Source organism: Halichoerus grypus, chromosome 11 (genome assembly GCF_964656455.1).
Source record: "Halichoerus grypus chromosome 11, mHalGry1.hap1.1, whole genome shotgun sequence".
NCBI classification, from domain to species: Eukaryota; Metazoa; Chordata; class Mammalia; order Carnivora; family Phocidae; genus Halichoerus; species Halichoerus grypus.
This window is the reverse complement of record NC_135722.1, coordinates 103,183,112-103,471,469: the sequence shown is the minus strand read 5'-3', so window position 1 is coordinate 103,471,469 and position 288,358 is coordinate 103,183,112. Positions and strand designations below refer to the sequence as shown.

At 41.0% G+C, this 288,358-nt stretch overlaps 6 protein-coding genes, 2 long non-coding RNA genes and 1 other non-coding gene across 19 annotated transcripts in view; 5 read left to right on the top strand and 4 right to left on the bottom strand.

Moving 5' to 3' along the window:
- The window catches only part of LOC118544906 (uncharacterized), a 36,555-nt gene extending 6,216 nt beyond the window's left edge, over window positions 1–30,339 (top strand). Inside the window, exons 8-20 of one of the 2 annotated variants that reach the window (XM_078059011.1) lie at window positions 1–11; window positions 315–432; window positions 683–867; window positions 1,060–1,185; window positions 1,310–1,502; window positions 2,221–2,343; window positions 4,329–4,480; window positions 10,514–10,549; window positions 13,606–13,692; window positions 15,281–15,427; window positions 15,849–16,046; window positions 18,865–18,987; window positions 29,812–30,339. The exon at window positions 1–11 is cut by the window's left edge and continues 130 nt beyond it. In XM_078059011.1, coding sequence (XP_077915137.1) covers window positions 1–11; window positions 315–432; window positions 683–867; window positions 1,060–1,185; window positions 1,310–1,502; window positions 2,221–2,343; window positions 4,329–4,480; window positions 10,514–10,549; window positions 13,606–13,692; window positions 15,281–15,427; window positions 15,849–16,046; window positions 18,865–18,987; window positions 29,812–29,823 — 1,511 coding nt within the window. In that variant the 3' untranslated portion in view covers window positions 29,824–30,339. Of the gene's footprint in view, window positions 12–314; window positions 433–682; window positions 868–1,059; window positions 1,186–1,309; window positions 1,503–2,220; window positions 2,344–4,328; window positions 4,481–10,513; window positions 10,550–10,710; window positions 10,946–13,605; window positions 13,693–15,280; window positions 15,428–15,848; window positions 16,047–18,864; window positions 18,988–29,811 lie in introns of those variants that run through there. The other variant, XM_078059012.1, reaches the window with a different exon arrangement.
- On the bottom strand, window positions 26,892–32,555 carry BTG4 (BTG anti-proliferation factor 4). Its single transcript, XM_036106864.2, has 4 exons — window positions 30,899–32,555; window positions 30,319–30,456; window positions 29,533–29,731; window positions 26,892–27,781 (listed from the first exon to the last, which is right to left on the bottom strand). The coding sequence occupies exons 1-4, from the start codon at window positions 31,069–31,071 to the stop codon at window positions 27,599–27,601; spliced, it is 693 nt and encodes a 230-aa protein (XP_035962757.1). The 5' UTR covers window positions 31,072–32,555; the 3' UTR covers window positions 26,892–27,598.
- A 15,925-nt stretch (window positions 32,556–48,480) lies between these two features.
- On the top strand, window positions 48,481–69,933 carry HOATZ (HOATZ cilia and flagella associated protein). Its single transcript, XM_078057517.1, has 6 exons — window positions 48,481–48,706; window positions 49,269–49,307; window positions 49,788–49,858; window positions 66,611–66,670; window positions 67,300–67,352; window positions 69,876–69,933. Exons 1-6 carry the CDS (start codon window positions 48,481–48,483, stop codon window positions 69,931–69,933), a joined length of 507 nt encoding a protein of 168 aa, XP_077913643.1.
- Window positions 69,934–71,482: 1,549 nt separating this feature from the next.
- LOC118544905 (uncharacterized) lies at window positions 71,483–73,482 on the bottom strand. The gene is made up of 2 exons (XR_013442615.1): window positions 72,374–73,482; window positions 71,483–72,283 (listed from the first exon to the last, which is right to left on the bottom strand). It is a non-coding gene; the product is annotated as an uncharacterized LOC118544905 (long non-coding RNA).
- A 7-nt stretch (window positions 73,483–73,489) lies between these two features.
- LAYN (layilin) lies at window positions 73,490–96,081 on the top strand. Of its 2 annotated transcripts, XM_036106858.2 has the most exons (8): window positions 73,490–73,715; window positions 74,357–74,380; window positions 76,746–77,043; window positions 82,864–83,021; window positions 86,530–86,562; window positions 87,183–87,266; window positions 89,396–89,492; window positions 91,774–96,081. In XM_036106858.2, exons 1-8 carry the CDS (start codon window positions 73,631–73,633, stop codon window positions 92,135–92,137), a joined length of 1,143 nt encoding a protein of 380 aa, XP_035962751.2. In that variant the 5' UTR covers window positions 73,490–73,630; the 3' UTR covers window positions 92,138–96,081. The 2 variants fall into 2 exon arrangements, with proteins under 2 accessions (XP_035962751.2, XP_035962752.2); XM_036106859.2 differs by lacking the exon at window positions 74,357–74,380 and having other exon boundaries at window positions 73,492–73,715.
- A 27,415-nt stretch (window positions 96,082–123,496) lies between these two features.
- On the top strand, window positions 123,497–256,665 carry SIK2 (salt inducible kinase 2). Of its 7 annotated transcripts, none has more exons than XR_013442614.1 (16): window positions 123,497–123,782; window positions 142,845–142,961; window positions 145,862–145,925; window positions 206,124–206,285; window positions 219,744–219,868; window positions 220,320–220,443; window positions 221,795–222,015; window positions 223,443–223,595; window positions 230,202–230,366; window positions 238,536–238,764; window positions 239,246–239,530; window positions 239,676–239,839; window positions 240,550–240,660; window positions 241,351–241,442; window positions 242,148–244,317; window positions 256,223–256,665. XR_013442614.1 is itself a non-coding variant. In XM_078059004.1 (15 exons), exons 1-15 carry the CDS (start codon window positions 123,648–123,650, stop codon window positions 242,743–242,745), a joined length of 2,745 nt encoding a protein of 914 aa, XP_077915130.1. In that variant the 5' UTR covers window positions 123,497–123,647; the 3' UTR covers window positions 242,746–245,357. The 7 variants fall into 7 exon arrangements, 5 of the variants coding, with proteins under 5 accessions (XP_077915130.1, XP_077915134.1, XP_077915133.1 ...); XR_013442613.1 differs by lacking the exon at window positions 256,223–256,665 and adding an exon at window positions 244,704–245,357; XM_078059004.1 differs by lacking the exon at window positions 256,223–256,665 and having other exon boundaries at window positions 242,148–245,357.
- Window positions 222,115–222,992, bottom strand: LOC118524985 (uncharacterized). Its single transcript, XR_004911917.1, has 2 exons — window positions 222,616–222,992; window positions 222,115–222,509 (listed from the first exon to the last, which is right to left on the bottom strand). It is a non-coding gene; the product is annotated as an uncharacterized LOC118524985 (long non-coding RNA).
- On the bottom strand, window positions 245,353–277,205 carry PPP2R1B (protein phosphatase 2 scaffold subunit Abeta). 3 transcript variants are annotated; one of them, XM_036075428.2, is made up of 17 exons: window positions 277,046–277,205; window positions 276,139–276,229; window positions 275,656–275,756; window positions 272,157–272,389; window positions 271,701–271,848; window positions 267,515–267,670; window positions 267,192–267,306; window positions 266,726–266,796; window positions 266,237–266,371; window positions 265,348–265,521; window positions 262,821–262,881; window positions 258,877–259,031; window positions 258,141–258,283; window positions 257,673–257,764; window positions 253,274–253,395; window positions 246,183–246,263; window positions 245,353–245,497 (listed from the first exon to the last, which is right to left on the bottom strand). In XM_036075428.2, exons 1-17 carry the CDS (start codon window positions 277,157–277,159, stop codon window positions 245,405–245,407), a joined length of 2,085 nt encoding a protein of 694 aa, XP_035931321.1. In that variant the 5' UTR covers window positions 277,160–277,205; the 3' UTR covers window positions 245,353–245,404. The 3 variants fall into 3 exon arrangements, with proteins under 3 accessions (XP_035931321.1, XP_035931319.1, XP_077915135.1); XM_036075426.2 differs by lacking the exons at window positions 245,353–245,497; window positions 246,183–246,263; window positions 253,274–253,395 and adding an exon at window positions 254,917–257,276; XM_078059009.1 differs by lacking the exons at window positions 245,353–245,497; window positions 246,183–246,263; window positions 253,274–253,395 and having other exon boundaries at window positions 257,693–257,833.
- Window positions 277,206–284,341: 7,136 nt separating this feature from the next.
- Window positions 284,342–284,447, top strand: LOC118524987 (U6 spliceosomal RNA). The gene has a single exon (XR_004911919.1). It is a non-coding gene; the product is annotated as a U6 spliceosomal RNA (small nuclear RNA).
- Window positions 284,448–288,358: the final 3,911 nt, after the last annotated feature.

The following is a 288,358-nucleotide window of genomic DNA, read 5'->3' as shown; positions in this document are numbered from 1 at the left end:
CTCGGCAGCGGGTGAGGCCCAGAGGCGCCACCTCACCGTCCCCACCCTTTACCCAGACTACACAGGTTTCTCTTGTAAGTGTGGAGCCTTTGTCCCCCCCCACTGACCGCAAAAATGGAACCCATCTCAAGGCAGACCAAATCCCAGGATTCCCTGGCTCCAGGCCCTAGACTCTGGTCACCCCCTAAGTGTCTCAGGGTGGAGGAGGAGGGGGAGGAGGGGGGAAGGAGGAAGGACCACCATGAGGCGGCCCAGCCCAGAGCTCCCGCCTTCCTCCCTGAGGCCCCTTCCTTTGTGCTTCCTGCCCCGTGCAGCTGAGGGCTGCTGAGGAGGCCCGGGCAGCGCTGGAGTCCTGCTGCCTGCAGGAGACCGAGAGGAGAGCCAGAGCCCTGAGCACACAGAGCAGCCCAGAGCGGGGCCTGCTCTCCCAAGGTGGGACGGCATCCCCTGAGCCCAGATGCCCAGAGCAGAAATCTCCTGGGAGTGGGGACACCTCCCGCAGCTGCCTGGTGGGGAGTCCCTCTTGCTCTCTGAATGTGCTCACCAGCCAGGCTCCCCCCGCCAGGCCCTGGCTCTGATCTGGCAGGTTCCCCTGGCCCCAATAAACCACTGTGCCTTTTCTTCTTCTCCCTCTCGCCAGGGGCGGCGGCTCTCACATGGCTCTTTTCTCTGCCCCCTGCAGCAGACAGAGAGGAGCGGGAGCAGGAGGTGCAGGTGACGCTAGGCATGCAGGAAGTCCTGCAGAGTTTAGGACAGACAGCAGAAAAGCTCAGGCAGGCAGTGGGCCGGCTGCGGGGCCAGGAGCAGGAGATGTGGCTGCAGCAGCCTAGGAGTCCGAAGCCCCAGATCTGGAACCGTCGCAGGAAGGTGAGGCTCGGAGGCTCATAGGAGGACCCATGCGGGATGAGCACATCCTCCTGTGTCGTCAGATGTGGTTCTTCAGGGCAGCATGATACTCAGGAACAGGTGGCCCAAGGAGCAGCGGATGGGCTGGGAGGGGAATAGGAGGAGAGAAAGAAGCTCCATTTTCATTTGGGCGTTTCACTTCCTGTGCTCTAGGTGGTTGAGCATCTCTCTGATGAGTTTCAGGAGGTGGTAAGGGAGAGACAGAACTTTCTGGATAGGGCCCTCGGTCACCTGCAGTTCCAGCGGGAGCTGAGCCGCCTCCACCTCTTGCACACCCAGGTACTGCCTTGGACCAGGCCACGGAGATCGGCAGGTCCAATTTAGTAGGGGCTTTGGACAGAAGCTCCCAAAGCAGCCATGTGGGAGCCACGCATGGAACCAAGTTCTGACTCTTTTGTCCTAGATCGTTGCCTCAGGCTCCCCTGCATGTTTGGAGAATTACCCTGGAGACAGATTCTATGGAATGATCCCCACTTCTCTCAGGGCCCGGGCTGCTGCCTGCCCGCTCTTGATCCCCTTCCTGAAGAGCCTCACTGCAGCGCTAGTGGGAGCTCAAGGCCACGGCCCAGGCCAGGAGGACCAGGGGCCTGGAACAGGTAAGGCTGGTCACTGGCCCAACGTTCCCTTCTGTTGTCAATGCTGATCACGATTGATGAGTTCTAATGCTACAGTCAGGGCTCCTGGCACTGTAAGAGTGTGGCCATGGTAGCTTCTTCAGGAAGAGCATAGAGCAACCCAGTGTATTCGTTCTCTATTGCTCTGTAACAAACTACCGGAAAGTTCTGTGGCTCAACACAACAAATGTTGATTATTTCACAGTTTCTGCGGGTCAGGTTTCTGGGTGCAGCTTAGCGGGGGGCCTGTGGCTCAGGGTCTCCTACAGGCTGCACCAAGGTGTTGGGCTAGGGCTGCAGTCACCTCAAGGTTTGCCTGGGGAATCGAAGTTCTGTCCCGTGGTTGTTGGCCAGAGACATCAGTTCCTTGCCACGTGGACTTCATGGGACAGCTTGCAACATGGCAGCCAGCTTCCTTCAGAGCAAGCAAGTGAGAAGGGGCCAAGAAAAATGGAAGCCACAGTCTTGTTGTATCCTGATCTCATTACTTGTGCCATATGCTATTCATTAGAAATGAATTACTAGATCCAAGCCACACTGAAGGGGAGGGGATAACACAAGGGCATAGATACACATCGGAGGATCCTGGGGGCCATCTTACGGGCCACCTGTCACATTTGACCCTACACCTGGCTCTCTCTGACTTTAGCCACAGTCCTGGGCCCTTACTCCAACAACTCTCTTCCTCCCCTCTGTTCAGATGCAGATAAAGCTGATATCATGTGGACCTCACCACTCTTTTCTGCCCTAAAGAAAGTAGACATCTGGTCCCAAGCCCCCAGGGAAGAAGCTGAACTACAAGGACGGGTGCATCACCCGCTAGGTAACCTCCTTTCCCTGGAGCCCCTGTTTGGAACTATCATGGCCCACTGAAGGTATTTGATGATGTGATCCCCAGGGACTAGGAATATCAGAATCCTGACCTGCCAATCAGCTCTTCCTTCCCACCCCCAACCTAAGATTCCCAAGGGCCTTTTCCATGTAAGGGATAAAAAATAGGAATCAATGTCTTACTGTAATAACTTGACCAATTTCAAAGGGGAAATCCTAAAGACCCTGTGCCTTCCCACTGAACACTGAATCTAAATCTTGGGATTTTACCCCATACTGGCCGGCCACATGTTACAAGGGGTTAATGGGAGAGGGTGAGACACAAGGAAATAGGCAGAGTAGACAAAGAATAGGAAGACCTTGCCCCAAAAACTAAGAAGAGTTTTACATTTGTAAATGATTTGGGGGGAAAAGTGAAAAGAAGACTAACGTTCTTGTGGAGTGCTTTGTAATATGTCATGTGATATTCTCAGTCTTTGGATACATTAGCTCATTTAATCTTTACAACAACCCAGCAAAGTAGGTACTTTTACTCATTTTATAGGTAGGGAAACTGAAGCATCTGAATAGGTCAAGTTAGTAGTCAAAAATCATGTTGCTAACAAGGAGTTCAGCTGGAATTCAGTCCCACAGCCTGTGCTCTTAACCTGCTTACCCATGTGAAAAAAGATCCAACACCATAAAGGCAGTGCCTAAAGGGAGATGCAGGTTGTTGTGGTGGTGAGTTCCCAGGAGGACAAATCACTGTGTTTCAGAGAGAAGCAAGGGAAGGCATTGCGGGAGAGTGAGACCATGCTTCTACCATGAAGGTGGGAACACTGAATTTGAACCCCAGTTTTTCCTCTCAGCTGGCAAAACCTAAAATATTTACTTTCTGACCCTTTACCGAAAAAGTTTTGTTGACCCCAGAACGTAACCAATCTTAGTATTAATTGGGCCTCCCTTTGGGGGAAACTAAGAAGAGTGTAGGCAGAAAGGTGGGTTCTCACCACCACTTCAACCTCCATTGTCTTACAATGATATTGGCTTTATAATATTGAAAGCAATTTTGGGATGTCTGGGTTGGGATGTCTGGGTGGTTCAGTGGGTTAAGCGTCTGCCTTCGGCTCAGGTCATGATCCCAGGGTCCTGGGATGGAGCCCCGCATCGGGCTCCCTGCTCAGCGGGGAGTCTGCTTCTCCCTCCCTCGGTCCCTCCCCCCTGCTTGTGTGCGCTCTCTCTCTCTCTCAAATAAATAAAAATCTTTAAAAAAAAAAAAAAAAGAAAGAAAGCAATTTTATATGCATTGCCTTGTTTACGCCTGGTCACCCAACTCTTAATTCTGTAAGATAACAAAAGATTATTAACCTACTTTTTTTATAGATGAGAGAGTTGATGCTCAAAGAAGTTTAGTGTCTTTCCCCGGGTCTCCCAGGACCTGGACCAGAACCCAGGTCTTCTGGCGGCTAGTTCAGCATTGTTTCCCACACCATGCTACCCAAGCTTCTTTTCATTGTCTTCTCAAGAATAAAAAGACAATACAATATGTTTCAAGACCTAAGGTCCATTAGAGACAATTCTATGAGGAAGTAAGATTATGATGTTAATCTAGCTAACATTTACTGAGTGCTTACTGCGTGCTAGACACAGTTCTGACTATATTACATTTAGTGCTCCAAACAACCCTATGAAATAGTAGAAGAAAATTGGTTACCATCTTTTCCAGATCCTTGTTTTTTTGTTTTGTTTTGTTTTGTTTTTGTTTTTTGGTTCTGGCACCTCTGTTCCTATTGACTGAGGCTCAATTGCTTTTCCATGAAAATGGGTGGGAGGATCTGAGGCAGAGTGCATATAGATATCATGGATGGTTGGATGGGTCAAAGCAAATACAGCTTTTTCTAAGTTGGATTGTGTTGTTGTTCTTGTTGCTTTTATTAAAAATCATTACTGGACAGAAAAGTCAGTGAAATCGTTGCTGTTTTCTCTTGATCTCTATAGCCCCCAAAAGCTCTTTGCAGGATGTCCCAAAACCTCAGTTAATGCAGAAGGAAGAGCTTATCACTGTGCAACCCACAGACCTTTCTGCCAGGGAGTTTGTGGTTTACCAGTATGGCCTCTCCGTCCTGAACCTCCTCATCCCCGAGCTGCATGTAAGTCTGGGTTCTGGCCTCTCTGTGGAGCAGTATTCTTGCAGCCAAGAAGGTCAAAGTGACCAGGAAGGAGGCTTTCGGGTGGTGGATATATGTTAGGATTAAGCAGCTGGAATACGGAATTTGCTAGTCTCTCCTATAAAGGGACTGATAGAAGTCATTTTACCAATCTACAGTCTAATCTCTCAAATGATAGTAAGTAGAATCAGTGAAGTACTTTGTACATGCCAGGAAATGTTCTAATAACTTGCATGAATTAATTCATTTAATCTTCACAAAAACCCTATGACATAGATACTATTATTTTTTTCAAGTATAATTAACACAGTGTGATATTAGTTTCAGGTGTACAACATGATTCAACAAGTCTGTACATTACTCAGTGCTCATCATGATAAGTGTACTGTCAATCCCCTTCGCCTGTTTCCCGCTCTCCCCTCCCCTCTGACAACCGTGAGTTTGTTCTTCGGGTTTTTTTTTTGTTTGTCTCTTCTTTTCTTTGTTCATTTGTTTTGTTTCTTAAATTCCACATATGAGTGAAATCATGGTATTTGTCTTTCTTTGACTGACGTATTTCACTTAGCATAACGCCCTCTAGGTCCTTCAATGTTGTCACAGATGGAAAGATTTCATTCTTTTTTTATGACTGATTAATATTCCATTTATATCTATATATATATATATATATATGTATAGCATGTCTCTTTTATCCAGTCATCTATTGATGGACACTTGGGTTGCTTCAATATCTTGGCTATTATAAATAATGCTGCAATAAACATAGGAGTGCATATATCTTCTCAAATTAGTGTTTTCATTTTCTTTGAGTAAATATCCAGTAGTGGAATTACTGGATATTATGGTAATTCTATTTTTAATTTTTTGAGGAGCTTCCATACTGTTTTCCATAATGACTCACCTGTTTGCATTCCCATCAATGGTGCACGAGGGTTCTTTTTTCTCCACATCCTTGTCAACACTTGTTATTTCTTATGTTTTTTATTTTAGCCATTCTGACAGGTGTGAAGTGGTATCTCATTGTGGCTTTGATTTGCATTTCCTTGATGATGAGTGATTTTGAGCACTTTTCATGTGTCTGTTGGCCATCTGGATGTCTTCTTTGGAGAAATGTCTATTCATGTCCCCTGCCCATTTTCAATCAGATTATTTGGTTTTCTGGTGTTGAGTTGTAATGAGTTCTTTATATATTTTGGATATTAACCCCTTATCAGATATATCATTTGCAAATATCTTCTCCCATTCAGTAGGTTGCTTTTTTGTTTTGTTGATGAATTCCTTCACTGTGCAAAAGCTTTTTACTTTTGTGTAGTCCCAATAGTTTAATTTTACTTTTGTTTCTCTTGCCCTAGGAGACATATCTAGAAAAGTGTTCCTATGGCCAGCATCAAAGAAATTACTGCCTATGTTTTCTTCTAGGAATTTTATGGTTTCAGGTTTCACATTTAGATCTTTAGTGCATTTTGAGTTTATTTAAGTGTATGGTGTAAGAAAGTGGTCCAGTTTCATTCTTATACTTGTAGTTGTTCAGTTTTCCCAACACCATTTGTGGAAGAGACCATTTTTGTCCCATTGTATATTCTTATCTCCTTTGTCATAGATTAATTGACCGTAAAAGCATGGGTTATTTCTGGACTCTCTATTCCGTTCCATTGATCTATGGGTCTCTTTTTGTGCCAAGACCATACTGTTTTGATTACTATAGCTTGTAGTATATCTTGAAATCTGGAATTGTGATAATTCCAGCTTTGTTTTTCTTTCTCAAGATTGCTTGGCTATTTGAAGTTTCTTGTGGTCCCATAGACATTTTAGGATTATTTGTGGTAGCTCTGTGAAAAATACTATTGGTATTTTGACCAAGATTGCATTAAATCTGTAGATTGCTTTGGATAGTATGGATACTTTAACAATATTTGTTCTTCCAATCCATGAGCATGGAATATCTTTCCATTTGTTTGTGTCATCTTCAATTTTCTTCATCAGTGTTTTAAAGATTTTATTTATTTATTTGTCAGAGAGAGAGACAGAGAGAGAACACAAGCAAGGGTAGTGGCAGGCAGAGGGAAAAGCTGGCTCCTCGATGAGCAAGGAGCCCGATGCAGGACTTGATCCTAGGACCCTGGGATCATGACCTGAGCCAAAGGCAGACACTTAACGACTGAGCCACCCAGGCTTCCCTTCCTTCATCAGAGTTTTATAGTTTTCAGAGTACAGGTCTTTCACCTCCTTGGTTAAGTCTATTCCTAGGTATTTTACTATTTTTGGTGCAATTGTAAGGACTGTTTTCTTAATTTCTCTTTCTGCTACTTCATTATTAGTTATAGAAATGCAACACTAAATATTAACTTTGTATCCTGTGACTTTACTGAATTCGTATATCAGTTCTAGTAGTTTCTTGGTGGAGTCTTTAGGGTTTTCCATATATAGTATCATGTCACCTACAAATAGTGAAAGTTTTACTTCTTCCTTACCAATTGGGATGCCTTTTACTTCTCTTTCTTGTCTGACTGCTGTGGCTAGGATTTCCAGTGCTATGTTTAATAAAAGTGGTGAGAGTGGACATCCTTGTCTAATTCCTGATCTTACAGGAAAAGCTCGCAGTTTTAACACCATATGATGATGTTAGCTGTGGGTTTTTCACATATGGCCTTTATTATATTTCCTCTTACCTACTTTGTTGAGGATTTTTATCATGAATGAATGTTGTATTTTGCCAAATGCTTTTTCTGCATCTATTGAGATGATCATATGGTTTTTATCCTTTCTCTTGTTAATGTGATGTATCCTGTTGATTGATTTGTGAATATTGAATCACACTTGCACCCCTGGAATAAATCCCACTTGATCGTGGTGAGTGATTTTTTTAATGTATTGTTGGATTCGGTTTGCTAATATTTTGTTGGGGATTTTTGCATCTATGTTCATCAGAGATATTGGCATATAGTTTTGGGGGGCTTGTAGTGTCTTTATCTGGTATAGGTATCAGGATAATGCTGGCCTCATAGAATGAGTTTGGAAGCTTTCCTTCCTCTTTTGTCTTTTGGAATAGCTTGAGAATAGATATTAACTCTTCTTTAAATGTTCAGTAGAATTCACCTGGGAAGCCATCTGGTCCTGGGCTTTTGTTTGTTGGGAGATTTTGTTTTTGTTTTTGTTTTTGTTTTTTTTAATTACTGATTCAATCTTATTGCTAGTAATTAGTCTGTCAAAATTTTCTATTTCTTCCTGCTGCAGTTTTGGAAGGTCATGTGTTATTAGGAATTTATCCATTTCTTCTAGGTTGTCCAATTTGTGGGCATATAATTTTTCATAATATTTTCTTATAATCCTTTGTATTTCTGTGGTGTTGGTTGTTATTTCTCCAGGATCATTCATTTCTGATTTTATTTATTTGAGTCCTCTCCCTCTCTCTGTCTTTATGAATCTGGCTAAAGGTTTATCAATTTTGAATTTTGTTAATCTTTTCAAAGAACCAGCTCCCAGTTTCATTGATCTGTTCTAATTGTTTTTTTAGTCCCTATTTTATTTACTTCTACTCTAATATTTATTATTTCCTTACTTCTACTGGCTTTTGGGCTTTGTTTGTTTTTCTTTTTCAAGCTCCTTTTGTTGTAAGGTTAGGTTGTTTATTTGAGATTCTTCTTGCTTCCTGAGTTAGGCCTATATTGCTATGATCCTCCGTCTTACAACAGCTATTGCTGCGTCCCAAAGATTTGGGACCATTGTGTTTTCATTTTCATTTGTCTCCATATATTTTTTTATTTCATCTTTGATGTGTTGGTTGACCCATTTATTGTTTAGCAGCATGTTATTTAACCTCCATGTATTTGTGTTCTTTCTGGATTTTTTCTTGTGATTGATTTCTAGTTTCATTCCATTGTGGTTAGAAAATATTCATGATATGATTTCAGTCTTCTTTAATTTGTTGAGACTTGTTTTGTGTCCTAACATGTGATCTATTCTGAAGAATGTTCCATTTGCTCTTGAAAAGAATATGTATTCTGTTTTTGGATGAAATGTTCTGAATGTATCTGTTTGATCTATCTGGTCCAATGTGTCATTCAAAGCCACTGTTTCCTTGTTGATTTTCTGTCTAGATGATCTACCCATTGATGTAAGGGGGGTGGTAAAGTCCCTACTATTATTGTATTACTATTGATTTCTTCCTTTATGTCTCTTAATAGTTGCTTTATATATTTGGGTGCTCCCATGTTGAGTGCATAAATATTTACAATTTATTACAATCAGCTGTTATTTCTTATATCTCCTTGTTGAATTGTTCCCTTTATCATTAGGTAGTATTCTTTTTTGTCTCTTGTTACAGTTTTTGTCTTAAAGTCTGTTTTGTCCATTATTGATACTGCAGCTTTCTTTTAACTTCCATTTGCGTGATAAATGTTTAACCATACCTTCACTTTCAATCTGTGTCTTTAGGTTAAAATGAGTCTCTCGTAGGCAGCGTATAGATGGGTCTTGCTTTTTTATCCATTCAGTCACCCCACGTCTTGATTGGTGTAGTTAGTCCATTTACATTCAAAGTAATTATTGAGGGTATACGAGTAGCTGCATTCCCCTGCCAGAACCTCCAAATGAAGAAATTATTGATAAGTATGTACTTTTGCCATTTGGTTATGTGTTTTTACGATTGTTTTGTAGTCCTCCATTCCTTTCTTCATTTACTCTCTTTCCTTAGTGATATGCTTGGATTCCTTTTCTCTTCATTTTTTGCCTATTACAGGTTTTTGATTTGTGGTTACCATTAGGTTGATAGATAACATCCTACGTATATAGCAGTCTATATTAAGTTGATGTTCGCTTAAGTTTGAACCCATTCTAAAAGCACTAAAATTTGGGCACCTGGGTTGCTCAGTCAGTTAAGCATCTGCCTTCAGCTCAGGTCATGATCCCAGCGTCCTGGGATCCAGCTGCATTGGGCTCACTGCTCACTGGGGAGCCTGCTTCTCCCCCCTCCCTCTGCCTGCTGCTCTGCTTACTTGTGCTCTTTCTCTCTCTGTCAAATAAATAAATAAAATCCTTAAAAAAATAAAAATAAAAGCACTAAAATTTTAATCCCCTCCCCAACATTTTATTTATATGATGCCATACTTTACATCCTTTTATTTGGGGAATTCCTTGACTGGTTTTTATAGATATAATTGATTTTACTGCTTTTGTGATTTAAATTCTGTACCTGTTTTATAAATGATTAATCTACTTTTATTATGTTTCTATTTACTTATGAATTTTTTTTCCTTTCCTAATTTTATTACACCTGATTACAGCCTTTTCTTTCCACTTAAAGAATTACCTTTAATGTTTCCCTAAGGCTGGTTTAGTGGTGATGAACTCCTTTTACTTTTATTTTTCTGGGAAACTCTTTATCTCTCCTTCTAATCTGAATTATAGCCTTGCTGGATAGAGTATTCTTGGTTGCAGTTTTTTTTTCCCTTTCAGCATTTTGAATACATCATGCCACTGTCTTCTGGCCTGCAAAGTTCTGCTGAAAAATCAGCTGATAGCCTTATGAGGTTTCCCTTGTATGTAACTATTTTCTTTTCTCTTGATGCTTTTAAAATTCTCTTTATCACTACTTCCTACTACTTTAATTATTATATGTCTTGGTGTGGACCTCCTTGGATTGATTTTGGTGGGTGCTCTCTGTGCCTCCTGGATCTGGATGTCTGTTTCCTTCCCCAGATTGGGGAAGTTATTTCTTCTAATAAGTTTTCTGCCCCCTGATCTCTCTTTTCCTTCTGGGATCTGTGTAATGGGAATGTTATTACACTTGATAGTGTTGCTGAGTTCCTTTAACCTACTCTCATTTATTATTATTATTATTCTTTTTTGTCCTGTTCAGCTTGGTTGCTTTCCATTACTGTCCTCCAACTCATTTATCTGTTCTTCTGTATCCTTTAATCTGCTGTTAATTCCCTCCAGTGTATTTTTAATTTCAGCTATTGAGCTCTTCATCTCTGATTAGTTCTTTTTTTTATATTTTCTATCTCTTTGTTGAAGATCTCCCTGAGATCCTGCCCTCCTTTCTCAAGACCAGTAAGTATCTTTATGACCATTACTTTGAATTCTCTATCAGACATATTGCTTACCTTCATTTCATTGAGCTCTTTGCTATGATTTTGTCCTGTTCTTTCATTTGGGACATATTCCTTTGTCTCCTCATTTTGTCTAACTCTGTGTTTGTTTCTATGTACTAGGAAAGTCAGCTAAGTCTCCTGCTCTTGAAAGTAGTGGCCACCAATTAATGCAATTCCTATCAAAATACCACCAGCATTTTTCACAGAGCTAGAACAAGCAATCCTAAAATTTGTATGGGACCACAAAAGACCCCAAATAGCCAAAGAAATCTTGAAAAAGAAAAGCAAAGCTGGAGACATCACAACTCCAGACTTCAAGTTATATTTCAAAGCTGTAGTGATCAAGACAGGATGGTACTGGCACAAAAACAGATGCATAAATCAATGGAACAGAAGAGAAAACCAAGAAATTAATCCACAACTATATGGTCAACTAACCTTTGACAAAGCAGGAGAGAGTATCCAGTGGAAAAAGGACAGTCTCTTCAACAAATGGTTTTGGGAAAACTGGACAACAACATGCAAAAGAATAAAATTGGACCACTTTCTTATGCCATTCACAAATATAAATTCAAAACAGATGAAAGACCTAAATGTGAGGCAGGAAAACATCAAAACCTGAGAGGAAAACACAAATAGTAACCTCCCTGACATCAGCCATAGCAACTTCTTACTAGATATGTCTCCTGAGGCAAGGAAAACAAAAGCAAAAATAAACTACTGGGACTTCATCAAAATAAAAAGCTTCTGCACAGTGAAGGAAACAATCAACAAAACTAAAAGGCAACCTATGGAATGGGAGAAGATATTTGCAAATGACGTATCTGATAAAGGGTTAGTATCTAAAATACACAAAGAACTTATAAAACTCAATCCCCAAAAAACAAATAATGCAGTTAAAAGTCAGCAGAAGACATGAATAGTCATTTCTCCAAAGATGAAATCCAGATGGCCAACAGACATGAAAAGATGTTCAACATTGCTCATCATCATGGAAATGCAAATCAAAACCACAATGAGATATCATCTCACACCTGACAGAATGGCTAAAATTAACACAGGAAACAACAGGTGTTGGTGAGGATGTGGAGAAAGGGGAACCCTGGTGCATGTTGGTGGGAATGCAAACTGGTGCAGCCACTTGAGAAAACAGTATGGAGGTTCCTCAAAAGTTAAAAATAGAACTACCCTAGGATCCAGCATTTGCACTACTAGGTATTTACCCAAAGGATACAAAAATACTAATTTGAAGAGATACATGTACACCAATGTTTATAGCAGCACTATCAACAATAGCCAAATTATATAAAGAGCCCAAATGTCCATCAACTGATGAATCAATAAAGAAGATGTGTGTGTGTGTGTGTGTGTGTGTGTGTGTGGTGTATACACCACACATACACACACACACACACACACACACACACACACACACGATGGAATATTACTCAGCCATAAAAAAGAATGAGATCTTGCCATTTACAATGACATGGATGGAGCTAAAGAGTATTATGCTAAGCAAAATAAGTCAGAGAAAGACAAACACTGTATGATTTCACTCACATGTGGAATTTAAGAAACAAAACAAATGAACACGGGGGGGAGAAAGAGGCAAACCAAGAAACAGAGTCTTAAATATGGGGAACAAACTGATGGTTACTGGAGGGGAGGTGAGTGGGGGGATGGGTGAAATAGGTGATGGGCACTGAGGAGGGCACTTGTGATGAGCACCGGGTGTTGTATGTAAATGATGAATCACTAAATTCTACACCTGAAACTAATATTACACTGTACATTAACTAACTGGAATTTAAATAAACACTTGGGGGAAAAAAGAAAAAAAGAAATTATATCTTAAGAAGATATTACTGGAAAAAAAGAAAAAGAAAGTAGCAGCCATATGAAGAAGAGGCCCAGTAGTGCCCTACGGTACAGTGTCCCCTGTTCACCAGACCAGATGTGCCAGGGGTGTGTCCTATGTATGTTGTGTGTACCCTACTGTTGTCCTGAGACACACCGACTTCAGTCCAGTCAGCTGTAATGGCCCACATTGCCTGTTGTGGGCAGGGTTTGGTCCCTATGTTGTTAAGGGGCCTGTCTGGGGCTACCCTGGGCTTGTGGTTGCGTCAGACCAGATGCGTGCCCTCAGCTCATTCACTAGCACTGCAGTCACATTGAACTACAGGTTGCTTTCCCTGTGTTGTCCCCTGAGAGGCTTTCGTTTGTTGGTGGGGCCTATAGTCAGACAAGATGTCTGCCCCCAGTCCTTCTGTTGGGGTTGCAGTGACCCTGAACTACAAGACTCTCTCCTTATACTGCCCCTTATGAGGTTTTTGTTGGTAGGCGGGATCAGCAGTCAGACCAGATGTCTGCTCCCCGCCCATTGCTGTGGCTGCAGTCAAACTGATACGTGTGGTTATCTCCTCCTCTTGCTGGGGGGTTTGGTTCCCAACCACGTCTCCAGCTCTCCTACCCTTTTCAATGTGGTCTCCTCTCTGTGATTAACTGTGAAGACTCTGTTCTACCAGTCTTCGGGTCATTTTCTGGATTAGTTACACTGATGTGGCTTTGATCTAAGTGTATCAATGGGATGAAATGAGCTTAGGATCCTCCTCCTCTGCCATCTTCCCAGGCTCCTATACCTATTTTTTTTTTTTTTCTCATTTTAAAAGTGAGGTGGGAAAATACAAAGTGATTGAATTAACTTACCCAAGATTCCACAACTGAAAGGGTAGAGTGGGGTGAGGACCCAGCCATCATGCTCGAGAGCCCCCATGCCTGACTGCCACACTCTATTTAAAAAAAGTAATAAATTAATTCTTGTAATTAGCATAAATATTAAACACATAAATACTCTTTGCACTTTCCTGTAGTGTATGCTGAATCTTCTTATCCTGTTCCAATGCATTTACTTCCCATTAATTTGGTTGGTGCTGTGTAGCTGAGCCACATGAGAATTGTTTAGCAAGAAGATGGGTCTTGGTTTGGGTTTTATTTGTTTCTTATTCTTTTCAGGCTCCTGAAATCACCCTGCAGATTGCTTCTCGTCTTCCTGCGATGGATGCCTCAGACAATGCCTTCCAAGGCTCCTTCTTCTATCAGGTGCTACAAATTCAGTTCCAGATGAGGGTTTGTAAAATTCTAGGGTCTAAAAAGGAGCAAAAAGACCAAATGTTATAAAACATTTCTCTCTAAGTCCTGACATTCTTTATCCCCCTTGGTAATAAGTCATTTAGTAAGGCATAATAAATGTCACCATGTAAAAGCTTTCTCCAATTAGTGAAATGAATATGTCCCGGCCCAGAGAATCATAATGGCTTTGTGCCCCTTACTGAATCTCTGTCATCAAAGTCGATGGTTCCAGACTGGTGTTTCCCATAAGAGTCATGGTTCCAGCTTCAGCAGATCCTGCACAATCAGCATCTTTCTGCAGAAAGGGATTGAAATGGTTCCTGTCCTTGCAGTTCCTCAAATATGTAGGATTGGCAGGATTGGTGACAGCCCAAAGCCGTGTACACAGACCTTAAACACTGAGAACAGTTCATTGGTAAACAGTGATTTGAGAGGGGCACTGCTAACCAATGCTAGAGGACTAGGAAGCCGTTCACACTTGACTAGTTGGTTTTTAGGGGATGTCATAAGACCAAAAATTACTCTTTCGTTGCACCCTCCAAGCATCCTTTCACTTGATCCTCAAAGAAATCTATGAAGTAGGCAAGAATTTAATCCCATTTTACTGACAGGGAAGCCAACTCAGGATTCATTGAGTACTGTGTGTCAGGCACTTGGCCATGCACCTTACAGGCGCTATATCGTTTACAGTCTACAACAACCCAACCCTAGGGGGTGGGTGCTCTTGCTGTCTCCATTTTATGAAGTAGGAGATTGAGGCCCATTGAGGCCAAGTGACTTTCCTAAGATCACAGTGTTAGCAAGAGTTTAAACTCAAGTTCTAAATTCAACCTCCTTTTTAACCACTGTTCTGTGTCGCTACCCAGAGCTCATTCCACGGACAGATCTCAGACTATCTGGCTCGAAATTACCTAATGCTTTTCCATGCCAACCTATTGCCTGAACAAGAGAGTTATTTCAAATCAATTAGACAAGACAGAATATTTAAGAACCTGATTACAATAAAGATATGAAAGACAAAGTCAGAGAGCCCTAGAAGGCACCGATTCTCAGACTGTGGTCCTTGGACCTCATGGGTCAACCACCGGGGAAGCTTGGTAAACATGGAAATGCCAAGGACTCCCCTAAAGCAGCCCACAGAACCAGACGTTCTGGAATGGGCCCCAAGAATAGAATCACTCCCTTGTGATGTTTATCCGCAGATCCAGTTTGAGAACCACTGCTCAAGGAAACGGTGATTGGAGGACATCAACAAAAAGACAGAGATGCATGAGTAACTTCGCTCTGAATTTCTAGTAGTTTATTTTCTGTACCACGGGGGTAGCAAAAACTGGAGGAACAGTGGGGAACATGATTTATTCAGGGAGTTGAACTAAAGCAATACTTTTTCCCTCTACATCTGAATCTTTCCTTCAGTAAATTTCCATTAACCCCAGAGAGTCTCTGACTTTATGATTCCAAGAGTTATTTTAAACCACACAAAACTAGGAAGAGAAGAAGGTAGTGGAAACATTCCCTGAGGTTGACATCTCTGTGTTTGGGTATCTCCTCTACTCAGAGCGCTGAAAACACACTGTTTATTGGGAGAGAGTCTTTGGCGTCTGCGGGGAGTTTCATTCTGCTGCTGATCCACTGCCTGGCCCACATCGCCACCGAGGACTTCTGCCAGGATGCAAACCCTGCCTTTCTGAGGTCATTTTACAAGGTATTTATAAAATGCACGGGGCGCTTAGCTTCGCTCCCAGAATAACAAATTCTTTAAGCTGTGCAATATTTCAAAGCTACTTAGGTCCCATTGTTGGCCTCTGGTTCCTACTGCCTGGCCAGGGAGAAGGTTTTCCTGATCAAATTTCCTGTGGCAGGATATAACAAAATGCATGCACCCCTCTGTAGGAATCAGAGAGAAGTGGTCTTCCTATAAGAAAGGCATCCCAGCTTTCTGGGCTTACTCCCTTGTCGATACATAAGCCTCACCAGAATTGGAAATGACAGTCATAACCCGTGGTAAGGGCAAGTAAAGATGATCCATACCAAGCCCCATTTTTCTTTCAACTATAATTTTGAAGCTTTAATAGCAGTTACCTAGAATGGAACTGATCTGGCCCCCACGCCGTTTCCTTGACCAGGGCCTTCGGGCTTATTTCGGGGAAGCATTCTCAACCACACTGCGGGTGTCTGCGATCTCCTGGGACAGTAAGCTTGACCAGAGCATAAGCGCTGCTCTGCGGGACGAGCAGCCCATCTCTGAAAGAGGAAGAGATCTTCTCTCTTTACTCCTTGAAAGGAAGTGTGAGTCTTGCTTGGAGCCCGAGTCATCGGAAGAGGTAACCAATTTTAACTGGTGTAGCATATGTCCGTTAAAAGTTGACTTCTTCACAGAGTCAATGCCTCAGTGTCTGACCTGTTCAGATATTTCTGGCTTCCCCAGGTGGCACACTGCCTTGACACTCAGCCTGCTTCTCAAACCACATATGACAATATATTTTTTAATCCTGTATTCTACAAGGCAGACAGTGGGTACCCGGCTCTTTGATTGCAAATGGGGCTCCGTAGTTACTTAACTCATGTCTCACTAACATATCAATTTGCAGAATTCCATCTATAAAACTCACTGTGACTCAGTAATTAAATTTAGATGCCCCGGTGGTAGCCTATTTACCGAACTGCAGTGTGTTGTTTTCTGTGCAAGCCTGACAAGGATATTCTTAATATTGTGTTATTTAAAGTGCCTTTATGAGAATACTATCATCCAGCTTTTTAACTATTAAAAACATGTGTGATCTTAAAATTGTCATCCTCCATTAAAGATCAATTCATTCTTGAGTTACAAACAAGAGCACCTTCTCTCTCATTAGTTATATAAAACTTTATACCTTTCAAAGCAGTTTTACGTACATATTGTCTCATTTGATCCTACCAGCAATCCTGTAGAATAGGTAAGCATGCATATTGTTTTTGGTAGCATACATATTTTTAGTTACATTTTGTATTTAAGGAGAGAATAAACTATTTGCCCCAAGTCATGAAGCTATTTGTAGTGGCAGATCTGGGATCAGATTCTAGATCTCCTAAGTAAATTTCCATAAACACCTCTCTATGATCAGATCCCCATTAGTTACCAAGTCAGAGATTTATTTTGTGATCGTTGATGGTCATAGTGATGGTGACGGTGATGGTGATGGTGACCATCCAGACCCCAGAATCAGTCACACCCCAGCTCCCACAGACCCCAGGGAATGCTCAGTTCTCTCTCCTCCTCTGACAGCAGCATTGGACACATCCGCTCACTTCCTCCTCCTCAGTACAGTCTTTACTTGGCTCCCAGGACACCAGCATCCTCTGGTTTTCTCCTACCTGTTTGGCTGTTCCTTCACAGTCTCCTTTGCTGATCCCACCTCTTCTCCCTGGCCTCTTCGTGTAGGAGGGCCAGCGTTCAGTCTTGTCCTCTTCTTTTCTCTGGCTATATTCGCTCCCCTTGGGGATCTCATCCCATCTACTAGTTTAAACCCTATCCGTATGTCAAGGACCCTCAAATTTTTATCTCCAGCCCCACCCAACTCTCTAACTGAACCCATCCATGTCCTCAACCGCTTATAGCCACCTCCATTTGTAGGTCTAAGAAGCATCTCAAACTCAACATGCCCCAACCATCTTCTGTCCAAACCTCCTCTACTCAAAACCTTCCCCATCTCAGTTGATGGCAACTGTTTCTTCTGGTTTTTCAAGCCAAAATCTTCCTGGAAACCTCTCTGTTGCAAACACCCCATAACCAATCCATCAGGAAATCCTATTGCTCTATTTTCAGAATAGATCCATAATATGACCACGTCTCATTGCCTACAGTGCTCAAAGCCTGGTGTGAGTGCGCATCATCCCACCTGGATTCCTGTAATACTTACTAACTGGTCCCCAATTCCAACCTTGCCTCTCCTCAGTCTGTTCTCAGCACAATGGTCACAGTGATCCTTGTCAAATGAAAATGGATCAGTTCAGACTCCTGCTGTGGCTCCTCATCTCACTTAGAGTCAAAGCCAAGGAAGCCAAGTCCCCTTGTCTCCCACCCCCTCACCTGCCACTCTTCCCCTTGGTCACTCATCTCCAACCATGCTTTCCTCCTTGCTGGTCTTCAGACACACCCGCTGCACTCCCCTCTGCCTGCAACAGCAATGGTTCTCAACCAGGAGCAATTTTATCTCCCACGGGACATGTGGCAATATCTGCAGACATTTTTGATTATCCTACGCCTTGGAGAGGGCTGCTACTGTTAACTAATGGCTAGAAGCCAGGGATGCCACTAAACAGCCCACAGTGTGTAGGACAGCCCCCACAACAAAATACTATCCACCCCAGAATGTCAGTGGTGCTGAGATTGAGAAACCCCGGGCTAAGGAGTTAGAGCATGCACAACTCCCTTACCTCCTCCATGTCTTTGTTGAAATGTCACCTCCTCCCTGAGGCCTGCTCTGACTCGCCCATCTCATTCGCAACCCTCTTTTCTCCTGTTCCTCAGCTTTTCCTTACTCTGCTCTACTTTTCTTTCTCCTGTATGACTTCCTAATATACTACATAATTTACTCACTTAGGCTTGTTTATTACTTTTCCTGCCTGATAGAACATCAGCTCCGTGAGGTCAGAGATGTTTGTCTGCTTTGTTTCCTGAGGTAACCCCCATGCCAGGCTCGTAAGGAGGCTTTCAGTATATTTACCATATTAATGAACAGGTTTGTAAGGATGCTGATGCTCTTATATACTGAAATATTCTAGTCTACCAGAGGTAACTACAAGGCAGGTCAGAGGAAACATTTATTACTTACTTGCCATGTGCCAGGTCTTCTGCTGGGAGTTCTACATGCATCATCTCATTTAATCTGCCCTATGCCCTTATAAGCTAGATGCTACTTTTATTCCTAACTTACAGATGAAAAAACTGACACTTAGAAGTGTTAAAAACTTGCCCAAGACAGAGGTTGCTGTGGAGCTGGAACGCTAGTCCTCTGTCAACCACCATCTATGGAGAGGTCTTGCTTTTATATTAAAGACAGAATTGTATGTACTCTGCTCAGGTCCAGTCTAAGAAGATCCAGGAGTACTTAAGAGAAATGGGAGCAAAGGTATTAACTCTGTCCTCCACACTCTCCACAGTATATAAAGAGAAACATGGATCTTCTCCTCTTCACCAATATGGAACATTTTCTAAAATCCCTCCTCATGGCAGAACAACAGATCCCAAGAAAAGCAAGAGATCAGCATGGGGACGAAGAGAAGGTGAGATGCCCTTATGATCTACGGCATTAAGACTGTCCTTTGCTATACACCTTGAAACATTTTATCATGTGTTTGGAGCCACCTTTGTAATGGAACATGTCAGCAGAACAAAGGATTGGAAATCAATGGTGGTAAGAAAAGCTACATCATCTGTCACTTAATGTAAGAGTTTTCCCAGTACGGGAGATGGTAGATCTTAGATCTCAGAGTTAGAAAGGAAGAGATCACAGTTTATCTCTCTGCCTTCAGGCAGGCAAAGCATTAATTAATCCCAGAGAGTGGGAACTGAGACTCAGACTAGCCCCCATCCACCCAGCTGGAAGAGGGCAAGAAGTAACTAGAACTGGGTCCCTTGCCTTCTCATTCAGGGTTTCTTTCATTATGATACCTGCTGCTGTTGTATAAAAGGTTGTTTGTTTTTTATCATAAGCATTAAAATGTTATATCTTTAGGGGCACCTGGCTGGCTTAGTCAGTAGAGCATGTAATTCTTGATCTCAGGGTCGGGAGTTCAAGCCCCATGTTGGCCATGTAGCCTACTTTAAAAAAAAAAAAAGTTATATTTTTAAAAACCAACAAATATTTTGGTTCCAAATGACCAACACTAATATTTTGTAAGGTATATGTATAATTAGCAAAGAGAAAAACCCCAAAAACCTTCATTTTTCTCATGCAGAGATGTGACCTTGCATGTCAAGGTCAAGATCAGCAGCTAGCACCCCGGAGAAATAACTGAACACTAACTTCGGCCCTGGGCCCCAGTCCACTTTATGAAAAGTTATCACCCATGTCTGGGGTGAAAACTACCTTTAAAACTTTATTAAAATGTAACACAGCTTTTAAAAGTGCACGTATCATAAATGCACTCCTCACAAATCGTCCAAAGTGAACATTTCCGTGTAACCAACATCAAGAAAGACAACATCACCAGTCTCCCAGAAGTCCCCCATGTCCCCTCCATCCGGTCATTGGCCCCCCGAGAATAACCACTATCCTGACTTCAGACATCATCAACTGTTTTTGTTTATTCATGAACTTCACATAAACAGAATGATAAATTATGAATTACTTTATCATTCCTTTTGTTCAGCATCATGTTTGTAAGGTCTATACATATTGTTGCATGTAGTTGTAGTTTGCTGATTGTCTTTGCTATAAAACATTCCATTGTGTGGATATATCAACATTTATTCTTTCCACTACTAATATTAGTGCCTGTGGGTATTTTCCAGTTTGGGGTTATTATAAATAGTCTTGTGCACCTTTTAGTGACTATATGTGGCTGTACCAAATAGATATTACTTAGAACTGGAAATTCTGGGTCTTAAGGGGTGGATGGTTCTCTCCTTAGCAGATACTATCAACGGGACTTCCAAAGTGATTGTATGAATATAGACTGCCACCAGAAGGGAGTAAGGGTTCTGGTCACTCTCCATTTTTATCAACACTTAGAATGTTCCATCTTTTTTATTTTATGCATTCTTCTGGGTACGTGGTTTTAACTTGCACTTTCCTGATGGCCTCTGAAACTGGGCACCGTCCATGTGTTTATACACCATTTGAGTGTCTTCTCTTGAGAAGTGCCAGTCAAGTATTTGCCGATTTTTCATTGGATTCCCAATTTAATTGATTTGTAGGAATTCTTTATTCTGCAACTATTTTTCCTCATTCTGTAGATTGTCTTTTTATGAAAATAACTACATATAATATTTCTTTTTCTGCTTCATTTTTTGATCTAGAAAGAAAATGGTGATCTCATTTCAGTCTGCAGTTTAAAAGATGTTAAATATGGAAATATGATATCTAATAAGGTTAATAAGAGAATTTTTTAAATACCTGTAACATTGATGTGTCAATCACATAAATGTATACCTTAACCTTGGGTGGATATATAACAGAGGTTAATATTTGGCACAGAGGATAACATGCATACAATGGGACTAAGAAATCATTAGATCACATATTTTATTAAAATATTCATTATTTAGAGATACTGACTGAACCTCTTTCTAGAAATGTAAATTTGCATATATTGTCATTTATCAGGCTGATTAACTTATCTGAAATTGTCTGCTACTGAATCACACAAAGTAGTTAGATATATTTGCACAATATTTGGTGATCTGGAATGAGAATTTAGAGATCTGGCAATAAGATTCAGGCCATGTGGCCTGCACAGAATTCCCTGTGGAAGCTCCGGTTGGAACACTTCAGAGAAATAAACAGTCATCTGAAACAAGTTTGAGTGCTGCTCAGGAGAGACACAACCATCTCATGAATTCAATGGAAGCCAAAACATTTTTCTTCAAATACAAACTTCAAATCAAAAGCCAGCTCAAATGACAAACCCAATGCCAGCAATTCAAGCTGCTTCTCACATGGATAATTCTCTGTATTATACTCCAAGATGAGTAGCAGAAGGGATTTTTGTTTTTTACATAACAATTGTTATTGAGTCTTTCAAGCAAAGCAACAAAGAAAGACTAGTCAAGAAAACTTGACAAACATTATGTGTGTGGATGATGAATGGTAACTAGCGAATTCAGTATCCACATCATATTCAAAAGCTTTAGCACTATGCATCTTTTGTCATAATGATGAGATGTCCATACTCAACTGAGGATTTCACTCTAAATCCAACCAAAATACTAATGCTCAATTACTTTAGGGAAAATAAATTATAACTAAAAACACTGGACGACTGTGAAGACAAAAAGATTTACAATTCAGGTTTAACAAAGAGTTTTAAATCCAGCCATGAGGAGATCTCAGATTCAATTCACTACACTGCCATCTTACGCAGATGCTGAGTCCTCATTTCTTTGCTGCTAGAGGTTGACCACTTCATCATCTTAAATAATCACTCAGTTTAAAACACTAGCCAACAGCTAAAGTAAGTACCAAATTTGTCAGCCTTAAAACTGTTTCATTAGTTACTGGCTCAATTAAAACTCCCTGCTCCCTTCCTAGCACAGATACCAATAAAATGTAGTTGCCCTGAGAATGGACTATGAGATACCCATTCTCCTGTCTCTTCCATGAACTGGGAATTCATAAACAAAGAACAACCCCCAAATCAAAGCAGAGTAACTTCATAAGATTAAAGATGTCTCCAGTACTTTTAGAAGAAGGTAAATCTTAGTTAGATATGATAAATACTGAGTGTGTATCCTCAAGAACTTTAGCTATTCACATAAATTATGAGATGCATTTCCCAAAAAGCAGAGTGAAATTAATTAAGCCAGACACACAAGACTATTTAGAGTCATTAGGCCAAGAGGTGGCAAAGAAAAAGTCATGCAGAAATTAAAGATCTTTCTTCTGTATCCCTCATTCTCGGCTGAGTGAGGCACCTGCCAAAACATGATCCCATTAGCTTCCTGGCTAACTTCTTGAGCCTTCCATCTGATCCCATTATTAATATACTAACAGCTGCAGGCTTTTGGTAAGCACATGCTCTTTAATGGAAATGCCACAGATTACAAGGCAGAGATCATGATCTCTTTTCTGCTGCATTTTGTGCTGTTATTGCTGTTTCTGTTTAAAATTGTTTTTAAAATTATTCTTTTATTTCAAAAGTGGTACACAGACTTCTGCTTCCAGGAAATGGAGTAGGCATACCTTTCCCTACTCCTTCCACCAAGTAGAACTAAAATTCTTGGACATTATGTGTTAAAACAAGAAGATTCTGAAAGTAGAGAAGAGAATAGACAAGCCAAGGACCTCAAAACCCAAGGCAGGAAGTGGTGGTAATTCCAGATATTCTCTTATTCCCTCATGTATTCTAGACTTGGAAATGAAAAAACCAGCAATCCATAAACACCAATGGGCACAGAACCAAAAAGCTCCCCTAAAGCATGCTCTCTAGCAAAAGGACTGAGAAAAGGGCAGCTTAGGGGCGCCTGGGTGGCTCAGTCAGTTAAGCAACCAGCTCTTGATTTCAGCTCAGGTCATGATCACAGGGTCGTTGAGATTGAGCCCTGCATAGGGCTCTGCACTCAGCGGGGCATCTGCTTGAGATTCTCTCCCTCTGCCCCTCCCCCCCCCACTCTCTCTCTCAAATAAATAAATCTTAAAAAGTGGGGTGGGACAGCATAGCAAGACAGAAAACCTTTAAACAGCAACTGCTTTACTCCAGCCAAGCAACACAGGAAGAAAAACAACAACAACCCTGACTCCACCCACATCAGCAAAAGTTGAGTGAGAAGTCTAAACTTCCACCTTGCCAGGCTATATAATTAGGCATCCCAACCTCGTCCTGGGATGTTGTCAGAGAAGACCATGCAGAGAGCTAGGAATCTTCATCTTTTCATCCCTGCAAGGCAGTTACAAATCCCCCTTCTCTTCAGTGTCAGGGCAGACCACATGGGGAATCCGGACATCTACCAACATATGGTAGTAGAGTCCCCTCCCTCCCACCTCCCCGCTCGAGTGGTATCAGCAAAGGCCACGTGGAGAGTCAGGACTTCTCCCACTGCCCGTCGGTAATGAGGCCACCCTCAGCAAAGTGTTCCTGCAAGCCACGTGAGGAGCTTGAACTCTCATACCTGTCCAGCAGGTACGAGCAACCCCTTCCTTAGGTAGCAGTGGAGAGCAAGTGGGGAACCTGGACTTTTAGCTACCACCAGGCAGAAACAAGGCAGCACCACCACCCCCCACTCCCCTCTCCCACCACCAGTGGAATGGTGTCAAAGGAAATCAGCTAAAACAAAGTTTAAATAGGATCCCAAGTCTTACGATGTCACAAAATGTACAGGTTTCAGGCAAAAATCATTTATCATAGTAAGAACCAGAAAGATTTTAAAAAACTGCGTGAAAAAAGGCAATAAACAGGTGCCAACACCGAGATGACAAAGATATTAGAGTTATAGGAAAAAATTTAAAGAAGCCATCACAAAAATGCTTCAACAAACAATTATGGACATGCTTGAGATAAATGAAAAAATGGAAAATCTCAAGAAAAAAAAAACCCATAAAGTCACAGAAGAAGAAAGAGAAGACAAAGAAATCCAATGAACATTTTAGAACTGAAAAATATAAAAGCCAAAATAAAAAGTTCACTCAATGGGCTCAACAGTAAAATAGAAGGGACAGAGATGGGGAAAGTCAGTGGATTTTTAGACAGAATGATAGAAATTACCAAATCTGAACAGCAGAGTGGGGAAAAGACAGAAGAAATGAATGTGTAGAGCCGCAGGGACCTGTGACACTATAACAAATGACCTAGCATTCGAGTCATCAGACTCTCAGGAGGAGAAGACAAAGAGGGCAGACTATACAAGTAGTCAAAGAAAGAATGGCTGAAAACTCTCCAAATTTGGAAAGAAGCAAATCTACAGATTCAAGGAGCTGAATGAATCCCAAGCACGATAAATAAATTAAAAAAAAAAAAATCCACACCAAGACACATCATAATTAAACTTCCAAAAACTAAAAGCAAAGAAAAAAATCTTGAAAGCAGCCAGGAAAAAAAAAAAAAAAAGACAGCTATAGAGTTAAAAATGTGAATCACAGCAGATTTCTCATTAGAAGCCATAGAAACTAGAAGAGGCACTACGTTTTTCTAGTCCTGAAAGAAAAAAAGGATAAATCCAGAACCCCAAAGTCTGGCACAAACATGGGGAAAGGAGATCACTCATGCATTGCTTGTGGCAATATGAAATGGTACAGCCACTCTGTAAGACAGTTTGGCAGTTTCTTAAAAAAACTAAACACGCAACTACCATATGACCCAGCAATTACTCTCTCAGGCATTTATCCCAGAGAAATAAAAATTTATGCTCACACATTGTGTATATATGAATGTTTATAGCAGTTTTATTCATCATCCCTCAAACTAGAAACAACCCAGTTGTCATTCTTCAACATATAAATGGTTAAACAAATTGTGGTATATCTGTTCCATGGAAGACTACTCAGCCATATAAGGAACAAAATACAGCTTCGTGCAACAATCTGGATGAATCTCTGGAGAACTAGGCTTTAGTGAAAAAAAAAAGCCAATCCCAAAAGGTAGCCTATAGTAGGATTCCATTTATAACATTCTGGAGACGGCAAAATTACAGAAATGGGGGATAAGAGTTTAGTGGGTGTCAGGGGGTTGAGGAAGGGCTGGGAGTGGGAGGAAGTGGGTGTGGCCATAAAAGGGGACGATGGAAATGTTCTGTATCCCAACCGCATCGTGTCAATATCTCTTTGTAATATTATAGTATCGTTTTGCAAAATGTTACCATTGGTGAAAACTAGGTAAAGAGTACACAGGGTCTCTCTACCTTTTAAAAGCATGTGAATCAATAGCTCTCTCAAAAAGTTTTATTTTTTAAAGAAGAAAAAAAGTGGTACATACTCATAGAAAATTTCAAAATCCAGATTAGGAAGATCTAATTTGGTTATTATACTTATATTCTAATAGACACAGTATTCTTTTATTTGGGGGTTTTTCAACTGTATTGATCACTTTTAATCAAAGCAAGAAATATATAGTTCATTAAATTTTCCCCTATACCCTTGTCTCAGGGCCACATGGGAAGCTTTAAAAAATTACACAGGGCTCTAAAGCTCATGGATGGCTCCCTCTGGGCCAGTCGTCAATCGTGGTGGAATTGATTTCTTTTTGAGTCCCCACTTGGAACAATTTGTTTTAATGGTTATGTCTGGTACTGTGTGCACAGAATTTTGATGTCATCCGTGCATCCAAATAAGAATATGGTGACTCATTAGCGAGGTCCATCATGGCATGGATCACAGAAGTGGTAATATACATGCCACAGATTTATCCTCTCTGTTGGCTGGAAGTAGTTTTGTTTTTTGGTTTTTAAAAAAAAAAACCTCACACACTTCAAGAGACAATTGTTCATAAAATCCTCTGTGCAAAGGTTCTTAGAAACCCATTCTTCTATGACATCTAAGTATTATGTTGTTTTTACATATAGTAACTATTTTATACAGTTTTCACTTTCTAGTCACACTATACATGGGAATAACTCCTACAGAGAGTTGCTCATTGAAATCCAAAATATCATTATGGCACTAAGAAACAGGTAAGAAACGAAGACTAAACAGGACTGAGAATAAAACTGGCAGAAGGAAGACAAGATAATCATGGTTTAAAAAAAATGAAAGATACTAAAGCAATCAGATAAATAGTTATGACAGAAACAAAGAAATGATCCAGCATCTGGAGAGTTGGTATCCCTAAAATGGATGGACAGATGAAGTATTAAAATATTGTAGATTGCTCTAGAAAAATAAAATCTGCAGATCAGAAAGGAACACAATATTTTGGAAGAAACTGGTAGAATGACTGACACATGGACAAAGACTTCCAGTATAAAGAAAAGGTTTTCAGACTGGCAGGCAAAGGAAGTCACCTAAGAAAGTAAAACTCATGTTGGTGTGAGTGGCGGGGATTTGGGGAAATCAAACTGGTCTCCAATTTCTCCACAGTATCGTCCCAAAAACAGTTTCATGTGAGGTCTATGAAATTGTAAGAGGAAGAAAGCATGACCTAAGATTTTAATACTCACTTAACTGGTCCTTGGGGGAAAAAATTAAGAATGCTTATTTCTGCAGCTTGCATAGCGACAAATACTACCGTATAAAATTGAAAAACAAAGTTTTAAAGATAAGTTTCCAGCTTCCTAGTGTTTAACTCCAGGGAAATCTTTCAGGGAATAAAATACTTTGTGGTAGAAAAATTTATGAATATTTCACCTTAGGTATCTTTGTTTTGCTAAGATACTTGAATTTAATTTTTAATTTTAGTTACTTGTTTAGCTCCTATCATATGGTTTTTCTTATTAAATTGTGTATCAGTTCTTACATCTGTATACATATATAGCATGACTGTAAAAATGGTCACCATTTAATGTTAATAATGATAGTTTCTGGATGGATGGTAGGGATTTTTTTTCTTGGTGGTACATTTTTTTGCTTAGCTTAATTTTTTTTTAAGTTTTTAATTTTAATTCCATTAGCCTGAATCCTTATAATGGACAGGTGTCACTGTTATAAAATAAGTCATAATTAAGTCTATTAAGAGGTTTAGAAATAGATCAAAATTTTAAAAAGACACACAAACAAGGGAATTTTGTATCTTAAAGAGTAATTTTAAAACAAACTCCTAGTGGCCTTGTGAAATAGAGCAGCAATGATGGGTAAGAGAGTGCGGCCAGGAGACCGTATCATGGGGATCACACTTCCCCAGGTGAAGGTCTACCTGCCTTAATGGCTAATGAAGAAACACAAACTTTCAAAGCTTTCTTGCAAAACACCGAACAAGAAAAGGTATTAAAAACATAGTACGTTTATTTAAACTGTTACTTTTCATAATTCATTGAATCTTATCACAGGTCAATATCTTCATTCTATTACCTTACTGAATACATTCATTAGTGTTACATAAAACTTCACATAAAATTAAGGAAGAGTTAAAAGTACAGCTAAGAACATAGTCATGATCTGTGTGAGAGGATTCACCATTATGCCACCCTAGTCCCTGATGGGATTACTTTTTCTGTTTCATGGGCCTCTCAACCTTAAACTCCCTTTTGTTTTAAAGAAAATGAAGCAGCTCCTCTGAGCTCTATCCCACCGAGTGCCCAGCCACTGCATTATCGGTTCATGTTGACCCAGTGGTACCTGTCCACCCGGGGGATAGCAGCAGGCCTCGGACCCTTGGGATTTTTATGCAATGCATGATAAGTGTTCCCTAGGAGGCCCACACGGCCATCTGCCATATTCTTTTTGCGGGAGACATGGAACCAAGATTGAAAGGGCTGTTTCAAGTTTTCAACCTGGAAAAAAAAATAAATAAAAAAGAAGGTATGAAGATCATCTCTAAAGTAAGAAGCTAGACCGAAATACTAAACACAAACCCATAACTTAGAAGCTAAGCCTTTAAAAAGCATAGAGAGTACAAATGAATAGAAATCAAAGCAGATGATGATCCTTGGAAAATTGTCTAGCATGGGGGGAGGGGTGGTAATAAAGTCATGTCATACCTTTTAACAAAATTAAATCTTTAATCCAACTAAAATACTTAAAAACACATCTTCAAATTTGTGTATATTCTTGGGTTCTCTTCTACCCCACCCCTCCCCTCACTGGCTTAACCCAAAACTGTCTAATCATAACCTCTAGGGCTGAGGTCTAGAAATATCCATTTTCAACATCCCAAATGACCAATACAGATGTTTTGCAGACCACACTCTGAAAAGATATTGTTCTACAAGTGTATGGCTGACTGTAGATCTGATCCCTAGATGGAAGAAAATCTTTCTAAGCCTAAGAATAGAATTAAAGGTATATATGTCATTACATGGTTTTAAACTTTTATACATGGAGAACTATATAATAAACTGTCGAGTTTAGTTTCCAAACTACCAGAATAAATATTTGCCAGTAATATAAAAAGGGGTTAAAATATTTCTAACCTTTGAAGAGCCTGTACTAATAATATATTAAGACCTCAAATGGTAAATGGGTAAAGAAAAAATTCATAAGACAGTAAGTACCCAAAACATTTGGGCACGTGGAGAGTTGGGTTTCTTTAATGCTTAAATTAATAGTCTATAACAGCGTCTTTAGCAAATTATGTATTTTTAAATGAGAATAACCAATTTTAGGAAAAATGATAAAACAGACACTTTCACATGGAGCTGGTTAGAGTACAAATAAATAAAACCTCCCTAGATGGTACTTTGGCCATATCCTATCACCCAGTAATTCCAAGTCTGAGGATCAAGTCTCCAGAAATAACTTAAAATTCAGTCATCTCTACAAGTTATCAGCTTTTTTTATATCACAACAATGTGAAAATCTAGATGATCGCCAGTAATAGATTAAATACATTACAAGGGAAAAAGTAAGTATTAAAATGTTAAGTATTTAAATTGTCTTAACATGCATAAAGGATTAATTTCAAAAAACATAGAAACAAGTATATACATAACAGTATCAATAGAGAGTCTGTCTAGATCAGTGTTTTTCACATTGAGGGTTGCCACTATTTCTGGGTCATGAAATCCATTTAGGTGGTTGAAATCAATTTAATTTAATAGAAAATATGGAGGGCATTATGCCAAGTAAGGATGAGTATTGTTTCATGAAACTTATTTCTGACATATAAATATACATATCTTTCTAGGAGTTGTGGCTAAAATATATTTTATTATTTTTAGAAAAACTGTTCTTGTGGTGGGATTACAGACCTTTGATCATTTCTTAATATTCCAGATTTTCTACAAATGGTATGTTATTTTCTGCTGGCAAGAAAGCCCACTAATTTTAATATTTAATCAGGAAGGAATTTGGATGAAAGGAAACTTGTGTTCAAATACTACACAGAAAAACAGTCTTACAGAAGACTCTAGCTCCTGAGCACTCAGCCAAGTAGAGAAACTACATATAGAAGAAAAAACTTTTCCAAAATGTTATTGTGATTTTAATCTTTACAGTTTTTTCTGTTTTCCACTTTTACAGTGAATAAATTCTTTTTAGAATTAGAATGGGGGGAAGCGTAGAGAAGAACTGGAACACACTTCACCTGGTAAATACTCTTTGGATTGCTCACTTTAGGAATGATCTGAGGTTCTTTGTTACAACTTTCTTCATCAGAGGAAATGCCAGAGGAGTGGTCTAAAGTGGCTCTATTAACAGCACAGCTGATCCGTTGGGAAAGCTCCCATTCCTCCCACCTGCCTTTAAAAGAAGCAATTGTAAATGGGTGATTTTTCTCACCATACCTAAGTGGGAAAAGAAAATAAAGTATTCATTAGGGATTCAAAATTTCACAAGTTGTTTTTATCTCTACTCTTTTCTACAGACCACTCACTAATCTGCAAAAAGTTATTTTAAACAACAAATGGAAATGGTTTGACGGCAAAGCAAGTTAAGAGACATTGTGACCTTCAGCTACCACAGGGTGGTAATTAATGGGGGTTATTCTGTAAGCGCTCTCGGTGAATTTTTCAGAAAAAGACAAGAACTAGTTTCTTTCAGTTCAGCTAAAGGACTGCATTGCAACTTCTCTGCCCTTTGATACTGCCTATAATCCTTAGACGTTATTATCTACGGTTGGCAATGAAGTGCAGGGATTAAAGTCAGATTTCAAATACTATGTAAAGTCTTTGTGCTTCCAGGCCATCCGCTCCTAATGGAAGTTTGTGCGAATCAAGTTTGCATCCGAAACCTTAACCGGCCAGGGCCCTCGGCCTGCTAACCACTAACGCAGGGCTGTGGCGCATCATCTCTCACAAAGGTGTACAGAACTGACTATGTAACCAAGGTTCCCGGGGGTCACAGGCACACCCCCTCCCGTGAGATTACTCACCTACAGCACACTTCAAAGGGATCTACCCATAGGGTCATCTCCTTTGGAAGTCCCAGGTGAGAAAAATCCACTTTACTTTCAGCACAAGCCCTTTCTAGAATGGGATCTTTATTCTGAATATTATTTATCCTGATACACCTTTAAAAAGCAAGGAAAGGGAAACAAAGATGGGGTGACAGGCGCCTTAGTAGAAGAATCATGTGATGGGCAAACGGCTCACCCGCGACCCCTGCCCCGTCCCCGCCCTCCACGGCTCTATGGGTAGAACCATCGACTTTTTACACAGCTACTCAGAATGTGAGTTGCACCACTAAGCCCCACAATTAGTGTGACGAATGTTCTCTGCTTAATCCACCTCACATAAGGGGGTTTGCCCTGTAAGTCTTCAACTATAATTGAAGCTACATAGTTTTCAACTACGCACTGCCAACTGCTGAATCTCTTTCTTTCAAGCCCACGTTCAAATCCATTTGAGCCCATAAAACTTATGTTACTCAGACTCTGCCGACAGAATCCCTGCCAACGGCGATCACTCGCTGGTGACTTCCTTCCCTTTGCCATCCTACACGCCGGCTCTCACCTGAAGGCTTGCCCTTTGGAAGGGAAGTCCGAGTGCCAGTGACTTCGGTAGGTTTCAAACAAGATCGTCATCAGCTTTTCTGCGAAGTCTTTTACTTGCTGTTTACTCAATTTGTCATGTTTTTTCACCAGTCTTGTGACAAAGAAAACTGCTGTTGCAATTTCATCCCTCATGATTCAAGAGAAAGGAGGAAGTCTGCAACCATTAAAAGGAAGCAAGAATAAATTAAATAGAAACAGGGTCACACTGGTTATCAACATGTAATTGCCATTGGGAAGTTTTATAGACCTTACGTTTAAAATAGAAATCGTTTGCTAGTCCTTCATGAACGAAATAAGCGCATCGATACTATCAATTAACAAAACAGCCAGGAGCACCAATTCCTCAACTAGTCAGTTTTTAATATTTTCAAAGAAAAAAAGACCCGCTTTTCAAAACTTTAGTACACTTAAGCAACAAATGAAACACCACTATGCAACTTAAGTCAAAAAAGGGGAGGGGGGCCTGGGTGGCTCAGTCTGTTAAGCGTCTGCCTTGGGTTCAGATCATGATCCCGGGGTCCTGGGATCGAGCCTCGCATCGGGCTCCCCGCTCAGCGGGGGGCCTGCTTCTCCCTCTCCCTCTGTCTGTTGCTCCGCCTACTTGTGCTCTCTCTCTCTCTGTTAAATAAACAAAATCTTTTAATAAAAAAAAAAGCCCTGATACAAGACAGTAAATTATACCCAAGCAATGCTTTTTAAAAACATGTTTACAGAGAGCAAAACATTTCAGGATATAGTAGTTCTAAAATGTGGCTCTCAGGTCACATGCTTTAAGTAAAAGTTAAAGTTAATCAAATATACATGATACTTGCCAGAAAAAGTGCTTTAGCCCAACAAAAAGTGGGCCAGCGTTAGAAGACACTCTCCCCTACACCTGTTCTGTTAGTTTTAGGCTGAAGTTTATATAAACCTGGGTCCCAGAGCCTGACAGGTGTTTAACCTTACACAGGGGCAGTCCGTTAGGGTAATTAAATAGCTTCTTCCAGGTCCCCATCAGATTGCTCCCTGGTATACGCAGAGTGAGTTCTTTAAAATCTGAACATCTGAAAAAAGATTTTCCACCTGGATTTGTCTCTTCTATTTTGCTATTAAAGTCTTATCTCTTATGACATAGATTGAGAATCAAGCCTTCTCCTTCCATATCCTAATATCCTACATTCCAGTAATTTTGTCTCTAATTGTAACTGTCAACATATTAAAGAATTTTGTCTTGGGTCGTGTATAAAACTTAAGACAACTTTCTTTGAACAATCGTTATGTTGACAACACACATTTTTTGCTAGAATATTTATTTGCAAAATAAGTGGAAAAGATCTTGGAGTTTATCTAATCTCATTGGTTCTCAAAGTGTGGGTCACTGACCACCTCGTTCGGCCCCACTGCGCTGCTTGTTAAAAGTGCAGATGCTTCTAAAGGTGAAGCCTGAGAATCAGTAGATCACAAGTACTTCCAGGTGATTCTTATACCCACTAAAATTTAAGAACCACGGCACCTGACATATAAGTCTTTAAACCCACAGTAAGGGTTCATTCAAGTTCTTCATCAGTGAAAAAGAATTCGTTCTCTTAAAAGGAAGCCCATTTCATTTCTAAAAGGCTCCAAATACCAAGCGGTGCTTCCTCCCTTGGAGGTGCCAATTCCCCCTGATGGAAGCCTTACTTCTCTGGAACTATAGGCTGTAGCTGACGCTCGACCGCATGAAGACACTTCAAATGCCAGTTCTTCAGCCTCTCCTGAGCCTTCTCTTTTGGAGCACTAACCTCAACTTTTAACAGTCCTTCCTATAGACACCTTACTCCAGACGCTTCACCATGCTCGGCGCTCACCTGTGGAGGAGTTCCAGGTATGTCAGTAATGCTCGTTTAAAGTGCGGAGCCCAGGACACACGGTGCCCCGGGTCTGCTCTGCCATTGCAGATGAGAGTGGGACTGTCCCCGCCCTTGCTGCAGATACCGTATTTCTAGAACGCAGCCTCGGGTGGCATTCACCTTGTTGGCATGGCATCCCACCACCGCCTCGCGTTGAACTTGCAAGGAGTCTTTTTCGCTAATGCTATTGGTTTTTTACACCTTTCCCTTCCTGGACAGCTTAAGGTTTAAGAATATGGGCTTCGGAGTTAGACCTGGGTGTGAATTGCAACTTTACGATGCACTGTCTGTGTAGCTTGGAGCAACCTGCTTACCTCCGGAACTTTCCGTTTCTGACCTGTGAAATGGGAGGGACAAGAGTGACCCCCCGGGGTTGTTAACAAGATTACAATCAATAATGCACAAACGCACCTTGTCCAGAGCCTGTCTAGCTGTTGTGACAGGAAGCTGATTAAGAAATCAGCTTAAAATCAAGTGTCATGGGATTGAGTCCCAGTCCTTCATTTACCAGACATTTAGGGAAGTTTCTCAAAATCTCATCTGTAAAAAAGGGGGTAAAACGTGTGCCTATAGCCTTGGAATCAGACTTCCAGAACTGGAACGCTTTGTAGGGTTATGAGAATTAAGTATAAAATGCCTAGAACAGCACCAAATACTCCGTAAATGCTCTGTAAATGATAGATCTTACTACTACTACTATTGTCTTATGAGGTTCTTGTCCAGATTAAATTATAAAATTAGGGTGCCTGCGTGGCTCAGTCATTAAGCATCTGCCTTCGGCTCAGGTCATGATTCCAGGGTCCTGGGATCCAGCCCCGTGTCAGGCTCCCCGCTCAGCAGAGAGTCTGCTTCTCCCTCTCCCACTCCCCCTGCTTGTGTTCCTGCTCTCACTATCTCTCTCTGTCAAATAAATAAATAAAATCTTTTTTAAAAATTATAAAATTATATGAAGTATTTAGCAAAGTGCCCGGCATAAAGTAAGTCCTCAAAAAGTGGTAGCCTTTCTTATTAATAAATAATAAGTTTATATTTATCATTTTATTGTCTTTTCTAATGCTTTGTGGATTAAATGGGGTATAAAACAACTGCATATTATAGTTATACCTGTCATATTTCATTGTGTTAAATTTAGACCATCACTATAAGGAATCAGGATTATGTGTGACCCAATTCTGTCATTCAATAAATTCTCTTATCGTTCTGACTGTTATCTGTAAATTTGGCAAGAATATATCCTGCTACAAGTAATAAACAAGTTGAATAGAACAAAGATCAAGCAGGAGCACCTGGGTAGCTCAGTTGGTTAAGTGTCTGCTTTTGACCCAGGTCATGATCCCAGGGTCCTGGGATCGAGCTCCACATCGGGCTCCTGCTCAGTAAGGAGTCTGCTACTCCCTCATCCTCTACCCCTCTCCCCACTTGTGCCCTCTCTTGCCTTCTCACTCTCTCTCTCTGAAATAAAATCTTTTTTTAAAAAAAGAATAAAGATCAAGCAAACTGCTTTGACAAAATCCAAGTGACTCTAGAATACATTGGAATCTATTCTAGAGAGACTATGTTAGTATTACCATTTTGAAATTTTATATATAGAGAGAGAATAGACTAGGATAGAGAAATACAAATATTTAATGTTGTTATGAACTAAGATTTTCAATATAAGGAAAAAGGGATAAAAGTGTAAAATCAAGGAAATTAAAAATCCTATAATGTTAAATTTGAAATGGTAGTATTAATATGAACTTGAGTTTTTTTTCTAAAAATTTGTGTTTTAGTTCTGTTCACTGAAAGGTCTAGAATTAGTAAGCAATCCTGACATTCATTTTGTGGTCTCTAAATACCACTTCTCACTTAAAAAAAATCCTTGGAGAAATGGTTCATTCCAGTTGTAGTTCAGGTAATATATTAGATGAGCCTGGAATGTATTTTACCAGAAAGCAAAGTTATGCAAAACCAGTGGGTCATGTCAAAAGACATGAGCCTACATGAAGAGCTCCCATTGGCCAAAGATAAGTTATTTTGAACAGTATAATAGATACTGAGGTCCTTCAACCAGTTCCCCTCTTTAGGGTCAATGCAATCATCCCCCAACTGCTGGAACCATCCACAGCTAATGGCTCAAAGCTGCATTTCTCACTGGGACTTACTCTCAGAAACTATCTCACAGTAAAGATATCCTCCCAGGGGTGGCCTGCAGTGCAGCCTTTGGCTAATGTGGGGATACAAAAACCTGGCCCCCTTATAATTCTGAAGAGCCACCCCATCTCCGGAGTTCCCTATAAAATAGACAGAGTCCTCAATTGCAACTGCATCATTGGTCCACCTGTCCCCCTGGCCGGTCCTATCTTTCTCACTCCCTCATGGGTATATCCTCAAGAGGATTCCCTAATAAACCTTCTACATGCAGTTCTCTATCTCACAGTCCGTTTCTAAGGAACCCAGTCTGAGACCGTTTTAAGGAAACAGACTCTAAAATGGAATTTTGGAAATGGATTACTTACCTGCTGGCTGGAGTAAAAACTTCATTGCTAGTGGTAGTAGAATCTGGATATGGATGGCTCCTGGAATGCTGGACCGCTAGAACTTAAAACTTTCACCAGTGCTGAACTGAGATGCAAGATAGATATTATTATTGGAAATACAGCTAGGGTTGCACTGGCTACTGTAATATCTTTGATGCTTAGGAGGTATGAGAAATGATTATCTAAGGACTATGGAAATGGTGGTTGAGCACCTGGATATCAAGTAATGACATAAGTTAATAAGTCTAGCTCAATTCAATATATTAAGTATTTCAGTATCTACTATATGCCCAAAACATATAAAAATAAAATTAGGTTGTGACTAGGACCTTAATGACCTTCTACTTTCACAGTATCTTATTGATTTCAGCTTTCCATGATATATTTCTTATTCCCCTTACTCAATTACAGGGGTTTCCAAACTGCTGTACTTTGGAATCACCTGAATATCTTTTTAAAATACTGATGCCTGAAAAGAGTCTATGCCCAGACATTGTGCTTGAAGGGGGATGGAGTGCAACCAGGGCATCAGGACTTTTAAAAGCTTCCCCAAGTAATTCTAATGGGCAGCGAAGATGGAAGAGCATTAAGAGACATAACTCCTAGCCATTAAGGAGATTTCACATTTATTTTACACCCTTGATTGCTTTGTAATGCCTTGAGCTTAACAAAGATCATTATCACAAATTTGCATCATTTATCTTCATCTTTTCTAGCCTTTGCTGGGGCAACTTTTGCAAAGTTTTTTTTTTTAATTTCTGTTAGAAGTAAAAAAATTGGAAATCAGGACAACTACTCATATATTGCTGAAATAAAATTTATTTTGGAACTAAAGGCAACATGCATTAGCATATCCTCAATCTTTTCCTTTTCAAATGGTTAGTGTTTGCATTTATAATACTAAAGTGGTGCCAGGTGCTTAATAATTCTTTCACTAGTTCACCTTCCCAGATGACATATTGTTACCGTGCATTTTGAGTTGGTGCAACACGTTAGCTGATGAGGCTTTGAACCTCCCTAGTGATATTTTCTGCAACAGGCCCAGGCAGGCCTTGGATGTTATGAATAGAACAGTGGAATAACAATGTACCTAGAGTTCAGGAAAGAATAAATAGAAACTAAACATCATGCAAGACTTCCTTCAGTTACTTGTTTATGATGATTTTAAACACCTTACTTAAATCACCTCCTACACATAATGACAACTAGAGCTTCTGTTACAATTGACATTCACTCCATGACTATTTACTGACCATCTAACTGCATATGAGATGCTGCTAAGTGCCATGGGGTTAAAAATTTTGTTTCAACTTTCAAGAGGCTTATAATCTAGAGAAGGAAATCAGTTATGTACACAAATAACTATTTGGATGCCGAGTTTGGAGATATGAGATACTCAAAAATCACTCCAAGTTTCCAGCCTTAGTTACCAAGACGATAATGTTTCATTGAAATAACTGAGTTCAGCAGAAGAGTTGGTAGGAAAAGAACAGTGGCTGGTTCAGGTTGAAATATACTGAGTTTTTGATGGTAATTAAACACCCAGGTAGTAATGCTCATTGACAGGATATTAGAATTTAGCAAAAGGTCTAGCCTGGGCCAGCCTAAACCAACCTCAGGTGTAAGTAGAATAGAAAATGGATGCTGAAATTTGAAGACAAACTGCCTTCAGCTCAGGTCATGATCCTGGAGTCCAGGGATGGAGCCCCATGTCTGGCTCCCTGCTCAGCCAGGAGCCTGTTTCTCCCTCCCCCTTTCCCTGTTCCTTCTCTCTCTTGCTCACTCTCTCTCTCTCTCTCAAAGAAATTTGAAGACAAAAAAAAAAAAAAAACAACCCCAAATCCAGTTCTTCCACCATTTCTATGTAATGTCTAAAATTCCCATTATAAAGCATTTAGTCCCCTGATTAGATGTTGTCTTTTCAGGATTTCCTTCTGAAAATGTCAAATGAGTTATCCTTAATAGAACAAGAGAATCATGTTCTATCTGGAGATGTTTGAAAAAGGGGAAGAAGCCTGGGGAAGCACCACAGAAACGGGTGGAAACATGAGGTTTCTGGCCATTCAGAATGAGGATGAAAAACAGAATGAAGAGGAAGCCTTTTGAGGGAGGCAAACCATAAGAGACTTTTTTTTCTAATTTATTTATTTGAGAGAGAGAGAGCATGAGCAGAGGGGAGGGGCAGAGGGAGAGGGAGAAGTAGACTCCCCATTGAGCAGGGAGCCTGACTCAGAACTCAATCCCAGGATCCCAGGACCGTGACCCTAGCTGAAGGCAGACGCCCAACTGACTGAGCCACCCAGGTGCCCCAAACCATAGGAGACTCTTAACTCTAGGAAACAAACTGAGAGTTCCTGGTGGGGAGGTGGGTGGGGGCTTGGGTAACTGGGGGATGGGCATTAAGGAGGGCACGTGATGGAATGAGCACTGGGTGTTGTATGCAACTGATGAATCACTGAACTCTACCTCTGAAACTAGTAATACACTATATGTTAACTAAATTGAATTTAAATAAAAAATGTAAAAACATAAATAAATAAAATCTAATAAAAAGACAAATTTTACCTTCTTATCTGTAACAGAGAATCAAATGGTAGAAAACACGAAAATGACTGAAATGACCTTGCACAAGTTAACAGTTTCCCGAATTGCATTTCTTCCTTTTAGCATGAGGGACTTCAACTCTTATCACTAAGGCACCTTCAAGCCCCAAGTCTCATCAATAATGGTAAACCTTGAAAATCTGCTTTTACGTTTGTCTTCTTGATCTTAGCTAAACTTCAGTATAAAATTGAAAATATTTATGCATTTAATAATTTAAAAATAGGCTAAATAATTTTAAAATATCATTTACATTGAACATTACATTCACTAGATTTTCTTACATATATTAAAGATTATTATTTTATTTTTTAAAAGATGATCCTCTCAAGCAGGATCCAACATATGTAGTGTGTCTTGGGGTAATGTATTTCATAAAGCTCCCAGAGTTAAACTTCACAGGGCAGCTTTTTGCTCAATTGTCTTTTTTTTTTTTTTTTTTTTAATAAGTCTTCCCACTATAACATCTGATGCTCAGTAAATATTTATTGAATCACTAAATTCAGTGATGAGTACTATTTCTTTTGTTTCTCCATTTTTTCCCTTTAGTTTCAGAGGTAGAATTCAGGGATTCATCAGTGGCATATAACACCCAGTGCTCGTTACACCATGTGCCCTCCTTAACACCCTTCACGGAGTTACCCCATCCCCCCACCCACTTCCCCTCCTGCAATTCTCAGTTTGTTTCCTATGATTAAGACTCTTTTATGATTTGTCTCCCTCTCTGATTTTGTACCATTTTATTTTTCCCTCCCTTCCCCTATGTTCACCTGTTTTGTTTCTTAAATTCCACATATGAGTGAGATCATATGATATTTGTCTTTCTCTGACTGACTTATTTCACTTAACAGAATAGCCTCTAGTTCCCTCCACATCGTGGCAAATGGTAAGATTTCATTTTTGATGGCTGAGTAATATTCCATTGTATACATATATATATATACCATATTTTCTTTATCCATTCATCTGCTGATGGACATCTGGGCTGTTTCCATATTTTGGCTCTCATGGACATTACTGCTATAAACATTGGGGTGTAGGTGCCCCTTTGAATCACTATGTTTGTATCCTATGGATAAATACCTAGTAGTGCAATTGCTGGATCATAGGGTAGCTCTATTTTTAACTTCTTGAGGAGCCTCCATACTGTTTTCCAGAGTGGCTGCACTAGCTTGCATTCCCACCAGCAGTGCAAGAGGGCTCCCCTCTTATACATTCACTGGGTTTTTGATGTGATAGCCAATCTTATCAGAACTATTTGATTTCCTTAGCATCCCTTCCTTAAGTTGCAAATTATATCCATTTGCAAATGCACATCATTGCTAATGAGGAAAAAAATACAGATGTTTTAGCAAAAATCCCACTTCTGACAGAAAGTATATATTTTTTTAATAACTGCAAGTAAGCACCGTTTTATAAAGTGATGAACTATTCTACAATGAACTCTTCAGTCCCATTATGTTCAAACCACATATTAAGGAAGTTACATTAATGTTGAAACAAAATTGCATATACTAAAATGTTACCTGATAAAATTCTACAGTTATGCTATGTTTATTTGAACCCAAGAGAAATTAAGTTTAGAGCTGCCTAATCTATTAAGTGAAACACTTACTGATAAACTAAATGAATCAAACTATTATGATGCTTCTTTTTCATAAAGTGACCATGCAAGTGTATTTATCACAAGCCTTTTTCCTATGTGCATTTCCTATTTGTATTTCCTATGTGCGTTATTGAGCAATCATAATGTAAGTGGTGTGCCAGGAGGACCAGATATAGATATAGATATGTCAGTGAAGTCATATATATATATATGAAATGCATCAAGTTGGAAACCAAGATAGCCCACTGCAAACAATTCAGGATATAAGACAATGTATATACAGTGCTCTGTACTAATATATGTATGTTATATACACCAGCACTCTCTACTATTACAAAATGCTGATTTCAAAAATGCAATTAGAACACTGGAGAATAACATTCTCTTAGTAATGGGAGATACTAGTTACATAGTGAATATATTAAGTGCAGAAGGAGTTGGAGAAGAAAAAGATCAAGATGAGTCTCCAGGCTCCAAGGAAGATTTTACCCTGGAAGTAGGAATGGAGTTTGAGATTTAAACAAGCTACAGATGAGCTAAGAGGGGAAAGACAATATGAACTTGACAAAATGTTTGAACTTGATGAAATCCTTGAGATATGCTCTATGGATATAGAGGAAATAAAGATAACAAATCAGAATTATGTGATTCTTTTCAGAGTTACATAATTTTTTTAAAATTAAAGAATATAAACCGCACCTAGAAAAAAGACTTAAGTGCCAAATGGGGAGAATAGAAATAGAAACAAGAATAGGTAGACCTCCTCCGGTGGTGCTTAAAAGAATGGCATAAAGTATTTTCATGCTTATGAATGTATTAACAAGATAATCAGTCAATTTCCTGCTTGTAGCTTCATAAAGTTACAGAACACATTCTAGAGCTCTTAAGAACAGACTTTCTTCAACTGTGTACTCGGACCACCTGAAATTACCTCTAAAAACCTGAAAAATCTACATGAGGCTTTTTGGAGAGGGGACAGGGGCTAACCAGTGGTGGGAAGCAGCCAGGAAAGTTGATCTGTTTCCTAACAGTCTAGGGAAGTTTGTGGACTCTTAACTGACTCAATGAATAAAGCCCTGAGACAAACATTCTGGAAGAGCCAGTGTAGTCATCTGCTGCCCACTGACCAAACCTTATGATGTGGTGGTGCCCAGACAGCTGTTTCCCTTGAATTCACATGTGTATACAACCCTGTTTACAACAGCTTGGCTTCTGTGGGAGTCCTCTCTTCTACTTCTTGTGAGCTCAAGACCTACTTCTTCCTGCCAACCCTTAGAGAGGACACGGATACACTCAAAGCTGGTCCCAAGGCTTCTGCTTTCCTCACTCTGTTTTCTATTCAGGAAAAAACCCCTGCTGCTAGTTCCCTGCTCTGTCCCAGGTGGACCGCAGCAGATGTTGGATGTTCATTCAGAGGAGACTTCAACTGTTGCCGCTTTAGGAAATGACTAAATCTCTCCTTTCAATAGTCGCAGCCCCCAATATCCAACTCTACCAATGTCCTTTCATCGCCTAAATTAAGCAAGCCTGAACACAAATGAATTGTAATTAGCCTCTGACTAGATTTGCCTCCCAGCATTTCGGTTTGTCATTGGAACATGGAGGTTCATCTTGTTCTCTCTCTTGGCTTCAACCAGTCACCAGGTCCTATGCCATTTCCTTCCCAAAGTCTCTCCTTTTCATACCATATTTTCTACATCACTTTATACCTAGGTCATTAAAATAATTGCCTAAATGGATACTGAGTCTCCCCAGTCTCTCCCTCTTCTAATCCATGCCACTTTATTAATCTCCACAGAACAACATATCGTATAAGTCATGGGCCCCCAAATTCAGGTGAATGAGATTAAAACCCCGTGGCCTGACATCTATGGTCCTCCATGATCTATTTCCTACGTATCTACCTCTCTAATCTTATTTCCTCAAGCGGGGACACACTGATTGCTCTCCCAACTGACCATGTATGTTATGGTCTCCATGAACTGGCTTGTATTTTTCCTTCACAAGTTGCTCCTTCTACCAAGAACATCCACCTCTGTCTTCTCCCTTAATCTATGTCCTACTTTTCCTTCTAGACCCAGCTTGACCTCACATTTTCCATATAGCCTTCTCTGGGTCCCCCACCTTCGGTGATTTGCCTTTTCTTTTTTCCTAAGTACTGGCAATAATGAAGCTTACATAAATTGTGCAGCCACTATAAAAAACAGTATGAAGATTCCTCCAAAACATAAAAATAAAAATACCATATGATCCAATAATTCCAATTCTGGGTATTTATCCAAAGAAAACAAAAATACTAATTTGAAGAGATAGCTGTACCCCTATAGTTACTGCAGCCTTATTTATAATAGCTAAGATATGGAAATAACCCATGTGTTCATCAATAGATGACTAATTAAAAAAAGATGTGGTGTATATATAGATATATAATGGAATATTACTCAACCATAAAAAAGAAGGAAATCTTGCCATTTGTGACAATATGCATGGACCTAGAGGCTATTATGCTAAGTGAATTAAGTCTGACACAGAAAGACAAATACCATATGATTTCAGTTACATATGGAATCTAAAAAGTGAAACAAAAAAACAGAAAGAGATTCATAAATACAGAGAACAAACTGGTGGTTGCCAGAGGGCAGAGGGGTGGGGAAATAGGCAAAATAGGTAAAGGGGATTAAGAGGTACAAACTTCCAGTTATAAAATAAGTCACAGGGATGAAAAATACAACATAGGGAATATAGTCAATAATATTGTAATAACTTTGTATGGTGATACATGGTAGCTACACTTACAGTATTTCATAATGTATATAATTGTCGAATCACTATGTTGTATACCTGAAACTAATATTATATGTCAACTATCTTTTTTTAAAGATTTTATTTATTTATTTATTTATTTATTTATTTATTTATTTGAGAGAGCTAGAGAGCTTGAGCAGGGGGGAGGAGCAGATTCCCTGCTGAGTAGGGAAACACATGGGGCTCAATCCCAGGACACTGAGATCATGACCTGAGCCAAAGGCAGACGCTTAGCTGACTGAGCCACCCAGGCGCCCTGTATAGGTCAACCGTCTTTAATTAAAAATTTAAAAAGTAAAAATTAAAAACTAATTTTAAAATAATAATGAAGCTTACATTAGTACTCAGAAGTCTTGAAGTATCTATTAATCTAACAATCTTGGTATTTAATATAATTATATATAATATAAATGTATAAATAATATATATTCTATATTAATATTGATACAATTACTAAACTATAAATATCTTAATTATCTGTGTACACAAATTGTCTCCCTCTCCAACTAGACCATAAATCCCTAGACTGTGTTCTCTCAAGATGGTAAATACGTAACATGTTTGCTCCTACTGCTGAAGCCTTAAGAACTCAAGCAACTTTAGTTATAAAGCCTATTTTTTAGATTGTTTCTGATTTACTGAAAGATAATTTAACATTTTTACTTTGAAAGCAACAGTATCGATTAATCAATAAATATAAGAAGCTAATGAAGAATCTGGTACACTCTTATTAATGAGAGCACAATGAAATGGAATCAGAAGAATGAAATTATAAAAACTCCTGGCAGTGCATTTTAGCTAGAAAGAAAATCTTCTCTCATAATTGAACAGATTAATTGATTTTTAGCTCTTAAAAAGGCATTAAGTTTACTTCAATCTAGTCTTGCATCAGCATATAAACTAGTTCCTAAATCTAGTATCATGAACATTAATAAGGTAGTCTGACATTTATTGATCTATATAAAAATTAAAATATGGTTTTCTATTTCCTAAGAGAAAATATGTATGTAGAAAATAGGTTTAAAAAGAAGCTGCTAAACTCCAATAATTTCTAATCAGTCTGATTCTTCCCTTCTTCCTCTCGAACAACATCCTCCAAAAGCTATGGAAGATAGAAAATGTTCAGATGGTATGTCTGTGTGTGTTAAAAGAAGAGAGTAAGTTTGTCTCTTTTGTAATTCCCAATCCCCATCACTCTAGTCTTTTATCGAGGAGTGGTAAATTTAACTAATACAAATTCTCCAAAGCTAAAGCAGAAGATATGTGTTCTGTACTCTTCTGGGTTTGTTCCTAATCACCAACCTCATCTTCTCTCCTTAGCACTCCTTCCCCATCACCCGAATCACCAAAAGCCCAGAAATTCAATAAAACAGTAAACAATCTCTCTGAAAGGTACCTTCCTGGTTTTGTCTAAAACAAATGCAATCTTCTGTTTGGTCGTTTAAAACACCACAAGCATTCTTACTTAGATTAAATCATGGGTCTCCCTGGTCTCCAGGCATGCCTAGACATGAACCATAAAGGGAATGAGTTCCTTGGAGTTTCTCTAGTAACTACAGGCCAAATCAACAGCAACCCTAAGAACAAGCATTCTTTAAAAAAAAAAAAAAAAAAAACACACACACACACACATACACACACACACACATACACAATCACACACACACAGGACAAGGCCACACAAATTTTTTTTCTCGTTATTTTACTTTTTTTAGTTGCACTACCCGCAAAATAGACTGTATTTTAAAAACTCGATTTCTGGAGGCAATGCATCTTGATGGCTCTTACATATGTTTTCTTTATTTTTTAAATTACCTTTGAAGAAAAGCTCTAAAAATATAAAATTCAAGGCATCTACTGCAACCACTACCTTGGAGGGCAGCGATCCAGCTCGGGTAAGAAATGTAAAATGCAACTAATAATCATAAAATGTCAATCAGGAAGAGGTATTTAATATTGTATTGGGTAAAGTGACTAACAATGTGAAAAAAACAGAATTGTTTTTATAATTATGTCCTAACCAAAACTTGTAAGTCTGCACATTGCTAATGGAATGGAAGCTATTTCACTCCTGCATTTATGTATGTATGTCTATTTAGCTATAAAATACAAATTTGGTTCTGCAGTTACCTCTAGAGAACTCGCAGCTCACCTAGCTCTGATTCCGGCATATTGACTGCTACTGCTTGGGCTACTGTACGTGTTAAAGAAGTGTGAGGTGTTCTACAACACTGTGCTTCTCCCAAAGATAAGATGAATACAAAAAAATAGTTATAAATGACACATCTTTTGCAATTTGACTTTACAAGTTAATCTTGAGAATTAATGTTTTCTGTACTGTACATTTTATACTTTGATTTCTTACTCTTCACTTTGGTGTTCTCAGGACACATGATGCATGTGGCAAAAGAATGTGCTGTCTTTCATAGTGAAAGACAATGCTGTAACTCAAACTCATCCTTGGGAAGTTCTTCTGGTGGTTTAATAGTGTGAGCTTGGAATTTGTTTTGAATGATCTAGATGACTGGCCCCTAATTCACGCTACTAGTGGCACATAGGAAACCATTTCCTGCGTTTAGGGAATCAATCTCTAGCTGGGAAGTTTTCTTCTGGGGAAAATAATCTAGAACTAAGCTTTTGGGGTCAACAATGAGTGCTCTATACTGGATGCATGAAGACCATACTGAAGGGCTACTTCCAACTGAGTTCCACAAAGTGTAGAATTAGAATATTCTTTATCCTTTCCTGATGCATTCATTGAAGGAAAAGAGGGGAAAGAGTAACTCAAGGAAAGAAGTATTAGTAGAGGTCTCCCAGAAATTCTCTAACTGTCCTCTTTTGTTCAATCTAGTCCGAATACACACATAAATACATCTACATCATCAGATGTGGAATTGTGAGAGGAAAATGTAACTGGTCACAAGACATTGTTTCTGTGGCCTCCCCACCCCTCACCCTGAATATCCCAATTTAGTCTTGCTTGGAGGACCAATTGGAACCTGGCTCTTCCCTGCGCCTTCCCTGACAATTACAGTCCTCATTGATGCCCCACCCCACCCTCTTATATATCTCCCCAGTTTAACAATTTATTATATACTGTCTTGAGTGGTAGATAATGTGAGTTCACATTGTGTTACCACCTAGATTATACATATGGAGGGTACAATGAATGACCTTAGGTGCTGAACATATAGCAGGTATTTAAGTATGTGAGGACCAAGCTTTGATCTAACTCTTGAGCCCACTCACTATTTGATGAAAAGAGCCAACCTTCCACCTCGTTGCATGGCCCTCCAAGAGTGTAAGAGAAACCCAAGGGGAAGGCAAGAGTACAGATGGGACTCTCCAAGGCAGTTGTCCCACATGCCAGAGGCCACCGAGGCCTATCTCTCTTTGGAAAATTAGAGCCTACAATTTGGTACCAGGCCAGGCTGTTTTCCCTGACAAAGATGGTAATGAAAACTGGGTGGGCGTGTGGGGCTTCTTGGGGAGGGGGAGGGGAGAAGGAGCTCTTTGTCCCTCCTGCCCTATCAGGAAGAGAAACTTCTCAGGAATCTGTGCCTCAGTCCCCAGGGCCTCTTCCCTGCAGGGACCCGCCTTCGGCCCCAGCTCGCGGCTTCCTCCCCTCCCCCACCCCGCCCCACCCCACCCCACCTCGCGCGTGCCCCGCCCCCTCCACCACCGGGTTCCAAGGGCGGTTGGTCAGCCACGGCCACGGTCACTCGGGCACTCGGAGCTGCGGGGCGCACGGGGTTGAGAGAGCCGGCTCTAGGGTTTGGGCTGGGGACTGAAGAGAAGTTTTCTGGGGCGGAGCGGACGGGGGAGTGAAGGTGGGAGCAGGACCCGAGGAAGCGTAGAGGGGAGGACCCGGGAAGGGAACCTGCGGGGGAGGGCCCTGGGAGGCACCGAGACGGGCGCGGGGACGGCGGCGGCTGGGATGAACCCGGGAACACCGGGAGTTGGGGGGTGGGGGTGCGGCCCGAGGGGTGCAGGTCCCCTCCGAGCGCTGCCCGCTGGCCCTGCCACGCCAGGTGTGCGCGGGGGTCCGGCAGGGGCCAGCGCAGCCCGCGGGCCGGGCCAGGGTGCCGGCTGGCTCCGGGGTGTCGTCCGGGGCCCCGCGCCCAGGTCCTCGTGCCCAGGCACCGTCGGGCACAGCCCGGGGGGAGACGTGGCCCGGACCCCGAGGCCCGCCGGCTCGGGGCCACGGCGTTGGCGCCGCCGACCGTCCGGGAGCTGCAGCCCGCGGGCGCCCGGTGCTCGGTTTGTAGGCAGTGTAATTAGCTGATTGTACTCTGGTGCTTACAATCACTAACTCCACTGCCATCAAAACAAGGCACAGCATCACCCGCCGCCCCGCGGGCAGGAGGACGCCACCCTCGGCGGCGAACGGCCAACCGCGAGCGTTGGGAGAAAGCTGCGCCTCGAGATTTGATGCGTCAGCATTTGCTGGGCACAGCGCTGGCCGCCCAGCACGCTGTCCACCTGCGAGGACACTCCAGCGAACTAGCCGCACGGCTGCGGCCAGACGCAGTTAAACTGTTAGCTACCCCGAGGAGTAAAGGCGAGATTGGGCAAGCCGCCTGCAAGGAGAGCCTGCAAGGAGAGCGACGTGTGCAAAGTTTAATGGCTTTAATTGTGAGCTGTAATGACATTTAGACTTCGGGGAGGAGCCCCCCCCCCCCATGTAACGTTTAATTCTGTATACTGTGATTCATTCTGCCTCTCTTTCATTATTTAGTAAGGTATTCACCAACCCACCAACTAAAGTGAGCTACAATTGAACCGATGAACCAATATGATTTGTCTATCACAACTTGGGACTGCAGTGCATGATGGAAGTAAACCTTTTTTTCCTGTGAGTCTAGTTACTAGGCAGTGTAGTTAGCTGATTGCTAATAGTACCAATCACTAACCACACGGCCAGGTAAAAAGATTTGGGAATCATCCAAATGAGCTCTGTGCACATTGGTGTGTTTGGGGGAAGGTGGGGTTTGGAAATGCTCCAGTATTACCCATTGCTTATTAATAGCTTATCCAAGAGAAAAATCAGTATTTTAGCAGCTAAATATACAATGTAAAATTCATATGTCTTTATAATTTTATCAATTTCCTTCAGGCTCTTAACCAAAAAAATTTTAGATATATAATAGGATTTTTTCCTTCACTGATCTATGTCATTGTATAGAGTTGTGATTATCAACTTTTGAACTGTCTGTGAGACTGTATTAGTATTTTGAAAGAATAAAGTGCCATAAGGTCATAAGTTGTGGTTATTATCTTTCCTAAGTTGGCTTTATGATGTCCATCTTAATTCCTGCCACACTAATTACAACTTTGCTATGGCTGAAATGGTTAGATTGTTCCTAGATTAATGAAATCTCCCAGGAAAGTTATTTATTCACACTTATTAATATTTTTGTAAAAATACATTAACATTTTTCATAATTTATTTTTCAGGAAGGGACTGAGTCCACACATCAGATATAGTCCTTCTTTTAAGTGATCATTTAGGACTGTTGCAGTGCAGGCAGCTTTTAGTGGGACTGATTTGTAAAGGCACAATCTAAATCCAGTTTCTTCCATGAGATTTCCCTTAAAGGATGAGGCAGAGGGGAATATACAACAAGAACTTTATACACAGGTACTTCTCAGCCCAGTTCAGCACTCTGGCTCCCATGGGCTAGGATGTTAGCTGCCCTATTGAATTCTCCAACCACTATCCACATAAGGGGGCAATCTGGTGTGGAAGGAGAGGTGGGTTGAGGTGGTAGGGCTAAGAGTTGAAAAGCTTTATTTAGATCTATAGGTATATTTGGGGGGAAGGAAACTGGGGGGAGGGGGGTTTGAAGGCTGACTGAGGTGGTGAGAGAACTCAAGTGCTGCCCTACTGACTCCCAACAGGACAAGAACCCCCCCAAACCTGATGTTTTTGACTCCTCCTATCCGGTCGCCAAGGCTTGGACTGGTCCTGAAGCCTGTGACACCGCAGAAGTGGGCTTCAGGTCGTCCACAGGCACGCGCTGGGCCCCAGCATCTATTGAGGAATCAAAGCGCTTCTGGCGGCGGTTGCCAGCTTGACGGTTCTCCGCAGGGCGGGGCTGGGAGAAGAGCGAGGGAACTCAGAGGAGCGTCCTGAGTTGCCATGGAAACGAGGGCCGGCGGAAGGCTTCCCAGCCACAAGGAGTCCGTTGAAATTTGCCCCCAGGGATTACTGGTGTTCACCGGCACTTCGGAACAGGACTCGAACTTGGCCAAGCAGTTCTGGATCGCGGCGTCCATGTACCCTACTAACGAATCTCAGTTGGTGCTGTCCCGAGGTAGCAGTCAGCGCCTGCCGGTGGCCCGGCCCTCGAGGCGCAGCCCGCCTGGTGAGTAGCCGCCGTGGGCCGCTGGTTTCTGCCTCCATCCTCAGTAACCAACCTGGAAGATACCGGGGCCACTGTCACAAGGAACCGCCGAACCTGTTTCTAAAATAAGATTCTTTCATTTCAAATGTCTGAAAACCCTATACAGTTTTTTTTTTTTAGAACTTCTCAGCAGTCCTTCCACCCGGAAAGCATCAGTGCTATATTTGTTACATCTAAAACCACATCTGAAAGTATCCCTTAGGTTATGGCATCTGTTTGGCTAAACAGTATAGAATAATCTGGGGGAAATATTATATGTTGACTGAAAGGATGTTAAGGGTGGTTGTTTACATAATCAAGTTCAAACATGAAAGCCTCAGAGAAAGTTGAAAGCAGAATCAATATTAGGAACCAAGTCCCCAGACCTGTAAAACCTTAGTAAGCCAAAGAGACGGAAACTGTTATTACGCAATTTTTATAGGTATAGAAAGCTTAAATACCCCACCTTTTTAAAGAAAGCTTAAATATCTTTAATGCTATGGTCTTTCCAATAATTTCTTCACTTCCCTTTTGTATTTTTTAGAGAAAATTTACTTCCAACCTTTTAGCCTTGAGAAAAACAGTAAGTACCAAGTCTTAGGCATTTCAACATCCTGATTCCTAGATCCTTCAGAAAATAGGTAATAAGTGTAAGGAGACATCTTTACACTTTGGCATAACTTTCTGAATTGCATATCAAAACCCTGTCTCAGAGACCATCCTACTTATCCAGAGGAGAATGTCTAAATTCCCCTAACACGTTGAATAGAAATGCAAAAATTGGAAACTCTTTTACTGCAAAGATGTTCTCTTCAGAGACCTTTTCTTGTCACTGGACTCAGGCTTACTCCTCTTCTAAAGAGATTAGAGGCTCCCTTCGGCCATAGCTAATTAATTCAGTCTCCAATTATTTATGAATCGGTTTGTAAAGTTTCAGGACAGTACATATTTGTGTTTACCTTCCTATTCTGTTACTTTTTAACATTTATCCAAGTTTATATCAACATTATTATAAAATCATGATAAAATTATTTCAGATTGAATTTGACTTTATTTCCTTTAGAGACTACTGGTATCACTGCTGAAACCATAAAGATTCAGGAATCTGAGGAGAAAAAAAAGTATCTCCAAAAGGTAGGCCAATATTTCAGAAGGTCATCTGATTTTCATTAGAAATTCATTATTATTTTCTAAATAATCCCAGTTATCCTTTTTAAACACATATATGTAAAATTTTTCCGCTTCTGGTACATCAGCTTGAGCAATTAGAGAACCTTTACTGGAATTTTTTTTTAAGATTTTATTTATTTATTTGACAGAGAGAGACACAGCGAGAGAGGGAACACAAGCAGGGGGAGTGGGAGAGGGAGAAGCAGGCTTCCCGCGGAGCAGGGAGCCCGACGCGGGGCTTGATCCCAGGACCCTGGGATCATGACCTGAGCCGAAAGCAGACGCCCAACGACTGAGCCACCCAGGCGTCCCCCTTTATTGGAATTTTAACTGAAGATTAAATAATTATATAGATTATTATATATATAATAGATTTAAAAATTCTATTAAATTTTGGCTATTCTCAGTCCCTGCAAAAGCCCAAGGATATATAGGAACAAGAGAATCAGAGGGAAATGGGGGAAGATGGATTCACACACCTTCCATCCAATAAAGCCCTAAACCATATACAATGTTCTAAGAATGTTGTAATAACTGGAAAAAATCAAATAGAATTGACCATCTTAATAGGTCAAACTCAAATGATCCGATGAATGGGTCTGTCATCTAGAACCCTTTTGACTAAAGACTGAAATTGAACAAATTAGCATAGTCAAATCAACTGAACACATCTCTTTTTGGCAACGTCTCTTGTTTGCTTTTCATGATGCAGGCACAGACTTTAACTCCACAATTAATACAGTGATTTATAGGAACATTTTGTTTGGTTAATGGGTAAGTTCCATTCCTGTAACTGTTCGTGTACTATAAAAGTAAAGATAGAAGATTCACTTGGACCTAATATCTTTAATCATTGGATATACTGGCAAACTCTGAAAGACTTATCGGGAATTCTACATAGATTATAGAATAATGCATTTGTGTTTGCCAATCACATTAATTCACTTTATAGACTATTGGTGATTCCTCCAAACAAATGAGGTGATTATAAATAGTCAGCATTTTCTTCATTCTTGAGGATATTGGGCACTATGTGTTTGTACCAGGACTTAATGGGTGGATGGAGCCTAATTTTTAATGAGGTAAAAATCATTAAATTCAACTTCCTCAGCACTTTTTAATTTTGTTTTTGGAAGACATTAGAAATAAAGACTAAAGACAAACTATTGTCAATTCTTATCATGTTTTGTCAAACAATTAAGATGATGTGAGTTACAAGTGGATGTTCTGCTAATGGGCTATTATATCAGTAGTCTTAGAACTGGCTTCCTTGCCTCGGGTTCTTCTATATTAATTACTTAATTCTATAGATATTGATTGAGAAGTACCAAGTGCTAAGTACCATACTAGATGCTGGGAATACAAAGGTAACATGTGGTCCTTGATTTCAAGGAGTTTATAGTCTGGTGGGAGAGACAGCCAATTAAAGTCAAGAATTATGATACATTATTACGGTAGATGTATATGCACATAATACTATGGGAACACACTGAAGAACATCAAAATGAAACTTAAGGAATCAAGACATCTTCCCAAAGGAGCTGAGTTTCAAAGAATATATAGAGTTGACCAGACAAAGACTATGCAAAGCAGTCCTTCACAGTGTACTAGTTAGCTTCTTAAAACCCAAGTCCAATTATGCTTCTCTCCTTCTGTATTAGGCTGCTAGGGCTGCAGTTACAAAATATCACAGCCTGGGTGGCATAAACAACAGAATTTTATCTTCTCCCAGTTCTGAAGGCTGAGAGTATGAGATCAAGATGCCATGATAGTTGGTTTCTGATGAAACCTCTCTTCCTGGCCTGTGGATGGCCAACTCCTCACTGGGTCCTCACATGGCACAGGGAAAGAACTCTGGTGTCTCTTCCTCTTCTTATAAGGACACAAGTCCTATCTTGAGAGCCCCATTTATGACCTCATTTATGACCTCATTCAACCCTAATTACCCCCCCTTAAGGCCCTACCTCAGAATACAGTTACACATGGAGTTAGGGCTTCAACATAGGAATGGCGGGGGGCACAATTCAGTCTATCCACCTACTTTCATTTCTTCCTTGGCTCTCCATTTCTACAGGATCAAGACCAAATCCTTCAGCATGGTATTTAAGTTCCTTTCCAATCTGACCATAACCTGACTGAAATCTCCTGCCACCCTTCTCCTGCCCCTGTACCCTTCCCCCATTGTAGCCCACTCTGTACTATTGGTTCTCCACCACTAGGCCAGGGTACACTCTGGATCCTCCCCATATGTGCTATCAAAGTGGTGAGTGGGTAAAATAGTTTTTGCTGAACCTCAATATGCACATTATTCTGTAATATCTGCCAAATTATACATTAAGTCAAGTGGGTCCTGCAATGCAGTAAAGAAGAAGATTCTGTTTGTCAAGAGTAGAAGAAGCCCAAAAAAACAGCAAGCCAGCAGGAAAGAAATAGAATGTCACCGAAGGTATGCCTTGTGAGTACATAGGAGGGCTTAGTCAGTACTGCGTAGTAGAGTGCTGTTCAGACAAGCCGTGGTACAAAAGGCAAGAGAATCCTGCAATAACTGAGTGCTGTTACTAGATATCCTCAGATATTATTGTGATGTGGTATTCATAACAGCCAATTTAGTGAATGTATACCATGTGCTATAAACTTACATATATCACCTCATATTCTCCTTAAAATCGCCTCCTGATGATTCTCCCCATTTAATCAAACCAGGCTTAAATGATTTTCCAGTTCCCACAAGTGACAAGTGGCAGAGCTGAGATTCAAAGCCTCTAGTCTAACTTCAAAGCCCATGAGACTCATTGTATTGTAATGTTTGCTGGCCATGGCACTGTTCAGGTCTGTTGCCAAATAACCTAAAATTCAAAACTGTAGTATAAATAAGACAAATATGAGAAACACTATTTCCAGCCCTGTGAGATGATAAGCTGTTTCTTCAACCTGCATTGCACTTTCGTGTCTGTACCTAAAATGCTCTTCCCCATTTGCCTTCAAGTCCCAGCTCAAATGCCAGTGTCTCTGGGCCAGGCAGGCGACCTAGAGACTAGCAGAATGAACAGCTGCCTGCTGCGTGCCCCTCCAGCAAGTCACCTCCATCTTTCTCGTAGGATTCATCCCAGTCTCTGGCCTGTGTTAGGGGCCAGTGTGCATCTTTCTGCCTTTCCTGCCAGATTACAGGCACCATGTGTAGTGGGCTCCAGAGACAGAGCGAGTCTGGAAGTCTAACTCTGCCGCTTACTATTTGCCTGACCTTGAACAACCTCTTTAACTCTGAGGCTCAGCTTCCTCAGATGTAAAAGGAGGAATGTAAAAAAAAACTTGACAAAGTTGATGTAAGTTACGTGCAGTCCCTGGCCACAGTTTGCCTTCAACAAACGTAAATTCTCTTCTGCTCTATGAGGAGGGAGATCATTTCTTATTGCTTAAGCCCAGTGCCTTTCTGGTTATTGGAACTCAATACGTATTTGTGGATTGAATAAATAAATGCATAATTGAATGAATTAATGAGAGAACATATGCTCTATACAATGATATTTCCATTTTGTTTTGCCTTTCCCACATGTAACCATCTGGCAAATTTTTCTAGGCTGATAATTTTTGCAAGAATACTCCCCAAAGCTAATCTGTTTGCAAGTCTGCTTGAGGAGCATGTCAGCACATCACTTCTCTTCTCAGTTTTGCTTTTATCTCTTTCGTCTCTATGTGGTGAGAGGAACTGTGACTCCCTGTAATTATGAAAATGTAGATCAATTTTTGGACACTACTGTTTTTCTAGGTCTGTAGCACTCTACCTGCCCTGCTGCCCTCACCATTCTATAATTTTTAGCTTGATGGCAGAAAATAAGTGGCAGTGGGAGGTTCTTTTTAGCTAATAAAAAATTTACAATGCTCTATTCAATTTCAGAGAATCTTCTACATATTTTGAGCACAGACATTGATAAGTAAATATCTAGTATGATTTTCATCTTAAAATGGGAAAAAGTATTTCCCATCAATTCTCCTAAAGGTTTTTCTTCTACTTTTTCTTAAAACTAATGAAAAATCTAAAAATTTCTTTTCAATGTGTCTTAAAAGTACCTTCATAAAAGCTTTTTCTCCCAATTGATACTGATTTTTTTGGTTGTTGAACTTTTTTTTAAACTGTAATGTTATCCTCCATTTTGGAATATATTCCAGGTATACATTATAAATGCTTTTGGTTAGTGGACAAAATGCTATTAATCACAACTACTATTTGTTTGATGGATATCCATGGCAGAAAATCAAAAACAGTTGAGTCTGTCAAGATTAAATGGCTTATTCTGTCTATAAAGGAAACCTTTTAGCACTGTACTAGACTATTATCCTTCCTTTGAGAGTTCTAAAGTAGTCTGAAAACATTATAATAAATGAGTAGTCAGCTAATTTTTTGAAATCATAAAACTAATTTGCTTTTTAGTTTTGCCACCTTTAAGAAAGCTCTTTAGCTGATTATCTCTTTATGAAAAGAATTATAAATAATTCATTTGCTGGGAGAAGGAAGAAGAGATCCGAGCAGTATTTTAAGGCATATATATAGATGGCATATTGGAAATATTCATCTGGAATCAAAGTTCTGACATGAGTGCATACAGACTAAAGATTTTTACAAGAAATTATGCAATCTACAGAATAACATGCCTGATATACTCTTTATTGGGAATGGGATTTTAATCCATCCTATCACACAGCCTGGGCAACCAAGATTGACCATAGTGTAAGTCTTCCTCAAAAGTGAGCTTGCTATATGGCTCTTCCATGAACCAGAAGCAAGTCATGCTATGGGAAGATGCTTGAAGGAGACTCTAAGAAGCTTCACAAACTTTTAGTTACTGAATTGTGAAACAAAATGAAAGCAGAAAACTTTAATGTTATCCTCCATTATCCTACACTTCCAAAGTAGTAAGAGGGATACTTAGACTCATTATAAGTCAGTTTCATAGAGCCAAACCAAAGATGTAGGAAATTTCCTCAGTGTCATTGCCAGGACGCTCAGATAAAAGAAAATCCTCTTCGGTGTCAAATTGATCAGAATTGGCTTCCCAGACAAACCTAGATTTTCTCAGTAACAGTGTTATCTAGCATTTTTTTAAGTTTTGCTATGCTCTAATGCAGTATTAACAAAGTTCCTTTTCCTCCATAAAGTAAATACCATCAGGAAATGGTAGGTTTCTCCTTCACCAACAAAAGCTAGTCATTTAAATTCCTGTTGTTCCTAATCTGTCAAAGAATTCAAGTGGAAGAATCATAAAAATAGTGTGTGCATTCACAGTAACAAGCAAATATTTTGGTGGCAAATGATAATTAGATTACATAAATATGAATTATTCTTTTATGTTATCTATAGTACACTTTGTTTTCAAACATTATTCAAACTCAGGAAACATTTTCAGTTGACAGATGAGGTTCTCCTCTTAATCTTCTTTGTAACTTCTACAGTCCATGAAAATGTACTTGGGGAAAGGGATCAAACAGATGAGATTTGGGATCATGTAGGTGAATTCATTGCCCAAGACAGACCCAGCCCCAGAGCTGGACAGGACCATGTCCCCACAGCATCTTTTCCTCTTTTTTTCCAGAGATCTATGTACTTTATCTTCTATATACATTCACCTTAAGAACAGAATAAAAACATTTTAAATCCTAAGATACAACTGGTCAAGAACCCATTCTAATGATCTCCTTGTAAAACATGATTAAATGAAACCATTGAATGCAGAATGAAGCCCAAAAGGATTATGTACGTTTTAAAATAAATGACAAGACAATGGTGGAAATATGGTCTACAGGTCACAGAACAGAGTCATAGTCAGTGAGCATTGTATGTTCTCTGAAGGAATTGATACCAGGAAAGACCAGAGAGAGAAATGTAAGGTCATGGTTCTAGTATATGTTATACAATGTTTGTCCAAAGCAGCTGAAAACTTTGCAGCCTTAAAAAGAGATGCAAGCAAGTTGAGGATCAAAGCTGAAGAGGCAATGCTAAGCTCAGGCAAGAAGGGCCAAGCAAAGCCATATAGTAAAATAAATCATGAGGCAAAAGTTAGAGAGTCTGATTTGGAAGAATTGGGCAAGATTTATTCAACAAATATTTATTGAGTACCTCTACATACCTGGCCCTGTGCTGGCACTAGAGTCCAATGGTGGAGTCCAACATGGTTTAAAGATGTGAACTCCATCCTTATTTGAAACTTGCTGTCTAATCAGGGAGAGAGATATTTGTGAAAGAATTATATGTGATATTAGGACAACATTTAATAGGGCAGTATTAATCCAGTCAAGGGAACAGGAAGGATTTCTGCAAAGACAAGCTGAGATTTAAGGAGGAGTGGGCACTAATGAGGCCAGAAGAAGGGGTGGAGGGAGGAGTGGGAGAGCATTCCAGACAGCAGAGGCAGCTTTGCAAAGGTCCTATGCTTCAAAAGCCGTAGGGCATTTCAGAAGCTGAATGGCCAGCAAGGTAATGCAAAGGTTCACATCAGATTTATTTGGAAAGGTCAGGAGACTATAATAATATGGAGAACGGTTTCCATTAAAATATGTATGATGGAGCCAAGAATGGATTGCAAGGGGCCAGAGCAGAAGGGGGCAAGCCTGATTGGAGGCCGTTGCAATCTTCCAGCTGGGAGGTGATGGTAAGCTTGGATTAGGAAAAAGTGGATTAGAGAGAGAATTAGGAAGTCAAATAACTAAGGCTTAAACTATATATTGGATACGAAAGGTGAGGCCGAGCAAGCTATCAAAGATACCTCCTAGTGCTCTGGACTGCAAACGCATGCCATCATCTGACACAAGGGACACTGGAGAGATAAAGGCCGGATGTCGCACTGGTGTTTTGTTTTGTTTTGTTGGAGAGCAGAGGGTTAAAAACTGAGCTGAGACTTAACAAGCTTGAGGTGCCTGGGAGATAAGCAGGAGGAACTGTCCGATTGGCCTGAAACTCAGGGAAGTAGGGCCTGGGATGAGATTGGGAGTGATCTGATGGGGAGTCCCCCACCCCCTCCTTCTTACAGCCTAATGGGCAGGACAGGAAAACACGCACCTGAAAAGAGCACGTCGTCAGTGCCATTAACCCATTCATCTTATCTATGTGCATCAATATGATGAAAACCCTAAGACTCAGTAGATATCTGTTTGTGGAGGACAAGCCTTGGTAATTAGACTGAATCATCAATAATATATCATTCAATCATATATATTCGGTTGAATTGTGAAATGAAATATTCATTTTATGCTCCTATTTTCCTCATTAAAATTCAAAACTCACTTATTGCTTTTTAAAAAATAAGTGCCTTTTAAAGCAACATTAATCTGCTTAGAAATCACTTTTACTTTCACGCATTTATTTTGTGCGAATGTTTTAAAACAAGCTACACTCTTCAGGTAATTATTATTGGTTTCCATTAAAAGATGTGTACAGAACTAAGAAAAAATATGTAGCAGAACCAAGAAAAAATATATTTTTTATTCTTCACAATGGATAAGCTAATATTTTATTGAAACCTACGTTTAAAAAAAATTGAGTTGATTCCCTCTTATGTAATGACTGATATGTTTTCCTCATTTTAGTAAGCTGTCATTTTTAAATGAAAATTATATATGTCAGAGCTGGGACTTGAGCCAGGATCAAGCAATTTCCAGGAGGTATGGAAAGGTGCTTAGATGCGCATCTTTTTCCCGCCAGTCAGCATTCTTTCTCCAGTCAATAATTCTTTGACATCCTCCATCCACTCTTATAGATTGCTGCTGTTAGGTTTACCTCCTAAAACTCATGCTGGGGAAAGCCTTTTCACTGATTATTCAGGCTGTCTTTTAAGGTATACAGTAGATCATTCGAGATCCAACAGTTCTGTATCTTACCATATAGTAGGTATAAATTTACTATATGGAAATTGTAGCATCTACATAGCAGATTTCAGTTAATAGGCACAGGGAATGGTAGTAAAGTTATAGAGGAAATTCATCGTTGAAGCATTATCAAAATCAGCAAGCTGGCAGGTACATACTGCCTTTTGGAATCAAGCCCAGATGTGAGACTTTATATTGATGATACATAGTTTTACCTAAAGCCAATGATCATTCTCACCTTCCTCAAGATGGCACTTGTAACGTGGAAGAATGCAGCCTGCTGAGGACGACATCTGTAGACTAAGAACTGAAATTCCCTAGTGCTCCTCTTGGACTCCCAACCATAGGCAGAGAATTAAAAAATTAAATTTAGGAGCCTCAAGAAAAAAAATCAAATAATGTTCCTAACCTCTGTTAAACCATGGAGCCTTGGCTCTGCCTAGATGATATTACAAATTTGGAACGTAATTCCCATTTAATAGTCAACTTTTAATCAAAAATCCTATCATAAATATTTACTTTATATTAAATAAGATCTTAGAAAGCTCAAAAGTACTACTATTGGGGTGCCTGGGTGGCTCAGTTGGTTAAGCATCCAACTCTTGGTCTCAGTTCAGGTCTTGATCTCAGGGTTGTGAGTTTAAGCCCCACATTGGGCTCCATGCTGGCATAGAGCCTACTTAAAAAAAAATACTACTATAATTCAACTCTTCTTTATCCTTTAACACACTTTTTGCAAAGTGCTACATGATATCATAAAATAAACTTTGATGAAAGCTGACCTCAATCTCCCTACTCTCTATTCCCATAGCACTAATTTTCTGCTAGAATATAAATTTCTCTGAGAGTAGACTATACTTGTCTTATTCACCATGGTTAACCCTAATCATTAATTCTTCATTTTCAAAAGAAAGATTGAATGAAGAAACCAAAAAAAAAAAAGAGGAAAAAGAGAAAGAAACCATCTGTTACTGGGTGTGTGGTGTGTGCGTGTAAGTGTTCCAAAATCTCTAGGATGTGTTTGAAGGGGTCTAGCAAAAGAAGCATAAGATACGGAGTCAAACAAACAGCACTAGGAATGAGTCTGAATCCTTGGTCCTTCCAGTTACTAGTTAAGTGACCCTGAGAAGAGTGGTTAATTTTTATGTGGTTGAGCTCTTTCTATCTGTAAAGCAGTGATAATAATAATAATACCCACTTCGCTGTGTCATGAGGATTGAGTAATCCCTCTCACAAGGCTTGTCACCCAGCAGTTACTCGATGAAAGTTTTATCTTCTCTGTTCCCTTTCTGTTTTCCTTTAACTCATAATTGAAAGATAAAATTGTAGTGGGTATAAAATAAGCTGTAGTATTAAATGAAATGCTTTGATAAAGGGATAAAAGGATGATGATATAGATTATGAAATGTTGTAGACTCTCATTAAAAGATGATGAGTAGATCACAAAACCACATCCTGATTGAAAGACACAGACTTTCATAATATTTCCCCATAATCCTATCTTTATTTATCACCTGCAAAAATAAAAAATTAAAATTAAAATATATATATATATATATATCACTGAAAATATATTTTGAAATTTCAACTATGGAGCAAAAATGTGTGGGCAGAGTTAGTTAACCCTTGCAGGTAAATAAAAGGTACTTAAATTTATCATAATGCCTCTCTCTCTGCAAGTCATGATGAAGTTCTGGATCAGTGGTTCCCAACCAGAACCCTATCAGAAATCAACTGGGAAAGGACTATTTTTCAACTCTACAGACTCTTTGCAACAGTTCCTAGAAACCTAGAAAAAGACTAGTATAGAAGCCAAGGCACTATTAGAGGTGGTGAATAACAACAGCAATTTGACCCAATTCAGTCCAAGGTAAAGCCAATTGATGAGCTAAATGGTGGTTAAAATTATAGTCACCTTTAAAATTAAAATAATGAATATGACCCTAAACTGAATAAGCAACATAGGTTTGATTTGCTGGTTTATTTTGTTTTTGCGTTTTAGATGGATAAGCCTGTGTGTTATTTATTGAATCAGTTTGCTAAGTTTTTTCTCCCTAGAAAATTGTCCATCTCATCTATATTTCTAAACGTATTGGCATAAAGAATTCCGTGTTTTTTAATCATCTTTTTAATCTCTGTCATAGCTCTAGTTATTACTCCTTTTCATTTCTAATCATTTGTATTTTTTCTTAATAATTATGCCAAAGGATTATCTATTTTAATAGTCTTCAAAAAACCAACACTCAGCTTTATTATTCTCCATCATATTTTTGGCTTCTATGGTACTAGTTATTGATTTTTATTACTTTTTCCTTCAATATTGGATTTGTTCTTATTTTCCTTCTACCTTCCTTCTTTTTTCAGTTTGTTCCTTAATTTTCCATTTTATCTCTAATGTAAGTATTCACAACTATAAATATCCCTCAAAATACTATTTTAGCTGCATCTCACAAGCCATATAGTATTTTCATTATTATTCCATTTTTAAGTATTTGTAAATTTTCTACTTTGATTTCTCATTTGTCCCAAGAATTATTCAGAAGTATGCCTTTTAATTTCCAAGTGTATCAAGTCTTCTTAAGACATCTGGGTTTTTTTATTTCTAAATTATACTGCGGTCAGAAACATAGTCTCTGTTTTCTACTAAACCAAGTTTAAACAGAGTCATCTTTATGTCAAGGTTCTCAGATATGATGCCATCCAACTATCCTACCCTTTATACTCCTGTTCCCCAAAACACATATCTTGTCCCAGGCAAGCCAGGCTTATCATCATCTTTAAGCCTCTTTCAGCTCATTCCTATTTCCGTGTCTCCATTTATTTTTAACTGGACTGTTACCTTCTTTCTGTCACTGTGCACACTCTTTGTGTATTTTGGAGCTCCTTTAATGTTCTTCTGAACTTTCTACAGGTTTTAAAATTATAAACTTATATTAAGATTTACATCAGCAGTGAATGTGTTTAAATATTATTTTATATGCTTTTTTTCATTTTCTGATGTTTGTGCCATGACTGTGCATTGCATTTATATTCAATGGAAAGAATAAAGAATTTTTTTCAATTTCCACGTGAATTAATATATTTCCTCCAGTATTTTTTGGTCTGTTTTCTTCATGGTTTTTTCCTTTTAGACCATCTGCTCCTCTCATTGTATAATAATAATATTTTGAGAACTAATTACATAGCACATATACTATAAGTCCTTTACTCCCATTCTTATTTAATCCTCAGAACAACTCTGAGAAGTACCGTAATTACCCTTGTTTAATACCTGAGGAAGTTGAGGTTGAAACATGTAAGTGAATTTTTCAAAGTCACATAGCTAAACTATAGTAAAGACAGTTTGAATCTGGGTCTCTCTGACAATGAACCAAGGTGATTAACTACTATACTATACTAGTTCCAAGAATTTCTAGATTATCTGAGTATTGGGATGGTTGCTAGGTGACTAGGCAAAGACTTCGTTTTGAAATCACTCCAATACTCTTCTAAGATAGTCTTAGGATTAAATTCAGTAGTTCAGCTTATACTGTGGTATTCAAGAGAAAATTTCTTTTGGTAACGTAGATAAGTAATCAGAGGAATAGACACATATACTACTTCTGATTAATGTTTCACTCAAAAAATTTCAGTCATAAGCCAAAGAAGAAATGGATTTTTCATATGAGAACCAGGTCCTGTGAAGAAAGGGCCTTTCTTTTAAAGTCTGGTGTTTATTAAGAGTTTCTTTAATAACTGAAAATTACCTAGGGAGAACATTTCTAATACACTGGGGAATTTGTGGACAGAGGAATTTGCACTGCGTTATCAAGGGCAAATAATCTCTTGGGCATCCCTCTTGTCCCCCCTTTCCCCCACCCCACTCCATCCATCAGCTCACCTGCAGGCCAGGGGTGGAGTCAGCAGTATCCTCCACGACTGTCCACAGGGGGTGACCAACCTATCCTCCTCCTCTTTTTCTCACTCTTCCACATTTTGAAAGCATTGGAAGAAAAATTTTCTCTGATAATAATAATACCTACCATTTATTAAATATTTACCATACACCATGCACTGTGTTAAGCGGTGTTTGCATGATCTCCAGTTTTCACAACAACCTTCCTTAGAAATGAGAAATCCAAATCTCAGAAAGTGGCTCTTTGATTTACTCTGAATCATAAACCTCTAACCTGTGGGTTAGAGATTACAGTTGGAGGGAGGGAAGAAAGGAGGAACCAGGAGGGATAGTGAAGGTATTACTTGCCATTAATCATACAGCAGAATTGAGATTCAACACAGATCTGTACCTCTGAAGCAAATAATACATTATATGTTAAAAAAAAAAAAAAAGAAGAAGAAGAAGAAAAAGATAGCAGGAGGGGAAGAATGAAAGGGGGTGAAATCAGAGGGGGAGATGAACCATGAGAGACTATGGACTCTGAAAAACAAACCGAGGGTTCTAGAGGGGAGGGGGGTGGGAGGATGGGTTAGCCTGGTGATGGGTATTAAAGAGGGCACGTTCTGCATGGAGCACTGGGTGTTATACGCAAACAGTGAATCATGGAACACTACATCAAAAACTAATGATGTAATGTATAGTGATTAACATAGCATAATAAAAAAATAAAATAAAAAAATTTAAAAAAAAGAATTGAGATTCAAACTCAAATGTTTGGCTCCATAATCTATGTTGCCACCCAAGTCGTTTGACTCTGAAAAGCCAAAAAGAGAGAACTAAGAAATTCAATTCTTGATGTGACATTAAAATTCATTAACCATCTATGAGATATTAAATTTATATATTATCATATTCTAATTTCCTGGAATCAATTTTATACCATAATTTATTTTTTCAAGAATAGTATATAAACAATATATAAATAATATATATTTCTTAAAAATATTTAAGAAAATATGTTAAAATATTATAAATCCTGATCTCTCTATATTATTAAGAATAAATTTTATGACTAAAATGCCTTATAAATATAATATTCCATTAATGAACATGACAAAACACTGTGATTAGAAATGATTATTCTTTTGTTGTTATAAAATTAACAAGTAAATTATCCCTACTAATTAGGTAAATTATAAGGATTTTCTCTTACCACTGAATTTAGTTATGAAGGCAGAGATTTATTAGAATAGTTGGCAGTGTTTTTGTTCTGATGACATTGTTGCCTATAGTAGTTTTCTTATTCATTCCCAGGAAACATGTCCAGGAAGCAGAAATCAAATCATATTTGAAAGCTTTGTTTCTGGTGCATTATATTATAAATCTGATTTGGTACTAAAATCCATTATAATAAAAAAAGATCTGAAATCAAAAGAAAAAAATGCATTTGTTTTTTAACATAAAATCTGTTGGAGTTATTTTTCACCAAGAAAGGAAGGGCTAGGGGTGAGCAGGAGCTTGGGGGTGGTACTGGGAGCCGCAGACCGAGGTAGAGGCTCACCAGCCAGCTGCTCCTTCCCCCACTTAAAAAAAAAAATTCCATAATTGGAGCCTTTGGTCAGGTTCCACATGCCATGAGAACTCACTCTACACCATGATGCTGGTGCCTCGGTGCTGGCCAAACTCCGGAGTCAGTGACTGGTGTGACTCTCCTACCGGGAATATGCATTTGGTCTGGACCAATCATAGAATAAACACATCTCTCTTTTTAAGACAAATGAATTTTTAATTTTGCTATTATTTTAGATCTCATAACTAAATACATAATCTATTTGTATATGAGAAGCGTTATGACAGTCTAACTTGCCCATGGCTACCCAGTAGTTACATACAAAATAATCATGAGTTTTGTTCATAAGGGATTTTTAAGAACTATCCATTGTTTAATTTCACTTTCTAAAATGTTTTTCTTCTTCTTCTTCTTCTTTTTTTTTTTTTTTTTGCTTAGGCTAATAATTGTGTATTAGTGCAATGATTTCATTTAGACATTATGACTTGATCAATTCAGTTCAATAAAAATTCATTGAATATCATCTGCAAGGCACTGCTTAGCTCTAAAGGATAAAAAGACGAATAGACTCTGAAAGAGTCATGGTAGCAACTATGATATAGAACAAGGAAAGTAAGATCACTGCCTTCATAAAGGTATAAAGCACTGCATAACCACAGTACGGAGCAGTTAATTCCAACTGAGTAAGCGTATAATGGAAAAGCTGGAAAAGAAACCAACCTTGATATATATATACAATGGAATATTATGCAGCCATCAAAAGGAATGAGATCTTGCCATTTGCAACAACGTGGATGGAACCGGAGGGTGTTATGCTGAGCGAAATAAGTCAATCAGAGAAAGACATGTATCATATGACCTCACTGATATGAGGAATTCCTAATCTCAGGAAACAAACTGAGGGTTGCTGGAGTGGGGGGGGTGGGAGGGATGGGGTGGCTGGGTGATAGACATTGGGGAGGGTATGTGCTATGGTGAGCGCTGTGAATTGTGCAAGACTGTTGAATCACAGATCTGTACCTCTGAAACAGATAATGCAATATATGTTAAGGAAAAAAAAAAAAGAAGATAGCAGGAGGGAAAGAATGAAGGGGGAGAAATCGGAGGGGGAGCGAACCATGAGAGACTATGGACTCTGAAAAACAAACTGAGGGTTCTAGAGGGGAGGGAGGTGGGAGGATGGGTTAGCCTGGTGATGGGTATTAAAGAGGGCACGTTCTGCATGGAGCACTGGGTGTTATGCACAAACAATGAATCATGGAACACTACATCTAAAAGTAATGATGTATGGTGATTAACATAAACAATAAAAAATTAAAAAAAAAAAAAGAAACCAACCTTGAATACCTACATTGAAAACATCCCAGGTCCTTATCTACAGACATTATTTTAGTCAGTTCCTAGCAAGTAGACAGGTATTATGAAACTTAGCTTAGTATTTGCAAGTACCCTAAATTCTTTTTCTTTCAATAATTGTGGTATATGAGGCTCAAAATTCAAGTCAAAAGTAGAAATCCTGTCCCAAAATAAAAATATCATAGGCTTATAAAAGGCAAGATTCATATGACATGAACAAAGGAGGCAAACCAAGGTACAGGTGTACCTGCGCCAGCGGCTGATTCCTCCTGCCCTGCACGGGCTCCTCCTCCCAGGTGTCTCTGTGGAGCACACCCGAGGTTGGTAGCTTCTCCTGCGGGCGCCTGGGCTGAGGACTCCTTCTGAGGAACTACTCAGCCATGCAGCTGCCTCCCCGGCTTTGTACACCCTGTTTCCGCTGCCTCAAAAGCTTTTATCCCCATCCTTTCTCTATTGCAATCTGGTGACTACCACTTGCAGGAACAAGGTTGTCACCTCTGGGACGTCTTTGAGTCTCCCCGTAGATCCATACCCACCCTAGTCTGAATTCAGGGTCTCTTTTCAGGTCTCTGATCGCACCCTATACTCCCCGCATCGTAGCACTCTTGAAAGTACTCTCTGCAATGACCTTGTAGGCAGGAACTGCGTCGTTCAGCCCCTAGCACGGCCCTAGCACGGTAATGTTACATCATAGGTGCTCTTTATGGATTGAAATGTGTCTCCCCTTAAAAAGGATACGTTGAAGTCCCAATCCCCAATACCTCAGGATGTGACCTTATTTGGAAACTGAGTCACTGTAGATGGAATTAGCTAAGGTAATTATTAATGGAGTAGAGTGGGGTGTCCTTATTAGACAGCCACGAGAAGACAGAGATGCACAGAGAAAGCAACGTGCCTAAGCAGGCAGAGTTTGGAGTTACACAGTTGCAACAGGGAGCGACAGATTGCCAGCAATCACCAGAGGCCAGGCGGAGGCAAGGGAGGATTCCCCTACACGTCTCAGGGGGAGCATGGCCCAGCCTACACCTTGATCTTAGACTTCTAGCATCCAGAATTGTGAGACAATAAATATCCATTGTTTTAAACCGGCCAATTTATGATTGCCCTAGGAAAACAGTGCAGTGCTCAATAAATTTGAATGGATGGATGACTTTGAATTTTTACCTATGACAGATCTATGTCTCTTCTGTTATTTCTTGTTTCTAGCCTTGATCTAACAGAGCTTCTTTCATTTTATTTGGCCACTTGAAGGTACAAATTTTATTTGTCTGATTCTCAGGTTTTTCTTTTGTTCTCAAATGTTGTAGATGCAATTTTCTGCCTGGATGTCTCCAAAACTGAACATAACTGGATTTTATGAAAGAATTTTTGTACCTATATTTGCCTCTTTTTCATAGTCTATATCTTGATAAATCTTCATGCCTACACTAAATTAGTTTTTTACACTTAGGAAAGCAGAGGAGAGACGAGAGAATGAGATTCCATATGTGAGCTCCTAAGAGCCATCTTGTCGTGGACTTAGGCTGTGGCGTGCTGTTTGAGTTTGCTGATCTTACTATTTAATGGCAATTTAGTGGGGTGGACAGTAGCTGCGGCTTTGTTGTCCAACAGAGCTGGGATCAACCACAGTTCTGCCACTTCCTGGCTTGGGTACGTTTTTTTAACCTTAGTTTCCTCCTTTGTAAAATGGGGTAATACTAGTGTCAAACTTCTGAGTTATTACAAGAAAATAATGGCATAATGTACATAAAGTTCTTAGCATAGTTCATGTAGTAAAGTCTTAATAAAAGTTATTATTAGATTATTAGATGGGCACCAAAAACACCCTCCCACTGAGTATCAAAATCACATTTTGTAAAGCAGTGTCCTTTGGAATCAACTGTGTTACAAATGGAAAGTATAAATCTATCATAGAAAACACATATTTTAAAATTCTACCAAAGAATACCAGAAGGGAAATGCAAAAAAAAAAAAAAAAAAAATCTACCCTTTACAGGCAAAAGCTTGATTATTGAGTCAAAAAACTCACCCACTTTTATTTTTTCCCTTTAAACAGGCCAAAAGGAGAGATGAGATTCTCCAACTCTTAAGAAAACAAAGAGAAGAGAGGATCTCGGTGAGACTGAGAGGCATTCAAATCAATCTAACCGGTGGCGGGGGCGGGGGAAGAGACTATGGCAAATTCTCAGAGGTTTTATGGATTGTCCCCATAAACCTAAACACTCATAGTCCAGAGCCTTCTATCTACTTGTGTAGGGGCAGGGTACAGACATCAGGCAGTTTGGTCACCCTTGAGAAATCAAAAAATTCTCCAGAGTGTGCTGCTCTATTAGGATAGAAATGAGGTGGTGGTGTCAGCAGGTTTGTCCCCGTATGATAAAGCTCTGGGATAGTCACACGGTTGAGCTACCACAGTGCTCATCCTTGTTTGACAATGATTGATCTTGCTGAGATCATACAAAAACAAATGCTAAATGAAGAGAAACGTAACAAAAATAGTAAAACAAATAATAGCACCCTATAAACTTTCAGATGTACAAACAGCTGCTCTCTTGAATGAACCCCAAATATGCTTCATCTGGAACATTTCTAATCCCAGTGTCTCCAGACTGAAGAAGCTAGTCTGTATGAACTCTGTGATAATTTGACCCTAGGTGTTCTGTTTTTTTTTTCAAGTAAGGAAATGTCAGTCAGTGCAAGAAGTAAAAATTGTGCTTTTTGAGTTCTGTTTTGTTTTGTTTTTAGAAAGAAGTGGTTTCCCTTCCTTATAAGCCAAAGGCCAAAGTACACAAAGCAAAGTAAGTTTACTTCTGTCAAACATGTTCTTACCTCTCTAGTTCCCCCCACAGAGAAGCACTGTTTCTGGTACTTCCTTTGCCCCCTACCCTCAAATGTTCTAAAAACCCACCCACTGTAGTCACAGATTTCTTGCCTTGAATAAACCTTCTCCTCAGCCACATTAAAGCCTGTGTGCCCACTTGCATCTCTGTGCAGCAGGCCAGCGTAAAATGGTCAAACAGGACAGCAGATCAAGCCTGAATCTTTGCACATATTCCCTTCCCCCACTCTCCTGTTCTTGGCATATTCACCTGCCCACTTGGCCTCTCAACTCCGCCCGCCCTCCCCCTCCTCCCTACACCTAGCTCCCTCATCTGTAGTTAACTCAGCAGGTCTTTAGGTTACCAGCTCCGATACCACCAAAGGCAGCCCTAAGGTTGCTAAATCTAGGTTCACGTAGCAAGGGCGGTAGCCTCACAGCAAGGGGTTAATAGCCTTATCCCTGGAAAAATGTTAGAGCAGGAGAAGGCATCGGTCCGAAGAGTTTAAAGGAACAACCTAACACCAGTTAATCATTAAAGAAGCCCTAACCAAAAAAAAAAAAAAAACAAAAACAAAAAAACCTCTCCATTTCCTATATTATGACTGAAAACCAATGTGGTTAACTCAACATTAGTTTGACAAATATATATTTGCATGCTGTATTCAGGGAAGAACAGTTAGCAAGAGAATTTAGATTCTGCTCTCACTGGTATTGAGGTTGACTCCCTTTAATGTTATCGAAGTAATATTCTTAAAAAATATGTCCACAGTAATTTTAAAAAGCTTTGAAAGAAATGAAAAGATCATCTAATCACCTGGCTGTGTTGTCTATATAATACTCGGCAGTTTAATTTCTTGCTTTTTAGTCAGATGATTTGAATCAGATTCTAACGGTAGATCAAAACTAGTCAATGGAAAGATACATTTATCTGATTCAAATAATGGGTGAAGACTGGTAAGCCTGGGTGCTTTAGGTTTCTGGGCATATTTTTATAGGAATGCTCAGAACATTCCTGGTACCACCCTTGTTGATTCACCTAAGAGTAAAACATTATTTCACAGCTTGAATGGATAATTCTTTAGGTGCTTGCCTAATTCCTTTTGTATTCAACTTGCTCATTTTCCCTCCTCTGCCCTGAAGCCTTAGATTTCATTCCATTTCACTGGGACATCTTCCTTCTCTGAGCTTCTTACAAAGTTACCATCTGTACCATTCTTTCGGCAAATATCCGTATGCTACTCTGCAGCCATATTTTATAATTACTCAACTCATTAACTCTTACATTATTTAACTCTTCATGTATTTTTTTTTTTTTTTGAGAGAGAGAGAGAGCTCACGAGTGGGGGGCGGTGTGGGGGATGGCAGAGAGGGAGAGAGAGAGTCTTAAGCAGGCTCCATGTTCAGCACATAGCCCAACACAGGGCTCAGTCTCACCACCCCGAGATCATGACCTGAGCCAAAATCAAGAGTCAGACACTTAACCAACTGAGCCACCCAGGTGGCCCTCATGTATTTTTGACCTATCAACTATATTGCAAGCTCAGTGAGAAATTGAGTCACCCAAAGTGCCTAGCACACTGACTACATGTAGGAATTCAGAAAATATTGGTAACAAAATATTTTAGTTCAAAAAGATCATGTAGGGGCGCGTGGGTGGCTCAGTTGGTTAAGCGACTGCCTTCGGCTCAGGTCATGATCCTGGAGTCCCTGGATCGAGTCCCGCATCCGGCTCCCTGCTCTGCAGGGAGTCTGCTTCTCCCTCTGACCCTCCCCCCTCTCATGTGCTCTCTCTCATTCTCTCTCTCTCAAATAAATAAATAAAATCTTAAAAAAAAAAAAAGATCATGTAGTTCAGTATTAGCTAATTTAGGTGATGCTTTTATACTATACATGATAAACATTTTTAAATTTTTGAAATATTTTATACAGAATTGTAAAAGACTCAACTTTTGCCCTCTTTTTCCTCCCTCCATACTTCCTTGTTTGCCCAACACCCCCTGCACACAGAGATACATGCCTTTACCATCCTCTTCCAACAGATCTTCTTAGGATAATCCAAGTCCACTTTTGTCAGAAAGAACTAGAAATAGAAAGTGTGTTCATAGTAAGGTTTTAGTATCAATATATTTATAGATTCATTATTCCTGTCCACCACAGGAATACTTGCATTTTAAAAGAGGTCTGACTAGAAGGAAAGAAGGACCAATAGCTATTCCAAAGAAATCAATTATCAGTGATAATCACAAGTGTGACTCTCTGGTGAGCAAAATATATGTAGGGTAGGCAGTCTTCTCCCAAACCCTTTACATCACACTTCACAGCAAAATAACCATTCCTCTCACTTGTAAGTTTATACTTGGCTCCAAAATCCTCATGCGTAGTCAGAATCCAAGACAGTCAGTCTTTACTGGGGAAATTTTCAGAAGTTGTTTCCGTGCTACCTGGTGTTCACAGCTACGGAGCTCTGTGTCTTAAAACTGATTCATGTTATTGCCAACAGGAAAGTGACATCAGAGTCAGATAAGGAAGACCAAGAGGAGGTCAAAGCCTTGGACTAACGTGATGGACACATGGGAAAGGATGGCTCACTTAGATCTTGACTTTTGAAACACCCTCCTCTATGTCAGGATCATCGGGATCACTTTGTTAAAATAGACAAAGAAATAAAAGTTAAATATGCAGACTTCTAGGAATTTTACCAGTTATCGAATACTTGTGTCTACTTTACTTGATGGATACTACTGTATTTGACACCACACAATCGTCTCTCTCATCTTACACCTCTGAAACTCCTATCTTGTTTTCATCGGAAGTGTATGTCCAGAACTGCTATATTTGATCTATATTATGAATATCAGATAAACAAGAAACAGGGGTTTCATATGCCCCAACTTGAGACCACTACTAAAAAATCCTGAAAAAGTTAAAGTCTTGCTGTAAAAAAAAAAAAAAGTCTAAAATCCATTTTCCAGAATTTGGTTTATTCAGTTTCTGGAACATGTCTGAAGTCAGAAATTACTTCTAGTTCTGTAAATAGCTGGCTTAACATTTCTGTATCTTAGACACATGTGCATGATCGTATTGCCAGCCTCCCTCATTTTCAAAGGTCATTCCCTTTGGTATGTATTTTATATACTGGAAAAGAGAAGGTTAAGTATCTATCTCTTCTGTGCTGTTTAACTGCAGCATTACCCAGGGTTGCATGCTTTGCTCCAGAGCTCTATTGAACCTCCCAGCTCCGTTGAGGACCACCGCTCACTTCACCCTTGGCCCCCACCTGCCACTCCTGGACATAACCCCCATTGGATGCAGCTCCTACCCACAGCATCCACAGAGAAGTGGGTGACCCACTGGTCAGAACTTCATCACAGGGACAAACCAAATTGCAAGGGAGGCTGGGAAATAGTCTTTAAATGGAAGATCGTCTGCCTAGTTAACGTCAGGACTCTCACTGAAAGAAGTGGACAGTGGATATCAGTGGACGACTAGTAGTTTCGGCCACACACTATTTGGAGAAAAATGTTTTCAAATGAACAGAAGAAGGTAGTCAGGCCTAGAAAAGGGAAATTTACAAAATTATAAATTGGCAATCTCATGTTAGCACTATGAATTCTTTATTCACAGTTTGAATAAATGAATTTATTCTTTATTATTCTATGAGTCTCTGATTATTCATATAATTATTCTATGAATTTATTCTTTATAAAGAATAAAAGGCACCCTATCAGGGTGATATATTTGTCTGCCAGACATATATATCTCTATTGTAAAGATGGATAGAGCAGGTTATCAAAGCCTAAACTTTCAAATCATATAACTAACTCCCTTTGTTCTGATTCCATGCTCACTTGGAAATCTCTTGCCCAGAGGTAGAGAATGTGCTCAACAGACTAATGCAAACATCGCTTTGCTTGACAATAATATTTCTCAATGTATAAATATATTAGTCTCTTAGATTGGGTTTGGGCTTGTCAAACTAAGGATGGGACCCTAGACCAACATAATTTTACCAAGAAAAATTCGACTGTGTAAGCCACCCAACCTTCCCCAGTGGACACCTCTCTGCATTACCATATATAATGGTTGGTGTCGCTGCAACAATCGAACAAAGTGATCTAAAACATTTATTATTGCTCACACATCTGAAGGTCAGCTGGGGGGTTGGGTTGGCTGATCTAGGCCTGGCCAGACAGCTCTGCTTCAAGTGACAGCACCCAGGGCAAGTCTGCTTCTCACTATATGTCTGTTGGTTGACTGAGGCCACTCTGCTCCGTGTGTCAGCTTCTTTGGGATGTACACGGTCCAGTGGGGTAGCTGAGCTATGTTCCTCTCAGACAGCAGCCGAGAAGCAAAAGAACAAACAAGGACAAGCGAGGCCTTTTCCAGTGTAGGCTCAGAAGCCTCTGACTCACTCCGTTGGCTAAACAAGTCACATAGTCAAATACAGAGACAAGGGGTGGGAGATATACTTAGTCCTTTTAGCAAGAAGAATTGCAGAGTCACACGGTAAAGGGTGTGCATACAGGACCTGTGCAGGCCTGGAGTTGCAGCTGTAATCTAGTACATGAGGTTGACCACATACCTTAACAAAGGCAATGTGGACCAAGGGCCAGAGCATCAAAGGGAGAACTCAGGGCACAATTTAATTATTTGGGCCGAAGTAACAGCTTCCCTAAGTTGAAATAGGTGTTGTAATATTGGAAATACATCCTTTTCAATTGACATTAAGTAACCAGCCATCTGCACCCTCGCATCAAACCTTCACAAAACTCTTAGGGTAACACCAAGAGTTAACTGAAACTTAGACGAAGGAATTGCCGAAGTTCCACCTAGACTTTGAGTGAAGAAAAGCTGAACATCAGATGCCAACTCAGGCGCTTCCCTCTTTGTCTTGAGAACCAGGAGTTTCTAGAAAGAATGCATGTTGGATATGAGATATTCTAATTTGAGACATAAAGATGGGTTGTAAATTAGCGTGACATAAAGGTCAGTCCTCACCCCGCTGATGCTTTTTTCTTCGGTAGCAGTTCTTCCCTACAGCATCAGCTGATACTGAAATAGATTCCCCTGCCTGGGGCTATATTCACTCACTCCTCTTCCTCTAGAATTGCAGTGGCTCCCGCTGAGACCAAAACCCAGGAAGTCAGTGGTCCAGACGGGGCTTCTGCAGCCATTCACAGCAGCCTGGTATGGGGGAAAAGGCAGGGAAATCAGACCCACCTTCTGCCACTCAGTACTTCAGTTTTGGGACAGAAGGCTCACTTTATTACTTGAGCATCTTTGAAAACGTGGTGTTTACCACAAGAAGCTGATGGAAACAGGAGTATTGTGGCAGTTTCGAAGAGGGAGCCCACACTGAGGGCTGAGCTGGTGAGGAAGGCTTTTCCACAGAGAGGGACCATTCTTTCCTAGGGAGGTTCCTCTCCCTTCTACCACCAGCCCAGGGCTGAACAATCACCCCCACCTCCCAACAGGTGCCCCGCAAACGGCACGGATTATCTCCTTGCTGAGTTCAGAGACACCCTTTGGCTTCGGGTGGAGCTGCTCTCTCCTCAGCCAGAACTCCAACTCGGCCACCTCCTCTGGACACTATCCACGCTGCCCCCTAACTTGCCGGCCAGGGGCACACTGCCCACGTGAGCATCTCTTCTCTGTATCCGCATTCCTTGCTCACGGGTGGCGCTGAGCGCCCGGACTGCTGCCCCCCGAGCCCCAGGGAGGTCTCAGCGCCTCGCCTCTCCCACTGGCCCACACTGCACAGCCCAGGGCTCTGGGTGAATTTGGCCATGGCTGCGAGGAGTGGGGTGGAGATGTGGCCCTGTTCTGAGCCACAGTGCTCTCTTCATCAGATTTCAGAGAAGCCGACTGGGACATTACTGGGCCCCGCGCCCTGGGCACACGCAGGATCTCCGCGGGAGGCTCGGAGGAGGCGGGGACGGGAGGGGGGCGGGCAGGGAGCTGGCGCCCCTCCTCCGCTCGCTCCCCTCGGGCGGGCCAGGTCTGTGGCGCCGAGGCCGCCGGAGGAGGCCATCGGGGGCGGGCCGGCGGCGGGGCTGCCCTCCCCTCCGTGACGTCCCAGGGGGGCGGAGGACGGCGCGCTGGCTCCGCGCCCTCCCCGCCTCCACCGGGTGCCCCGTCCGTTGGTCCTCGGGAGATGCTGCTGCCGCCTTTGCATTTGCTGCGCACGCCGCTACGGGTCCGGCCGCTCCAGCGCCGCGGCGCCGCGGTGTCCGAGGGCGCGCCCGAGCCGGGGCCATGCAGCCGGGACTCGCGCTGCAGGCCATGCTGTTGGCCGCGCTGCTGGCGGGGCCCCGGGGTGCCGCCGGTCGCCTGCTAAGCGGTGAGTGAGCGCGCTGGGGCGGGGGCCGGTTCCCGGTCGGGCTCCGCAGATGCACCCACCGCACCCCAGCTGCTGCGGGCCGTCGTCCAGGCCGCCGCACCTCTTCTCTGGCCCCCTGCGGAGGCGAGAGGCGTCCTCGTGTCCGCTAGCGGACCCAGCCCTCCTGCGCCCCCTGCTTGTAGGGGTCCGTCGCCCCGCGGCTAACGGCAGCGCGGGTCGCTGCCTATCCTGGCACACTCAAAGTCTGTTCCCTCTCCAGAGTTCTGGGCGTTGGGGGGCGTAGGCTAGGTGAGGCAGTGGGCAAATCCGCCCCGGGAGGCGCCCACCTCGGCCCGCCCCACTGAGTGCGGCGCAACAGTTGCCTGGACCCCGGCGCAGGGGCGGGCTCGCCAAGTCTCCTCCAGCCCACGGGGGAGGTCTCCTGTGCCCGGAGACCGCGGGTACGGCGGGGGTTCTGGATCGGCTGTGCGGTGGGAACGCAGCCTGTTACTCCCGGGCTCTTCTGGGGGGAGGATGGCGGGATCCAGCTCTGGAACCAGAGCGCTTAGAGATCGAGAAAGAAGCCTAGTTAGCTCGGGACAAGCCCCGCCTGACTCAGGGGAATGACTCTCCGCTTCCTTCCTCCTGTCGTGTCACTGCAGCCTCGGACTTGGACCTCAGAGGAGGTACAGTGCTCTGGCTTCTTGCCTCTTCTATTTGTTCTGCATGTCGGGGAAAGGATGTCCGTGCCTCTTTCTCAGGTCTTCGGGGCGCAGACAGATTGGCCAAGGGGGTAGCGGAGAATGACAACATCCACTCCGTTATCCCGGCTTTCAGAGCTGATGGAAAGGATCTAAAGTGTGTTTTGGGATGGGGGTGGGCTGCGAGGCGGCAGAAGGAGGGGTGCACCTGAATTAAGCTGCCCGGATTAGGGCTGCATGGGCTTTGTCCTAGGTCGTGGGGAACAGAAGCCCCCGCCCTTCCCCTTCCTGCAAATAAGAAGAGAAAGACACTTCCTGAAGGCAGGGGAACCAGATGCGCCTCAGGCATCCTTCCAGCTCTGGCGCTCTCTGGCACTCACCCGCTGACTTGCCATGTGTGGCCAGGCTGGACCATACAGGAAACCCGTTTAAGGTGTCATGTTTTCCCTTGATAAACCAACAGTAGAAAAAAGGGGACTGCCAGTAAATTCAGCTCCACCTTATGTTATGCCCATGGCCAGACTGAAGGTACCTGGAGCTCACTTTCCTTCTGCTGCCTCATTTGGATCCCCCTTGAAGGAATCACAATAGCAGGGCTGGCCCAGGCTTCTCCCCAGGCAGCATGCCAGCGACAGCCTCCCTGGCCAGCGCCCCTCTTTCTCTCTGGAACAACGCTGTAGTGAAAATGTCTTGCGTTTTGAGGCCTCCTAATTTGCTGATGGGCCAGTCCTGTTAGAGTTCTAGCAATAGCAGAAGAATAGCAGAGAAAGGGAGAAGACACAAAACTCTTCTAACTTGTTGCTTATCGAGAATTTCCTTACAAAAGTGATAAAGGGAGCAGTAGAAACAAGACTTCACAGGAATCTCCTGGATTGTCTGCATGCGCTCTGTTCCCATTTAGCACTGAAAATGCAGTTAACTGTGTGTAGCCTTTGCCCCGGATTCTGGTCAGTGTTGGGAATGATGAATGCTCTCTGGGTCCCTGCAAGGCTGCAAAACAAGTCAGCGCTGCAGGCCATGGAAAACGGGAAAACGAGAACATTCCTTGAGGGCTGGGAAGAGGTTCCCAAACCAAAATCCTTCATCCCTTTCTCTGCGGCAGCAGTTCACACCCACAGCCCACAATCTGGCTCTTGCCTTGCAGGGGACTTCCGTTGTTGAAATTTGGTTTTCACTTGTACATTTGGGTCCAGAAGTATATGCTCTGTGCTTCTGCAGGCTAGGAACTGGCGTTGTGGTTTCTGTATTCCCAGCTCCTAGCACAGTGCCGGGCACAGAGTGTATACGCAATACATGTTGATGGAACGGAGTTTGCACGCAGCGAGGTTTCACCCAGATGCCAGCTGGGGGGGGAGGGGTATGTACCAGTGAACAATTTGTCCCTCCTCAATAGAATCCCATCCATTTGACTGAGATGGTATTCAGCCCTTCCAGTGCTAGTCCGATAAGACACGTTACGTAAGCTCCCAAAGCAGCCCAAAACTGAGGCGGAGTGGGAACTGGGCAGCGTAGTTCAACGGTTAGGGGCTTGACTCTGTAATCAGAACCACGTGCCGGGGAGGGACACAGAGGCCTTGTTATAAAGTAGCACTGATAGCTGTGTGACCTTAGCCAAGTTACTTAATTTCTCTGAGCCTCAGTTTTCTCCTCTGTAAAATGGGGCATAAGCAAGAGCTACATCAGGGAATTACTATGAGAGTTCAAGGAGAGAACATATAGATATAAATGTAGAAGCCCTTAGCATAGTTCATGCCCCATGGTGAGAGTTCAGTAAACCTTATCTGTGTCTTTAGGCAAGATCGATAATAGCAGAAGACCCCATAGACCTGATGCTCTTAGCTTCTGCTTACACCACAGCCTGGGCAAAATCTCAGTCCTACTATCCAGGCAGAGGGTTCCAGGATGGAGGAGCCCACCCCCAACTTCAGAACATGTCTCTTACCTGAAGGAAGCACCAAACAAAGAAAGCTGCCTATAAACCACACTGTCCCCTGAGACTTGCTGATGAGGTGGAAGTGTTCTATGTGTGTGGCTTTAAGCAGAACCATAAATCTTCAGCTACCTCTCTTTTAAAGGATAGTCAAAAATGTCTGCTTTTCAAGACCTGTAATGGAACCCAAACAAAATACGGAGTCCCTACACAATACACGCATCAGTTTAAATCACTGCATCTCCAGTGCCGGAAGGGGTATTCACATGCTCTGAGAAGCTAAATGACATCATACAGTCCACGGATGAGTAATCAGGATTCCTGCCTGGGGGGAGCTTCATGGCCATGCCGCCGAGCATCCCTGCCCTGGGATACTTTGGGGAGTACTGAAATAGTTTGGCTTTTTTTTTTTTCCTCCAGGGCAGCCAGTCTGCCGGGGCGGGACACAGAGGCCTTGTTATAAAGTCATTTACTTCCACGATGCTTCTCGAAGACTGAACTTTGAGGAAGCCAACACAGCCTGCAGGAGGGATGGGGGCCAGCTAGTCAGCATTGAGTCTGAGGATGAACAGAGACTGATAGAAAAGTTCATTGAAAACCTCTTGGCGTCTGATGGTGATTTCTGGATTGGGCTCAGGAGGCGTGAGGAGAAGCAAAGCAATAGCACAGCCTGCCGGGACCTTTATGCGTGGACGGATGGCAGCACCGCAACATTCAGGTAAGTGTGGAGAACCCGCAGCAGCTCACTCACTTGACGTGACTCAAAAAGGAGGGAGGCTGAATCCACAGTACCCGGTCAGGAGGTAAGAGGAGAAGGCCCAGCCAGGCAGAGCCCAGAGAGGATAGCACTGGCCAAAGCAGGGAGGTGAAGGTGGTCAGTCAGCCTGGATCCGTGCCCACCTCATGTCCCAAGAGCTCTGTCCAGGTAGATGTGGCCCAGAAGCATTGTTTTAGCAGCACGTGATGTTTGAAGTCAGGGGTTCTGGCTATCCAACCTTTTGGATTAGAACCCCAATGAGAGATTGAAGGTCTGTGGAGCTAAGACTCAGACAGGGAGTGGGCCTGGATGGGCCAAAGGGGGACTTAAGGAAGCCTACATTTTGGAGGACCCTCCTAAACCCACAGCATCAGGACTCACTCATTTCACACCCCACCCTGGCACCATGGCATTGCCATTGTCCCTCCCTAAGAAATGCAGTGACATGGACAAATATCAAAAGATATCAAAGTTAAAAGGCAGACATAAGACTGGGAAAATGTAACAAATTACGGAGAAATTATCTTTTTACGATAAAGAGTTTGAGTCATTAAGACACTAAAAGCTTATGTAAGTCAATAAACTTAGAAAGATAAAGAGGCAAAAGACCTGAGCAGCTGAAAAATGGAAAATCTAACTGGTAAATGCTCACATAAAAAAAAAAAAGAGTTTAAACTCATTATCAATCAGAAGAATGCAGATTAAAATATATGTTTTTTACCCATTACCTTGAAGACAGCAGATCAGCATCTGTCAGAGTCTACCCATTATGCTAATCAGATCCACATCTTCCATCTACGTGCCAGGGGTGGCCCCTCCAGGGTTCTCATGGGCTTCTCTTCCTGGAAGAAACTTTAAAAAGGAAAGTTAGTGGGGCGCCCTAGTGGCTCAGTCAGTTAAGCATCCCACTCTTAATTTCAGCTCAGGTCTTGATCTCAGAATTCTGAGATCAAGCCCTGTGTGAGGCTTTATCTGGGCATGGAGCCTGCTTAGGATTCTCTCTCTCCCCCTCCCTCTGTGCCCCCATCTCTAGTTTTAAAAAAAAAAAAGGAAAGTTAGTAGGATGAACTTCACTCCTCACCACTCTAGCTTGTCCCAGGGCCCCAGCTGATACTCACTGACCTCCCTCCTCTACTATTCAGTCTAGAGTCCCCTCACTGTCTGCTCAGGGAGCCTCAGTGGCTGACCTTGTGGCAGCACCCAGACCTCAGCCCTGAGGAATGTGAGGCCCCAGTCAGTTTGCACTTCTCAGGCTGGAGTGATTGCACTTTTCCATATACCATCGAAATGGGGTATGTGAGGACCCACAGGAACCCAAGTAGATAACCTGGAGGCCAAACATATTTCTTCCTACCCCAAATGGGTGACAGCATAGTTCCCTCCTCCTGTGATTAGGGCCAGTTACCTCCTACAAAGATAATCACTGCTCTTCTTGCCTGTTGGTCTCTGGACACAAGGATCCCAGAGTGCCCAAGTGGCAACCATCACTCAAGAGTTTAATAAGACTTTTCCTATATCTTCTGGTGCAAGTATTTTGCCTTTGGGTAATGGGACATCTAAAACTTACAGAGCCCAGCATTGCAGAGACAAGAAGCACAAATTCCCCAAGTGGGTCACTACTATTGATGGTAAGCCAGGCTACCCCTGTTTCCACACAGTGGCTCCCAGACCCCTGTATTCTTACTCTTGGGGACACGGGATGATACAAAGGTCATTGATTCAAAGCGTGCACTGAGTCTTGGAGGATAATGCTGCCTCCTTGCAAAGTATTCCCTCTAAGCTAGTTCTTCGGCTATGTTGTCAACAAATTTTTCCATCATTCTGTCAGACTAGCAACTTCCAGATGGTGCAACATGTGACATGACTAGTAAACCCCTGGCGACCAGCCTACTCCACACCTCCTCTGCTATAAAGTAGGTCCCTTGGACTGATGAGGTGTTGTTTGGGGTTCTGTGCCAGTAGATCCAATAATGGATAGTGGTGCTGACTGAGGCCCTGAGAGGGGAAAGGCAAATCCATACCCAGACTCTATGTCTATTCCTGTCAAGGTGAACCGTTGCCCCTTGCAGAATGGAAGGAGTCCAATGTAGTCAACTTGCTACCAAATGCCAGGTTGGTGTCCTAAGGTCGGTGTTCCTTCAGGGATTTAGCTTTGTTCTCTGTTGCTGGCAGGTTAGATGTTTGGCCGGAGCTAGATCAGCCTCGGTGAGTGGAAATGGATACTGTTGAGCCCATGCATGGGCTCCCTCCCTGCCACCACAGTACCCTAGTACGTATCTGTTGTGCGAGCACTGGGCGACTGACCACAGGCTGGCTGCCATCCACTGGCTGAGTCGTTTTGTCTCCCTGGCCCTTCAGTGCCTCTTCTAGGCTAGATGCCTTCTGGTGGGTTTAACATGTGATAGATCCTCATACTTTCTGCCTGTTCCCATACGTCTATTCACATCACATCACTCTATCCAAGAGTTCCCCATCCCCAATCTTCTTCTCTTTCTCCTTTTAGACTCCTGATCAGCTGGCCAAGCTCTTGCTTTACCCCTGAGTCCTTATGTATTCTAACCTCCGGGAACTTCTCGTTCCATGCGAGGCAGTTAACTAGGCATACCATCTAAGCTGCAGCCATGGGGAAGATGTCCTCTTACCCCTTGATCTTTCAAGGCCAACTCTGAGTGCAGTCAGAGTGCAGTTGCTGTCCAGTGGAGCTGTACTCCCATCCTTGGCTGACCTGTCCATGAACCGAACTCGGGCAGCCTCTGTCAGCCAGTCATAAGGGATTGATTCCCTTATGCAGGGATAGGTGTAAACTGAGGGAGAGGCCTTGGAATGACAGTGGGAGATGCCATGGCGGTTTGCTCTGTCTGCTCATCCAGTGCTCTTTGGTCCTGGATCTACCTCTTCCATCTTAGAATGGATCGCTTCTGGGCCTGCCCAGCCGGGGACCGGGTGGGTCTGACAGTACCGCACTCACGATGGGCAAGCTGGATCGCACAGTCTCTTGGTGCTTCTTGCCTAGTGGCAAGCCAGGAGTTGTTCTGCAAAAGGTGATTATTTCTCAGCTACAGATGACATGACCTTGCTGTAGAATCCTAGGGGTCTACATTGCGATTCCATCATTGGGGCTTGCCACAAATTCTCTATGGCATTATTTTTCCCATCACTGATACCTCTACTAATAGGATCTCCTAGATCATACGGCCCAACTGGCAGATCTGCTTATACCACAGCCTAGAACCTGCTTCAGGGTCCTTTTCAGCTCTGGACCTCACTCAAAGCTGGCTGTCCTTCATGTCAACTGCTATATGGGCCAGAGCAGTATCCCCAAGTGTGAAATAGGTTGCCTCTAGAACCCAGACAGGCCTACTAGGTGCTATGCATCCTTCTTCACATTACTGTAAGATGCTTCAAGATGCAATATTTGTCCTTTAATATGAAAGGGATGTTCTGGCATTCCCTAGATCACTAGAAACCGACATCTCTAACCCCTGGACGCATGAGTGTCTTACTTAGCTTACCTGGTTCAATAGCATGTCAGAAATATAGCAGACCAGTGTGATTTTCTGCAAGATGTCTAGGTAGTCCAGGTCTCCTCATACCACATTATGACAGAGAGTTTGAAAATTAGTATAGGCCTGAGGCAAGACCATAAATGTATACTGTTGTCCATTCCAAATGAATGCAAACTGTTTCTGATTCTCATTCTGTTGGAAAATACTGTGTTCGCCGGATCTGCACATTAAGTAGCCAGGGGCCTGTTAACCTGCTCTAGCAAAGATACCGCACATGGCACAGCGGCTGTAACGTCTACTTAGCTGTGTTTATGCTACTCTAGTATCATCCTTCACGATCTGCCCGGTTTTTGCAGGAGCCAGACCAGTGAACTAACTAGAGACATGATGGAGACTACCCCGCCCCCGGCATTCTCTAGCTCTTCAAGGGTGGTAGTATTTTCTGTCATCTTCCCCTGGATAAGATATTGGTTTTTTATTTATTACTTTGGAGAGGGTGGGGAAGAGTGCAGCTTCAGAAACTTGCACTTGACCTAGTCCACTATTGTAGCTCTTATCTCATAGGCTAAAGAACTAATGTGGGACTATACCAACTACCAGATATGGCTGTTCAAGCCATGTGTCTGGGGACTGGGGAAATGACCACTGGATGGGTCCCACCATGAGATGGTCCTGGGGCAGAACTCCCATTTACTACCTGGCCTCAATATGCCCCTACTCTAATGGGTAGCCTTGATGACATTTCAAGTCTTCGAATATCAATGTCACCTTGCATCCTGTGCCCAACAGTTCTTATTATATTTGGATATTCCCCTTCCCCCAGTGCATGGATACTCTACTAAGTGGCCATAGGTCCCTTTGGGAGAAGAGGAAAAATTATTACCATGTGCACAACTGTGGTGTTGCAGGGTCCTTCCTCCTGAGAACCTGGCCTCCTCTTCTATCAGTGAGTTCCAAGCCTGAGAGCTGGCTTGAGTCCACGAACTAGGTGCCAGGCATAAGATTCCATCCATTCTATCATCTGTGAAATGAAATAACATAAAGCCATAAGGTCATTGGGGAAGAGATCAAGGCAAGTCAAGGTAGGAGGTCCACCACCTGGGTTGGAAAATGGGCTGGAGGTAAATAATGGGTCAGAGCCCAGCCTAAGTCAGGGCCCCCAGCTGTCCAGGCACAGCATCCAAGCAGTGTTGCAAGTTCAGTTATTGTCCAGGCAAGTTCAACCCAGCGGGTGCAGCAAAGGATCTTCTCTTTGGTGGATGGTCACACAGCACCCAAGCAGAGCCATACTGAGGTGCTACAAGGGGACCTGTCTCTCAGCTGCCTCCTAAGAAGGGGCTCTGACAAGATCTAGGCAGAGCAGCAGGACCCAGCTAAATAATCTGAGCATCAGGGCAAGATCTGGGTCTCAGAAGGAAGCAACTAAGGTGGGTAACCGTAACCACGCAGACTATGAAGCCCAGCCTCGAGTCAATGTGTGCAGTGAGTGCTCACAGCATTTAGACCCTCTATGGACTCCAAGGCCTTACCCTGGCATCATTATATCCAACTGGGTGGTACCACCATTTAATTCCAAGTATCACTGGATAGTGGAGCTCAGGCTACTAATGCACCCCATCCAGGGCAAGGAAGACAAAGACAAGAAGTCTGGCCACAGAGGCAGAAGGAGGGGCTCATCTGCCTGACGAAGTGGAAACAACTTAAGAACTGAAAAAGACTATGTGGGCCTTCTGCTCTTGTCCCCACCCCCTCACCTGCTTTGACAGCTTCTACATTCTGGAAAGTCTTGCTCAGATGCTTGCATTTTCCATTTACTTCCCGGGGCTAGAAAGGCAGTTGTGACGGTTGAAAAGCACAGAGAGATTTGAGCAGGGCAAGCTCTGGCTGAGATAAGCCATGCCTCTTCTCAGTGCATCTGATTTCTAAAACAAAGAGAAACAGAAGCCAGTTAGCAAAAAGCAAGGAAGAAATAAGATCATCCGGACTGGCCCTGCTAGCTGCTTTTTCTCATAATTACTTTGCAGATATCATATGGTAATATATTCCTCCCTACAAAGAGGTTGTGGTAAATGTCAGATGATTGATCTCGATGTCCACATGAGAAAGCACATGGTTCCACTTATTGGCAGGACTCCAATTCCTGCCTCTCTCTGTATTGTCTTCCGAAGCAGAATCCTAAGTTCGTGGCTCAACGGAACTTGATGGGCAAACAAAGGTTTTGAAGTCTTGGGGTTTCCTCCTCCAGTGGTCTCCATTGTTGACCCCTTCCCTACAGGAACTGGTATGTGGATGAGCCTTCGTGTGGCAGCGAGGTCTGCGTGGTCATGTACCATCAGCCGTCCGCACCTGCTGGCATCGGGGGCCCCTACACGTTCCAGTGGAATGATGACCGATGCAACATGAAGAACAATTTCGTTTGCAAATATTCCGATGGTAATGAATCCCTTCCCAAGTTACATGGCTGAATTCTCAACTTCCTCTCCTACTTCATAAGCAGCTGCTAGTTCCCAGAATTTGTTACATGGTCTCTGGGAAAGCTTGTTGCAAATGCTAGCCATGTTAAACACTGGCGAATGCAGTGACAGTTCCTCACTGAGGAGTACTCCTAGCCAGGGAGGGGAGTGTCTGATGCCAAGAGAAGGGATGAAGACAAGAAAGGGTCTAATTTATGTATGACAAAGCGAGAATTATGAGAAGCATGAGGAACAAAAATCCCTCTAAGTGGACAATCACAAGTTCTTATTCTTTCCACATGTGAGGTTGACTGTAGGAACTTGGAAAAAAGAAGAAATTTGAAAGGGAGCTGGCCATTGTTCCTGGGTCTTCTAACAGCCACATGACATGATCTTCCGGGGCTTTAAGGAGATAGCATAACGACCAGTGGAGGTAGATGATGGAGTACCCTGATTTCACTGGCATCACCTTGAGGAGCAGGCTTAAACCACCCTCTAGCTATGCCTTGTAAATTCAACTGGCATTTGCTTCTAGATCTGTTAAGTGTTTTGAATTGGCTACAAGCCTGCAGTCTCACTCTGCTGGGGGTTCCCAAACTCCTCCCTCCTAACTGACTTAGATCTAAACTTGAAGTGAATTGAATTTTGATCTGTCCCTGAAGTTTCTCAGATCCCCGAAGCCATCTGATAGGTCCAAGTCCTGCACCGTTTCCTGGCGAGAATAGAATGACTTGGTAGTTATATCTAGTTAAAGACTAAGTAGTCCTAAAATTGTTTGAATTTAACTATGTTTTTGCTGTGATTTTTGCTGCTACAAGGTGTTTTCCCCACCCCCTCCTTCATCCTTACCCTGTGTGCTCTGTGAAGTTGCCCAAGAGCTCTTAACTGCTGTTCCCTGTGCTTGGAACATTCCTACCCTTTCTCAGACAACTCATTCTCACCTTTGGGGTTTACGCTGAACATCATCTTTTCTCATAACACAGCTAAGTGCAACAGGTGATTGTGGATTTGAACCTGGACAATGATGATGGTTTTCTATAAAGGGCAGTATTAGGACGATTGGCAGAATTTGAATAAGGTCTGTAGATTAGGTAATAGACTATCAATGTTGATTTCTTGGTTCTGATCACTCTACTGTGGTTACATAAGAGGCTGCCCCCCCCCAACTTTTTAAAAACATACTGAAGTGATTAGAAGTAAAGAGTAACCATGTCTGCAACTTATTCTCAGAAAAAAAGTTACACATGTGTCTGTATGTGTTTTTCGTACGTATGTGGGTATATACATAGATATAATTAAAAATATAGATCCATAGACATAAATATAGAGAGATAGAGAGAGACAGAATAAATAAATGAAATCTGATAAAATCGTGACATTTGGGTGAGGATATATGGGCACTCTTCGTACTCTTTTAGCAAATTTTCATAAATCTGGAATTTTTCAAAATAAGAAGTTAAAAAAATTTCTTTTGGGAAACCTTCCAGGGGCCCCTCAAAAGCAAGTTAGGTTTTCCTCCTAGGAGGATTTTAGCACCTCACACACACAGTACTTTAACTGCCTGTTTATAAGTTTGTCCCTTTCACTACATGGCTGGTGTAAGGTCTAAAGACATACATGTTTGACCAGTTAATCCCTGCACTTGATGGGTGAGGGGGAGGGTCATCCAGTGCAGTTCCAACAGGATGGCCCACCATCTATTATGCCAGATAATAGCATATATAACGTCTAAAACTGGACTTGACAACATGACCACGTAGAGTAGGTGCATGCTAGCCAGACCTGAACCCTTGCTTACTTCTAGGGTCTGCTAAAGGCGTAGATGTCTTCAGTGAAAATCAAAGACAAATCAGCTGAGGCAACGTATCACAGATGCTTTGCAGGGACTGATGGAAATGCTGCATTAATGTGCCGTGTTTAATGCACTTCTGCACAGTGGATTGAACCATGGAGGGACAAGAAAATGAATAGGTCATGTCATGTTATTGAATATACTACGTATTATAATGTAATACCGCAAAATTACTATTTGTTAATATTATCCTGTATTTCCATATGTTATGGCCATCTGTAGAGTCTAAGAGCCAGAGAGAGCTGGAACTGTTCTCATTTGCTATTGTATCACCACTACCTAGCACAGTTTTTGTCTCCTCGCAATTTTAATTTTCACTTGAATTTATTTGGTGCAAATTCCAGCTCAGCTACTCACTAGCTGTGAGATTTAGACAAGTTATTTAATCTCCCGGTACCTCGGATACATGGCGTACAAAATGACCAGAATAATAGCAACTACCTCATAAGGCTGTTAGCAGGGTAAATCGTGTTTGTTTTTATAAAACACTTAGAACATGATGATGTTTCTATCATATAGAAGGCACTCTATAGGTGGGGCTTTTAAAAATAAATAAATAGATTTGCATCACTTTTGTGTACTTGCGTTCACATGCACACACACACTCTCTCTCTCTCTCTCTCTCTCTCTCTCATGGGAAGAGGATTAAAAGTTTCCTTCAGAAGCTTCAGAATAGCCTTGGCATCCTGGCCTTAGGACTGTGAATTCCAAAGTCATGCCCTTTAAGGACCCCATCCCTATGAATCCCAGAGCACCTGATGAGCATGAGAGATTTACTACCAGACCTTAGGGGGACACACTCCCAGCCTAAGGTAAAAACATTCAATGTAGATTATTTGTGCAGCCTGATTTTCCTGAGGCTCTTTGAGATATTTAAAAGGACTTGGGTTCTAGATCACCAGTGTCTGCCTTGGGGCTAGCGGCGGTCTGCTTCCCTGCCCCCAACCACAATCACGTCCACTCCTGGGAGATCAGTGTTTGTTACTCTCTAAAACATCCCCAGCGGGAATTGTTAAAATGTCTTTGATTGCTTTAAAATAATCCAGGCCTGAGTGTAGCTGGGAAGGGGTAGGGATTACTTTTGAAACTAGATTAGCCATATGTTGATAAGGGTTGAAGCTGAGTGATGGTACATGGGGGTTCATTCTACCACTCCTTCTGTTTTTGTGTATATTTGGAAATTCCCGCATTTAAAATTTTAAAATACTTTTTTTTAAAGATTTTATTTATTTCTTTGACAGAGAGAGACAGAGAGCACAAATAGGCAGAGCAGCAGGCAGAGAGAGAGGGAGAAGCAGAATCCCCACCGAGCAGGGACCCCGACGTGGGGCTCAATCCCAGGACTCCGGGATCATGACCTGAGCTGAAGGCAGCCGATCAACCAATTGAGCCACTCAGGCGCCCCTAAAATCTTAAAATACTTTTTAAAAAAATACCCAGGTAAAGCTGGGGGAAGGCTAGTCTTGCTGCAAAATTTCTTTGACTTACTAACCCAGATCTTGGCATCTAGTAACACTAAATAAAGTTTATCAGATGACTGAATGAGTAAATAAGTGGATGCCATGATCTGGCCAATTTCATCCAGATGGCATGGAAATTTAGTTACTATTTTCATATTTGTTTCTTTCTGCCACAGAGAAACCAACAGCTCCTTCTACAAAGCCTGGAGGTAAGCCTATCTTTTGAGATTTGGGTTAATTTGGGCTGTTTCCCAGGCCCCTTTTATGGGTTTAGAACCATGTGTTCTTTAGACCAGATTTTCCCACAGGAAGAGGGCTGGTGTGAAGTCAGACTATTTAGAGAGGTGTATGCCACACCCAGCCCTGTCAAGTAGTTCATTAATCTCTCTCTCTGGTATTGCCCATTTCTCCCAAAGCTGAAAAGCAACAACCACAAATTCAGTTTGGGAAATGACTTGTCATTATTGACAGTATGAAGGGAATAATTCAATCTAATGAGACAAGAAGTGAGCCACGCGGCTCATTTATGGTCCTAGAAGTGAGTCATCGGCCCTGCCCTTTGGCACCTCTGCAATTCTGTATGCCTTGACACCAGCCACCTGCTGTCTGTTTCAGTACAGGATTCTTGGCAGCAAAACTCTCATCAGGAAGATGAAGACAATTAAACCTGTAGGCCAGCAAATTCAACCCTTTACTTTTCTATGTTTATAAATGGCCTCAGTCAAATTGCTACTGCTTTTTGGCATCCCCCCTACAACCTGGTGGGACCTCAGAGACTATGGATTGTGAGGCCTTCCCCCGGTTCTCAACTCCATGTGTCTGTTTCCAGATGAAGGAACAGGGCCAGCAACACCCATGCTTCCGGAAGACACGGGGAAAGAAGATGCCAGAGAGACATTTAAAGGAAATGACGGTATGGACAGAACTCTCCTGGGGAAAATAGATGATGGGACTCTCTTGATCACAAATTACCCAAGGTTATATTTTCTACTTTGTTCTTTTCTCAGCTACTTAAAAAACAAACTAGACAGGGCATCTGAGACTTTGCAGAAAGCGCCTACGGTGCTGGGGTTGGTCAGGGAAGCGCCTGGGGAGAGTAGACTGGCCAGGAGGTGAAATGCCTGCATGAGGATGTGGGGGGGGGACAATACCCAGCAGTCGTGGGGTGGGAGTGGGGTCCTGCAGGAGCAGAAGGCAGGATGTGGAATGCATGATGTCCGTGCTTGATATTCACTTGTGGAAAAAAATAAAGGAGATGGGCAAAAACATTTTACAGTTCAAATCATAAAGGATCAAAGAAAATGGGGTGATAAATTGGAGTGCTAATGGAATTTCAACCTCGAGCCTCTCACCTTGAATGTTAAGAGGGAGATCTGGGTTTGTGTCACTGGCCATTAAAAAAGCACACCATTTCTCTGTGCTGTAGTGTCCTCTTTTGCATCACGGAAGTAATGCTGCATTTCTCATCTGTCTGAGAGCATCACCGTGCCCCTGAAATGAAATAGGATATTGTAATACTGCATTTCAGTTCTGACACCAGCCACCCCAACTTAGGGCAGATCCCACAGGTGAAGGGCTCCGTCCCCCACAAGTCTGCCCTCCCTGCAGACATCAATCACAAGTTCAGGGGTCCCCAGGCCACTCCCACTTCTGATAAACTGGCTACAAATCCAGAGGATGCCCACGACCCTCTCAGTTTTGATAACTCACAAAATGGCTCACAGAATTCAGGAAAACACTATACTTAGGACTGCATTTTATTGTAAAGGATCCAAATCAGGAGCAGCCAGCTGAGGAAATAGACTGGGTAAGGTCCAGGAAGGTCCCATATCAGGATGCATAATCACCCTCCTGGCACATCTGGTTTACCAACCAGAAAGCTCCATTGAACTTTGGTGCGCAGAGACTTTATTGAGGTGTTATTACATAGGCATGATTGATTTGGTCATTGGCCATATAATTGAACTCAATCTCTAGGGCCCCCCTCAACCATCCTGAGACCCCACCCATCCCCCTCCTGTGACATCTCATCTGCATAAACTCTGACGTGGTCTGAGGGACTCATGAATAACAGAGTTACTCCTATTACCCGAGAAATTCCAAAGATTTAGAGTCTCTCTTCCAGGAACCGAGGACAAAAGCCAGTCAAATTTTTTTTATTATACAACAGATAAAACGTGTTGAAAATGCTTTGAAAAAAGTACAAAGTGCTGTGTAGAGATGGGTGGCGTTTTCATTGCTCATTGTTATCGTGGTGGCATTTAAAGTGGGTTTTGTTTTGGACCCTTTTTGTGTGTGTGTGTGGTTGTCAGGTTTGCAGTCTCACAGGAAAACAAAGCAACAGCTTCTAGAAGGTTGGGAACTTTGGACCAGTGGGAGTAAGACAGGGGTCAGTTGCCAGTCCTTGATTCTTCCTAAAGGCCCATGACAGAAAATTCTTTGGTTCTCAGTCTTAATGGACAGGAAAGGTCAGGATAGCAGGCCTCTGAATGCCCTCCACAGTCACTGCTCTTGGCCCCAACTGGATCCAATTAGTTTTAGTCAGAATTGTTGGGAAGGTTACAATCTGATTCATGTGCTTCATGTGACCTTCTCTTTCCTAATAATAGCACTGAGACTTGCTTCCCTCTCCCTCCCTCTCTCTTCCCGACCCCACCTTGGGAACTACCATTTCTGTCCGTAGAGCCGAAGATACCAACACTGCCCAAGCAGCTGCTTTGTTAAGGGAGAGCAAGGCAAGAAAAGAGAATCTCTTTCCTCTGGAGAAAAAAAATGTGATTAAAACAGTGCCCTTCTGATATTTTGTAAGAAACTCCAACATGTAAACTTCTTTCCTCTATTACTTAGGGACATAGGACAGGTAGAAAATGCTCACTCACTGAAACTAGAAGGCTTTGCTAACCAGCTAACTATACATATCTCCTTCCGGGAAGACGCTCTTTGCAATGCTCTGTGTTGATTATGCCTTTTGAAGCCTGTTCTGAAGTTCATAAAAACATCATTAATGCTGATAATAATACGTTTTGCTTTGTTTTTTTCCAGAAGCTGCCTTGAATCTTGCTTACATTCTGATCCCCAGCACCGTCCTTCTCCTTGTGGTCATCACGGTAGTGTTTTGGGTTTGCATCTATAGAAGGAGGCAAGTAAAACCTTCATTTTGTAAACCTGTGTATCTTCTGGACTCTTGGAGACTCGGACATTGCGCTGTTTGCTTCCTGAAAAGCCACAGTGCTCCAAGAGAATTACCATTGCAGATTTGAGAGTAAATTCTCTGATGGCCTCTGGACATTCAGAAGTACTAAGCATTTGTGCTTAGTTGTGATTAAGAAAGTGATCTTATAGTCTTTGATTTTTGTGTGTGAAAGATTTCGAATGACTTGAGGGGTGAAACGGGTATTCACCTCCTTGGTAGCCACACATCGCTCAGCAAAGTGCCTTCGTGAATGTATGCTCTCTCTCCAAAAATGTTTGTTAGTGGGGTGAAGGAGTAAATAGTGAGCCATTGAAAAATGACTGTCCCAAAGCCTTCTGGCAAACATCTGAAACAGAATCCCTTTATTCAAAATGAAATAGCTAAAGCCTTTTAGTTGACTTTGCTTTTAATTGAATATACAATTATAGATTGCTACAAAATAGCTACACGAAGTGGCCTACAGCATCTCTATTTATGAATCGTGTGCCACCATTTTTGAGGTTCCCGTAGCTCTTCTCAGTTGCCTTTTTATTCCCCAGCATCATGCCATACATAGAAGAAGGCTGGTCTGCCCATTTTACAACAGGAAAACTGAGTTTCAGTTTAAGATTCGACTCCCTTTGGTGACCATTTTATGGTGAATTAGTAAGATTTCAATGCACAGTTGACCCTGGAACAACATGGGTTTGAACTGTGTGGGTCCACTTATACATGTTTTGGGTATTTTTCAATAAATACAGTACAGGACTGTAAATGTCTTTGCTCTTCTTTATGACTTTCTTAATAACATTTTCTTTTCTCTCACTTACTTTATTGTGAGGATACATACAGCATATAATACGTATAACATGCAAAATATGTGTTAGCCTTCCAGTCAGCAGCAGGCCATGAGTGCTTCAGTTTGGGGTCAAAGTTACATGCAGATTTTCAACTGCACGGGGGCTTGGTACCTGTAATCCCCTCATTGTTCAAGGGTCAACAGTAGAACCTGCTTCATTTAATAATATCTTCCTTATAGGATTACTAGAAGAATTAAAACAGTTAATTCATGCAGAATGGGCATATAGTAAGCACTCAAAAATGTTAGCTCTTACTATGATCCTTTTTATTAGTTAATTAATTTTGATCTAAAAATAGAATTCAATTTAAAAATTAGTAATATAGGGGCGCCTGGGTGGCTCAGTTGGTTAAGCGACTGCCTTCGGCTCAGGTCATGATCCTGGAGTCCCTGGATCGAGTCCCGCATCGGGCTCCCTGCTCGGCAGGGAATCTGCTTCTCCCTCTGACCCTCCTCCCTCTCATGCTCTCTGTCTCTCATTCTCTCTCTCACAAATAAATAAAATCTTAAAAAAAAATAAAATAAAATAAATAAAAAATAAAAATTAGTAATATATTTCCCAACTACTTACTCTGCCGTTTTTTTTGTTTTTGTTTGTTTGTTTGTTTCCATTTTGTAGTCTATTTAGCACCTCACCAGGATTTGTGAACTGTGACTCTGAAGCTGGAGTCTATCTCAAGGGTTTTTAACCTTTTTGTGCCACAGACCTCTATAGCAGCTGGGTAAAGCCTATGGATCCCTTCTCAGAACAATATCTCTAAATATATAAAATAAAATATATTGGATTGCAAGGGAAGCAATTGTACTGATATAACCATTTAGCAAAATATTTCCAGAACATGAATGTGATTCGGTAATACACGTGTTTCTTTATTAATGCTTCTTTATTTAGTGGTAGGTATAATTAGCATAATTTTGAAGTAGAGATGAGTGTAGAATATTTTAAGGCATCTATGATAACTGTGATGTGATATGAAAATATCCGTGATTCTGTTGGTGATCAAGTCAAAGATATTACTAATTCTACTCTGATTTATTGCCTACGTTTAGAACGGAAGGACAGGCTAACTTTCCCTTGGAGATGAGTTTTTTTAAAATGTGATATTTTTTCCCCATCCAATTCTATCCATGGATGCTCTGGGAGCTCTGGGGATCCCAGGACAACCACCTCTGTTCTATGCTGGGGCAGCAGTGAATGGTAGATAGGCAATCACTTTCCTGTTTTGGTACCCTACCTCACCCCGGAGCCCTGACCCGGATGTTTCCACAGGTGAGAAGTGCAGTGTAGTGATTGCCCAGGATGACTTCCTCCTGCCCGAGTGGGAGACACGGGGATATTCTCAATCCCCCCCATCTAAAATACTCAGCCCCAGTTTTCTTTCCTCCTAGGAAACGGGAGCAGCCAGACCCCAGCACAAAGGAGCAGCACACCCTCTGGCCCTCTCCTCACCACGGGGACAGCCCAGACCTAGAGGTTTACAACATCATCCGAAAACAAAGTGAAGCCGATTTAGCTGAGACCCGGCCAGACCTGAAGAACATTTCATTCCGAGTGTGTTCGGGCGAAGTCGCTCCCGATGACATGTCTTGTGACTATGACAATATAGCTGTGAACCCCTCCGAAAGTGGATTCGTGACTCTGGCGAGCATGGAGAGTGGCTTTGTGACCAATGACATTTATGAGTTCTCCCCGGACCGAACTGGGAGGAGCAAGGAGTGTGGGTGGGTGGAAAATGAAATCTATGGTTATTAGGACACATGAGAAACGCTTGAACAAACGGGAACAGGGAAGAAAAGAGGAGGCAGCTTCTTCTGTTTTCTATGAGGAAAAGACTCAGAATGTCTATGAAAATGCTCAGATCAGGTCGTGGGGTGAGCATGTGATCTCCATTAGCCCCTGTTGGATCCCTAAGTTTGGCCATATCCCTTATCCCAGCTTCTCACCCAGGTCAAGCTTATGAGAAAGCACCTTGCCCGCGGTCAGGCATGTAGTAGAAAATAAATATCAATTGATGGGTTATTTCTGACTTTCAAGGGACCGTGCTTTCCTTGGCAGGGATAAGGTTGTGGCTGTGGGACTCAGGAAACCCACCTCTAGGTTCTGTTTTTCTTACTCTGTACAACAGCACGTATAATTACAAAGAGACAGAAATTACAGAATCTTTGCAAAGCCCACGTCCTCTGGCATCGGGCGGGCCCGTGCATCAGCAATTCTGAGATCTGTTTTTTTCAAAGAATCAAATCAAATCAAAAGCAGGAAGCAGAATGTTAGTCTGTCTGTGTCTACAGCCCTTCCTCTGCATGTGGCCTCAGGGGACCTCTTTTTCTTTCTCCTCACATCCAAACTTGGAAATATCCAACTTGGAAATACTTTACGAACTGGAACTGAAATCCGAGTCTCGGCCTCCAGGCGTATTTGTGTGCCCAGCCCTGACAGTGCTCTTTATTCTGCTTGTGTGTTCGTTCTACTGAAGCATCAACACAATATTGCTGATAATGGTAATGATTCTTCCTTTTTGTTGTAGGGAACTATTTCAAATACTTTTGGACTCGCATCCACAGAAAAGCTTCTTGGCCTAACACCTGTTGTTTACACGTTGAAGGTCTGAGGGCTCTTATTTAATAACACCAGCAAAGCCCTTCTGTCTTGTTATTTTAAGCTTTCCTCATATATCTTATTTCTTCATAGTTTGTCATTTTGCCTCCCGTGTGGAGCCCCGAACTAGACAGCGTTAACTGGTCTGGGTCAGAGCAGTACCACGTGCAGTGGATTGTAATCACCGCCCAATTACCCGCCCCACTGGGGCAGAGAACAGGGTGGATGACAAACTCGTCACTTACGCCTGCTTCCAGGAAGTGTATTTTGTGGGCTTACAACATTTTTTTTTTAAAGATTTTATTTATTTATTTGACAGAGACAGAGAGTACAAGCAGGGGGAGCAGCAGAGGGAGAGGGAGAAGCAGGCTCCCCGCTGAGTGGGGCTGGATCCCAGAACCCTGAGATCATGACCTGAGCTGAAGGCTGACGCTCAACCAACTGAGCCACCCAGGTGCCCCGACTTACAACACTTAAAGCAAAAAGAGTGACCCCATGGTCTGAAGGATTGGGTCGTTGCTCCAAAACATCGAACTTCCCATTTTGCCTCAGATGTCCTGGCTCTATCATCTCTAATCCCCCTGTGCCGCCCTCCTTGGGCCTATGAGGCTGCACCTCCAACAGGGTGGGGATCCTATGTGCCCTGTCAGCATCGGACCTCCTACACCCAAGACCACACCTGGCACAGACCAGACAATATTTGTTGAATGCATGAACAATTCATTCTTCAGATGGATGTAGAGTAGTATATATATACATATATATATATATATATATCAGCCTAAAAGTTTGTAGCACCCGTCATTCACACCCTGCCTGAGTCGGGGAGGTCAGTGGGTTATTTTAGTTTAAAAGGCATTCCTTTGGCCTAGGAAGAAGGAAGCTTGTAACAAACAGAAGCTGATGAATTGCGTCAACAACTTACTTTATGTTGCTGAAGGTGGTAACCAAAGGGTTAATGGGACTAATAAGCACAGCTGCAACTTTTTACCCAGGCCCCTTTTATTTGCTTTTAATTTTTCCCTGACTCTGACTCTCCTCTGGGGGGAGGTAGAGTTGAGGCTTGTCCGTTGGCCTCCTCATCTGGTCGCCTCTCAGATAAGCCCTTTCCTCACCGCTTACTCGATGTCTCAGTGATTATCTTAGCTGTGCATCAGACACACAAACTTGGGTTTGGGTACAAAGTTGGTGAACCAGCTAGGAGCTCCTTGCTCATGGTTCATTCAGGCCCCAGCCAGTAAGGGAAGTCTGGTGATCGTCCAAGCGGCTGCCTAGGCTCTTGGTCCCAGGGACGATCACAGGGGCCCCACCCCACCTGGGTACCACCAACCTTCGGCACCAAATATAACTCCTGCGGCAAAGAACTAGTTTGGGGGCTTGGTTTGGATGGACGTCTCTTGGTGAGTCCTTCATGTGCAATGGCACTTGACCTTATTTCTTCTGTTTGGTTCATTCGGTGAAGCTCTGGCTTTTGGGAAGGAACCGATGCTCACAGAGATACCCAGGACTTCATTTGGTTTGTTTGTTGTTGCAACTTTTGGTATCTTTGAACAAAACTAGCCGTGTTCTAATTGGGATATGGGAAATGACCATTTGATCCCCATATGCAGCCCTTTGGGTTGTATTCTCTAAAATTGGGTAATTTTTTTTTTTTTTTTTGCAACACGGCTTGGCCACAATATTTGTTAGACACCTAAGAAAAATGACCAATTAATGGATCTATAAATTATAATCTCATCTTGCAATGGATTTGTTTTGTAAAAAGATGATATTTGGAAATTGGGCCTTTAAGATTTTGTTTGCATCTTGTTTGTGTATTTGTATGTGCGTCCATGTATGTTGTAAATGTGAGCTGTTTTCTCTATCTCTGGATGGTATTGCTAAATTTCATTTAGTTGGCTTAAAGGCGAACACTTGTAATAATTGGGCATTCTAAAACTCAGAAAAATGGTAACTAACCCAAACATTTTTCAAGTTTATGTGATCTGGGAAAATGTTTGGTATTAAAGCTAATTTCAGGTTGTTGGTTTTATTAAAATGGACCTGTCTTTAGAGTTGTCAGCATTAGATGTAGAGTTTCTTTTCTACCTGTGTTTACTGGAAGTCAGGCAGGTTCATGTTCTCTCTATTACAAAATTTGTCCGAAAAGAAAAAGCATATGGTATTTTCCAGTTCTTTGTATTTGAGTTTGTTTCTAATTTGTTTGTCCATTTGTTTTTGTTTCAGAGAAAACCCTTAGTACTTTGCCTAATGAAGATTTATGGGTAATCTAAGAACAAATAAATGTAAATAATGTTAATAAATGTAATTAAGACTATTGGAAATAATAGGGAAACAACACTTTGCAAGGAAAGGAAAAATGGTTGTTCAAAGAGGGAACACTTAGGACAAACTCGGATGTAAAGAGGAAAGTTGTAGAAGGCTGTAAAAGGGAATCTTTGGAAAGGAATTTTGTGCATGGTCAGGACTGATGAAGATTACAGAGACTAGTATGTACTTAAAAAAAAAAAGTTTATTTGGGAGTGATCAACGCTTGGGGAAGAGAAGGGTAAATAAGAGAGCAGATCAGGCAGATGTTCGGGCAGTGATAAAATATCAACAGAAGCCTTAAGTGATTCTCTGAGGAGTTCCAGAGTAGGATTACCCTTCAGAACCATCCCAAATGAGGGCAAGAGGCCCGGGACTTTTATAACAGTCATTGGATGTTACCAGCTGGGAAGAAAGCATGACCTTGGCAAGGCAGCTGTCTTCAGTCAAGGCAATTCCTGATGGCCTCTGAGAGTTGAGGACTGTTGGCAGCATTCCTACAGCTGAGAGCCCTTCATTCCTGATGGAGATTCTGATCAGAACATCATATATCAACATGGGAGATGACAGGAAGGGAAAGAGAGACTGCATAAGCTTTTTTTAATTCATCTTGTTGGAATGCATGAGTTTTAATATCAGAAGTACACGGATATAAGACTGGAGTTTGGTTTTTCTCCCTGTTGAAATGAGTTTTCTTAGATCATTGGTCTAAGTTGTAAACAAAGGTTTTTCTTTATCTTTCATCTGCCTAGAAAAACTGTTTCTATTAAAGTTGAATCTTCTCAATATTAAAAGAGCTAAGTCTTGTTAACTATATAACCCTCTGCCTTTGCCTTTAGAATCTTATTGCCACCTTGGCTAAAAACATAACTAGGTCTTGCAACGATCTATAATCTTATTTAGGCCTGTGCTTTAAAACCTTCTGACATTTTAGAAATGCTTCCCCAAATTCAGCTTCATAACTGCTCTAGTTACTTCCCAGTGAAGATCAGGGTTGGAGGAATGGAACATTTCTGCACCCGTTCAGAAATATTCCTTAGTTCCAGGTTGAAACCCAACATTCTACAGTATCGCGATTTGTGAGTTCTTGTGTTGTATTTTATCTAGGGCCTTTAGGGGAGGTTGGTTGTAACCAAGTAGCTTGTTGTACTTACCAATTTCATCAGACAACCTCTCCCCTAAGTAGTAGTTTCAGGTCCATCAGAAGCTTGTGGTCCAAGCAGTGTTCTTTTCAACGTTTTCCTTGCTAACAGAGTGTAGGGAACCTGTGGATTCTTGTGGGACCACCAAACAGCAGCGTCTCACCTGTAATGGGTGCATTGATGAACACGGGAATCATTTCTTCCATAAATTATTCTGGGATAAAGATTCATTATATTTCCAGTTGGCTTTAGGGGCAGCACAGTGTTTAAATCCCCATTCCTTAGCTCTTCTGAGGTCCTCCCATCCTTCCAGGAATATTGGGGTTGATATTTAGTTAGCGGGTTTTGGAGTCTTTGTATGGGCTGCGAACATGGTGGCTTGATCGGCCCAGCTGTTCTCTTGGGCAATCAACCAGCAGCAGCTAATAGCTGAGGGGTCACCACTGCATCTAGCTCTTCCTTGTCCTTGATCCATAAAACTCCCATCTGTGAACATCTCAAGGTTGAATTCATTTATTTTTTTTTTTTTAAAGATTTTATTTATTTATTTGAGAGAGAGAGAACGAGAGACAGCATGAGAGGGAGGAGGGTCAGAGGGAGAAGCAGACTCCCCGCCGAGCAGGGAGCCCAATGTGGGACCCGATCCCGGGACTCCAGGACCATGACCTGAGCCGAAGGCAGTCGCTCAACCAACTGAGCCACCCAGGCGCCCCGGTTGAATTCATTTATTATTTTTAGTGGTTGTTACTTCCCTTTCATTTTACATTTTATTTGGGTCCTTTCTCTTTTTTTTCTTGAGTCTGGATAAGGGTGTCAATTTTGTCTTTTCAAAGAACCAGCTCTTGGTTTCGTTGATTTCCCCCCCCATTACTTTTTTCATCTTTATTTCACTTATTTCTGCTCTGATTTTTATTTCCTTTCCTCTACTCACCTTGGGCTTTGTTTGTTCTTCTTTTTCGAGTTCCTTTAGGTATAAGATTAGATTTTTTTTTTTTCTTGTTTCTTGAGGTAGGCCTGATTGCTATATACTTCACTCTTAGAACTGCTTTCTCTGTGTCCCAGAGATTGTGGACCATTGTGTTTTCATCGTCATCTGTCCCCATATATTTTTTTATTACTTCATTGACACATTGGTTGGTTGTTTAGTCTCCACATGTTTGTGTTTTTTCCAGTTTTTTTTTTTCCTGTGATTGATTTCTAGTTTCATACTCTTGTGGTTGGAAAAGATGTATGGTATGATTTCAATCTTAAATTTATTGAGGCTTGTTTTATGGTCTAATATGTGATCTATTCTGGAGAATGTTCCATTTGCACTCACAAAGAATATGTATTCTGTTGTTTTTGGATGGAATGTTCTATATATATGTTAAGTCCATTTGGTCCAATGTGTCATTCAAAGGCATTGTTTCGTTATTGATTGTCTGTCTGGATGATCTATCCATTGATGTAAGTGGAGTGTGAAAGGCCCCTGCTATTATTGTATTACCATCAATTTCTCCTTTTATGTCTGTTTCTGTTTGCTTTATGTGTTTAGGTGCTCTAGTGTTAGCTGTGTAGATATTTGTAATTGTTATATCCTGTTGTTGGATTTATCCCTTTATCATCATGTAATGTCCTTCTATGTTTCCTGTTAGTTTTTGTTTTAAAGTCTAATTTGTCTGGTAAAAGTATTGCTACATCAGCTCTTTTTGTTGTTGTTGTTTGCTTCCATCTGTGTGGTGAATGTTTTTCCATCCCATCACTGTCAGTCTGTATGCTCTTAGGTCTGAGGTGAGTCTTGGGTAGGGGCATATAGATGGGTCTGGCTTTTTTTTAAATCCATTCTGCCACTCCGTCTTTTGATTGGAGCATTTAGGCCATTTACATTTAAAGTAATTATTGATAATTAGGTACTTATTGCCATTTTAAAAATTTGTTTTCTGGTTGTTTTTGTAGTTCTTCCTTTCTTGTTCTCTTTCTGTTTGATGAGTATAGTGTTTATTTGACTTTCTTTCTCTTTATTTTTTGTGTATCATAAGGTTTGGGTTTGTGGTTACCATGAGGTTCATATAGAACATCCTAAGTAAATAGCAGTCCATATTAATTTGGTCATTTAAGTTAAAGCACAACCTAAATAAATAGAAAAAAATCCTTTCTTTTTTCCCTTTTCTTCCCTTTTTATTCCCTTCTCTACATTTTATGTGTATGATGTCATATTTTATATCCTTTTAGTCATAGTTTTCTTATATCTAATGATGACCTTTTCTTTTCCACTTGAAGTCCCTTTAAAATTTCTTATACAACTGGTTTAGTGGTGATAAACTCCTTTATCATTTTGTGTGTCTGGGAAACTCATCTCTCAAATCTCAATGATAGGGATGCCTTGGTGGCTCAGTCAGTTAAGTGTTGACTCTTGATTTTGGCTCAGGTCATGATCTTAGGGTTGTGAGATCGAACCCCGTATCAGGCTCCATGCCAGGTGTGTAGCCTGCTTGAGATTCTCCCCCCCCCCCCGCTCTTCCTTTCTCTCTCTTTCTCTCTCAGAAAAAATAAATAGGGGCACCTGGATGGCTCAGTCAGTTAAGTGTCCGACTCTTGGTTTCAGCTTAGGTCATGATCTCAGGATCATGAGGTTGAGCCCCATTGAGCACAGAGCCTGCTTGAAACTCTCTCTCCCTCTCCCCCTTCCCCTGTTTGCTCTCCTCAAATAAATCTTCAAAAATAAATAAATTAAATTAAATATTTTATTAAAAAAAAAAATCTGATAACCTTACCAAGTATAGTGTTCTTGGTTGTAGGTTTTTTCCTTTCAGCATTTTGACTATATCATGCCTCTCCCGCCCCCCCCCCCCACCAAAAGTCAGCTGATAGCCTTATAGGTTTTCCCTTGTAGGTAACTTTTCGTTTCTCTCTTGCTGCTTTTAAGACTCTCTTTATCTTTAATCTTTGACATTTTTATTCTATGCCATGGGTGTGGACCTCCTTGGGCTTATCTTGTTGGGAACTCTCTGTGCTTTTGGACTTGGATGTCTATTTCCCTCCCTAGGTTAGGGAAGTTTTCAGTTACTTATTTCTTCAAATGAGTTTCTACACCTTTCTTCTTCTCAGACCCCTATGATGCAAATGTTTGCTTGCTTTTGTCCAAGAGATCTCTTAATCTCTCCTCATTTTTAAAAACCTCTTCTTGCTGTTCAGCCATGTGCTTTCCATTACCATTACCCTCTTTTCCAGATCACTGATACATTCTTCTGCATCTGTTAGTCTAGTGTTGATTCCCTCTGCTAGTTTTTAGTTCAGTTACTGTATTCTTCAACTCTGATTCTTTTTAATATTTTCTATTTCTTTATTGAAGCTTTCATTGGGTTCTCCTCTCTTTTCTCCAGCCCAGTGAATCTCTTTAGGATCATTACTTGAAATTTTTTATCAGGTATATTACTTATCTCTGTTTCACTTCTTTCTCTGACATTTTTCTTGTTCTTTCTTCTGGAGCATATTCCTCTGTCTCCCCATCTTGCTTGACTTTGTTTGTTTCTATGGATTAGGCAAACTGGTTACTTCTTCAAAACTTGAAGGAGTGGTCTTGTGTATTATGTCCCCTATGCACACTGTTTGTGCTTGGTAGCCCAGTACACTTTTCATCTAATTGTACTGGGGCAACAAGATTGTTTCTACTGTAAATTAAAGTGCATTTTCCAGCTATCATAGATTTATATCTCCCATCCCCCAAATTGTGATATACTGTAGAGTACCAGAGTACACCTCCCAACAGAGGAAGAGGGATTTCACTGAGACACAGGAGGACACCTGCTGACCATGAGAATTATAAGGTCTTCATTCCCTCAAGAGGCTCACACAGAGGCCACATGACCCCCTAGAGGGGGCAGGATTGCGAGGCCCCAGATGTGGTTTTGAGTCACTTGATCACTTGCTTGTAAAGGTGTTAGTTCTTATTATCAGAGGCAGCCTCTGGCTGGTTGGAAGGTTGGATTTAATAACGTGTACCTTCCTTCTTCATCTCAGTTCATGAATTTCAGCCATTTCCCTTTGACCCTAAAGAAGCCACAAAAGAAAAGGGGCCAAAGAAGCTTGGTGGTAATTTGTCTTTTTCTTCTACAAGCTCTAAAAGCTGGTTTTATGAGACTGAGATCAGTAGGTAGGATGAAGGCTGAGGAACTTCACCTAAACCTATGCCACAGCATCCTCACCATTTCACCCCCGGCCCTACCAACAAGACAAGGAACAAGAGTCTTAAATAAACAGTTGGAATAGGCAGCACTGCACATTATCCTATTGGGCAGATAACTCCCCTCAAATCCCCTCTTCCCTAGACTCAAAAGACTCCACCACATTGGGTAGGCTGGAAAGCTACCAGCAGTTTGGGGGATCTGGAGCTGCCTTTTTCATGTGGATGATAAAGAGAACATAGGAGGGACTATTACCTGCAAGAGTGGTCCCAAAATGCCCTATAGCCAGGTCCTTGCCACAGCTTGCCTCCAGGGCAGACCCCACTCTCAGGTTGGATTAGAATTTAAAAGAAATTACAGATGTGGGGACCTTGTTCCATTGCTGATATGAACAAAACAACCAGAAAAGACACCTTGAGACAATTGGAAAAATTTTAACATGGATTAGACATTAGATAAAATTAAAGATTTACTTTTGTTTTATTAGAAGTGAAAATGGCCAGTGTGTAACATCTAGCACTACTTAAGGAGATAGGGCCCTCAAATTTCATCAGTCTAGGGGTGCCTGGGTAGCTCAGTTGGTTAAACGTCTGACTCTTGATTTTGGCTGAGGTCATGATCTCAGGGTTGTGAGATCAAGCCCTGCATCAGGCTCCATGCTAGGCATGGATCCTGCTTAAGATTCTCTCTCTCCCTCTCCCCTTCTCCCCCTACCAACTCCCAACATACACTCAAGCTCTCTCTCAAAAAAAAAAAAATTGTCAATCTATTCCTAATGGTAGTTCCATCCATTCTGCAGAGATGCATGCATCCGCAATCATAGACTAGAACCACAGAATCATGTAACATAACCTCCAATTCTGATGCCAGGATTACAAAGCAATCTTAATAAGCATAAATAAGCTTCTCACACAGATCTGTTGATGGGAAGAGAAATATTTAGGTCATGGGCATTCTGGTCTGCATGATATTTATTTCCTTAAGATTATCAAGATACTAGTCTGGTTTATGTGTAAGACCACCATGATTTGATTCCTGTGGCTCTATCTCCAGACTGATTCCAGTCCACTCTGACACCTGAAGGATCAGGTTTCTAGATCTGCAAATAAACGACACCAGTTTTTTTCCATCTCAACACTTTTCTTTTTATTAGTTTAAGGGTAGAATTTACTGATTCATCAGTTGCATATAACACCCAGTGCTTATTACATCAAGTCATCCCAACACTTCTTCGTGTATTCATTGTTCCACACCTTCTATCCCACTCTACTTTTTCTGGCTAGCTCAAATTTGTCCTTTATAACTACAGTTTGCAGATTATTTTCTCCACAAAGCCTTCTCTAACCTCTGTATTTATCAGCACCTAGTTCAATGCCTGGCCCATCATTTGTCTTCATTATTGGGCTGAAAGTACCTTGAGATCACAATATTTATCAGAATCATTTTTACATCTTTCCAAAGTGCCAAGAACAACGACTTGGACACAGATCAATAAATACTCGTGTAATACATTAATGACAAAATGTAGCAAGTGTATTCTTTCTTTCGTATTTCAAGGGAAAATATAATAAATAATCATGATACCAAAGCCAAACAAATCCAAAGGAACCTCCAGGAAACTAAAACGTGCTAATGTGCCAAGAGGTTTTACAAAGTAAGTCCATATGGGATTTTTAAAAACAACACAAGTGTTGTAGGACTTTATTGTGAATTGGATCTGCCAATATCAGTGTTGAAGAAGCCAATCCTGAAGCCAAATACCAGCTTTTGTTTCCCAAACACTGATTAAAACAAATAGTTTTCAGTTGCCATAGCTTTTGGATCAACAGATCTTCCTTGACTTACGATGGGATTACATCCCGATAAGTTTATCATAAATGGAAAATATTGTGAGTGGAAAATGCATTTAATACACCTAATCTACTGAACGTCCTAGCTTAGCCTAGCCTACCTTAGATGTGCTCAGAACATATACATCCGCCTACAGTTGAGCAGAATCATCTAACACAAAGCCAGTTTTATAATAAAATGTTGACTGTCTCATGTAATTGAATACCGAAACTGACAAAGAGAATGGTTGTATGGATGCAGAGTGGTTGTCAGTATATCGATTATTTACCCTCATGATTGTGTGGCTGACTGGGAGCTACACAGCAGCATGAAAGACGATTGTACAACATAGGGGGCCTGGGAAAAGATCACAAATTCAAAATTGAAAGTACACCTCACTTTTGCATCATTGTAAAGTGAAAAAATTACAAGTTGAGCCATCATAAGTCAAAGACCATATATATTTTTTACATGCACACTGAATATAGCAAGTAATATGGAAATTCTGGCTTCCTTCATTATCTGAAATTAAGGAACCTAACATCACTAGTGAGGCCAGAAAACCCACAGCTTCACAACCGCAGAAGATCACTTTTCCTTGGTTCTATGTAGCCAACTCCAGCACCATCCTTGTGGTGGTTTATCATCTCCAGTAGCCTATGCTTTAAAACTGAACACAGCCTCAAAGTAGCCTTCAAGTACGGACACTAGTTAAAACAAGATTAAACCCTGTATTGTTACATGAAAGCACCAATAGTATTTTTGACACTGCGTGTAGCCCCGATATAACCTAATTTTTTCTTACGGAAATTTAAGAGTATGTACAAAATTAGACGAGTGAAAAAAGGACCTGAAGTACCTTTCACCCAGCTTCAACAGTGACCAGTTGTGAAAGGAGAACTCAGACACAAAACCATTAAGAATGTTTAACTATTTTGCAAGGGAGATCCTACTTCAGAACAATTGAGTTCTCCAAAGAACACAGCAAGAAGCCTTTAGAAAAAAAGTGAGAACCTGCCAAGATTACAGTTTGCTCCTCAAATGATTATCCTATTGCAGAGGTTGTTATTTACAACAAATAATTATCCAGTCCAAAATATCAGTAGGACTGAGATTGAGAAATTGTGTTTTAGGGCAATGCCCAGATAATGACTCAGCTGAGAGCCAACAGCTGCTGGTGTCCCTCAGCATGGGGGGGTGGAATGAGGACATTCTCCTGAAAGGAGGATCTGGGTGGCGTGCACAGTATCCACTCTGTGCCTTGATTACTTTTAAAGAAAACTACTACTTAGAGACCTTAGTCTGGGTGTTAGGAGTGCTCACTGCTCCTCGTTTGGTCTCTTTTCTAGGCCTTTTCAGGGGACAGAGCTAGGAAATACTTTTTAAATCTACATTTATATGATACTTCCAATTCAAAATCCAAAACTATGGTATAACCCTTACATTTTGAGAAGCTTGGAAACCCATTGATCCTAACAGAGTTCGTGAAAGCTATCTGATTAGGCCTTTTTTGAATCTCATTAAGTTTACACTTTGGGTGGGGGGGTTACAAAAATGAAGGAGAACTTTGCATGTAGGTGTTCAAAAATAATCCAGAACATTAGAATTAGAAGGAACTTTAGAGATTATCTGGTGACCAAAACACTCATTTGCAAATGAACAAGGGGCCTAGCAAAGTTGATTGAACTTGATCCAAATTTCATAACTACTCAGTGCCCTAGGCAGAACGAGGACCAAGCCGCCTATCCCCTAACATTGTTTGTTTTCTGACCCTCCTCCCTACTATCACCACTCTCATGTTGCCAAACTGAGAAAATAGAGCAGGGGGGAACAGAAAGAAGGATGGCACTCACTTGGGATTTCGCAGTGCCTCAGTGGAACTGCGAACTCGGAGTGCAGATCTGCCTGAGGAAAGCACTGCTTACCCTCCTAAAACATTTGTTTCATTGTTTTTCCAAAGCACAATGTGCTGTGCCTTCCATGTTCTCTCCTTCACTTTGGCCAATGGCCAAGCAGTGACACACTAGGTTGGCCAAGGTTGGGCCACCTCAGCAAAACTAAAGAGTTCAATTAGCCAACCTGCTCAGGAAGAGAATTAATGATTGAGTCTCATTAGTACCACATACAAAAATAACCAAGCTGGCTACACTGGATAATGCTTCACTCCTCTTCAAATGAAGGATTTTTAAAGGGTTCTATCAATCCCTCCCTACACCTACTAAGCCTGTCCAAGTCAGATGTTTATTATTTCTCTTGGTGGTTCTTAAACTTTTCCAGTGAAGTCCTGGGAGAGAAGAGTTCCAGCTATATACACACACACACAGAGGCACTCGTGTGTAAATGCACAGCCCTGGGAAAGTGACCCAACACACTCTTTAGGAAATAAACACTTCTCTAAAGTCTTGTTTATCTTAAATATTTGTTTAAATCTCATACCTACTCTGTTTTTCATATATAAATAAAAGCTTAAAAGAGAAAACTTGTATTCCAGAAGATACAGTGTGTTTAACAAAGACTTTGAGAAGTCTACCTCCCCCACCCCCACCTTCCCCTCCCCCCACCCCAATCATGGCACATCTTCTATCCCCGTTTAAGAAGCTCTAGTTGAGAAACTGCTTATACAATAGATTTTTCTGCTCTGGAGTAGAATTCCTACTTTTAAAGGTAGTTTAATATTTTTTAAATTTGCATTTTATCTACTCAACCAATATTTATAGACTACTGTATTTGCTTTTATTTTAACAAAATCATGAAGCTGTGATAATGAAGATATTCATATACTTTTTATTTTATCAACAATAAAGACCTAAGTGTATTCAAACTGTATAAAATGTTACTATATTTTCATCAAAAATGCAAACTAAAGTAAATGTAAAACTTAAAAATGTAGTTTTTTCATATATTGTCAGACAACTTATGTCTCTTCTAAAATGTTCACAAAGCATCTATTGAAATTAAAAGGGAAGCTAATATAGATAGCAGATAATATAATGTCAACACTTTAAACTTTTTCAATTTAATTTTTGAAAAGTTAATGTTGTTAAATGGCTCATAAAAATAAGACAATTCCTCATTCAAAGTGTATTGTCCTTGTAGTTGCCAATGCAAAGAATTAGTGAATTGGTATCGTGTTTCATAAATGTCATAGTTAGACCTTCATACACACAATTTAAGAGGGATATGAATTATTTAACATTGCAAAACATTGCTCAGCCCCCAAGTGCAACAGTTGTGAAACCACCCTAAATTTGTGAGCACGAAAGAAGTAAAACTACGCTCAGCACTCTCGGAGAACAATAATTGGATGTGGAAAAGTCTCTTCATTCTTGTTCAAGGAGAAGATTTAAAGACTTGATTAACTTGCCTTTCCTCTTAACTAAGCACTTCCATCATGCAAATGTCTGCCTAAACAGTAGTTAGCCAAGTGGATATGTAGGCTTCTGGCCACGCTATGTCAATGCAGAATGCTCCTTCGTAGCTTGTGAATGTGCGGTCAGTCAGAAATGCCCAGTGTATGGATGCATCATGGAGTAGAAAGAGTGCATGGACATGTCCCCCTCTACTCCGCTCCGGAGAGAACGCATAGTGAGAAGAGGACCTACACACAAAAAATTTACAAAGTGCTTTCCCATACGTTACCTACCTATTCAGTGAAGTTAGCATGTAGAACAGTTAGGATTATTACTACTTTACAAATGAGGAAACTGAGGCACAAACTACATTGAAGTAACTCTCCAATGATTACCTAGCTACAGTTTGGTGGGGCGATACCAGAACCCAGGACTCCTGGCTCCCTACCCACAGAACCTTGCTGCCTCATGACCAGCTTCTTGACTCTCAGAGTCGCTTCTATATTTATGGCAGGATTTTGTGATAAAATACTACGTGAGTTGAAAAGAATAAAAGAACCATATGTTTTGCCCTCTTAAGTGTCTAAGGATTTGGAGGTTCAGGGGTGGAGAGAAAGGAAGTCTTTTTAATAGATGTTTTCTGAACTTGACTGCTGAACTTCAGCATCTTGGAAACAACATACCTAAAATGTTTCTGATCAAACAGAGATTATGGGCACAACAGTAAAATCACTGTATTTAGTCTCCTGGGGTGTAGGCAGCCTCTTCTTTCATCCTTTTGATTTGGATTTCCTTGGGCTACTGGATGGGATATTGTCTGTTGTTACGTGGCAATTTAAGACGGGTAGCTAAGTAGCATAATTGTTATTTACCGCGTGGTATGCACTATTTGGGAGTTGGAGGCTGAGCCTGACAGAAAATTAAATGTGATTTCTGCCCTCAGAGGTCTTCATTTTACTCTGACGAATAGATTTGCCATGTAAACACAGGAAAGAGGGGAGAACACCAACTTCGGGGGGAAATGGGGTAGAGATACACCCAACAAGACAGACCACTAAGAGAGGAACTAATAAATTTGATGATGAGTTGAAGAAAGCTAATAGATTCTTTTAGCCATAAAGCAAAGGCCGCAGAGGCTGCCTCTCAAGCTGACCCCCACACCTCTGATATTCTTCCCCCAAAGTATCTGTACAGGTTACGTGACATCTGCTCACAAAGAGGTTTTTGGTGACATTCTGTCTCCTTCACACACACACACACACACACACACAATGTACTCTCTCTTTCTCGCTGTCAACTCTGCCCTCAAAAGCAAAAAAAAAAAAAAAAAAAATCCCAGGGCACTAGAAAAATTATCAAATCTTTTGATAACTATCAAATTTAGTCTTGGATGGATGTCTACTTAGGAAGGTATTTACAACAAAATATGACTGACCAGTAGAGGGGGCATGAGCTTCACATTTGGTGTTCCTTAAAGAAATAAGAAACCAGAAAGAAGAATGAGGTCACAAAGAAGAGTAAATTAGGCATAGAGCAAATTCACAGCCACCAAAAACGTTTTGTGAACATTCCTTATCTTTGCGTTCTTGCGTGGGCATATGACAATGTGCATACCAGAGGAATGAACCCAACAGTGCATGACCTTTCTTACTTGAGCTCTTCTGCATTCAAATTCGTATTACTCGATGATATGATAGGTGACTTCATTTTAACACAGTTTTTCCATTATGACACAGATGCGCACATTCCTCAGCTTGCCGTGGCACCCTTGGTGTGGCAAAATACTTCAGAGTTAGGTGACTTTTTACCCTCACATGTCTAGAGATTGTTATCCTCAGCAGAACAACTGCTCTTGGTTGATTCCGTAGTGAGTAAACCGGTTTCAGTGACAGGGAGCCTTATCCCGTCAGTGACTCAGGTAGGCACGGGAGTCACAGAGAGGAGTCTTCAAAATCTGGATTCCACCCTGTGCTCACCTGGTGGCCTGGAGCAAATGATGTTAACTCGCTAAGATTTGGTTCATTTGTAAAAAGATTATAATAGAAATCAAAACTAGGTTTGTTGTGGGATTAATTATAACATAATAAACCAAAACATGGGGGTGGAGGAGTTGGTATTATCCTTGCCTTTCCACTCAACTGCATGGATTTGGATTATCTTTGATTCATGACACACTGATTATTGGCCTAAGCATGGCCCTCTTTTGTTTATATGTGCTATGTACTTATTTGTGTGTTTATTATTAATATAAGTACTTGTGAACCAGCCACCCAATATAAGAATTAGAACATTAACAATCCTTCACACCCACCTCTGGGCTTCTCCGCAATCTATTCTTCTACTGCCCCTTGAATCTTGCAATTATTATTATAACTTACTTTTGAAATTACAGCTCTATCACACATTTGTATTTCTAAAGATTTTTCCATTTTCTTTTGTTTTTTAACATGATTAAAAGGGTGTTAAATTCTATAAAATCTTTGGGAACTTCCTTTTTTTAAAAAAATTGTATTGCTCAGATTATTCGTATTTTTGTTTATAGCAATTTATTTGGATATATAATATGCCATTTATCCATTTCCTATTAATAAATATTTGGGTTGTTTCAAGTATCTGTCTTACTAAATGTTGCCAGTGCTGCTGGGGATGTTTTTAACGTCGCTTATGATACATAGAGTTTTTCTTGGGTGTATACTTAGAAGTAGAATTGCTAAGTTACAGCATATGGAAATGTTCAATGTTTAGATAATGACAAACTTCCCAAAGTGGTCATAGCCATTTACACTCTTGTGAGTTTATATAAGACACCCTGTCAGTTCACATTTGCTGTAATAATTGGCATTGTCATACTCCCTAATTTGCCTCGTACTGAATGAGTCTAAATTGGTATCTCATTGTGGTTTTAATTTGCCTTCCCCAATCAATAAAGTTGACCATCTCATAATGATTTTATTGACCATATGTGTTGTCGCCTCTGAAATTCCTGTTTATATTTCTTGCCCACTTTCTGTTGGCTTGTCATTTCCTTATTGAAGAAACCTTTAAAAATTCTTCCTATTGATCTTTTGTTGGCCAATTAGGTTGCAAAAAGTTTCTTCCAATTGGTACCTTCTCTTTTTGTAAGAGTCTTTTGATGTTCAGATCTTAATTTTAATATAGTCAGATTTATTGATCTTCTACAGTTAAAGGCTTTTTTCTTTTTTTAAATTTAAAGTCAATTAACCTATAATATATTATTGGTTTCTGAGGTAGAGGTCAGTGATTCATCAGTCTTAAATAATACCCAGGGCTCATTACATCATGTGCAGTTAAAGGCTTTTTTGCGTGTCTTTAATAAATGCTTCTCTACTCCAAAGCTAAGAAGATATTTACCTGTATTTTCTAATAAATTTGTAAAATTTTACTTTTAATATTCAAGTCCTTAATTTATCTGGACTTCATTTTTCACATATGATATGAGGTAGGGATCAATATCCGTTTTATATAGATGATCATTTTTATACAAATCCATTTATTGGGTAGTCCCTCTATTCCCTATTGATTTGCATGCTACATCTATCATATAATAAAGTTCCATAAATGTATGGCTCTGTTTCTGAGCTTTTCATTTGCCCAAAGGTTTATTTTTCTACTTTTGAACAAATACCATACTATGTTTATACTGTAGCTTCAAATTAAATCCTGTTATCTAGTAAAGCAAACCTTTCCTCCCTACTCTTGTTCTTTAGAAATGTCTGGACTTCTTGGCCCTTGACTCTTCCACATAAATTTTAGAATAAGCAACCAAGTTCCATTAAAATCCTATTGAAATTTTTGTTGGGATTATAGTAAGCCTATAAACCAATATGAGAATTGAAATATTTACAATCTTAAAAGTTTTTTCCATTAACGAAATAAGAAATATCCTAGGATTTCGCTTCATTTATTTAGAACTTCTTTCTTTAGGGAATCTCAATAGTTTTACATTTTCTTCATGGAAGTCCTACACATGTTTTTAAAAATTTTTATCTGACCTTTTAAAATATGTCATAAATGGTGTCTTTTGTTACATTTTATGGTTATTTTGGCATACAGGAATTAACTGACTGCTAAATTCTCCTTATTTCTACTTGCCCCAGGAGTCCTTGATTTTCTCTGAAGCAATCATGCCATCAGCAAATAATGACTGTTCTATTTCCTCCTTTCCAATTCTTATGCCTCTACCTTCTTTTTCTTGCCTTACTACACCAGCTAAAACTGTTGATACGGGGTCAAACAGAAGTGATGATACAGGGCACCCTTGTCTCATTCCTGATTTTAAATTGAATGCTGCTATTGTTCACCATTAAGTATAATGTTTGCCATAATGTAATTATCTTTCATCAGGTTAAGCAAATTCTTGACTTGCTAAGAATTTTTATCATGAATTTATACTCAATTTCTATGAAATATTTCTCCATATCTTTTATTTTTTTTAAAGATTTTATTTATTCATTTGAGAGAAAGAGAAAGATCATGAGCAGGGCGAGGGGCAGAGAGAGAGGGAGAAGCAGACTCCCCACTGAGCAGGGAGCCCGATGCAGGACTTGATCCCAGGACCCTGGAATCATGACCTGAGCCAAAGGCAGATGCTTAACTGACTGAGCCACTCAGGTGCCCCTCTCTGTATCTTTTAAAATGATTGTGTTATTTTTGTCCTTGAAGCTCTTAATGTTATGAATTACATGTACATATACTCATCTATTTGCATACTTCAGAAAACTGTACATGACATATCTTACTTTGTATACTCTGTTGGGACTTAGTTTGCAAATATTTATTTAGGATTTCTACATTGAGGTCCCAAGCAAATAATCTGTAATTTTCCTTTCTTATACTCTCCTTGTCTTGTTTGGGGATCAAGATTACATGGTCATGTGATGTAATGAGTACTGGGTGTTACACGCAACTGATGAATTACTGAACTCTATATCTGAAACTAATGATGTACTATATGTTGGCTAATAGAATTTAAAAAAAAAGATTACACAGCCTCATAAATGAGTCAGGGAATATCCCTCTTTTTCTATTCTCTGTTACACTTTGTAATAATTTTTAGTATGTTTTGTGAAAGTTTAGTAGAATTTGCCTACAAAACCAATGGTCTTGGGAGTCCGGGTGGCTCAGTCGGATAAGCAGCTGCCTTTGGCTCAGGTCATGATCTCAGGGTCCTGGGATCAAGTCCCACTTTGGGAGCCTGCTTCTCTCTCTGCCTGCTGCTCCCCCTGCTTGTGAGCTCTCTCTCTCTCTCTCCCTCTCTCTCTCTGTCAAATAAATAAATAAAATCTTATCAAAAAACCCACTGGTCTCAATGTTTTATTTGTGAGATGATTTTTAAATTGCCTTAATGTCTTTAATAGTTGTAGCACTCTTAAGGACTTCTATTTCTTCTTAATTCAATTGGTAAATTACAGTTTTCTAGAAATCTGTCCATCTATTTCATATGTGTTTATGTAGTGTGGAGATATTATGAACAACAAAATGGACAACTTTGCCCTCAATTTCATTTATGTTTCAGACTCTTAAAGTTTTAAAGTTGTGATTAAAAGATGGCAAAGGAATACTAGTTTTTGAATTACTTTTTTTCTTTGATCACTCTTGCCACAGGCTTGTCTTATTTTACTAGTTTTTTCAAAAAACCAACTTTTGGTTCTGTTGATCTTCTGTATTATATTTTTGTTTTCTATTTCATTAATTCTGGCTATTTTTCTCTCATCTCCTTTCTACTTCCTTTAAATTTATTGTTTTACTTATTTTATCTTTAAAGTGTTTAACTTAAAGACACCACCTCTTGATATTGTGTAGAATTTAAGTCTAGGTTATTATAAACAAACTTTCTTGTTCTCTTTTCTCAGTCTTTGCTAATTTTTGAAAGACAGCACCAAATTATATTCAGGTATTTGATTATCTTCATACACCTCTAGCTGCATCTCTTAAATTTGCTTTCTTACTTGAGCCCTTTTACCCATAATGTTTTCAATACGGGTCTTTGTGTAACAAAACTTTTGCGGCTTTATATGCCTGAAAATATTTTTATTATGCCAAAACATTTAAATGACAATTTGACTGGATATAAATTTAGGCTCAAAGCTCTTTTATTTTTTTTCAGTACTTAAAAAATATTGCCATTGTTGGGGCACCTGGGTGGCTCAGTCAATCATGGGGTCCTGGGATCAAGCCCCATGTCAGGCTTTTTTCCCCCATCATTTCCTAGTTTCATAATTTTCCTCTACAGTTCCTCCAACATTGATCTTGGGGTCAGCATCCATCCCATAGTAATTTCTGTCTTGGCTATCAGGCTGCCTGCTCAGCAGGGAGTCTGCTTCTCCCTCTGCCCTCCCCCACCCCAAATAAATAAAATCTTTAAAAAAAATAAAAAATAAAAATATTACCATTGTCTTCTTGTCGCTCTTGTAAAGTCTGAGATCCTGATGATTCTTAGTCCTTTATACTTGATCTGCTCTCTCTCTCTCTCTCTCTCTAGAAACTTTTAGAATTTTATCTTTGCCTGTAAAAACTTTTATTTTATTATAATATTCCTAAGGTTAGTTTCTCCTTATCACTCTTGTTTGGTACTGCGTAAATATGAGGTCCTACAACTTTAATTCTGGGAAATTTGTTTTCATTTCTTCAAATATTTCTTCTCCACTTTTATTTTTCTCTCCTTGAAAGAGGACTTCAGCTACCTCCATTTTGACCTCAAACTTTCTAATTCAGTAAGTTCTTCTTTCCAGCTTATCTCTTGACTTAGGCAAAAGACCCTGCAGGCAGAGCACCCGCTGATGGAAACTGGAACTGCTCCCTCGAGCAACAAGGACTGCCCCGAGCCAGCAGGACCCTGCCCATGGCTGACCCCAAGACAATGATCCACTTGACTTTTACTGCCCACCTGTATACACCCACCAACTTTTGTCCCACATTTTCCTTAGGTAAACCTAGAAGTATTTTCAGCACTTCAGAAACCGTCTTTGAGACGTCAGTCCGCTGTCTTCCTGGTGTTGGCCTCACTGAAATAAATTCCTTTCTTATTTCACCACCTTTGGATTTTTGTCAGTGGAGAATGACCAAACCTGGTCTGTTTGGGACCCCCAGAGCCGGGTACTCTTGTACCCCTGCATCCTACAACACTCCTCTTATCTGTAAGTTGAAGTTTGCATTGCAATTCAGTCTTCTTTATCTCTTGACTTTTGTTTTATATATTCTTTTTCTTCTTCCCTGCTTCCTCCTAGAAGAGCTCCTTAATCTGATCTTCCAGCTCACGAATTTGTTTTTCAGCCATGTCTATTCTATCTCAACTGTAATTTCTGCTATTACATATTTTTCATGCCTGGTATTTCCTCTTGACTTCAATGATTTTCTTACCAATTATTTATTATGTTTATTTTATATTTGTTAAACATTGGATTTGATGTATTTGCTTCTAGTGGCATCTTTAATGCAGGCTGTTGTTTTCTTTTGAAGTTGTGCTCCTAATGTGTCATTACTTTGGCCTGTGAGCATATATTTCTCTGATGGTATCAGCTATTCTGCCTGAGCATTTGGTGTGGGAAAAGACCAAAGGGCAAATCCCAGTCTGTGTCAACATCCAGTGAGATTAAGGAGGGGAGAAGAGATGGCCCTAAGGTGGAGAGCTCCAAACACCAGAGTACCATAATTAATTGCTCTGACTGGCCATCAGGCAACTCTTGAGGTCAGGGTCCTACCTTCAGGCCCACTCCACCCTCACCCCTCAAGGAGAAGCAGTCTTAAGAGGAGGTACTCTTAGATTATAAATCACCAGCCCTAGGGGCTAGAGGGAGTTGTGGTAGATTGTTCAGTAAATGCTCAAGGACAGTCAACCCCCACCACTTTTCCACACTCTGGCTTCTGGTTCCGAGGCCACTTATACCAGCAGTCTGAGCCTCTGTTGCTAATTCCACAGAAGTGTTTCAGGATTTCTTTTCCTTTAGTGCCCGAGGTTCTTGGTCATGCTGCTTCCAAGAATGAAGAGGTAGACCAGGCAAAGTTTATTGGGCAGCAATAGCAAAGTTTACTGGGCAATAGTACAAAGCACCCAAAGAGGGAGGGGACCCAAGGGTTACCATTGGAGTTTCTAAGTCTAGGGCATTTTATGAGATTGTTGGAGGGCTATTTTAATTTGATTATCCCTCCATGCACCTGTCACCCAATCAGGTTTTTGTCCACACACTAATCTTACCTATCAGGTAGTTGTTCATGTGGGAAAGGGTGGAGGGCTCCTTTCAGGATGGATTTAGAATAACAGGCTGGAGTCTTTTTCCTTTTAAGGGTAGTTTCCTCTTAGGACAGAGACCCCTTGCCCCTACCTGCCTTTCTTCAGACTATCCTCCGTTAGAAGGGTCCTGCCCCAGGCTTCAGTTGTACATACAGATACACACATACTAGTGCACACACATGCAAGTGCATACACACACACACACACACACCCACACACACACACCATGCTTCCCTGTGCCTGGGGACTTTTTCTGTTTTTTTTCCCCCCATCATTTCCTAGTTTCATGATGATTTTCCTCTACAGTTCCTCCAAGATTGATCTTGGGGTCAGCATCCATCCCACAGTAATTTCTATCTTGGCTAATTTGGAGCTTTACATAGGTTTGTACTAGACAAATTATGAAACAAGTATCCTTTGGGACGTTAGCTGCACTAGGACCGCCCAAGATTCAAAATCCCTGTTACAATGCTTACTTACCTGAACCTCTCATCCCCATCATCAGACAAAGGTCTCTGTGCTATTCCTTGCCTTCGTCACATTCCATTAATTGTTGCTTATCTTTTCCCTATGCAAATACCTAATTAACCCAATCATGAAGTTAATGGAAAAAATTTCAAATAGCAGAGAGGAAGGCCTAGAGACTTTCTCTTCAGGTGAGCAAAGTGCATTTTAATAGTGGTTTTCAGAATGCTTTTGCATTTGCTTTGTTTAATCCAAAGGAATAAGGCTTTATAGAAGGGAAGTAGCAGGCTGCTGGAGGAGACATTATAGGCAAATGTGGTTTTTTTTTTTTTTTAGCTTTCAAATTTCACTGTGTAGAATCACACAGCCATATAATAATTCCGATTAATGCTTATAAGCTAACAATTGTTGTAAGTCCATTTGTATCATTTCAAGTCTAATGGGTCAAAATCTACTTCATGATTTAGGATACATAGGATTTCATGTAATACGGTCCTAACATACACAGTCAGCCTATCTCTCTAATTTCCTTTGTAACTCTTCAGTTGTGACACTTTCAGCTTCTTCCCACCTCAAGATACAAATCTTTTCACTTTCATTGGTAAAGCTCTCCCTACATCTCATCCCCTGGCTAACTCCTACTGATTTTTCAGATCTTACCTTAAATGCCACTTCCTTAGGGAAACTTCTTGACCCCTACACTCCCAGACTAGACCAGGACCTCATGGTATGCAATCCCATAGCAGGCAGTACTTTTCTTTTGGAGCATTTACTGTAATTGCAATTAACCAGTGAGATCGGTGGGGAAGAGGGAAATTGGTATAACATACTGGGAAGCAGGAAAGAAAGCATTTGTGTTCATTTTTTTTTGAGCAAATAAATATCAGAGGCTTATTATGTTCCAGGTATTGTGGTAAATAACTGGGAATACAGTGGGGAAAGAGACCATATTCCTCTTCGCTTTAATCTCTCATTCTTGAGGATCTTCCCTGGATCTTATCATCACCTAAAATAATATCTAACTCAAATATACTAGCAGAGACATGACTCCTTCTCAAGATCTTTCATGCCTTCATTCTCATTTATGCTCCACAAACTCTTGAGCCCTCCAGGGACACCTGGGTGACTCAATTGGTTAAGTGTCTGCCTTCAGCTCAGGTCATGATCCCAGGGTCCTGGGATTGAGTCCTACATTGGGCTACTTGGGCTACTTGCTCAGCAGGGAGCCTGCTTCTCCCTCTGCCTGCAGCTCCCCCTGCTTGTGCGCTCGCTGGCTCTCTCTCTCTCTCTCTCTGGCAAATAAATTTTAAAAAATCTTTAAAATACAAGCAAACAAACAAACAAACTCTTGAGCCCTTCACTTTCCCATCAGTCTCCCCACCCCTTCTTATCCTCCTGTATTCTCTCCAGACTGCATGGTACTTGTTATCAGTAATTTTCTTGCCTAATCCTCAACTCCCTTGCCCCTTCGACATCCAGCAATCTCCAGCCCTGTATCAATCTGACATCCAGGCTACCAAACATTGTTGGAAAAGTCCCATAACCATGAGGATTGGTATTCCTACCAATTCATGGTTTTCCCACCTCACTTTGGACCTTCTTGGAGTTTCCTATTGTCCAGCAAGTTTGCTATGTGTCCTAACCAACTTCCTCCCTCATTCTTAGCAGGTTTTTCACACCTCCACAACTCATCTCAAGCTTTCATTCCTCTACTCTCACACTCTGTGGATGATCTGCTTCCTACTTCACAGAGGAAACAGATGCCAAGGGCAAAGTTCCTGCACTGCAAACTACCCACTTACCTGCAGACAAAGGGCCCTTGCTTCCTTCCCCACCCACACCTGAGTAAAAGAAGCCTCCTACCTCCTCACTGAAGAGTCCCTTGTGTTCTGGATTTCTTTGCCCTTTATTGATGATCTCTCATCACCTTTACTTCAATCTCTCTCTCTTCTGACTCTTTCCAAAAATTCTCAAGTCTCTACCAATTAAAAAACAAAAACAAAAAGCAACTTCTCTTGATTTTATGTCCTCATCTACTTTCATTCCTTCACATACAAGTTTTTTGAAAAGAAATGGTCTATTCACTTTTCTTCACCACTTCCCACTCAAGCTTGGCTTCTGCCCTCAGTACTGAAATCCTGTGCAAAAATCATCAGTTATTTCTTCATGACTCAATTTGATTAATTCTTTCCATCTTTATCTTGCTTGACATCTTTTTAGTGATTGAAAGTATCACCTCAGGACGCCTGGGTGGCTCAGTCGGTTAAGCGGCTGCCTTCGGCCCAGGTCATGATCCCAGGGTCCTGGGATCGAGTCCCACATCGGGCTCCTTGCTCAGCAGGGAGTCTGCTTCTCCCTCTCTCTCCCTCGCTTGTGCTCTCTCTGTCAAATAAATAAAATCTTAAAAAAAAAAGTATCACCTCCTTTTTGAAATTCTTCTCCTTTAAGCTCTTTTTTCTCTAGATTCTAAAGGTATTTTTCCACTTTCTATCCATTCTCATTTTATTTCTCTGGCCTCTCCTTGTCAGGGAGGGGATGCTTCTCTTTTTTTTCCCCCTCCTGTGAGTGCTGAACAAATAAGATTCTGTCTTTTCCTTCATTCTTTTATTTGGAAGGCATGGGCTTGGGGGAAGGGATAGATTTTTTTTTTTTTTGGCTTGTTTTTGCATTTCATCTTTAGACTAGTGATCTAAGCAAATAAATTTATTCCTCAGTCTTGGAAACTTAAAATATATGCAAATTTAAAAATTTTTGTGGTTAACATAAGAAACATAAGAAACTTAAGTTCAACAAACACTTAAACAATCCAAAGAGATCTGATAAAACTAGGTCATTAACGTGGAAGAAGAAGAGAGAGCCCTTCATGACCTGGTCTCCTGTCTTTCCATTTTGTCCGTGGACACTCTCATCACTAAGGCTCAAAGTTCACAATTGATGGCAGTTATCTGAGCACATCATGCCTCTTCATACCTTCAGGACCATTGCTCATGATATTTCTTCTTCAGATGCTCATCTAAACTCTTCCCACCTGGCCAAGGCTTACTAACCTTTACAACTCTGCTCAAGTTTCATCTCTTACAAGCCTTTCCAGCAAAACTGAAACTGAGCTAAACGCCTCTCCTTTGAGCTCTCCGTGCAAACCTCTTCTCTTGGTTTTCACCATGTTAATGGTGTTTATGGGTCTACTCTCCTCACAATAATCTTCTGAAGTAGCCCTGCTTTTAGCACTATTTAACAGATGACACACTGAGGCAGAGAAAGGTTAAGCAACTTTCCCAAGGTCAACGGCTAGTAAGTAGTAGAGCCACAATTCACACTCAAGCACTCAGATTTTAGAGCTCCCACTCTAAAGCATAAAATTCCCAAGGGCAGGGACTGTGCCTCATTCATGTTTGCATCCCCAGTGTCTACTATGGTGCCTAGCACATGAATGCAATAAATGTCAAGGTAAACTGCATTTGTGGAATTCCTTACCTTCAAAGAAGTTCACACCCTAGTGGGGTTAGAGAAGAATAGTAAAATACTCCAATAATAGAAAATAATGAAATAAATGGAAAGTAACTGAGAATCGAGTAGCTTATACTTTGAAACATTGGTATTAGAATGTTGAGGACCCTCTTTAGAATCTTATCCCAGCAGCACAGACATAGAATTTTCCTGGGGGCATCTGGGTGGCTCAGGCAGTTGAGTGTCCGACTATTGATTTGGGCTCAGGTCATGATCTCAGGGTCGTGGGACCCAGCCTCGCATCAGGTTCCGCACTCAGCGGGCAGTCTGCTTGAGATTCTCTCCCCCCTCCCTGCCCCAACCCTGCTCGCGCTCTCTCTTTCTTTCGGTCTCTAAAATAAATATAAATCTTAAAAAAAAAAGAAAAGAATCTTCCTGGAATTCATGGTTGTATGAAAAACCAAATCCAATGGATGTTGACCAATAAATTGTTGGAAGTCAAACTGGAAGATGTCAAGTGACAAGCCCTAAAACTCTGGCCCAGGTTTTGCCCTGTTTACCAGTTTACCATACCAGTCATGAACCTACTGTGATCCACACATTTGTACTAGGAATGGTGATACAAAGACTAATTACCACAATAAAGATATAAAAGGCATGCTGGTAGAACTGGCCAATGGCTCCTCGAACAAAGATTAGGTAATATGATAGATGGCAGAGTGAAGCATCAAAATGATTCTATTATCTGAAACAATGGGCAAAATCAATAAGATGACATTTTAACTATCAGAATTTCCATTTATATTTTTAAAAAACCAATAGCCCAGGAAAATGTTAAGAATAATTGTTATTTTAAAAGACCCCGAGGTTTTAGTTGGCCTTAATCTTAACTCTGGGCTGTAGCTTCTAAAAAGAAAACTAGCACAATCTTTGGCTGAATTAGTATGAGTAGAGTGTCTGGATCAAAGGAGAGATGGGCCAGTATTCCACACTGCTTAGACTACGCCTGGGCTACTGTGGTTCAGTTTGGGGAAAAATATTTGAAGAGATATTGACAAGCCAGAGTCCAGAGAGGCACAAGAAGAAAAGGTAGAGAGCTAGAAACATAATTACCTAGATAGTGAATTTGGGAATGTTTTGCCTGGACAATAGAAGAAAAACATGATAATAGGTGTGTGTCTGTAATGTCTTACAGCAGAGAAAAGAACTAAAACGGGACAGAAGTCAGAAAGAAGCAGCTTTGAAGCCAATATGGGGTGTATTTTCTACTGAAATGAACTGTTTCACATAGATTACATGTGAGACGTGTAATGAAGCATGAAGCATGAAGCAGGAAACCACGGCTTGATGCCATCTGTCAAGTGTCTAGAGATTTCTGTATCAGATGGGAAGATGGACTCCTATGATACTCTCTGAGATCCCTTTCAAATCAGGATCCTAAGCAAATCTGTCATCTGGGAGGAGATACAAAAATCTTTGAAATTAATTTCAAAGTTTAGAGAGAATCACATGTTCTTCACATAGAGGAGATCCATTGTAGCTAAAACTGAACTTGAAAAATTGAAACCTAAGGCCTGGCTACACAGCCTTTAAAAGAGCCAAAGAAAGTTTTGCTTAAATAATCAATCCTCTAGTTTTATTTCCATAGTAGTTTCTTAAACATAGTGGTACCCACGTGTTCATTAACCTGACAGATTGATGCATATTTCAGGAATACCTGTGTTTTATACCCATGAGAAGCTCTTGTAATTGGCATAGGTCAGTGATTTGGATTTTCTCATGTACTTTCTGTCTTGTGTAATATAAAAAGCAAAGTTTTCATTGTAGCTTTGTAACCTCTTTTTTCTAAGCAAAGTCATCCAATAAAGATTCCACCAGTTTTCAGTTTTGAACTAAATCTAAATTCAGTCCTGAGCCTACTGGTATGTTGACTTTTATTCAGTCCTAAAAGGATAAAACAGTAAAAATGCAGATGTTGTTCACGGTCAAGGAAACATGGTACATATCTTGTTTTTCAGGTTCATGGGCTATCAGCTTCAGTAAAATATGTATAGCACTGTGATCCATGAAGGTTTTCTCCCTTCTCATTTCAAATCACTCTTTAATTAACTCTTTGCTAACTCCTCTCCTCATTCCACATTTTTATTCTAAGTTCAGTATGTCATAGAATTAATTCTTATCTCAGCTTCTCACCATCTCTTTTAATTCTTTATATACATACACGCTTTTGCCTTTTGACATGTTATCTTAACACTTTTTAATCACCTCAATGGCAAATACAGTGGACTCACAGCATTAGCTGGGCATATTGCGTTTTAAAGGTCAAGCAAATAGGAAATCTGGTATCCAGAGTACTCGACCTCATTCATACTAAAACTAGAGATGAAGAAGATGAGAATTGTATGAAGCTTCTCTGATCTTCTCTTTCTCCCTTTTATTTTTCCTGATGTGTGGTGGTGGTGATGGTATGTGTGTTTATGTGTCTAGGGAAAAAAAAGAGGAAAGAAGAGGGGAAAGTGGGAGAGAGAAGGAGGAGAGGAAAATGAGAGTTGGATAATAATAATTCCTATAATGTATATGGTTATCATTTAATTGGAACAAAAGCACATAAGAGACACACACGGTTAAAATTGCAGAGGGAAAAGTTGATCTCTTGGACTGAGGGAATCGAGCTGCATCAGAGCGTCCAAGCTTGCAATATTTAGTCCACATACATTTCTCCAGCTTCTATTTACAGCTCCTGGTAATTTTCAGTGGTGCACCTGCTGCATTTCCAAGGGGGCAAGATTTGTTTTTGGCACAACTCCTCCTACTTCTCCCCTATCTCGCCTTCTCTTTCTCTGACCTCCAGACACTCAGCATCCTCACACTGATCTCTGGTTTACCAAAAACCTGTTGGTACTCCCTGCCATCTCTTTCTCCTCTTTCCAGCCCCAGATGAAGTCTTAATCCCAGACTGTGCAAGGAGGTAGTTGGCCTGGTTATCTGATTAAAAAATCAGATAGAAAAGAGTCTTAATTTCTGTTCAAAAGGTGTACTCTAAAGAGGAGTTGTTGGCTTTAGTTGGGTCTCTATTTGCATTTTCTGGTTCTTGAGTAAGCAGCTTTTCATCAAATTCCCAAATTTCCACCCCCAGAGCACTTAAAACACATTAACCTAACTGGCAAAATGTATATGGGAACTCTTTTTGAGTTAGGGTATATATGTGGGCTTCTGGCTAGTTAAGACAAACCCTCATACTACTCTCATCAATCCAGAAATCTCACTGGTCTCACCCTCCTCACTTTTGCAAACAACATAATTCACAGTAGAATAAGGTATTGCTTGGGGAAAGTGCAGGACAGAAGCACAGTGAGCAGGTGGAGGGCCCAAGAACAAGCTGATCTTACACAAAAAGTATTAAATTAATAAAATGTATACATATACACATTAATTTTCATTTAAAAAAATTAAAACAGGTTGCAAGAACGATGCAATATCTACCATATACCCTTTATCTAGTTTTATCAGTTAAACATTTTGCCACATTATCTATCTTTTCTAAGCCATTTGAGAGTAAATTACATATATCAAAAACTTTCATCCTTAAATACTTCAGTGTGTATCTCTTAATACGGCTGTGCTTTTTCATAACCACAATTATGAAATTCAAGAGGCTTAACATGTAAATAAAAATAAAATATTCATCTAATATACAATCCATATTCAAATTTCAACAATTGTCCTGAAAACATTCCTTTATAGCACTTTTCTCCCAATCCAGGATTACCTGTTGCATTTAGTGACATGTCTCTTTAATTCCTTAAATCCACAACAGGTTTCAGCCCTTTCTTTATCATTCATGACACTGACCTTTTTTTAAAAGAGTATGGGCTGGTGGATGAGTAGGATATTTCTCAGTTTGCATTTTTCTGATTGTTTCTTTGTGATTAGATTTGGAATACGGATTTTTTGACTGGGATACTATGTAAGAGATACCGTATCCTTCTCAGTATCTCACGTCAGAAGATACATCATATCATTTTATCCCATAACTGGTGACATTAACTTTGATCATTTGATTAGGGTGGTGTCTGTCAGATTTCTCCACTGTAAAGGGGCCATTTTTACCACTCTGTAATGAATAAGAAATCTGAGGATACTGTGAGAGTATGTAAACATCCTGTCTCAGTGATTTTAACATGTATTTTGATTTTAAGATCTATTGATAGATAATTCCCTAGCTAAATCAATTATTACCATAATGGTTGCAAAATGGTGATTTCTTAATTTCGCCATTTCCTCCAGTGTCTTAGTTGTCAAGAAGAGTTATTTCTCCTCTCCGGCCTTTGTATTTATTTATTTAATATTTTAAGAATAAATATGCACTTGCGTATTCTTTTTTGAAATTCACTGTGTTATAATCCATCTTAGTCATTATTCACTGGTGATGCTCAGTGTCCCAGTTTTGGTAAACGGAGGTAGCTTCAAGCTGGTTCCCGTTTCCTGTGGACTTGTTCTCCATCACTCTGAAAATCTTGCTTTCTGGCACAAGATCTTCATGGGCATTTTATACTTTCCCTCTTTCTGCCTTTGAATCATCCATTTCTCCAGAGTCTGGTTCCTTTCAGTAGAGATTGGCATTTAGAAAGCAAGACGTGGAGGCATGTAATATATTTCAAAATATAAAAATAACGCTGTTCCTGTTTCCTTGGGCCACTACATGGAAGACCGGTGTGTGGTGATTTGCAATCCTAACTCTACCCTCACCTGCATGACCCTGGCAATTCCCTTCATTCCTTGGGGTTTGATTCATCATCTGAAAAGAAATTAGATAAGGTAAGTATTTCTTAACCTCTTTCAGGGTCACCAACACGTTTGCGAATCTGATAAAAGCTACAGTCCCATCTCTCCAGAGACAATCTCAAAGAAGGAAAAATTCGCATACATTTTAGGGGGGTTGAGGCTTTGAAGCCCATGTGGGGCTCCAAATCCCTGGATTAAGTGATCTCTAGTGTCTCTTCAAGCGCTGACATTCTGTGAGTCTGCAAGCGACCGTGCTACTGTCAGAATGATTCCTCAGAGACATCAAAATGCGGAGGGATTTATATAGAAACAGATGAGAAAGGGATGCGAAGAAAGGAGCCTGCGAGCAATACGTTGCTCAGCCACAGCTCTTTGCAGGTGCCAAATTTGCCGGCGCACTGCAGTCTCAGGTGAGAGGTTTTGGCGGGAAGGCCCCTAGGTAGGCGGAGAACGCTGTTGCGGGGCGAGGGGACTGCAGAGCCGGTCCAGGTCGCTGCACCCCTCCGTTCCGCCCACCAGGGCTCGCTCTTGCCCTTCGGCTGGGTGGCCGAGGCACTGGGCGGGCCAGGAGGTGACCCCGCCCCTATCAGCCGCCAGGCGGCGGAGAACCAGGGGCGCCTGAGTCCGGAAAGAACGCGCCGTCCAGGCCCCGCCCGTCTTCCCTCGCTCCCTCCCTCCCTCCCTGCCGCCGACGTCGGCGGTGCTCCGGTCGCCATGGTGACCAATCGAGGCCCGGTCCCGCCCCCGCCTCCCTGCCCCGGCCCCCTGACGTCGGCGCACGTCAGCGGCGGCGCGCGCCTGGCTGGGCCCAGCCGAGCGGGAGGGACCGAGCGAGGGAGCGAGCGGAGCGGCGTCGCCGGAGCCAAGCCGCGCCGCCGGCCCGCCAGCCCGCGCTCCAGTCCGCCGTGTCTAGCAGCGGGGCCCAGCATGGTCATGGCGGATGGCCCGAAGCACTTGCAGCGCGGGCCGGTCCGGGTGGGGTTCTACGACATCGAGGGCACGCTGGGCAAGGGTAACTTCGCTGTGGTGAAGCTGGGGCGGCACCGGATCACCAAGACGGAGGTGCGGCCCGGGGCTCGGCGGGAGCGTCCGAGGCGAGGGTCCGGGAGAGAGGAGCTGTTGGCCGGGAGGGGCGGCTGCGACCGGGTTGGGGGGGTTGCTGGGTCTGGCGGAGAGGCTGGGTCTCTGGCTGAGGCGAGGGGCCTGGGACTGTGAGGACCCGGGAGGTGCAGGGGGGTCGGTGAGCGCCGAAGGGCTCGGGGCCCGGTCACCTCGACCCGAGTGTCGTCCAGCTGGAAACCCGACCGGCCCGAGCTTTGCCTTCTCTACGCCCCCGCCGGTGGCCGCACGGAATTTCTCCCGGAGCCTCCCACCCGGGCCGTGACCTGATCTGTGGCCTCCGCTCCAGAGCCCAAGTTCCGCGTCTTCCCTGCTCTGAGCTGGGGGTGGGGTGGGAGGGGAAGTCTGGGTGCTCCCGGGCTGCGCGAGGAGGGACGTCGCCAGCCCCGGGGAAGGGGCCGCCTGCGCTCGGACTCCCGGGACAGGGCATCGCGCGGCCCCCGGGACCGCGGCGCCCCTCCCTGGCTCCGCGGGGAAGGGGCCCCGGTGGCCGGGAATGCCCGGACGACCATTGTCCATCTTCTCTCCCTCCTTTTGCCAGACGGCGTCTCTGATTTGGTGTCAGGCTAGCTTGATCTCGTGCCTGAGGCATTTCCATCTAATACTCCAGACAATAGAACTGGTGAAAATGGTCCTCTCTGCGCTTGCACAGTCGGGGGCTCGGTCTCGCTTCGCCCAGGTTGTCCCTTGACCAGGTGTGCGTTCTGGTGGCGAGTGCGCGTTCCTTAAGCCACCGCTCATTCTGCCTCTACTCCGAGAGCCCTCGACTGCTTCCTGGCCGTGAATCCAGCCAGCATCCCCCACTCCACTGCACATTCTGATGCACCGTACATATTTTCTCCCAAGTCTCTCTTCTTACCTAACCCGCCCCCCTTCCTTCCACTGCCTCAAGCTGCTCTCCTCAGGGTCTCTATTTTAAGACGTGCAAATTAAATACTTCAGAAAAACAGTAGAAACAAAACCATTCTTTAGAATAAACCCTTGTGTTTTTGACGTACTCTACCCTGCCTTATTGTAGTTGTTCTGGAGTTTCGTCCTTTTTCAGGTTTTTCTTTCCCTCAGTTTTCATCCTACTCAGTCGATTTCCCCCTTATTAGTGCGAATGTGCTAGAGTTTGAATATGCAGTAACGTAGGAATGGATTTTCAGAATGGCTGTGTGAGGTGAAGGGCGTTTGGAAACTGGAGTGATTTTTGTTGCTGCTGTTCTTGGAAGTTTTGCTTAATGTGAAGGAATCCATTTCCACAAAGTAGGGGCATGTGTCATTGTGTCGTCTTTACTTTTTGTCCTCCCCTACTAAAGGTGAGGCATTCCAAATCTGACTTATTTTATAGCATCAGGACCAAGGTCACAAATTTTCTCTCACAAATTTACCATTGTTAGCAATTATACTAAGTTTGTAATGATAAATAATGTGACTATAGTGAGATTACTTAATCTTGATCCCAGCGTTTCTAAAAATGAAGAAATTGATTCCATTCCTCTAAAGAACCATGGCCTGATCCCATGCTATTTCCCCATAAACTACATAAAAGAAGGCATTTTTAATGTGTATTTTTATATGAGTCCTTGCTTAATGACTGTAAAAATCAAACAGATTATGCATTAAAGAAAGCTTCTTGCAGAACTTCTGAACGTTTTTACGTGGTTGAATTTCAAACCCATTAGTTCATAATTTTTTTTCTCATCAGCTTTTATCATTATTGGCCATAAGATTTAATTAATTCAGCTGTTACTTATTAGGCCAAATTTAGATACTAGGGTATCTATTTAAGAACTGTTTAGGTGAGCTGGTAATGAGTGACACTTTCTCTTGAAGTTGACAGTTCAAACCGTGTCCCTTTTAAACTGATATATCTGGTAGAGCTAGGGGGCACTGTGGAGTAGTACCGTGGTTTAGCCATCAGATACTGAGATCAATGCATTTGTAATTGAAGACACAGGTCGGATCATGAAATACCACTCAGATCCTAGTATACATGTGTAAAATGATTTAATTGAAAAGCTAAATTTCTAGTCCGTAGAACCCATCTCCCTTTGCCTTTCCAAAGAAGGTGTCTTTAACATATAAAAAGAAATAATGTGAATTTAAGATGGGTGAGTATCCCTGGTAATTTGGTGTGAGTGGAAATTTTAAAGTTGAGAGGAACGAGGGAAATAGCAGGGTAATTAATGAAGAGAAAAGTTCTTGTAGATCTGAAGTTTTGCAAAGTTGCTCTGTGAATTTTTGTGGTAATTTGCATTAAGAATTGTTTAGCAACAGCACCTATAAAATTTTCTTAAAGTATACTATTAATAAGGATTTTTAAAGCAGTGTTTATTATCTTCATTCATTGGATAAATATTTCTGTCTTCAATAAATACAACTATCTCAAATACTGTAAATAAGATGGCTGGTGGAAACCTTAAAGTTTTATTTAACATTATTTTAGGTTCTCATTGCTGAACATACTACAGTATTACAGTGAGAACAATTAAAGTGGTATAAAGAGCAATATCAGCTAAATATCATGATTATACGTCTTAGAGAAATTTCTTCAGTATGGTTTAACGTCAATGTAAGTTTGTGTTTTAAAACTTAGAGGTCTTTTTTCCCAAGTTTGAACCCAAGGTAAATTTTAGGGCTTAGTTGAAACATCTCTGTGGTAAACAATTGGACCCTGTTATTTTTACTTGGCTCTTCTCTTTCCCTTGTTCTGAATCACTGAAGAATGATGTATTTTCTACAGAGATGGGAGATCCAAGACTGTTTGCCTTTTAGGAAAAGAAAAATCAGTACACACAAAGAGATCTTCATTTTGGTCTAATCTATCAAATAGCTTAACATTGTTTAAGAAGTATAATTACATCATCATCTGAAGCTGTATTCTCATGCTAGATCTCTATGTAAATTTTGCACACAAAAGGGAAGGCAGGTGGTGATAGAATCCAGCTTCCTAATATAATACTTCAGAAAAGCTTTGTAGTGTTGGTTTGTGGTTTATGAATTAGGGTAGCTAATTTTATAAAATTAGCATAATGGGAAAAGAATAATAGCATTTAGACTGTTAAACTATTTTAGGCAATAGTGGTTGCTAGTTTGCTATGCTCTGAGTGTCCTTGAGTAGTGTTTTATTTTATCAAATCTGTGCTAGCAAAGAATTTTTCTTTCTAATTGTATGGCTAATTTTTTTGTTGGTTTTTGTCTGTTGAATAAAATTCCAAAGAAGTCATTTGTACCCTTAAATTGTTTTTGTTTTCTATTAAAGAGTCTTACTATAGAAAATATAAAGAAGAATATAGTGCACAAAAAGTACATGTGCTATTCCTCCACCAATGGGAGTAAATCATTCTCATGGCATATTTCCCTCTAGTCTTTTTTTATTATTATTTATTTTCCATAGATGAGATCACATGCTGTATAGACTTACATAAATTACATCCTCTTTTCCACTTATTGTATAGCATATTTTGCTTATTATATATAACTTTATAAAACGTTTTTAATAGCTGCATAGTGTTCTACCTTGTAGACGAATTCTATCTTACTGAACAGTTTTCTTATTATTGAACATTTCCAGTTTTCACTTATAGTAATTAATTTGCAGTGAATAATATTTGTCTATGTAACTCTTTGCGTTTTTTTCCAGGGGAGGGGCAGGAAGAGGGAGTGGGCTTTGGAGGTAAATTCCTAGAAAGGAAATTATTAAGTGAGAAGATACTATTGTCACATTAAGGAATAATATATATTATCAAATTGATCATGTTTATATTGAAAAATTTTAAAGTATAGATAAATGAAAAAAATTACCCATAATATCACCACCCCAGGATAACCATTAGTTATTTTCAGATCTTTTCTGTGACAGATAATTGTATTTTCCTCAATACCATACCTCATATAGTGCTTAAAGAGCATATAAATGTGTGGTCCATAGAATCTTAAAGCTGTTTCACAGAGGTTCTGAAAATTACTTTATTAAAAGGGCATGTTGGTGTTGGGCTACTTCGTTATCCTTAAGAGAACCCGGAATGCAAAATAGATAGCAAGGACATTCTGAAGACTGCTTTTGTTCACTGAAAAGCTTTCTGTGTGCATTTTGGGGTTTTTAGGTTTAGGCATAATTCTTTACTACCTTAATGTAGGTATTTTTTAAAGCTTTCCAAATAGTTAAAGTATCAAAATTGCATTTTTAGAGCGAGGATACAAACAAAAAGAATATTATATTCTGATTAGTGTTTCTTGAAGAGAACTTATTTCTTTAATACATTTGAATTTTATATTTTGCTTTCAAGTTTTAGGACTCCTCTCAGTAGTCTTGGTATTCATCTTGTGCTCTGCAATAGTCCATATTTCAAGAAGCAGCTATGCTATGTACAACAGAAGGACTGGTTATCAGATAACTTAATCACTATTATTTGTATCTGGGCCTATGTATGGTCTTTATAGTGTGTTGAAATGAAAACTATATTTGTCATGGAATATATGTGCTATATTAGAAACTGTTCTCTGGTTTCTTGGCACCCCAGACAAATAATATTTGACAAATTATTCTGCTAAATATTGCTCAAAGTGATCTGTTCTTTTTGGGGAGTGGTTGGGGACAAACATCCAAAATAAAAGTTGTGTAAATTTTTATATTCTGTAGAAACTTTTAACTTTAACAGAGTTTAATGCGTTCTGATTTTGATTCCACTGGGAAATTCTCTCTCAGTATCTGGCAATTAAGAAAACATTTATTTGGAAATAACTGAAACTGGCCTCCATTCCTGGATTCATATGATGACATTTGACTTATGGGCCACTGCTGATGGTAGAGTCAGTTTCCTTGGAGCCAAATGGATTCCAGAAATTCACTAAGATACCATTTTTTCCTATTTAGTGTACCTAGCACCTCTTCTGTCTTCTACCTCCATATTTTTTGAAAAAAGTTTTTAATGTATTTATATGCCTTTATTCAGAACATTTATGGAGATTGCTTTCCCACCCTTCAAGGAAAAATAGTGAGAAATCCCTATATCCAGTTTGAGATTATTGGAAGAATGAAAGACAGTTACATTTGGGGATTTCATCAGAAGCTCCTCATTTAGAAAACATTTTTAAAATACTTTAAATAGTTAAAGTGATAAATCTTGGATGAATTAGACTGAAAAATGCTAAAATTTGTTTTAAGTTTTTCTCTAAGATAAACATAGTATTTGTTTTTTTCCCCATTACAAAAGTATGCATGTTCATTGTAGATATTGTTGAAAAAGTCAAGAAAATAAACGTTCTTAATGCCACCATTCAGACCAAGAGATCACCACTATTAATATTTGATTCATATCCTCTTCATTATTCACATATATTTTATATGTTAGTAATGAAAATTGATGTCATCTATATGTTTTTTTATTTAATGTGTTAACATTTCCCCAAGTTAAAGTCTAAAGCATCATTAAATAGCGTTCTTACATATGATTGTATTTTATTTCATCAATTTCCTATTACTGAACATTTAGACTGTTTCTCTCTTTTGCTGTTTCTCTAAGGTAATGTTTCAGAGGGCATTCCTATATATATATATATATGTATATATATCTTTATGTGCTTAACTGATTATTCCCTCAGGGTAATCCCATGGCAGTGAAATTCTTGGGTCAAGGAGTATGTCCTTACATCTACATCTTATGGCATGAGATGCCAAATTATCCTCTAGAAAAGTCACACCTGTTAATTTTCACCAGGAAGAAAGCATTTGCCAGGACTATTATTTTTTAAATCTTTCCCAGTTGATAGAGAATAATATTTTTTTATTTTAATTAACATTTCTGATTTAACATTTTTCCTTTGAGTGCCTGGTTTTATAAGATGACTATTTGTTATTTCTTTTGTGAATTGTTTTTTGTCCTTTGGACCATTTTTTGTTTTTGGGGGGGTTTTTTGTTTGTTTGTTTTAAGATTTTATTTATTTGAGAGAGAGGGAGCACGATCCAGGGGAGGGGCAGAGAAGCAGACTCCCCACCGAGCAGGGAGCCTAATGCAGGGCTCGATCCCAGGACTCTGGGATCATGACCTGAGCCGAAAGCAACCACTTAACAGACTGAGCCACCCAGGCACCCTTGGCCCATTTTTAAAATTGAGTTGTCATTTTTGATGATTTGTTTAAATAATTTTTAAGATAGAATATTTTTTAATCATTTCTTTTATAGTCTTAATCCTCGGTTCAATTTCTATGGATCTAAAAATGTAATGACATTTACCTTTTCTCCAGTCTGTTTTCCTTATTCACCATTGGAAAAGAGAAATTAAATCTTCATGAGGGTTTATTGCATTATATAAATTCCTACCTTTTTAAAAGTCAGTTTTAGGGTGCCTGGGTGGCTCAGTCAATTAAGTGTCCACCTCTTGACTTTAGCTCAGGTCATGATCTCAGGGTCCTGAGTTCCATCTTGAGTTGGTCTCTATGCTCAGCAGGGAGTGGGCTGAAGATTCTCTTTCCCTCCCCCTCTGCCTCTCCTCTCCCTCGCTTGTGCTCTCTTTGTCTCTCTCTCTCACTCAGGTAAATAAATAAAATCTTTTTAAAAAATAAAAAATAAAAGTCAATTTTAATCTGGAAAAAAATTGTAGTTTATTTATACTTAAAAGATAACTAGAGAACTCCATGTTTTACTTTTGACTTTTACTGCTTTCAGAAACCCTTTCTTTGTAGGACCACTCAGTCACACTGACTTGTTGGTCAAATGTTCTGATTCCACCCATGATTTGATGTATGAGCTTGTAAAGTACATTTAATGTTTAATTTTGAAGATCTAATTGTATGGTAAGAATAATGCTCTCTGGTACTTCAGAGTGGTAAATAGCGCTGAAGCAAATATTACCTGAGACAGCAAGCATATGTTAATCCCTTCTGATTTGTTACTAGAAGTACTGCTCTTGTTGTGTAACTTCCTTATAAAGTCCCCCAAGCTACTTTTATAGTGTGGTTTCTTTAAGTGCATGAGATGAATATTTCTTTAATGAGAAGTGAAAAGCAATTTTTGTTAAAGACAGGATAACATTACCATTAAATTGCATTTTGAAAAGTGAAAAAAAAATCTTTCATCCATCAGCTTAACACTATTTCATTTCTGCTCATACATTTAATCCCTTGTCTTCTGTACAGATTTGTATTTTATATGTTCTTTTGTATGTATTATTTTTTACTTTGTTGGAAACATTTCTCTGTATGTAGTCTTCATTAATATTTACATTTTAGCAAATAATATAGCCATTTTATAGAGAATTTAGAAAATAAAATGAAAATGACTAAAATTTCACAGATGGAAAAGTTAGCATATTTGATAAATATAATAACTTCATTTCATTTTTTGTTTTTCCTGTTAGAAAAGTAATCCATGTTTACTGAAGAAAAATTGCACAGAAAAGTATAAAGCAGAAAAATAGTCCACAATTTTTTTCACCCACTGATAACATTTTTGTCATAGTTATATCTAGTTTTTCCTGGTCTTTTTCTATACATATCTTGTGTTGAGACTGTGCTCAAATACTGATTTTTTAATTTAATATTATAGTCTACGCAATCCTTTATATTAAGAAAAACTATTTAATAGCTGTATAACCATAACATAAGCTTACTGTAATTCACATAATTATTTCCCACTTACTGTTTCTATTTTTATATTACAAATAATATTCACTGAATATATTTACAAGTAAGTCTTTACCATCGTTTCAGGTTATTTCCTTCAAATAATTTCTCAGAAGTGGAATCCTTAGGCTAAATGGGATGGGTGATTTTTTTCTTTATTGAAATATAATTAACATACAGTGTTCTATTACTTTAAGGTGTACGACATATTATTCAACAATTCTATACATTACTCAGTGCTCATCACAATAAGTGTACTCTATTTAATTTTTTTGAGTATAGTTGATACACAATTCTACATTATTTTCAAGTGTACAACTTAGTGAATTGGCAAGTTTATACATTATGCTACATTTACCACAAGTATAGCCATCATCTGCCTGTTATATTGTCCCATTATGTTGCTATTACTGTATCATTGACTGTATTTGTTATACTGTGCCTTTTATTCCTGTGACTTATTCCATAGCTGGAAGCCTGTATCTCCCTCTCCCTTCACCCATTTTGCCCAATGTCCCACCTTCTTCTCCTCTGGCAACCATCACTTTGTTCTCTGTATTTACAGGTCTGATTCTGCTTTTTGTTGTGTATTCATTTGTTTTTGTGTATTTTTTTCAGATTCCACTTATGAATGGAGTCATATGATATTTGTCTTTCTCAGTTTGACTTATTTCCCTTAGCATAGTATCATCCTCTAGGTCCAACCAAGTCCGAAATGGCATGATCTCATCCTTTTTTATGGCTGCATAATATTCCAGCATGTGTGTGTGTGTGTGTGTGTGTGTGTGTGTGTGTGTGTGTGTCTGTGTGTGTGTCTGTGTGTCTGTGTGTGTCTGTGTACTGATGGACACTTAGGTTGCTTCCATATTTTGGCTATTGTAAATAATGCTGTAATAAACATATGGCTGCATATATGTTTTTTTCAAATTAGTGTTTTTGTTTTCTTTGGGTAAATACTCATTAGTGAAATTAATGGATCATATAGTATTTCTATTTTTTTTTTTTTTTTAAAGATTTTATTTATTTGACAGAGAGAAAGACAGCCAGAGAGGGAACACAAGCAGGGGGAGTGGGAGAGGGAGAAGCAGGCTTCCCGCCGAGCAGGGAGCCCGATGCGGGGCTCGATCCCAGGACCCTGGGATCATGACCTGAGTCGAAGGCAGACGCTTAACGACTGAGCCACCCAGGCGCCCCTAGTATTTCTATTTTTAATTTTTGAGGAACCTCTATACTGTTTTCCACAGTGGCCTTGCCAATTTATATTCCCACCAACAGTGCATGAAGGTCTCTTTCTCTCCAGATCCTCACCAACACTTGTTATTTGTCTTTTTGATTTTACCTCTTCCAACTAGTGTAAGGTGATAACTCATTGTGATTTTAATTTGCGTTTCCCTGATGTTAAGTGATGTTGAGCATCTTTTCATGTGTCTGTTGGCCATCTGGATGTCATCTTTGGACGAATGTCTATTCAAGTCCTCTGCCCATTTTTTAATTGTTTTTTTTGTTGTTGAGTTGTATGAGTTTTTTAAATATATTTTGGATCTTACCCCCTTAACAGATACATCATGTGCAAATATCTTCTCCCATTCAGTAGGTTGCCTATTTGGTTTTACTGTTGGTTTCCTTTGCTGTGCAAAAGTTTTTATTTGGTTTAGTACTAATAGTTTATTTTTGCTTTTGTTTCCCTTGCCAAAGGAGAACTATGTAGAAAAATGTTGCTATGGCCAGTTTCAGAGAAATTACTGCCTGTGCTCTCTTCTGGTTTTTTATGGTTTCAGGTCTCACATTTAGGTCTTTCATCCATTTTGAGGGGTTTTTTGGGGGGTGTGTATGGTGTTAGAAAGTGATCCAGTTTCAGTCTTTTGCACGTAGCTGTCCAGTTTTCCCAGCATTTGTTGAAAAGACTGTCTTTTCACCATTGTATATTCTTGCCTCCTTTGTTGTAGAGTAGTTGACCATATAAGCATGGGTTTATTTCTAGGCTCTCTGTTAAGTTCTGTTGATCTGTGTGTCCGCTTTTGTGCCAGTACCATACTGTTTTGATTACTACAGCTTTTGTAGTATATCTTGAAATTGGGATTGTGATACCTCCAGCTTTGTTTTTCTTTTTCAAGATTGCTTTGACTATTGTGTAAGATTGATGAATCACTGACCTGTACCCCTGAAACAAATAATACATTATATGTTAATAAAAATTGAAAAAAAAAAGATTGCTTTGACTTTTTGGGGTCTTATATGGTTCTATACAAATTATAGTCTTTTTTGTTCTAGTTCTGTGAAAAATATTACTGGTATTTTGATAGGGATAGCATTAAATCTGTAGATTGCTTTGGGTAGTGTAGTGTAGACATTTTAACAACATTGATTCTTCAATCTATGAGCATGGATATCTTTCCATTTGTTTATATTGTCTTCAGTTTTTCATGGGTGTTTTATAGTTTTGGGAGTACAGGTCTTTCACTTCCATGGTTAAGTTTATTCCTAGGTAGCTTATTCTTTTTGATACAGTTGTAAGTGGGATTGTTTTCCTAATTTCTGCTTCGATTTCATTATTAGTGTATAGAAATGCACTAGATTTCTGCATATTAATTTCATATCCTATGACTTTACTGAACTTTACTGAATTTTTTTAGTGAAGTCTTTAGAGTTTTCTGTATAATGTATGTCACGTACAAATAGTAAAGTTTTACTTCTTACCAATTTGGATGCCTTTTATTTTGTGTCTGATTGCTGTGGCTAGGACTTCCAGTACTGTGTTGAATAAAAGTGGTGAGAGTGGACATGCTTGTCCTGTTCCTGATCTTAGAAGAAGAGCTCCTGGTTTTTCATCATTGGGTATGATGTTAGCTGTGGGTTTGTCATATATGGCCTTTAATGTGTTGAAGTAGTTCCCTCTAAACCTGTTTTGTTGCGAGTTTTTATCATGAGTGGATGTTATACTTTGCCAGATGCTTTTTCTGCATCTATTGAGATGATGATATGGTTTTTATCCATTCTCTTGTTAATGTAATGTATCATGTTGGTTGATGAATATTGAACCACCTTTGCATCCCTAGAATAAATCCCAGTTAATTATGGTGAATAATTTTTTAATGTATTGTTTAATTTGATTTGCTCATATTTCATTGAATATTTTTACATCTGTGTTCAGCAGAGATATTGGCCTGTAGTTTTTGTAGGCTGTTTTTTCGTTTGTTTTGTTTTGTTTTGTTTTGTAGTGTCTTTATCTGGTATTGGTATCAGGGTAATGCTGCCTCTTAGAATGAATTTGGAAGTTTTCTTTCCTATTCTATTTTTTTGGAATAGTTTGAGAAATAATAGGTATTAACTCTTTACATGTTTGGTAGAATTTACCTGTGAAGCCATCTGATCCTGGACTTTTGTTTGTTGGGAGTCTTGTTTTTTGTTTTTTGTTTTTTTTACTGATTGAATTTCATTGCTAGTAATCAGTCTATTAAACATTCTCTTTCTTCTTGATTCAGTTTTGGAAGGTTATATGTTTCTAGGAATTTATCCATTTCTTCTAGATTATCTAATTTGTTGGCATAAAACTTTTTATAATAATCTCTTATAATTCTTTGTATTTCTCTGGTGATGGTTGTTATTTCTCCTCCTTCAATTCTGATTTTATTTATTTGAGTTGTCTCTCTCACCTTTTTTTTTCTTAAGTCTGGCTAAGGGTTTATCAGTTTTGTTGATCTTTTCAAAGAACCAGCTCCTGGTTTCATTTATCCTTTCTATTGTTTTTATAGTCTTTATTTCATTTATTTATGCTCTAATCTTTATTATTATTATTATTATTATTATTATTATTATTATTATTATTACTTTGGCTTTGGGCTTTGTGCCTTTTCTAGCTCCTTTAGGTATAAGGTTAGGTTGTTTGAGATTTTTCTTGCCTCTTGAGGTAGGCCTGTATTGCTATAATCTTCCCTCTTAGGACAGCTTTTCCTGCATCTGAAAGATTTCAGACTATTGTGTTTTCATTTTCATTTGTCTCCATGTATTTTTTGATTTCCTCTTTGATGTGTTGTTGGACCCATTTATTGTTATCAGTAGCAATTTATTTAGCCTCCATGTATTTGTGTTCTTTCCAGATTTTTTCTTGTGTGTGATTTCTAGTTTCATACTGATGTGGTTGGAAAAGATGCATGATATGATTTCAGTCTTTTTTAATTTGTTGAGACTTATTTTGTGGCTCAACATGTGATCTCTTCTGGAGAATGTTCCATGTGAAATTGAAAAAAATGTGTATTCCACTGTTTTTAGATGAAATGTTCTGAATGTATCTGTTAGATCCATCTGGTCCAATGTGTCATTTAAAGCCGCTGTTTCCTTGTTGAATTTCTGTTTGGATAATCTATCCATTGATGTGTGTCTTAAAGTCTCTTACTATTATTGTATTACTATTGATTTCTTTATGTCTGTTAATAGTTGCTTTATGTATTTGGCTGCTGCCATATTTGATGCATAAATATTTACTATTGTATCTTATTGTTGGATTGTTCCCTTTATGATTATGTAGTGTCCTTCTTTGTCTCTTGTTAATCTGTATTGTAAAGTCTGTTTTGTCCAATGTAAGTATTGCTACCCCAGCTTTCTTTTTGCTTCTCTTTGCATGTTAAATGTTTTTTCCATCCCTTCACTTTCAATCTGAATGTGTTTTTAGGTCTGAAGGGAGTCTCTGGTAAGCGGCATATAGATGGGTCTTGCTTTTTTATCCTTTCAGTCACCCTGTGCCTTTTGATTGGGGTAATAGTCTGTTTACATTTAAAGTAATTATCAATAGGTACTTTGTTACTTGTTTTACAGTTGTTTTTCTTAGTTCTCTGTTCCTTTCTTTTTGTCTTGCTTTCTTCCCTGTGGTTTCTTTAGTATTATGCTTGGATTCCTTTCTCATTATATTTTATGTATCCGTTATAGGTTTTTGATTTATGGTTACCATTAGATTCATATATAACATCTTATGCATATAGCAGTCTATATTAAGTTGATGGTTGCTTAACTTTGAACCCATTCTAAAAGCACTAAATTTTTACTCTCTACTCACCCCACACACATTTTATGTATATGATGGCCTACTTTACATCCTTCTATTTTGTGAATCCCTTGACTGATTTTTCTGCCAGTCTTTGGGTTGTTTTCAGTTAGTTGCACTGATGTGGCTGTTATCTTGGTGTATACATGGGACAAGGTAAGCTCAGGATACTTCTACTCTACCATCTTCCCAGAACTCCCTCAGGATGGATGACTATTTTTTAGCCTAATTTTTTTTTTGAAATTTTTATTTTTAAATAATTTCTACACCCAATGTGGGGCGCAGACTCACAATCCCGAGATCAGGAGTCACATGCTTTACCGACTGAGTCAGCCGGGGACCCCGGGATGGATGATTTTTAAGGTTCTTGATAAAAATTGTCAAAATACCTTTCAGAAAAATTATAACCTATTTTATTTATTTATTTATTTTAAAGATTTTATTTATTTATTTGACAGAGAGAGAAACATAGCGAGAGAGGGAACACAAGCAGGGGCAGAGGGAGAGGGAGAAGCAGGCTCCCCGCTGAGCAGGGAGCCCAATGCGGGGCTCGATCCCAGGACCCTGGGATCATGACCTGAGCCGAAGGCAGACGCCTAACGACTGAGCCACCCAGGCGCCCCTAACCTATTTTATAGTCATACCAGCAATATATAAAAGTGGCCATCTTGTTGAACCTTAGCCCACAAGGGTGTTTATCTTTTACTCTTTGTAAATATAAGAGGAAAGGGTATTTCTTGATAAATCTACATAATATTGTATTAGATATTTTATTATTTTTAATTCACTTTTTCCTATTTCTGAGGTTGAATATTCACTGTTGCTACTTTTACATGAGATTTAGTTTGGTAGCAGTCATTCTAGTTTATGTATGGCCTCCAAAGTTGTATAGGAAACCTTCCTTTTATCCCCTAGCCAGAGGAATATAAATTTTTCTGTCTCTACATAAACTAACTAAAGGTTTTGTTTTTTTTTTAAAGATACTGCATGCATATGTAGGAATTGGAGAGTTGAATAATTCAGATGAATAACAGAAAGGAATCCTTCAATTTTCAGAGTCCCTTGCTTGACTTTGTTGTGACCATGCAGATCTTGTCCTTAGTACTGTGTTCATAACTAAGTAGAAAAGGGATGCAGAGAGTAAACTCCCAGAAATCTAAGTTCATAGTTACCTTTAAAATGTTGGAACTTTCATACACATCAGGAAAATCCCCCAGTGCAGATTTTTCTCGCTGATAAAATTTGTTTTCCAAAATGTGTTCTCTTTGTTCTCACAGATCTATTAACTTCCTTGAAGGTAGGAATCAGATCTTGTTCATTTTTGTATCCTGAGCATAATTCCGGGCACACAACAGGTGCTCAACAAGGCTCTTTGAAAAAGTAGGAAGATTGAACTTGGAGTTTGAAGGCCTGCGGTTTTTCCCATTAATTCACTTGAGCTGTAGGACCTTTTGTAGATTATGTAACATCTTTGGAACCTCAGTTTCATCAACTCATGGATGCTCTGCTTGTTCCATTTACTTCACAAAGTTGAGAAATAAATGAGATAAAATATGTTAAAGTATCTTGGGAAATTAAAAAGTACCGTGCAGTTGTGAAAGTCATCATCATCATTATATTTCTGGGAAGTACTTGGTAATGAGTCCCATTGTTAAGAAATTACCTGGAAGAATATGCCAGAGACTGCTAGCTGAACACCAAAAATCCATTGTTTCCTCTTCTTCCTGGACCTATCACTGGACTGTCTCTGGGCTTCTCTTGCATTTAGATATGGTTATGTGACTGAGTTCTAACTAATGGAGTGAACAGAAATAATATGTGTCACCTCAGGGCTAGTCTGTAAAAACCTCTTGTGAGGGCTCCTCCAAGTTTCCTTCTCCTGTCAGGCTGGAAAAGTAGTAAAACATCCTTAAACCTCATATGCCTGCGTGGAGGCATCTTCACCCATCCCATTCTGCTACATGAGCAAAAAATAAACTTCTGTTCTATTTGAATCACTATACATTTTGTGGTCTACTTGTTCATAGCAGTTAGACAAGCCCTATTTTTTTTCAAGCTTTAACAATTTATTTTTTATTCTTTTTTTATTATTTTCAGAAGTAGAATTTAGTGATTCATTAGTTGCATAGAACACCCAGTGCTCCTTACATCAAGAGCCCTCCCTCCTTAATGCCCATCACCACTTATCCCTTCCCCCCACCCATCTCCCCTCCAGCAACCCTGTTTCCTAGAGTTCAGTGTCTCTTACAGTTTGCCTCTCTCAGTTTTCATCTTATTTTATTTTTCCTTCCCTTCCCCTATGCTTATCTGTTTTATTTCTTAAATTCCACATATCAGTGAAATCATATGGTATTTGTCTTTCTCTGACTTATTTCACTTAACCTAATAATACCTTCTAGTTCTATCCATATTGTTGCAAATGGCGACATTTCATTCTTATTGACGGCTGAGTAATATTCCTGTGTGTGTGTGTGTGTGTGTGTGTGTGTGTGTGTGTGTAAACACACACCACATCTTTAGCCATTCATCTGATGGACATCTGGGCTCTTTTCATAGTTTGTCTATTGTGGACATTGCTGCTATAAACATTGGGGTATAGCTGCCCCTTCAAATCACTATGTTTGTATCCTTTGGATAAATACCTAGTAGTGCAAATGCTGGGTCATAAGGTAGCTCTATTTGTAACTTTTTGAGGAACCTCCGTACTGTTTTCCAGAGTGGCTGCACCAGTGTAAGAGGGTTCCCCTTTCTCTACATCCTTGCCAACAACATCTGTTGTTTCCTGAGTTGTTAATTTTAGCCATTTTGACAGTTGTGAGGTGGTATCTCATTGTGGTTTTGATTTGTATTTCCCTGATGCCAAGTGATGTTGAGCATTTTTTCATGTGTCTCTTGGCCTATTTATATGTCTTTGGAGAAATGGCTGTTCGTGTCTTCTGCCCATTTCTTGCCTGGGTTTTTTGTTCTTTAGGTGTTGAGTTTGATAGATTACAGATTTTGGACTAACCCTTTATCTGATAAGACATTTGCAAATATCTTCTCCCATTCCGTAGGTTGCCTGTTAGTTTTGTTGATGGTTTCCTTGCTGTGCAGAAGCTTTTTATCTTGATGAAGTCCCAATAGTTCATTTTTTGCTTTTGTTTCCCTTGCCTTTGGAGACATGTCTAGCAAGAAATTCCTGCGGTCGAGGTCAAAAAGGTTGCTGCCTGTGTTCTTCTCTAGGATTTCATGGATTCCTGTCTCACATTTAGGTCTTTCATCCATTTTGAATTTATTTTTGTGTGTGGTGTAAGAAAGTGGTCCAGTTTCATTCTCCTGCATGTACTGTCCAGTTTTCCCAGCACCATTTCTTGAAAAGACTGTTTTTTCCATTGGATATTCTTTCCTGCTTTGTCGAAGATTAGTTGATCAGAGAATTGAGGGTCCAGTTCTGGGTTCTCTATTCTGTTCCATTGATCTGTGTGTCTGTTTTTGTGCCAGTACCATACTGTCTTGATGATGACAGCTTTGTAATAGAGCTTGAAGTCCGAAATTGTGATGCTTCTAGCTTTGGTTTTCTTTTTCAACGTTACTTTGGCCATTCGGGGTCTTTTCTCATTCCATACAAATTTTAGGATTGTTTGCTCCAGCTCTGCGAAAAATGTTAATGGTATTTTGATGAACATGGATGCAAAAATTCTCACCAAGATACTAGCTAATAGGATCCAACAGTACACTAAAAGGATTATTCACCACGACCAAGTGGGATTTATTCCTGGGCTGCAAGGGTGGTTCCACATCTGCAAATCAGGCAATGTGATACATCCACATTAATAAAAGCCCTAACTATTAAAAGGAGCATGCTAACACATGCTCTGCTTTTTATTTAGTGCTTTACTTTTTCATAATCCTTACAAGCCTTACAAGCAAGGGATAACAGGGTAAAGATATAAGTAGGTACACGTGTGGTTCATATATTTATAAGATAAAACTAAAGAGAATTTGATTTTGTCATTTGAGAATTTTTTGGTTGAGAAAAGTTGAATAATGAGATTTATGACTTACTAAGGTTTATTTAGATAATTTATGTATTTTTCAGTTTTTCATTGTTTGAGGCCAGGGTTTTAAAAAAGAGTATGAGGTATCTCTTGGTAATACCTTGCTTTAATTGGAATTTAGTGTCTAAAGTTTTTCTTTAACATTATAGTGTTAAAGATATGATAATCAAGATATTCTTTTTATTAACAGGTTCTGACCCATTTCATTATAAAAGTTTTTTTTTGGTGAGGGGGATATCTAGACATGCTCCAGCAATTGGAGGGCAAGACATTTTCTTCAAAATAAGCATGTCTGTGAAACTCCATATTACCTTCCTAAGGAATATTGGGGAAATTAAAGTATACACTTATCCTTTTATCTGGCAGCTTTTACCTAAAGTAACTAATAATACTATATCATAAAATTGAGGAGGAGGGGGTTGCTTTAAATCTGTTTAAATTTAGGGATGCCTGGGTGGCTCAGTTGGTTAAGCAGCTGCCTTTGGCTCAGGTCATGATCCCAGGATCCTGGGTTTGAGTCCCACATTGGGCTCCCTGCTTAGCAGGGAGCCTGCTTCTCCCTCTGCCTGCCACTCCTCCTGCTTGTGCTCTCTCTCTCTCTCTCTCTGACAAATAAATAAAATCTTTTTTAAAAATCTATTTAAATTTAAATAAATATTGGGGTGGTCCAATAATGTCCTTAATATCAAGTATAATATTGATTAGTGTCCTTATCTAGCAAAGTTTAGCACCCTTTACTTTCTAGGATATTTTGATTATGGAAATAATACACCACCAAACATAATGAAAATATCACAAAACCTATGCACTTCACTGTCTAGAGAAGGAACTACCCCCCTTTCTTCTTAGGTAGTAAATTTAATTTTATGCATTATATTTAGTAATCTGATTTCCCCTGGGAAGCTTGAGTTCTTCTCTGGGTTACAATTAATTCAAATCAGGAAATAAGCTGTGGATAGCAAATTAGAAATAGATATTGGTAAGAAATAAACCTTATAGTAGAGCTTTAAGAGGTAACAGCAAAGGACAAAGCAGCCATAGGAAAGAAGAAAAAACTATATAAACAGGAGCCTGAAGAAATTAAGTGAATTGACAAGCTGAGTCCTATATCCTTGGATACCTTTTAGAAGTATGAACTATTATATATAGCACATACAATAATTGATAATAATTATCTTGAAACAACATAAAACTGAGTTATGTTCAGAATACTTTTTGGTAGACTGTGAAGTACATTTTAGAGTTTCTTCAGAACTTGTTATAATCAAGTTTGAGTGGTTCCCAGTGATCTGAAAATTTTAGTTAAATCAGAAAGGCTTATTTCCTAACCAAATAGCTACAGTTTCTAAAAAAAATAAGTTCTTTTTTGATTGCATAGAAAAAGGTACATGATTCGTGATTTTTAACTACCTAGTTATTCACCTTCAAATGCAGTTCCTTCAAATTGTTAACCTTGGAGTGGTTTGGGTTCCTATCTAGTTATGATAGGAAGAGGCCACATTCTTAAAAATCAGATTCTTTTAAGGAGGTCAAAAGCTAGTGTAATTACTAACAGATGAGTTTTTGCACTTTGATTTTTAAAATAAAATTTAGGGGCACCTGGGTGACTCAGTCGGTTAAGCATCTCCCTTTGGCTCAGGTCATGATCCCAGGGTTCTGGGATTGAGCCCCACATTGGGCTCCCTGCTCAGCGGGGATCATGCTTCTCCCTCTCCCTTTGCCCCTCCTCCCATTTGTGTGTGCATGCTCTCTCTCAATAAATAAGTAAATTAAAACTTTTAAAAAATAAAGTTTAATCCAGTTGGTATCTTTCATATAAATAGATTTTAACACTTTATATTTAGCCTTCCTACCTCCCCCAGAAAGCTATATCTATATTCTTTGGAATCTATCACTTGCTTTTCTAGAAAAGCTGTATTTCAGTACAGCAGAACCTGCCTTCTACTTGGCTGATCATTTATTTACAGGTACTTTGCAACAGGCTGATAACTGGTTGAAGCTGATGAGCTTTTATTTCTTCAGTTTATAAGTAGAGTAAAACATTACAGTTATATTAAAAGAGAAACAATGTTTTATTAAAGTAACTCTGCAGGGTTCTTCTTAGCACACTGAAGGTAACTCCTAAACAAAATCGCCACAGTGCGTCACGTGGTAGATGTTTAAGAAGTAACTTGTTGAATGAATGAGCATTGAATTTCAAGTATTTTTGTTGTCCTAGGAACTTACAGGCAAAGTATCAGGTGCCCTATATTCAAAAGATTCTTAACTGGAAAATGTTAACCATCACATACTAATTGTATTTATTTGTGTCCGGGACACAGGTGGCGATAAAAATAATAGATAAATCTCAGCTGGATGCAGTGAACCTTGAGAAAATCTACCGAGAAGTACAAATAATGAAAATGTTAGACCACCCTCACATCATCAAACTTTATCAGGTAGGATGTAACCTTATTCCTCTCCATGCTTCTCACATCCTGTTTTCTCTTTTGTATCATCTTTCTCTTTTATGTTAGTTTTTTTAGTCCATAAAAAAAGGAATAATTATATGGGTTTTATTAAACTGAGTACCCATTTTCTATATTTAAGTAAAAATTAGGAAATAAAAAACTAGTAGCTTAATTTTAAGTTATCTCTCACACTGTAAGTTATTTAATTAAAAAGTTTGTAGTTGTGTATTTATGATACTCAAGCCTGTTGACTTTCAGTGGTGGTACCATAAATGAGGATATGGCAGTTTTGCTTAATAAAAAAAATACACTGTTAATGTTTTATGAAATACAAAGGTTAAAATAGTATATTACTTAGTGGCATACTTGGTAATACTTAGAGCCAAACCTTATATTTTGTTTGGGTTATTTTGTCAGATAAAGTAAAGGAGTCATTTTTTAAAAAATTAACTTTATTGAGATATAATTTTTATAAAATAAATTGTACCCATTTCAAGTGTAAACTATATTTTTTAAAAGGAAGATATTCTCCGGGGCGCCTGGGTAGCTCAGTCGGTTAAGTGTCTGACTCTTGGTTTCAGCTCAGGTCTTGATCTTGGGGGTTGTGGGATCCAGCTCCGTGGCCAACTCAGTGCAGAGTCTGCTTGGGATTCTCTCTCCCTCTTCCTTTACCCCTCCCCCCACCCACACATGCTCTCTCTCTTTCTCTACAATAAATAAATAAACCTTAAAAAAAAAGATCTCTCATCTTAAGGAGTGAGATGGTCTTATTCTGTGGGTCTCTAAGATATGTGCTACATTTAAATGTGTTTAAAATAACTATCAGTTATTTTAACAGTTCCAAAGGATAGCAATTGCTGTCCTTTGGCATACACTTCTGTATTTTTTGTATAGTTTTTTTTTGTATAGTTCAAAAAAAAAAGATCTCTGATTTTTAAAGAGTAATTCATATTGAGGGATGATAATGTAATATGAAACTTTTTTTTAACACTTCTATTCATTAATATGTAGAATTTTTATATTAGAAAACTATTTTTTTAGAGGGGAGGAGGGTGAGAGAGAGAGAGAAGGCGGGGAGAGGGAGAGAGAGAATCTTAAGCAGGCTCCATGCCCAGCACCAATCATGACCTGAGCCAAAATCAAGAGTCCAGCACTGAGCCACCCAAGCACCCCTATTGGAAAACTATTTTTAAACTAAAATGTTACAGTATGCTGGCCTATGACTTTAATCTCCATAGTGTGATGCGTACACCCAGTGGTATGCTGGACTCAGCCTGTACTGGCTTGTAAGAACTGATTGTTAAATTTTCAGATGTTTTGCAAACCAACTAATAACATGTTAGTAGCTCAAAATCAGCTATGGTGGGAGTATTTACACCATAGAAAGCTGTTTACAAGTTAGGGCCTTTTTTTTTTTCCACAGAGAGCTATTACTAATGCACACTACTATGTGCACTCACATGGGTTAGCACAAGTGTCTCTTGGGCATAATAAGAAAATATTAGAACTTCTATGCTTATTTTTTATATCTACTTGTGTGCATTCTATAATGTATATAATGTGTTTGTATAGTGCCACAAGTATGTAATTTGTGCTGCTTATATTCATATAAGCATACGCATATGTTTGTGTATATATACATGTACATGAATGTGTAATACACATTTGGCTAAACAACTTGTTACTGATAGAGATTTGCAATTAAAAAGGTGTGGAGACCATTGGAGACCATTAGTATTACCATTAGAATGAGAGACCATGGTGTGCCACTCAAAACAGTTCTAAAACTGCAGAAGGCTTCTTTGGTGATATTTATATCAGAGTATTTCTCCTTTTAAGCTTTTTTTTCTTTTCCCTAAAGAGGATACTTATAAGAAACTATCCACATCCTTAGAAGTCTGATGAACCATAAGCCAAACTAAGATTAAAACTACCATGATTCACAGAATTCCATCTTTATTTGAGCTAAATAAGCAGTTAAATTGACTTACTATTTATCTTATTTAGACTCCAGTTGTACGTAGTTCTTAGTTTTCTGGCCTGATTGGGAATAGTCCTAAGCTGACACGTTAGGGCAAAATCAATTTCCAGCCTTTTAGTAGATAACGGTTAAATTTTCATTGTTATCATGTGCCAGTACATAAAAGGATGGTGTTACAGAGAATCTAAAATTCACTCATTTTGTACTTATAAATTCATTTTCTTTTGGTTCAGTATAGGTTGAAATATCCCATTTGTGACACTGACGTGCTTCCTTTCCGAACCTAGAAAAATGAATAAAAATGTATACCAGTGGAGTTATGAAGAAGCTTTTGAATAGTGATTTCAAAATAACAGTAGTTTGTAACAATATCACAGTACAGTAGGAGGAATATCCTATTGTGCCAGATGATCCAGGCTACAGGCCTGATAAACCGAGCTTTATTTTATTTATCTCTATTATTCTTAATCAAAGTCTACCTATAGCACAGGGCTAGAAAAGTCCGTGAGAAGGTGGTAAAAAGTTGATCTTCAAAATTCCTGTTACTTGTATTCGTATTTTTTTAACTTGAATGTACATAACAATCACATTTTTGTTAAAATAGAAATTCTATGTCAGTAGGTCCGGGGTGGGGCCTGAGATTCTGCATTTCTAACATTTGCCCGCGCAGTGCTGCCGCTGCTGCCGGTCCATGGACCACACTTGGAAAAGTGAGCATCTAGATTCCTCACAAATCATTAGCAGAAGGATATTGTCATTCTTGTAAACTTAGCCACCTTCTGAATTATTCATAAATTTGATACTTCTATTAGTAGTTTTATTTAGTAACTCCATAGAATGTTGAGTTTCAGTAGAATAGAATTGCAATCCTTTCCTGTCAGACTAATATGGAATTTTTTATCAATAGGTAATGGAGACCAAAAATATGTTATACCTTGTGACAGAATATGCCAAAAATGGAGAAATTTTTGGTAAGTATTTCACTATTCTTTAAATTTGTTTTTAATTTGAAAATGTCACTAATCTTCACGAATGGAGTATTTCCTATTGACTTTCCTGCTTGTTTAAGAGTTGACAACTTGAACTAGAACTTTTTAAGCATGAGAATATAATAAAATATTCAGTGAAACAAAGATAAGGAATATAATTTATTCTCTTGTATTCATGATGTTTATGTATTAAAGCTATTGCTTAATTCCCTCATCTGTGTGAGAGAGATGGGAGAATTACAGACAGGAAAAAACTTGCAGTCATATTGCAAGGGGGATTTTCTTTCCTTTTATCTTCATTTTTTACCTTTCCTTCCAGGGGAAACATCAGTCGACAAATACTTACTGAGTTCCCAGGCATTGCTGTAGGTTTAGAGGATGTAATGATGACCTGAATAACCTGTTCTCTGCTGCCATTGTGGCTCATACAGTTTAGTAAGCTACTGACCATAGCTGTGCAACCCCGGGCAAGTCCCTGCAGCCCTCTGGGACCTAGTTCCTTTATCTCTAGTAAGGAAAGATTTTGATTAATTGGTTTCTGTGATCCATTCTAACCCTTAAAAATATTACAAATATTTTGTTCTAGTTTTCATCTCTTTTATTTTTATTCTTGTAGAGCCAGAACACTAGGTAGTCTAACACTTTTGGTTTTTAACCTGCACATTTAAATCCCGAATGGTTTTAAAACAGCCTTAGTGAGGAATTATCCATATACAGTAAAGTGCACATATTTAATGTGTACAACATAATACATTTTCACACACACACACACACACACACACACACACACGCAGACACACATGAAACCATTACCACAGTCAAGATATCCATAATTTCCAGAAGTTCCTTTGTGCCCCTTTTTATCTCTCTTGCCCCACCTCAGGACCAAGCAACTACTGATCTGTTTTCTGTCACTGTAGATGAGTTTGTCTTGTGGAGTTTTATATAAATATGGTCATACAGTATATAATTATTTTATGATTTATCCATTTTGTTGTATCAACATACCATCTTTTTTCACTAAGTAGTTTTATTGTAAATAGCTTTCTATTATATGAATATACCCCAGTTTATCCATTCATGTGTTAATAGATAATTGGGATGGTTTCGGTTTTTGGCTGTTACACATGAATTGCTCTGAACACTCACGTACAGGTCTTTAACTTACAGTCTACCTTCAAGTAATTGTTCACCACTTCACATATAGCATGAGTCTTAAAATAATATACCATTATTTTGCCCCTCCTGGCCTTTATGTTCTTGTCATACATTTTACTTATGCCTATTTAATAAAATACAAAATACAGTGTTGTTACTTTTGTTTAAAAAGTCAAAGAGAGTTCGATATTTTTTAAAATCTTACATATTTATTAGTGGAATATCATTGCCACATCCCTGTATGTAGATGCACATTGGATTTTCTTTGGCATTTCTTGTAAATCAGGTCTGTTGGTGATGAAATCTTTCAGCTTTTGTGTGTCTCAAATCTTTGTTTTTGAGAGATACTTGTACTGGGTATATAATTCTAATGTGGGTTTTTTTCTTTCAGTACTTTAAAGATGTTGCTCCACTGTATTCCCATTTGCATTATTTCTGACAAGAAACCTGCTGTCATCTTTTTCTTTATTCCTCTGTATGTAATTTGGCTCAATTCTGTGGCTGATTTTATAGTTTTCTGTTTATTACTGGTTTCAACAACTTGGTTATGATATGCCTTCCTGTGGTTTTCTTCATGATTTTGTTCTTACTGGATCTGTGAATGTACAGCTTCCATCAAATCCAGAAAATTCTCAGCCATTATTTTCTTGACCAATTTTTCTGGCCCACCCCTCCCTCCTCTTCTTTAGAGACTCCAATTACACATATATTAGGCTGTTTGAAATTGTTCTACAGCTCACTGTTGTTTTTTTCCATTTTAAAAAATTCCTTTGTCTCCCTGTATTTCATTTTGGAGAGTTGCTATTTGTAGGTCTTCAAGTCCTAGCATCTTCTGCAATGTCCAGTTTGCCATTAATCTCATCCAGTGTACTTCTCAGTCTCAGACATTGCAGATTTCTGCTCTGTAAACTTGATTAAGGCTTTTTTTTTTCTTTTCTATATCTACTATGTCTTTAGTTAGGTTTTTATTTTTTTATTTTTTTTTTTTTTTAAAGATTTTATTTATTTTATTTGACAGAGAGAGACACAGTGAGAGAGGGAACACAAGCAGGGGGAGTGGGAGAGGGAGAAGCAGACTCCCCGCCTGGCAGGGAGCCCGATGTGGGGCTCGATCCCAGGACCCTGGGATCATGACCTGAGCTGAAGGCAGACGCTTAACGACTGAGCCACCCAGGCGCCCTTTTAGTTAGGTTTTTAAACATCTGGAATACAGTTTTAATAACTTGTAATGTCCACATGTCCTAATACTGGTAGCACTGTCAGTGCTGAATCAGTTTTGAACTGTTCATGTTTCTACCCAGTTTTGGTCAGATTTTCCTGCTTCTTTATATGCCTGCTAATCTTTGAGTGGATGTCAGACATTGTTAGTTTTACCTTAGTGGTTGCCACATATTTTTGTATTCCTGTACCTCCTCTTGAGCTTTGATCTGGGACACAGTTAAGTTACTTGGAAACAGTTTATATCATTTAAGTCTTCTTTTTATGATTGGAGCAGTGCTCAGTCTAGGTATCATTATTTCCCACTTTGGAGTACTCTACCCAATGCCCCCATGAAATTGGGGCTTTTTTAGCCTGGTCAGTAGGAACAGGCAGTGATCCTGGTACCAGGCACTGTTTATTCTAATCCTCGTAGATGGTTCTTTTTCTGGCCTCGGATAATTTTCTCACATACACGTGCCAGTCAGTACTCCCCTGGATGCTCAAGGGGGACCTTCACAGATCAAAGCTTTGCACTGTGTGTACCTCTCTCTTCTTTGCTTGTTCTCCCTAGACTCTCAGCTCTGATTCCTCAACTCAGGGACTCTGCTGGGCTCTGCCTGTGTCTCCCTTCCCTATCCTGTGGCCTACACCCTTCTCTCAAGGTATTAGTTGAGGGTATTCATGGGTCTCACCTCATTTATTTCCTGCCTCTCAGGGATCACTCTTCTTTTTTGCCTGATGTTCAGTGTGTTATAAACCAATGTCTCATATATTTTTGTCTTTTATTTATTGTGGGGATGGTTTTGGGAGGGTAAACCCAGTCCCTGTTACTCTATCTTGGTTGCAAGCAGAAGTCTCCAATCCTATCAAAATTATCTTTAATTTTGGGGTGCCTGGTGGCTTAGTCGGTTGGGCATCTGCCTTCGGCTCAGGTCATGGTCCCAGGGTCCTGGGATCGAGCTCCACATCAGGCTCTGCATGGCGGGGAGCCTGCTTCTCCCTCTCCCTCTGCCTGCCACTCTGCCTACTTGTGCTCTCTCTCTGTGTCAAATAAATAAATAAAATATTTTTTTAAAATTATCTTTAATTTTAGCTGTTTTAAAAGAAAGATTTGGGGATGTCTGGGTGGCTTAGTTGGTTAAGCATCTGCCTTCAGCTCAGGTCATGATTCCAGGGTTCTGGGATCAAGTTCCACATCAGGCTCCTTGCTCAGTGCGGAACCTGCTTCTCCCTCTGCCTGTCCCTCCCCCTGCTTGTGTGTGCGCGCTCGCTCTCTCTCTCTCTCTCTCTGACAAATAAATAAACAAAAATCTTTTTAAAATTAAAAAAAAATATGTATACTTCTGTAGTTTGGAGAAATGTATTATTTAAAGTTGAATTCTAAATAAATAGTTCTGATTTAATCATTTTCTAATTGTATCTCTGGAAAGATACCTTGCCTTTTTTTACCTTTTTTTTCTTCTTTATGCCACTGCTTATTGAGCTTATTTCAATTCTTAAGATACTTGTTTAGAAGCTTCTTAACTGATGCTGCAATGGAATAGTATGGGCTGAAGCCAAGCGAATCTGGCTTACCATGCTGGCTGTACCATATTACTTGTTGCATTGCTTGGGGCAAGTTTCTTCCTTTCCTTTTCTTCTCTTTCTTTTCCTTTCTCCTTTTTTCTGTCTTCTGTTCTTTTCCTTTTTCTCTCTTTCCTGTTCTTTCTTACATTTGCTTGTTCATTCAATTTAGTCAGGTTTTCAAGAAACCTTTATTGAAAACGAATTATGTGTTACATACTGTTCTATATGATAGGAATTGCACAATGAAGAAAACAGACAAAAATCCCTGTTATGAATCTTACATTTTGGTGTGGGGAGAGAGACCATAAAGAAATTAAGTGAATTATATAGTATATTAGATGGTATTATAGAATTATATAGTATATTAGATTATATTAGATAAGTGTTATGGAAATAGAACAAGAAAGGGAGGGGTTGGGGAGTAGGTAAGTTGATTGCAGTGTTAAATAGAGCAGTCAGGGAAGGCTGCGCTGACATTTGAGCAGAGTGGAAAACACAGATAGATATGGGAGAAAGAGGGTCATCCAGGGAGAGGGAAGACTAAATGCAAGGGTCCTGAGGCAGCAGTGTGCTTGGTATATTCAAGGAATAGCAGGGAGGCCAGTATGGCTGGAGAGAGGCAAGCAAGAGGGAAGAGCAAGAGTGAGCAGGGAAGAATAGTAGATGACGTCAGAAAGGCAAATGGCAAGCAGGAGTGGGGCAGATTTGGGGACTTTGTAGGCCATTGTAAGGACTTTGGCTCTTACCTGGAATAAAATAAAGGAACCGTTTAGAGGGGTTTGAGCAAAGAAGTGATCGCATCTAATTTGACGTTTTAAAAGCACCACTCTGGCTGCTGTGTTGAGACTAGATTGTAGTGAGCGAGGTGGAAACAGAGACTAGGTAGGAGACTGTTCCAGTAGTCCTAGTGAGAGATGATGATGGTTCAGCAGGGTAGTAGCAATGCACATAGTGCTACGTGGTCAGACTCACAATATGTTGTGAAAGAAGAACCAGTAGAGGGTGCCTGGGTGGCTCAGTTGTTAAGCATCTGACTCTTGATTTCTGCTCAGGTCTTGATCTCAGGGTCATGAGATCAAGCCCTGCATAGGGCTCCATGCTGGGCGTGGAGCCTGCTTAAGATTCTCTTTCTCCCTCTGCCCACCCAACCCCCCACTCCCCCACCCCGCTCACATTCACTCTCTCAAAAAAAGAAAAAGAAGAATCAGTAGGATTTCTTGATAGATGGAGACCATCTTAGGAGTGAGTATGATTGGGGAAAAGACCAATGTCCTATCCCTAAGGCACTCAGACATTAAAAGCTTGAGAAAATAGGAGGAGCCAGCAAAGGAGACAAGAGAATGCAGTGTCCTGGTAACCAAGTGAGCAAAGTGTTCTCAGGAGGGTGGTGTGAATGAACATCCATGTCAAATGGATAGACCAAGAAAGATGAAGAATGACAGTTGACCATTGTATTTGGCCGTTGGTAAGAGCAGTGCTGGTGGAGTGAGTGGGTCAAAAGCTACATAGAAGAGTTTTAACAGCAAATAAGAGAAGAAAAATGGAGAGGCAGAATAGACCACACTTATAAGGATTTCTGCTGCAAAAAGGGAGACTAGAAGTAGAGAAGTTAGTTGAGAAGAGCAGTGCCGTCAAGAGCTTAAGTCTTTACCCAATGGGATATTTTTAAAGCTTGAAGCTATAGTTTCATGAGTAAACTAGAAATGGCTATTACTTGTGAGATGTAATTTCTGTGAAAATGGAATATTCTAAATTTTCTTTCTTGCCAAGATTTTTGATGTTAAAGGTTTGGATCACATTGTTTTATAGAAATTGAAATATAATTTTGGGATTTTTAAATGTATGTAGTTTATTTTTAACATAAAATATCTAGGGTGAATATGGAAGTTAAGACAGAATAAACTGTAGATTCAGGTAGGTGCAAGCAAAGAACAGTCTGGTAGCCAGCCAGTTTCTGACATGAAGCCCAGGAGGAAGTAAAACAGAAGTGAAAAAGTGCAGTCCATGGAACATTAATCAAGTAGTGAGAAGTATGTATAAGATTTTAAGTGAATCTGAGCCAAAAATATTTTAAGTCAATTGGAGGGTTAGATGAAAAAGAACCACATAAACAGCATTGAACTATGTCTTAAGAACTGTACATTAAAATTTACCTTTTATGTTTATAACCTTGGAATTACTCTTTATTACACTTTACAAGTATTCCTTTAGTGCCTACTTTGTGTCCGAGGGGGTTGTGTTCCTTTTTTTTTTTTTTAACCTTAGTTTCATATTTAGTTGGCCGCCAAAGCATACCCTGTGTTCTTGAAAAAGTGACTTGAAATTAAATCCTTGTGTTTCCACAGTCATCACCCTGATCTAGGCTCTCATCACTTCATGTCTCAATTATGAAGACTGCATGTTTTACCACTCCCTATTTCTTTTCCAAGCAAGTACATTTCTGATATAATTCCCATTTAATCTTCTCCAGATATTATTTTTTATTATATTACTACCGTGTTCAGTAACCTTTACCTCCCATTGCCTTTTGGATAAAATCCAAACTCTTCCATTTGAAAATATGGTAGCTCCACTAAGTAAATGGATGTGCCCAACTATTCCTTCCATAAGTCTGTGGATTATGGATTATTAGGTATGGACAACCAAACCGCACATTATGCTATCCACTTAGTAATCAAGTTTTCTTCTTTCTTTTTTCTTTTCTTTTTTTTTTTTTCCCTGTCTCTCTTGGTCTGTATTTTTCTTTTCCAAGTTTTTATTTTTAAAAAAGTTAAAAATGTACCAATGTAAGAGGTCAAATAATTCTGCAAGGTTTGTTAGAAACAAGAGCAGTTTCCCATGCTCCTCCCCACCTGCATTTACCTTCCTCAGAGGCAACCACTTTCACTTCTCTTAGCTAATTAGATTTACCTCCTTTTCCCTAAGTAAAATGTTTATATTGCTGCTGCTGGCTTTTTCATTTTAGGCATAATCTTTTGAATACTTTTTGATTCTTTCCCTAGTCCTACATGTAAGAAGTATATCTTTTTTTTTTTTTTTTTTAATTTATTTGAGAGCGAGAGAGTGAGAGCATGAGCCAGCAGGCGGGAGCCCGGGTAGAGAAGCAGAGGGAGAGGGAGAAGTAGACTCCCTGCCGCAGGGAGCCCGATATGGGGCTCCACGTGGGGTTCAATCCCCGGACTCCAGAATTATGACCTGAGCTAAAGGCAGACGCTGAGCCACCCAGGTGCCCCTGTAAGAGATGTGTGTTAAGAGAGGTATATAAAGACCAGTTGTGAGAGACCTTGAGTGTTTGGATGAAGGGTTTGGATTATTTCTTGGAGTGGGCATCTGAGAACCAGAAGGTGGTGATGTGTTTAAGGACTTTTTTAGGAAGATAAATCTAGCAGGGATGTGGTAGTTTGAATTAGAGGAGAAGGAAAGAGGCCATTTAATAGACTGTTTTAATTGTCTAGAGGTAAGAGGCTAAATGCTTAGATTAAGATGTTATTTGTTGGCGTCATGAGAAAAGATTTTAAGCAAAAGTCATTTCTAATTCTAAAAATAACAAGTAATATTTATTGAGCATTCCTTTTTTATTGTGTACTATTTAAAGTACTTTATATGATTTATTTGTTTAAACCTCACAAAAGCCTTAGAAGTTAGGCACTGAAAGATTCAGTAAATACCTATTACCCAAAGTCACACAGCCAATAAGTGGCAGAGTCTGAATTTGAACCTTGCAATCCCAGAGCCTGTTTGTTAATAATTTACTCTGCCACTTCTCAAGAGTTCTTACTGTCAAGAGGAAAATGTCGAGAGTTAGGATTTAAAGCAAACATGATGAAAGAGTATTTGTGATGTGGTTGACAGCAATAGAGAGTTCTGGTTCCCAACTAGAAAAATACAAATTAGATTTTAAATGTGGTGTTGGAGATAACAGCAGAATATTTAGTTTGATACGACCTGTTGGCAGTTGAATATATGAAAGCAGAGACCACTCAAAAGAGAACTTAAATTCATTAATAAAAAAAGCACCACCCAGTTTAACAATGGGCAAAATACTGGAACCAGACACTTCACTAAAGAAGATATATAAATGGCCAAATAAACGCATGAAAATTATTCATCGGTATTAGTCAACAGAAAAATACAAACTAAAAACTACAACAGATAACATTACGTATCAACTAGAACGGTTAAAATTTAAAAGGCTGATAATACTAAATGCTAATGAGGATATGAGCTAGTATTCTTACACATTGCTGGTGGGAGTGTAACATGGTATAGCCATTTAAGAGAACTATTTCTCAGTTTCTTACCAAGTTAAATGTACATCTACCTATTACCCAGCAATTCAGTGCCTAGGTATTTACCTAAGGAAAGTGAAAACAAATATCCATAAAACCACTTGTATAGGAAACAGCTTCATCACAGGCAGGAACAACCCAAATGTCCATCAACAGGAGAACGTATCCAAAACGAACTGTGGTATAGCAATAGAAGGGAAGACAACACAGTAGTAGAAAGGAATGAACTACTTACACATGAACGTGAACAAATCTTATACACGTTATGCCCAGTGAAAGAAGCTAGACACAAAGGAGAATATACCATATGGATATATTTACATGAAGTTCTAGAAGAGGCAATGCAAATACATGGTAATAGAAATTGGGAAGTGGTTGTCTCTTTTCACTCTTTCTGGGGTGGGGGAGAATTGACTGGTTGCAAGAGGGAACTATCTTGGGTGATGGGAAATGTTTAGTAGTATTATTATTTTGAGTGGTGGTTATAGAGAGTATACAATTATCAGATCTCATCTAAGTAACCACCTAAGAATTTGCATTTTATTATATGTAAATTAAACCTCAATAAATCCTTTTCTGTAAAAAAAAAAAATTAGTAAAAGTATAGAGTTGAGAATTACCTGCGTAGAAGTGATGAGTAAAGCTGTAATTAATAATGAAATCTCAGAGAGAAAAAGGCTAAGAAGTGAGTTTATGCCTTCTTTAGAAGTGGAGAAGTGCAATTGGTGGAGTAGAATCTTGGGAAGTCAGGACAGTTTCTGTCCTGATTAGACAAAGGGGAGACAGCTTGAAGTGAGGGGGATGTGTATTTGGTCACCAACAGATCACCACTGACTTTGAAGAGAATACTTCTCAATAAATTGGGAGATAAAGCCAGATTTCAAGAACTTTAAATAGACACATGGATAGTGAGGACAGGAAGAATGGTATTATAAAAGTATTTTTGAGGTTTTCAAGGTGGAAGGAAGGAGAGAAGGAAAGAATTGAGGGATAATTAGGGTCTATAGAATTCAGTATTGTGTCAAGGTTTTGTTTTTGGTGGTGGTCTTGGTGTTTAAGGAAGCTGGAAAAGAAAAGAATATAGGCAGCAAACGAGATGGTTGGTGAAACAGGTCCCAGAGTAGACGAAATACTGGGGATCAAAAGCACAGAGGGAATGGTTAGCTTAGAAGAGAGGAATTCCTCCTTCTCTGAGAAGGTAGTGCGTAGGTGCAGTCCCAGTGAGAATTAGAGCTGGTGCTGAGGACATGGCTGAGGATATAGCTTTGGGGTAAAATAGAAGCAAGATGAGTTTGTTAATAGAGATTTAATTCATTATGTAATGTAGCAGATGAGACATCGGGGAAAGAGCAGTACGTTAGGTACTGCAGTGCGGGGAAAGGTTTAGAGCAGCTGGTGGTGCTCCTGTGATAGTCAAGGGATGAATAAAAGCATCAGTAATTAGCAGTGAGGGAGTTCACAGTAGACTCACAGTCATCCGTGCTTTCCATCCCAGGAGGAGAAAAAGTAGGACAATAAGAATGACCCAGGTTGGGGACTGGAACAATAGAAGGTCAAATGCATGTAGGAGTTGCTGTGGCCAGAGAGGTCAGAGTTGAAATGGCTGACCAGGAGATCCAAGTTCAGGAGGGAGATAAGTGAAGCAACAAAGGGGTCTCATGATCTGAGAAAATAAGACAGCGGAGCAACTGAAGGTTATGAAGAGGGTGAAGTTCTTTCGGGAGAAAAAACGTTCACAGACAAAAACCAAACTTCTAACCTTGAGCCAGTACATAACTTCCCAGCAGCTTGCCACTTTCCCGTTCTCTTCTGCTTCTGGCACTGGTTGCCCTGACTGTGCCCTGCTAATTCAGGAAAGGCCTTAGGTCTTTGCACTCTCCTCATCTGCTGCTTCTTTGCACAGAGAGAGGTTTCCTGTGCCATCTGGTTTTCTTGCTCCATCTGACAAGGTTTACACCCAAAGAGTGATTTAGGTAGCATGCTGGGAATGCATCTACAGTGCATGATTCATGCATTATGAGGTTATGGCGTTTATGCCCTTTATTTTTGTTTGGTTAATTAGATTGCACCTCATTTTATAAACAGTTGAAATAGCTTTAAAGAATACTAGAAAAACAGTAATTCTAAAATATAAATAAGAATAAAGAACTGAATCAGAAAATGTATGCAAGAGTAGAAAATACTCATGGGAGGTGGGAGGACACAGCAGGCAAGAGGGCCTAAGAAGTTCAGATTTGGCTCTAAGCGTTCTAGCTCTCAGGGTGAAAAAGAGATACAGTCATTTACAGAATTTTGCCTAAGAGAAAGAAAGATATCTATTCCTCAAAGCAAAACTTTTCTTGGTAGTAAATTTTTCCTTTGGGGTTTCTTTTTTTTTTTTTTTTAAAGATTTTATTTATTTATTTGACAGAGAGAGACACAGAGAGAGAGGGAACACAAGCAGGGGGAGTGGGAGAGGGAGAAGCAGGCTCCCGGCAGAGCAGGGAGCCCGATGCGGGGCTCGATCCCAGGACCCTGGGATCACGACCTGAGCCGAAGGCAGACGCTTAACGACTGAGCCACCCAGGCGCCCTCCTTTGGGGTTTCTTATAAGAGATACGATGTAAGCCATCTTTTTAAAACAAAAATTCTATTGAAACTGTTAAAACTTTACAGGGGCTTCCATTGTTTTTGGAATAAAATCCAGGATTCTTATCAAGGCCAACAAGCATGATTACACTCCACATACCCTGTCTTTAAAAACAATAAAGATGATCATTTCTTGAACACTTACATGTGCTAGACATTGTGCTAAGTCCTGTACACGTACTGTAGTCATTTTGTCCTTTCAAAAACCTTACAAGATAGGGACTTACTAATATCTCCATTTTACAGTAGAGGAAACGGAGTTTAGCAGTTTTCCCAAGTCACAGAGCAAGCAAATGACACAAGCAAAGCTCCAAGCCGTATCTGACTTGAGAGCCTGAGCTTTTAACAGCTCCACTGTACTTAAGTGTCTTTGAGCTTAAGCTTCTTCTGTCCTAGTGACTTTGCACATTACTCTTTCTTCTGCCTGAGGGATTCTCTGCCCTCCCTTTACCCCCTTAAGCATGTCAATTAATTGAATTGAATTGAATTATGATAGTAGATACCAGTAAATTTAATGTTGTCATTAAAACTCAAAAACCAGGCAAAGCATGTAATGGTTTTGTCCACTTAGGTGGATATAACTATTCTTTTTTATCTTTCATGAAAATTGGAAGATTTGAGCCCCTGTCTTCAGTACTTTGGAAACTGGCCAGTGGACTTCTTACCAAATCTCATAACATAAAACTCATAACCAGGCTGATTTCCATATTGGTTCTCAAAATAGAAATGTGTAAATTTCCAGATCTGTGCTCATGTTGATCTAGAGCCTTAGAAAGCCCTTTGTTCTTTACATATTCAAATCTTGCTTTTTACAAGGGCCTAGCTAAAGTTCCATTTCTTCAGTCTTTCTCAATTTTGTCTACATTGATTTTCTTTTGAGACCATTATAGTTCTTTTTCCTATACAACTCACTTTAGACTTTACATGCTGCTGTAAAATATTATTAAAAATCATTATTATTTAAAGTCTTCATGTGTATCTTTTTATCTCTTTTAGTTTATAAGCTCGTGAGGATTTAGCACCAAATAGGGCATTTTATAAATACCTGTTGAATGAATGTTGAATGTAATAGTCTAGTTTGGCCTTTTATACCTTGTTCACTCAGGGAAGCCAACCCAAGAACACCGCCAGGTTAAGCAGAGGTACTTCTTTGTTCAGTTTTTGAAAGGAGTTTTCTGTTGGTTTACTCTTCAGGAGATAAACATGAATGAGGAAATACTAACTGAATCAAGGGAGAAAATTGGCTTCCTCTAGTGTACTGAGCAGTTTTTGAGTACTTACTGATAGTTACCACCCTGCAGTTATATTCTTTCTTACAACTCCCACACCTCCCTAAAATAACTTTTTCTAAGAATAATGGTAAATAAGTGCATATAAATTTAATCTGAGTCATTTTTGTTATCCAATTCGTATATAGCAGTTGGTGCTCATCTCTGACGGATACTGTTTTCTTGACCTGATAGCATGGCCTATGTAATGGTAATTGAATTTGCCAAAAAAGAGCCTTGGGTTATTTATTAAAAGATTTTTTACTCTAAAAATTTTCCTTTGGAATCATAGGTGTGATTAATGAAGGTTATTCAAGATTCCTACATTCTTTAGAACTATTTCTCATATTTGTCTGTGTGGTCACATGCAGTAAATGGTGCAAAAATCCTAGGGTGGTCACCTCGTCAGACAATTTGGGCACTGTTCAAACAATTAAACCGGTAGTCAGCAGATTCCGGCCTGGTAATTAAATTACCCAGGGCCTTTGTTTTCAGATTTCTGCTCCTTGATATGCTTGCTGTGTCTTTCCAGGCCAAGCATGTGCCTGAGGTTTATTGATTCATTTCCTGTCTTTCCCTTTCAGTGGTAACCTATTAGAATGCTGGCTGGGGTGATTGAAAAGGGGCTTTGTTTTAGGCAGAATACCTTTAGACACTTGGCTACTCAGAGAACCTGAGGGACAATTTTTGTGGCCTTTGGTTACTATCTTAACAGCATGAAGGCCGTGTTAGAAAAGTTGTTCATTTGCCTTTCTTTGGGAGTTTAAATAAGCTTTGGAGGTTTTACTCACTTTATAACACCAGTATGACTCTTAAGTTTTACAATTATTAGCCTGCGTCCCAGTGGCAGTGCTGCTTAACTCTGCCATCACTTCTGCCATTTCTTCTATCGTGGCTTTATTTTGGATAATTTCTCATAATTTCTCACTTAAATTACTTCAGCAGCCTCACGTCTCTTTGTCTCAAGATTTGTCTTTCTCTTAACCCATCTTCCCATGTTGCCATCAGAATGATCTCTCTAAAATGCAGATCTAATCGTTGTAGTTTTCTGCTTAAAATATTTCTGTGGCTCCCCAGTGCCTTCAGCATAAATTCAAAAGTGAGTACAGAATTGGTACAGTGTTGCGGCCCCACCCACCTTTCCAGGCAGATCCCCATCCTCTGTGTTAGGAGCTTCACTAGGTGAACATAACCTACCGTGCGGATATGCAGGTGAAGTTGCTTTCACATATGTGAGGATGGTAGATACCAACGTAGAAAGAGATTACGTTGGTGCATTCTTCAGAAGGGGTGTGCAAATATTGAATCATGCAGGTAAAATGATACTGTTCTTGGGTATAAAATTTAGGATCTGTCCTTTTGAATATTTGTTAGACACATGTAATGTAGTTACCTTTAAAGAGGTCAGATCTAATTGATTATTTGTAAATCTTTCTAGCTGACTTTTAAGGGAAACTGGTAACTACTACATGAAAGAGCCAGCGTGATTCATGATTCAAAAAGTTGTCCTTGCTCTCCCCCTCATCTCTGTTTAAATTGGGTCAGATTTTTAATGTCTGTTTGCTAGTCCTAGATGTAATTTTTAGCATAAACATCCTGGAGCGAGCCATATAGCATTTCTGAACCTCATTGTCTTCTGAAAATGAGGGAGTTTGTATAAGTGTATTAAGTACCATGTGCTGGATACTGTGAACAGTGCCGGGGATTTACAAGAAAAAAAGGAGTGACTCGGCCACTGCGCTGGAAGAGTTCACAGCAGATTGTCCAGGTCTACAAAGCCAATGTCTGTAAATCTCAGGAAACAAAGTTTAGTTTCTGAACATTTGATGAATGAAATGGATTTGTCAGAGATGATTAAATAAATTGTTTTTAGGCTTCTTATGTTTGGAAATATAAGCATAACTGGCCTTAATTGAATAGACAAGTTTCTGAAAAGCAGTCCAGTTTTCCTCTTAACTTCTATTTTAATTTCAGCTATCTCCTGCTGATTACTGGCAGCCTGCCTTTAGTTATGGTTCAAAGCTGCCATTCTGTGCTGTGAGCAGTGAGCTTCTCCCATGTCTGGCAGCTGCAGCTAGGCTACAGAGATGGGAGAGAGAGAAGCATCAGCTATTCTGATCTTGGCCATAACCATACCCAGCTGAATTCTATTAATGTGAGGCTTTTGGCAGTCTGTGTTTTCTGTTTCTTTCAGGATGAATTTCTATTAAGTAAATCATTCTATTAAGGAATTTCAATAAGATGGAATTAATTCAGAGAAAGCTACTTCTTTGTTTGTGAAAGGGGAGAACCAGAGGTAGATTTTATCTGCTAATTAAGGTGGTAAGAGAGATTTCCTACTTGGAATAAAATGGGAAAACCATAGTCTACATAGGGAATGGCTTTTTCTTTCCCTTTTGGGGAATACTCCTGCTTTTAGAAAGAGGTCTCTGAGTGAGACCTCTGAGACCTTGTATTTCTGAAAATGCCTGCATTTTATCCTCATACACAAATAGCCTCAATGTGATTGCTCCATCGTCTACTTTTGTAAAAAAAAAAAAGTTTATTTCTATCAAAGCAATACATTGTTTATTGAGGGTCATTTGTGTAGCAGACAGTTTAAGGTGCTCAGACCACGTCAGTAAACATACAGTCCCTGCCCTCTTGGAGTTTATATTTAGTGAGAGTATTTCAGGTCGGGGAGATTAAAACAAAGGGTTCTGTCAGTGTTTTAGAGAAGATGAGGAAGATAGGGAAGCCAGGATGGGGGTGAAGAGGAGTTCTTTTTTAAAGGATGGTCAAAGAAAGCCTCTTTGATACATATTTGAGCAGAAACCTGAAAAAAGGGATGTATTGGAGTAAATTTTTCAAGACCTATGTCTTGAGATCTAGCATATCTACCATAATACTCAATAGTTTGTCTTGGAATAGAATTTTAGGTTGGAAATAATCATGACATTGTTCCATTGTCTTGTAGTTCCCAGGATTGCTTTTGAAAAAGCTTAAAGTGATCTGAATCCTGATTCTTTGTTGTGAATTACTGTTTTCTGTCTGTGAGCTTGTAAGATCTTCTCTTTGTCCCCAGTGTTCTGAAGTTTCACAGTGATGTTTCTTGGTATGGGTCTGTTTTGCTTCATGATGCTGGGCTATTATTGGTGGGCCCTTTCAATCTAGAAACTCATATCCTTTGGTTCCAGGAAATTGCCTTGAATTACTTAGCTGATGGTTTCCTTCCCTAATTTTCTCTGTCATCTTTTTCATGAATGCCTGTTATTCAGATATTGACTCTCCTGGGCCAGCCCTCTAATTTATTTTCTTTTTCTCTATCTTTCTTTCTTTCTTTCTTCCTTCCTTCCTTCCTTCCTTCTTTCCCTCTTCTTTTCCATGTCTTTATATTTTTGCTCTGTTTTCTGGGAGATTTCATAAACTTTTTATTCCAACTGTTCTTTTGCTGTCATATTTTTAATATCTAGGAGTTTATTTTGTCCCCTCATTGTTCCTTTTAAAATAACACCCATTTTTTATTTGATGATTCTACAATGTCTTAGCTCCCTGAGAACAACAATAATTTCATTATATTTTCTTTATATTATCTCTCTCTTTTTTAAAGATTTTATTTATTAGAGAGAGAGAGAGAGCATGAGTGGAGGGGAGGGGCAGAGGGAGAGGGAGAAGCAGACTCCCCACTGAGCAAGGAGCCCAACATGGGGCTCGATCCCAGGACCCTGGGATCAGGACCTGAATCAAAGGCAGACACCCAACTGACTGAGCCACCCAGGGGCCCTATATAGTCTTCTTTTTTCCCTCCAAGTTGATTTTTTTTTTTTCTGTTCGTATGTATGTTTTGATGTATATGTTTTATGTTAGTTTCTTTAGATGTTTACCAGACATATTTGGTTGTGAATTCCTAGTTAACAGTGAGGAACGAAGAGACAGACTGGAAACTAAGCCAATGGGTGGGATTTGTCAGCTGAGTTTTACTGTAGGAGTGGTCTGATTGTGTTCTTTTATTGGAGAGTCCCAATTTTTCTATCTTTATTCTTGAATTGTTAGAGTTCCAAGAGAATATTCTAGCAGTCTTCTACCCAGAAGTTAAAGGCCTGAATGCCGTAGTTTTGGCCTCAGATGTAAGGAAGACTGAGGATGTCCATATCCAGTACGCATATATTTACTTAATCCCCCCGTTTTCAATGTGGTATCCCTGTCCTCAGCAGTGCCTTACATCTAGAAACCCTGTGTTTCTAGAGAGAGAAACAAAGAAACAGTTCTGTAGAAAGAGACTAAGCCTCCTCAAGAGACTAAGCCTCTAGATTTCTACTGGAGTAGAAGTCAGGGCACTCATCCAGTTACATAGAAGGAGAGGTGAGATACGAAGATCGAATTGCTTCTTAAACTGGGGCACCTGGGTGGCTCGGTCAGTTAAGCATCCGACTCTTGGTTTCAGCTCAGGTCGTGATCTTGCAGTCGTGGAATTGAGCCTAGAGTTGGGCTCTGCACGCAATGCGGAGTATGCTTCAGATTCTCTCTCCCTCTCCCTCCAACTCATGCTCTATCTCTCTCTCTCTCAAATAAATAAAATCTTAAAAAAAAAGAAAGCACCTTCAACTGATCACCCTTATTTTACCTTCACTAACACCAACTTTCAGTTGTACCATCAGTTCCAAAGTCCTTGGTGGATTCTGGGTAAACCATACTGATTCAAAGTGTTTTCCATTGCTGAGGCTTCAGGTTTCTCAAGTTGGTTGAGGTTTGTATTTCAACAGTTAGATTTTTTTTTTTTTTGGTTTCCAAGTTCTCTAATTGCATTTGTTCTTTTTCCCATTTCCTGTTTTTCTTAGATGTGCTGTATTCCCTTATTTTTGGGAAGATATTAAACATATATATTTATCTCTAGATACTTTTTTGTCGTCACTATATTTTCCTTTAAATATTTGAATATCAGTATAATAGCTTTTATGTTATTGTCTGGTAATTCCATCATTTCTGAATCTGTTTCTGTTGTCTGTTTTTCTCCTGGTTTATAGGTTACATTTTCCTGCTTCTTGGTATGTCTAATACTTTTTTTTTTTTATTGGATGCTGGACATTGTGAACTTTAGACTGTCATGTCTGGATTCTGTTTTCCTTTCAAGAGTGTTGAGCTTTGGTAGACAGTTACTTACAGTTGTTTGATCCTTTCAAGTTTTGTTAAGGTTGGCATGAGAATATAACATTTACACTAGAGATAGGTTAGCCTCACTGCTAAGGTATGATCCTTCTAAGATCTCTACCGAATGCTTTGAATGATCAGTGAGAACTCTCCACTTTGGCTGGTGGAAATTTGAATAATTCTCAGCCCATTCTGAGCTCTGGAAGCCATTCAGCTACAGCAGCCCAGTCATTCTTTGCCCAGCCTTGTAGGATTGTATCCTGTGCACATGTCTTAGTATGTACAAAAGACTTGACTCCCCACACAGATCTGTAAGCTTTTTTTCCTGCATAGTTCCCTTCTCTCCAGAACTTTGCCGCGCATCTTCCAGAAATCTCAGTCTTCTAATTCCAGTTCCTTCTCCTCTACTCAGCAATCCAGCTGTACTCTGCATGGGATCTCTGTCCCTGCTGTAAAGTCCAGAATGTGTCTCCAGACAGAAGGCCAGATCATAGGCCTCGCCTCATTAGTTTCCCCTCACTCAAGATCACAGTCCTGTGTTGCCTATTGTCCAGTGCTGAACTATTTTGGCCAGTTTTCTAGTTGTTTTAAATGAAGGGTACATCTGGTTCCTGTTACTACATTATGGCTAGAAGCGGAAGTCAACATACTTATTTTAAAATCCTATTCTGATTGTATTTTAACTCTTTCTTTGTGTATGTTCTTCATTTGTTGAGCCTGTGTTCTATCGTAAATGAGATTTACATTCCTCGAGAGTTTGCTCATTATGTGATTGGATAAGCATTTTTATAATTGAAATTCCTTGTTAGACTTTCTCCTGCCTCTGTTAATGCATCCTACTTGGGAAGAGGACTAAGACCTGCCATTGGAGTTTTCACTTGATTTTCAGTGAAAATAAAGGAGCAAGTAGAAAATATTTCTGAGCTAGATATCCTGGTGGCTGATCTGGGGATGAATGCTTCCCTTTTTTCTAGATGTCACCAGCCAGCCAGGACACTGCCCTGTCTCTTTAAGATCTTGTACACATTACTCCCTCCTGGGGTCATATACCCTCTGTCATTGCCCAGAGGTGTTGTGCAGGGGATGAACGTGGGCTGATTTGACTTGGCTGTACCCACGGTAGTATTCCATCTAATAACACTGTTGATTTTCCCTTGGCCCTTTTCTGTTCCTGAATTCGACCTTTGGGCATGGAACACTGGTAGCTCTGTTGCCCTTCTTTGTGTTTCTGTTACCCCTTAAGATCCATGTTGATCTCAGCCTGTGATTTTCCTCTTTAATTTGATTTAGTCTGTTGTACATCACAGAATTAGTCCCAGTGTCTAGCTCTTCAATTCCTTTTGTCTTTGTGACCACTAATTAACTTTCTGTCTTTTCCAGGATTTGATGTAGGAAGGGAAAACCAGCCAGTTCTCAGTCTGCCATCTTGAAATAGGCAGAATAATCTCTTTGATCCTGTCTATGTTCAACCATTTTATAATAGGTTTGCTTTTCAAATATCAGGGTGTTTTTTTTTTTAATAAATATCTAGCCTTACCATTGGCAAACAGTAGATTGTATATTGCTTCTTTATCCCATTGTGGGCCATTTATTTGGTTCTTCAAGAAGTAATTATTGGGTTTCTTCTCTAGGTATTTGAGGGTGAGGGTATACTCCCTAAAGGGAGAATTAAAGATACAACTATGGTATAATATGGTATTTGGTAAGTGCTATTAGAAAGTACAAGAAAAGTTCTGTAGAAAGTCAGAAAACAATAGGCAATCATTAACGAGCAGAGATCATATTTGCAGAGTGTAGAGTTACAAACTTACTGCAGTATAGCATCTGGTAAAGGTCACCAGTGATCTAATGGCCAGATCTACTTCTTTTTAGTCCTCATTCTTTGTCTTCACTGCAGCAACTTGACACTGAGAAAACACTCTTTTTTTCTTGGAAATTTCCTTCTGTGATACGTTTCTGTTCCTGCTTTTAAGACTTGTATATCTCTCTCATTTTCCTGTCCCCTAAGAGAAAGAGTTCTGTGCATTTGCCCACGGCGAGCACCTGTAATCCAAAAGCTTTACTGCCTTTAGGAAGATGATTCTCAAATCTTTGACCTGAGCCTTTACATTAGCCTGAACTCCAGATTCTTACTTTCTGCCCTGATATCTGGAAAATAAACTACAAAGCTGAGCTCATTACCTTCTTCTCCTCTAAATAAGCTCTTCTTGTGTCCAGAGTTCTGTCACCAGTTGACCATGCTTATTGCCACTGAATATCTTCAACTTCTCCTTCTTCATGTTTGCCTAGTCTTACAGATTTTTTCTTGGAAATATTTCTCATTTCTGGTCTTCATATTTTCTTTAGTTCCTCATCAGTTCACTTGGGGCTCATGATCAGCATTCCAAGTGCTCTCTTGCCTCCGGTATTTCCCTTATCAATCTATCCTGTGCACAGTTGCCAATTTAATCTAAAGCTAATTCATTCACATTTTCATGTTTTGTCTGCTGTAAAGTACCATTATCAGCTTATGTATGTTTCTCCTTCTCTACTATGATTTTCTTGAGAGCAGGATCTATATCTCATTCATTTTCTCTATCCTCATTACCCATTAGAGTGTCTGGCACATAATAGGCACTCGGTAGTTGAGTGACTAAGACTTGCTTTGTTTTTAAGGTATATTATATTTTAAAATGTAGAGTAGTCAGGCAGTCATTACAAATGTGTGAGTAGATTTTATTTTTCAGTAACAACTTTTTGATAGTGGACTAATAATTTTTGAATACTGATTTTATTGATTGACCAAAAGTAAACAAGTACCTTGTGAACCCCCCAAAAAACCCTATCAGCATTATAGTAAGGCATATATCTAAGACATATATGTCTTGCTACAGTGTCAAACAGATATAGAAAATACTATTTTCCCAAAAGGAACTGAGAAAAAAGGAAACATTTTTCCTAACATATTGGCCACATGGCATGTTTCTCATTTTCTAAATGACTGCTGTCAGCATTTGTCTTGCTGAGAGCAGTATTATTATCATTGATTTCAGAAAATTCAAATTTGTTTGGAATGAGAAAAGCTCTGCTACACATTCACCTCTTAGTTTATTTCCAAACTTCTATCCTAAGTGTACAATATGTCTGAAGAAGGGGACAGTGAAAAGACTCAGAAACTGTCACAAGAAGATTTTGCTTTTCTACGTAGCATGAGGAATTTGACTTACGTATCTAACACTGCTTTATTGACTAACACACTTAAAAACTTTCTGAACCTCTAGTGTTTAATTAGAGTACAGATAGCATGGTTATAGAAAATTAGAAATTCATAAAACTTGTTTTCATTTTTTGTTCCTATCTAGTCATTCATTTACATGGTTTTCCTTTTTTTAAATTGAAGTGTGATTTATGTACAAAAGTGCACAATCTTAAGTTTATAGCTTGATGAACTTGATGAAATTTCTGCATATGTGTCCTCTTAGGTAGCTCTGTCCTAAGAATAGACAGAGAACATTTCCATCACTCTAGAAAGTTTCCTCGTAGTCAGAATCCCCACAAGAGTTACCATTAGTCTTACCTCTGTCACCATAGATTAGTTTTGCCTGTTTTTGAATTTCAGATAAATAGAATAATATTCTTTTGTGTCCACTTTTTTTACTCAACCTTATGTCTGTGAGATTCATCCATGTTACTGTATGTATCAGTAGTTCCTTTTCTTTCATTGATATTATATATTTTTAAGTTTACCTTTTATGTTTGACAAAAGTAATGTATTTATTGAAGAAATTTTGGAAAATATGTAAAAGGTAGGGGTGAAGGTGGGGAGAAGGGAGAAAAAGACCCTTTGGTGCCCCAAGACAAATATCTCTAAGTTTTGATTTGTTTCTTTCCACTTTTATTCTTTGTATATATACGTAGTTTTCTGTGGTTGGACTCATGATCATACTTAAGTAATTATATACCCATTTTTAATTACATAATATATTTTTGGAGTCACTGAGCAATTCATCCTTCTGCTTAGCCCTGGCTGAAATTACTAATGGGCTGGAATTTTCATTTATTCATTTAGTAGTTCAACAAATACTTGTTCAGCCCCTGTTGTATGTCAAGCACTGTTCCAGTCACTGTTGTACATGCTAGGACTAGAGCAGGGGATAAGACAGGCAAAATCCCTGCTCTAATGGAGGTGATAGTCTACAGTGTGGGAAGATGCACGTTAAAAAAGTAAAAGTAAACAAGGAATATTCAGGTAGCAATAAGTGCTATAAAGGGAATGCATGGATATGGAGCTAAAGGAATTCTCATATACTGTTGGTAGTATGTAAAATATTAAATAAATTCAAAAATAAGTATACCCTGTGACCTAGAAATTTCACTCTATTTCATGTACAGTACACTAGGATGCACCTAAAAGAATGTTCACAGCAGTATTTTTTTAACTTTTTTTTTTTTTTTAAGATTTTACTTACTCATTTGAGAGAGAGAAAGAGAGCATGCAAAAGCAGGGGGAGTGGGAGAAGCAGACTCCCTGCTGAGTTGGGAGCCTGACGTGGGGCTCGATCCCAGAACCTAGAGAACAAGACCTGAGCCAAAGGCAGATGCTTGACCATCTGAGCTACGCAGGCGCTCCAGCAGTATTATTTTTAATAGTCCCAAACTAGAAACAGCAAAATGTCCACCAACAGTAGAATGGATAAATACATTGTGATATATTCATACAATAGAATACTATTCAGTAATAAAAAAACAATGTACTACACTCTATGAATGACTCTTAAAAATGTGTTACTGAGGGAAAGAAAACACAAAGAAGAACACATTCTATTTCAATAAAACCCCCAAATATGTAAAAACTAAGCTATATTGTTTGGGGATACATACTTAGTACAATTACGCTCTAAAAAAAAAAGAAAAAGAAGTGATTACCATAACAGGATAGAGTTATCTTTGAGAAGAGGGAGGAAGTTGTGATTTTGCAGGGGAAAGTGGGAGAGGTGCATCTGGGATGCTGGAAATATTCTAATGTTATTTCTCGATCTTAGTGGTGATTATATGGGTGATTATAATAAACTGCATGTTTATGTTTTAGGGACTTCTGCATTTGTGTTTTATATTTCAAACAAAGCAGTGGGATGATAGCATAAGTATAGTTTGTGTGTGTGTGTTATTTGACAGCTTTACTGAGGTACAGTTGACATACTGTAAGCTTCCTCATATTCCTTTGTAGTCCTTCCCTTTCACCTGTCCCTCCTCATCCCCTCACCCCCAGGCAACCACTGATTCACTGTCACTATAGATTAGCCTTTAGAATTCTAGAATTATATATAAATGGAATTATATATATATATAGTATGTACTTTCATTTTTGTCTGGTTGCTTTCAGTCAGCATAATTATTTTGAGATTCATCTGTAGTGTTGCATATATCAGTAATTCATTCCTTTTAATGCTGAGTTGTATTCCCTTGTTTGGATATACCGCAGTTTGTTTACCTATTCACCTGTTGATGGATGTTTGGTTTGTTTCCAGTTTCTGGCTGTTACAAATAAAATTGCCATAAACAGTAATGTACAAATCTGTGTATAGATATATACTTACTTTTCTCTTGGTTGAATACTTAGGAACGAAATGGCTGGATCATATGATAGGTGTATATTTAACTTTCTAAGAAATACACTTTTGTACCCACTCCACTACCCCCCCCCAGCTCAAGAAAATATTTTAGGCCAATAAATATATTTCTGTAAAATTATTTTAAGTCACTATGTAGTAATCCATCAATTAAACCTAATGTGTTTAACCAGTTCTTTGCAGATGAGCATTTAGATCTTTTCTATCATTATAAATAACATTACCATGAATGTCCTTAAAACTAAATCTTTGAACATGTTTTTAATTCTTTAAGATAAATGACTAGAAGTGAAATTTCATGGCCAAACATTCAAGCTTTTGTTACAGATTGCCTTCTAGACATATGATAACTTAAATCTTCATCAGTCAGATTTTTTCACTTGATAACTAAATTTATGTCAGATACAATTAGTCAAAACTATATGTTAGATAGTCAAAATATTCCTTTTGTGTAATGAAGCATTTTTATTTTACTTTCTTTGGGATTATAGGTGAAAATAAGTCTAGAGTCATAAAAATGTTTTTTTCTATTTGTATTCATATAGTAAATGAAATTTCTCTTTCTGAATCAAATGTAGCTATGAAAGAACTGCCCTTAGAATTAGAGAATCAGTAAAGTTGAGATAAATTAAGAGATGAGAAAAATAAATTGCAAAATACTATGTATGGTATGATTGCATTTAGGTTTTCAAGTAATTACTATTCAATAGCTCTTACTATTTAAAGCAGTTTATATATATAATACATGGTTTATATTGATATGACATCTTTATATGACAAATATACAAACAGTGTTTATATTTCATTATAGATGCATATTTTCATAGACAGGGAAAAGTTTAGAAAATCTAAATTGAGCTGTCCAGTTGTGTCTGAGGGGTGGGATTGTAAGGGGGCTTTCGTTTGTACTTTGTGTGTTTCTGTGTTTGAAGTTTTTTCACAGTAAGTATGCACAGCTTTTACTATTGGAGAAAATAAGTGTATTTTCATTTGGAAAAATATGAGATAGCTCTGCAGTTTGAGTTCAGAAGACATTTTAGAGTGTAGATCTTTTGGAGAAAGTCCAACTAGACGGGAGGCCGTGACAAGTATATCCTATTGCTGGAATATATGTGTTGTTTACCAATTATAATCTTCCTGTCAGTGTTTGTGTTCTTGAATTGGTAGTCAGCAAAATGAATACTTTTTACTCTTCCCTAAATTGTCAGGCTACACATATTGTGTAATTGATATGTTATGTAGCTTGTCAGTTCCAGTGCTCTAGCGCCTATTACATTTCAGCATACTGCAGCTGGTTAGGGTAGTGTCACATAGTTCCATTCTTTTTTGTGCGCATTTGTCTCTCCATCTGTGAGTACAGCATTTTGTTGATCCTTGCACATACTCCATTATCTGTCTATACTGACTTTAAATCTGCTAATCATATACCATACACTTTAGCTGGTGACCACTGTGCTCTAAAATAATATATTGTCATTGCAAGTACGTAGCGAATTATTTTTTCCCAGATCAGTTAACATCTACCAAGATAACCACAGGTAACCGAGTGAATGTATTTGAATACTTGAAGTTTATAGTATTATAGTGGAAAATACACTTGGGGCGCCTGGGTGGCTCAGTTGGTTGGGCGACTGCCTTTGGCTCAGGTCATGATTCTGGAGTCCCAGGATTGAGTCCCACATCGGGCTTCCTGCTCAGCGGGGAGTCTGCTTCTGCCTCTGACCCTCTCTCCTCTTGCGTTCTCTCTCTCAATCTCTCTCTCTCAGATAAATAAATACAATCTTTAAAAAAAAAAAGAAAAAAGAAAATACACTTAACTAGATATCAGGAGGCTCATGTAATTATCCTAGCTCCATTTATGTACTTAAGAAGTTGTATCATCTACTATATCATCTACTAATGGCTTGCTGAGGTAACCTAATAAGGAATGACCGTACACATTCATTCATGAGGATTAGGCAATATGATGAATGTGAGTGTATTTTATAAATGACAAAGGACAATGCAGTTGTAGTTGTGACATCTCCATCTACTTTTGTTGCGAGTCCTTGTGATGGCACAGGAGGTGGTAGTGATGTCGTGGTGGGAGCACAGAAGGCAGATAGTTCTAGTACTTCTTTTAACATCACTTTTTCATAGCCAAGAAGATCTTTCTCTAGAATAGCTCTTCCATTTAAAAAAAAAATTATTCTAGGAACACTCAGAAATCTTTGCACATCCAGAAGTTGATCTAGGGAATGAAGAGGCTGAAAAATATAATTTAGTGCTTTATTAATAAGCACTAATTCAAGACATATGCAAATATAGTATTTTCTCAACATTAACTATAAACAGTTCATTAGTCTTTTTTTTAAAGATTTTATTTATTTATTTGACAGAGAGAGAGACATAGCGAGAAAGGGCACACAAGCAGGTGGAGTGGGAGAGGGAGAAGCAGGGGAACCCGATGCGGGGCTCGATCCCAGGACCCTGGGATCATGACCTGAGCCAAAGGCAGACGCTTAACGACTGAGCCACCCAGGCGCACCACAGTTCATTAGTCTTGAAAGCTTTATTGCTTGACTGTAGATCCTTTCCCCATAAAACATTGGATTAGATTTACATACCTTATATCAATATGCTAATCAGCTATCGCTTAATGTCCTTAATTTAGATATATTTTAAATCTTAATGTTAGCAATGAATTATCATTTTCTTTGGCTTTTCTGAGCAACCAAATTTCAACTCGTGATTTGGTTAAACTATCTCTGTTTTGAACTTTCTGAACAAGTAAAAGAAAATCTCTGATCTTTGTAGAAACACATGACTATAAGTAGTTATATATCCTACTTGCTGTTCTTTAAGACCTTGAGAGAATTTTGAATTCAGTAAGAAAAGCTCTTATGAGGGGCGCCTGGGTGGCTCAGTCGTTAGGCATCTGCCTTCAGCTCGGGTCATGATCCCAGGGTCCTGGGATCGAGCCCTGCATAGGGAGCTTGCTTCTCCCTTTCCTTCTGCCCATGCTGTGTTCCCTCTCTCACTGTGTCTCTCTCTATCAAATAAATACATAAAATCTTAAAAAAAAAAAAAAAGAAAGAAAAGCTCTTATGAAATAGCATTCCCCTAAAAAGCAGAAATGGTTCTTGCTTATCATTTTCAAAATATTTGTTGTATACCTGTTATAAAAATTATAATAATAAAATGCTTTAGTAGAGTTCTAACATCTTTGGCATAATTATTAGTTTGGGGAAAGTCAAGACTAGGCATCTATATCTAAAAATATTATAACCATTTTGTTGATCTTCTTAAATAATCATTTTCAACCTCTTCCATTTTTTTTTATTCAGACCTCCAGTGATTCAAACATCAAAATACAAATTACTATTATAGTTATTGTAATTGACCATGTTGCTTATTTTTCCCTAGGTTATTTTATATTTAAAATTGGAAAAATTCTTTTCATAAAATTATATAAGTTAAATGAAAGTAAAAAAAAAAAAAGCTGAAAGCAAAGTTGTATTCAATAGAGCTGAAACTAGAGTGAGCTCTACTTTTGTTTACCTAATAATATAGCTGGTCAGTGGTAGTGTCAGTCTTCTGGAAATAGTACTGTTCCATTATGAGTTTCAGCATAGAAGAAAAGTTGTGTTTTCTTGTGTGTCTTGATTTTATATGTAAAAATTGATTTTTACTGCTTTTAGTGGCTCTCTTTTGGGGTTTTTTTGGATTTTTTTTTTAACATATAGTGTATTATTAGTTTCAGAGGTAGAGTTTAGTGATTCATCAGTTGCATATAACACCCAGTGCTCATTACATCACGTGCCCTCCTTGATGTCCATCACCCAGTTACCCCAGCCCCCCCACCTACCTCCTCTCCTGCAACCCTCAGTTTGTTGCCTGTGGTTACGAGTCTCTTATGATTTTATCTTGTTTCATTTTTCTCTCCCTTCCCCTATGATCCTCTGTTTTATTTCTTAAATTTCACATATGAGTGAGATCATATGATAATTATCTGATTGACTTATTTTGCTTATCATACTACCCTCTAGTTCCATCCACATTGTTGGAAATAGCAAGATTTCATTTTTTTTGATGGCTGAGTAGTAGTCCATTGTGTGTGTGTGTGTGTGTGTGTGTGTACCACATCTTTTTTTTTTTTAAAGATTTTTATTTATTTATTTGAGAGAGAGAGCATGAGCAGGGGGAAGAGACAGAGGGAGAGGGAGAAACAGACTCCCTGGTGAGCAGGGAGCCCGATGCTGGACTCGATCCCAAGACCCTGAGATCATGACCTGAGCCGAAGGCAGACACTTAACCGACTGAGCCACCCAGGCGTCCCTATACCACATCTTCTTTATCCACTCCTCTGTCGATGGACATCTGGGCTCTTTCCGTAGTTGGGCTATTGTGGACATTGCTGCTATAAACATTGGGGTACAGGTGCCCCTTCAGATCACTACATTTGTATCTTTGGTGGACCTCTTTTGTTAAGAACACTTCTGAGTTCAGGCTAGATTTACAATATTGTTAAGTTAACTAAAGCTACATATTCTTTACTGAAACACCTAATATTTCACATACCATGTGCAAGGAAGATTGGTCTTTAATTCACTGAAGTAAAATTAAATAAAGGTAATTTAAATTTGAGTTATACATGTAGAGATCTGTAGGAATTAGGTAGACTTTAACTGAGTTCTAAGGGAAAACTTGCTTGTTTTTAGTTTTAGATTTAAAAATTTCATTTAGGGGCAACCTGGGTGTCTCAGTAGGTGAAGTGTCTGCCTTTGGCTTGGGTCATGATGCCAGGGTCCTGGGATCAAGCCCCTTATCGGGCTCCCTGCTCAGCTGGAAATCTGCTTCTCCCTCTCGGTCTGCCCTCCCCAATCATGTGCTCTCTCTCTCTCTCTCTCTCTGTGCTCTCTCTCAAATAAATAAATCTTTAAAAAAAAATAAAAATTAGAAATGCATTTAAAAATAATAAACATAAATAAATTTAAAATACTTATTTCTTTTTAGCCTAGTTGATGTATATAAAGGAAACCATTCACTGTATATTCAGTCATTCAGCAGATAGCCATTAAACACCTATAATATGACAGATACTTTAGTTTGATTAATTTGCTTCAGTATAATAAGTTGTGATTTTGGCTTTGTCAGTGGCAAATATGTTACTCTGGCTAGGATGACTTGGCAGGCTCTGTAGCTTGCTTTTCATGGACTGATACTTTTATTATTTATTTATTTATTTTTAGTATAGTTGACACACAATGTTACATGAGTCTTAGATGTACGTGTTAGTCTGTGCTCACCACAAGTGTAGCCACCATCTGTCATTGTACAATGCTATTACAATATCATGCACTGTATTTCTTATGCTGTACCTTTTATTACCATGATTTATTCATTCCATAACTGGAAGCCTGTATCTCCCACTCCCTTTCACCCATTTTGCCCATCTCCCACCCTTGTCCCCTCTGGCACCCATCAGTTTGTTCTCTGTGTTTATAGGTCTGATTATGCTTTTCGTTTGTTTATTCATTTGGGGTTTTTTTACACTCCACATATGAGTGAAATCATATAGTATTTGTCTTTCTCAGTCTGACTTATTTCACTTAGCATTATACCCTCTAGGTCCATCCATGTTGCTGCAAATGGCACAGTCTCATCCTTTTTGATGGCTGCATAATATTGCAATGTATGTGTTTTGGGTGTGTGTGTGTACCACATCTTCTTTTTCCATTCATCTTATTGATGGACACTTAGGTTGCTTCCATGTCTATTGTAATTAATGGTACAATAAATACACGGGTGTATAGATCTTTTCAAATTAACATCTCCATTTTCTTTAGGTAAACACCGAATAGTGGAATTACTGGATCACATGGTAACTCTATTTTTAATTTTTTGAAGAACCTCCATATTATTTTCCACAGTGCCTATCCCAGTTTACATTGCTGGTTGTGCACAAGGGTTTCTTTTTCTCCATATGCTCACCAGTACTTGTTATTCATTATTTTTAATTTTAGTCATTCTCACAGGTGTAAGAGGATATCTCATTGTGGTTTTGATTTGCATTTCCCTGATGATGAGTGATGTTGAGCAATTTTTCATGTCTATTGGCCATTGGATGTCTTCCTTGGAAGAGTATCTATTCAGGTCCTCTGCCTACTTTTTAATTGGATTGTTTGGTTTTCGGGTATTGAGTTGTATGAGTTTTTTAAAATATATTTTGGATAGTAACTCCTTATCAGATCTATCATTTGCAAATATTTTCTCCCATTCAGTAGGTTGCCTTTGTGTTTTTTTGTTGGTTTCCTTCGCTGACAAAAGCTTTTTATTTGGTGTAGTCCCAATAGTTTATTTTTGCTTTTGTTTCCTTTGCCAAAGGAGGCATATCTAGAAGGATGTTGCTACAGCCAATGTCAGAGAAATTACTGCCTGTGCTCTCTTTTAGGATTTTTATGGTTTCAGGTCTCACATATAGGTCTTTAATTCATTCTGAGTTTATTTTTGTGTATGGTGTTAGAAAGTGGTCCAGTTTGATTCTTCTGTATGTAGCTGTCCAATTATCCCAGAACCATTTGTTGAAGAGGCTGTTTTTCCCCCATTGTATGTTCTTGCCTTCTTTGTCGTATGTTAATTGACGATTTAAGCATCATTCTATCTCTGGGCTCTCTATTCTGTTCTGTTGATCTATGTGTCTGTTTTTGTGCCAGTACCATACTGTTTTGATTACTACAGCTTTGTAGTATATTTTGAAATCTGGAATTATGATACCTCCAGCTTTGTTCTTTTTTCTCAAGTTTGCTTTGGCTATTCAGGGTCTTTTTTAGTTCCATACAAATTTTAGGATTATTTGTTCTAGTTCTGTGAAAAATGCTGTTGGTATTTCAATAGGGACTGTATTGAATCTGTAGATTACTTTGGATACTATGGACATTTTAACAATATTTTTCCAATCCATGAACATGGAGTATCATTCCATTTGTTTGTGCCATCTTCAGTTTCTTTCATTACTGCTTTGTAGCTTTCAGAGTACAGATCTTTCATCTCTTTGGTTAAGTTTATTCCTGGGTATTTTATTCCTTTTGATGCAATTGTAAATGGTGTTGTTTTCTTAATTTCTCTTTCTGCTACTTCATTATTAGTGTAGAGAAACACTACCAATTTCTGGGTATTAATTTTACATCCTGCAACTTTACTGACTTCATTTATTCTAGCAGCTTTTTGGTGGAGCATTTAGGATTTTCTACGTGTGGTATCATGTTATCTGCAATAGTGACAGTTTAACTTCTTTACCAGTATAGGTACCTCTAATTCTTTTTCTCATTTGACTGCTGTGGCTAGGATTTCCAGTACTATGTTAAATAAAAGTGGTGAGAGTGGACATGCTTGTCCTTTTCCTGATTTTAGAGGAAATGCTCTGTTTTTCACCATGGAGTATGATATTAGCTCTGGCTTTTTTATATATGGCCTTTATTATGTTGAGGTATGTGGACTGATAATTTTAATGGAAATAATTTGCTACTCCAAAAGCATTACATAAATGCTACATAAGACTAATTATTAGCTATACCAAGAAGCCAGTATTGGTTTTTTATACAAATATGTACCCCATATAACTTTATGATTGAAGATGATGCATAGGTGCTTCTAAGATCTTATCTAGATACTTTCTTTAAAAATCTGTCAATTTTATTTAGTATATACGGAAAAACATACAGTAATAAAAGTGGTAAATATTTATGTACATGTGCATATACATTGTTTTTTACGTATATAAAACAATGTGTGTATTTATACATATATAAAGCAATGTAATCAAATCCTGAGGTAACACAGAAAACATATAATCTTAAATTTTGTCATTGGAGACACTAAATCTAGGAAATTGGTGGCTAGGGAGCTATGGCCAAAGTTAATCATTTCTGACTTTTTAACATCTTTACAGTCAGTGGGTCACTCATATGTTGGGAAGATGTGGGAAGGAACGAATCAAAGAAATTGTTAGAGCACCAAAATCAAATCTCCTAGTTTGCGGTTTTGCCAAGAATCTTGGTGATAAACAGTATGTCATGAATATCATCTTGGGACTGTGTGCTGCCTTTGGCTCACTGTTCCACTTTTACACAAGTTATCGTGAAAAATACAAACCACTTAGATGTGAATGAGAGTAATTTGAATTTGTGTAACAGGTCATCCAACTAATACAAGTGCTTGGAGAGAGAGAACCAGCCATATTCAGATGTCCTTGATTAGAAAGTTAATTTCTAAATTATTGGTAATCTAATAACAATAACATTTATTGAATAATTACCGTGTCCCAGGCCCTCTGCTACCTGTCTTGTATGTCCTGTCCCATTTAAACCTCACATGGGTGGATATGTTATCATTATCCCCATATAGAAGAGGAAAGGATGACTCAGTGGCAAAATAAATTTGCCCATGGTAACATAGTTAATAAATGAAAAGGACAGCATTCAAAAAATGAGTCTTGACTAAAAAACCCATGCTCTTATTTATGTTTTATAGACCACAGACATCAAAATTATATTAGGTAGCTATATAAAAAGATCTCTAGGTCCCATACCAGACCTGCTGAATCAGATTTCTTGGGTATAGGATCCAAAGCTCAGCATTTTTAGCAAGCTTCCCAGTGTGATTTTTATGAACACTAATGTGTGAGAACCACTGTGCTATACTATGTTGCTACATAGTTTAAATATGTAAAGATAAATAGTAAGGAATGATGGATAGGTGGAAGAATATTCTTGATATTAGAAATGATAGGAAATCCTGGCAGTGTGAGTAAATTCCCTATGGAGAAGCAATATTTGTAATATTGGGAAACGTGGGTTGTAATATAGAGGACTTGGAGGACTTTGAAGTCTAAATTAAGGATTAGGACAGTGCTTTAGAAAAGAAGGAAGCTCCAAGTAGATTTAGGAGTTGGGTGCTAACTTTTCCTGTTCCATTAACACTTTCCTCACATCTGTATCATAATACTGAAACATTTTATCTTTATTCTTTCATTAAACTGTGTTCTTGAGACTAGGTATTCTATTTTACTCATGTTGTGTCCCCATCTCTTAGCCCAGTCTCTAGTATGTAGAGATCCTTAATAAATGTCAAATTATCTCACTTTTTTCTTTTAAAACTCTTAGAAGGCTCAAACTGAGCGGGAGTCCTTTTTGGGCCAATTTTTAGCAATTTGAGAGCCTTGAGCATCACATTCCTGTCTAGACCCACAGATCCAAGGAGGAGCTTCAAGCTGTGACTTGGCTTCCATGAACCAATCATTGAACTTCATTTTAACCCAACATTGAATCTTGAGTCTTTCCAGATGCCCCAACAAGAAAATTTCCAGGAAGATACAGCAGTCTCTCTTTCCTCCTGCTTAGCAATACTGGTAGAGGGCTCAGTAACTTGAACATCAGCCCTGGGACCAGCTACCCTTTCCCTCCACCAAAAGCAGGACAGACAGGAGACCAACCAACTATAAAGGTAATAGGAAGAGACATTGTTATTTCTATTTTGAAAAGACAGTTTAGTTGGAGATCCTTCAGTCATAGTATACATTATAAAAATAAATTCAGACTTCAATTTGAATCTTGTCATTTCTGGAATCATTCAGGGAACCATAGAGTAAGAAAAGCGGCCTCTCAGTTTTCCTCTTCGGCTCAGAAATGCTCAGTAACTTAACCCTCAGCCCTAGTACCATCTCTCCTTTGCCCTAGAAGAATTGTTCCAACAGCAGGAGAAAAAAGAAAATCCAACAAGAAGGGTATTGGGAAAGAGAATTGGCATTTTCAGAGAAGAGGCTCCTAACACTGGTTTAATGGAAGCTTGTCCTCCTCACAGGATGGAGATCAGATGGGACACAGACATGAATGTGCATATTGCCTTGCACAGAAGCTTTCTAAGAACTTAAAACAGTGAGAAATGGTCAGTTGTAGCAACAGGATACAGATTTATATCAAAGAATCATATCAGAAAATAGATTTGATCCAGTTTCAATGCTGGTACCAGAATGTTCCACTAGTAATTTTAGGATCACTGTGGAGCAAGCTGGGAGGTTTCTTTGATATAAGTTGTCTTTTTTCGTTCTCAGGTCTGTCTTTTCTTCCAAGTTATCTACAATGTGTAAGTCATCTATATAGATTAAACGCCATTCTGATTTCACTTTGCTTTATTCCATTTTTTTGGTTAGCCATTTTTTGGCACCTGTATGTTTTAGAATTCTAAAGTTAATTATAAGTTGGGATCCATGGTTAAAAATTTGAAACAAACAAAAAAAAAAAACTGTGGGGAAAACAAATACAGAAATTGTTTAGGGTAAAACATGATTGTGATAAAGCTTATGTCAGTAAATATCTGCCCCATAACAATGATTTTATTTTTCCCTGTTAAAGGAATTTCTGCTTTGTTATTTCAGTGTTTTCCAGTACAAAATAAGCATGTTTAAAGAGGAGGAAAAACTCTTAGAAGCGGTAATGATAGGATGAATTTTTATGGAAAAAAAAAAGGAAAGAAGAAACTTAGATGTCAGGGTTGGAGTAGCTGGTTTCCTTTTCTTTGATAAACATTTTATTCATTTGTTGAAATATCTGATTGATGTATGATCTCCTATGCTGCAGGTTCTTACTGTCTGCAATAGAGAAGGCTCCAAGATTTGAGTCATTATTATTCAAACAGTATTTGGCCATTGTCAGCTTATTTAATCAAAATAGGTACTAACTACATGCCTCTTTTTCTTTACTTATTTCTGGACTGAGTTGTTTGATTTTGTCATTTAGTACCCTGTTTATAGTTCTATCTATATAAAAACTCAGTTACAAGTTATTTCAAATAAAAGGTAAATTCTTTAATATTATGCTATGTTTAATCAGCATAGAGGAACTTCTTTATGCATTGTTTTACAATTCTAAGAGAGGCATCATGAGTAGGTTTTAAATTAGTTCCCCACACCTAAATGCGAGTGAGAACTGTACATTTTTCTGCTTGTCATCAACTGCCTCTTCTCCTCAGTCTTAAACCATGTTTCACTAACCATGTCCATCTGTAGTGTCTTATTAAGAATCTGTACACCCATCAGCTTCACACTTTTAGAGGAGTAAAGTACAAAAACCTCATGGAGAATATAACTTTATGCTTTACATGAGGTGAAATATTTCTCCCCAGGTAAGGCCTGTTTTTTTGTTTTTTTTTGTTTTTTTTCCACTAAAGATGCAGACCCTTTAGAAGATAATTATGAGTATGAAATCTGATTCCAGAATACAAATTCCTTTGAGAGAAAATTTAATTAGAATATTTAAAACATTCTGCAGTGCAGCAAACTATTTGATAGATTTATCAGTGGATCCTTCATATATGTATAAAGTGTATACACACACACACAAAGACACAAACACACACCCCACACAATGAAAGATACATGAAGCACAGGGGATCTTTAAAGATTTTTTTACTTTAATATTTAAATTAAAATTTTTTTTCTTGCTTTGGTCACTTTATCTGCTAGTAGCATCTGACACCTTCTTTATATAGGTCAGGGGAATCAGCAATTTCTTCATTTTTATTTTTTATATTAACTATTGCTTAAAGTCCACGTGGGCAATCTGCTGCTGACACTTTTGGCTGTGTATACAGGGGCTTTTGAGGACAGTGATGATTGATAGTGGTAATAGATGTTACTGAAAGAATAGTGGCCTGAGAATCCTCTCTTGACTCCCTTGTGCTAGGTGGGTCAGGCAGAGGTCACTTCTCTGTGGTCCCGTAATAGCCTCTGCATATCTCTCAATGCTGTACTTGCCATTTTATAATTACATGCTTCTAGGTCTGTCTCTCCTACTAGGTTAAACTCCTTGGGGGCAACAAATGTTTCTTGTTTATGCTTGTATTTCTGGTACCTGGTAGAGTCCTAAGCCCTAAGCATATTGTAAACACCCTATAAATGTTTATTAAGGAATTGAGAGAATTTACTCTCTAACATTGATGATTACTGTTTTGAACTAAAATTGTGCTTTTATGGACCAAGATAGCCAAAAACATATTTATATTGCTTTTAACTATTTCTCTGTTATTAATAGTTTTAGTTTTTCATTTATTAGAGAATGTGTTATTTTCCATTTTACTAAGAATAGTTATTGACCTGAATGTATCCATACATTCCATATACACTGCGGACAGTGTTGTTCAGTGTATCCAGTGCTGATGGGCGTTAACATAAGGACACTGTGTCCTAGTCATCATGGGACTTCAGGCTAGTTTGTTGTACATTCTCTATGTGTACAACTCACCAGTTTCTAGCATGCCACCCCATGAGGACAACTGGAATGGTACTTGTTATCATCCTTTATCTCTTCTTAGAGAAACTCATTAATGGAAAGAGATGAAGACAAGTTGTTCATAAGCAAAGTAACCCACTCAATTTGTTTCTGAAATCCATTTGTTAACCTTTTGAAATGTCTGATCTGAAATTTTGTTTTGCAGTATACCTTGCACATAGTATATGATCTTTACTTTTAGTGATTCTGGCATTCCAAATAAAATAAAATAATCATGTTGTGAAACTCTAACTTGAGTTGCTAGTAAGGTAGTGGCCCAGTTCAATTCCCATTCAATTTTCTTGCTTAACTTTTCTCAGAAACTTCTATTCCTCCCTCTGTGTAGTGGCACAATTTTGATTGTTTTTACACTCTAAACTAGATGGTTAGCTAACTCAAATTCCCCTTGAGAGAGAAGAAGAAACCCTTTAAAAGGCCTTTCCTATTATTTTAACCTAAAGATAGAAAAGGAAACGTCAGTGTCCCTTTTGTTCTCTTAAGAGCCTAAGAATAAATTTATACAAATATTTATTGAACATCTATTACTTAAAAGTCACTGTTCTTAGTGCTGTGGACTACAAATTGAATAAGATGTGATTTTCTGCTTTCAATTCTATTGGAATAAATGAGACCTGTTCATGTAACCATGACAGACCTTAAAGAGCAAGGCAGGATTTTTGAATGAGATGGCATTTGAGTTGGAATTCAAGAACTATTGAAAGAATTTCTACCTGACTGACACCTTTGGATAGCATTTGGATTGCTGCTGCCCTTGCTGATAAAATCCCATTTTGGCTGCATTCTGTCTTTCTGTTTTGGAAAAGTATTGCTGACTTGTTAGTCCTTAAGGTGATTTTGCATGTATCTACTCTGATCCATTTATATGCTGATTTTAGTAATTGGAATATGCTGCTATTTCTAAAAATCTATTACTCTTTTGTGCTGCCTACTAAGTTGGAAGAGAACTTAGAGTCGGGGGAGCTGAGCTTCAGATGAAGTAACAGCATGAGCTAAAGTACAGAGTTAGAAAATTATGAGGTTTATGTGGAGAACAAAGCAGTTCAGGCTGACTGGAGCAAATTGTGGGGGAAGGTGGGTAGTAAGGAGATGGTAGTACAAAAAGATAGTAAGGGCACAAAAAATGGGTTAGAACTGTGTATCGTGGAGCTTCTGTATATTAACTAGGCTAAGGAGTAGTATGGGCTAAATTAATGCCATAAACATGGAAGAGCTATTGAGATTTTTTAAATAGAGGAATGAAGTAGAGTTCCCCTTTAGAAAGATTAATTTGTATTGGGATCGGGAGATCGCACAACCATAGTGATTATCTTGATAAGTTTTGCAGTAACCCAGGTTGAAATGTAATCGGGGGTGATATCAGCAAAATTCACTTGAGGGGGGTGAGTGGAGGAAAGAGGCACCAGATGGGAGAGGTTGCAGAGCAGAAACATCAAGCCCTTACATTCTTTTTCAAAAGCTTAATTATTCTAATGAAAGGTAAAAATGTGTCATGAAAGGATTTGAAAATCTAATGCTAGAACTGGACACCTTTTTGCCATGTATAGAACATCTTTTTTTAATTTAAATTCAATTAATTAACATATAGTGTATTATTAGTTTCAGAGATAGAATTTAGTGATTCATCACAGTGCCCTTTACATCACGTGCCCTCCTTAATGCCCATCACCCAGTTACCCCATCCCTCCACCCACCTCCCTCCATCAACCCTCAATTTGTTTCCTATAGTTAAGAGTCTCTTATGGTTTGTCTCCCTCTCTGATTTCATATTACTTTTTTTCCTTCCCTTCCTCTATGATCCTTTGTTTTGTTTCTTAAATTCCACATATGAGTGAAATCATATATTTGTCTTTCTCTGATTGACTCATTTTGCTTAGTATAATAATACCCTCTAGCTCCATTCACGTCATTGCAAATGATAAGATTTCAATTTTTTGGTGGCTGAGTAATATTCCACTGTGTGTGTGTGTATACACACCACATCTTTTTTATCCATTCTGTATAGAACATCTTTGATGCATGATTTATTCTCTCTTGGGGGCCAGTTTGTTTGGTACAGGTGACGTGATCATTTTGTTCACTTGCTATTTACTTGTACAATCTTGTTAAGTTTTACTATCATTGCAGCCGTTCTTTCATCCTTCATCTGTTATTTTTGGCCCCTTTTACTTTGCAGTTTTAGTCTATTTCGACTTTCCCCTTTCCATCTACCCTCACATGTCCTAAGACAGGGCTTGTTAAGTAGCAGAGAACATACTCAAACCTAACTCTAGTGAGGGGAAATACAGTGTAAGGTTACAGAGCTGTTTCATAGTAACTTATGGTAAGAAAAGCTTAAGTAAGCAGCATGGGAACTAGAAATCTAAAAGACTGTCTTTTTCTTAAAGGAGCTGTCTTGTTCTTTCTTCTTGCTACACATGTTTGTATCCCTGTTCTCTCTATCCTAGCTGGCTTCCTCTGTTTTTTTCCTTTTTATAATGGCTCGTACGAGTTCCCTGTTTTAATAGACTCTCTCAGTTCAGTTCCTCACAACTAACTGGCAGCTTCCCTCTCTGCTTCTCAGGCCTAATATCCCAAGAGAGGGAATCTGATTCATTCAGCTCACTCAATCCAAGTCACAGTATCCTTCCTGATCCAGCAATCTTTCAGCTACAAATAGTAAAAGCCTGATCCGAATTGGCTAAAAAATGAAGAAATGTATTATTGCCTACAACAGGAAATTCAGAGGAAGGGCGGCTTTAAGAGTTGGTAGATTGGAGACTCAACAGTGTCATAAAGAACCTTTCACCGCTCTGCCATCCTCAGGATTAGCCTTATCCTTAGTAAAATGCTACACCCATTCCAGGCACCGCAGCCGGATACAACAACATCCAGAGAAAAGAGTGGACATTTCTTCCTGTGGCTTTTTCTTAGGAGTGAGAAAACTTTTTCTAAAATCTCTTCTGGAAGTGAGCAGCGTTCCCTCATATTTCATTGGCCAGATTTACAATTAGAAATTTGTTTGCATTAATAATCTCTGTTGGTAAGAAAGAGAGGCCACCAGGATATACCATTCCTAAACCAGTCACTGGCAAGGGGAGTAGGATTATCCAGAGACTAATCAGGCCCATCTCTGGACTTGGGATGGAAGTCCTTTTCCCCCATCTCTGGAATTGGTATGGAAGCCTTATATCTGGAGGGTAGAAAGGAATGGCAGTAAGAACAAGAGAAGTCCTTCTGTTCAGAGGTGTATGTCTGTTTACATTGATGTATAAGCTCTTCCTTTAAAATGAAAATTACTGTGGGAATTTATCTGAAGAAAATTAGAGTTGTGTCAGGATGCAAGTTTACTACGATTATCTTTGGGTCAAGTATGTACCCCTTTCCCACTTAAGTTAGGACCTGGAGAGGGAGGTATATACATGGTCTAAGACAAAGCCACTTTGTACTATGAGTGAAGACTGTCCCAAAAGGGCATGGGCAGGCAGATATTCTGAAATGTATCTGGTGTATACCTCTTTTGGATCCATTTTCTGAATTCTTGTAGACACAGTCCTTCCTCAGACCTTTTCAGTAAGTAATACATTGATTTCAGTGAAACAATTCTTACTACTGTCAGAAAAAAATATTGAGGGGTGCCTGGGTGGCTCAGTCATTAAGCGTCTGCCTTCGGCTCAGGTCATGATCCCAGGGTCCTGGGATGGAGCCCCGCATCGGGCTCCCTGCTCAGTGGGAAGCCTGCTTCTCCTTCTGACCCTCTCTATAAATAAATAAATAAATAAATAAATAATCAATCTTTTTAAAAAAAATAAAATTAGAGTTTTTCTTCTTTAATCTGCTTATAGTGTTTGAGCTAGTTCTGCATAATCTTGTCCTTTTCATTGTTTTTCTATGAAACTGTTTTTGAAAGACTTTCGAAGTTTCTCAGGGAAATCATGTCTTTTTACTATTTTTCACCACGGGAAGATGTTGGGAGGCATAAACTGGTACTGGGCAGACTGGAGTGTGGAAGAGATGAGGTAAGGTCCCAGATGTTCTTTTGGGATTACTTCTGACAGTAGAGAAATGGGATAGCAGTCAGGATATTATAAACTGCCTTTTGTTTCCCTGCTCATGATGGTCTAACTGCTTTGAGTGATTCTGATGAGCACAGTTGGAATAGGGGAATTCTTATTGCTTACTCATTATCTTATCTTACTCTTATCTTTCCCTTTTTCCTCCTTGGCTTGGGGCTTCAGAGTGCTCTCTAGGAGGGAAGATACAGTCTTAGGAATTTACACATTTGAAATATTCTTCTAGTTTCTGGTCTAGCATGTAAGGAGCTTGGAAGTTGTCACTCCACCCTAAAAACAAGTAAAAAGCTGAACAAACTAAAAAATCAACAATGCTTCTTTGATTCGTCAAAGAAGTGAAGTCACAGGGCAAACCACTGCCCTCAAAATTAGAGAGACAGACACACAAATGCAGAGAATCACATCTTACCAGAGCAGAAGCCCACAAGCAGAAAACTCTGCAGGAACCAGCCTGGGATAGAAAAACCTGAATGATGAATTGCTAGAAGCTCAGTGTGGACAAGTCTGAGAGTTAACAAACTTATGGGGCAGGGGGGATGGGAGAGCACATTTTTGGGAGTTTTCCCTCCAGGAGCTCTATCAGGTTCTTACAGTGAGTATCAGAAAAACGTCTCCTTCTGCTCCTGGTGAAAGACGGAAAAAGTAACCATTTCGTAACATGTTAGAATATTCTGTTCTTCCTAACAAGGCCTGCCCTCAAGAGAAAAACTATTTTACAAACTGTAACCTGCTGGGATTTTATAGAACCTAACCAACCTGGGGGGAGAGAAACACCCAACTCTAGCCCACTCTAGCCATTGTGTCCCACCTAAGGTGGAGGTTGGGGGAGGACCAAGAAGTACTTAGGAAAAGACTGAGACCTAATCCTACAACTATAGAATGCTTCTCTTTCCACCCATACCTCACCACCACACCACTATTGGCTGTTTTCTCCTGTTCTTTTACTGGGTAAGTGGAGTTCACCACTATTTACCAGAGTACCTTTTACCCAGTACATCAAGTCCAGCTTTCAACAAAAAATTACAAGGCGTACGAAAAGGCAGAAAATCACAGTTTGAAGAGACATAGCAAGTGTCAGAACCAGACTCAAATATGGCAGAGATGTTGGGATTATCAAACTGGGAATTTAAAACTACTATGATATACTAAGGAATGTAATGGAAAAGAAGACAACATGCAAGAAGAGATGAGTAATAGAAGCAGAAAGATGGAAATTCTGAGAATCAAAAAGAAATGCTGGGGGGGAGGGGAAGAAATGCTAGAGATCAAAAACACTGTAACGGAAATCAAGAATGTCTTTGAACTCATTAGACTGCATATGGCTAAGGAAAGAACCTCTGAGCTTGAGGATATATCAGTAGAAATTTCCAAAACTGAAAAACAAGAGTTTTTCAACATGCAGAAATTGTGACAACTACAAATGTGTAATGGGGAAAGAGCGAGAGAGAGAAAGGAGCAGAAGCAATATTTGAAACAATAATAACTGAGAATTTCCCCCTAGACACCAAACCACAGATCCAGGAAACTCCTAGAACACCAAGCAGGGTAAATATCAAAACAACTATGCCTGGACATACTGTATTCAAACTGCAGAAAATCAAAGATAAAGAAAAAATCTTGAAAGAACCCCAGGAAGGGAGGGGGAACACCTTTACCTATAGAGAGGAGCAACGATAAGAATTATAACAGCTTTTCCTCAGAAACCAAGCAAGCAAGAAGAGAGTAGAGTGAAGTATTTAAAGTGTTGAGAGAGGGCGCCTGGGTGGCTCAGTTGGTTAAGCGACTGCCTTCAGCTCAGGTCATGATCCTGGAGTCCCGGGATCGAGTGCTCAGCAGGGAGTCTGCTTCTCCCTCTGACCCTCCTCCCCTCACGCTCTCTCTTAGTCTCTTTCTCTCAAATAAATAAATAAAATCTTTAAAAAAATAAGTGTTGAGAGAAATACATTTCTTCAGTTGCATTGGCTCTAATCTAACCAAACAGACTACAGTTAAATTAAATCTGACCCTTCACCCACAATCCATTGAACCACATTTCTAAAATAGTGGACTTGGGAAAATGGTTGAAACAAGGAAGAAAGGACTAGATCCAGATACTGTAGGAGTGTCATGTACTACCAGTGATGCTTTGAGGCAAGCATACATCAGGGATAGGATGAAATGATCAAAGTAAGGCCAAAGTGAGTGTGAGACTTAGAATCAATATTTAGAAATGGCAGAGGACCACTATACCTGTAGTCCTGTTTCTCCTGGATTTTGGTTTTCCAAGTGCTGCTCTCTAAGTTATTAGACCACCATGAAGGGTCAGAACCTTGGAGAGTTCCAAACAGAGCTGGGCAGAAACTTTAAAATGTCAATGTAACTACCTCAAGGGCATGAAGTAGACGGGGACGAAGGCTCTTACAATAGATGAAGCAACCTTCTTGTTTGCTTTCTATTAAAATCTCCAAGACTTGAAAGGTTGGCCTCTGCCTCCCTACAACTTCATGGAGTCTTGGTGGGGCTAGGGATTCCAGTCCACCTTGTGGAACAAGTGCAAGGCCATCCTAGTTGCAGTGGGATTTTTGTTAAATTCTGATGTTAGAGTGACGTAGGGGTTCCTTTCAGACACTTGTGTTTTCTCCTAAGGATATGGTATTGCTTCTCTATGTTATGTCCTGATCTAATATAAAGTTAATTGAACTCTTTGGTGGGGTTGGAGGGTGGATTTGACTAAAAGTTTTCTGGTAGGTACTTCTGTTTGTAACTGAAAGATAAAGAAGATGCTCTGCATTTTAGAGGTAGTTTATTAAAGCCAAAGTAGTTTCAGGCTATTGCCAGCTACAAAACACTTTTGCAATATAAATTCAGTCTGATTAGCCCCCTCTAATTTCAGTAATCTGGTTTGTTTTGTTTATTGTTTTTGGGCCCTGAAAACATCCAAACACATATTTTCATTGTTTTTCTCTTTCTCTTCAGTTTTAGGGCATGTTCATGGTTTTCACATCAGATTAATGCCTTTTTTTTTTTTTTTAAAGTAGACTCCACTTCCAACATGGGCCTTGAACCCACAACCCTGAGATCAAGACTTGCATCCTCTGCTGACTGAGCCAGCCAGGCGCCCCAAGATTAATACTTTCTGATGTTTCAATTAAAGCTTCACCTGTTTAAAAAAATTTTCTGTTTTAACCAATCCACATTTATGATGCCATATTAGGCTAAAAATGGAACTTGAATGTGAATTTCAGGAAACACAGAACTAGTAAATCCTGGGGGTAATAATAGCAAAGGGCAGAAAATGATATGAAAATCGAACTTATTGCAGAGAAGAGTTATCACATATTTACACTCTACTACAGGTCCAAGATATATTCATTATCTTTTTCTACTACCTGAGGAGAGGAGAGATAGAGCAAAATTCCTAAATAGCTGATTTGCAATGCCATAGATGAGTATAGTCTCTAAAAGTGTGTGATGACAGAGGGCGTGAGGATTTCATGAGCATTCGAATCAGATTTTGGGGATAAGAAAAGTTAGATTTAGTATGGATAACAATAATAAGTATTAGTGAGAAAGATACAGGATTGTACCAGAGGTTTGTGCCTCCTTTAGGAGGCATCCCTTAAAACACTTATTAATTTATTAATGGTTGGTTACTTAATAAAAGAGTGTTATCTTTTTAAACGATGAGGTTGACCCAGTTTGTGGTTGTGAACAGAGTGGACTGACTGAACTTAGAGTTCACACTACATGAATTAAAACACTAATTTCAAGAAAGTCTCCAAGTGGAGACTAGACACTATGGCTAGAGACTTATGACACAATGGAGGAGAGCCAGATGTCAAAGATGACTGTGAGGGAGGGGCACCTGGGTGGCTCAGGTGATTAAGTGTCCAACGCTTGATTTCGGCTCAGGTCATGATCTCAGGGTCAAGAAATCGAACCTGGTGTCAGGCTCTGCACTGGGCTTGAAGCTTGCTTAAGATTCTCTCTCTCCCTCTCCCTCTCTTTCTGCCCCTCCCCCCACTCTAAAAAAGAAAAAAGGTGGCTATGAGGAAAATATTGGTGCCATTAATAGGAATGAGGAAGTTAACAGGAAAGCAGTAAGTAATGAGTTCCATTTGGAGCATGTTGAATATAAAGGATTGGGGTGATATCCAGTTGGAAATACTTACTGAAAGGTTGGAAATTTTATTTATTCAACATATATTTATCAAACCCTGGAGATGTCCTTTTTTTTTTTTTTTTTTAACATTTGATGAGATTGAGAGTAGTACAGGTTTTTTTCCTGATCCCCTAAGCCCAATGATGTATGTATAGCTCCAGATGGATTTTCTTAAGGAAATATTTTAAACCAATTACATAAGATGTAATAATTGGCTTTTTTTTTTTTTTTATACCACCTCTGTGTTACATCTTATAGTAATCACAAATTGATGGTTTCCAAACTCAGAGACTGTTTTTGGTGTTGTTTTAAAAAAAAAAAAAAAAGGTAATTCTCTCTGTGAGTGTACTTAGAAAACAATGAATTGTGTGATTTCAATGGGTAAATTGTATGTTGTGCTAATTATATCTCAATAAAGCTGTTAAAAAAATTATTCTTCACTGCACACATTTCCAAGTAGATGTTAAGATTACAAGGGAAAGACCGTAGTTCTATATCACTGGTAAAACTTGTGACATACAAATAAAGTACATTGGATCTAAGGAAAAGAGAATAGATACCACTTAATTTTTAGAAAGAACTTTCAGGCTAGTTTTTAGAATATAGAAAATACAGGTTTTGTTTTTGTTTTGTTTTGTTTTTTTCTTTAATCAACATTGAGCACTTGTCCTACCCAGCCAGAAGAGTCAGGAAATGCTTCTTTAAGGAGATGATACTCTGAGCTGAATCTTGAGGGATGGGTAGGACTTAGTAAAGTGAGGAGGGTAGAGATACCCAGAGGGAACAGTCTATGCAGCCTGTGTGGGGAACTGCCCTCAGTTTGGAATTAGAAGGGATGGGGGGAGGTATGAGGAAGAGAGAGAAAGATTCCTCCATGTAAATACATGAAGATTAATCATATTTAACAGTTTTATAGTATTCTATACTATGATTTTTATGCCATACATTACTTAACCATTCCTCTGTTAATGGATGTTTAGATTATTACTTGGTTTTGTCTATTTCAAGTAATGTTGCATTGAACATACTTGTACCTGTGTCCTTGCAAACTTGGGAATGTAATTCTGTGTCAGAGGTCAGGCCTTGATTTTAATAGTCAGGATTAACAAATTTGAGTACTTTAGGACTGAGCTATGATTAGTCACATTTCATTATATTGTATAATTTTTGAGTCAACAGCTTTGATTAAATCAAAGACACTTGCAGTTTCAGTTCTTTTAGGGCCTTATTTGAACATGGTAAGGAGTTTGAATCATATGGGAAGCCATTGGTGGATTCTGGGCAGAGGACTGACATGATATATAAAAATGTTTCTAAATATCATTCTGTCTGCTGTGTTAAGAATAGACGATAAGGAGGCAAGGATAGAAGTAGGAGAAGCTGTTGTATATAGTTCAGGCAGGGGATAATGGTGGCTTCGACTAGAGGGGGGATGATGGAGGTGAAGAAAAATGGTGGGATTCTAGGCATGTGTTGAAGTTAGAGTTGACAGGATTTGCTGATAGGTTGGATATGGAGAGTCTCAGGATTAACTCTAAAATTAGAGTGGCCTTTTCCTGGATTGAGAAGATTGGGAAGGTGCAGGTTTAGGAGAGATGATCAGGAATTCCCTTGGGGCGTGTTATGTTTTGAAATGCATATTAGAGGTCCACATGGAGTTGGTGAGTATGCAGATGAGGCTAAGGATCAGGGTGGCCAGTATTTTATTAATCAATGAATGAATGAATCATTGACAGGTAAATCAGGAAGGAAATGTAGAAAACAGAAGTTTTAAAGAGAATTATAGTTAACTCCTTTATTATGACCCACATACATGGTCCTTTTCTCTCCACTTCCCAGTACGTCTCCTCTTGACTGGAATAGATCTAAACTGGTAAGAGTTTGGAGAGATGCAGGTGAAAATACATTTGTGTATGTATATTTATTTCTCTCAGAATCTACTTGTATCTAAGACATGACGTGTCTCAGAAAATTAGTTGATACTAAAAATTCTGTAGAGATATTCTAGCTTTATGGAATTGCTTTGTTTCATCAAAATGATTATAAAGAAAACCTGTTCATTTTGACTTCCATATAAAATTAAAAGTGTTTTCCCACACACAAAAAATTTCATAGACCACAGACTACATTTCCAAATCCTTCTTCACATTGTTAGTTCCCAAAGTATCTTCTCTACCTTTTATCTGTGTCTTATGGGGATGCCCATATTTGATAAGGCCTCATTCTACTCATGGCACAAACTGCAGCCTAGTTGTCATAGTTTAAAATGCGTGAATTAAGCCTATCATTTATCCACATGATGAAATTTTCTTTAGGAAACATAAAGCCAGAAACTCACTGCATGTGAGTGATAAATCCATGCTGGCACTTATTGCTTAATCCTGTTGATTTCAAAGGATCAAATCCAAAGGCATTGACAAATCTCACTGGCTTTTTCCGACTTGTTTGGTTAACAGACATCCTTATTTATAGAAAAGCTTAATAGTCCACAAATATTTGAATAGTACAGAAGGTATTCTATTTGAACTGTTGGTAATACTGGAGCGTGATGAACTTTAAATTAAAAATGGGGCAAGCTCAGAATTTCCCCAAGTCTTTACCTTTAGCTTCTCTTGGAGTTACACAGCTGTAAAAGGCCCTAATATTATTAGATATGTTAAACTCCAATAGGATATTCTTCGACTACACCTAGGATGTTCAGTAAACCTTAGAGTAGCAGTTTTTTAAGTCCACAAATTTATAAAGGAATCTATTTATTTTTTATTGTTAACATTCTTGTAATAATTGACCAGTGATTGGATTTAGCAGTTATTAACAAATTCCTAGAAAACAAAATTGGTTTACCATTAAATTCTTTTTTCCTTCTGCTCAAAGAGGAAGGAAAATACAGACAACAAACAATGCCTATGAGGGATGCAAGGAATTTTAATGTCTTTCAGGTTTTGGAGCCATGTTCTACCTTTGGTGGATTTGGAGCTTTGAAAGAAAGATGCAGATACTTTCTAAACTCTGTAGATCAGACCACTAGTAGTTTAAACTCTGGCTTTAACAAAATTTAGAGATTAGTGAGAAGTGTACCAAATTATATCTTAGAGTGTTTTATTTTAAATGTGTGTGTCAGCAGTACATGGTAATAATATGTTTGATATTCCTAAGAGTAATGATTAGAAAAACCCATTCTAATTGTTTACCTGGTTTAACCATGCCTGTAACCCAAAACTAGCCACTTAACCACCTGGAGACATCATTAAATGTAGGAGTTGAATCTGCAAACCCAGCTCTATGAAGTCATGTCCATTGTCGAATATTAATCTTTCAAAGACCACAAGAAGAAAACTTTGCTCAAGACTATACCTGTTCTGTTATTCAGGTTCATCACCACTATGTTCTTAGAACCAGAAGGTTCCATAAGCATTTACAGTTTCTTTTTCTGTTGTTAAAAAGAGGTTGTTAGTTTATTAATTTAGCTGCATGATTAGAGGCCTTACTGTCCATTCTTTCATTTGTGTTTCTGTCATTCCGAGTACTCTTGTTTTGGCACGATACTACTAACTTTATGAGATGTCAGATATTGTTTTCTAAAACTACCAGAGGCAGAGGTCCAGGCTCTCCTCCTTGTGACAGGTTCTTGAATACTGCTCAAACTAGAACCATTTATCTTTGAACTTTCCTATGGGCTTCTTGGATTTGTCTGTTTTCTTCTGGCTTCTAGCAGTCATTTTCCACTTAAGATTCTGTCCTTTCTGCCATGCTGCTGAATGACTAATGGTTTCAGAGCTGCTGCTCCAACACATCTAACTTCTCTCCAGTCCTAAAATAAGGGCCCTAAGGGGGAACTATACACTTAAAAATGGTTAAGATGGTAACTTTATGTTGTGTGTATTTTACCTCAATAAATTTTTTAAATAAATAAACCAAGGGGAAATTTGAAGTGACATCCAGTGGTATCCACTTAAGTATTAATACTAAATTAAAAAGCAACTTTAGAAGTTATATTAAGTGTGTTAAGTTATATTAGGTATATTTAGAAACTGAAGCCTAGAAAGATTAAGTGATTTGCGTAAGAGCTGAGAATAGAGCCGTGTTTTCAACATTAGTCCATGTCTTTTTGGAGCTGTATTCTTTAATTACTCCCTTGACTTACGAGTTAGCCATAGTTAACCCCTATGTCACTTTTACCTTCCTTGGAACTGAATCGTAGTTTGTTCTTCAGAAGGATGCCTAACCAGTTTTGTCCCCCTTTCACAGAAGGGAACCTTGGAATTGGAGGCAGTGGGTAAGCCTAGGTGCCAATAATGGGTAAACTGGCTTAGAAAAAAGTGATTGAGTGACGATCGAGTGACCTCCATCTGAGAGGAAACCAGACCAGTCTTTTTACATCATCTACATAATGGAGATAATAATTAATAGAATTTATGTGAGCAGTTCCCAACTAGTTGTTCTTCGTTGCCAATCAGATTAGTTTTGATACCTAAAGATGTCATCCAGGTGTGTAAAAAAATTGTTAATACAAGTGTATGTTTAATAAAGGACACAAAATATCACATAAATTGGCAAAAATGTTCAAAAGATTTCTTTGTGCAAGCGTACTTCATATTCTAGCTGAGTAAGCCTCTCTTTTCTAGTACTGGAATTTTATCAGTCATATTTCTGCTGGGATGATGTTGCACAACAACTCCACAATTCAGTGATCTACATCAACAAGTATTTTTACTTTTTAAGTAAACTCCACATTACACATGGGGCTCAAGAGTCGCATGCTGTACCATCTAGGCCAGCCAGGTATCCCAACAAATATTTTTTTATCTGTGGGACTACTGGGGTGGCTCTAATTCAGGCTGTAGGTTGGGTTTAGATCTGCTCCACATGTCTCTCATTCTGGGGCATGCTCTTGTCATGGGAGACAGTAGAAACACAAGAGGTCAAGTCAAACCCACTCACATTCCCCAGGATCAAGAGTGAAAGCAGTAGGGCAGGGATATACATCAGCTCTTCTACTGGGAGGCATTGCAGAGTCACAGGGCAGAGGGTATGGATATGTAAGCTTGTTGCAGGGAGAGAGTGAAGAAATGGGAACAGGAATCTACCACAGAAACATTTCAACCTTGTGATGTTAGTTTGTTACTGAATTATAACTGAATTAATTTCTGTGTAGTTGAACAGATAGCTGGGGTCTTGGTTTTTTTTTCCAACTCGCCCTTCTCTTTCACTGTTAATCTTTCTCCCCAGTAACAAGTGACTTAACATGTCATTATTTCTTACGGGGTGGGATCCCAAGAAACATAAATCATAGTCAAGCCATTGGCTAATAAACTAAGGAGCTTGACTTTTTCTGAACTTACACGAGAAACTTGATTGGCTCTTTAATTAACTTTATTGCAAGAACTTCATTGACAAAATTCTTACTTAGTACAGCTTAATCTACACTTTTGAGTTTTCTGTGCCCATTTCTTTTTTTTAGCTTCTGGCCTTTTTTATTTTTTATTTTTGTAATTGGTTGAGTACAGTTGACAATGTTACATTAGTTTCAGGTGTACAATATAATGATTCAACATCTATAAATTAGGCTGTGCTCACCACAAGTGTAGCTGCCATCTGTCACCATGCAATGCTGTTACAGTACCACTGACTATATTCCCTATGCTGTGCCTTTTATTCCTGTGACTTATTTATTCCACAACTGGAAGCCTATATCTCCTGCTCCCCTTCACCCATTTTACTCATACCCCAACCCCCTCTCCATCTGTGCCCATTTCTGAATGAACCAATTCAGCCTGGCTTCATTGTTTTCCACTGTCATTCACCTGAAGAACTTAATTGAAATATATATATCTGCCCTTCGATTTATGAGTGAATGATGGCAATGTCTTAGATCTCAAATATTTGCTAAAAATGTATCTTTAGAGTACATATATAGAGAAACCAAAATATTAAAATTAACAGATTTGCTTCCTTCATCATCAGCATCTTATTCTCCAAGTTTGGCATTTGAATCCTGATTCCTAAAAATTAAGTGGTTTGGTAAATGATGATCTGTTCTTTGGACTGTATTTCTTTCCTTCTTAAATAATTACATATCAAAATAGCTATCTGGATGTATTTATCTGTGTAAAGAATGTGTTAGAAGTGTGACCAGATTGCATTTATAAATATTATTATAACACTAGCATAAATTGAGTAAATAGCACACAACATCAGTAGTTCAGCTTAGAGTGACTCATTTATCAGTCCAGTCATACTCATTACTCCGAAATAATTCACAACAGACTTTGAGGTCCTGTAGAGATGATAAAAATAGGTGGGATGAAAATACCTATTTAGGGAATTGTCTGGAATGTTGAATGCCATCAGATGACATCATCATCTGATAGTATTAAATATGACTCTAGGCACTTTTCTAGGCTATTCAGTTGACATAATTTTTTTAATTACTGCCTAAAAAACAGTTCTGGGACAGTTAATGAAATGTTACTGCATATATTGAAATCAGTAAGAGAACCTAGCTGTTGTTCTGAAATGATAAGAAGAGTTTATGAAGTTTCAGACAGTATCTCATTTTATGTCTCTAAGCCAGTATTGCCTCATGACCTCTTTCTTTTATTGTCTTGAAGGGCTGATTAAAGTTCTTATTATTTAACCTTATTTTCTTGTATGTATTATGAATTTGTTTGCATTAGGGACTGAATTTTATTTCCTTGTGGCTTGTACAGCAGCTCTCAATCAGGGCCATTCCCATAGTGTTGCTTAATTTTTTTGTTTGAATTTTTTGTTTAATGGAACTTATAGCTTATTAACATAGAGTTCACAGTTTCAGATTATTTTTAAGTGCTTTTGAAATGTAAATTAGATCAGGTCTCTCACCTAGTGAAAACCATTCAGTGGTTTCCCAGTATTTTAAACTACAGACTCCCTCCTGAGGCTTCTCAGTTCTTGCTGAGTTTGACTTCACTTCCGTTTCATCATAGGCCTTCCCCTCTTCTTTGCTCTTTGTGCTTTAGCCTCCTTGATGTCCTTTTGGCTTCATGGACATGCTACAGCTGTTCCTGGAATGCTTTTCTCCCCATTTGAAATAATACCTACTCATAAAGGCCTCTCCAGATCACGGTTTTTCGTTCACTTTCTGTATATGTGTGTAGATCTTTAAACACACACACACACACACACACACACACACACACACACCCTCAGCTATGAGTCAGAATAAAATTAATTAGAAAAGACTAATGAGCACAATAGCATACAACTACCTGGACCCTCAATTGTACTGATTTTCTTCAGGTCAATATCAAAGCACAACGCTTTCTCCCTCATAGAATCAAATTAAGGAAGAATGTTAAAAATTTAAGTTTAAAGTGTAAGAGACATCCTTTTATTCATTCATTCAACAAATAGTTGAGTGATTTTTTTGTGTCAGCCACTATGTCCAACCCTTTGTCGTCATGAAACTTCTATTTGGGTGGAGGAGACAACATAAAACTTATAATTACACAGTATAATAAATGTAAGGGAAATAGGGTGATCAGCTGGAAAGTATCTGGGGGAGGCCACTTTAGACAGGCTTGTCTGACTCCAGAAATTATTTCTGCTATATTTTAAAATCTCCCTAGGTCCAAAGAAATCAGAAATGTATTTATTTGTCTTATTAAAAGATATGAAAAAAATTTTAAGTCTTCTGTTTGATATCCGTTCCTATCACCAGTATTGCAACCTATTGACTTCTTTGGGGGGGAGGTTATAAATAATTTTAGAAAAGTGTGATATATTTGCTTTTGTTGCCAAAAACTTTAAAACTTTATGTAACTAAAAACTCACCTTCTCAGAAGACTGTGGGTTGCTTCAGTATTTCCACTAGGCTTGAAGAACTGATTCAGAATCTAAGAGATGCAAATAGTCTAATGTAGGGAAATTGCTGAAAGCATAATTAAATTGCCAAAGTATATGCCACATGCAACAATTTCCTTTTTGTCAAACACACAATTTGAAATGATTATATATTTATAAAAACAAACAGAAAAAAGCAAAATCTATAAAAGATTAAAAATCTGTAGTTTCATGTTCCATTCATAAGTTGTCTCCAGGTTAAAAGTTTAATGTAATTTAATAAGTAATGTCATAATATTTAAAATTAAGATAGCCCATGTCATCCTAATTCAAAACAGATCATATACCTAATCCATTTTCTATTAGTGGTCACAGTGTAAGGTGGTACACATATTAATGTGCTAAAACCTTTTCAGGTTTTTATTTAATGTGCCTTCCTTTCTTGTTATATTTTATCTAAGAGTGATCAGTTAGAACCAACACAACCTAAGTTGACAAAGATCAGAGTCCTGATCTCCGGTAAGACAGAAGTTTTATTTTACAGTGACATTTTGTACCGATTAAAGGAAAGAGATGTTAAATTTGAGTAAAGATTTGAAAATGGGGATTGAAAATAATGGGTCTTCAAAATATTTTGAAGAAAACAAAAGAACCAATTCCCATTGCCTTATTGGATCCTCAGGGTTCATAGTGGTCATATTCCTAAAAACACAATTTCTCTTCAAATTTGGTAATTAAATGTGAATTCTTCACAGATTTATGAGTTAGAGACCTCTGACCAGGATTTAATTGTCTGAAATGGGTTGTTTCTTTTAAGGCTAATTAAGCAAAAAAATATTAAATTGATAATCAGGCTTTTTACTTCCAAATTACAAATTGGTGAAATTACAAATTAAGTCCTTTTAATATAACATTAAAATTTAATTGCATTTCTGGTGGCGCCTGGGTGGCTCAGTCGTTAAGCGTCTGCCTTCGGCTCAGGTCATGATCCCGGGTCCTGGGATCGAGCCCCGCATCGGGCTCCCTGCTCCGCGGGGAGCCTGCTTCTCCCTCTCCCACTCCCCCTGCTTGTGTTCCCTCTCTCGCTGTGTCTCTCTCTGTCAAATAAATAAATAAAATCTTTAAAAAAAAAAAAAAAAAAAAAATTTAATTGCATTTCTTTTTAATCTTTTGGGCTATTAACTCAGCTCCATCTTTAAGGGGTGTTAATAATTTCTGACTAAAGAATTTTAAGCTTAAAAATTGAAAGATTTAAAGATTCTGACATCCCCAAAACTTAAGGAAATGCAACTGGTTGGGTTTCTTCACTTTGATAAGATGCTGGGAAAGCTGCCTCTTATCCTTGGGGGAAGAGATGGGATGCCACTCTGGTGGTGGTGGTGGTGGTTACAGTGACTTAGAAGGTGGTAATGAAGTTCATAAAAAGAAAGATGAGCTCAGTCTTGATATCACTGCAGCAATAGAAAGAAAATCTGCGTAGGTACACAGTTGAGTAATTGTTGAAACGTCAAATGTGCCTGGCTAATCTGGAGGTTATTTTTATAAAAATTATAATCGATGAATGAAATCCCCCCAAGGCAGAGTTCTGAACCTTGATTAAACCTAAGATTTTATAGACCTCCCCCCTTGAAATTGCATACAAAGTTTTATGTGTGTGTTTGTATGTAAGTGTAATTTTTATTAGCTTCCCAATAGGATCTGTGACCAAAAGGTCCCAGGCCAGAATGTTAAAACAGATCTTTGCTGGAGTAACTAAAGAGGCACCCTGAGACTGGCACTAAGTGAGAAGAGTATGAAAGGGAACTAACATTATCCAGCTAAGAATGAAGCAGATCAGAGGTGATCCACAAGAAAGTGATAGGTTAGATCAATTCTGTGAGGAAAGGTGTATAGAAAAAGAAAGGCAAAGGGCCAGAATTAGACTGTAGTAGTTTTATGTGGTTAAAAGAGAAAGGTCATTTCAATAGGGAGAGATGTCTATTTTGGAAGCCAATTAAGTATAAAATATAATTGAAAGGTCATAAAAAATGAGAACTGAGGAAAGGTAATTGGCTTCAGCCTAGAGAAGTTGCTCGTGACTTTAAAGCAATGTCAGTGGAATGTGAAACATAAAAATCATATCATAAGGGGGCACCTGGGTGGCTCAGTCAGTTAAGCGTCTGCCTTCGGCTCAGGTCATGATCTCAGGGTCCTGGGATCGAGCCCCACATCGGGCTCCCTGCTCAGTGGGGAGCCTGCTTCTCCCTCTCCCTCTCCCCCTGCTCATGCTGGTTCTCTCTCTTTCTCTCACTCTCTCTCTCAAATAAATAAATGAAATCTTAAAAAAAAAAAATAAGGGGCTTTTGGGTAGTTAGTAGTTGGGAAAGGAAAGTAGCCTGAGTCAACCCCTGATAATATAATAACAACAATAGTAGCAGTCATAGTGAAATAATAGCAGCTAACATTATTGAGCATTTGTATATGTCAAGCACCACGAAGAGGGTTTTTTCTTTTTTTAAATTGCTTTTTCCATTTAACCTTCACATAACCTTGTGAAGTGTTCTGTTGTTATTCTATTTATCATCATCATCATCATCATCATCATCATCATCATCCCCATTTTTGGATTAGCAAAGGGAGGTTGGTGTGGGGGGGGGGAGTTATGTAATGTGCTCAAGGTCACATGGTCAGCAAGTGTATGTACTGCTATAAAATGAAACCGAAAAAGGATAAATGTTTTTGTATAAGAAGTGGGGAGAATACAATTATATATACATAATTATATATATCAAATGAAGCAAAGGATAAACAAAAATTAATAAAAAGTTACCTGTAGGCAGAGGAAGGGAACAGGGATAAAAAGCAAGACTTCTTGGATTATATCTTGTTGCATAGTTTTAATTTTGGTGTGATTTTAAACATCAGGTAAGTGTTTTACATATTCACAAAATAAACTTACACAAGAGAAATATACCACAAAGAGATAGCTTTTCAAATAACTTTAGAACAATAGAATTTGGACTTTACATTCTTTATTTTTTTGCACTGTGTGTTCTTAGGATGGTGTAATCTCAAGATTAAAAAGAACTCTAAAGAAATTTTAACTTTTAAACTTCATCCAGTAATTTTATTGTTAGTAGTGATATTAGTATAGCTATTTTGACATTATTTCATGTATATTATAGGATAAAACAAGTAATTTATGTTAATGTTAAGAATGAGGATCTTTTATGTAAGAGAAAAAGAAATACACATGTAAAAATCAAAGAAAAGTAATTCCTATAATGGTACATTTGAAATGGAGTGAAGTCATTACTTTTTTTTTTCTTAGCTCTGTCTCTGAAAAGTCTTAGAAGTAATACCAACCCTGCCATAAAAAACACCCTAAGCACCCAGATACCATTCCCCAGTGAAGAGAACCAAGACTTCTTGGAGGAGTGACTGATTCCAAGTTTGGGGCAGGAAGTATTCAAGTTATGCATGAGACAAATTTATTATGCCAGAAAGCAACAAAGGCATTGAATATTTCTGGATTTAAAAAACAAAAACCTATAAAGGGGCTCTCACTGGTCAAAGATGGATTTGAGCATCAAAAAGAATAATGACTAATTAATTGAAATAAATTGAGTATATAAGAATCCATGCACCCATTATGATACTTAAGAGAATCCTAAAATAGAAGAAAAACAAAAATAAACAAACATACAAATCTTAATAGTTATCATTGGAGGTAGCCAGTGTACCAACCCCTTACTCTGAAAATTGGTTTAAATTAAGGAAGAAGAATTAAGCACTTATCCTTCCTGACCTATTTTAGTTATAGTTCAGGATAACTAAATAGCCCTAATTGACAACAGAAGAATTTCATCTAATAGATGTGGCAGGAATAAAATAATTAGAAAGTCACAGTTTTGCAACCCCTAATGAAGTAACTGGTTCAGGTTCAACCACCAGTGAATACTAAAATTAGTGCTGTGGTTCTCCAAGTACAGCCCCTGTTCCAGTGTCTTAAGCATCACCTGGATACTTATAAAAAATACATAAATTCTTGGGCCTTTCCAGCACGTGCTGTGTCAGAGACTCTAGAGGTAGGTCCCAGCAATCTGTTTTAACAAGGCCTCTAAGGGTTCTGATGTACACTAGAGCTTAAGAACTGTGTTAGGAAAAAGAGAGATGAGAATGTTTAATTGAAGGATCAGTGTTTAATTGAAGGATCAAGCTATCACCCCCACGGCTCAGTGACCAACCTTAGCACTCCTAGAAGCGGGAGAACCAGATGTTGTAGTCCTCCAAGTAGATGCACCTATGACATATTCTTGCCACCCTCCAAAACATTAAACTTGCATCTATTCTATTCTTTATACTTGAATTCCAAATTATTGGAAATACAGAAGATAAGAGAATAAGTTAAGCAAGATCATGAGGAAGTAAAAGACAAATCCAGAATGTAGGATGACTGACCTAGTCTCTTTAGCAAGTCAGCGTAGGAAAAGGGGAGGGAGGAAGACTGTTCCAGAAGAAAAGGATTCCAAAGACAAAATAAGCAAATACAGAATGTACATCTTGGGGCACCTGGGTGGCTCCGTCGGTTAAATGTCCGACTCTTGGCTTCAGCTCAGGTCCTCATCTCAGGGTTGTGAGGTCGAGCCCCACATCAGGCTCTGTGCTGGGCGTGGAGCCTGCTTGATTTTCTCTCTCCCCCTCCCCAGCTCGCTCTCTTTAAAAAAAAAAAAAAAGTACATCTTATTTGGATCCTGATTCCAGTAAGCCAACTGAGGAGACTTGAATTCAGACTGTGAGTTAGATGATATTAAGGAATTGTTAATTTTGTTAGGCGTGGTGATGGTATTATGGTTATGTAAGAAAATTTTTTTTTTTTTTTTTAAGATACACAGAAAAGTATTTAGGGTGAAACAAAGTGATGCGAGCATTTGCTTTAGGTTACTACCGAAGAAAAAAAAAGATATATGAAGTATGACAAAATGTTGACAACTCTTAAATCTGGGAGATTCATTATACTATTTTTTCTACTCCTGTATATTTGAAATTTTCATAATAAAAAATAGAAAATTTTAAAAGATACCTACAAAAATTTTTATTAGGATATATTTATTCCTGTGCTAGGCTTTATCATGGTGTATTGCAATTGCCTATTTACTTGTCTATACCAGTATTTCTCAAATTATCAGTATTGAAAGACCAATTTTTTAATTGTCCAGTTTGTCACAGACCATGATTTTTGTAAAATACAAAAAAAATCAATTACTGTAAAAGCAAAGTGAGGAAAGGACATACAAAATATGACCTTAAAAAGTTTTCTTATTAAAGTCAACAAAATTACATTTCACTTACCAGAACAAATTTAAACATAGGATAAAGCAGTTTTTTAACTGTACCGATCAAAAATACACATACAGGCAATTAGTATGGAAAATTGCTGTTACACTCAAGTTTGTTCTGTAACCATAATTAAGTTTTTCATGCAAAACATGAATATGCTTTTTGCATGTTACCTTGAGGACCTTGTGTATTAACTTGAGCGTGGGTTGAGAACAGTGCCCCTAGAGGATGAGGAAGTATACCTAAACCAATGTGATTTCGGCCACAGGTTTTTACCTCAGTTACTTCTGTTACTGATTTCTCAGCAGATGGTACAGTTTTCAGGGATGCCCACACTGCAGAAAACATACAGAATGAGGAAGGGAGGAGTGAACATACCAACCTCTTTAAGCAGGCAGTCTTAATCTCTGGAACGTGGATGTTGTCATTTTTCTCACAGTGTGTTACATATTTATTGTTATGTGATTCTAGCTTTACATGGTAATTTTAGGTTCAGGCATACCATTCCTCCCGCCCACCCCCCCACAGTACCTTTCCTGCCAGGCTCCAAAGCTTTTCATCCCCCCTGGCTAGGGTGGTATTAATTTGGACTGATCGCTTCAAAAATGTCTGAACTCTAGATTCTCTTGCACTTCCTAGGACTTATTTTGTAGGTGACAGTTTGTTGTTGTTCTTTCCCCCATATACTTACATTTGTTCACATTGGATCTGTTAGGTTTCTCTATGTTGCCAGAATCACAAAAATTTTTCCTATTAACTCACATTGATTCAGCATTTTCTTTCTTTTTTTTTTTTTTATAGAGATTTTATTTATTTGTGTAGAGAGAGAGCACAAGCAGGGGTAATGGCAGGCAGAGGAGGAAGCTGGCTTCCCGCTGAGCAAAGAGCCTGATGGGGGACACTATCCCAGGGTCCTGGGATCATGACCTGAGCCAAAGGCAGATGCTTAACTGACTGAGCCACCCAGGTGTCCCTGACTCAGCATTTTCAACAGAAAGAAATTTTGTCTCTCTGAAGAGTCATTTATTTGTCTATGAAAAAATTGTCTCTTTAGAGCTACAGCTTAAGTGGCATTTGGTGTGGAATTTCTGCAAAGATAACACTAGTAACTAGCCAAAAGATAATCCTGTACAGAAAACACGTTGCATTTCCCTCAGTAAGTTATATTTGCCCACGGGGCCAACCCTTTGTTATAGATTTCCCCGTTCATCCAGTATAGAAATGAGGCTCTGGTTTACTCTTATGAACAGATAGTACATAGTTTACTTGGTAGTTAACTTAGACATAGTCACTCTGATGACAGTTTGGACATTCTGACTGAAAAGTCTATATATTCTTAATTTTTTATTTTTTTCCCCCTGTAGAATTCTGAATGGCTATTATGTGTGCTCTGTAAAGGCAAAAGGAAAATGTGGGGAGCTGATCATCTCAATTTGTGATCATAGCAGATGAAGAAACATATACAAAATGTCTGCTTACATTTTTTTTATTTGAGTATAATTGACACACAATGTTAGTTTCAAGTGTACAACTTGGTGGTTTGACAAGTTCATACATTATGCGTGTTCTGCACTAGTGTGGCTACTGTCTGCCCCATTACATCACTATTACAGTATCGTTGACTGTATTCCTTATGCTCTGCTGTTTATTCCTGTGACTTACTCACTTCAGCCTGTATCTCCCTCACCCCTTCACCCATTTGGCCCAACCCTACACCCTCGTCTGCCGTCTGTTCTCTGTATTTATAGGTCTGATTTTGCCTTTTTTGTTTTGTTTTCCTATAGCTGATGTCAGAGAAATTACTGCCTGTGCTCACTTCTAGGATTTTATGTTCCTAGACACATTTAGGTCTGTCTGCTTACATTTAAAGCCTCTAACATCTAATATTCTATATTTTATAATGGTTGATGATACCATCCATGACCAGACCTTAATCAGCTAAGTATTTAATAAAAACTGTGCCTCTGATGTTTCGTACATAGTACTAAAGCAGTGTGGGGAGTACCAAAGAAAATAATACGGCCCCTATCTTCAGAAAGCTTAAGTGAAGGTATCTTACTTTCTAACACACAGTGTGTTAGAATTAAGGCTGTGTGTGTGTGTGTGTGTGTGTGTGTGTACACCCAAACACATACGCACCTTGAGATATTTATGCGATATATGCAGGTAACTACAGTGTGAGCCAATGCGTTGTCAGTGATAAGGAGTTCAGAGTATAGAGATAAGTTCTACTTGAAGTGACGAGGAACTGTTTAAGGGCAAGGTGGCATTTGAGCAGGGTTTGAAAGGATAGGATTTCAGCCCGAGTCTAGTAAAGAAGCTTGATACGGTTTTTTAAAGTTTATTAACTTGAGCGTGGATTGAGAACAGTGCCCCTCCATGGTTAGAGTGAAGTAACCATTCACTTACCAGTTGTATGAATTCAGCCAGATTACATAACCCCTCTGATCTTCAGCTTCCTTGTCTATAAAATGAAAATTAGAATAATAGTTATCATAGAGGGTTTTTAGGAAGATTAAGAGGAATACAGTGATACGAACATGCTTTATAGACTGTAAAGTGCTGTACAAACGTTAATTTTATAATAAATATTGAGGATGTCCTGAGCCAAAGCCATGGACTCTAAATATCAGTAAACCACATAGCCTAGAGCAGAAAATATATGGAGATGGCTGAATATTCATTCACCCATACAATTCCTAAATTGGGAAAATAATCTTAAATTTTTGAAAAGCCTTTCAAGATTTCTGCTGACCCTTCCCCCTCAAAAGATCGTTTCAGAGGCCTTTTAGATGTTCAGGTGAAACTTGAATGAGCTATAATGTTTCGTTTTATTGAGTTCATGTAAACATATGCAGAACTAATTTTCAGATAAACTGCTTTAGCAGAGATTATAACATTATACAAAGGTAGCTAATGTATCTTGCAAAGTATATTTGCTTAGAGAACATGGCTATCATGTTTGATTTAGAGAACAAGTCTTGGGTAAATCATAAGTGCTCCACCAAACAAAACAGAGAGTGAATTATTTAAGCTACTTCCAGGGACCACTGAATCTTATGTTACAGGTGGCTTCTATAATAACTGCAGGAAATGATTGCTTAAAAGAAAGATACCTTTTGTCTGATGAGATGTCAGAAAATGGATTCATGGGGTTTTTGTTGGTTTTTTTTTTTTACATAAATTTTGTTTTTTAAATATGGTTAGGAAAAATGTTCAATAAACTTGTAAACAGAACAGAGAGAGTGCTAGACATAAAAAAGCATTGTGAATTATACTGTGAATATTATGCCACTTGCTGTTGTCTGGTCTTGGGCTCTCTCCATTTATCTGGACTCCAGTGAAATATGATTGGAATTACTTTTCTCAAGGCAGGGAACTTGGAAAACAGCATGTTACTTGAACACTCACTCCTATTCATTTAAAAAGCTTTTGAATAGGTGAAGGGGATTAAAGTACACTTATCTTGATGAGCACTGAGTAATATATGGAATTGTTGAATCACTGTATTGTACACCTGAAACTAATATAGCACTGTATATAAACTACATTGGAATTACAATAAGATAAATAAAAAGATAGCTTTTTGAGGAGAAAAAATTCTACCTACTAATAGTGGGGATTTTTTGTTGGTTGGTTGGTTTTGGTGAATAATCCTAAATTCTCTCCTTTTTTACAGACTACCTTGCTAATCATGGCCGGTTAAATGAGTCTGAGGCCAGGCGCAAATTCTGGCAAATCCTGTCCGCTGTTGATTATTGTCATGGTCGGAAGATCGTGCACCGTGATCTCAAGGCTGAAAATCTCCTGCTGGATAGCAACATGAACATCAAGCTAGCAGGTAGCTGGGACGCAGCTGGCTCTAACATGACCAGACACGAGCCACTGTCCTTGGTGTGTGTGCAGGCAGAGGTTCAGGAACATTTCTACCAGTGACATCGGGCTTTCTTAAAGTGTGTTTTACTCATAGTTCTAAGTGTAATGACAAGTAAGAGAAATCGGTTTATTGCTAATGTACACGGTGGCAGGACTGGGGTCTGATTTGTGGCCAGGTCCCTTGCGCCCTGCTGGAGGAGGTCCGTTTGTCTGGGTGTGTGTGAGGTAGGGGACTGGTAGCCGGACCAGAGGAGCAGTACAGGATCACGCTGGTGCTCTGCCTGCCCTCCTGGTTATGGGTGATTGTGCAGAGAGGTCACAGCCGGAGAAAAGACAGTGATAGAAGTCTAATGCCTGGCTCTGATACAATCAGGTTTTGAGTTATAACATGGAGGTTGAGGGTACAGAGATTATTTTGCTAGTTTTTCTCCTACAGTTTTCACAACTGTAAAAGGTTTTGTATTTTATAGTCCAAGTTTCTTTATCCATATGGTCAAGAATTCAATAAATATTTATGTGTCAGGTACTGTGCCATGCTAGGCATACTGGGGATACAAATCCTCTGATTATAAAAGTCTAGTGGGGAGATAAAAATAATTAAAATACAATATGTTGCCCAAAAATGTATGTACGAACTGCAAGAGGAATCTAGGTGAAGGAATAGCAGTCTACCTGGAGGCTTCACAGAGAGGGAACTATTTGAACTTAGGCTTGAGGGATGAGTTAGAAGCTTGTCAGGAAGATAAACGGAAGTAGGATATTGCACACAGGCAAACTGTGTAAATACCACAGGTATAAGGGAAAGAGATTGAGATTGGTGTGGTGGGGAACTGTAGCTCAGTATTAGTGAAATGTGAAATCTGTAGGCACAGGGAATCGACACAGGAGGAACAGGTAGGCAAAGAGCAGAATATGAAGGGCCTTGAACACCATGAAAAAGATTTCAGAGTTTATTCTGTTGGAAATAGGGAGTGCAACCTATTGAAAATTGTAGGGTGGGATGGAAGTGAAGGTGGGACTGGGCTACTATGATTAGATTTGCATGTTGGAAGGAGGTTTCTATCTGGCAGCAGGGTGAAGATGGGTAGGAGGCGTGGGTAAGACTGAAGGCAAGAAGATTAATAAGGAATCTAAGGCAGTAGTCCAGTTAAGAAAATGTGGGTCTGGGCTAGAGTAGCAGCAGCAGAGGTTGTAGGTGTGGGAGGGAGATTCATTTCAGTTAGGGTATTGAAGAAGATAGGGGGCTTGAAGCAAAAGTTTAGCAAAGTTGCAAGTGGTGGTGTTTTGTTCTGGGATTGTTAAAGAGGAACAGAGGGACATCCAGATGAGAGGAGCTGACCAAGAAATTATTTGCTGACTAGCTAGGTTGGATACTCATTGGACTCCTAAGCTTAGGGACAAAACAACAGCCTTGGTTTGCTGCATTGCGGTATAAAATAGAAGATAAAAGCATCTGATTTGTGCATGTAACTGGTTTATTTCTATGCCATTTCCCATTAGTTTTTGCCTTGGGCATTTGAGGGAAAGCAAATAATTAATTTTTACTTACTTTACTTTAACTTTTACTTTAATGTTAATAATTAATTTTAAATGCCAATGTTACATATGGTTCAGGGAGGTAATGGATTTTCCATTCTGCAGGCTATGACTTTTTTTTCTAATGGGATTGCCTGAATAAGACAGTTTTTTAAGTTAATCTGTTTCATTCCCATTATATATATATATAAAGATTTGTATTGATTTGTCTTTTCTGTTTTGAAAGTGCAATCCACAGTATTGGTGTTTCCATAGTTTCTTATGTGTGTTCACTTCTCCCATTTGTGGTTTTGTTTTTTGTTTTGTTTTTTCTCTTCTTCTTTTGGCCCTTCTATTGGTCTCATTCATCTCACTCCTTTTTGCCATTCTTCAGGAGTGCACTTCCCTGGGACTTTTTGTTTACTTCTTGGAAGCATCTGCTGCCCTCAAATTGTCGTCTTCAGAGAAGGCTCTTGTTTTTTGAAGTCCTTAACTCTGTAGAAAGAAAGAGGAAACCCCTGCTTCACCTTCATATTCCTTTATCACTAAAACAAAAAATTCACAAAAACATACTTCCAAGGAGTTCTGGGAGTCTTTTTAGGCAGAGAAAGGTTAGCAGTGTGAGTCATATGCTATAGAAATTACAGAGTGCTCTGTCACTAACATCTCAAAAGAAAATGTCAAAGTAGAACACCAAAGAAACTTGCAAACAAAATATACAGAATATTCCTTTAAGGTTATAACCAAGTTTTGCCTGGCTATAATACGTCTCTTATAATTTTGGCATATAATATAGGTAGATCAACTCAGTATTTCTAATGTCATTATGTGGTATTCACAGCTAGGTCTCTTTGACCTCAGGAAGCAAAGATTCTGAGTTTTCAAGCATTATTGGTAAGTTTTTCCTCAAGGGTTACTCACTAACTGAATTTTGGGTTTTATCATTCAGTATTCATCCATCGAGTCTCATTGATTCCATCACCTCACGAGTGGAGACATGCACGTGCACACACACACACGCAGTATATCTTAGCACTCATATATCCTCTTGTCCACGTTTTTCTGTCATCCTCACCACCATTTACCCCAAATTTTAGTAAATGTTTATGAAGCATCTACTATGCTCCTAGGCTAAGTCCTGGAGATTGAAGTATTTCAAAATGAAAACGATAACAATGCAAAAAAGTTCAACTCTGCTCTCACCTGGAGGAGTTAACCCAAAACCAGAGCTTTAACTAAATATAGTACAAGAAGATAATTGTGAAGGCCATGAGGCTAGGAGAAAGACTAACTCTTCCTGGAAGAACCAGGGAAATAATTAGCTAAGACTTGATTAAGAAGGGGACAGAAGGAGAGAAAAGCAAAGGGGGTATGAGGTAGGGATGGCGGATCCAAGCAAGTTTCAGCATATGCAAAGGCAGGTAGGCCAGAGAACTCAGATTGTGTAGGGAAGCTGTGGACCAGAGCTAGTGGGACCTAAGTGCCAGTGACAAAGGATAGGGAAAGAGCCTGGACAGGTAGGCAGAGCTACATCATGAAGAATTTCACATCAGAAGTTTGTATGTGTTTCTGTGTGCTTAAAGAATTTCTCCAGGATGTTTATTTTTATCCATAGATTTTATAACTTTTTTATAGTCCTGCTTTCCTTTAAAAACATCATCTTCTGATCTCTGAGGAATCTTCTTGAATTTTAAAGAATTCCAACGCATGTAGGAAAGATGGGACTCCATGGAAAGATTGCAAGAACTCAGAATAAAAGGCAGAATTATTCCCTCAAATTATACTTTGCTTGTTCTCCTTATGAAGATCTCTTTTAATTGCTAAATGGGCTGAATAAATGAACTATTTTAGCCATCTTGTATGTTGAAATTGAAGAGAAAGTGCAAACCAAAACTAGGTGTAAATTACACCATTTTGTAATTTACAAAAAAGAAAATGGGGTAGAAGTGTAAAATGTGGTTTATTTTAATAAGTACAGAAACATGGCTTTGAAATCATTTTCTAATTTATGCTCCTCCTATGGATAAAGACTTCAGACACTGATGAGCCATGGATCCATCCATACCCATGTGTGTTCATTGCCTCAATTATGACACCTCCGGCCTTTGCAGAATATGAGGCAGAATGCAAGGAAATATTGGCTTTCATTAATTGTAGTAGTTGTGGTAATATTTCCTCCTATTTTGGCTATGACTGTTCAGGCATCAAGTTGAGAATAAATAGATGAAGGACATTTAGTTTTATTCTTCACCTTTCCTAATCTGAAATGTTTATAATAAATACTTAGATAAAGATAAAAATGTATGAACTAGTTGGAGGAAGTTTTCAGAAAATATCACCATTCAAACAAGGCTTCTACGTAAAGAATGTGGAGTGTGATAGCAGACAGTATTGGTGGAGACTCTGGCTGTGCCCCTTAGTGGCTGTGTGACCTTGGGCTGATTATTTACACTCACTGAGCCTCTGTTTCCATATGTATGAAACAGATTAATCTGTTTCTCAGGAATATTGCAGGGATTCGTGATAATGTTAGAGACAGGGGGCTAGTAGGTAAGAGTATGGTCTCTAGAACCAGACTACCTAGCTTTGAATCGTGGTTATGCCACTTACTAGATGGGTGACCTTGGACACATTACCTAACGTCTCTGTCCTCAGTTTCCTTATCTGTGAAGAGGGAATGATTGAAGTTCATATCTCACAGCGGTTACTAGTTAATATTTGCAAAGTACTTAGAACAGTGCCTGGCACATAGTTAATGCTATTTAAGTGTTTGTTAAATAAATTGTTGATTAAAGTTCCTGGCACCATGTAAACACTCAGTAAAAGGTAGCTATTCTTTGTATTCAGTATATAATTGATTCCATGTGAAAACAAGTCCTGAAAATTCTGATAACCATATAACCCCCCTCACCATGTTTTTTTTAATTACCAAGGCCTTAAAGCCTTAAAATCTCAAAGGAATAAGACAAGTTTATTATTTATATTCTAAATTGTCTGTACTTGATATGATTTTTTTTTTTTCTAAGAGGGACCTTAAACATAGTGATGTGTAATAGCCTGATAGATCTGACCTGTGCATCACAAGTCACTTGTCTTTGGCCCCAAGAGGGATGCTTCCTTTCTGAATTGACCCATGACCTCCGAGTAACCCATCATCTCTCATTATTGTTTCTAACAATCTTTCTGTTCACCGGAAGACCTTGAGACAGGGTTTCTGTACATATAATTCCAGCTTTATGCCCTGGAACCAAAAAAAGACTAGGGGAGGCTGAGATAGGTAGTAACATATTTATTAGAAGTCTTCTATTTGCTATCCTCCTGCCACTGGTATTATGTAAAAAGAGTTCTGCGTCAGCAAGCACAGTAAGACCTCCTCTTTATCCTTCAAGCCCACTGAGCACCAGGAACACATTAAGCCTGGGCTATGGAAGACAGCTCAGAGGGTTTTGTTGAGTTTTGTTTTATTTTGTTTTGTTTTTCCCCTCTTCTTCTCCCTCCCCGCTCTCCACCCTATTTGGGGCTAAGGAAGACCATTTATTTGCTCCTTAGCTCACTGAACTCCCTCATTGCACAAATTGATGCCTCACACTGGTCAGCAGGATCACATTTCATCTAGCTGTGGTGACCATTCCCGTTGCCCTCCTGTCAGGTAGAGAGGGGGTCACTGACGTTTGGAAGGAAGCTGTGCAGCTGGCGGGCACAGAGCACATGGTGACGTCAGTGCCGGCGGACCCCTGTGCCACTGGTGTCACGTGTCAGCTTCATCTCCATCGCTGTCCTGCCATCGTTTGTCAGCTTTCACTCCGATTGTCTTCTCTGCTCCTGTTATAATAATTACAGAAGAGGTGTATCTCTCCAGCGAGCCTGGGTATCTGAATCCTACTGGTAATTTTAGAAACGAGGATAAAATTAACCCTAAAGCCATCTGCTGCTCTGTAGGAGAATGTTTTTAATTATAAATTAGACATTATAACACACTGCTGGAGATTTGAAATTGCCTCGGTGTGGTGTTGCTTCTTAGAAGTCGTGTACTTTTCCTTAGCTCAAAGACTGGTTTTCAGTGTTTTGTTTTTTCCCTTTTCAGAAAAAGTTAGTTTACATAATGATTTCTTCTATTTAGTCTTTAGGTCATTTAAATAAAAATCCTGAAAGTAGTAATTATAATCATTTTGCAACAGTAACAGTGACAGACTGTTGAACATTTTCTGTATGTTTCTCGCAACCTTTGTTTTGTTCTCTGTTTCCTGGCTAGTTGAAGAGAGGTCTGGGGACCAGCAGCATGAGCATCACTTTGGAGCTTATTAGAAATGCAGAGTATCAAGCCCAACCCTAGACCTGCTGAATCAGAATCTGCATTTTAACACATTGTCCAGGTGGTTTGTATGACTGCTCATGTTTGATCTATTTCATTCCAGCAAGCACAACAGAATTCTTTTGTGCTTGGTTCCCATCAGACAGTAATCATCAGGATCAGCTTATTTACTCTGTGTAAGGTCCTGTTATTCCTAAAACATTGGCCCTTTGTTAATGATATTTGGGCGCAGATAACTTAGATAATTTAGTGATGACAGTAATAATAATTGGCATCTGTTACCAGTAAGATAAAGGTCAATCAGTCACTTTCAAAATAAGCAGACAATAATAGCAGTTCTAGTACTGTTTTCAAATATATCCATAGGCTGTTACTGGTTAGTTAGATAAGAGGTAATTAGAGGACTCACCTTTTGAGGCCAAGTTCATGTTCATGAGAGTCCGTCAACAGTAATTGAATCAGTTCTGTGGTTAAACAATCTACTCCAAACCCTCTCTTCTGTAGACATTTTAAGCCCCGCAGAAACCAGGTGAGAGTATATGGATATATTAGGAAATCTCAAAACCACTGTTAAGAGTAAAACCCCTGGAGAATGTGCCTTCGTGTTAGGGGTGTGGGCATGTGTCATCTCACATGAAAGGACAAGATGTCTATTCAACACATTGTGCATTCTTAAAGAGAATATGGATTTCTAAAATGAATGTAGGTATATATTTCTGACATTTACTTTGTAGACAATTATTTCCATTCGCTTATGAAGGATGCTGTTGACATAGCATCTAATAGTGTAGAGAAGAGAAAGCCCTCACTTGCCAAGTCCTGCTGGCAGAGGGATAAATTAGAAAACCTCTCTTCTCTACTAATGTAAAAGATTTTTCCTGGGTTTATGACAGCCTTACCTCCAACTTTGAGTTGGATTAAACTTCTCTGGCTGGTGACATTCTTGGAACATCTGTGATATAGTAAAAAACAAACAACAACAAAAAAAACACCTGGCTTGCAGTTTAAAAAACCTGTATTTGAATACTGGCTAAGCCACTCATAGCTAGTGATACTTGGGCAAGTCATTTAAGCACTCTGAACTTCAGTTTCCTTTGTAAGACAAGGACAGTCACATCTCACAGGGCTGTCATCACAATTAAACGAAATAATATATTAAAAAAATACCAAGTATGTAATGCCTGATCCAGTGTAGGCATGACATAAATGTTTTTTTGGATTTGATTATAACTCCTAAACCATGTTGAAGGACAAGTTGTCATTTGTTTCTAAAGCTTCTTATGATTTCGTATTAAACTTTCTTAAAATTAAGTTAAGAGATTCTTTGAGAAAGCTGTTTTTTTCCTACTGTGTTTAAGAATGTTGAAAATCATGATTGATCTGACAAACTCAAGGTATGTTATGAGGGCGAGTTCGCTTACTCCCCACACAAATGACAAATTACTGCAGAGGAAAGAAACTTTTTATATCTTCAGAATTTTGTCAGAGTTGCTCAATTTTGTATGAATAAAAATAGTATCAAAATAACACTAGACTGAACCCTGGATTGAAGTGAGAAGTATCAGTATGAATTCATGGGTTTTTTAAAATACATATACATACAGAAAGGTACAAGAATAAATATGGGGGGGTGTATACATGTATTTTAGCATTCGGACATGTATTTCCAGCTCTCTCTGCTGCCAGGGCCGAGGAGCAGTGACATCCAGCTGCAGTGAGTACATCTAGGTCCTAGTCTTGGTTTCTAAATACCAGTCTTCTGTAAAAGGAACCTGGGTTCCTTGGAAAAGTGGTTGATTCCAGAGCTGGGGCAGGGAAAATAGAAAATGAGCCTGGAACTTCTTCTGGTGCCAGATATAAGGAAATATTTAAAATGAAATTTTAAAAAGATGAGGGCATGTTGAAAGGATACAGAAGCCAACCTGAATTAGCTTCTCATGGCCAAAGCTAGAACTATTTGAGCATCAAAATAAATAACAATAGTACTGAGTTTATTCAAAGAATAAAATGTTCATGACAAATACAATGACAATATGATAAATAAATGATTTAATGAATAAATGAAAGGGGAAGATTAAAGAAGAATTGTAATTAAGTGCAGAAGACATGGGGAAAATGAACACTCACCATTAGAACACTACAGTAATGGTTGCTGCAATCAAGATCTACCAATGAATGCTATAGTGATAGGTGGAAAATTTGAGAAACAGGATCTTTATAGTCTCAATGTATCTTCTCTAATATATTTATTAATTATAAAAGGGAAAATGGTAACTTTACAATGGGGAAAGCCAACAGAAAGCACCTTAATCAAGAGATCAGAGTTACCCCCTCCCCAGTAATTAGACATAGTCCCATGCATCCCCTGATATAGTGCACTGAGAAGAGATCCTCACCTCTTGATGTTCCCCCCAAAAATCCATAATCTTAATCCAGTCATGAGAAAACACCAGGCAAAACCAGACTGAGGGACAGTCTACAAAATATGTGACCTGTACTGTTCATTGTAAGGGAAGACCCAAGAACGGTTCCAAGTTGGGAGAAGCCGAAGGAGGCATGACCACTAAATGCATTGTAGAATCCTGAACTGAGAGGGCACATTTGTGAAAAACTGGTGTCTTAATAAGGTCCGTGGTTTAGTTAATAGTACTGAGTCAGTGTTACTTTCTTAGTTTTGATAATTTTACTAAAATAGTTATAAAAAATGTTAGCATTAGGGGAAGTTGGGTGAAGGGCATAGGGAATTCTCCTTACTATATTGTTGCTACTCTTCTGGAAATCTAAAATTATTTCAGAATTGAAAGTTAAATAATACCGTAGTGAATCCAACATTACATGGCGTTAAGTTTTTTGGCGGAAAACAGGACACACAATGTCCGAGGGACATAGCAGCCATCATTTTAGGTATTAACTTGCAGGTCAGAGGTAGAGAATACATGAAGCTGGACCAGTGTTTCATTTCCAGCAAGACCAGGCCGGATCAAAGGGGACTGCCCAAGTTACTCTTTTCCTAATGGTTTCCAAAAGTCAGATGTTAATGTGGGGTCTTATGTTATCCTCTGTCATTGGGAGGCTCTTATCATATTGTCATTGCACAGTGGTTAACACATGTACTCATTCAAATGTTGAAGGAAGGGAGGGAGGAAGGAAGGAATTTGGTTGGTGTGATGAACACTAACCCACTGCATTTGAATAAAAGGCAATAAACAAATCCTGCCCAGCTATGCCGTTTCTGTATGGCATCGCTCTTGCTCACCCCTCATGCACTCTTAGATGCTGTTAAGCAGAAAGCTGCAGACTGAATAAAGCAAATTAGCCAGGTTCCTATGAAGAAATAAAAGGGCTTTTTTAAATTTTATTTTATTATGTTAGGTTAATCACCATACATTACATCATTAGTTTTTGATGTAGTGTTCCGTGATTCATTGTTTGCATATAACACCCAGTGCTCCGTGCAGTACGTGCCCTCTTTAATACCCATCACCAGGCTAACCCATCCCCCCACCCTCCTCCCCTCTAGAACCCTCAGTTTGTTTTTCAGAGTCCATAGTCTCTCATGGTTCGTCTCCCCCTCCAATTTCCCTCCCTTCATTTTTTTTTTTTTTAAGTGCCTTTCCATTGCCACTTCTTAAACCTGACAATTATTAACTTGTTCAAAAATATTTAGCTGCATATCACGGTGCCAGGGAAGGACATAAAGGTGGTGGCTAACAGGGAGGGCTCTGTAGTCACACGTGGTTTCTGTTCCAGGTCTTCAGTCTTTACCAAGATATTTAACTTTCTACCCTCACTTTCTCCTAAAATAAGGATACCTCATAGGGTTTTTAAGAAGAAATCCTCTTTAGAGACCTTAGATCAGCTTCTGGCCCATAGTAAGCACTTACAAAAGAGAAGATGACAACGTAGTCATTCAGCAAACCTTTATTGAATAACTACTGTCTGCAGCCCGCATGCTGAGTGCTGCGAGTACAGATACGTATCATTTCTCCCTTCCCTTCTCAAGAAATTTAGTCTGATGGGGTAAATAGATAAATAAAACAGTAAGAATAATTGCTCTTTTCCTCTTGGGTTGCTTACTCAGTATGTTTCAATAGCATGCCTAAAGCATTATATAATATCTACTTATAAGTCTACTTGTCTACATATACCCATTCGTTGTAACTTATAATAACTTGATGAAGTGTAGACATTGTCCCCATTTTGCAAATGAGGAAACCAAGGCTCTAAGAAGTAATTTGCCCAAGATCACACATTTGCCCAAGCTAAGTGGACAACCGAGGATTTGATCCTAATCTACCGTCATGACTCCAAAGTCTTCCTTAGCCCACCTCATGTGATTACAAATACAATGTTTAAATGCTTTGACAAGGTTATAGAAGACATCTGGGGACGCCTGGGTGGCTCAGTCAGTTAAGCGTCTCTCAGTCTCTGCTCAGGTCTTGATCTCAGGGTCATGGAGTTCAAGCCCCACATTGGGCTCCACACTGGATGTGGAGCCTACTTAAAAATAATAATAATAATAATAATAAAGGCATCTGCATATATGCTACTGTAATAGCTTTAGTGAACCCAGTTGTCTTTTGGCATTTCTTTTAATGTTGCCACTGGCTCATGTTTTATTTTCTTCAGTTCCCGACAGGAAACAGAAGTAAGTATCTGCTTAACACCACTCTCCTTATAAGTTAATAGACATTTTCTTTGTCCTAGTTGTGTAAAGCCACAATTGAGCCTGGGCTACCATAGGCACAGCTGTGCTTTCCTAGCTCTTGCTCTCTTCTTGCCTATGAGGCATACCAGTGAGAGCCTCCGTAGTAAGGAGGCCAGGCCACCAGGCCCCATCACTCCTTTGAGATGACACTTTCCACCAGAGTCCAGGGAAGGGCAGATTGTAGGAGTTCTATAATGGCTCTTGAGACATTAAAACTTTACAGTGTTATTTGGAGGGTATCCTCAACTTGCATGAGCTAAAACTCATCCTGTGATTATGGTTTAAATAGAGCAATTACTGGACCTATTTCAGGATCTCCAAACACACATCCTAGAGCTTCTGGTGCTTCTCTATGTAAGTGAAATTAACATTTTCCTCTTCAAATGTTATTTGAACATGTAGTCCTTGACTCATTTGAGAGTATAGTTTTTCTAGAAAATTAGAAATGTGCATCAATAAGGACATATGGGTTATGATGTCATAGGAGTGGTTAGTCATGGAGGTGGACTTGAGAAGATAAGACCTCTCCTTTCCTTTTGGAAAGCGGAGTGTAGGACTGAGCTGTGGTCCCATTATGAAGGGAGAGGTTCTCATTGCCTCCTACTCCTGGATGCCAGGACCAGAGCATGGTGTTGTTCTACCAGGTGTAGACAGTGTCTGAGGCTCTTCCCCACGTGCACCCTCATTAGTCTTCTGAACCCTCAGGGTTCTCTACACTTTTGTGCCCTTCCTGTACACTTTCTCAGAACCTTTTTCTCTGAAAGGTGGTAGTTGATAATGATGGCTTCACGAAAGAAGGGAGCTGACATTTGACATCTATGTTCCAGGCACTTTACATGTTTAACCTCATTTAAGCCTCACAGCATCCTTTCTGGGTAGGTGGATTATCACTACATTTATAGATTTAAAAACTTAGATTCGGGGAAGTTAAATAATCCACGAAGGCGACCTGAAGCTAGAAGAGTGGGAAAAGTGGAAGTCCGCTCTAGTGCTCCCTAACGTGAGAGTTTGTACTCTGCCGTGGGGCTGTGCTGCTGGGGATGGTCACTCCTCTTCCTGTCACTACCGCTTGCCGCCAGTGGGTGTGTCCGGGAGCTAGGAGAATGCCTCACCTGCAGTATCCTGTGTGCCGTAGTCTCAGGGTGTGACTAGAGTGTGAGTGTATGTTAACTCACTGATCCTCACAACTTGGGGACTACAGATACTTATTATTTCAACTTTACAGGTAGGGAAACCAAGGCTCACAGAGACTGATACAAAGTCACATAGCCCGTGAGTCTGGCACTGGCTACTCGATCCAGTCCTCTTAGAACACCTTTTATTTTATTGTTTAAAGATGTATTTATTTTAGAGAGAGAGAGAGAGCACAAGCGGGTGGGGCAAAGGGAGAGAGAGAGAGAATCTCAAGCAGATTCCTTGCTGAGCACTGATCCCTATGCGGGGCCTAATCTCAGGACCCTGAGATCGTGACCTGAGCTGAAATCGAGAGTTGGGCATTCAACCAACTGTGCCACCCAGGTGCCCCTTAGGACACCTTTTGAAGCTCACCATCCATGCAGCACCGTATACTAGCTGGGAGTAGAGCCAGTTTACTAAGGAGTGTCCCGTCAGCAGTGTTTACAACAGAAGACAGTACTCGTATAACTTACAAAATAATAGGAATTTGTTTCCTCAGTAAGAATAGAGCTTGGCAAAAGGGTACAAGCTTGCATTTATACCAAAACTCACTGAAATTTGTCTTCTGTAATTTTCATGCTTAGTGAAAGCATCTGAGTACAGTGTTTCCAAAGAGCCTGCTGTCTATCAAAGCTGTACGTTCAGTATGACTAACGTCATAAAAGGAAGACCATTAACTGTTGAGAGGTATAATGCCACTGCACTCCATAAATGAGTGAATAAGTGATACTGGTGATAGGTGGCTTGTGGCTGGCAGGCCAGAGAGCCAACACATGTTAGTGAGCTAATCAGATGCATATCTGCCTAAATCAGAATGTGTAGGCCAACGCTTAGAGGATTGTTACCTAAGAAACACTATACTCAGTTGCCTTAAAAGGTTATATATCTTGCTACTCTGGGTAATGGCTGCAAGAGCAGCCAGTCACTCAGTTGTGTTTAGGTAAATATCTTAAAATTTTACTCATTTGTTTCTTTCTTTATAGACTATAAAAGACAAAGAGCTCTTGGGGTGCCTGGCTGGCTTAGTCGGTAAAGCAGTGTGGCTCTTGATCTCGGGATCATGAGTTCAAACCCCATGTTGGGCATAGAGCTTACTGAAAAAAATAAATTTTTTTTAATTAAAAAAAAAAAAGATGGAGAGCTCTTAATCATGGAGTAATTGAAATTCTAAGATTTTCAAATTCAAGTTGGTTGTCTACACCAATGGACTTAAAAATACATGATTCTAGGGGCGCCTGGGTGGCTCAGTCGTTAAGCATCTGCCTTTGGCTCAGGTCACAATCCCAGGGTCCTGGGATCGAGCCCCGCATTGGGCTCCCTGCTCGGCGGGAAGCCTACTTCTCCCTCTCCCACTACCCCTGCTTCTCCCTCTCCCACTCCCCCTGCTTGTGTTCCCTCTCTCTCTGTGTCTTTCTCTGTCAAATAAATAAATAAAATCTTTAAAGAAAAAAAAATACATGATTCTAAAGTCTTTTTCCAACCTCTCACTCATTCTCTTTGAGAAGAAAACTTGATTTATTTATACATCCATTCAACAAATATTTATGGAATACTTGATATTTTCTAGACCTTGTGCTCAGTGCCGCGGACACAGCACAAGACAGATGCCGTAGCAGTGCTATTGTTGATACGGCATATTGTAAAATTTACTACAAGAAATTCAGTATAGTTGAGAGCATAGATGAAAGTAACATTTATTTCCATTCCAATAGATTTCGGCTTTGGAAATTTCTTTAAAAGTGGTGAACTGCTGGCAACATGGTGTGGCAGCCCCCCTTATGCAGCCCCAGAAGTCTTTGAAGGGCAGCAGTATGAAGGACCACAGCTGGATATTTGGGTATTTCTTTGCTTTGCTGTGTTAAATGCATCTCTAACGGTAATAACTAGTACTTTGGCCCGTCTTTGAAGCTCTTGGTACCTAACACATAGGTAGTAGTTCATACTTTCCCTGTCCACTGGATTGTAATTAGAGCATTTTTGAATTAAGTTCTAGGAAAGAACGTCTAGGGACAGATGTTATTACTTTAATATCGGCCATAACTTAACGTTAAGTAGTAATCAAAATGATTAAATTCAGATCTTTGAGTATTTATTATAGGATATTTTATTGCAGTAGTCCGAGTTTTAGTTTTGCTTTGTTTTGTGTTGTTTTGAAATTCTGAGAAAATAGTAAATCCAAACAGGAATTTTTCAGCCCGTATGATTTTAAGGGCCCTGGGGATGTTTAGGAAAACAAAGAGTGTTTAAAGTCCTCAGTGGAAAAGTGACTGCCTTGTTTTCTTCCCTAGAGCATGGGAGTTGTTCTTTATGTCCTTGTCTGTGGAGCTCTGCCTTTTGATGGACCGACTCTTCCAATTTTGAGGCAGAGAGTTTTAGAAGGAAGATTCCGGATTCCGTATTTCATGTCAGAAGGTAAGCCGTTTGTCTTATACTTGTGCTTTACAGAATTTGTGCTCCGAATGAAATGCCTCGGCAAAGGCTTCCCTTGTTCTAAGAGCTTGGGTGCCAAACAAAGTGATTGAGTCACTTGAAAAGCTATGGAAGTAAGCAGCCCCCTCCATGTAGGTGAGAGAAGCTGTAGCCTTCCTACTTGTAACTGAAAACGGAAAGCTTTCCAGGTTAAGAACAGCAAGTCTTCACATCTACTCTGGGTCTATAAATGTCCCCAGTTTATTTTAGACTTAGAGAAGCACTTTGTAGATAGATTCACAACCATTTTACTCTATGAAATAGATTTTCCTGTATCTTTTGGTGAGAAGTTGCAAAATTACATTTTTTAATTGAATTAAAAACTGGCAAAGCTGTTGGATTAAGATGCAGAGCCCGACTTGGATTAGCTTGTTACATACAACCAGTTGGGTTGTTGCTCAGCTACGTTTCCTCCTCAGGTTTTGGTGGTCATCCTTAACTCTTTCGTTCTTAGTCATGGTAGAAATAAAGCTCTAGTAGTTAAGAGCATAGACCTTGGAGCCTGGCTGCCTGTTTTTAATCTCGAGTCCACCACTTACTGGCAGTCTGCCCTTGACAAGGTACGTCCCCTCTCTGTGCTTCCGTGTCCTCAGGCTACAACATGGGAAGAACAGTGGCTCCTGGTAAGGGTGCTGGGAAGATGAATGGAAGTAATCTGTGTAAAGCAGCTTGCATGGTGCCTGGCACATAGCAGAGGGTATGAGGCTAGCTTCTGGGGGGTGGTAGAGAGCATGGTGTCCGCTCCGAGAATAAGTGGGTGCCCGAGTCACAGCAGTGTAGTTTTTGTAATATAATCAGAAGTAACTAATGCTTCATGTGTGTTTTTCTCAGCTGCACTGACAGGAGAAGAGCAGCAGTCCTCTGGAGACCTCTTGCCTCACGCACATAGCCTCTAGTGTGTCAGCCTCAGAAGTGACTGGGGCTCCATGTGTGTGCTCATTCTAGGAGAAGGCTTGCTTTTGTCTCAGCAGAATCTAAGTCTGTGTCTAGATCTTTTCACTTGAGAAATTCAATAGAAAGGTTCATTTAGCACAAAATTGGACAGACCTACACCGTCCTGATTTTCTTAAGTATTCGTTCTCGGTGGTGGTTACTTTTATGTCAACATTCACCATGGTAACCTGATCAGTACAACTGGCTTTCATGTGTTCATTTATTCATTTGACCTTCTGCTTTCCAGTGGGCATTGTGGAGGATACAGAGATTAACGCCATTGTGCAGTCACATGCGTCAAGCCAGTGCCCTGAAGTGCAAGGTGATTTACATGACTTTTGTAACATTGTGTTTTCCATAGATTGTGAGCACCTTATTCGAAGGATGTTGGTCCTAGACCCGTCCAAACGGCTAACGATAGCTCAAATCAAGGAGCATAAATGGATGCTTGTAGAAGTTCCTGTACAGAGACCTGTTCTCTATCCACAAGGGCAAGAAAATGAGCCATCCATTGGGGAATTTAATGAACAGGTTCTGCGATTGATGCACAGCCTTGGAATAGATCAGCAGAAAACCATCGAGGTAAAGTGATCAGAGATTTGACTGATGGTCTTCCGGCACAGCCACCCCAACACCTAGGCATATTGTTCAGTTTTCCCTGAGGATTACAGTCAGACTCTATTTCATGTTTGCTTTTTTATTCAATATATAAATTCCTCCCTTTGCCCCATCTGCCAAAAAATTCAAGAGGTGGAGTTTATATAGGATGGGGAAATGACAAAGATGGAAACTTAACAAATACAAAGTAGAAAATTTCTTCTAAGGTGAAACATGAAGTTTTATCTGGGTCATAAGCTAGTTTATATGGAATATAAATGTACAGCTAGGGAACAAGGCTGAGGGCCGATCAGGAAACAGGAAAGCCAGTGGGGTGTAGGCTGTGAGCTGGGGAAGCTGAGAAGGCAGACACAGGTGGATTCCAGATTTGGAAGTACTCTCGGTCGTAGAACTGAGGGTCGTGAGCCTGGGAAATTCCTCCTCTCTTTTATTTCTGTCCGTTAGTAGTTAGTATATTCCTAGGAGAAACACATTTTCCTTACCTCCACAACAGTAAAAAACCAACAGTGCTCTTACAGAGGAGGCATAACAAGAAAGAGTACAAAATGCCTCTTGTGAACTTACAGTGCTCCAAACTGTGCTGCCGAGAGCCAAGCCAGACTCCCTCCTGCTCTGCTTGTCCCGTGCTCTCGGCCACGAAGCAGATCTAGAACGGCAGCTGGGAGGGCAGCCCGATGGGCCCTTGATTTCTGCCATGCCTGCTCCGCACCCAAGGCGCCCTGCACAGCACCCGTGCAGATGGTTAGGCCGAATTAGAAGCCAGAAGAGCAGTTGTTCCTCTCTTCCGCTAGTACCCTCGGAAAGCTGGCCGGCGAGGGATGTGAAAAATTGGGAAGCAACTTTATTTTCAAGGCTTCAAGAGGGTGGGACTGCAAAAACAAGAGGAAAAAATTACCTAAGAACGGAGACACAGTGTCTCTCAATCCAGCCTCCAAATGTTACTCTCCAGCCCAAAATAATCACCAGAAATTTCCCCAAAGACTTTAATCATTCATTTCAGAGTTTGCAATAGTTTGGACTTGTGCCGAAGTTGTGGAATTCGAGCCCGTGGGACCAGGTTGTAACGGACCTTACACCATAGTCACAACTAGGAGATGGGACCGTGTGGTAGCACTGGGGACATGAGACAGCAGCGGCATTCTTCCTGCACACAGAAAAGCAGGTGGAGCCTGTTACTGTAAACGGGCCAGTCCCTTAGGGGCATCAGCCTTCGTGTAATCAGTACTAGAAACTTGGAACTGTCTGTTCTCCTGAATTCTGGAACAGCTTTTGTTCTAGACACACTTTGTTCGTGACTCTGTCATGATTTCTTCCCTCCTTTTTCAGAAAGATGTAGATCACTGGACTGGTTTTTATGCTTCTCTGCCTTCAGCACTTGTTTTCTCTTTCAGTCTTTGCAGAACAAGAGCTATAACCACTTTGCTGCCATTTATTACTTGTTGGTGGAGCGCCTGAAATCACATCGGAGCAGTTTTCCCGTGGAGCAGAGACTCGATGCCCGCCAGCGGCGGCCTAGCACCGTGGCTGAACAGACAGTTGCCAAGGTAACGCCGCATTAGCCTGTGGTCTTATCTTGCAGGTGCCTGTTCACATGTGTGACACATTTTTCATCTCATAGTACAATAGAGGGTTAGGATCTCATCCTCTACACGCGGTTCTTCTGTGAAGTTTCTGCCCGTCACTTCCTAGATTCTCAAATGTTTTAGCATCTTCTTATTTCTTTTTTTTTTTAAGATTTTATTTATTTATTTTACAGAGAGAGTGGGAGACAGAGCATGAGCAGGGGGAAGGAGGAGGCAGAGGGAGAGGGAGAAGCAGACTCTCCGTTGAGCAGGGAGCCCGATGCGGGGCTCAATCCCAAGACCCTGGGATCATGACCTGAACCAAAGGCTGACACTTAACCAACTGAGCCACCCAGGCACCACTGCATCTTCCTATTTCTAAGGATTAATTTTGTTTCAGTTTTTTTTCTTTAAGAGTTTTCTCATTTTTTAATCATTGATTTATGGTGGGAATTAATGTCACTAGCCTGTACACTCGATTCCATTTAACAAATTTTTACTGCAGATTTACCGTATGCAAGCTTCTGTTATTAGGCATGATAGGGGGTGGGATACATAAAACCCGGACATGGCCCTCAGAGACATGACAGTGTAAAAACAAAGTAAGACATCATCGTAAATAACCATCATTCAAAATAGAGAAAGATAAATCTGGGAGAAGAACCACGGGCAAAGGGGAGAGCGATACATCTGCCTAGGAAAGGCTTTGTGGGAGGGTTAGCATTTCTGACAGAGCTCAGATCTTCAGGGATGTGTGGGCCTTTGCCAGGGAGAGGCAGGGTTGAAAGCATTGTACGTAGGCAGCAGAAGCGCTGAGTGGGCAAGTGGAGGGAACTGAACTGAAGCGCACAGGGAAATGAAAAAGTTGGCGTGGTAAGTTGAAGCGATGCTGTGAAGGGCTTCGAAAGCCAAAGGAGAGAGTTTACTTACGATTCAGGAAATACTGAGGAACAACTAGAGACGGAAGCAGGAGAGTGATAAAATCACATCTAGGCTTTAAGCTAACTAATCTGTGACATCGGGAAGGGTAAATTGGACAGGGAAGAGAAGAACTTGGGGGAAAGCAGTGAGGAGCTGAGAAATACTGGAGGCTTGAACTAACACAGTGCTGGTGGGAACAGAAGGGAGGGGATGAACGCAGGATCATCTCGGGTGGACTCTGGATGGACTCAGCGGTGGTTAATGCAGGTGCTCTGGAGCAAACCCCAGGTTCAGCCCTTTCCTGCTGCCTGTCCTTCAAAAAATTACCTTAGGTCTTTCTGTGCCTCAGTTTCCCAAACTATAAAATGAGGAAAATTAGAGACTGTTCTGATGTTTGAATTAGTTGATAATTGTGCAGCACTTCGAATGTGCCCTATACATGTTGATTCTATAAAGTAAGAAGGAAATATTGGGGAGCAAGGGACAACAGTGCCTTAGAGGTCACTCTGTTCTCGAGCCCGAAGCAGGAGGGTAAGTGACGGCACTGACTTGGTTGCTTGAAACGAAGAATAGATCTGGATGCCAGGACAGAGCTGAGGCTGACGGAAGTCGGGAAATCATCTGCAGAAAGATTGAGGAAGAGGCATGGTTCGTGCATACGGTCTATTAGGATTTCCATCTACTTCTGTGAGTGCTTTACTTTGTTCCAAGGGCAAGGAAGAGCTGAGAAGTTCTGGCTTTGTATTTCTTGTTTGGCAGTTTACAAAATTTATAGGATTTACTAGAGTTTCGCATTGGCTTCTATAAAACATGGGGGGGGGGCCAACAAAATTAACATCTTGATTTTAGTAGGCAAATGGTATACACTGTTATACACACTTTAATATAAAAATAATGTGAATATTGATACTAATATGAGTAATGCATAGATAAAATTCCAGATTAGAGTATCTCTGAGCAGTTGGAATCCTTCAACGTTGAATGGTATTGCTTTCAAGAGAGGAGGGGGATAAAGTGAGAATTCCTCAATCGGAGCAGGAAAAGTGAGATGTAGAGTTACCCCTTCCCTCTGGAAAGTGCTGCCAGCAGACGGACAGGAAACAGGAAAGCCCCCAGTGCTGCACAGGCTTTCCCTCCCAAGTCTCTTTACTCTTGTTCGTATTACACAAGCGAGGGCATGGGTTACCTAAATGATCGACCCTGGGCACATGCGTATTATTATTGCACATGATTGCCTTTCTTATCTAAGCTTGAAGCAGATTCCCTAGGAGAGCTCAAATTATGTTTAATTTGGCTGAGAGTTCAGATGTATAACATGGCTTCTTATGTTTGATCATTTTTTTTTATTACCAAGCACCACATGAATTCTTTTCATTTTACGCATTGGCCTAAGTTGACACAGAAAGCTCCTTACTGGGACTTAAACATGTATCTAATTCAAGTGGAAGTCTTCAGTGTCCATTCACAGACTTGTTTAGAGTGCCGTCCGGGTGCTAAGGTAACAGGCACTAGGGCTGAAGAAGATGCTCCCTTCCCTGTGAGATTTCACTTTCTCCTGTTTTGTTGAACTTGTTAAAAAATAGATTTCTCTGCACTTAGTTTCGGTAGAGCCTTCTCTCTTTAATTCTTTGTTCTGCTATTGGCTTAAAGAAGTGGCAGATCACGTGTTAGCTGGTATAACAATAGGAATTTGGGGAAGCAAACTAATCCCATGCAAAGATCACATGAGCTGTGGAATCACATGGACCTTGGGTTCCATACGGAGCTGAGTGACTGGCAAGCCAACCTTTCTCAGCTCCAGTGTCTTTAAATATAAAATGGAAATATCAATATCTATTTCATGAGTTTGCTACAAAGATAAAATTAGGTAACTTATACCAGCAGCTCAGTTCAGCAAACAGAGCACTTCTGTGCCGGGCTCAGTCCCTGCCGCTGTGGCGACAGAGGTCCCCAGCAAATAGTCCCTGCCCCTAAAGAATGTATGGTATAGTGAGAAAGTACCCATTATTACTACTTAGAAAACAGTGAGAATCCTATCTCAGAATGATTTAGAGTACTTACATTTGCCATATACTATGCAAGACATGTTCCCTCTAGTTGACTATAGACAACTGTTTAGAAGAAATTCGTGTCATGCCTTCTCTCATGAATCCTGACTGCTAGTCCTTCTGCTCCAAGTTTCTATCAACTGTAATCGTAGACAAGCGTGAAACACTCATCTCACTTCTTCTTTAATCACTGATAAGAGGTTGCCCTGTACAGCTATTAGCAAAAGCATTGTGGGGCGCCTGGGGGGCTCAGTCGGTAAGCGTCTGCCTTCGGCTCAGGTCATGATCCCAGGGTCCTGGGATCGAGCCCCGCATCGGGCCCCCTGCTCGGCCAGGAGCCTGCTTCTCCCTCTCCCGCTCCCCCTGCTGGTGTTCCCTCTCTAGCTGTCTCTCTCTGTGTCAAATAAATAAATAATCTTAAAAAAAAAAAAAAAAAAGAAAAGAAAAAGCATTGTATAGTTGGCCCCAGGGTACCACAGACTGGGGGGCTTAAATAAAAGGTTATTTTCTCTCAGTTCTGGAGGCTGAAAGTTCAAGGTCAAGGTGCCAGCAAGATTAACTTCTAGTGAGAACTCTCAGCTGCCTACTCAGTGGGCCCTCACACAGCCTTTCCTCTGCATGTGCAGATAGAGAGAGAGATGTCTGGTGTCTCACCCTCATCTTAGAGGGACACGAGTGCTGTCAGATTGGGAGCCCACCCTTATGACTTTATATAACCTTAATTACCTCCTGAAAGGCTCTGTGTTCACATACAGTTGCACTGGGCCTTAGGGCTTTAACATACAGATTGGGGGGTGGGGGGAGACACACAATTCTGTCCATAACCAGCATATTCCTATTGGAGCAGTAAAGATTTTCCCATAGGAGAAAACATTATTTTCATTGTAATGGTTATTCTAAAAAGCACAAAATCAGAAGAGATTCAAGACAATAAATACATGGTCTAAAAAGTCATTACAATTGGGGCGCTTGGGTGGCTCAGTCATTAAGCGTCTGCCTTCCGCTCAGGTCATGATCCCAGGGTCCTGGGATCGAGCCCTGCATCAAGCTCCTTGCTCAGTGGGAAGCCTGCTTCCTCTCCCACCCACCCCCCCCCCCGCTTGTGTTCCCTCCCTCGCTGTCTCTCTGTCAAATTAATTAATTAATTAATTAATAAAATAAAAACCATTACAATTAATCGGACATGAGCATTGTCTATTGCCACTCTTAAAGAAACTGGTAAAGTCTGCTTCCTTGGGATATTAATCATCCATCTGTGTATTAAAATAACATATTCTTTAGTCCACTCTATAGTGCCGAGCATGCCATTTGAATATTTTCACCCAACCTTGTTCCAAAAAGACTTCTTTAATCCCTTCAGTGATTGCAAGAATCCTAAAAAAAAAAAAAAAAAAAACTACCATCCTATTTCCTATGAAGTGGTTGTCACAATAAAATATGTTCCTCCTCTCACCATACCAAGCTCACAGTAAGTTGTTGCTGTAGTCCAGGTTGGACGTGAAATTTGTCAAGGAAAATGTGTTACGCTTGGTCTGGCGTAGCGTGATCCTGCCATTTAGAAAGTCACAGCTAATAAGAGGCAGAGACTGAGAAGGAACAGCACACCCTAGTTATCATGTTAGTACTTCATTTCCAGTGCAATATCTTTAAATAATGCTTTGCCCTAATAATTTAAATTATTTCGCACACAAGGAGCAGCCTAATAAATTTAGGAAACCAAAAATTAAAGTTCAGCTTTATCCTTTGATTGAAAAGCTGATGATAAGGGTAAAAAGAATGCATGAAATATACCCTATTAGGAAGTTTACATTTTACATTGTGGCATGAGGACTTAAAAAATTAATCTAAATGACTAATGCTTGAAAGGAAAAAAAAGTTGTTTAGTCTCAAAAGTGGCCCAGGAAATAAGTGTAAGGAATGATGATCTAAGAAAACCCTTTTCTTTATCATGCTCAGGATCGTTTGTAGTGTACTTTTTTTCTGTTTTTACCATCCATATGATACCAACACTTGGCTATTGCTACTTTATTCATTATCTCACGCAGCATATCTAATGATGTTAATGTTGGAATGTACCAAACATAAAGTATATTCTAAATATATTCAAAGTATATTCAAATATAAGGTATATTTGTAACACACCCCGTATCGTCAAAGACCATCAACCTAAAATTTTAGCAGAACCATTAGATAATATCTGAGAACAAAACTGCATTTGCAGACTAATTCCTGTATTAGATCCCTGTGATCTTTTCACGACTTTACAAGGAAGGAGAAGGGCGGAATTAACATTACTGAGTGAAGGACCTTTCATGTTACCTTTTGTAATCCTAACTTCACTGTGTAATAGGCATTGTGCCCTTGTCTAGGTAAAGAAAATAGGACTCTTAGGTAGTTCACAGTGAGGGATGGAGCCAGGAATCACACCCAGGTCTCTGGAGGAGAGAAGCTAAAATCATACCAATATCGTTCCTTTTTGTTTGAACTTAAAACTCACCATCTAATGTCCCTCCAAGTGATTATAGCAGGGAAAAAATAGGCCATTCCTTTGCCTTTTAGACACTAGTATGTTCCTTCAGATGCTTGGCAGTGTCCATTATGTTCAAAAGACATCTGATGGGAGGGAAGGATTATCCAATAGTTTCATCTTTAAAATCAATCCTTGCCCCCCAAAAAACATCAAATCGAATCCTTGCCAGTTGTCCTAAAGAAAGATTCTCTGTTATATGATTTTTTTATTATATTTTTAAAGATTTATTTGAGAGAGAGAATGGGAGTGGAGGGAGGGGCAGAGGGGAAGCAGACGCCCCACTGAGCACGGAGCCTGACTTGGGGCTCCAATCATGACCTGAGCCAAAATCAATAGTCAGATGCTCAACCGACTGAGCCACCCAGGCACCCCTATATGATTTTTTAAAAGAGGAGTTTGTAATGTTTGTTTACTTAGCATTCTTAACAAATGAGACATGAAAATGGGCTGAAAACCATCTGGAGCTTTCTACAGTAGGTTGACTTCAGGAACATAAGTTGCTCGGGAATAAGCATCTCTCTTTCCACTGGGCCAACAGGCTGTGTTCAGTTTCTGCACCTCCTTGGAAGGAGGACACTCCTGTCACCTCCAAGTAGCTGCCACCTCTCTTGTCTTTCTCTGCACATGTACCCTTGTCAAGAAATACACACCATCTCACCCCACCAGAAAAACAAAGTGCAATACACTTTGTGTTCTAGGTAAGTTGTGTGTGTGTACCCCGGTTCAGTTCTGAGCTCTGAAGACACAGGAACTTTTTTATTCTTTATATCTTTCCATGGTGACATATTTAAGGATATAGACAATATATGTTTGTTGAATTAAAAAACAGAGCATTCTTAGGTTCTTTACAGAGACCAGCTTTCTTGTTGTCTGTGTGAAAGTTAGGTACCTCATCGTGGAACAGGAATGAAACTGAGACTGCTTCACATCACTACCCGTACCATATACATATTTTATCAAATTTTTTCTGGGGTTCCAACAAATAAAACATTCTTTAATTGTACCAGGAAGAGTTATTTTATTCCAACAATTTTGTATATTTGTATAGAAAGTGTTAATGTTCCCAAACTGTTCTTGCCATGTTTTCAGGCACAGACGGTGGGGCTCCCAGTGACCGTGCACTCACCGAACATGAGGCTGATGCGGTCCGCTCTCCTCCCTCAGGCGTCCAATATAGAGGCCTTTTCATTCCCAGCGTCTGGCTGCCCGGCGGAAGCAGCGTTTATGGAAGAAGAGTGTGTCGACACGCCAAAGGTACAGACGTGTTTGAAAGACCCTGAGTGTGCTGGTTGGCCAGGCGCTCACTTTGGTCCTCAAGTGTTGTACTTTGGCTTTGTTGACCTTTGTCATTTCCTCAAGTCACTCAGGAGTGACTTGTTTTTGTGCAGAAGACCTGAGAGAAATATCCAGGCTAAACTTGGCTCTCATCGTCATCTTATCGTTATGGCTGTTGCGTAACTCGTCAGACCTTATACATACTTTCCAAAATCCTTCTTTCCCTTCCCTCTTCAAGTTTCTAGATCCCTCATAGGTGTGGGATTTAAAAAAAAAAATTGTAGTTCTGAAAACAAAAATGGAATTTTTGTGCTGAGTTGGGCTTTCTATGTTATTGTTGCCTTTTTTCTGCGCGTGTGCTGCAGCTATGAAGTGATGGGCCGCCTTTTTTGGTTCAATTTTTTTAAGATTTTATTAACCTGAGAGAGAGAAAGAGAGTGCGCACAAGCAGGGGGAGGGGCAGAAGGAGAAGCAGGCTCCCTGCTGAGCAGGGAGCCCGGAATCATGACCTGAGCCGAAGGCACACGACTGAGCACCCAGGCATCCCAGTTCAGTGTTTTTGTTTTGTTTTGGTTTGGTTTTTTGTCCAGTTTGAGTATACATAAAGGAGATAAGTTTATCCTTGTGTACTGCATGAAGTTGGCTTCTAATACATAGAAGATGACCGCTTCTCTCATTTAAGGGATGCTTATTAATCCATGTTTTATCTACTTAGCGTCAAGCGGTGTCCAGAGGCTCGTATTAATGGGCAGACCTTGGAGTGTGTTCAGAATAGACTCTCTTCTTCACCAGCTGTGTGAACTTGGGTGAGGTGACTGACCGCTTTGAACCTCTGTGTTCTGTAAAATGAGGACACCCAACTCTGTGAGACTCGGGAGGATTAATTGAGATAATGTGTGTGAGGTTCTCGGCATTGTAAACACTCATTATTGGTTTCCTGTCTTTTTAGCCTCTTTAGGTAATAAAAGGGTAACTCAGACATGAATTTTGCCTCAAGTTTATAGTCTAGCAGAGGAGACGTGATGGATAACTAAAGACAATGTGCCAGGTGATGAATAAATTGATAAATATCATCAGTCCCTTAAAGAAATATAAATCAAAGTGCTGCAAGCCTGGAAGGAAGCAGGGGAAGTTGCTTTTAGCTGGTTTGATCAGGAAGGTCTGGGTTAACTGTCAGAGCTGGGAATTGAGGGGTGGATGGCATTTTGGTGGAGGGAAAAGTCTGAGCAAGCAAACGTCAGGGAAACTTAGGTCCATCTAAGAGCAGTAGCTCAGTGTGTGTATGAGGAAAAGGGGAGATGAAGGGGAGTTGGTTGAAGTAAAGATAAATAGCTTCGCTTTGAATGGCAAGCCCAAGAATGTAGGCTTTGTCTCTGGGCTGCAGTCCTCAGCGGAGGAATGTATTCCAGTATCATCAAGAGAGGGTTTCACAGGGACTTCTTCAGTATAGTAGGAAACAAGTGAAGGTTTTTGGTTAAGGAAGCCCTCAAATCCATGATGTGCTTCAGAAATTAGCCTGGAAGGTCCACAGCCTGCATTGGATGGGGACAGGCACAGTGGAAGCTTAGAGCGGTGTGTCCAGAGGGAAGATGACGAGGGCCTGCATTAGGTTAGCACTCGGGAAACTGCAGAGGAGGGGATGATATAAATGAGATTGTGCAGCTAGAATTGATAGAATATTAGGGTCCAGAGGAACAAAGTCCAAACTCATACCAGTATTTTAAGCCTAGATGATTGGGAGGGTAAGTGAAACAGGGAGCTCTGGAGGTGGAGCTGATTCAGAGGTTAGGTAATGTGTTTAGCTAAACCGAGGTCAGGGCAGCTTGAGGCCAGGCTGCATGAGCAGGTGTTAAGCTGAGTTGCTGATGGTGAGGAGTTCGTGTCCATGGTCCTGAGGACGAGGCCATTTCCTGTGGACAGTCCGTTTTCTCTGCCTGTGGTTGCCTACAGGTAGTTCAGTCACCTCATCGACTTGTACGTTCTCACCTAGAAATTTAGCTATAAATTGGGACAACATAATTCATTTATTTTTAGGATCTAATTCCTTTGAAAAAATTAAAATGCATTCTGCCCAAACCTTATCTGTGAGGGCAGCAGGCCTAAAACACAGATTGGGTACTGTCTGCTGTATTATATAGGGCAAGCTATTTTTAAAGCTTGTGATTGTTATCGTAACCAGGAAACAGACAGGAAATGAATGATTTTGTGAAAGATAAAGGCAGTAGCTAGATGGGGCATTTGCATTTGTAGGAAGAGCAGGGCCGCGCTGGACCCGGCCACCCACACTGGCACTCGGCCAGGCCACGCACATCCACTGGGCTTAGCTGTGGACCGTTTCGTTGCCGTCAATAAATGCACGTGCACCAAGCTATCAGAGCTACAGCTCCATTGTTCGTGTCGCTTCACTCGCATTTACCGGGACACCCCCGTTTTGTCTTCTAAAAGATGCTTCCTAAATGAATGCATTGTTCATTCATTTCTACTCCCAGCTGGTGGTAGGTATTGTCCATCAGAGATTGTGCCTCTCCTTTTCTCCCAGAAGTCTTAAAACGGTCAGTAAAATCCCTTCGGGAGTCTGCATTGGAACATTGGTTTGGGGTTCCTCCAAAACTACCACCTTTCTGAGACAGTCACCCAACTCTGAGCGGAACTAAGACCCCCAAGTGACAGACCATGTGAGGGGGCAGGTGCACAAACCCTGTAGGGACAATCTTTCTCTCTTAAGGGTTTCTTTGAGAATAAGCAGTTTCTTTCCAGTTTTATTGAGAAATAATTGGCATGCATCATTGTGTAAGTTTAAGGTGTACAGTATAATGGTTTGATTTACATACATTGTGAAATGAGTACCACAGTAGGTTCAGCTAACATCCATCTTCTCGTATAGATACAATAAGAAGAAAAGAAAAAAAATTTCCTTTTGATGAGAACTCTTAGGATTTACTGTCTTAAAACTGACCCATCATATAGCATTCAGAGCTGTAGTCATCATGTCATACGTCACATCACCGGTCCTTACTTATCTTATCTCTAGAAGTTTGTGCCTTTTGACCACCTTCCTCCAACTCCCCCTCCCCCTGCCCTCCGCCTCTGGTGACCCCAAGTCTGATCTGTTTCTGTGAGCATGGTTCTGTTCTTCTGGTTTTTTCAATTCCACATCTAAGTGAGATCATACAGTATTGTCTCGCCCTGACTTATTTACCTACCGTAATGCCTTCAAGATCCATCCCTGTTGTTGCAGTGGGAGGATTTGCAGGGTTTTCGTGGCTGAATAACATTCCATTATGTGTATATAGCATGACTTGTTTATCCATTCATCTGTTTGTGGACACCTAGGTTGTTTCCATGTCTTGGCTGTGGTGAATAGTGCCGCTGTGAACACAGCCGTGCACATACCTTTCTGAGTTAGTGTCTTCATTTCCTTTGGATATAGGAATAATGCGTTTTATACACACACACACACACACACGTTTTAGTCACTTTTAACATTGTATTAGAAATTATAGGGGCGCCTGGATGGCTCAGTCATTAAGCGTCTGCCTTCAGCTCAGGTCATGATCCCAGGGTCCTGGGATCGAGCCCCGCGTCGGGCTCCCTGCTCGGCGGGAAGCCTGCTTCTCCCTCTTCTTCTCCCCCTGCTTGTGCTCTCTTGCTCTCTCTGTCATATAAATAAATAAAATCTTTAAAAATATATATATATAATAAAAGGGTTTCCCAGGCTCCTTCATAGCTGGGTAGCTGAGCTGGGAAAATAAAAGTGTCCCAGGTCTGTTTCCTCTTAAATAAGAGTAGGTCTGAAAAAGAGATACCTCTAAGGCTTTGTAAAAGGGAGACGATTAACACTTACTTCTGACTTTGAATGTTTAATTTATAATTTAAAAAATAAAACCAGTCAGAATCACACGTGGAAAATTCAGAGAGGGATAAAGAAAAAAATTATTCATAATCCCACTACCCAAAGATAGGCATATTTTGGCATGTTTCCTAAAAGTGAGATTATAGATGGGTGGGTAGGTGAGTGCAGGGTGGCTCAGTCAGTAGGAAGACTTGTTAAAACAAAATTACATTCTATTATATGTAATATCGTATCTTGCTTTTACATAATAGAACATCATGAGCATTTTTCCCCTATCATGAAATCTGAAAGCATAAGTTAACGGCCTAATGTATTGTATTAGATGTACCCTTATTTAATTACTTTTTTTGGACATTAGGTACTTTAATTTTTTGGCATCCTTAAATGTGCTTCAAGTGAATGTCCTTGTGTCTAAATCTTTGACTATACCTCTGATTAATTCCTTAGGATAAATTTCTAGAACTGGGATATCCACGTCTTTCTTCCTCACCTGGTTATCTGTTTCTTTTAATTTTCCTCAAGGTGGTAAAAAATGTTTTAAAAGAAAATGGCATCATTTTATTCTCCTGCCTTTAAAATTTTTGTTGTTATAAAGCATTCTCTTTGGGCAAGAAATAATAGAGATATGATATGTTAGTTAATCCTCCCAAACAACCCCTGGACACGTGAGAGAAATTGAGCTTTCCAGAAGTGGAACAGCTCGCTGAGAAGTGCTGGAGCTGAGGTTTGAGCCCGCACTTCCTCAGTACGTGCCCGGCTTGCCCGGCACTGAGGATACAAGTGCAGTAAGACACATTCGTAGCCTCCAAGCTCGCTGGCTGAGACGCGCACTGGCCTACCGTCTTAGTCTGCTCAGGCCACCACTAACAAAATACCATAAGCTGGGGGGGTTAAGCAACAGAAATACATTTTCTCACAGTTCTGGAAGCTAAAAATTGAAGATCGAGATGAAGGTTCTGACCAGTTTTGTTTCTGGTGAAGACACTCTTCCTGGCTTGTAGAGGACTACCTTCTCTCTCCCTCCTCCCGTGGCTTCTCCTCTGTGCTCACATGGGGAGGGAGAGTGAGCGCGAGCAAGAGCACACACGTGGGAGCTTCTTGATATCTTTTCTTATAAGGACACTGATCATCCCAGGTCGGGGCCCCAGCCTTGTGATCCTAGTTTTAACTACTCCTCCTTAGAGGCTGTGTCTCGAGATACAGTCACCCTGCGGATTAGGGTTTCCATATATGAATCTGGTGGTGGAGGAGGTGTGGGGTGAGAGATGGGGGTCGAGACACACACATTCAATCCATAACAGTCTACCAGTCTTTTGTGCTAGAATCTTGTATTTTGTGGTAGACTCGGGTGTTAATCAACTAACAGCAGAGTTTCTCAGAGTTTGACTTCATGTGTATTGCCTATTGGAGTGAGGTCTCTTACTAGAAGTGATTGAGGGGCACCTGGGTGGCTCAGTCGGTTGAGTGTCCAACTCCTGATTCCAGCTCAGGTCATGCTCTCAGGGTCATGAGATCAAGCCCCGCGTTGGGCTCTGTGCTCAGCAGGGAGTCTTCTTGGGATTCTCTCTCCCTCTCTGCCCACCCCACCCCCCACCCCACGCTCACACTCTCTCTTTAAAAAAAACGATCAGTTGAGCTTTAAGGAAAGACAAAAACAATGTATTGTAAAATGTCCATTTCACCCATGTATCTTGAAGTCCTGTAATTTACAGTCAGCCTAGATTATTTCCTAGAGCAAAAGATCTTATTTCTAGGAGCTTAGGTCACATGGGTAGATCAGCCTAATATTTCAGTCACAAAACCCTAGGGCTGAATTTGTTCTATCAAGACCCTGGATAAATTGGCAGGCAAGGGTGGCATGACTATCACCTGTTTCAGGAAGTGAACTTACAGCTGAAGGTGTTCACACCTATTAACTATGTATGAGTGGGGCCCACCGTGCTTTCTGATTTAATCATCATCAAACGGCATCTGAAAAACCAAAACCAGATCATTGTTTCCCAGGATGAAATTGAATTCAGCAGACGTTTTTAAATGAAAGACATCATTCCTGTTACAGTCTAGAGGAGGAGATAATTTATAAATAAGCAGAGAATTTAAGAAAAGAATGTAAATTTAGGGGGACTGTAAGGTCTTTTGAGTACTCCAAAAAAGATGACTGTTCTCTATTAAGAAAAAAATAACCTGGTTGTAAGGCTATACTGTAAGAAGTATCTAATAAAATTTTGACAGCCTATAGAAGTGTAAAGATGCAGGGCGCCTGGGTGGCTCAGTCAGTTAAGTGTCTGCCTTCGGCTCAGGTCGTGATCCCGGGGTCCTGGGATTAAGTCTTGGCATCGGACTCCCTACTCAGTGGGGAGCATGCTTCTCCCTCTCCCTCTGCCACTCCCTCTGCTTGTGCTCTCTCCCTCTCTCTCAAATAAATAAATAACATCTTAAAAAAAAGTGTGAAGATGCTTAGTATATATTTACTCAATACCAGTCTTCTTTCTGTTGCTTTATTCATTTCTAAATCATCCTTGGGGGGGGCACCTGGGTGGCTCAGTCGTTGTTAGGCGTCTGCCTTCGGCTCGAGTCATGACTCCGGGGTCCCAGGGTCCTGGGATCGAGCCCCACATCAGGCTCCCTGCTCAGCGGAGAGTCTGCTTCTCCCTCTCCTTTTCCCCCTGCTTGTGTTCCCTCTCTCACTGTCTCTCTCTCTCTCTCTCTCTGTGTCAAATAAATAAAATCTTCTAACAGTCAGTCAATCACTCACTCACTCATCCTTGGCTATTCTTAGAAAACTGTATTAGTAGATAGTTAAGGAACCTACAGGTATGAAGCTAAGTTCCCCGAGAGCCATTCTTTCCTACAACTACTGAGTGTCCAGACAGGGGACGCCTACCTAGGGAAGGGCCAAGGGGAACATGAGAGTCACTGGCCAGATTTCAGAATTTTTGTTTCTGGTGCCATATGGGGAAGATTGGTCTTGGTGTAGGAAGAAAGCATTTGCCACTCTTCCTGTTAAATGTGCACTTGTCACTTTAAAACCCTGTCATGCGTTAGTCACCTTATCCAAGTGGTGGCTGCAGCCCCAGAACAGTTTTTATGGACTAACCATCCCCTCCCCCAAGCAAACAAAGCCCTGAGTCACCCACAGTCTCCCTCTCCAAATAAAGGGCCTTGCAATGCCTTCAGATTGGTTGCCATTAGAGGAAAGTTTTTCCTGTGCCTGGCACTGGGGTGCCCCACGTCACCTCTCACATACACGAGCTTCTCGTGCTTCCAAAGGAAAGAACAGCTCTACCCAGTGTGTTCCCAGTGAGAGCACCACGGCGAGCCCTGCGTCCTATGACTGGCTGGCCCTGCGCAGCTGTTCCTAGGAGAAAACGGATTGATTTCCACGGGAGAATAGTTACGGTAATGAAGTAAACGATTGCCTCCTCGCTGGGGCTCTTACCAGCCAGGAGAACTCGAAGCCACAGCGCCCCTTTGTCTGCTGGTTCTGCCTGCAGTAGGTGGTTCGTTTGGCAGAGGAGGGCAGAGTTCTCGCTCGCTCGGGAGCTGTGCTGAGCTCACCCTGTGGGATGGGAGCTATAGATACTGTGTGTATTGCTGGAGGAGAGAATTCAGTGCACTGGTGCTCATTAACCTCTGCTGGAATTTTGGGGCTGTGAGTCATTTGTTGTTCTATAATGGAAGACTTTGGCTGTTTGCCATTTCAATTTTTTTTCACTCCCTTTTGCGGTATCAGTCTGTCTTTAAAGAATTCTTTTTTCCATTCCCCAGGCACAGAGAACCAATTAAAGACTAAATCAAATGGGCAGGTACTTAAATTATGAACAAAGTATGTCTAGAACCTTCCAGAATGTTTTGTGGTTGAAAATTAGAAGAATGCTAGTGGCTACTCTTTTTTCTTAGCTATGAGCCATGCAGGTTTTTTTGTTTTTTTATCTCATCCTCCCCCTCATCATTTCCCTTACTTAAGAAAAGTAATAATAACTGGTAGGCCTCAAACTCATATATCCCTGTTCATCTGGAAACCACTAAAAAATTGTTTATTGTACTAATGATGACTCAGAGAGACGTGGGAGGCAGTGCCGGTGTGGGTCATGCAGGGCTTCTGTCTCTGCGAGCTGCAGTGGACTTGCCTTAACTTCTAATCTACATGTTGTCGCTAGTAACAAATATGCACATTTTTAATATTTTACTTAATTTCTAGTTTGCCACAAGTCTTGACATTTTTCCCTGTGTGGGTTTTTTTTAACGTCTCAGCAGAACAGCAGCTGACAGTTTCCTCTCTCACTGACATTCAGGTAAACGGCTGTCTGCTGGACCCAGTGCCCCCTGTCCTGGTGAGGAAGGGGTGCCAGTCGCTGCCCAGCAACATGATGGAGACCTCCATCGATGAGGGGCTGGAGGCGGAGGGAGAGGCTGAGGAAGACCCCAGTCAGGCCTTCGATGCGTTCCAGGCCACACGCAGTGGGCAGAGGCGGCATACTCTCTCAGAAGTGACCAATCAGCTGGTCGTGGTGCCTGCTTCAGGTAGGAGACCCAGTAAGCCCCGGATTGAGTCTTCACAGCACAGACCCCCGCTCCAGTCTCCAAGAAGTAGTCGTGCCGCCACTTCTTAGAATGCCGCCTACGTCTTACTCCTTTACGGACCACGTTCAGCAAGCTATAGGATTAGGTCTGCTCAGCAGCCACCAAAGATTAAAATGAAATAGCTCTGAGCCGGCTCCCCCACCTGCCAAGATCCATCTGAAGTGCCGTGTGATCCACCAAGAACTCTGGCTGCTTTGGAGTGGCAGAGATCTTACGGGCACAGTTTACCCCACTAGATTTACTCGAAGCTGATTAAATTGACATGTAAAACGTTTCTGGAAAGGTGTTTTGGTTGAAGATTGGAGATTAAGGAGGTCGTAGCTGTGCAAACTCAGGCTCGGTATGCTGTGTAGCCCACGTTGTTTGCTGCTGGTCTTATCTCTTTTGGTTTTTTTGGTTTGGTTTTTTCTCTCTCTTAAAGGGAAAATTTTCTCCATGAGTGACAACCCCTCCCTTGACAGTGTGGACTCTGAGTATGATATGGGGTCTGTTCAGAGGGACCTGAACTTTCTGGAGGACAACCCTTCCCTTAAGGACCTCATGTTAGCCAATCAGCCCTCCCCACGCATGACGTCTCCCTTCATCAGCCTGAGACCTGCCAACCCAGCCATGCAGGCTTTGAGCTCCCAGAAGCGAGAGGCCCACAACAGGTCGCCAGTGAGCTTCAGAGAGGGCCGCAGGGCGTCGGACACCTCCCTCACCCAAGGTGACTGGCCGCTCTCTCTCGTGGCTCGGAAAACTCTCCTGTTGTAGGGCCTGAGGGGGGTTGTGGCCATGTTGGTTTCACACGTCTGGTCACTGAAAGGCCTTGTGTTTTATTTAAACTGTTTGGTCATTGTTCTCTGCTTCAGGAATTGTGGCATTTAGACAACATCTTCAGAATCTGGCCAGAACCAAAGGAATCCTAGAGCTGAACAAAGTGCAGCTACTGTATGAGCAGATAGGACCAGAGGCAGACCCTGACTCGTCACCCGCTGTTCCTCAGCTCCAGGACCTCGCCGGCAGTTGCCCTCAGGTTGGTGCTCCGGGCCCTCCCACAGGGCCTCCGTGAGTATGAGGCATGACGTTGTCCTGAAGGAGTGTCATGTCACTTCGAGGACTGACTGGAGTCCCAGAGCAAACAGGTCATTTTGGAGAGCTCACAGCCTGGAAGCTCTCCTGTCGCTGCCACCTGCCACTCACAGGTTAGACCCATCCACACTGGTCCCAGGTGATCAGTACCATAAGGGGGTGGAGACGCTCTCAAGCTGTGGTTGGTTCATAGGGCAGATTTTACATGAGTGACTTCTTTATAATGTCATTGAACTCCCCTCCCCCCAGCACACACACAAATTAAAAATAGTAACATAAATGCAAAGCTCATTGCCATTAGTTTTGATGTGATAGCACTTGATTACATATTATAAGTGGATTAGTTATGCTAAAAATGACCCAGAAATACTGCTGTTTATCCAAGACATTTTATTTTGAGCCTATTTCAGTGCATCAGGGATATCCTGGCATTTGATGCCCCCATGAAGGTCATGGCCTCCTTTGCTGCAGTGCTGACTAGGTAATCGTTCACTGCAGAGTAACCCTCAGCCTACTAGTTACGTGAAAAGCTTTGGGTGTTAGGTCTTACAGAGTTGGAGTTCCTCTTGGACATTTGCCAAGGTGCTTAAACAAAGAATTGAAACTTTCTGCCACATGGAGAATTGAAAATGTTTTCACCCCCTTGCTCCTCAGGACGAGGTTTCTCAGCCGCAGCAGGCGGTCCCCGCTGTGCCCAGCAGTGTGCGTCCTCAGCTCTCCCCACGCCAGAGCCTGGAAGCCCAGTATCTGCAGCAGAGACTCCAGGTGGGACCCTTCCCCTTGTTACTCCAGCTCACGGGGCTTGTCTAGAATTTGCTTTTCTGCACAGCAGAAACCTGTTTTGCTTGGTAATTTTTTAGGGTAGCTGCTTTTTTCCCTATAAGCAGGTAGCTTTGACTCTGGATTTGTAGTTTCTAAAAACATGTTCAGACTTAGCCTTATGCTTATGTTGGCAGCGGAACAGGATTTATCCTCAGGTCCCAGGAAAGGAGAATGCCACCGGTAGGAAGGAGAAACCTGGTTTCTATGCCTCTAATGTTATGCCTATTAGTGAATAATAAATAAAATGGAAATCTCAAGCCAACAAATTTTAATATCAGCTCTCTACATTAATGCCTGAAAATCTTTAAAAATCATACACATCATTCAGTGGGCGCTGTGGCCTTTGCTGTCAAGATTTAACTCCACTCTTTCTCATTATGTTTCATCGTTCTGAGCCTTGTAGTTCTAGAGGACTCTGAGAAATGGAAAAACGGACGCTGGTCCAAGTTGGGGCAGCGCAGGCCTGCTAATCCAGTGCTGTTGGGCCTCAGGGAGCGGGGGTCCACGCCCTCACCCTGCGCAGATTCGGGAGGACACAGTTGGCCTCGTCCTCCAGGCAAACAGGACAGTCCAGTGACCGCATCCTAGATGACATCATATTGTCATGCTCATATTCTTTTTCTATTCTTCCAGAAGCCCAGCCTTCTGTCAAAAGCCCAGAACACCTGTCAGCTTTATTGTAAAGAACCACCACGGAGCCTCGAACAGCAGCTGCAGGAACATAGGTGAGAGAGGGTCCCTTTCTTTGTTGAAGACTTCAGGACACTGGATGTGTTGTCCTTCCCCCCCCCCCCCACCCAACCCCCAGCATTTGCTTCTACTGCGACACAGGTTTCAAGACATGATCACTGGTGCAGATAGTCCCGTGTCCTCGGGAGATGGGCCTGGCAGGATATGGCAGGCCTGCGTTTGCTTTGTTTTCTTTCCCTTCTAGTGCTTCCCTTTGGGTTATGAATAGACCTAAGCTTTCAGAGTCCGTGACCTACAGCAGTGTAAGTGGGTTCCACTGCAGAGAGGGCCTCCGTCATCTCTTGCAGTAATTCGTGTCCTCACGCCTCACTAGGAGAAGCAGCTTGGCCGATGTAGAATTACCCTAAGCCACCCCCAGAGGCCAGGCATTACCCCACTTTAAAACACTCCAGATGGGAAATCAGCCTCTCACTTCATAGGGAGAAAAACTCAGTCTTAGAGAAAATGAATTAGTGTTCAGTGTGGCACTGAGGGATCCGTCAGAACTGGGGGACAAATGTCAGGGCTACGAAACCAGACACAGCTGGTTCCTACCCCCGTTTTTTTGGGGGGGGGTTGGTTTTTTTGTTTTGTTTTGTTTTCTGCGGAAAAGAGAAGTGGGAGGACTGATCCTGGATTTATATAAAATTGCCATCACTGAGGAAGATTTGAAATTCTTTCTTTTGCTATTGCCAATTTAGACTCCAACAGAAGCGACTCTTTCTCCAGAAACAGTCTCAGCTGCAGGCGTACTTTAATCAGATGCAGATAGCAGAGAGCTCGTACCCGCCGCCGAGTCAGCAGCTGCCCCTGCCCCGCCAGGAGACAGCCACGCCGTCCCCGCAGCCCCCGCCTTACAGCCTGCCCCAGCCCCTGAGCCCCGTCCTGGAGCCCGCTTCCGAGCAAATGCAGTACAGCCCCTTCCTCAGCCAGTACCAGGAGATGCGGCTGCAGCCCCTGCCCTCTGCACCCCGTCCCCGGGCTCCTCCACCGCCCCCGCCGCCGCCCCCTGCGCAACAGGCAGGAGCCGCCCCGACCCCCTTACCGTTCTCCTATCAGACTTGCGAGCTGTCAGGGGCTGCCTCCCCGGAGCCAGACTACCCCCCTCCCTGCCAGTACCCCATGGATGGAGCCCCGCAGAGCGGCCTAGCAGCGCAGGACTGTCCCCGGAGCTCAGGACTGCAGGAGGCCCCCTCCAGCTACGACCCTCTAGCCCTCTCAGAGTTCCCCGGACTCTTCGATTGTGAAATGCTGGAGGCTGTGGACCCACAGCACAGTGGCTACGTCCTGGTAAATTAACCTCAGCACAGGAAGTGAGGCGGGTCAAGTGAAGGAAGAATGTCTATTTCTATTTTTATTCCAGCCTTTTAAATTTAAAGCTTATTTTCCTGCCCTCTCCCAACTGGAGAAAAAGTTAAGTTGCCCAACTGGAATCAGAGGGCCTGGCCAGGCGCATGTCGCTTTCTCCTGGCTCTGTCCCACCACCGTCTTCTGGGGCAAGTGCCAGAGTGTAGTGGTAGCTGAGGCTCATGCCCTTACGTCAAGTGGAGCCAGCTCTCATGGGAGGACTGACAGATGTTTTTGTAAGAAGACATGCGGCCCTAGGTTTTCTGTAGAACGACGCTAATTCGTTATCGAGGGAAACCTTGGTGGAAGCAGGAAAAACTGTGCCATTAGATGTGGGCAGAACAACACAACACTAGATTTTTCACTGAAGCCAAGCAACAGCACGTTCTGTTAGGCAAGGCAAGAATATGTAATGGACTTTGATGCACAGGAAGTAAAGGAAAAGTTGCGCTTGGTCACGGAGTCCTGAGCTTGAAGCTGCAGGTTGTCTCCGAGACCACTGCAACGACGTGGAACGTGAGCTTTGTTTCAGGGGTCACGAAGCCACAGCTGGCACTGACCCCTGAGACGGGCAGTCGTCCCCACCTGGGAGCAGTGGCACCCCTTTTCTGAAGGTTCCCAGGGTGCAGAGTGGACTCGGGGCTCCAGCGCTGTCACCTGTGGAACCGCGAGACCCAGCGCAGCAGAGGCGGGGGGCGGGGGGGGCAACGAGCCGCGAGGAGCCCTCGGGGGCAGCAGCTCTGGGCCCAGGGAAGACGGGCTGTCCCTGCTCAGTCTTTGGTGTAGACTGCTGGTCTGGGGCGGTTGGTCTCCAGAGGACCTAGCGTCTCTTTTAAAATGGAATAACTACTTTGACTTTACACTCTATGTTGCTGGTAGTTTATTGAGCTTTGTAAATTTGGACAGTTTCATATAGGGCTTAGGAACTTCAAGGACAAGAAACATGAACTTTGATCTCCCATGTGAAGTGGTAGTGCTGTGCCTTTTTTCCCCCAGATCATGCTTTAATTCTTTCTTTTCTGTAGAAACCAACAGTTTTCCATTTATGTCAATGCTAAATCCAAAGTTACTTCGGAGTTTGTTTTCCACCGTGTGGGAATCGCATTCTTAATTTCCTTAAAAGTTCTGACTTGTAACGAAACGTTCAAGTATTACAGCAATATTTAAAACCACAAATGTGTTAACCATCTAGCAGATCATCTGCCAGACACGTTCTATGACTAGTGAAAACGTAACCTTAACCCTTCCAATTCTCTCATGAGAGTAAAAGCTAGATGCACCAGCTAGTTAACCGTATACCTAGAAGTAACAACCTGTCGCTTGGACAGCAACATCCCAATGTTACAACCCAGTGTTATTGACAAAGACTGTCGTTTCTGTCCTGTAGAATGGCTTGTCCTATCAGCAGATGAATGCGCTAAGCACAAAGCATCACAAAGCACAAAGAAGAGAGACACTACACTGATGCTGCATCTAGAAACACCTTTAAGTTGCCTTTCCTCGTTGTAGTGGGTGTCCAGGCAGGTGAGAAGCGTGCCCCAGCCCCTCCCAACGTGGGTGATGTGAGCAGTCCTTGTGCGGGCTCTGCTGGGGTGAAGCGTCCAGGCGTTAGCGAGAGAGGGTGCCCATGGAGGACTGTCGTTTTTGTGATGTAACAACTCATGAAAATCCAGTAGGAATGAATTCTGTTCCTTCTGTGGATTGTTTATTCCTCCTCATGCTTAGGATTGATGATTTCATGAAATAGAGAACATTTAAGCGATCCTTTCATTAAGATCTCTAATCTGTTTTCAGTCTTTGCAAAATAAGCCAGTTATGAAATAGGGCTTGATTTGTTTAGACTAAAGGATATTTTTCCAAAATATAGTACAGAGGCGCTGTCATGTTTATGAAATTAAAATGCCTTCCAGCCTGAAACTGGGGCAGCAGGAGTGGCACTTACAGGCTGCCACCGAGGCCTGCCCCCATCTCCCGCCCCAGCCAGGAGCCCCAAGCCCGGGAACCCCCGGAGCGGTGCGGCCGACGGCGGGCAGGCCCAGCGCACGGCGGGAGAGGCAGCTGGTGCTTGGAGGGCCTAGAGCTGCACGCGGGGAAGGTCCCCGCAGGGGCCCGGTGCGGGGGCCCTGCTGCCGAGCATGAGCCGCCCTCCGGACCTGTGGCGTAAGCTATTTGCTGTTCTCCTTTCAAGCAGAAATCAATAAATTCCGTAATGATCCGTCTTTACTGAAATGTCAGCTGGTGAGATCAGGAGACTGGTGACGGTCGGTCAAGTGTGCTCCCAGCCCCGTGGGATCGCCTCCATGGCTCTGTCCCCTGACCGGCGCCCTCCGGCCACTTCTGAGTGGCTTCCCCACACACTAAAACAACACTAAGAAGGCTTCGTACCGCTCTTTTTATGAGAGGCTACTTTGAAATAAGGACTTTCTTTCCCGGTTGTTTCACGTTAGCGTGTCTACACTACTGTATAGTGATCTTTCGCTTTATTATCTTGTAAACCAGGCTCCTCTGAAGAGACTTGGGGGAGATGAACGGGAGGTAAAAATTTCATTCGGCAAGAAGTGCAATATGTGTGGTACTTTATTTTTTATGTTCTTTTTTTAATCCAGGGGTATTAGTCTCCGCTTTGGGAAAAATGCACTAGTTCTGCAATTTCCAGTTGGGCAAGTGTGTCTCTAGTATTTACATGCAGGTGATGTGCTGGTCCCTGTAAGGCAAGTAGAGCGCGTCACCACGACAGACGGGGTGTGTTCGCTTGTGAAGTCCCCGGGGAGCTACGCTGACCAGCCACCCCCCGCCCTTGTCCACTTAAAGACAGCCGTCTGCGGCCCGTGGGGGAGGACGAGGACAGGGCGCTAAAGGACGCTGTTCTGATAGGAGCCAAACCCCTTCCCTTCCCTGCCCTCATCAAACTTTGCTCCCAGGAAGGAGAAAGTCGACTCCCCCTCTTGCTCAGAAATAAAGACCTGCCAGGCGCTTAAGCTGTTCCCTGAGTCCCTCGGGCGCCACTGGTCTGCCCCCACATCTGAGAAGGAGGGCCTGTGCCGTTGTGGGGTGGGAGCGGGCCACCCTCCTTCCTGCCAACTACGGGCCTCTCCCCCCAGCTCTGCCCCCGAAGAGGCACCCAAGAGGGGAGAACGCCTGGAGTCGGCAAGAAGGGGGGCTGCTCTGCTAGGCAGCGCCAGGTGACTCGGGGGTGCGGGCCTGCCCGCGGGGCTCTGGGTCACGTTCAGAAGCCTGTCAACACTTACACCTCAGCACCCTTTCGGTTTAAAGGAAACGCATCCTCCAGCTCTCTGCCACATTCCTCCTCCTCTAGAGACAATACAGAGGGTGCTCAGGCAGCCCTGGCCCCGGGGAGCAGTTGTGGGACCCCCGTGCGGGGGGCTTACCTTGGCCGCGTCTGTACCCCTGAACCGGGCCGCCTCTACTGCCTCCTCGGAAAGCACCCGAGCCGCTCGCTCTCTGTGCGCCTAGACATCAAAGGGACAAGCTGGAGAACAGGTAGTAAGCTGGAGTCATTGCCTAGGCGGGGGTCTGATCGCTGTGCTGCTTCGGGAAATGTTAACAACTTACCTTCAGAGTGGTGTGTGGGAGATGAGGGCAGTTACCTGCCTCTGTTTCAGAACTGGACAAAGAGTCTTTAAATGTATGTGTCCCCTCTGACAGGTGCAGTGGTGTGGGCCTGCCTGCCCGGGGGGGCCCCCCAGGGGGGGGGGCGGTCACTGACCACAGAGCGCCCCCCTCTGGGCCGGCTGCGGCAGCGCAGGGGCCGGGGGGGGGGGGGGGGGGCGTTTCAGCTCCCGCCCCGCGTCAGCCTGCCGGTCTGCAAGGAGCAACCGCTCGTATTTGTACAGTAATTCACCAAACATTTCACAAGGAATCTAAGCGTCATGACGATTCTGTGGAATTAGCGGGACACATCCAGTCCTCACTGCTTCCAGCTGAGGACACCAAAGCTCGCGGGAGTTTAGGTGAGCCGGCGGAGGGCAGAGCCCGTGCGGGAGGAGCTGGGGCGGCTCGGGGGTTCCTGGCTTCTCCCTGGGCGCTCTTTCCCCTCACTAGCATCTGACTCTCTTCACGAGCCAACAGCTACATCAACAAAGCCCCCAGCTTAAGTAAGCACGGGGTGGCTGGGACTCCGTCCCCACAACCATAGTCTCCCCTTGGCAGCTGCCTGGCTTTGGGGGAGGAAGAGGTGCCCCCAGGCGGCCGTGCAGGAACAGGCTCGAGAGGCACGGACCGCACGGACCGCCCTCCTTGCAGGGTCCAGTTAAGTACAGAAGCCTAGGCTCACACGCAGGTCTAGTTTCTCCCAGTCACACAACATAGTACTTTCCTAGAGGAGCCTATGGGGGCAGGGCACACCCCTCCTTGACTGCAAAGGGGCCGAACTGCAGGGCTTTGGCTCGGTGCTGTAGGCCCACAGACCCAGCCCCACGAAAGGAGGCCCTGGGAGAAGAATCAGGAAGGAGCCTGGCCTGCAGGAGGGGTGTAACGTTTCTCTCCAGTCAAGGTCCATCAAATATGAGTGCCGATTGGACACTTCTAGAGATAAAACAATTCACATACTTGGATTGAATACTCTGTCTTCTCAGAGGCAAAGTGGGTGGGTACAGGGGCACTATAAAAATAGAAATACAAAAGAACATCCTGGAAAAATAGGACCCCCGACTGGAATTCTCTGTTCCTCGAGCAAGTAGAGTGAACTCAGACCCGCCTCTGGCTGTGGGGGGGGGGGGCTATCCGGTTCAAGGTTTGCTCAGTCAAGGAAATCCAAGTGGCCAAGCCTTCCCACTGCTGATGGTGAAAGAAACCTGCCTCCACCAAAATCTCTGGAGGGAAAAGCAGAAGAAAAGGTTTGCTTCTCTTTGGGGACTGTAATTTAAGAAATAAAAGTGATTGAGATATTTGCACTTTGTAGAAAGGGCAAGATTATTTGCTTATTTCTGAAAGGAGGAGGGTGGTCTTTACTGGATATTTGGTTTGTGAAAGTTACTTTTGATAAAAATCTGATTGTAGTTATTTTTTTCCGTGTGGTTTTTTTTAATTACTAAGAAAAGGTGAGTTTGATAGTTTGGTATTTTGAGTGCAAATCATAATAGCTCCAATGTGAAAACAAAATCAAAATGGACCCTGTCCCTCAATGTTAGAAAATTACCTAAAATGCAGTTTAATAAATGATCTTTGTTACCAAATGGTAATTTACATGGGGCAGTGTTCTGCAAGGAAAATGTACTGTTTTTATGTTTCCAACCTAAAACTGAATTAAAATAAAAACAACTTGTTTTCTAAGAGCCTGGGTGCTATGAATGTCAGAGGAGACGGGGCCTTTACCTCATCAGGTCGTGAGTGGACTCCTTAAAGTATGGAAGGTGGCTGTGTTCCCTGAGCCCTGGTGCTCATTTCAGGCTACAGAGAGGACAGTGGATAATATGTTCTCATTGACGTCAGCAGGGTAAACGATACCTCGCCCAGAAATCGCCTGAGTGCATGTGGGGCGCTGCACAAGCCTGCACGCGGACGAGGCGCGGGCCGGGCGCTGCCTGCTGCCGTGTCCTCAGGGACCTAGTCCGCCCGTAAGGCCTCCGGAGCAGGAAGAGGGGCTCCCCAAGTTCAAGCCAGCTACAGAGCAAGGGGTGGAACTGGGGGCCAGCAAGACACTGCTCCTTATTCCTAATGGCACAGCCCGAGGGCCTGCGGAAGGCCTCGACCCTCCCCCGGCGTGCACACACGGCGGCCCCCTCCCGGGCCAGGCACCTGCTCGGCGCCCTCAGGGGCTGGAGGACCCAGGAGGCGTGAGAGGCCACTCTCCGACGTTCGGACCTGTCCTAGTGCCACACCCTGAGGGGACGGACAGGATGAAATCCTGCTTTCTGGCCGCGAGTTCAACGGAGATCTGGTTTCACTCAGACCATTCGGTTGAGCCGATGCTGTAGAACCGAGACCGCTCCCAGACAGGGATCATCTGCTGGTGCAGGGGGTGGTCAAGGGCAGGAAGCGAGCAGAGCCCTCAGCACTGACCTGCGCTGCCCAGCACCACGCACAGGTGCTCAGTCCTGCCCCCAAAAGACTGGTACCCGTTGGGTGACCCAAGAACTGAGTTTCAACTGCCTCTTTTTGTAAGGAAAGCACTCAATTTCAGTAATGATGTTTTACGGACTTGTCCCTTTCCCACCAAATTTCTCCATTTTTGTGTTGCCAAAAACAACCCCAGGGTACAGGCCAAAATACCAGACCTGCCAGAAGAGCCTGGCCAAAGCTAGCCAGTCGGGCCCCTGACCTACATTCCCTAGAACATCCTTCCTTTCTGTGGCCTTTGTGAGCCAGAGGCTTGGCCCAGGGAGAGGAGGAGGGGGCCAGGGAGAGCTGAGCCCCAGACCCCGGGCCTCTGCCGGGCCAAGCAGGGCCCAGAACTTGCCCCCACTTCCAGAGGGACACGGTGTCTCCAGCCAACTCCCCAGCTGGCCTCTGTTGCTGCCGGTCCAGGCGCAGTAGGCCCCGCACCCCAAGTCTCTGCTCCTGGCTACCTGCTCCTTCTCGAAGGGAGAATCCACTCACCCTCCCCATCAGGGAGGCTTTGAGAGTTTGACTCAGTCTCTCCTGACTCCCCAAAGACAAGGAGGGAATAATGGGGCCTGAGATGCTGAGAAGGGGCCAGACTGAGAACGGTGACCCTCAGAAGTCAGTCCGTTACCATGCCAGGGCCACCCGCGTAACTGGGAGAGGGACACAGCTGAATGGAGAAGAGCCCCCGAGGCCTCTCCCAGAAGCACGCCAGGCAGAGGACCCTGAGCTCACAGCCTCCGTTGATTCTTCAGTGGGAGGCCCAAGAACTGCCCTCTAGTCACCAGAGAAACCCAAATGTTTAGCAGGATCCCTGTGCCAGCAGAGGGCCAAAGGGCAAGCAGGTAGCTGGAGGAGGCCCCAGGGATGCAAGGGCCTGGCCAGAACGGGGTCCAGCTTCCCCCAGCCCGCCGCCCCCCCCCCCCCCGCCCGGAGCAGCCACCCAGGCCTGAAAGGTCCTCCAGGCAGAGTGGGGCCCACCCATTCCCTTCCAGGGACAGCGGGGGGGTGGGGGGGGCAGTAAGGCCCCTCTGACCCGTCCTGGGCCCTGGCACCCCTCCCAGCCCTGCCACGAACCTGAGCACATCCCAGCACAGGCTCATTGTCCCCAGTGCTAACTTGGGGGCACACCCCAGCTGACAACTCCCAGGTTTACTGTGAGGCTGAAGGGCGGCCTGGCCTGGCGCTGCCCTCCAAGCAGAAAGCCCCAAGGAGATTCCCAGCTCCCCTCGACGGCTCGTCACAATCTCAGCTCTGCCTGCCTTGCTTTCACTTAACTCCCGACCCCACCGCGGATCAGACCACGGCTGTGTGACCCCGATGGGATCTCTGCACAGTTAAGGCCGGCTGCCCTATCCCGAGCACCTGCCCCAGGCTGAGGACCCCCAACTCTGCCCTGTCTTCCTTCCGTCAGAGTTCTGGGCAGCGCCAGCCACGGGTACCACCAACGGCAGGGCATCCACGAGAAGCCACGTCCCACCCAGAAGGGGGCTTGTGTCACCAACCTCCACCTTTCCGGTCAAGCGCCTGGGCAAAGGGTTGGAGGGCCTGGGGATCTTTCTCGGTCCCCAAAGCCCCACAGTGGAGACGGTGCCAAGAGGAGGCCAGAGCCCAAGGGCACGGCTCCAACTGGCCTCCCTGGGCTCCAGTCCCTGCTGCCTGTCCTCAGCACTCAGGCCTCCTGCAGCCTTTCTGGGCCTCTTCCCTCCAGGTACCCAGAGCCACGCTCCTCAGATGGCCCCCGAGGCCCCCCAGCTGACTCTCAGCAGCGGGCAGGGAGTGGCGGGGGGCAAGGATGGGCAAGGACGCTGGCCCCGGAGCTGTGGGACTTGGGGGGGGGGGCGCGCTAGCGGGAACTGCCTGTCACAGCAAGCGCCGTGTGAGAGCACGAGGACAGACAGATGCCAGAGGCAGAGGCCGGAGAGCCTAGGGGCCCGAATGCCTCGGAGTTTGGGGAAAATAAGGAAAACTGGAAAAAACAAAAAGAAACAAGGACGGAAGCAGCCACGGGCGCAGAAAGGAGAGGCGACTGGGCGCAGGCCGGACGGCCCGACAGAAGGGAGCGGAGGAAGAGGGACCATTCGGACGTCCGCGCCTGCAACCATTGTTTATGGATGCTTCGCTTGATTTGAGTCTCCCGACCTGGGCTTGCATGGAGACTGAATGTCCCTCACAGCTGCTCCTTCCTGCAATAACAAGACTGACATCACTGTTGTCAGGGAAATGGTGTTTTGATTAAAATCATGTGACAGCCACTTTGTGATTCAACAAACAAATCCTCTGTTAACCCTCGCCTGGCAGAGGCCTGTGGGCCGCTCCGGCATCCGAGGGCCACCGCAGACCGTCCGGGAGGGCGGCCTCGCCCGCTGCGGTGACCCGGGGTCGGCCAGGGCGCACGGAGGCAGCCACTGCTCCCCGGCAGGTCCTGCAGGGGTGGGGGCGGGGGGCAGGCGGCCTCGGGAGCACAGACTGCTCTGCAGGCTCCCGGGCTCTCGCCTCGGGGCTGTTCTCTCCCGGACCGAGTGGCGGGCCCAAGGCCCGGGGTGCCCGACGGCTCCCGCGGGGCCCCAACACTGACCGGCCCAGGCCTGCCGGCAGCCCCTCGGCCCGACGGGCCCGTGTGCACGGACAGCGCGCGCGGGGTTAAGAATGGTTTCTGGTTTGCACTGGAGGACTTCCTGGCTCGCTCACTTGGCTGCGGCCCCTGACACGCAGGGCTCTGCCTGGCAACGCTCCACTCCCTCCTGTCGCACCCTCGGGGCATTTTCCTTCGGTGAGGCAGGCAGGCAAGGCTCCCTGAGTCACGGGGCAGGGGGGTTTTCCGGGTAAAATGATCTGCAGCCTCAGAGGCCTAGCACGGCCGGGAGACCCCCAAGTAGAAGGGGACTGGCGAGGGGAGGTTCACAACCACCTGAAAAATGGAGCTCCCAGCGCCCGCCGTCTGGGGAAGTGAAGACGAGGGTGATGTGCCAAGTGCGTGACAAGTGTCTGCCCGCGGTTGGCAAGCCCAAGGCCCGAGGACTGGCCGTTAGTGCTGTCTGCACCGCCCGCAGCTGTCCCGGGGCGGCCTGCAGAGCCCGGCAAGTCCGCCACGGGCGGGTCACCTCAACCGGCCCGCGCTCAGCTCAGAGGCGGACGGCGCACTGAATGACACGGCCAGCTGACCCTGAATTTGTAGGAAAACACCTCACACCTTTCTTCCCAAGCAAGGGTGTGGTTTAGGCCTAAAAACACGTAACTCTTACTCGTGCTCCTCCGGTGAAGGTATCTCCCCAAAGGCCACGTCGTGGGAAACACAAAGGGCTGGCGGCTCAGGCCTGGGTCGAGGCCCAGAGGCCACTGTGAGCGGCTGTGAGCAACCTTGTCACCCAGCGCCTCCCGCGGCGGTGGCCCACACCGGACTCGCTGGCGGCTCAGGCCCTGGGATGAGAGAGCGCAGCCCCACTGGACGGGAGAACATTCTCAGATGAAAGACTGCAGTTTGGGGCCTGGACAACAGGAAAAAGTTCTCATGGCCTCAGTTTACATAAAATGAAGGAAAAGCCACGAAGCTTTAGCAGGCAAGCTTTTCAGTGTTAGAATCTTCACCAAGCAGACCCACTCGAGCAGGTACGAGAATGCCAGCGTCGGCCAAGTCCCCGAAATGCAGCCTGACATCCGCACGAGGCAGCTGAGGGCCTGGGCGCTGCTTTTCTGGATGTAGCGGACGCTGACGCAACACGGGTCTGAGCTGCGTGGGGCCATGACGTGCAGATTCTTCCCGTAAATGCAGTACTATGAACGTGTTTCTCTTCCTTAGGACTTTCTTAATCATGTTCTTCTCTCGAGCTGACCTCATTGTAAGAACACAATACAGAACACACGTGCCACACAAAATGCGTGTTCATCGACTGCTCATGTTGTCGGGAAGGCCACTAGTCTACAAGCTCGCAGTAGTTAAGTTTGGGGGAGTCCGAAGTTCTGTGTGGGTGTTCAGCTGTGCGGGGGCGGGAGGGTGGCCCATGCCCCAACCCCTGTGTTGTTCAAGAGTCAACTGGCTGTAAGCCACAGAGCCACAGACCACCCTCCTCACGGCTGCAGGGCCGTGGCCAGCACCAGCTTCAGTGAACCAGCAGTTACTCTCAAGTTCGAACCCTCTGCACACCTTCTCCAGAGGGGCATCAGATGGGGCCTCAGACCATTACACGGTGTGACAGAAATGGTTTTGTCCTTGAACGGACAGGGCGACCTGAGCGGAGCCGTAGCAAGTGAGAACGGCCTGTAGTCTCTGAAGTAAGTGCAAACGACCTGCTTCTATAGGTGACCCCTCACCAACCGCCCCCGTCCCCGCGGGGCCTCGCCTGCCGCCCCCAGGGACCACTCTCCCCCCGCGCCGCAGCCCGAGACGGGGCAGGACCCAGGCGTCAGCGGCACTCACCTTCCCGGTGTCCTCTCCAGGCCCTCTGGGTCTCAGGAAGTGGTTCTTGTCAGCCCCCCGAGCGCTGGGCTCCTCACTGGCCTTCGCAGGACAATCTAGCTTCCTCAGCCTTTGAGCCACCGCTGGAGGTAGACGACAGTACGGTAACGTCCCCGAGCAGCGCGCGGCCCCCTCCTAAGCCCACCTGCGCTCCCCAGCCAGGACGCCCCCGCTGCTCCGGTACCGCCACGGGGGGGCACAGGAACCTACAGGCACGTGGGTCCCTGGGCAGAGAAAGCTGGTTCACCCCAGAACCTTCCTGAAGGTGCCTTTCCCTCGAGCGCCATGGGAAGTGCCACCGCACTGGGCCTTCCGGTGCCAGCAGGGTGCTCCCCATCTCGGTCACTGCCTGCCTGCAGAGCCCCAACCAGGCGGAAAAGACCCGGCTCCTTCCAGCACTGGTAATACCAGTTTCAGAGAACTCTGGAGAAACAAACGACTTGGCTTTTCTACCCAATGAGTAATTAAACTCTTCATCCTCCAGATTTCCATCTCAACTGAACATTATGTAACTTTCTGGAAACAGTAGGTTCACGGAGGCAAGCGGGGAACAGTGAAACCACTGCAGATACAAGGACTGGAGACGTGAGTGACCAGGAAAGAGGGGCAAGGACACGGATGGAGGCAGGGATGCAAATCAGAGGGAGACCATCACGGAGCCGCAGACCACCGTCACTTAGTCCTTAAAGTGAGGACGCCGCTCCCTCCCCGTCCAGGTGTCTAAGCAGAGGAGAGAAGAGGCCCCAAGAGAAGAGCACCGGGAGGAAAATCCTGTGTCAGAGCAATTTACAAGGCAGGACAAAAGCACCCAGCGAGTTTGGCTGCCCCGCCCTCCACCCCTGGGGCGGGGATGCAATCAATGTGGTTTCTGCAAGAAAGCACCAGATCTTCAACTCCTTGGCAACACAGTGACTAATACACAGAACTGCACCAAGAAAGCATTGCCGTAGCTTTTGCACTGGCTTGGGAAGGACACGTCGGTTTCCCCTGAAGGCCTATGCAAGGATCTCGGATGCTTGGGTAAGACGGCTCGAAGGTCCGGCGGCCGGGCTGAGTCAGGACAGGCCGTCCAGCAAAGACCCCCGGGGCCTTGCATCCCAGTGGCCAAGCTGTGGCATTTCCATGAGCTGAGGGCCATTACTTCAACAAGCCCTCATTAAAAACCACACGTTAACCTGTTTGTTCTTAGGAAACAGGACACATCTTCAGGTTCCTATCTTCTTGGCAGCACAGAGAAAAAAGATCTGGTCTTGGTCTCTTAAACCTGGGACAGGTCAACCGCACACAAAATGGAGAAACACTAGGGTGAATTCCATGGTTGAGGGGACACCTTTATTGGGGTCAGCTTGCTACATATGTCTCTGCTTCACTTCCTCACGGACCAACGGACACCGATGGCAGGGGATGAAAACCCGTGGCAATGCACATCCCAGGTCATCATGCAAACCCCAACGGAACCGTGGCCGGAGCGGGGAGCCTCGGGAAGGACGACCCAAAGCTTGTTTAAGAGTCGCAAAATCCTTCCGTTTTGCCAGTGGGAGCATGAGCTGTAGCGTGGTACCTTCGATGACTTGTTCCTCGCACGCAACACATCAAAGGACAGATTTTAGAGCCTCATTAAACACATTTTTATTGAGCACCTGTTATGTACACCAGACACTGATCCAGGTGCTGGCAACAGAGAAGACAGAAGAGACAAAATCCCTGCCCTTACGGAGCTCCTGGAGCGGACACACTAGTGAAACCAAGATGGGAAAACCGATCCATGGCTAATGGGACCGGCATGAGCCAAAGGACAATGCCCCTTGAGTAACAAAAGGGATTCCCTATTGCTTAGAACAGAAAGAGTCGATGAACTCCCTAAGGGGTCACCCAGAAATACAGAGCCTGCTTAGCTCCCAGACCCATGCCTGAGAAAGCCAGGGCTCCTGTCTCCCCTTTATGACTGTCTTAAAGGGACAGGCCACCACTCAGGGCTCCCCAGGGAGTACATGTGAAGTCCAGAAGACATTTAAAAGTCCATCCCAAAGCCAATGGCATTTCCAACCACAGAGTTAAGCAGCAGCTGTGCAAGTCTGTTCCAAGAACCCAGACACCGATCTCTCAGACATGCAATTCACCGAAGGGAACATAACCTGGAGATAGTAAGAAGCAAAAGGAACCACAAAACTAAAATTAAAATGTTTACAGAACAGTTTAAGATCTTAAAACAAGAATGTAGGGAAGTTTTTTTGCGTAGGAATACATTTAATCCTTGGCCCAAAAAGTAATAAAATAGACATTTCCTGTAAGGTAGGCTGGTAGTTTTAAATGCAGGCAGAATACCGTCTGATTTAAAAGGCTCTGTTTCTCTAAGGTAAGACAAACCTGGAAGCATCTGGTCAAACTTGGTTTTATGTCATGATTTCACATACAAAGGTGTACAGCGGTCTGCCGAACTTCACCAAACAGAACAGGGCTCACTGGGCTCACCGAATGAAAGAACCAATTCAAAAACCAAAATGGAAACAAGGAAACCACACAGCAACATACAAGGAGCAAAAAATAAGCTACAATAAAACCTCATTAATTAAAATTCCTTAGGACAAGGCGAGTCTGATTAGGTGAAAAATATGACTAAATCTAAAAGAAAAAATATTTATAGTCTCCATATATACATACATATATATTTCAGAGATAAAGAGTGAAATGAATACATCCAAAAACAGGTATGGCCTACGACGATCCCCATGGAAGGTATTTTAATAAAACTGAAGAGTGATCAGTAACGGGCATGTCACCTGGAAAAGGGTGCTTTTTAAAGAGAGCTTTTTAAAATTACTTCAGTAGTACAGATACAACAGGCTTCCTGACATACTATTAACTGGCTTCAGCAAACCCTTCAGCTTAACTCATTCTCTTAAATTCCAGGAGGAATTAATGAGGTTTTCCCGTAGAAGTAGAACCACAAACATTGCAAGTGCGGAGCATCCGGCATCACCCATCCCGAGACGTCAGTGCCGAAGCCCCCGCACCGAGGACCCGACGGCAAGAGGCGGGAAGCAGAGCCGGGTCAGGAGCAGGAACTCCTCACAATACTCCATCAGCGGTTTCTCTACTCACCCGAAACATGGCAGGGCAACCGTACAGTGAAGCAGTCAAACGACTGCTTATTAGGAGGCACAACATTTTACGTTTCTCGGGGGGCAGAGGGAGGGAGCCAAGTGCTCGTGAATGCAGCCACGGTGCCGAGCCACCAGCATCCGGGTGGGGCTCAACACGTGAGCGGCGAGACGCGTCTGACTCCAGGTTTCCGGATGACATGATTGCAGTGAAAATCAAGCAAATAAAAATCAAAACAACCAATACATGAACCCTGAGCTTCCACACTCCCCTTTCATGAGAGACGCCGATGCAGACCATCATTATCCGGGAAAATGTGGCTTTCTATATAGTTAAATCTCCACGTGCCCCCCAAATAGAGGGTTTATAACGTAAGTTATTCTAAACCATGTACATTTAACTTTGGAATGATAGACACACACACAGATATACGTAAACATCAAGAGAATCACTCCACTCCCTGTCTGGGTCCAAACCCATCCAGGCTCGGGTGGGAATAGCAAGCGGCCAGGGCCTGATTCAACAGTGAGATGCAGGAGCCCACCTGGTGCCAGATAAATCAGCAGGAGACAATCAAGACATGACTGTACCAAGTGTCAGGAACTGGTCACCAACAGTAAGAATGCTTTAAATGTAATTATCCCAAAAAAGACGACGAGTAAAAAACAATCCCATTTCATCTTTAGAAAGAATCAAGTCACTGAAATTTGATCTCTTGTAAGCGGCTGCCATCTGCTTGGATGAGGTCTTGAAGGTTTTCCATTTTTTCTCCACCCAGTTTAAGAACACATTGACTAGAAATCTGTGATAAGAATTTAGTAAAGTCTTTTCCCTCCTGTTCCTCATTATGCCAACGCAAGCACTGGAAAATTCCAAACAAAATCAAGTTAGTGGTACAGAAAGTTCATGAACTGTCTATGTGAATGTTAAGTATGACAACAATGATGTGAAAGCATGAGACTGTAGGCTTCTCACTTTGGTCAGTTTCTCTGCCCTGCCAGGCTCATCGAGTTAAACTTTAAAAACTGAAATCCAAACAACAAACTGTTCTTACCCGTGAGAATCCGAATCCCACCCAGCCCTAGACCTGGGACTCACAAAACGGCCTGCTCCATGGTGGGCCAGGAAGGTTCTACCCACAGAGGGGCACGGCGTCCCAGCAGCCCACCGACCCCGCTCCCACACACACACACGGCCCGCCCGCTTCACTCACTCACACCCCGCTAACCAGGGCAAGACACAGAACAGACAAACCCACCACTTATCGCTTCCTGTGCGAAGTACTTGACATCCATGTCCTCGTCTTGACCTAACTTCTGCAGCACGGGCTTCACCTCCCCCTGCAGAGCACTAAAATCCAACAGGATTATCTGAGAGGCAGTCCTCTGGGCCAGATCAATGCTTCAGGGCATACATGTTCTACGGTCATTTGTCAAGTTTAAAATTAAAAAAAATTGTAAATGCTTAGAATATATACCTGACCAGTACTAAATAATTTCTAAACCCTCCAGAGAATGAGCTTCAGACAATGATCTACACGTATACAGAGCTTCGACACAAAACGGCAGCCACACCCCCAGAAATGGTTGTCAAATTACTGCTTCCTCTACACAAACCTTACCGTGGGTCAAGTGAAAACCACTGAACTTAGGTTATGCTCTTACTCCCCACTACAAGGTAAACATTTAAATCTCCTTCTTAAACAAGACTAATACTGAAATCTTACTCAGTATCTAGAATTGGTCCAATTTTCTGAAGAGATTTCGCCACGTTGAAACGGACATTCGCTACTTGGTCTCCTGCCATTTTCAATACGATGGGCAGCATCTGCTTAGTGGTGATTTCCTGACCACAGGCTTCAGATAGCGCCTTGAGAAAGAATTAAGATGGTACATTTAAAACACTTTTAGGTTTTGTTTTGTTTTTTTAAAAGGTTTCTTAGAATGCACGCGCAAGAGCACACATGGAGGGAGGGGCAGAGGGAGAGAGAGAATCTCAAGCAGATTCTGCACTGAGCCCGGAGCCTGACTCAAGGCTCGATCCCACGACCTCAAGGATCATGACCTGAGCCGAAATCAAAAGTCAGACATTTAACCGACTGAACCACCCAGGCGCCCCTAAAACACTTCAGTGTTTTTAAATATCCCCAAATCCAAAAAGACAAATGAATATTTAAAAAGAAAGTAACTGACCAACAGGAAAATGTTTCTGAGCATCTGAATGAGGGATACGAGGTAGCATTCAAAGGATCTCAGAATTAAACCAGAATTCACCACTGACTTGATTACAGATTTTAACATGAATTTAAAAACTGACATTTTCTCTCATCAACTAACTGTCCAAATTAATCAGTATAAGAAACAGATTCCAAACAGAACACATTATATTGTGAATTCAGAAATACAGCCCCAAATAACCGCTTTAGCGCCTAAGCTTAGCAGTAACAGCCGTATGATACTTACATTAATGCAGAATAAAGTGGTCATTCTGTGCAAGTAATTCGGATCATTTGCCATTACCAGCACTTTGGGAACGATGGTGTTTTGGGCCCACTCTGTACCAAACTTCTGAACGAGTTTCATGAGGTTGTTGGTGGCAGCTTCCCGGATGGCATACACTGGCAGAAGAGATGAAGGGCACACTGTCATGCTGCTCACATCAGAAGCATAACCTAGTTTACTGACCTCCTCCCTCATCGAAGGGGGGCCAAGAACAAAACTCTCCCGACACTCCAAATTTACTCCTATTACATAATGGTCAACATGCTCAGATAGGACTCATAATACAATGATTTGGTCTGGTTATAGTTGAAGAATGTATAATACGTCCAAGAAAAAGGAGCTAAGGAGCTCATGATAGGCATCATTAATTAACTAACAAATACTGAGTGCCTACTATGTGCTAGGTGTTAGAGAAAGAATACCGAAGAGACTTCCCCACACTCTATCAGAGAAGTGAAAGCTGCCGGCCTCCCAGAAGTCACATGAGGTAAGACTGGTCAGCACGATCCATGAAATCGTGTAGCAAAGATTGTGAGGGCTGGAGGAGTTTAGAGAAGAGAGAAAAGGGAGGTCCAGGAAGCTTCAGGAAAGAGAGGCCTGGCACTGGACCTCGGAGATTAAGGAGGATTTGTGTTAAGTGGAGAAAAGAGGGGAGGAATTCCTGGAGAGGGCAGAAACCAATGAAGCCGGAGGACACAAAGGGGAAAAACTGCAGGGTGCAAGACCTCGAGGTCGGACAGTTGGTGCACTCGGGAACACAGAGCACCTTGGGAGCTAAATTTAGATTTTGTAAGAAAAACGATGAGCTTTTAAAGCAAAGTTGTGACCCGATGACCAATGTGGTATTTAAGGAAGATAATTCCAGCAGAAGCAACCACAGGAGAGGAGAGAAAGCCAGCAGGGAGGTCATGCAGAGTCCACTGTGGTCACCTCCATAATAGCAACTAAAAACCTCAGAGCGAATTGCCTCTTTTCCCTTAAAAGATTTATATGTTGAGACAACATGTCAAATGTATTCTGTGAATAAATGTGTGTGCTTTAACGTCTAGTAACTCCCTGTAAGATCATTTATCAAGGACAGCCTAAATCTAGATAATAAAAGCCCGAGCTACTACCTTCTCAACAACTCACTGCACAGCACCAAACAAAGTCAGGCCAGTGCAGCTTCATTTCACAGATCCCATAAAACTCACAACTGGGGCTCAGATAACAAATCCAGGGCAGTGGGTACCGACTCCTTACTCTACTTCTCTCTCCAGGTAGGCCCAACCCTCCTGGGGAACAGGGGAGGCAAGACTAGCTATCCAAGACGCAGCCCCAATCCTGGACAATTTACATAAGGCTTCCAGACAGGGAATGTCCAACTCTCCCCAGTCCACAGATCCTTCTCGGCAATGCCATTGCTGAGAACAGGAAAGACCGTGTAACCAAGGAACTATATAATTTATTACCAATACGAAACCTGACCACCGTCTGTGGGAGAAGCCGCCGGTCAGTGACAGCCAGAAGCATTCTCCGCGGAGCGAGCTCAAGTCCACCGTTTGACCCATAACACTAACTCCCTCCCTTCACAGTCGTGGTCTTTGTCTTGGGCACAAACCCCTCCCAACTCCTCCCACTAAGGTGGAGCTCGCTAAAGAAACTGTGTCTTGTCTAATTCTGCTTTTTAATTTGCTAGAGAGATTTTTCTCCTCTTAATGCCATTACCATAGGAAGGGCTCTCACAGCCAGAGTAACCAGAGACCGCGCACACGCTCGGCCTTGACCCAGACCTCAGCTGTACTCAACTGGACCTGGCTCGATGCCTACTATGCTCTTGGCTCCTCTCAATTTTGTGCCAAAAGAATGCAAACCATTCCAGAGCTCTGCCTGTTTTCTCTCCTTGTTTTGTCTCTCTCCCTCTTTCCCTCTCCCCTCAAGGTCTGATGGACTTGCAAGGTTCCTCTGAATGCCTAACACACTCCATATGCTCACTCCGATACTTTATCCCTTCTCCTGTAAGAAATAAATTCCCCTTCTAAATTCCACCCTCTGATCAATACTGTCCACTCAAGCTCAGGAAAAGAGGGGACACTTTCTTCCTTATACTACTCCAGATTTTTCACAATATTCTTTTAGTAGTTTAGTCACCAGGAAAAACGTTTCAAAAATGTAACTGATCAGTGATCACTACACAGTAGTTATCTACAATGCAAAACAAAACCAACAAAAAACTCATGTGACTAATTAAGTGCAGGACAATTTCAGAGCTGACATGTCATCGATTCAAAGAATGCTTGCAATACCAGTTTAGTATGCTAGCTGCTGCAGAGACAGGAACAAGGGTCTCTCTTACAATCCCAAATTGGAGGAAAGATATCTGCCAAGTGAGGAAGGAGTAACTGACTTGTACAGACAGCAATCTTACAGAGAATGGGTGTGAGGAATTCAATTCTTTGTGGAACACTAAGACTTTAAAAGTGCCTCAGAATTTATCTAAAATGCAAGCTTTCAAAAAAAGTATACAGAATGACCCGCTGGGATGTGTCCTTCCCACTAACATTAAATATGTATCAGAAATAATATAAACATTATTTTCCTGAAAGGAAAGGAAGTTTTATGATTTACCAAACTTAAGTTTCATTTAAAAAGAAAAAAAATTGGACATAAAAAGGTAACTTTAAAGGACAAGAAAAAGAGTCTTCACATCTAGTTTTAAAACACTGAAATCACCTGCATATATATGTTTTTGCAAGATTTGCACATTTCTTTCACACCCTCCTCTTCACTGTCTTAACCACATAATCTTCCACATGATCCAAACATGCCCTTAACGAAACCACCTCCATGTACAAGCAGACACGAGTATCCCACTCCTCCCAGATACCCAGGCATGAGCGTCACAGGTGAACAGAGATGCACTCAGCACATCGAGTCTATGTGAGATACTGTGGAACTGAAACAGGATGCCTAGCAGATGCAACACAATATGGAACCCAAAGCCCACACGGGACATTGTAAGCCCCCAGGGACCCCCTGTGAACAGATGCCTGGACATGGGGCCTGGCGGTGAATCTCACTGGTCCAGAAGGCGCCCCCCCCCCCCCCCACCATCGCTGCCTGGCAGACCAGAGAAGATACATGGACCTGAGACCTTGGCAAAAAAATCAACTGCTAACAAGTTAACAGGTAAGGTGGTTTTAGAGAAAACATCCATTGCCTTGTCTATCTTGATAAGCAACTTTCAGTAACAGTTTGTAGCACTGGAAGAAAAGGATTCTGTGACTGTTGAATTATGTTATAAATAGAAAGAGAAGACAGGTTATTTTCAAACCTATTTTCTAAAACAGCTGTTCCACCTGAGCCTGCCTGAGCTCGAGGCACTGGCAGTAAGCCTGCCTTTCACCAAAACCAGGAATCTGGGCCCCCGCTGCCCTCAGCCATGGCTGGCGTCTCCCACCCCTACACTCCTTTACTGCGCCACTGTATACCTCCTTCTCTAAGTCACCTCAAAGAAGCCAAGGAGCCACTTCCCCCTGGGCCTTTCATCAGATTCCAATCCTTATCCTATACTGGCTAAAGACTCCAATGCCATGGTCGAGCAGAAGACCTTGGGATAAGGAAGGAGTGTATGTATAAAAAAAGACAATCTGAAAATAACAGAAGGGCTAAGAAAACAGGGCAGAGACTGTTTAATGAAGAAAATAAGATTTAAGATTAAAAAAAATGGTAGAAAACAGCAATGTCAAACTTGTGTTCAAAGGAAGCTAAGTGGACTTTAATCAAAGCCTTTCTTTATCCCTACACGTTGGTAGACAAAATGTCTGGTCAGATTAGGATTCATTTCTAAAAAGGAAATATATGAACAAAGGGGATGTGCGTAAAAACATGGGCCTTCCGTAATAATCTGTGTTTAACTTACTCACCATGGTCCACAAGCCAGGCCATACATAAAGAATTCAGCTTTTCGTCAAAGAACTCCATACCCTACAGATACAGAAGATTCCATTAATACGTATCTCCAAAGTTCAGAAATCAAGCTGGTCTATTTAAATTACATCAAAATGACCCGAAAGCTAAAAAAAACATGTTTCCAAATAAGCCGAACGCATGAACTAGCCAGAAAAGAAATGCATGGAATTTGATTTACAAACTGGAAGCCTATTTTATTAGACAGCAATCATAAACAAAAGCCTGAGTGAGATGGCCCAAGCCCCGCTAAGTGGGAGAGAAGAGCGTGGCCAGGAGCCAGATTCAACAGTCCAGACGAGCTGGAAGAATGCACCGTGGACGGTTTGCCAAACAGTATCTAGATTATTTGTAAAAATGGGTTAACCCAGGAAAATACCTGTCAATAGTAATAGTTCTCAATTTTTTTTCCCTTTTTGGTTAATGTAATAAATCCTTAAGGATGAAGAAACTGACATCAAGAAACAGACCCCAATTAAAGAGAGAATATCTGGGATGATGGGAGAAAGCAGAGGAGGGTGAATAAAGCAGGCCCATGACTCCAGGTGCAGCGGCCCCAGCGCAGAGTCACGGGGGGAACCACCCTGGCCCTCCCCGTTCTGCTCTTCCCGACAGGCGGCCAGCCTGGCACAGGCGGACTCACATACCCGCCTCTGTGGGACTCGGCCAGCACGAAGGACAGAGCTGGCATATCCAGTGCCTCCTCTGGGGGATCTACATGTTCCACAGTTTTTTTATTTCTTTGGATGCTAAGAAGTTATTGACCAGTGAGTGCATATTTTAAATAAAGAGATATAATACCAAGGGTCAGTGCTCTGAAAATAGTGAGTTAATGAAACAGCTTTCTAAGAACAGGTTATGAACAGGTTTTAGCATACAGTTAGATTATCATGTCAGCCTTCAAAGATTTCCTTTTCATTTCAGGTCATGGATTTTTCTGGAGTCTTAATTTTTATTTCCCAAGTTTTGTGGCTTAACTTTACATTTACTCACCACGGCTCACTCGCCACGCTATACATAAAGAGTTGAAAGAATTTTATAAACTAACTACCTGATATAAAAATCTATACAGATAAGAAGAAAAATAAGAATAAAATATAACAAGATATATATAATAATAATAAAATACTAACAAGAAGTTGAAGATATTGAACAAAATATTCATGACGGATGCATGTCATCCCCTGCCAGACAGGTATGAGTCAGCCAAACTCACCCCTGCCCTGCTTCCATACTCCTCACCACAGAGCCACCAACCTCTGCCAACTTCCCGGGTCAGAGGGGAGCAGAGGCTAGAAGAAATGACACGAGAACTGCCCCTCCCTTCTGGACAGTTGTTTCCGTTTTTAGCAAACCAGTGAGGTGCTGCTGCTTTCCACTCTGGAGAGGAAGATGCAGGACAGTCACCCATGAAGCAGAGAGGGTGACTTTCAGCACTTGGGAGTGACAGAGGACAAACAGATGACAAGATGACTTCACCTGACCCTATTAGCTACTCACGGATACCTTTGGCATCATTTTGAATGAGACACTTTAAATTTTATAAAACACAATGCCACCAACACGCACAGGGCGCACTTCATACACTAAATATGCCAAAATAGGCAACAAATTCAGTGGTCCCAGAAAAAAAAATTAATCCCACATGCTGTGATCTGAAAGTACTGGAAGGAGGGTGAGAGAGGACACACGTTGCAGAATATTAGCTGTAAACTGACAAAGTGTAGCAGCTTTCTCAAAAAATATTCAGGTATTCGTTCCTTCGACATTCAACAAATGTTACGTGCCCAACTCCTGCCAGGGTCCGGCCAGCACTGCCCCCGAAGAGCTCCCTTGTCTTTCTCCCCAGTGAGACATCCCCGGCTCGTGCTACCAATAGCATAAGCACCTATGAAACCTAACACAATCTAGGGCACTTAATAAAAGAGAAAGGAAAGGATGTGGCTGTAACACCCAGCACCGAAATTTTAATTAATATGATGATCAGTTAGAATAAAACTAATCATGAAACTGAAAACAGTAACACATAATGTGGTAACGTGCTCTCTGGCCTCCAGACTTCATACTCCTTTCCTGTGATGAAGCCTCAACTCCCTTTGACCAGAATGTAGGAAAAGTGGTCATCAGGGACATTTTGCACAGAATACAGGCCAACAGCTGCCCTGAGCAAAAAGCAAAGTTCTTTTCTCAGTTCAATATTCCTTCCGACAGAGACACTAAATATCACACTATGTTATATATTTATCAAGAAAATAATTATATTCTACTATGGCTTTGCTTTTAGGTAGTGATAAGGTGAAATGTGTTTCTATAATACCCTTTTGTTAGAAGTTAATGCACTAATGAAAATAAAAACCACCCTACAGGCAACTAGGTCCGACCATACGTTCATGCATCTAAATGAACAGAATCCTATGAGCTCCGTGGGCCTCCTGTGTGCACTCCCTGAGGCCCCCCCTCACCTCGTGGGGCGCACGCACTCACCAGCTGGCCGGCCAGCAGCGGCATATACTCAATGATGGCCAGCCGGACCCTCCACTTGGCATCTTCAGCCAGCTCCACTATGGCAGGAAGGAGAGACTGAGAGAGCTGACGGATCCCAATCACTTCATTTACACAGTCCAAGTTAGAGATGATATTCAAACGAACTTCTGGACACTGTAAATACACAAGTCCCAAAAGAACACATATAAGAACCAAGTTCTCTGCCCGATATTCTCCTACTGTCATGTTGAGGTAAAAACTGCCTTGAGGCTTAATGTAATAATACATGGAAAGCATTTATGGTCATGTCTGACAGACAGTATTACTCAATAACTGTTAGCCATCATTGCGATTCTGATACTAGCATATTCAAATTTAACTTTACAACATTTAAAACAGCTACATTAGCTTTATTTTTTTTTTTTTTTTTTTAAAGATTTTATTTATTTATTTGAGAGAGAGAGAGAGCACATGAGAGGGGGGAGGGTCAGAGGGAGAAGCAGACTCCCCACTGAGGAGGGAGCCCGATGCGGGACTCGATCCTGGGACTCCAGGATCATGACCTGAGCCGAAGGCAGTCGCTTAACCAACTGAGCCACCCAGGCGCCCAGCTACATTAGCTTTAAAGAGAAGACTCCAGTGCGTATCGGAATGAATCAGGCAGGGAGGACACAGAGACATTTTCAGGTGTGCATCAATGGCTCCTTGTGCTCATTTTCTGCAGAACTTGTAACTCCATACCCAAACACAGGAATTGTCACTGGTTTAAAATAAGCTACCTTTTTTTACCCCTTTATCCCTGCTTGAGTTCTATTTTCGTGAAACCCCAAACCAAAACCAAACCAAATCACTGACTATCAAAGGCAATAGAATTTTTAGCCAGACTCACCTCATCCTTTAACTGAGCTAAAAAAAGAGGTAGAAGATGTTCAATGGTATTCTCTTTGCCCAAAATGGTAGATAATCCCATAATTACAGAAGCTAGAGCCGATTTGACGTGTTGATTTGTATCAGATACTAATTCCTAAAATAAAATCAAAATTAAAAGCCCTTCTTTTTGGCAAGACAACACAAACTTCCATACCATCGCCCAAGGAATTTAAAGAGACAGCACTATTTCAATATTGATTAGTTGATCAATTTCCTCAAGCCATCTGTTAGATAATAGAAACCTATGCACCAAAGAGCATTTTACAATAACAAACACTAATAAGTAACAAATAACAGTGTCATATTAATGTGACTGTCCCAATCATCCCCTATCCACCCTTAAACCTGAAGAGCTTTAAGGTAAAACAAAGAAACAAAAAAACTGAGGTAAAGTTTACCTTATAACATACAGGGCAAGGTGAAACAAAAATAACCTAATTAGGTTTACCTTTATAAAGGGCAGAATTTGATTCATAATTATGGTCTCTCTACCTTCAGTGGGCAAGTTCTCACAAAGTTCTGAAAGAGAGAAAGAGAAAAAACTACTAATGCTTACATACAGCCATTTACAAGCAGCCAGGTTTATCAACAGTTGCAACTTAAATCATATTTAAGCAAATAAGCTCCAAGAGGGGAAAACAGCTTATTCTAAATGTACTTTTCATCAGTCTATATGCCATATACACCAACCCAACCTGCAAAGGCATCTTTTTTACAAAAACAAGATAAAATGGCTATATGGTTTTAAATATAAAGGGAGTAGCCTTGTCCAACAATGTGACATTCCTACACAATGAGATCGCCTTATTGAAAAACATATCTCACAACAAAAACCATACAAAATTCGCTGACATTTAAAAAAAAAGGCACCAAAATGAATGATATATCCCACAACATAAACTGAACTCCTTAACCTTTTACTTTGTGGGCAGCAGCTGCTCGGACTTCAGCTTCACAGTCTTTAAGTAGGTTCTGAAAGGCGGGGATGAGGTCATTTAGGGTGATTTTAGGACCCACAGCTTTCTGGAGCTATAAAAAAATTTGTACAGGTTTTAATGTACACTAACAACTTGATTAACATGAACAAAACAAAACAGTGTAACCTTCAAGTATGTTTTTGCTACAAGCACTTCCAATTCAGAAGAATTAATTCAGAAACTTTTGGTACACAGCAAATCTGTGGGTTTGGAGTTTTTTTTCTCTTAGTACTTTAAAAATGTCAGTACAACAATTTTACCTCTGAAAACTTGTCAGCTACCATGTAGCGAACCCTCCAAGATTTATCTTCTGCTGCTTGCCGAAGTGTAGGCATCACCAAAGCCTCGAGGTCCTCCTGAGACAGTAACTGGGCAATGCTGACACAAGCTTCCACAGCCAGGAGACGCACTGAATCCTAAAGAACAAGTTTCTGTTAGACAAGATTTATGGGGAGCCACAAGGCAGTACAGTATGTGTGGTGTGGGGCAGTGCTGTGGGTGTCACTCAAAAGAAAAAAAAAAACTACTATATAGAGCTTCACGTCTTTATGTCTTAAAACATACTTTGCCTAGAACGGCATATCAAAGCCATAAAAGTAGAAACGACCTTGTTCTAGAGTCAACAGTAAAGTAATTCCCTCAGCCAGAATGCAGAGTTTTTATTAAGGAAAACGAAATGAAAATGTAAAAATTAAATGAAAAAAAGAGAACATTTTAATGATGTCTTCAAGGCCTTCCTATAATAAGTTGTTAAGGGATAAAAAAAAAATGAAAACTATACTTGAACAAACTGTTTAACGGATCACAACAAAAACGGGAAGGGAAACAGGAAGCTCAGTTGTCCAAATACTCGGTTTGGGGCGGCAGTGATAGGAGGCATGAGATGACTTGGAAAGAAATACAAAGAAAAACAAAATAGCAATTTAAAAAAAACAAAAACAAAAAAACCCCACTGGATTTGAATGTTGAGAATCAGGGACAGAATAACTGTGAGGTAGCCAAGCCTAGAAAAATGCAGCAAAAAAACTGAGAAACGTATGAGATTAATGAACTCAACTTCCCGAATGTAAATTGCCAAGTGTCAACGTGATACCCATGTGTCCTTTGAGCAAGTAGAAATACACAATTAGACAAATCAGTGAGAAATTAGGAATTGAGATTATAGTTTCAGGAATTATAAATATGTAAGTGGAAACTAAAAATACGTAAACATAAGCACCCAGGAGGGAGAGACCAAAAATGTGAATAGTGTGTGTGCGTATGACATATTTTATATATATTACACATACATACACGAGAGAGAGACAAGTGACTCCAACTTTTCAAAATATTACAAATTTTAAAAGTTGTTGGTCAATAATAATTTACTATATGCCCAGAATGCTCACTCCTCTATCCAAATGAACAAGCCAAAAAAAAAAAAAAAGGCAGAACTAGGTTCTTAGTAGTGCCTATAGAAATATTTTTGGAATCCAAAAACAATGCTAAATCAAGGGACTACTATCATCTATGGAAATATACACCAATAAATACTTGTTAATCAATTACTCTTCCCCCCTATCCCTGCTCCTCCATCTCAGCAAGACACCACCACCCAGCCAGTTTGGGCTCAAACCAAAAATCAAGGTCTCCTTGACTGCTCCTTCCTCAACCCATCCAATCCCATCATAGTCCTAATGATGCTGCCTCTAAACTTGTCTCTAGATTCTCTCCACCTTCACTGTACCACTTTCGTTCACCATTGTGTCTTGCCTGAATTATTGCAAGTCTCCTAACTGGTCTTGCTATTTCTAATCTCGCCCCTGCCCTTTATAATTCGGCTCTCACCCAGATGCCAGAATGTTCTTTTTAAAATGTGAATTACATCAAGTCACACCACCCCTGCTTAAAATCTACGTGTATTCTCACTGCACCTAGAATAAGAAATCCAAACTCCATACCCTGACTTACAGGGCCCCTGCCTATCTTCTCCAACCTCATAGCCCACCAGAGTCCCTATCACCCACTATGTTCCAATGCTAGGTGTCCTCTCCTCCTGGAATTCTCTTTTCCTGGAATTCTGGCACTCCAGGAAAGGGTATGGCTGGCATTTTTCTTCTGTGTCTCAGTTTATATCACCTCCTCAGAGTCCTTCTCTAACTAACCAGTCTAGATGAATGCCCTATAATCACTTCCTATTACGTCACCCTACTTTATTTTCATCATAGTGTTTATCATTAATGCTTATTGATCTGTTAATATTATCTGTTTCCCTTCATCAAAACGTACACTCCATGACAGAAGGGCCTTTGTATGCCTTTCTAACACTGGAGCCCAGCACCAGAACGGTGCCTCAGATGTAGCAGGCACTCAATATGTTTTCAATGAATTAGTAAGCCAAGAACAGCAATTCTATCAGTGGTCGGACAGAATATACATACACACATTTTACAACTAAGCACTTAATATTTTTTCTAATATAACACTAGAAATTATATGCCTCTTAACAAAAAATATAATCCCACATATGAAGTGGTCTTACTACCCCAAAAATATCAAATCTAAATCTCATTAAGCCTCTAGATCAGGGATGGGGCAATAATTGGCCAAATCCAGGACTGCAGCTACTTTATGTAAATGAAGTTTTATTGGAACACCACCGTGCCCATTAGTTTACACATTATAGTGCTTTTATGCTGCAAGAGCAGAGTTGAGTAGTTACAACAGAAACCGGCTCACAAAGCCAAAAATATTTACTATCCGGCCCTTTACAGAAAAAGTTTGCAAACCCTCCTCCCTGACACTAGATTCAACTATCAATCTGCAAGAAATACAGAGGACAAAGGAAAATGTTAAATTATACCATGGGAAGCAAAATCAACAAAATCCTAAATGAGGACTCTAAACCCATCTGTCCAATGTGGTAACTACTACCCACCTATGGCTTCGGAGTACATGAAATGTGGCTAGTGTCACATGTTCAAATGATCATTATTTTGGACACACGGGGTTAAATAAATTATTAAAATTAATTTCCCACTTTTTACTTTTTAAAATGTGACTACTAGAAAACTTAAATTAACTTACATTCTATTTGTTAAACAGTGCTGTTTTAAACTATAATGTTGAAGTAATAAATGTACAGACAAGTTAAGAGGTGGTTACCACGAAAGTCAAGATAAAGTGTTATCTGAAGCGAGCAGGGAGCAGGTGTGTTTGAGAGGGAACATGTGGTAGGCTTCTAGGGTAGTGGCTGTCAAAGTTCTGTTTGCTAATAAGATGACATTACCTTATTCATGGGGCTGTATTTCTGTGCTCTTTTCTGTATGCAATTTTAATAACATTTTTAAATTATTTTGAAAGTAAGATTTACCATCTTTCAATCTAGGATCTGAAAATGACACTCATCAATGTGTGTCTGGTACTCTTGGTCCTATACATGTGAAGTGCTTCTAGGATAGACAGTAGGCAAATTAAAACCCCAAAAGGATTCTTCTAGAGTCCAGAAACTGTGGGGGCGGATCCTCTGAACCATAAAGAGAGGCAGTACACCCTGGCTGCGAAGGCTGTGCACTCTGGAGCCACGCTGCCTAGATTCCCATCCCATCTCTACCACTGCTGACTACGCAACCCTGAAAAAGTTACTTCAATTTTCTGTGTCTGTTTCCTAATACGTAAAATGGCGTATCTACCTCATGGGGCTGTTATGAGGACCGAAGTACTTCTTATATGTAAACCTCTTAAGACAGGCTGAGAAAAATTTCATATTTAATGTAGTGCTCCTTATTGTTATTATTTCTACCCCAAAAAGATATAGATCCTTGGATTTAGAATTGCTATTATGCAAAGTCACCCTATACATTCATCCAGAGGATATAGAAGGTCAAACAGCCTTCTCAACACATGCTATGCTTGTTTATCTGAAAGTCAAAAATTCCAGGCAACACTACTCACCTCACGACTGGCTGCAATGCACAAAAAGATGTTACCCCTTAACATAGCTTTGGTCTTCCCTTCTAACATGGCTCCCATTTCCTTTTTTTTTTTTTTTTTTAAAGATTTTATTCATTTGACAGAGAGAGAGTGCGCACGCACAAGCAAGAGGAGTGGCAGGCAGAGGGAGAAGCAGGCTCCCTGCTGAGCAGGGATTCCCAACGTGGGGCTCAATCCCAGGACCCCAGGATCACGACCTGAGCCCAAGGCAGCTGCTTAACCAACTGAGCCACCCAGGCACCCTCCCATTTCGTCTTTGACTCTTCTTTTAACCACTGCTAATGTAAGAGAAAATCATGGTCTGGTTAAGAAAGAAATATAAGGACAATGAGATGGGTCATATTAAACTTTATCCAGCCCAGACTTAAGTATCAATTTGGCAAAAAGGATCCTAACATGAGAACCAAAACTCCCCTTAAAACGTTAGAGGAAAGGAGCATATCCACGTACCTTAAATACTAAAGGTTAACTTACCTGTTCATCTGAAGCTAGATTAGTGAACAGTGGAACAATTTCACTTTTCACACTGTCTAATTCCAAAACTTTTGCAAATTCGCCCAGTTTGGAAGCGGCAGCACGTCGTACCATTGGAGTGTCATCTGAGCACAAGGAACGGAAGTGCCTGGAGCAAATAAAATAATGAAGGCATTTCCTGTCAAATACCATTAATTAAACACCCCCAACACCCACACACACACACACACAGAGCCATTTTAGAGGTTTTCTCTCACAAACATCAGTGATTAGGCTTTTACTCATGGAAGTCAAATATAAAACCACTAGTATATTCAACTGAATAATAAAAAAGTCATGTTACCACTTTCTCCTATCCTGCTATCAGCCACTCACTGGTAACAGGGTATTACTGTGTAAATTGTCAGCTATGAGTTCCCAATAATTCCAAATAACTAAAAAAACACCATATCTTACTGTCTAATTTCTGCTTTGACAGCATTTGAAGCTCTGGGATAGCAAACGCTGAACAAACCACATGCAGATGTGCGAGAAGTGAACCAATCCCCACTCGCCAGGCGCTTCACCAGAGGTACAAAATGAGCTTCCAGAGCAACGGGAGTATGCTCCTGGGAGATCTGCCTCAGGGACTCCACAGCCTTGTCTCGAACCACGGTCTCTTCCACAGTCGCCAGACTTTCCAAAGGAGGCTAAAAAGACCAAAAAGGAAAATCAGAGAAGAAAACTTAGGGAATCAGGTTAGCTACAGATTATCACCTTTTAAAGTGACGGAAGGGAGGTGGTACATGTAACCAGAATGTTAGCTACAGCACACCAAATGGTTACTTTCAGTTCACACAGTGATAACATATGGCGTGTCCAACCTGAAGACACGACTCCTGTAGGACAGCCAAGATCTCATGTCCCAGATGGCAATTCCCAGATGGTGTCTACAAATGACACAGTGGAGACTTGACACAATATTAATATTACTGCGAGCTGAAAGACTAGGTTGAAGAGGTATGTAGCCAAATCCAGATAAGATCATGTTTATTTCCTCAAGAGTAAGTGCAAAAACATGAGCAACACGGGGCACCCCAATTACATGATGACATCTCGTCAGGCCATGGAGCCCACACAGGCTTTGGAGTGTTATTCTACTGTTCCTGGAAATGCAAGCAACCCTTGTCCACTAGCTCCACACCATCAACTTATCTAACATATGAAAGGCTGAGTACAGAATCTCTTTTTTCAGAATACCTCCGAAATCTTATGAGCCAGACACAGAGCAGGAGTCCCTGACAGAACAACGAAGAGTACAGACATGGTAGGAATCCTTGTTTGTAGCTTCAGAAATAGAAGAGACCAAAAAGGTTGGTCTGGACCAGGAGAAGTAAGTGAACATGACACAGCCCAGTGGAAAGTGCACGAGGGCTGGTCTCTGAACCTCTACGTCTCCGGGTGTGCATGTGAGTCAGGTATATTCACATATGCCCTGACCTGCAAATGCTAAAGACAAAATCCACAGACAGAACTGACCAAGGGAGTGAAACAATTATGAGTCAACCTAATAATGAGTCTACCTAATAATACATTTCAAAAATTGTCTGATACACACAGAAGTAGAAAGTACTCAGCTTTCCTAAGAGGTATTTCAGAAGCCCTTTGAAAAGATACCGCTTTCTTACTTGCTTGCTAATGAGTCTCATGATCTACCCTTGCCTTCTCTGAGCTGCTCTCGTATAGCATCACTGGCTGGTCTCTATCACCACTGTAAAATACGGCCAAGCTCCTGAGAATCAATTAGGAGTTGTCTCTGGATCTGAACTCTGCCTACTTCTCCGGGCCCTCTCCCTACGGCCCCAGCCACCACTCCAATGGACTCCGGCTCAACACACCAGCAAGGCAAGCTGTTTCACACTTCCGAACCCCGGAATCAATGGATGATTACTGTTGTATTATAGCACTGAGGACAGAGAAAAAACAAGGCAGACAGGTTCCTTGTTCTAGTGGACTTTATATTCGAGTGGAGGAAGACAACCGATCAAGAAAACAATCATACGGTGAGGAGCAGTCTGTGAAAAAATAGAATGGGATGATGTGGTAAGGGGTGACGAGGAGGCAATTTCAGGTTGGGTGTTCAGAGAGGCCTCTCTGAGAAGATGCACTGAAGCTGATATCTGAATGACAAGGAACCAGCCACCAGAAGCCCAAAGAACCTTAGGGGGAATACCTAGGGCAATAATCCTAAAGCAATAATAAGCTTGGTTTATTCAAAGAACAAAAACCACTATAAATAAAATGAGGTTAACAAGAGGGAACATGGCATGAGATAAATTCATAGAGATAGCTTGTCCCTTAGTTTACAAAACCTAAGGTAGGAATTTGGATTTTCTAAGAGCCGAGGCAGGAAGTGATCCATTTGCTGGGTGAAGAGTGAACTAGAGGGAGAGGGTGAGAGGCAAGAGTGGAAAGCACCTGGTTAGGATGTTACTGCAGTAATCTCGAGGAAAGATTGTGAGGTCTGGGAAGACAAAGGGAAAGAGGAGCTAGGTAGTAGTGGGGAGGAAGGAAAGCGAACTCATCTGGAATGTACACAGAATCTACAGGAATTACTAATGCACTGAATGTGGAAAATGACGGGAAGAGGATGCAAGAATGTCTTCTAGGTTTTGGCTTGTCCAAGTGGGTAGACAGTGATGCCATTTACTGAGATGGGACCACTAAATGAGAGGCATACTTTAGGGAGAAAATTGAGCTGTTTCAGGCATGTTAAATTTGAAATGCCTATTTGACATCCAAGTGGAAAAATCATAGGCAGATATGAAAAGACATGTAAGCAGATATTTATATCCATGGAAAAGTCAGAGGTAGAAATAGAAATCACAAATTAGCATCATACAGACAGTTTTTAGGCCATGAAGCATACATCTCTATCTTGTCCAACTGGTGAATTCCTAATCATCCTTCAAAACCTAGTATAGACATCACCACCCCAAGAGGCCTTCTCTCATCACCCTTAGTCAATCTCTTTCTCCTTTCTACTACGTAGGTACCTTGTATGTGCTTCTATTTTTCCATCTAACACTGTACAGTAACTACCTGTTGACACAGAAGGGCAGAGACCTCATTCCATTCACACCTGTCTCCTTTAACATTAACACTAGAACTTCAGTGCCCAATACATACAGCAGGCTCTCAGTAAATGTCACCCAAATTGAACTGAACTCATCAAATCCACAAAGTCAGTCAGAAGCACACCATAGGCTTATGATCAAAGATAAAAAGCTAATAAACATTTCCAAGGAGGCTGACTGGTTCAGTCTGTAGAGCATGTAGTGTTTTTTTTCTTAGATTTTACTTATTTGAGAGAGAGAGAGAGCGCGTGCACGAGCGGGGGGTTGGGGGTGGAGATGGAAAAGCAGGCTCCCCACCAAGCAGGGAGCCCAACTCGGGGCTCGATCCCAGGACCCTAGGATCATGACCTGAGCCAAAGGCAGACGCTTAACCACTGAGCCAGCCAGGCGTCCCAGAGCATGTGGTTCTTGATCCGTGGTTGTGAGTTCGAGCCCCATGCGGGGTGTACAGATTACTTAAATAAAAACTTAAAAAAAGGGGGGGGGGGGCAGCTAATAAACATTTCCAAAATCTTGACACTGCTAGATGAGAATTAAGATCTCCAATTTTGTCGGGGGGGGGGCGGCAGGGAGGCGGGAGAGAACCCATAAAAACAATCAAACCTTTTTTCTCCCAACCTCTAAACTAACAAGTAGTCCACAGAGGCAGAAAAGAAAAAAGGAAGTTCTTATGCTCATAGTGAGAAAAATAAAGTGCCTACATTATTTGTTTTCCCAACAGCCAACACTGTGACTATCCATAAAAAAAATCTGCATTAAAAATGCTGTAGTGTTCCTATCACTAATGTATCATTTATACTGGAAAAGTTCTGGAAGGATGGTAGGCAGAATATACGTACCAGCAAACAGTGGGCAAAGTCAGGACCTCCCACCAGGCCAGTGAAGTTTCCCAGTTGCTCAGCAAGAGCTAACAGTACCTCATCTTCGTCGTAAATTGTATCTGGAAATGACAATAACCCAGTACTCATCAACAAGGACAGCTGGCCCAGAGCGGGATACTCACATAAAACTAGGAACAGACTCCATATTTAACTAGATTGTCCTGTCACAATCTCAACAGCATTCTGGATCTGTCTTACATGAATTAGAAATTGACAATCCTGAATCAATTATTTTCCCATTAGCTAAATAGTTAATGTTTTAATAAAAGTCTGGCCACAACATTACCCTATGCCCTGTCTTGTTTCTTTTGCACAGAAAGCATCAGGCTCAGTTTAGTACTTAATAGCATGGGTAACAAATCCTAAAAAAGAGTCCAAGTTTTGAAAGCCACTGGAAAATGGCAATGGCCACGCTTTTCTTTAAACAAAAAATTCACATACCTGTAAGGAATGGCAGCAGTTCTGTTCGCGTCCTTTCTACTCCAAGTGCTAGAGCAATTGTTGATAACTTCTTAATACTGTTGAGGCGGAGCTTTAAAAAAAAAAGAAAGAAAGAAAAGAAAGTGGAAAGAATGAAGTAAACAATTGTGATTTAGACCAAAAGACAGAAGTTGCGAACAGGTGAGATAATGACACTGAGTGACAAGGAGGAAAACCTTCAATTTAGATTTTATTCTATGAGGAACCTGGGGAGTAGTGGGAACACAGCTTCATTTTAGCTAAAGGAGGGTTTCTTAAGAGCAACACTCAAAGGGCCCATTAGAAAAAGGAAAAGACCACCACATGCAGGAAGTGAGACAAGTCCAAAGCGAGAACACGCTGGCAGCGGTGAAGCAGGTGAAACGGCTGAATGCAACCCTCGGCTTTCCAAAGAAAAGTTACACCGGAGCCGATACACCGGCTCCTCCAGGTTAATAAGCCTCCCCACTCTGTGCCCAACAAGCCAGGCGGGTTTCCAAGCCGAGAGGAAGGCGTTCACCCACCTGCAGCCCGCTCCAGCCCCCTCGGGCCGCGCCGCCCTCCTCCCGGCCCAGGACTGGACGCCGTTCCCTCCCTCCGCAGCACCGCCCGGAAGGGGCGCCCCGGCGGGAAGCCGCTGCTCCCACAACCGCCGGGACCGGGTGCGACGCCTCAGGCGCTGGGAGGAGGGGTGCTGGAGAGGCCCGGGGGAAGGTCTGGTCGAGCCAGCGCAGGCCCTCATGAGTCTTCATCCTCCTCCCCATCGAATCTGTGCTCCAAGTCGGGCTCTTCCAGTCCCCCGGCCTCCCCCACCGCGGAGCCGGCCTTCCTCCTTCCCCACCACACGCCCGGCCAAACCCGCCTCCACTCCGCGGCCCGATTCTAGTACCTGCACGTCCTCGTTGCGGAGCTCGTCAATTAAAACCGCAATCGGGTATAGCGAATCGTCTCCATCTCCTCCCGCTGCCCCCGGGCCGGTCCCGGGTCCCGCTGCGCCCGCCATGTTCTTTCTCCTCCGGCTGGTCGCCGCCTCCCGCCCCGCGCCCAGGCCCCGCCCCGCGCCCAGGCCCCGCCCCGCGCCCAGGCCGGCGGAGCTAATGCCCGCACTCCCACTCCGCGGGGGCGGGGGAGCAGAGTCCCTGCCGGGGTGGTGGAGGTCCCCGCGCGGACTCCGTTGCGGAAGCTGTACGTTTAAACTCCAGAAGAAGGGTGGGCTGAGAAAGCGAACGGAGCCCCCGCATCCTTTACACAGCCGAAAGCAACAGGGGCAGGAATTCATCCTGCTCATGCTGGGCTGAAGGGGTCAGGGACCAACCTGAGTGATGCGAGCTGTGCTCCGAGGACTCAGGCGCACCACAGAGGAGGCCCCAGGCCAGGAGGAACACAGACTTAGCGCCTCCCCCGACTTGATCCTGGCCCTGAGCCACCGGGTCTCCAGCCCTAATTTCCCCTGCTAGCCTCAGGCTTCCACAGAACCCCTCCACCTCTTCCTCTGGCCTGTGAGCCAGAATTGTATCTGGCCCCTGCTCCGTCAGACAAATACCGCGGGCGGTGAGAGGAAAGGAACACTGCTGTCCAAGCTCCCCAGTCAATATTTTTTCCGCTTTTTCCATGCAAGCTGTTAAAAACATGCTGCTCTCTTGTTTTTGTGTTTCTTTTCAGCTTGGTCCTGGAATGGTGCCTTCTGTTGTTTTTTCTTCCTCCCTCTTTTAGGTCTTTAGCATGCTAGAAGTACAACAATCAAGCAAAACTAGGACAAGCTTTAATCCTTCCAAATTGGGTGGAGTGGCTACTTCGCTTGTACAAGAAAGGCTAAACTGGCCTCCCTAGAACTCCCAAGAGTCCTCAGAGGCACCAGGAGGAGGAGGTGAGGGTGCTGGAGTTTCTTACAAAACTTGATGGAAAGTTTTCCTTTACCCCTCTGCAGGCCGCACAGAACCACCAGAATGTCCCCTCTTTTGTTCGTTTTGGACTATAAGCAGCTTAGAGTGACAAACTACATATGGTGAATATGGTGATCATAAGCTCCGAAATGGTAATTGCAGGTCTGATTAATAAAAACATAAAATTATTAATAAACGTAATTTAGGAGACTTTTTTTAAAAAAAAAAAACCACGTTCGTCAGAATAAACACAGTAGATAGAGCCTTTGATAGGAGTGAAAGTTTGGGGACCAATGGACTTGAACAGTAGCTCTCAAATTAGGTCTGTGGATGTATTCTGTAAGGCTTCGGTTTGGTTTTCATCTTGGTAATAATTTTTAGATTTATATAAGCATATTATTTGGATGACCACTTTATAACCAGCATTGCTGCCCTATTTCAATACTTAGGTTTGCATGTGCGTTCCCATGCTGCTTTTACCCTTCTAGAATAAGAAAAGATCGGAGGTAGATTTAAAATGAAAATGGTGTTTTCATGCCCAAAATGAAAGCCAAATGACACCATGGAAATGCACGGTCACAGCATTTCCAGCAGAAGAGGAGTGAGAAAACAGGTATTACAGGTCACTTGGCGGCACGGGCACATTCACCTGAAAAGCAGCTGAGCCTTCCCAGGCAACACCTGACTCAATACAAGGGATAATTCAGGCTCCTGGGGACTTGATTTGTAGATCTCTTTTGGGTTTTTAGTGTATAAGAACTATAAATAAAAGAACACTATATTCCTACTTTATATTTGCAAGTTTAAGTAACATTGTAATAAAAATAATTTAAGTTGGGGGCACCGGGGGGCACCATTCCAGCATCTGCCTTCAGCTCAGGTCATGATCCCAGGGTCCTGGGATCAAGCCTTGCGTCTGGCTCCCTGCTCAGTGGGGAGCCTGCTTCTTCTCCCTGTCCTCGCCCGCTCATTCTCTCTCTCTCTCTCAAATAAATAAAAAATCTTAAAAAAAATAAGTTGCCTGAGGGTTTTCACGATTTTTTTTTCCCTTTAGAAATGGATCCAAAGGGGCGCCTGGGTGGCTCAGTCGTTAAGCGTCTGCCTTCGGCTCAGGTCATGATCCCAGGGTCCTGGGATCGAGCCCCACATCGGGCTCCATGCTCAGCAGGAAGCCTGCTTCTCCCTCTCTCACTCCCACTGCTTGTGTTCCCTCTCTCACTGTGTCTGTCTCTGTCAAATAAATAAATAAAATCTTTAAAAAAAAAAAAAAAAAAAAAAAAAAAAAAAAAAAAAAAGAAATGGATCCAAATACCACTCAAGGTTGAAAAACAGAGGGCTAAGAGGTTTTTGGATTTTGTACTTTACCAGTTAGAAGATCAGAGGGGGTTCCTATTGGCATGGAGAGGAGAAATCTGTTCCCTTATACTTGATGTAAAAAGCCTTCAGAAATGGTGGAGGAAGTAAGCAGAGAGAGAAGCACATTAAGTCAGTTCCAGGCATATCATCATCTACATGTTGCTCAAGCTTAGATGAGCCTCATTCTGAACAAAAATTAGCACACTGATTAATGCTAAGCTATTTTGTTTAAAACTCAGATATGCTTTCCTTACCCAAGCACAATGAATTGGATACCTAAGGAATAACTATGATTAAATATGAAATCACAAGCTGAAAAAAATGGGTGCCAAAAAATTGCCTGGTTTGAGAGTCATCAATTCTAGACTTCAATTCCCATCTCTGTCTCTGACTCACTATGACCTACCTCTTCCTATGCCTCAATCCCAACTCCCACCCCCTCACCCCCAATAAAACAGAGTTAACCACCTCTGGGTCCCTCTCTAGTTATTGTAATGATGTGAGAACAGAACAGGTAGTAAACATGGAGATGCTAATAAATCCTTCAATAAATAAACTAATTAAAACAGACTACAGCAGAAAGAGGCTATTTCAAAAACTGGGCCAAATGGAAACTGGAACAAAATCTAAGTCTTTGGAGGAGTGTGGTCCACAGACTATCTGAATCACCTAAGATGCATGTTAAAAAAAAATGCATATTCCTGTCTTGCACCCCAGATCCACTGAATCAGAACCCCTGAGAGTAGGGCGGGGCATTTTACTGTGTACCCCTGGTGATTCTAATGTACACTGATATTTCAAAGTCACTGATTTAAAAAACATCTGTAAAAATCATTTCCAGGTCAACAAGCAGCTGCTCAGGAAGAGTCTGAAAAGAGTCTCTGGAGGCCGCTTCTTGTCCAGAAAAAGCAAATGACAGCAAAAACTGATTATTGATAAGCAATTCTGTCCCTATTGGTTATGGTTTTTGCCAGATTAAACTGATCCCTCTTTTGCTGGCCTCCTGGAATGCAGCTAAGCAAGACAAATACAGTACTGTGGCTCCAAGCTGCTGCCGCATCCTTTCCTCTCTATTGCTCCTCTGGTCTCCTCCCCAAGACCCCCCCCACACACACACACACACACAAAACTAATGACCAGGGAGCGCCAGAAGCAGCAGCTGAGATTCGACTGGGGGTTTAAAGCAACACTCAGGAAACAGTGTGATATTCTCAGCACAAAAGCCCTGAGTTCTGACACCCACATGCAGTTCACGCATCTAGTGAATCAAGGGAAGACAGGCTCAGACTTGCCCCGTTCCTGTCACACAAAGCATGGAGAATATGGAGAAGCACAAGCAGATGGGATCAACAGACATCAACACTTGTGCTTGTAACAGCTCCCAGCGTCCCAGCAGAAAAGGGTCAGTCCTGAGGAAGTCTGAAGGACATCACAGTCATGCTCTCTAACCTCCTGCCTCATTGATTCAGCTCGCCTCTTCCTCACCATCCACCGGGCTTTACAAAATAAATGCTCATTCAAGCTGATCCGCTTCAGAGCCACTCCCCTGGAAGAGAAGGCCAAGTGCAAGAGAGACACCTGTATGCAGGTGGTTCTCACAAGGCAGACCCACAAGTGTCATCCCATTGAAAAGGCAGTCAAGAAATGGTAGATGGAAAAAAAAATTTTTTTTAATTTAAAAAAAAATAACAAAGTGATAGATGGTCCAGTTCATGCACAGGAAACCTGAGGTACATGCAGGTATTTTCCAAGTATCTTCATTTAGCAAGACGACCCTGGTAAACTGATACCCAGGTCTGTACTTAATTCATTGCAAAGCAGTAATTATCACCATTGCATTAATGATATTTTGAATTTATATATATATATATTTTTTTTTTAAAGATTTTATTTATTTATTTGACAGAGAGAGACACAGCAAAGAGGGAACGCAAGTAGGGGGAGCGGGAGAGGGAGAAGCAGACTCCCCGCCGAGCAGGGAGCCCGATGTGGGGCTCGATCCCAGAACCCTGGGATCATGACCTGAGCCAAAGGCAGACGCTTAACGACTGAGCCACCCAGGCGCCCCTGAATTTATATTTATACAAAGACTGTCTTAATCCTGTGGAACTCAAATATTTTCACCTCAAAATTTTAATTGCATTTTTATGGCTGCGAATACTTGACAAAGAAGAGGCTTTGCCTGGAGTCACACAATGAATCACAATGAATGAAGAAGCTGTGAAACACATAATCCTGGATTATTACCTCTCCTGGCTTCATCCTCTACCTCCATGCCACAGTTTATCACTAGATATATAAAAAAAAAAAGGTGTTGGATTTCCAGAGCAAAACTTCTCTCGAATTCTTGAGAAGAGCAAATCAAAGACATTGGACAGCCAGTTCTGATTCAGGGCAGTATACAGAATGGCTAAAATGGGGGCATCTGCATGGCTCAATCAGCTAGGCATCTGACTCTTGATCTCAGCTCAGCTCTTGATCTCAGGGTCATGAGTTCGAGCCCTACACTGGAGTATACAGTGGAGTCAGGATGACCTAGATTGACATCCCAGCCCTGCCAATTATTAGTCTGTGTGACTGTGAACAAATAACTTACCCTCTCAGAATCCTGGTTTCTGCATCTATAGCATAGAGCTGTAAAGCTTACCTCATGCGGTTGTTAAGATCAAATAATGCATATAGAGTGCTTCGATTAGTACCTGACAAGAGTAAACCATCAAATACTAGCCATTAATAGTTATCTACTGAGGAAGTAGAAGCAGGAAAGAAAACATTCCAATCAACTGAGCTTTGGCAACAGAGGACCAGTATGAAAAGATGAAAGGAGTACATGACTTAGAGAAGACCTAACTCAAGGTCTTCCAGAAGGTTTTCTCATTGGCAAAAAAATAGGGGCAAATCTTAGCTGAGTCTCTCGGGGTTCTTGTGAGGAATAAGATCCATAACGGGAAGTACTTTGTAAAGGAAAAGCATTACGCAAATGCTAGAGTTTACTGAGCACCAAGTGCTCACTGAACTGTTGCCCACAGCAAACAAAAGAAGAGAGCATCTGGAGACCGACACTCAAGGTGGGCAGGCCCCCAATTCCCTAAGAACAGCAGCCAGAATGAATACTTCCTCTAACCTCAAGGGCATATTTAAGCTACAACAGACCTGGAGATCAAACAGGCATGGCGACCTTTCTCAAAAGTCTTAGGCATTTGAGTTCTATTATGGGCTCCGACATTCTTAGGACAGACCCCTGGTTATCTTGTCAGGTGCCATACACAGCTCAACGAAAACCCTTTGTTACAAAGCAAACAAAAACAAACCCCCTTTGTTACAGTGTTAAATGCAAAAGCAAGGTACAATTAAAATTCTGAGGTGAAAAATAACAATAAAAATGTTATTGAAGTTGTGGGGGTAACTTAAGCTGAAAATGTTCGGAAATATTAGATTGCTCCTAAACAGGTAGTATTAAATTATTTTAAGATTAAAAAAGAGAAAGTGCCAGAAGAGTATACATAGTATCTTACCACTTATTAAAGAAGACACACGTGCTTATGTAAGCATTAAAAAAAAAAAAGGTTCTAGAACACAAGTGAATTACATTGGTTGGTTATGGGAAGATAACAGGGTACCTGGGGGAACAGGATGGAAGGGAGAGTTTTCCATGTTCAATATCTCCATCTGACCTTTGGTTTTTTACTATATGCTATATTGCAGATTTTACATGAATTTCACCCATTTTTCCGTCTTTTATCTGTTTCAGGACCCAATCTGGGATACCAATATCCAGGATATTTACGCTTTTTGAATCCTGAGCCATGAAAATTCTTACATATCCAAACACACAGAGCTTTTGGCTCTTGGTTAGTTACCCCATTATAGACTAGACTCTGCCTCTCCCTGGCTGGTCTTCCCCATGGCATCCATAAATCTGGATAATAGCCCACTCCTGCCAGTTACTCCCTATCTAGCCCCGATATGTCCACAGAGTCCAGATTTCCTTCTTTCTTATTTTTATAAGCCTTTATCACCTGTCTTACACTAGACCCAGCCAACATAAGTAGTGGCTTTCAGTATGCAGGCACACTGTCCCCAGGTTCCAACTAGACAGAGGTTTGATTTAGCAAAAACACAGATTACTTAAAATATTCCTTGTCCCCTGAAGATGGTATTTTCCCCCACTGTTTTTCCTGATCTGCCCAGCAGAACTATTAGGAAAAAGGTCAGAAGAGTAAGAAAGAACCAATACCAAAGCCCCCTAGACATGCTACTCACATCACAGCAGAAATTCAACTAGGACTGTAATCAGAAACCGGAATTTCCACTGACTTCTAGGACTTCAGGAAATCAGCTCCCTTTCTGATCTAGCTGTGTGATTAAAATTAGCTGGGCCACACAGTGTTCTAAAAAAGCCCCTGGAAAGACTCTGTTATCTGTACACTCTTACTAAGACAAGCTCCAGGCTGTGGTTCCTGGAGGCAGATTAAGAAGGTAGTAAAAAGACTGAAACGACTTTGACTAGGTCATGTTCTTATCTCTGCCTGTCTAATCATTCCAGATACCTCAACATAATATCCAAAAAAGGAGCTCAAGGACTGTGGACTCCAAAGAGGTCTTGAAATAGGGAGTATGAAGTCACAGTTAAGAGAGAGGATCTGGAGTCAGACTGCCTGCGTTTGAATCCCAGGTCTGCAACTTCCTAGCTAGGTGATCTTGGGCAAGACATGTAATATCTCTTGGCATTAGTTTATGAAGAGGATAATAACAGTTATCAAACTCATAAGGTTGTTGTAAGGATTATATGAGAGAAAAGGAACTTGAAACATTCCTGCAGGCTTAAATGCTTAATAGATGTTAGTGATTATTCATATTATTTCTCTGCAGAGCAAATCTGACAATCTAGAGGGTGTAAGAAAGGAAAAAGTAAAAACCAAAAAAAAACCCAAACCCAAACCTCCATGCTTGCTTCGATAGCACCTATACTAAAATTGGAATGATACAGAGAAGATTACCATGGCCTCTCACAAGAATGACCCGCAAATTCATGAAGCATTCCATAACTTAAAAAATAAAAGGCAAAAAGAAACCAAGAATACATTCTCCGTATAGTTTTAAGATTGAGTTCAAAAGAGGGTATCTATCAGGTTTCACACAGATAAAGAAGAAAATCTGTATCAAAGAGCTGAACTTGTCTGGTCCTCAAGGCCTGTCTGTGGGTACCCTACACTTTTAAATGTAAATGTTCAGCAAATGTTTGCTTTTCATCCCATGCCCTGCACAGGAGAAGCAATCAGAGGGTTTTTTTTTTTATTTTGTTATGTTAATCACCACACATTACATCATTAGTTTTTGATGTAGTGTTCCATGATTCATTGTTTGCGTATAACACCCAGTGCTCCATGCAGAACGTGCCGTCTTTAATACCCATCACCAGGCTAACCCTAGGCTGCTACTTTACAGGGGCGCGAAGCGCTGCTAAGTGCTAGTACTTTCCTCTGAGCTACTGTGCTGGAGGCAATGTGTCGGCATCTGATGGAGGGGAGCACCCTGCCCATTCACATATCCTTTGGGTTGCCTCTGACAATATCAGTGAGCAGAGGTAAAAAGATGTGTGTGTAGGATGCAGTTTACTCATGTCTGAAACCCTGACGATGGGCAAACGGCGGATAATTGCACCTGAAAGTAGCTCCCCCACCCCCACCAAATACATGCCTTTTATTACCTATGAATACCATCGACGCCATGTTAAAGAGAACTGAAATTAACTGAAAAGAACTGACCCGTGAATCATTTCCCAACCAGGGAATCACTGTTGTGATGGGTGATCCATCCCCCGTTAATCATGGGCATGGTTTTCTCCAGGAAATTTTTGCAATTACAGCAATGTAGGGATACAGATTCTAAAGAAATGTAGCTCTGATATTTCCATTTACACTGAATTTTATACACCCAAGAATACAGCAAATACTGAAACAGATTAGCTTCCTGGAAGAAAAGGAGCTGTGAAGTTTTCAGTGAGAATGGGCTGCCCTCTGCTGGGCACTTAGAGAAGTCTCCATGAGGGCACCGCGGGCAGGAGCTGCCTCAACAAGTTTTCAGAAACAGTGATACTTGGAAGTAAAACAAAAACAAGACCAAAAAAAAAAAAAAACCCACAAAAAACCATGGCAACAAACTTAAACTTTGGTGTTATTTTTTAAAATATCTCCAGTAATCACAGACTGTGAAAACACAATTATAGAAAAGGCCCAAGGGAAGGGGATACTTAAAAAAAAAAAAAATGCCTAAGATTCTTTTATAAATGTGGCACCATAAAACCAGCCTCTTTTGCTACAGAACTCCACAAATATTTTACTGGCAAGAAAAAAAAAAAATGAGAATATATTCTCGGAAATACCAGGGAGGCTGAGAGACGTTTTGTTAATAGAGGCAAGAAAGAAGCAAGGCCATCTGCTGAATGACACACAGCGTTTTCTCGTTGGTTGAGTGGGCACATTTCAGGTCATTTCTCTCAAAATGAGATTAACCTTTGCTCTCAAGTCTGTGTGTGCGTGTGGGGGAGTGGGGGGGAGGACAGCAGTAGCTCGAGAGAGGCTTTGGCCCAGGCCGGCAGCGCAGCCACGAAGGGGAGGTCTCCACTGCACATGTCCCAGAGTGAAGTATATGTAAGAGCTACGAAGTAGGCTCACCCAGCAAGTCCCGCACAGGGCTCACTACCCACCTACACGTGTTTCATTCCACTCAAGAAAGCCCCAGGCTCTTATCTGAGCAGGCCGAGCGGTGCTGATTGGTAAGGTTTGAACTTGAAGGCCAGGCAGCCTTCCTCACTCTCCTCCCAATCAATCAGTAAAATGGCACTTGAATGGCTCTGAAATCGCCAAAATGGGTCATTTCTCTTTTCCAGATGTGTTACCATTCCAATGTGCTGAGAGGGTCAGTAGGAAGAGAGCTACAGTAAATTATTAACATCCATTAGTGTACATCAGTATCATATTAGTTGTTTCCCAGAAAGCAGGGCCCAGAGAGAATGGGTAATAAGGGCAGGTAAGGTTTGAGAGTCAGTAAAAAAAAAAAAAAATTGGGGGGTGGGGGGAAAATGGCAAGAGGTGTGGATGGAAGCCTCAGTGCATAGCCAGGGATTGTAACTGGAAAAGAACACCAAACATCTTGCCTACTCAGTTATCTTGGATCTCTGGCATGATTGGACTTCCAACCTCTAATATCAATAGCAGTGGATAGAAAATCACAAAAAAAGTTTGTTGTTGTTGTTGTTGTTGTTTTAATGATGCCAGGGCCCATGTGTGGCCACTCACTCAGAATTCCTTGGGGGGCTCAAGCAGATAGTGGCAATTTTGTAAAGGGTCCCCCGGCGAGTCTCTCACCAGCTCTGGCTGAGAATCACCGCTCTATCGGTCACATCCTCTCCAGCACTGAGGGTGACGCTGCTGAAACAGCTAGCAAACAGACCAACGAGCGCGCCCTTCTCATTTGGCAATTTGAGATTTAACAGTTAAAATGGCAAATACAGGACAATGGCGCCCGTTGCCAAACACAGTTCCGCAGGCCAATGAAGGTCAAAGAGAACCCTCCTATGGGAGGTAATGGCTGGAACCTGTGGTTTTAAGTCTGAAAAACCCTGGTCAGAATTCATTTTAACTCACGCATTGGAACCACTGAGAGTCAACTGTTCATACTTTCATCTCCAGGTATGTAATCACACAACAAGCAGCCCAGGAACTAGAAGCAAAAAACAAGAACAAACAAAAAATGCTGCCACTCTGAAGTATTTTATGAAGATACCTAAGGGTCACTTGAAGCAATTTTTTTGAATGCTCCTACTCAGGTAAAACGCTATTTAATCCGACTCTTAATTTCATCATGAGCTCTTTATGCGAAGAAGGTACATTAGGAATCCCCAGTCTGCATCGCTACAATTCTGTAACTTCATACCCCCATCTAAATTTGCCTCATTTTATCAAATCCATTACTTATGATTCGTTTCAGTGTCAGGTCTATGTTGAACTCTACAGCTGATGAGAGCCAAAACAGCCTTCAGTTTTAAAAAATCACCCGCTAGCTTGGTATTATTGAATTTGAATGTATCCCTTACAAAGCCATCCTGCAGTTAGACCTTTTTCCTAGCGGGGCTGTTAGGAATGGATGCTTCTTCACACCAGGAGGGGAGGCACCATCTCCCCCAAACTCATTCAGAATGTCTCCTGAGCTAAGTCTGACCCTCCAAAATCAAATAGTAATAGATATAGTCAATAAAGGTACCAAATCTCTTTTTAGAAGGTACTCTGGGGAATCTGCCTTAGTGTGAAAGTCCATGTACCTCAGGAGAATTCTGAAAATACGCACAATATTGAGCCACATTCACACCTTCCAAACTGCCCTTGGAGTACCAAAGGACTTACAACTTGCTATGTTTTCAAAAATCTGCCAAATTGAAAGCAAAAGCTGTATATTAGTTGCAGGTTTCTTTTTACTTTTCTTTCTTCATTGTCAACGAACACGTACACGACCAAAATGTTCGGGGAACACACACAGGCGTGACATAGGCTTTGCCACAGATATACACAACGTTCTTGAGAGGCAGGTTTACAAGGGTTCCAAGTCAAGGTCCCCAGCCATTAGGAAAGACACGAGGTCCTCATGAGGGGTCAGGAAAGGAAGTAATCCTGAAGTCCAGAACGGCTTCATAGAGGAGACACAGACTCAAGCTGGCCTTAAAAGTCAGAGTGAACAGAGTGAAGGATGACAGTCTAGACAGAGAAAAATAAATTAAGACTGTGGACCTCTCCCTCCTGGAATTATATTAATAAAGCACCCTTCTCTGAAATGCCTTGGAAGAAATAAAACAAACCAAGTTTCGTGGGCATTTTGGGTCCTACAGAAAGAAAACTGATAACCAATCATATAAAACCAGGTAACTACTAAGAGTTACTGGCTATAGGTACGAGGTATGGGAATGA

Bases quoted from the DNA above. Each gene is read 5' to 3' on its own strand.
- BTG4 (XM_036106864.2), bottom strand. From the start codon at position 31,071: ATGAGGGATGAAATTGCAACAGCAGTTTTCTTTGTCACAAGACTGGTG. The intron at 29,732-30,318 runs GTGAGTAATCTC...TTTCCCACTTAG, and splicing joins CCCTTTGAAGTGTGCTGTAG to GTATGGTGAGAAAAATCACC. The intron at 27,782-29,532 runs GTGAAGTGTGTT...TTTTTTTTCCAG, and splicing joins ATCCAAAGAGTATTTACCAG to GTTGAAAACTTGAAACAGCC.
- HOATZ (XM_078057517.1), top strand. From the start codon at position 48,481: ATGGAAACGAGGGCCGGCGGAAGGCTTCCCAGCCACAAGGAGTCCGTT. The intron at 49,308-49,787 runs GTAAGTACCAAG...TATTTCCTTTAG, and splicing joins TTTTAGCCTTGAGAAAAACA to AGACTACTGGTATCACTGCT. The intron at 49,859-66,610 runs GTAGGCCAATAT...CCCTTTAAACAG, and splicing joins AAAAAAAGTATCTCCAAAAG to GCCAAAAGGAGAGATGAGAT.
- LAYN (XM_036106858.2), top strand. From the start codon at position 73,631: ATGCAGCCGGGACTCGCGCTGCAGGCCATGCTGTTGGCCGCGCTGCTG. The intron at 74,381-76,745 runs GTACAGTGCTCT...TTTTTCCTCCAG, and splicing joins GGACTTGGACCTCAGAGGAG to GGCAGCCAGTCTGCCGGGGC. The intron at 87,267-89,395 runs GTATGGACAGAA...GTTTTTTTCCAG, and splicing joins GACATTTAAAGGAAATGACG to AAGCTGCCTTGAATCTTGCT.
- SIK2 (XM_078059004.1), top strand. From the start codon at position 123,648: ATGGTCATGGCGGATGGCCCGAAGCACTTGCAGCGCGGGCCGGTCCGG. The intron at 222,016-223,442 runs GTAAAGTGATCA...TTTCTCTTTCAG, and splicing joins ATCAGCAGAAAACCATCGAG to TCTTTGCAGAACAAGAGCTA. The intron at 241,443-242,147 runs GTGAGAGAGGGT...TTGCCAATTTAG, and splicing joins CAGCAGCTGCAGGAACATAG to ACTCCAACAGAAGCGACTCT.
- PPP2R1B (XM_036075428.2), bottom strand. From the start codon at position 277,159: ATGGCGGGCGCAGCGGGACCCGGGACCGGCCCGGGGGCAGCGGGAGGA. The intron at 257,765-258,140 runs GTAAGATTTCAG...GTTGGATTTTAG, and splicing joins GGACCAATTCTAGATACTGA to TGCTCTGCAGGGGGAGGTGA. The intron at 245,498-246,182 runs GTAAGCCCCCCG...CTTGCCTTACAG, and splicing joins GGGGTACAGACGCGGCCAAG to GGACCAGCACATCACCTGCA.